Below are 237,271 nucleotides of genomic sequence, written 5' to 3' on the forward strand. Positions count from 1 at the left end.
AATACATAAACAGGCAGTTTATTCATGTGCTTGCTGGAATGCCCCAATGTCACCATTACTTCCTAGGAAAACTACATGTAATACTGTAGCATCAATCACAGAGATGTACATTACTGGTTCTCATTTTCAGTGTTGCCTCAAAGCCTCCCTGAATCGAATTGCCCCGCTCTGAACTCCTCTGATAGCATTGGTATCTGGCTGCTCAAAATCAGCAGCCAAGCGGTCTGCCTGAACACTCCACCCGAGCAAACCTTTCACCCTTAGCTTCACGAAGATTATGCAATGTACAACATACGGCTATGACCAAAGGAATATTATCCTCATTAAGGTCTAGCCTGCCATAAAGGCATCGCCAGCACACCTTTAATCTGCCAAAGGCACATTCCACTGTCATCCAGCATCTACTCAGCCTGTTGTTGAACTGCTTCTTACAGCTTTCCAGGTTCCCATGTAAGGTTTCATGAACCTCTAAGGGGTACGCCAGGTCTCCCAGTATCCACATATACCTGCAACACCATGGAGAAGTACCCCTTCCTATTGATGTACTCAGTTGCAAGGTGGTCTGGTGCCAAAATTGGAATATGTGTGCCATCTAGCGCCCCTCCACAGTTAGGGAAACCCATTTCTACAAAGCCATCCACTATTTCATGCACATTTCCCGGAGTTACGGTCCTTCGTAGCAGGATGTGATTTATTGCGCTGCACACTTGCATTAATGCAGCCCCAATGGTTGACTTCCCCACTCCAAATTGATTCGTGACCGACTGGTAGCAGTCTGGTAGCAGTTGCCAGCTTCCACACAGCAACTGCCACATGCTTCTCTACCGAGAGGGCAGCTCTCATTCTGGTGTTCTTGTGCCGCAGGTCTGGGGAGAGCTCCACGTGCAGTTCCAGGAAGGTGGCTTTCTGCATCCAAAAGTTCTGTAGCCACTGCTGGTCATCCCACACTTGCATGATGATATGATCCCACCATTCAGTGCTTGTTTCACAAGCCCAAAGCGATGGTCTACCCTATGCAGCTATTCTGTGAATGCCAAAAGCAATCTAAAGTTGCTCCTATGTCCTATATTCCATGTCAGGTGACTGGGAGTCTTCTTCAGTTAGGAACTTTGCGATTAACTGCCATCCACAATGTCTTCATGACAGTTAACAGAGCATAGGAGAGCAGTGCGGGCTCCATCCCATCTCACAAAGCTGCTGGGGTGCACAGCAAAAAAGGGCCATTGAAAAACGCTGCGAAAGAAAGCCTGAAGCCCATGGAGTGCTGGGATACAAAGCAATGCATCACGGGACATTGAGCCTGGTCCCAAGATGCGTGGGATAGGTACCCACAATGCATTGCTCACACTGTTGATGACAGTGCCCCAACTGTGGACACGCTCTGCCAACAGAGGGAGTGAATGTGAACATGACATTCCGATTTTTATTATGTCGATTTTTGAGTTTCTACATCACTTTTGTTGACAAAACTTTGTAGTGTAGACAAGGCCTTGTCTACGTGTACCACTTTGGATACAGGTGAGTGCTATTCCAGCTTTAGTTACAAGGGAAGCAGGATAATGTTTGGTATAGTATGGTGTGTGTATTACAGACCTAGAGGGAGAGTGGATATTTGGATGCTAATATCTAACTCTATTACTAAATTTATTTATCAAAATTTGGGTTATTGCTGATCATCCACTATATGTATCTTCTGACTTTTAAAACAAACTTTGTATTTGTGGATAATCTAAGCACTATACCCAGATGTACAGACACTCTTTTCTTAACCTGTGTATTATACATTTTTTTAACATTAGCTTTAATAAAAATTTTAAATCTGTTCTTATTGGTTCGATTACTGAAGCAGAAACTACACCTTCTAGTAGACCTAGAGGGAGAGTGGCAAGGAAGCATTTCGTACCCAGAGATGTTACAAGCCTATGGAACTTACTTTTAGCTATTAGTTAACTGCTTTAAACTGGGATTCTGTCTCAGAGAGAGAACCAGGGCAGTGTGGAGTGAGGTGAGGGTTGTACAGTCTTACCTAACTTAGCTGGGTTTATGGGGAGAACAACCACTGGAGTACTTGTGGCGCCTTAGAGACTAACAAATTTATTAGAGCATAAGCTTTCGTGGACTACAGCCCACTTCTTCGGATGCATACCGAAGAAGTGGGCTGTGGTCCACGAAAGCTTATGCTCTAATAAATTTGTTAGTCTCTAAGGTGCCACAAGTACTCCTGTTCTTTTTACGGATACAGACTAACACGGCTGCTACTCTGAAGCAGGTGAATAGCGACTGTTCTCCTCTGCCCAAGAGTCATAATGTCAGGAGACATTACTTTACTCCCCCAGGCTCTAAATTATACCAACAGGTAACAGCCTCGAGGGGTCTTTCTATCAGAGAGGAATAGTTGGATTGCAACTGTATCCTGGCCACCTCACTGCTGGGCCTACATGACCTGGGGATTCCAGTATGATGGACAAATCCTTGGCAGCCTGGAGTGGTGTAGAGAGGCTGTATTGCGGGCCACCATCTGACCTGTAAGCTTTATTGAACTGAAGATAAGCTTTTGCTGTATCGCCAACCTGAATGCGGTACCCTTGCGGAGCCCCTGAAGACAATAGGACCAGTGTTTGCTCAGCATCTCAGGATAAGGCTCTATTTTAGCAAATAATCCAGATCTTCAACTTGATCACAGTGACAGTTCAACTAATTCCTAAATATTATTTCTTAACTGAAAAAGTCTCCACCAGTCAGTTATTGTAGGTCTTAGACCTTAAAAATTAAATCAACCTAGCTACATCGCCCAGGGCTGTGAAAAATTTTGTTCCTTGTGCAATGTAGTTAGGGCGATACAGAGAGTACAAACTGAGTAAAGTGGATTAAAGTTTGTTTGGAAATGTGGTTTGTGGAGATGCAAGATGGTAAAAGTCTTCTGCAGGGGTGTAATATGTTGTAAGGAGAAGGCTGTGTGTGGGGAGGGAGTAGATGGATTACAGACTGTGCCTATTGGTACAAAATGCTTGTGAGGGTATAGGCTGTTTACAGGCTATGCATAAGGATTCAGGATGTGTGTGGGGTGGAGGGGTTTAGTGGAAGTTTCTAGGGTGTACCTGGTTTACAGATTGTATGTAGCAGAAATGTTAGAGGGACTAGTAGGTAAGGTACAGCGTACATGGGTTCTCAGTAGGTGGCTTACAGGGTGCATGGTTGGGAATGTGTGTAGAGTACCTGGGTTACAGGGCACATAGAGGTTGTGTGTATAGGGTTGTAGGTAGATTACAGGAAGAATAGGAGATGTAGGTGGGTTATAGGATGTGTGTGTGTGTGTGTGTGTGTGTGACCAGGATGCATTTGGGCTGTCAGTGAGTTACAAGGGGTGTGTATAGAGGGGCTGTAGGTGAGTTGCAAGGAGTGTGGGAGGTAGAGGATATAGGTGTTGAACAGATGGCTTTAGTGTGTGGTATAGATAGGGGCTGCATAGATGTAGATGGGCCACAGAATGAGCGTGCTGGGATAGGTGGAGTGCAGGACAAGGATAGGGTGGGGTATGTGGGTTGCAGGATGGGCAGGCCTGGGGTGTAGGTAAATTAAAGTGCTGGTATAGGGGTGAGGTGTGTGTGGGGGGCCGTAGCAGGGTTGCAGGATGGTGTAGGGTCAGGGATGTATACATTGGGAATGCAGGTGGGAGTGGGGTAAGGGATGTGTATGTTCATTGCAGGGCAGGTGCAGAGGTGGGGGATGGGGATGTGGGTGTGCAGGTGAGTTGTAGGGCAGGGCTGGCAACGTATATGTGGATTGCAGGTTGGTGTATGTGGGTTGCTAGAGATAGGCGAGGAGAGAGTTGGGATGGGTACCACAGTTGGTGAGCTGAAGAGTCAGTGTAGGGTGACAAGGGTGTTGGCAAGTTGCAGGGCGGGGTGAAGGCTGTGGGATGGCTACGGGTGGATTCCAGAGTCCGCGTGGGGGTGAGAGGCGCGTGTAGGCGGGCTGCACAGTGGATACAAGGGCTGTGTGTGGTCGGGGGTGCCGGCAGGTAGCAGGGTCGGTGTGTGCGGGGGTAAGGCGAGTGGAGGGCCGGGCACCCAGGGATTGGCTAGTCACAGGCTGTGCGCGCGGCGGCGGTTACAAGACGCTGACTGCGGAGAAACTGCCGTCCCCTGTCCTCCCTTTAAGATGGCGCCTCCAGGCCGCCGTTTTCATGGCGCTAGCGAAATCGGGCGCGAGGCGGGACTTCCTCCTTCCCCCGCTCTACAACTGCTTCCTCGGGACACGGGTGGTTAGGGGGCCCTGATCGAGTCTCTCGCCGGCCCACATCCGGGACTTTCCTCCTCGTCGTCTCTCCCACCGCCGGAAATGACGGCAGAGCCGGTCCGCCGCGTTGCTCGTGCACGCGGGAGCCAGGTGTAACCACGCCCCCAGTCACGCACGGCGGGAAGCGGCGCTCGGTAGTTGCGCCTGTTGAGCGGAGTAACTGTCCCCGCTAACAACCCTCTCGCGGGCAGCGCATTGTGCTCACCAACACCCGCCTGTGCGCGCGCCCCAAGGGGAGGAGCGCTCAGCCTGATCCCACCCCGCGTTCAGTGAGAGACAGGTGCGCTCCCCTCCTCCCTGTGAGGGAGCCGAATCCCCTCCCACCGGCGCCGGGACGGGAGGTGTCAGTCATGCGGTGGCCCCGCCTCTTCCGGGCCTCTCAGGCTGGGCCGCCGCCTCCTCCTCTCTCGCTCGCTCTCTCCCTTTTGTGAGTTATAGCAACCGTTGCCTTGTGAATCAAGCGCCATAGTCACCGTAGTCCTGGCGACTGTTACCCATCAACAACAACCGCTCCTCTCCTCCTCCTCCTCCTCCTCCTGCTGCTGCTCCTCACCACCCCCATCCTCACCCCCTTCCTCATCATCACCCACAACAACAACATCCACCAGCAAGAGCAACAACAGCAACACCACAGCCCTGCACAGCCCAGGTGACTATGATTGTTCCGTGCACTCCGGCCCCCCGGTCCCCGAGCTGCGCTGCCCCATTGATTGAGAGGTAGCCGGAGGGTGAGGCTGTAACGCGTGTCTCGCTGCTGGCTGGTTGTCCCACCCCCCTTGGTTGTACTTTGATGGTGGATGGGGAATGTGGTGTTGGCTGAGGGCTGGGAAGGGCGGGGGGGAGAGTCACGTTTCTGGTCTGCGGGACGGTTGTGGAGAGGGTGGGCAGGTATCTCCTTGGCCTCGGTGTACAATAGAGGCAAATAGAGAGATGAGGCGTTGATGAGCCCTGTCTGATGGTACCTGCTTTAGCGAACACCCAGGCATGGATTCTGCAACACACCAACAACCAGGGAATGTTTCTCCTCTTCACTCCTAGGGGCCTTGTTCTGGGGTAGTGAGACTGTTCAGATTTAGATGTTTGTGAACTTTTTATCTCTTCTGGTGATACTCACACATTCCCTAGCCCTCTTCTGTGAAGCCCTAATTCTGTGGCCAGATTATTTCCTTCTTTAATCATCATTAGTTTAATTGTTTATTTTTGGGAAAACTGTATTTTCTTTGTACTGTACATTGTTTTTCTATTCACCCAGTAGTCTCCCCCCCCCCCCACCACAGATAGTAGCAGTTTTGCTTTGCTGTCCAGCTGCTGGGAAATATTTTTTTTAATGCTGTTTTTGTACTTGTGATTTAATCTAGATACAGTGCAAGTGTGTTAGTTGGGGTTGTAGTTTATGTAGTGTGTTATCTTCTATGTAGAGATGTTTGGGGTAGAAGATCCATTTCAGTTTCCTTAAGTTTCCCACAGTGAAGGGAATTTTAGTTATTTTTCATTACAAATGAGAGACTTTGTGTACATCAGATAAATGAAAGAGAGAAGAAAACATTAAGAAAACTTGCTTTGCAATTTTATTTGTCAAAGCTACTGTACTTTTAAAGGATTTTTCTTGGTGGGTCTTCTTTTTCTGGAGAGAGCTGAAATTGAAGTCAAGTTCATAAAGAATGTATGAATCTTCTGAACTTGAAATCCATGTATATTTCATCTTCTTTTTGATTGTTAAGATTTAGGGATTTGACTTCTCAGCATATACCATCAATTTATTCACTTGTTTTTCTGGACATAAGGTGTATATTTTGATACCTTAGTGGGGTATCATGGGGAATTTCTTTAACATTTTTATATCCAATTCTCTCTCTCTTCCCCCCTCCCCCCCCGGTGATGTCAAATCAACTCTCAGTTAATAAAACGGTCTTTGGAATTTACAATGTTTTTTAAATACAGATGATTTAAAAAGTGTTATTTCCTCATTCCTGTATTTAATGTAATTCATAGGAAAATGGTAGTGTTTTACAAGATATTTTTGTTGATTTTAATTTTGAAGATACTTTTTTCCACCTTTACATTTAAGCCCTGCATTGACTACAATCTTGTTCCTCGTAACAACGCCAACAGAAAGATATTGATTTATTTGACAGAGCAACCTCTGAAGAATGTGACAGTGTCAATTATTCTGGGGATTGTCAAGTGCAGAGGAGGGTAGATAATTAATGCATTAGTGATACTTGTATTATTTTTTGAACTAAGGCTTATTATGTCTCTTGCAGTTTTACTTTCTAAGTATGTTTTCATATGCAGCCCGTGTAACTGAAATGATACATTTCAATGAACCACCAAAGGTCTCAAAATTCTCATTTGTGGTCTTGTCAAAGTTTTCATCCTGAGCAATAAAACAATCATCAGTAATAAAAATGTTACTTTCATTTAACTTAATATACTTTATATTGAAAAGGAGGAATGACTTATTTTCCTTTCTCCTAGCATAGGTACTGTGATCAGATGAGTTCCAAATACGTTAAAAATTACTGACATCAAAGAAGTCAGTTTGTCACTATGTGTTAGTATGTTATATAGTAGAGTTGTTACATATAAATCTTAGTGAATTAATTTCTAGAATATAACAATTATTAGTTTTTGTCACTGAGTTTACTTTGTTATTCTTTATTTGTTAATTCATTCCACACGTCTAACGTTGCCTGTAAGGTAATGTCCCAGTTCTGCAAGCTGCACTGTGTGGGTTGGACTCCCTACACCAGCAAAGAGCCCCATTGATGATGGAGTTCTGGATGGGGCTAGAAATCTCCCTGGGTAGAGCAGCTTTCAGGATCAAAGCCTAAATTAGCAAAGAAAAGTGAGCTGGCTGAGGAAGCAGAAATCTGTATTTTTTAAAGACTGTATTTAAAAAAAGGTGTGTTGTATCACAAAAAGTTTTTAGTATTACTCACCACATTTACTTTAAAGGAGCTGTTGCACGAGGTAATTGAAAATAGTGCCATGTCACATCAGCTAGCATCTTAGACTTTTACAAAGAAAAGCAGCATTAACAATTTGTTCCCACCTTAACGTTTTAATGTTTCATAGATGGGATCTTCATTATGCATTTTGATTCCCCAGTGCCTTCAGCTATCAGAATACCAGATGTTTGCGATGTCAGACAGCCTTTTGATAATAAAATGGTTTGTGATTTTTATTCACGTGTTTGTGGTTTAGAGTACATAGCTGAACAAGTGTGATTAAAAATGCATTTTAATGCACTTGCACATAGCTTCATTGAGTCTTTGTGAGTTCTGTGCCCTGGTGTGTTAGCTAACTTGCATTGTGCTGGAGTAGACAGATATCTTTTTGGCACTGTATTAAAAAGAAATAAAATAAGAGTCCATGACCTACCATTTGTATATAGTTTAAAATCCTTGTTTTCTTCATCTCCTCGGGTAACTGGGCCTTGTTTTGTTACTACTGTATATTTTCTTCTCTTCCTAAATATAGCAATTTGTTAGTTATAACAATACAGTTCTCAGAAATAAAAATGTTACTATTTCTTTTAACTTAATGAACTTCACACTGAAAGGGAAGGATGTCATATTTTCTTTGTCCTTACCTGGAACAGAACCAGGTGTGCTTAATATGGTTAAGGAATCTAAAATGTTGCACATTTTTATCATAGTGGTTGCTTTGTGGTCTAGTGAATGTTACTGATTTTCAGGTTTTTTCCCACCTCTTCTGTCATTAAATTATTTCCTTTTCATATTCAAAATTGAGGGATGCTTTTTCATGCAAACCACAAAGGAGGCCTACCAACAGCAGACATTGACATGTGTAATATTAACAAGGGAACAGGCTTTTTCAACATATATAATGTATTATGATTTTTTTTTAAAGTTTGTTTTGAATTGAGATTACAGGTTGTGAATGCAACATAAATATACAGAGAATAAAAGCAAACTTTCAAAGTTATTATGGAGCAAGAGAGCTAGTTTTTAAATCAAGTTCCATGTCAGATTAATATAGACTCTAATTAGAATACCAAGAAGTGTGTTTTTCAATAATGAATTAAACTATTAATTTTCAGCCTCTTCTTAGTAAATAAACTTTTAAAAATCTGCATGTTTAAAATTGCATATTTTCCCCACCAATTGTAAGTTTGGCATTATTTATATGTCTTTAATAAAGGTGGTGTTAACAGTGGTTATAGTTTTTCTTTGCTTGCAAGTTGAATGTACACAAACATTTTGGAAATGTAAGATTAAGTGGATAGACTGATTTGACTAAATTTAGCTTGTTAGGGACAGATGGCTGCTTTAAACAGGTGTCACTTTCATTTCTAGTGCATTGTGCTGGGACTTCCAGTGGCTCACAAAGTCCTGTCTAAAGCAGGTGGCATCTTCTGCTTTTGTCATTAGCAAAATCTACTCTTTTATAGGTAATTATTTTCCTAGTGAATGGGTACATTATAATATGTGGTATAGTTTTATCAGAGTCTTAAATGGCTCCTCATAACACATTCATATATTACATTTTTGGATAATCCGCTTACCAAACTTTTAAAGGGGGGAAAGGAAAGCATTATTGAGCAATATAAGTTAACAGCTTTTGAATACAAGTAGGTGGAATAATTCTAATAGCTGGCTTGCAAGACAAATAGCAAATTGCAGCTTGATGTAAAAACTTATTTTGCTAGACAACTGACTTGTGGATTTTTAAAATCTGACTTGTTATGACTTAATTTTTATACCAGTGAACTATAAGTAGGAACATTAAATACATTTTAAGCTTCCATCTTTTATTTACAGTGTCTCTTGATCTGTGGGACATCTTTATTCTTTTCATTTCATTGAATATTAACTGTTACAAGTTAAAATATTTTTAACTTAAAACATTTGGAAAAAGAAAGAATTGGGGTATGAGAACTAGAGCTTTCTAGTTTTTTACTTTCTGCACCAGTGTTGAGAACAATGACTGGTGCCCATTCTTAATCTGTTACATTTCCTCTAGCAGATGCACCAGAGGGTGCTATGCTATTTCAAACACAATAAGAAAAAATGCTGAAAAGCACGGATTTATTCATATATATATTTATATTTTTTGATTCTTATTGTAAGTCAAAAATTTTCTCTTTATTCTATGCATCTCCATATAGCAAGATGTTTTCCCTCTAAATGCTTATAGTAAAGATTTTAGAATAATAGACTGTTCCATAGCAAATATGTATTTATGCAGTATACAGTCACAGTTTACTTAAAATTTAAAACATAAGCATTTATTTATTAGCTGTGCTTGTATAGCAGATGTAGTTTCCACTTTTATATATTTGCTTTATATCTTTACATTATTTACTCTTATTTAAGTATATCATTGCTGAATTAATGATTTGGTTTAAGAAATTCTCCCATTTTTAGTTTGGTTTAATGTACTGCCATTTCAGTTTTAACTATTACTCAAATTTTGTTTGGTTTGTTAATTATTTTACAGCTGAGTTTTGTTTTGGAACATATATTACCTTGCATTTTTGTTGGTTAGTTGTTTTATTCCTTGCTGCAAGTCTTGCTGGAAGAAACTGGGGTCAAAGCAGATAAAGCTAATTATTCTCTCGTAAGTAGCAAAGAGAGTACAAGAATCTAGTGGCCTGGAAGACTTGTATGTATTTTATTCCCCTAATTATTGGGACTGATGGGGTAATAGAGAGGCAGTAGCCTTTTCATATATAAGATAACAGCCAGGTTCTATTATAAATACTCTATTGTGGGTATGTATGACTGACAAATTTAGATTTTTTTTTAACCTGTTTCATACCAAAACACAGAGTTTTTGCATGACTAAAATTAAATATACAGTTATGGTAAAAATGGCAAAATACCTTTTAAAAAAATTCTACAATATCTTTGCTTTTCATACATATAGCAAAATTGTGGGATGCAGTTTCTTACCACTTCTGTAGCTTAATTAAAGTCTGAATTTTTTTTTATATATAGGATCTAATAATGTAGTGTTTGCAGTACATATTGAGCCTTCTTGAGGAGATGTGTAAAGTGGTGAAACTTTAACTCTGCTAAACTTACACTCACACACACCAGTAGATGGGTGTAAGTAAAGGTGTCTGATTCAGTGGAATTGCCATGCTGAGAAGCCACAAAAAGATGTATTCTGCTTTAACTCACATGTTCTTACTCCTTTCTGTTAGTTGCTTTTTTTGCTACTCTCCAGTCTACTGGCCACTCTGTGTGAATTACACCATGCTCAGAATCTGTGGGCCAAACTTAGAAATGAAGTATTAGGTGTATTTGTAAGTTGCATGTTGGTGAAGGGGTCTAAACTGGTGCAACATGAATGTGAGGGAGCCAGAAAGGTGAACGTTATATCAGTTTAGACATTCTTAAACTTATAGTAGCTTACATATAATCTTTATCTAGATTCTCATATGGTATCCATCAGTACCCTAAGCTAGGGGTGAACATTATACACTAATCTCTGAATTTGACCCCCTATATTCACTTTATATTTTGGTAACTTCTTCCTCACTTGTTAATAATTGGGAAAAACTTGTTTAGCAGTATTTTTAAAGTTTGCTTCCTATTATTAATGAACCCAATACATTGGAGGGTGATTCCTTAGTTCCCCTCTCTTTGAGTGTACATGTAATGCAACCATCACATTGTAAACAATGCTATCCTGTGTAACTTTGTAATCTACTACCATTCTCTTCCACCCTCCTCCCTCTTATTGTTATTGTCACTTGTGCCTTGTCTCAAATTAGATTGTAAGCTCTTCAGGGTAGGCCATGTCTTCCTGTGTTTATAGTGCCTGATTGGGCTTTTGGGCACTACCATCATACAAATAAATAACAGTGGGTCTTGCTATGTACACCCCAAGCAAGTGGCTTCCCTCTTCTGTTTTGTTACCTCAGTGTAACAAAGTTAGCTGCATTTCTCCTTATTTATCATGTCAAAGGCAATTTCTAAACAATGAAACACACACTATTCAAGGCAACGATGTAGAAGTGCAAAATATTGGGTAAATGAGCAAGTCTGTAAAAGGTGCCATTTGCCCAATTCACTGTACATCAACTAAAGCCCTACTTTTAGTTTATCTGATTTCTGAGTTGTATTTTTTTATAAATAGTGAAATAATGCAATGATAATGGGGTATTGGCTTTTTTAACTTTCAGAATTTAAAAGTAATATGTAGAAATTTCAGTGGAGATAATTTTTTTAAAATATGTTTTTAGCTTGAACAAGTTAATTCACTTCATCAGCTGAATCTTTAGTTCATGTTCTGGAATGTTCCTTCAGTTAGGTCAGTACTGATTTTTAAAGAATATTTACCTGAGATTTTATTTTTCTTTGTTGTGACTGTGTTGAATGCTCAGTGGCCAGTTAAAGATATTTCACTTACAAGTGGGTTGGTAACCAGCATTGAAAATTTGATCTACTGGCCTTCAGCATGGTCAGTGACCTATCGTTAGCAAACACCATAGGTAAAATGGAGGATGGCCACATGAGCACAGTTAGAAATGCTGGGTTTGATTTTATTTATCATAATTTACAATATTATCTGGGTTGCTTCCTGCTCGGTTCATGTTCTGCATCACTAAGAGTTGAAGACCAAAATAATACAAGATGAAAGTGCAAGTCTTAGATGAACAGGTCTTGAAAATTTTATCAGTCACCTGCTAACCGAAGGACTAAATCTATTAGCTAGAGGTAAATGAAGGTGGGACAACATTAGCAAGATCCCTGGGCAATACCCTAGCAAGAAATTAATCTGCTGAGAAGGGGGTAGATGCTGGGATTTCTACATGGGTGTGCTTTCATATCAGCCTCTGGCAAGGAGGTGTCATATAAACTTAAAGCTCCACCTCCCCTTTAAGCTGGAATGAGAAAGGAGCTTTTTGTGTTTTCTCCCTCTTCTTGAGCCTCCTGGCTGATGTGCCATAGTAGGGTCTCTGCAAAATTCTGAATGACAAATGTAAATCTGACCAGTCTTGTTAATTTCACTCTTTTGCTGCTTATCAAACCTGTGGCAGGGGCAGAAGCAGAGGTACTGTAGAAAGACAGCAGATAATTGATTTACACTAGGTTCACATTTACAAGGGCCAGAAACTTCATGAAAGCTTAAATTCTGCAGAAATTGATGATTTAATGCCTCCCCGCCCCTCCTCCCCCCATTCCAACCACCACCGCCATGCTCAGAAGTGAGTTTCCTATTCCCCGCTGGCAAGTGTATATTTCAAGCCCTCTTAGGCAGAATATAATGTCACATATGAAATTCATCGAAACATCATGTAAGGTCACAGAAATTGGGTCAGTTCATACATTTGACCAGTGACTGTCAGGGCCCAGTTAAAAACACTTGAAAGCATCCAACAATAACAATGGAAGCAAGGTGTGGGGGTGGGGGGAAACTCAGGTTGGAGGAGTGTCATCTGGAGTTAGCTAATACCTCACATATGGTGTTAGATAATGGTTAACAGACCACTTTCTTCTCCTGGCTCATAAACAAGGTGTGCAGTTTCCAGGGTTAAGACCATTTACATTTGTTTTGTGTTTTGTTGAGTGTCTTCCTGTTACCGGAGGAATTGATGGATATATTGGTAAAATGAAGCAAAGAGAACACAGAAGGTACATTTCCTTTTGTTTTGGATGAAACTTAAGTAGTGAAATTCTGCACCCACTGATGTCAATGGGAGATTTGCTATTGACTTCACTGGAGCCAGGATTTCACTTGTGGGATCTGGACTACACCTCCAAGTTTGGAACCTAGTTTTGTTAGTTGTAAGAAGACATACCCATCCAGAGAGTGTCCACTTAACATTCTGGATTGCTGTGGTTCACACTATGGCTCTTACGTGTCTATACACGCAAATACAGTCCACCTCTTCGGTGACAGTTATACACCAGCTGCTCGTTCTTGGAGTGAAATGTCATTTGCATGGGCACTTGCTAGGTTTGGCATGGGAGGATGTGGAATAGAGGTATATTCAGACAGACTGCTAGGTTGAATAAAAATACACACATCCATTTTCAGAAACTTTGTGTGTTTGAATCACCATTTCTGCCATAAGACTCAAACTTACCGTGCAGATTGAACAGGAGGATTTTATTCAGAAAAAGAGATGTGGTCTAAAATTGCAATAATTCTATTATGCATCTCATGTAATATGTGCCATGCACATTGGTGACATTTAGATCAAAAGGGAAAAGTTTGTGTCATCCTTCAATCAAATCTCCATAGCCCCAGAAAGCATATTACATCTGTTTACAAAATTAAATGAACAGTTTCATGTGTTCAGTCATGACCTCTGACAGGAGTAATCTGTATTCAGGTTTGTTTTAGTGATGGTTAATGAGGGTCAATTTGACCACCTATGTAATAGCTGTTTACTGTATTTGTTTTACCGTATTAACTGTTACATAGAAGATCAAGCTGGCATATATTAGCTAACCAGACACTAGGCACTTTAAGGTTACACTACCAATCCAACCATTACTGGAAGGGAATGCTTGTGCTTTTTATTTAGTAACTTGTTTCAGGCCAACCTGAACTGGTTCACATTACATCAAACCATTTCAGTTGAGCTACAAGTTGTGTGCTAACTGGTTAAATAATTTTATAGATTCACTTTATTGCAATATACTAAGTTCAGTTATATGAAGAAAATGCAAAATCATCTGACAGTTAAATTTTAGACTTGGTTTATAAGTAAAATTAATAGTATGGTAACTTTTCCTTCTGCTTAAGGATGATCCTTTAATAACTTTCTATGTTTATATGTTCTTTGGGTCAACGGAATGGATCTTATTATGTGGGCCAAAACATCCGCTTTTTGGATGGAGGGGTTAAAATCTTGTTGGATTAAAAATAGCGAAGGGGGCATGCAATTGAGGAATGTCTCCTTCACAATGTCAATTCCTGATTCTATAGAAACCCTGCTGTGAATGCTTTGTGGTTTCAGGATCAGTCAGGTGTGAAAGGGTTGAGGCAGACAATGCCATGGAAATTGACTCCTCTCAACCTCTTGGTCATTCCCTGCTGGAGTGAATGCAGACTATATCAGAATAACGTATGCTATTGTTTCTCTCTAAGTGCTCTGAACCCTCTTTCTCCAACAGGAAGGTTCTAGGAGCAACAACCTCCTGGCAAACTCATGGTAGCTTTGCTGTGTTAGAGCCATGTTAACATGGAGATGAGAGCTGGGAGGCATTATGCCTCAGCATAGTTAGTATAGGGCAAACCACAGGTTTGAGGACTGCAACCTCAATCCACTTCCCCCTGCTCTCCCTACCCCACATATTTGTTACTTCTCATAAAAACGGTGTAGCTAATTAGAACCTTTTTAGTTTCTGGACGAGTGTAAACTTCATGTCTTCTGGTTCACCTTTTATAATATTATCACAGGGAGGGGAATAAGCACAAGAGGTTTTTGAGAGCTAGGCAGCTGTTTTGTGGTTGTCTGTCATAGAGTGAAGGATACCCAAAAGCCAATTGTCATCTGAGGAGCTGCAGGATTTGCCGTGTCTCTATGTGCATGACATAGTAACTTGTACATCAGTAAGGAGGCCAACAGGTTACACAAGCTGGCCAAGGACATTAGCACCTGGAACAGAATTCTTTTAATGTAGGCTTGAAGGCACATTAGACAATTGTAGGAAGAATGGAAAAGGTTGAGGGGCTAGTTGATTATATATAAAACCTTCAGTTTAATCAGCTGTGTCAACCCTATAGAGTGGACCATCTGGACCAGATGTGACTTAACTTTATGTATAACCTTAATTTCCACTTCCCAGCTTCCCACTCTTCATAAACAAATATTTTCATTTTTATTTGTAAAGTATATTTGCTCTACATGGATTAGTCATTGTATCGTATATTTCTTATGCAGTGATACAAAAGCTGTCTGCATTCTCCTACTATACTGCATTTGTAAGATTTAACCTGATAGAATAGTAAGCAATAGATCTGCAGCAAACCCAAAGTAACTGTTCAATTTGAGAGTACACAGAACTGTGTATCGAGTTATAAAAATCACCAAGGTGCATAAAGTTCCTGAAGAATAGAAGAAACATATAACAAATATTTCCATTGGACTAACAACCATCTATCAGGGTACAAATAGCACTTTATTCTTAAATAATAAAAATATTGTATTAGTTACTTCCATGTAATTGACTGTCAATTTCTAAATCAGGTGGATTCCCCAGGGTTTCTCAAGCTTTCATATTGCAAACACAGTTTAATACAAAGGTTATGTTGTGGACTGCCTCGCCTCCTATTAACAAGTGTACAGAACACCTTCCCTCCCATTTATGATCATATAACATAACTGTGGCACATAGTGCAATTGTGTATGTGGAAAACTAATTACAATAGAACCTCAATTTTATGAACACCCATCTTATAAACAACTAGTTATATGAACCATTTTTCTTAATGTGAAGGGAAAAACCCATGTAACGAAAATTATGTTGATGAACAACAAGTAAATGTCCCTTCACATTCGCATGCCTTCAGTGCATTAGAAATCGCTGCAGTGGTTTGAGGAACAAGAAGGAAGGGATGCAGTGCATCATACTGCAATTTACACACTGTACCTACTGTAATTTTGAGGTGTTGAATTTTACAAACCTCTCAATTCCTAATTAGTTTGTACAATAGGGCTTCTTCATTAGAAACAGATTTACTGTGTTTTTAACTTGTTTTAATGAAATGTAGCAGCTAGAAACAAGTAGTAGTAGTGTCATGTGACTAACCAGGTCTCCATGGACCCTCAGCTAATAATCTGTCGACCACCAGTGCTCTGTTTTACAGCAATTTTTTTCCTCTTGCTGGCCAAGGCTTCTGTTTTAATTCCTTATTACTACATTTGAAACTTGACCTATCAGTGTAAGTGAATAAGAGAGGGGACAGCAGCTGGAGTTTGCCACACAAAACAGGTGTTTTGTGTTACAAAGAAGCAGGATGGCTGTGCAATAGAAAAATCTCCCTGAATATAGAAAAATACTGTTTAGTAATATACTGCATGGAGGAAGAACATATAGTTATTTTTATTCAGACATTTTATACTTTGAAGTTTGTAATCCTTTGACTGACCACAAATTGGAAACTGTATGTATGTTTATTTGTAAAATATTTTACTAGAAAACCCCGTGAGATACAGGATTTTATTTTCATTGGACTCCTGAGATGACAAAAATAGCAGCAATACAGAAAAACATACATTAGGGCGAGAGAGGATTCTTTAGGGCTTTTCAAGGGGGGGTATAAGTAGGAGGGAAAAAAATGCATGGTCTGAATATCACGGGAAAGAAAAACTTAGCTTCCCAGTGATGTGGTATTCTAGGTATTCTTGCTTTCCAGATCCGTAATTCAGAGTTCTACATTTTCACTGCAAAGTCTGAAGGGACACAGCTAAGACAAACCTAAGGCCAGCATAAGATTTTCCATGAAACTTTAAAAAAAATACTAAAAGAAACAGCAACCCAGAAACTGAATGTGAAATTGACTACAAGCTTACTATAAACCAAAGTGAAACTGACCAGTAGTGTTGGCTTAGTGATTAGGGTATGAAAGTTAAGTAACTTTGACTGCCAATATTTCATTGTGCCTCAATTTTCCCCATTTGCAAAATGGAGAGAGTAATACTTGCTTTTGTAACAAAGAGTTTTAGGATGAAAAGCACTAAATGCAAAGTACTTTTTTGTGTTTTTATAACTTCTTCAACTTTAATGATCGTGGGTTGGATTTTCAAAAGTGATTTAGCAGCATAAATCCCATTGATTTCCAATGAAACGTGTGCTCCTAAGTCACTTAGAAGCTGGTTTGAAAATTCTAAACCAAAGGCTTTCCAAGTAACAGATAAAGAAATTTTAGTTTTTACAATACAATCTTTAGCTAGATAGTGTCCTTTTAACAAAAAACATAGCAAGCACAAGTTTCACCTTTTTCAGCTCAGCATTTAAAAATAATGTCACAGGGATAGAGGTCCCCTTGTATGTAGAATCTTGTTTGGGAGAGGTTGACTGAAGCTGAGCAAAATTCCATATTTAGCTAGTTGCCACATGACTTGTAAATAGAACCTTAACAAGTGGAAAAGGTGCCTAACTGAGAGCTTGAAGATTTGTGTCTTTTCTGTCATGGGGATAATTCTTTGTGTTGGTTACACTTTCATTAACTTCACTAAGAGTTAGATTGTATCGCAAAAGGGAGAATGATATAGATCCGGGGTCGGCAACCTTTCAGAAGCGGTGTGCTGAGTCTTCATTTATTCACTCTAATTTAAGGTTTCACGTGCCAATAATACATTTTAACGTTTTTAGAAGATCTCTTTCTCTAAGTCTATAATATATAACTAAACTATTGTTGTATGTAAAGTAAATAAGGTTTTTAAAATGTTTAAGAAGCTTCATTTAAAATTAAATTAAAATGCAGAGCCCCCCCAGACCGATGGCCAGGATCCGGGCAGTGTGAGTGCCACTGAAAATCAGCTTGCATGCCGCCTTCGGCACGTGTGCCATAGGTTGCCTACCCCGGTATAGATGATATATTTCTTGAGGACATGCAAATAGCTGCTTTAAAGTGGAGTTTCCAACTTTAGAAAAACTGTGTGCGCTATAGGCTGTAAGGTTGTGAACATTTATACTGCATAGTTCTGATTGATTGCCATTGAACTCGCTTGAATATGAGTAATTTTACCAGATGTCCCGTATTCAGCCTAGGGAAATATGGTCACCCTAACTTTAGAAAAACTTTGTGGGCTATAGGTTGTAGGGTTGTGCATTGTATTGCACTTTATACAGTTGCAAATACAAGGCAAAGGGGGAATGATGGGGTATTTTATCAAGGGAAAAAATTGCCTCTGAGGAAATGTTTGTGGTGGTGACTACATCATTGCTGAGACCAGCTTCATATGTGATTAATTGCTTCCAGGGATTGAGGACATTTCCATGGCCTATTCCTTTGGCTGGGTCAAATCAATGTAGGGGAAGCCTATTCTCAGAAGCCTGAAGTCCTCAGCAAAATTAATGTTGCTCTTTTACTCATGATCAGAACTGCTCGAGGGATGCACAGACTCATGTTGTACATATCACCAATTGTGATAAATAGTGTTTTAAAAATCAAGACTATATTAGGAGCTAATCTCTTGTATTCAAAGGCAGATGTTTCTTTGTTGCTTGAATCTAATTAAATGATCAAGGCATGAACAAGTAAATACATTATACAGAACCTACATTTTAGTTACATTCAAAACTGACTTCAACTTGCCTTCATCAAATCGTGGTAGTTCAGTAGAAAGGCACATGTGACTTACTAAGGTGCTTTGCAGTAATGCCTTTTATATAGTGTTACCAGTCAGACTGAACAACAAAATACCCAGTAAAACTTTTCCGAAATGATCTAGTACTGTAACAACGTGACTGGCTCTTTTCTCAAAGTCCCATTATTCTTTGTTTCTAGCTTTAGGAACATCTTATCCCAGTGATGCTGTATATCTGATTTTTTTCATGCATATTGGGGTTTATACAAGTTAGAAACAGATTAAAATGTATGTCAGAATTGGAGTGTCATAAAGCTTATTGAACCAGACAAGACGTTTGAACAAAATAACTGAAAGACAAAATATCACTGTGTGAAAGTATATAGCAGTATTCATAATATTTAAGGTAGTTGTATATTTACTGTAATTTAGTGCGATACTGTCAGGTTAAAAAAATCATGAGCTGTGTAATAATGTCAGTTTTCAAGTAGAACAGGTATTTGAATAAGGTGACCTGCTTACAAATGAGTAGCATTTTAAAAGCCTGTTTTAAAAAGTTAACTTTTATTACTAAAAAGTTCTTAGATAGTTTAAATGTGAAATATTTTATTAGTTTCCAGTTTTAAAAATCTAGTTTACCTTTTCGATGGTTTAATCTTTATATATCTTATTGGAGAATATAATTATACTGGTCAGTTTACATTCAGTTTTCTGGTTCTTTTACAATTACAAGTTGAAGACGTAGGGGAATTTCAAATACAATTTTCACTAAATGAGAAGACTTGAGTTAATATTATGTTTTGTTAAGCCCTCATTTAAAAAAAATTGTCTAAATTACCTGGCAATGTCCATTTAACAATAAGTTCAAGAACTTTTGTCAGATTAAGTGAAAAATTCAGTTAAAAATATTCCACATTAGTTTATATTAATAGGCTTACATACCTTCCACATGCCACTTTTTAACAGATTAAAAGATACAAAATCATATTTGTGACATAATTGAGGTGATACATTTCTTGACATTCAATCTGTGTCGTAATTAATACCCAGTACCACTACCATAAAAATAGAATCATGTATAACATAAATTTCTGTCTCATTCAGTTTTAGCTGAATCCTGCAAATTCTGTTAATTTTTATGTGGCTCTTCTACTTTAAGACAATGCAAGTTCCATTCATGGTGCCCTTTAAGTTTACATCATGGTGTCTTATTGTGTATTCATTACTTGTGTTTGTTTGATCTGAATCACCTTTGTGATATTACATGAGTATAAAAATCATAGCAGAGGATCTCCAGGATTAAGTGGGCTAACCTATTTTATGCAAACTATGGTGTGTGCTGTCTAAATAGAATGCATATTCTGGTGTTTCAGTAATAGAAGTTGCACATTTTTTTTCTTGATTTTATATTTTCATATTCTTAGTGGAGATGATGTATGTCATAGTCAGTAAGATGAGTGAAAACAATCCACAGGCCTCTCTATGTTCTCCTTTTCTGGGGAAGGTTGTGGTTAGATACGGAAGATTTAATAGCATAGAAGACTTTATAAAACGTATGTCATTAAGAAATACAGATGGAAACTTTTGTTCCTGTAGGTCACACTTGTGGAACAAAAACACAATATTGGCATCTGCACAAGCAGTACAAGCTGAGGCTTGCCCAGGCCAGTATCTTTTAAGGTGTTGCAGCACAGTTAAGTGAAAAAAGTCAACCAGGAGAATGCATTCTCTATGAACTGAGTATACTTCACTGCATAGCAACTAAAAGCAATGTAGGCAGTTATGCACTATTATGTTTAGTATTTATCTTAAAGTGGGGGTAGGGTTTTTTTTGAGTAGGGTGATACAGTCAAGATGTGGCTAAAGTTATGTTTCTTTCTATGTATAATGGTTTTCTGTACATTTTTAATTTAAATTATTTTAGAAAATGCTGAGAGACCAGTGTTGATTTTTGTTTTGTTCAACCTAACTGGGAATAAGGGTATTATTAGCACAAATGTGTCTAAAAAGAAGCTTAATTAATTGAAGCAATCATTTCTTTAAAAAAAATATAAAAGATTGGAAGCTCAAAGGTATCTTGATGTTCCGGTAGTCTAGGTTGTGTTAGTGAATATGAAATGACATTTGTAATAATTTTCCTATGAGAGTATGCTTTGTCACTTGTTCTTAACCAGATAAATCCCCTATGGATAAATTTTTCTTGAAAACTACTCCCATTGGATTTGGCCTTAACTTGAATATTAAAAAAGGCAGTACGATAAACAATGGCATGATGAAATGTTAGTTATCTCTTGCACCTTTGCTAAGAAGTTCCTCGTCCAGTGTTATCAATCTTAATACTTCAGTGGTTCTAATTTTCTCTGTTTTATTTGTGCTGTTCCATTTGAATTAAAACAGTTTTTCAACTAGAAATGATATTAATTGATTTCATTTTGAGATAATTGTAAAATAGTTCCTTACATGGGACATGATTATTTACTTTTAGAATTATTATACTTGTGTAGCTTCTAATCCATGAAATGGAAGAGGAAGTGCTAAATTTTTTAAAGGAGATTTGGAAGTCAGCTGAAAGGAGAAAGTATTGACACCTTCAAGACTTTAAATGAAAATATGATAACTCTTTCAAGATGCTTTTACCAAAGTAACCAGATACCAGATTACTAATTTTGCAGGCTATAAAAAGGAAAAATATAATGGAATGTGGTTTTAAATATGTAATTACTAATTTTATTTTAATTGTTACTAAACAAGGATTAAAATTGAACATCTGTTGTTAAAATAAAAAAGGTTTAAGATCTTGTGTACTTACCCAGTTTATATTTTAGTCTTGCTCTGGTTTCCAACTATGTTATCGCCACTGGCAGCAATATATTTTTGTATACTTTTTGTAATTATTGTTCTATTTCTGATGTTTGCTGGAACCTGATTCTTGTCGGCCTCTATTTTGGGGCCTACTTTGTCTCATTTATTTTTACCACCTCTTCCCCATTCATACGTATTTCTCTGCTGCCTGAATTCCATGTGTTTTAATATTTCAGTTTACCTGAGAAGATCGGATGTGGCAGGGCTTCTAAACGTCACACATCTGGCAGTTCTGACACACATCCAGCTTGGCTGCCAGAATAGGCTGCAACTACTTCTGCCAGACTTCAGGCTCTTCAGTGACATCTTGTTGCAGGCAGCCATGCAGTCACTTTGCCCTTCCTTTGCTGCTCCTCAGCTTTCTTTTGAGGGAGGAACCTTTCCTGCTTTGTCTCAACCGCCAAATGATTGGTTGTTTATTTTGTTTAAATATTTGAGGAAAAATTTCCTCCACCAGTTTTAAATTAGTGGAAGATGGAGAAAAGAGACACTAAGAGTATGTCTACAGTAGCACTTTTGCCGGTAAAATTTTTGTCGGTCAAGGGTGTGAAAAAACACACCCCTGGCCGACGAAAATTACGCTGACAGAAGCGCTTGTGTGGACACCGCTATGTCGGCTGGAGACGCTCTCCTGCTGATATAGCTACCGCTGCTCGTTGGGAACGGTTTAATTATGCCAATGGGAGAGCCCTGTCCTCTTGGCATAGTGCGGCTACACGGGAGACCTTACAGCAGTGCAGCTACCTCGTTACAGCTGTGCCGCTGTAAGGTCTCAATGTACAGATAGCCTTAGGCCTTGTCTACACCTAAATCTTAGGTTGCTCTAACTATGTTGCTCAGGAGTGTGAAAAATTCACACCTTTGAGAGTCGTAGTTAAGCTAACCTAAGCTGCGGTGTAGACACTGCTAGGTCAATGAAAGAATTCATCAATCTAGTTACTGCCTCTCGAGGTGGATTTGCTACAGTGATGGCACAACCCCTTCTGTCGCTGTAGTGTCTACACTATAATGCTACAGCAGCAAAGCTGTGCTGCCATAGAGCTTGTGGTGTAGGCATACCTTTATTCAGCATTTTAAGACCTACTTTTTTCACCAGTAACTAAAGATGGCTTGGGGAAAACCACTGCAAACATTGCATTTCAATCATCCTTATTGAGAATTGTGCTTTTTTCCAGGGTTGAGGGATTAGGAAAGTTTTAAAAAAATTATAAATGATTGAGAAATCACCAATAATATGCTGAAGTGAGATCTGCTAAGGTTTTAGCGGAGCCTAACAAAGCCTCCCCTCTCTGTGACATCACAGTGCAAAACTTCCATTTCTGGTGTAACAGGCCGGGGTGCTGCAGCTGTGACAGCTCGCAAAAGTGAGATTGTCAAAATGTATCCTTGAAAAATACAGCTCATCTATCCAAAATATGAAAACTAAAGGCCCACTCCTGCAAAACTTCACAGAAGTAATTTTTATTCAAGTTTGTAGTCCCTTTCACATCAATGAGACTATTTGCTTGAGTAAAATATGCAGGATTAGTCTTCTCTGCCCCCCCCCCATCATTTTTTGCTGTCATCATTTATTGTTAATACCCTATTACTCAACCTTGCAGAAGAATGTTTTCAGCTAAATAATAGTAACTAATGAATTTGTCTTGCCGCAAACAATTAATCTAAGTGAATTGTCCCAGGACACAAGTCCCCGGACAACTTACCTGCTTAAAGTTAAGCACATACTTAAATGTTTGTAGGATCAGGTCTTAAACATAAAGTCAGAGATTATGAATGCAAAAGTTAAAGTTTTCATATTAATATTAACTTGTTAATGCTGCATGTAATATGGTAAGTGTCTGGTGATATACGATATAGGCATTAGAACTTTCATATAACCCAATTATTACATTCTTCTCACTTGCTAAAATAAATTCTTTCCAGCTGTAAGTTTTCATGTTTGACTTCAGCCATGATGTTACTTTTTTTGTTTAAAGTTTTAGCAGTATTCTTTCAGGAGCTTTTCAGCTATGTAAAGGTTTTTTTTTTTTTTTTTTTAACTAGTAGTTTAATTTTAATATGCTAGTTTTCTTATGATAGTTAAGTTCAAAGAGGTCCCACTAAACTGGATGACGGTCAACCAAATGTCATGAAATTCAGTGTTAAGTGCAAAGTAATGCACACTGGAAAACATCCCAACTATACATACACAATAACGGGATCTAAATTAGCTGTTACCACTCAAGAAAGATCTTTGGAAACATCTGCTCAATGTGCAGCAACAGTCAAAAAAGCTAACAGAATGTTAGGAACCATTAGGAAATGAATATGCAGCAGGTTTAAAACAAACATAAGAAAGTATTTCTTTATACAATGTACAATCAATCTGTAGAACTCGTTGTCAGCAGATATTGTGAAGGCCAAAACTATAACTGGGTTAAAAAAAGAATTAGATGAATTGATGGAGGATAGGTCCATCAGTGGCTATTAGCTAAAATGATCAGGGATGCAATCCCATGCTCCAGATGTGTCTCAACCTCCAACTGCCAGAAGTTGCGACTGGACGACAGGGATGGATCACTCAAATGTTCTGTTCATTCTGCATCTGGCACTGGCCCTTTCGGAAGACAGATATGGGGAGATGGACCATTGGTCTGACACAGTATGGCCACTTTTATGTTCTTATGCTTTCCCCTACCTCAGGAAAGACTGAACTTTATATTTTGAAATTTTCAGGTTGACTAGTCTCCAGTTAACATTAGGCCCTTTTATAATTGGAAAAAAAAATTAGTTGTAAGTGTGTTGAAGGCCAGTTTTGTATATGAGTGTGGCTGTGCCGGTTCAGGCCCTTAATCTTGATATTAATTGTATACCATAAATACACTGGAAGTGTAATGTGACAGAATGAGTTAGTATAAGAACTTAATATTTTTCATTTTCTGAATTCTGAGCATTTAAATTCCTATCTGTAATATTATATTAAGGTATATTTTTTATTTTAATATATCATCCACAAATACAGAGAAGACATGTGAAAGGCTTATTTAGATAAATAAAAGTCACATTTGTGGAGGTAAATTGCCTCATTCTGCTATTTTGACAAATAGATTGTCATGCTGATATTTTTAGAATGGGACTTTCACTGTTCTAATGTCAAAATCATATTTTCCATTTCACTACAGTGTCAAACAGTCAGCTTTCTTTGCCAGTCATCCATTATAGACTGATGTTATTTGAGACTGTTCTACTGTATTGGAACATGTGAAAGAGATACAAAGTCTTTTTATATAATTCAATTACATATTGATAAAAACCTTTTAAATTGCCTTTTAATTTTGCAGAAAACATTGTTTAGTAGCAACTTACATATAGTTTCTCAAGGCACATTTATGCTGAATTGTGTTCTGCCTAAATATATATATCTTTTAAAAAGCCATTACCACCTCACCACCACCCCCTTCCTGCCCCCCCAGCTTTGGTCAATGTTTCACAGCACTTTACCTCGTGTCCACCTAAACACTTATTTCTGAATATTAAAATTGTAGCTTTATCTTGAAAATGTAATACTTACTGCAAATATAAATGCCACAGTTGGACACATTAATGCATTTCTTCACCTATTAAAATTTTATTAGGTATTGAGAAGGTACTACATTTCAATAAGAATAGTAAATCAGCAGCAATTTATCCAATGGTACCAAATCCTTTGTTTTGAGTGGAGTGCAGTTTGAACATATAGTATGAATTAGCATGTAGAATTAAATATAATCTTATTTCTGCATGTATGTCATATTCTCTGCATAAGAGTTATACATATAAGACCCACAAAGTGCCTATTTTGTTCCTGTAAAGTTAGTGCATTTACACAGAACAGTGAGGAAATATACAGGTCAATGAGTTTAAAACAAAAACATGGAAAAGGGAGTCTTTTAGAAAGGCAAGAACTATTCCTCTGTCTACCACTGTTCTTTGTATGCTCAGTTAAGCAGGGTATATTATCTATCTGCTGTGTCCCTCCCTGCCCCTCTACTCCTATCCTCCTTCATCCCTGGCTCCTGATTCTCTGCATAAGCCACTCTTCCACCTGCTCCTCCCCCACCAGCTTCACTGGCTCATAACCCTGTCCCCTTTCTCACTCATTCATCTGTATTCAAATTAAGCCACTTTCTTCTTTGTCTCTGCTGCCTGGACACTAGGAGGGACCACTGAGAGCACAGGAGAGACAGTTTCCCAGGTCTCAGTTCTTGTGCTCAGCACCCCTGTGGCCCCCAGGAGGAGCAATTGTAGGAAAAGTCTTGCTCAGCCCTGGCTTGTAGTCTGCTTACTTGTTCTATGGGTTTGGTGTGTGTGCCATCTGGTCAGTCTGTAGAAGCTATGAGGGGATGGTGCATATTCATTGCAGACAATCTTCAGAGATTTTAGCTAGTTTTACAAGTCTCTATGGAGCATGTGCAAGCTGAGATTTTTCAGGGTTTATAACTGGGCTAAATTTGGGCAGATTTTCATTGGGCTACCAAAAGACATATCCTTGACACCAGGATAGACCTCCTTCTGCCAAATTTCAAGTCCCTGCTTCAAAGCATGGAGGTTTTAGAGCTTCTCAAAATAATTGTAAGTTTTTTTGTTTTTGTTTTTTATCGTGAGCAAAGACCATATTTTTCCTTAACCACACTCTTGGGAATGGCGGAACCATTTTAGCTGGAATTTTCCAAAAATTTCAGCCTGAGGCATACATTTGGCATGAAAAATTTCAGCCTAAATGGTTTACATTTGGTAACGTTATAAGCAACTGAAAACAGTGTTGGGATTCCCTCTGAGACCTCTTTCCACTTGGCTTCTCAAAAACTCAGTTCAACTCCAGATTTCTTCACTTAGTTATCTTTATTTGGCATACAGAAAAACTATGCTGAGTTGATCAGAGTCAGGTACAGGGGATGGGTATAGGGCCTACCATATATCCAAAGTTACACAGAAAACCTCTTCCTTTGTATACATTTACACATTACATTGCATCACATGTTTTAGAATAAGCTGGTTACTTTGTAGGAACCAATCCCTATATAGCATGCTTTGCCCATGTTCTGTTCATGTATAATGCTGATCTTTACATTCAAGCTTGCTATTGGTCAGTGGCCAATCAGTTTGGAATTGAAAATCCACTGTGGGGGACCACTGTCTTCCAACTATGCAAGGCCATTAAGAGTATCTTGCTGCATAGGACTGTGACTGTTGGCAACAGGAAGGAAATAGTGGATGGATTTGCAGCAATGGGGTACCTGAACTGCAGTGGGACAATAGACATCATTCATATCCTTATTCTGGCATCACCCCACCTTGCCTACGAGTACATAAATAGAAAGGGATACTTCACCATGGTTTCACAAGTGATGGTAGATCACTGGGGACGCTTCACTGATATCAACGTGGGCTGGTCAGGGAAGGTATATGGCACATGAATCTTTAAGAATACAGGCCTTTTCCAAAAGCTGTAAGCAGGGATACTCTTTCCCAAATGCCACATTGCTACTGGTGATATTGAAATACCAATAGTGATTTTGGGGGACCCAGCCTACCCCTTGCTTACCTAGATCATGAAGCTGTACACTGGCCACCTTCACAGCACCGAAGAGAGATTCAACTGCTAGTTCAGAAGGTGCAGGATAATTTTTGAATGTGCTTTTGGTAAATTTAAAGGGTCACTGGCACTGTTTACTGATTGGATCTCAGCAAGACAAATATCCCCATCATTATAGCTGCATAATATCTGTGGTTCAAACATTGCAGAAGCCCTGTGAAAGGGTGATCTGTACTTTAAAACCATGTTATATTTATGTATTAATCAAATATTACAATCTGTCAATCATGTTACAAAATGTGTAGTGCATTGTGGTTGGCCCTGTAGTTTTCACAGGTCAGTATCGGTGCAGTTGTGGTTCTCCGTATTTTCCTCTGGTGTGAAGTAAAAGAGTTCATATTGTGCTGCCACCTGTTACATTGGTGCGGGGGGATAAGGAGCAGGGACTATGGAGTTTTTCATGGATTGGAAATTGTGCTGTGTCCAGAATCTTTGGTCATGCATCTCAAAAATGCTCTTCAACATCTGTGTTTGTTGCCCGAGTAAACCTGTGATGTCCTGTTGCACTCCCTACTGCACCTCTCAATCCCTTTGCCACTCTTGTAGCAACCACTTTTGCCATTCTTGGTCTTTATTCCTGGTCTCGGACATGTAGCCCTTCCAAGTCTTGTGTTTATGGTCAGTATTGGTGGAGGATTGGAGGATCTCGTAGAACATATCATCCCTGGATCACTTCTTTCTTTCCGGATCAGTCAGGTATTCAGCAGTCATAGAATGAAACGTTTCAAGTGTACCATGCCAGAGGCTGCTGATTAAAACAGATACATCATTAGATTTACAGTTACAAAGGAAACAAAGATTAAGTCTCAAAACTCCCTTACATTATTTCCATAAATACCTTTAATAAGACATGCCTATTGTAGCACCTTATTACAGCACCTCTATGCAGCTCAAGCTATGGTGAGTACTACCCAGTGGGGCGAGTCTGTGTTGGTTAAATGGAAGATTTAAACATTGGGTGCCCTTTGGTATGAGTATAGAGAAAGTACATTGAATATTGCCTCTATTTTAACAGGCAGTAGTGAGTTTGGCTGGTATCTCACTCCTAAGGGCGATAAAGGCAGTGCTGCTAATGGCATCCCAAAGCTGCCCAGGCCCATGTGGTGCTAGCCAATTCATTGAAATGTTGCCAACAGAAGTGGTTGCAGACTAATATGGGAAAGTCTTGTATTACAAGGGAAGAAACAAGGCTGCCATCCCTAGAAATGTTTGGGAGAGGATGGCAGAGTATCTCTATGAAAGCTTAATTGATATTGTTCAAGAGGATAAAAAGATCATCCCTGTTCAGAAATACAAGTACTCCACATCAGATGTATTGTTTTCCCTGCTGCCTGGCCCAACTAGGCAAAGAATGGAATAGAAGGCGCTGCCTTTGCCTCTTTTTTTAATCTCTGAGCACAGGACATTGATATGAGGTGGACTATGTAAATCAGACTTCCATACTAAGTTTTAAAAATTTATTTTCTAATGTATTACAAATAAAGTGAGCAATCAGACATCAATGCTTTTGTTCTGTAAATGCACACATATGGTGGGTGCCATTTTAATGGGGAAGAAAGGCAGGAGGGAGAAGAAGTTTCAGTAACAAAAAGATAAACATTTCTTACAAGGAATAATATGTGTACACGCTTACCTGAGCTCAGTTTTCCTTCCTCAACAGGCTCATCTGCACGCAAGTGGCAGGACTGGCTTGACTCCAATGGAGTTTCAAACAGCACCTAGGTCATTGCATGGTTTGCATTCCCATCCTCGTCACTGTCTCCTGCCCACTTCCTCACTTCACACTGCAGCAATGTCTACATGAAGTTTCTGCAAAGTGTCCACAGTTGTATGTGGGGTGCTAGTTGGGTCTATGCCAAGTGTGGCTTGCAATTTGTTGTAGAAGTGGCAGGTCTGCTGGGTTGCCCCAGATTTGTTGTTGCTCTCCCTCGCCTTCTGATATGCCCATTGAAAGTTCCTTCACTTTCACACAGCACTGCTGCTCATCCATGTTGTGCCCCAGTTTCAACATCCACCATGCTCGCCCAGTCTCTTCTCCCCACAGGATGAGGAGATACATGACTTCTTCCTGCTCCAGGCAGGAATACGTCAAGTAGCTCTCTGCGTGCATGGAGTGGGCATGGTTGGATAATCACAACAAAGGTGGATCAATAGGTGTGCTTGCCAAGGTGGGCAATCAGGAAAAGACATTTCAAAAAGATGCTGGAGATTTATAAGGGGGTGGAGGGTGTTTCTGGTGGCTGTGACCCTTGGGTAGTGGAGTTCAGAATTGTGACAGGAGCGACCACTGTCACAGGGACCAAGGGCATTATGGGACAGCTACTGGAGGATTGTTAGGGTTGATAGAAGTAATGCAGTGTCTACACTCAGGCTGCATTGACACAAGGAGGTTGACCGTGCCTTTGCATCGTTTGGGGAGGTGGCGTAATTGCGTCACTTAAGTCATGAGGCGACAAATTCAGGTGTAGATACACACACAACTAGGTTGAAACAAGTCAATTTAGATTAATCTAACTTTTATAGTCAAAACCAGGTGAGGCCATCAACTCCTACTGAAGTCAGTATAAGTTAAGGGTGTTCAGCTTGCAGGAGACATACATCTCATTAGGATTAGGCTCTAGGCCTATGGTTTTGTATTTTAAAAGCGTGCTTTCTTGCTGAGGGTAAGAAAAGTCAGTTTTGCATTCATGTCTTTAACACAAAAACACTGCAAGGCTTTAAATTCAGGGGAGGAAAAAAGTATCTGCTGCAAAAGAGTCCCCTTTTCTAGGGGCTCTACCAGCATCTCCACAAGAAGAGGATTTGTTCTTTCAGATTTCAGAGCTCTTTACCTCCACAACAGTCTATACAAACCTCACTATTTCTCGAGGTCCTTGTGGAAAATCTCAACCAAGCAATCAGCATAGAGTATGTTAGCAGAGAGACAAACTCTTTTCTTCCAATCCTTTTCCCAATTTTTAGAATCCATTTCTAGGCACTGGTTGTTTTGGTTATCCCTTAGACTACGCTATGACATATCTACCTTAAGCTTTCCCATCCCTTTTTGGGATTGTCTCTCTCTTTTTTTGTTGGTGCTGATTGTTGGTGGGATAACATTGGGGGCTTTTTTCAGAGTGGTAGCAGTGTTAGTCTGTATCAGCAAAAACAATGAGGAGTCCTTAGAGATAGTGGAGAAAGCCTATACTACCCAGTTCTACTCCTTGCCACCTTTGAGTTCTTCTCTAATCAATTTGCAAAGGTATAACTGAAGACATAATCTGAAGGCACTGGGACTGCATAATTGTCACTAGGTCTAATTTCGCCCATGGAACCTTCATTACTGGTGATGATACACAATGAGGAAAGAACTCAGTTTAACACTCAGATCTTAGATTGAGTTCACAGGGCTGTTAGACAAATTTGGCATAAAAATCATTGGGAGACGGTAAGCTTGAAACATCATGTGCCTCTAAGTCATTTTTTCAGAATTGACTTGTTGCTTTAAGGTTCCAAGAGCAATATTAATTCAATTGCTATACATGTATATAGGATTTTCTATTGTTGTTTTCTTCTTGTTAAATACGTAGCTTAATAAATTGTTCTATGTTGGTAAACGTATAGAATAAAACGTGCTTTCTGTGCAATTGTATTAACTTTGCTATTGAAACTTTAACTTTGTCATTTCCTGCCTTTTAGAGAATTTTTAACTATACAACTTTAATGTTGGATTGAGGTATAGGAGTGAGTTTGCATTCAGTTAGAATGCTGTGGGGTTAATATGGACAGGTTTTGAGTAGTTTTCCTGTTTTAAAATTTATTAGCATTGTTAGAATCTCATTGTTGTTTATAATAAGATATGTCCTAAATTGTGTGCTGACTATTTAAGAGTTTTAAGCTCTTTAAACAAGCTGGTTGGAACTGTAGAAGGAGGCCTACAGGTTTATTAACGCTTCTTATCCTGAAAGCACAGCATACCTTTTCAGGTTGCACAGCAACAGACTCCTAGCAACGATAATAGATTGAATTTCCAAGAGTGACCATGCCGGATGTAATAATAAAGCAAGAGTACAAACAGTTGTCATGGTTTTCTTTTCACAATAAACTAGTCTTCATTTAGGGAGCTTTAGTCTTTCAAAAATGGCCAACTCCTTGTAAAACTAAGGATATTTAAGAATAGTTCTGGAACCAAAACAAGTCTGCTTAGAAAGAGTGACTGTCATGTTTTTAAAATGCATAGTAGTATTAGACATACAGAAAACAAAGAAACATTACATCGATTATCAAGTAAGGAGGACACTTAATACCTACATAAAAAGGTTTGTAATTCATAACTTGTTCTATAAGTTGATACATATTAGGACTTTATTAAACGTGGGGTTGAACAAGTAAATAAACAAGAATTTTGGAAGGGATAGAAATAGTTGTGTTTTAGGGCATAAGGCACCCTTTAACTAATACAGGTTAGGAACAGACTTTTCCTGGGAATCATCCCATAACTGCCTACTGTAGGACTTGTTGCACCTTTCTGTGAGAAACATGGTGTTAGAGACAGGATACTGGTGTGATCTATTCTGGCAATTTTTATGTTCTTATGCACGGTCAGTGTTTTGTTGCCTTTATTTGTTCAGTTATCTCCTCTTGGTTTAGCTAGCATGAATCTTGGGCCAGTTCATTCTAATTTCTTTTTTTCTTTTTGGAGACACATGTGTGTTCACATAAAAATCATACCTTATTAAAAAGGTTTATTTCTTTGAAGAAGCACAAGAAAACTGGACCATTTAATTCCATAGACATCTTATAGATTTTTTTTTTTAAAGTTTGTGAGCTAATTGTTGTAAAGACATTTGTAGGCAGTGACGATAAATAAAATTGCCAGTGGCTGCTGGACAAATTTATTTCAGTGTCCTAATAGTCTGTCAGAATTTTCTCATCAAGTCTTATATGTGGGAAAGGTGAGTATGTGTGGGCAGACAGGCGGGTGGTGAGTAAGTAGGGTGAGAGAGAGGAATCCTTCTACAAAACTAAAATATAGAAATCTGGATGCACCTGTCCATACTGTAGTTACGGTTTCTGACCCAGCTAATTAAGTTGAGATTTGAACTGCAGCTTTTGACAGCAGAAAGATGTAAATGTCAGGGTGGATCTTTAAATCACTGATTTTAATCATGATTTAAATCACCAAGCAGGAAACCTTGACTTAAATCCTCAATTTTAAGTGTTTTACATTTGTACTTTTCAGTTATTTTCCTAAAGAAAGATTTATTCTCATTGGTTGGTAATCATTAAACCATGATGATTTGCAAGTAAATACAGCCTTCACACTCAATTTGGTCCTTCTTTTTGATAACTAGGAGGATACCTATATCTATATTCATTTATTTAAGCAATTCTATAGCTTAACTTACATTTATTTGGTCTTAATTTTTACATTTGTATTATGTTAAGAAATTCATCATTTACCATTTTATTTACTAGATTAATTTTTTTCTTGCAATATGTGTCAATCTCTATTTGATGGAAATTCAGATTCAATTTAAAATGCACAAAAACTGCATTTTAATTTTTTTAGTAAATAAACTACCTTAAAGAAGCTGGATAAATAAAATTCTTTTCCTCATCAAAACGTTTTGCATTTAAAACTACCTTACTAAACAAAGGAAGTTTAATGAATTGAAAATGATTGTTTCTGTTCATCATGTGTTTAAAGATTTTAAGAACTAGAAGTTCTCATTCTCACACCTAATTTTTATTCATATATTGGAAGAGGAAAACATGCTTTTCTATTTTTTCAGTTACCATCTGGTTTCTTAACTTTGAATGAACTAGCCATTGAACTGAACTAGTGGAATAAACTGAAATGAAGAAAGTTATTCTCTCTGCACTTGCAAAAGAAGGTTTAGCACTTCAGCAAACTCTGGTTCAAAGCTCTTCACCAAGGACGTCCACCAATTCAGTGGTTTGACATTTTAGAAAACTTGACAGCAAACATGTACTGTTCATTATCATTTTTGTATTTAACTTAAATGTTTTGAATAGATTATAGTAAGATTTTATTCCTTAACATAGGTTGTCAATTTCAAATTTAATCTTAAATAGGTTTATTTTTAAAAAATAAACCTATATTTAATTTAAATTAAAAATTTGATTTAAATTTAAAAAAATCCAGTTTTAATTTTTTTAAAATAGATTTTCATCTATTCTGGCAAATATACACATATGCCTATACACACACATGTTCAGCTTGTGTGTCAGCATTTGGAACAGATTGTTATAATGGATTGTTAGCTTATAGTAAAAACCAGAAATACAGTAAAAAGCAGAAATTATGTATCATTATGTTACATTTTTTAAAAAGGATTTCCATAGGAAAATGGCACCATTTTGATTTGTTAACAACTGTCCTAACGTGGTATAAAACACACAGCTTCAGTTAATGGTAAAAGCAACCACTCCATAGAGCTGAGCAAGGAAATGATATAAAAATATAAACAATTATAAAAAATAAATGTGACTTTTAAGTTGGGATGTTTTACTGGAATCATGTTAGGCCATCATTCTGCATTGAGGTTTCCCCAGCATAGGAGTCAGTCTGGGATGAACTCATTGTGGGACTGTGTCTTTTTTTGCATTCCTAAAAGAACTTTGTTAAAATGACATTTTAGGCCAGGCTGTGATATTCTTACTCTTGTTGGATAATATGTTATACTGTGAGTAGTCCTATTTAACTCAATGAAATAATTTTTAGACTAAAGTACTAGGTGAGATGAGTAAGGATATTGCAGTCTGTCCCTCTGTCATTGACATTTTAAATTCACCTACTAAGCATCTTGGGGTGTCTATGCTGTAGTTAAACATCTGCAGCTAGTCACTGTCTGCTGACTTGGGCTTTGGCTGTGGAACCTGTAAAATTGTAGTGTAGATGTTTTGGACTGGGCTAGAACCTGGGCCCCTGCCTACCCCCCGCACCCCCCGTTTGAGGCCAAACATCTTACACTGCAGTTTTGTAGTCCTGCAGCCAGAGTCCCATGAGCCCAAGTCAGCTGACATGGGCCAGCCACTGGTGTTTAATTGCAGTGTAGACATGCCCTTAATTTTCACAGCTGTGGATTGGTATTCTAAGATTTATCAAAGACTTTTGTAATAGAAGCAGTAGAATACCAATCTAAATGATTAACTCATTTTTTGCAAATTATGTAAATACTTTTTACATGACAATGCAGTACTTTAGATAAAGTTTACCTTAACGTTTTTAACCGTAAACTAGAACAAAAACAAACAAACAAAGGGACATTCAAATAGAGGGTCTGATTCTGATCTCACATAACACTTGTTTTATACTGATTCAGTAACTTTGACTTAAGTGATTTTGTGGTATTGTTGTAGCCATGTTGGTTCCACAGTATGAGAGATAAGGTAGGTGAGGTAATATGTTTTATTGGACCAATTTCTGTTGGTGGAAGGGAAAAGCTTTTGAATTTCTTCAGTACTGGAGAAAGTAACCAGAGTGTCTGATCTGAATACAAGAGGGGAGAAATTGATAAGCATAAGGGGTTCCCACATGCTGTAGGAGAATACCTAAAAGGAAGTAGGCAATTGAGGGTTACCAGGCAGTAGTGTGTGTTGTAAATTGTTGTAATGAGCCACAAAAACAGTCTCTGTAAATTCCATGGTTTTTAGTGTCCAGCAGTTATGAATTTGTTCCCAGGCTCATCTTTTATAGATGTTGTGCAGGTTTATTTTGAGGATGAAGACAAAGAGGTTAGATATGGAATGATCGCTTTGTGAAAAGTCTTTGCCCATGAGTGATAGGGCGTTTGTGACATTTATTATTTTTCTGTGTGAGTTCATTTGAGAGTTCATTGATTGTGTTGTGTCACCCACGTAGTTGTTGTTGGGGCATTTGTTGCATTGGATGATGTGTACCACATATTGTAATAAGCATATCTAGGACACATGGATCTAGAACGGTATGCTGTGGGGGATATTGATCATCGTAGTAGTGGAGATTGTCTGCAGGTTTTGTATCTGTTCTTTTGTTCAGGCCCTGGTGCTGCTTTGAGTTGGTGTGTCCTGGTCTGTGGGGAGCTTGATTCTGATGTTGAGTTTGGTGAGGCTGGGTGGTTGTTTGAAGTCCAGAAGATGGGATTGAGGAAATATTTCTTTCTTGATGTGGTCCCTATCAACTCTGAGTTGTAATTGTTTAATGATATTGTGTATAGGTTCTAGTATGGGACCGTAAGTGACAAGTAGGGATGTTTAAGCACCTTTCCAGATTAGGGGTGCTTTCCTTGAATCTGGACTTACTATTATTTAAAATAATAGTTCAGTGTCTCAGTATTTATTACCTCACTAAGGAGGGACAAATGTGTTGTAGTATTGCACTCTCAGTGTGGTGAGCCAACAACTACTACAGAAACTGGACAGCTTAAAGGAAAAATTATGGAGCAAGAGATGGATTTCAAAAATATATGGACTGAGGACTTGAGATCGAGAAAGGAAGGGTTATAATTTAGATAGAGATAAAGATGTGGGGATATAATTTTTTTTAAGTGATGGAAAATGTATAAGGAAACGGAATATGAAAAGGGGGAAAACTGCAAAAAAATAAAATTGTTTGAATTTGTAATTTAGTTAACATTTCTTAAAATGGCCCCTGTAAAGATTTTAAGTAAAATTGTTTGTTAGTGGCAAAGTACAGCATTTGAAATTTTCAAAGCAGTGTCTAAATCACCTAGACTGCTTTCCAAATCTCAACAAGTATGCTGTTGTCCAGAATCATCTTAATTACCTTTAATAAACCCTCTCCTTTGTTTTTACTAAGTACCAGGATCTCTCACCACATTTTTTATCACTATATATTTTTTTATTTTAATAAAAGCTTTTTATATATTTACAAAGCACAAGATGTCACACAGTATGGTTACTCTTCCACCCTTTCCTTACTGAGACAAACTTGTATAGTTAGAAATGCAGCATCCAGGCCTGACCACCTGCACTGATGGCTCTGTGAGTGTGGGGGAAATTGGAACACAGGTAGTGCAGTATGCCAGACATTACAGCAACAGAGGGTAAGTAGCACAGGTTTAATCATTTGGATAGTATCATTGGAGAGGAATTTAAATGATTATATCTAAAAGAGCACCTTGCAGGTCTTAAAATTATTTATTTGTTTTCATAAAGAGGAGAATAGAGAGGGGACAGGGTAGTGGTGTAAAAGAATGAATAGAAACCAGAATGAGAGAACAAAACTCTTTGGAAAGAAATGTCATCCAAATAAAAAAAATAATGTTGAGTGAGGAAAAGGTAAATAAGCTAAAAAGAATATAGAACATAAGTAATATATGTTCTTAAAAGAATTGTGGATTTATTTAAAGCAAATTAAGAGAATTTCCAAAGTGTTTCTAAGTATAGAAAAATACTATAGGGAGAGCAGACTAAAGGAGGAAGATAGTAGAAGAGAAGAACACAGTGAAAAAAAGATTGGTAACAATTAAGCAAGGTATGGCTGAAACTGCATGCGGTATAATGTGTTATGAGGTCATATTGAGGGTTTGTCAAAATCAGTCTTTGTGGGTTTTTAAATTACTGATGTTGGTGTGGAAGGCCTGTGTCAAATTTACTTCCTGGAAATATTTGTCTGCAAACACAGAATTTTGGGAGATGCTTAGCTCAGACCATTATTCACTGTTTTTTTTTTAATTTAAATGTATGTGGGCTGAAATGTATAGATGAAAATGCTGTTCCACTCATCTATTCTAAAAAAATCTTCTCATGTGCCTTACTCTTGCATGCTTACCTTAAACCAGTTCTTTCATAGCAATACTTTCCATTTGATTCTTCTGCAGATCATGGCAAAAAATAAAAAGTACTAAAATAGTAATGTTAATTAACTAACATCATTTAGATGGAAAGTAGAATCATTAGCTGTTTTTAAAGTTACTGTATTGACTTATTTTAAGAAAAGACTTTTAAATACTAAATGTTCCAAGTAAAAATCTGTATTATGAGCAACATAGTTGTCCTCTGAGTGAATATAAGACAGAATTAATTTTCCTGGGACTCAGCTGATTATATCTATATATCTAGATATATAGAGATACAGAGATACACCCTACTAGAGCATATATGATATCCTCCTAGAATGAATTCACCCACATACAATATTCACTCTGGGATCATATACTGTATTTATGGCACAATCTACCAATATAACAATGAACATAAATGAGCCATTTTTATGCTTAATTAAATACTGAGGGTCCAATTAAATGGGTCTACATCATATTTATATACACACATTACATTTAATCAGAAATAAATGCAGAATGGTGTTTTCCTAGTAACTAGAGAATATTGCTGAATGTCTCTCTCTTTTCATGGTATCCTACAGGGGAATAATATTAAAATAGTTTATGTGGAAAAATTAAAAGCACTGATGTAGAGAATGAAACACAGCATACCTATGACTCAATCCTTTTAAAAATCCAGATTAGATGAGAGAGTAGGAAAATAATCTTTATGGCCTTTTTAATAGGAGGATGCAATGTTGAGATCCATACATTCGTCCATCTCAGTTCCAAAGTGATTGGCGATCATAGAATCATAGGGTTAGAAGGGACCACAAGGGTCATCTAGTCTAACCCCTGCCAAGATGATGAGAGAGGGAAGAGGGAGGGGCACAGTGTAAAGGTGCGGGACTCACCCCTGTGGCACCTCCTGCTGTTCGTCTCAGGGAATTAGCTCTCCAGCCGTCAGAGCGCCCTCTGCAGGGTCGGTGTCCCACTTGTAGCTGGCCCTGTGTCCCTCCCGGACCCCGGTGCCCCTTTACCCTGGGGCTGCCCGCTGGCAATGTCCCCACCAGTCTCTATGGGTCTCCCCTCTCTGGGAAACCCCCAACCCTCTAATCCTCATCTTGCCTCAGTCTTAGGGTTACCATTCGTCCGGATTCCCCCGAAAATGTCCGGCTTTTTTGAGTTAAAAATAGCGTCCGGGGGGAATTTGTAAATGTCCGGATTTCCCCCCCATGCAGAGTGTGCGCGGCTTACAGGGCAGCCGGCCGGATCATGCCACTCGCACGGGGCTCCGGCAGCCAGAGCCTTTCCTCCACTTCCCCCTCCTCTCCCCTGCAACTTGAGATCACTCCCCTCCTCTCTCTCTCTCTCTCTCTCCCTCCCTCCCCCCCCCCTTCCCCCGCATTCGCAGATCGCCAGCCGGCCGTTTGCCTCGGGCCTCCGGCAGTCTGGAGCTTCGACCCTGCTCCCCTTCCCCTGCTGCCGAGCGCGCTGCTCTGCAGCACTCTGTTCTGAGCGGCACGGTAAGGGGGCCAAGGGGTCAGAGAAGCGGCAGGGAGGTTCTGGAGGGGGTAGTCAAGAGACAGGGAGTAGGGGGAGGATTGGATGGGTCAGGAGTTCGGGGGGGGCTGTCTGGGGGTTGGGGGTGTAAGGTTTTGGGCAGTCAGAGTACAGGTGGGGGGGTCTCAGGAGGGGGCAGTTAGGGGACAAGGGACAGGGAGGCTTAGGTAGGGGGTGGGGTTCTGGAGGGCAGTTAGGAGCAGGGGTCCCAGGAGGGGGCAGTCAGGGGACAGGGAGCAGAGGGGTTTAGATGGGTCAGGAGTTCTGGGGGGGCTGTCAGGGGGTGGGGGGTGTGGATAAGAGTTGGGACAGGTAGGGGGTAGGGTCCTAGGGGGCCAGTTAGGATGTGGAGAAGGTCTCAGGAGGGGGCAGTCAGGGGACAAGGAGTGGGGGGAAGCGTTAGGGGTTCTGAGGGGGCGGGAAGTGGGAGGGAGTGGAAGGGGCAGGGGCGGGGCTAGGGCAGGACGGGAGCGGGGCTAGGGCGGGGCTCCTCCCGTCCTCTTTTTTGATTGTTGAAATATGGTAACCGTACTCAGCCTGGGCTACTGCCAGTCATCATCTAGCCCCCGCTCACTGGGACAGACTGCAGTGTAAAAGCCACTCATCATAGGCAAGGAGGGTTTGGATCAGCTGCCTTCCTCTACCACCCAGTACCTCTGTGGGCCTAGAACCAGGCCCTGCAGCCTAGGGAGTTGACAGCCAGGAGCTCCCCTGCTCCTCTGGCCTTTCCCCAGCCCTGCTTCATTTCCAGTACCCTTACTGCAGACAGCCAGGCCCTGCTCCCTCCAAGACTGGAGAGAGCCTTTTTTGTGGGCCTCTGGCTCACAGCCTTTTTATAAGGGCCAGCTGGGCCCTCATTAAGCCAGCCACAGCTGTGGCTGCTTTCCAATCAGCCCAGCCTTTTCCCCTGCCACAGCCCTCTCCCAGGGAAGTTTTAAGCCCTTCAGGCAGGAGCGGGGTAACCACCCTGCTACACACAGCAAAATGGAATGATGGTAACTTGCATACGATCCAGACCTTTGTGGGAGCATCTGAAGAGGATGCAAATTCCAGCATGCTTTGGAAATTCATCTTGATAACCAGGAACTGTTAGAAGTTTACTTTTAAAATGAGATATTTCATAAAATCATCGATAAAGAAAACTGTTTCCCCAACCCTTAAAGTTAAGAGATGTGCAGCAAACACATAAACAATCTCTTGGAAAGTGTGTTCTGTGTGATGGTGGGTGAATCCATAATCATCTGTAAATCTAAGTTGCATTTTCTGTTTAGACATAATTTATGTTTAATTACAGAGGTGCACAAGGTTTTTGTCTTCCATTGGATTTAAACTCTATGTTGTTAATTGTTTTGTAGCCCTCAGCCTGTTCTTTGCAGAGAATTGACTTCATGCTAGAAAAATCCAGTTGAAGCCAAGGAGTTAGTATTGGATTATAATCTTGAAGAACCATATCCCATGAAATAAAAAGTTTTAAACTTGATGTTGATGAATTATCACATCAAAATTATGAAAGGGCAAAAAATGACTGTGAATGTTAGATATGTATTATTTGGAGAAGAGATGATACAGCATAAACTCTGATTTCAACAATATGCTGATCATAACGTGTATATCTCACTTTCCAAACTAGTGCCATCACAAGGACTTCACAAGGTGTACAGGGGATCAGCACATGAATGAAGAGCAGTACTTCAAACTTAATGTAGGCAACACCAAAATGATGCTGGTTAGATGGAATTAACTGTGACACTGAATACAGGGCATCTCTGCCCAATTTATCAAAGTGGTAGAAAGTAGCATGGTCATCTTATATAATTCATTAATCCTAAATAGGGTTGCCAGGTGTCCGGTTTTCAACTGGAATGCCTGGTTGAAAAGGGACCCTGGAGGTAGGGCTACCATATGTCCGGATTTCCCCGGACATGTCCGGCTTTTCGGTCTATAAATAGCCGTCTGGGGGGGATCTTTAAAAATCTAAAAATGTCTGGGATTTCCCCCCGGTCGGCTATTTATAGACAAAAAAGTGGCGGCCAAGCGCCGCTGGGCACCCAAAGCCCCTTCCCGGCTCCCCCCATCCCCTGCAGCCTTACCACGCTGTCCGGCCCCGCAGCTTTCTTCCCCCTCCTCCACTCCCCTGAACGCTCCACCCACCTGCTCCTCCCCCTCCCCTGCTTCCCGCGAATCTGATCTTCGTGGGAAGTCTGAAAAGAAGCAGGGGCAAACGGGAGGCAGCAGCAGGTAAGTAGGGCGGAGGGGTGCGAGGAGGAGAGCTCCGGGAAGGCGCGGCCCTGGCCGAGCGGCTCCCTCCGGCCCGGGCCGAGCGGCTCCCAGCGGCTCCGGCCCAGCTTGGGCCCCAGCGGCGGCAGCCCTGGTTCCGGCCCCAGGGCGGCGACCCCGGTTCTGGCTGAGCGCGCCAGCCCGGCGCCGGCTGAGCACGCCTGGCTCGGGCCCCAGCAGCGCTGGCCTGGGCCCGCCTCGGCCTGGGCCCCAGCAGCGCCGGTCCGGGTTCCGGCCCAGGCCCGGCCCGGCTCAGGCCCCAGCAGCACTGGCCCCAGCTCCGGCGGCTCCGGCCCGGCTCAGACCCCAGCAGCGCCGGCCCAGCCCCGGCTGAGCACCTCTGGCCCGGCCCCAAGCCCTGCAACCCCGGCCGGAGCGCAGCCCGATTCCTGGGCTCTTTAAAGCCAGTCCTGGTCAGGGGACAGGGAGGGGGGGTTGGATGGGTCGGGAGTTTGGGGGGGGGGCTGTCAGGGGGGCAGGGGTGTGGAGAGGGGTTGGGACAGTCAGGGACAGGAGCAGGGGGGGTTAGATGGGTCTGGGGTTCTGGGGGGGCTGTCGGGGACAGGGGTGTGGAGAGGGGTTGGGATAGTCAGGGACAGGGAGCAGGGGGGGTTAGATGGGTCTGGGGTTCTGCGGGGGCTGTTGGGGGCAGAGGTGTGGAGAGGGGTCGAGGCAGGCAGGTAGCAGAGGGGGTTGGATGGGTCAGGAGTTCTGGGGGTCCTGTCAGGGGGCGGGGAGCAGTTGGATAGGGCATGGGAGTCCCCGGGGGTCTGTCTGGGGGCGGGGGTGTGAATATGGGGTGGAGGTGTGGATAAGAGTCGGGGCAGTCAGGGGACAGGTAGGGTCATAGGGGGTTCTCAGGAGGAGGCAGTCGGGACAAAAAGCAGGGGGGCTTAGATGGGGGTGGGGTCCTAGGGGGCAGTTAGTGGCAGGGGTCCCAGGAGGGGGCAGTCAGGGGACAAGGAGCGGGGGGCGGTTGGAGGTTCTGAGGGGGGCAATCAGGGGGTGGGAAGTGGGAGGGAGTGGATGGGAGCGGGGCAGGGGTGGGGCTAGAGCGGGGCTCCTTCCCCCCGGTGTCTTGTTTTTTGCTTGTGGAAATATGGTAACCTTATCTGGAGGCTCCGGTCAGCACTGCTGACTGGGCCGTTAAAACTCCAGTTGGCGGGGCTAAGTCAGGCTTCCTGCCTGCTGTGGCTCTGCACAGCTCCCGGAGGCAGTGGCATGTCCCACCTCCAGCTCCTACATGTAGGGGCAGCCAGGGGGCTCCATATGCTGCCCCCGCCCCAAGCGCTGGCTCTACAGCTCCCATTGGCCAGGAACCACGGCCAGTGGGAGCTGCGGGGGCGGTGCCCGTGAATAGGGCAGCGTGCAGAGCCGCCTGGCTATGCCTCCACGTAGGAGCCGGAGGGGGGGACATGCTGCTGCTTCTGGGAGGTAAGCACTGCCCGGAGCCTGCACCCCTTGACTCCTCCCATGCCCCAACTCCTCCCACCCTTCAAACCCCTCATCCCCAGCCTTGAGCACCTTCCTGCACCCCAAACCGCTCATCCCCAGCCCCACTCCAGAGCTCACACCCCCAACCGGAACCCTCCCCCACCATGCCCCAACCTCCTCCCCCAGCCCTGATCCACCTCTTGCCCTCTGAATCCAGCCCAGAGCCCCTTCCCGCACCCTGACCCCCTCATTTCTGGCCCCACCCTGGAACCCGCATCCCCAGCCCAGAGCCCGTACCTCTTCCCACACTCCAACTCCCTGCCTCAGCCTGGAGCCCCCTCCCATACTCTGAACCCCTCAGTCTGCCTCCCCAGCTGAAGCCCTCACCCCCAGGGCCAGCCTGGTGAAAATGAGCGAGTGAATGAGGGTAGGGAGAACAAGTGACGGAGGGAGGGGGGATGGAGTGAGTGTGGGCAGGGCCTTGGAGGAGGGGTGGGGGACGGGCCTCAGAGGAGGGGCGGGGCAAGGGTGTTCAGTTTTATGCAAGTAGAAAGTTGGCAACCCTAATCCTAAATGATGAGGTAGCATTGATGGACCCCCTGCCCAAAAGCCTTCTACCTTTAGCTTGTTATGAAACTCTGCTGCTTCCTTCCTGATGAGGATTTGACCACAGTGACCTTTGTTTTTGTTACCACCGAACTGGAATACTGTGATTTGCTTCCACAATCAGCCCCAGTTATAGTAATGCAGAGAGAGTAGTTTTTTTAGAATGCCTCTGATTGCCATCTCCATAGTTCAAGCCACTGTGAGCATGTGACCGCCATCCTCTATTCCCTTCACTGGCTCCCAGGCTGATTCTGGTGTTGTCTTAGGCTTTAGTTTTGATTTTCAAGGCTGCTAGTGGATTAGAACCCAACTACATCAGTGGTTAGATCTCCATTCCAAGACAGCTGTACTCCTCTGGTACAGAGCAGCTCACACTTGGGCAGAATGTATGAGAGACAGAGAAAGTGGGTTTTTTTGAACTTGCTGTGGAATGAGCTTTCACAGAACTTGGACTAATCTGAATTTTAATTACTTTTAGGGCATGGTGTAAGATCGTCCTTTTTGGGAGAGCTTTGCCACCATAACTAGGTAGTTAACATAAAACCCAAGCAAGCAAACAAACCAACCAATCCACCACCAACATTCAACCCAAGCAGAGCCTCCTCTATCCAGGAAAGAAAAAGGAGCAGGGATCTCACTATGAGGCTAAAACAGGGATTGATACTATGCAAAACCCTAAATTAGATAGAAGGCTGGTACCCAAACACAAAAATAGAAGGAGATTTCCAAAGACAACCCAAAAAAGAGGTGCCTGACTCCAATTGACTTTCGCCTGACTCCAATTAGTGGCTTTGAAAATCTCCTCCATAAATTATTGAAAATTTTACCCTATGTCTCCATTTTTTTAACTTTTTTAAGTGCCCAACTGACTTTGAGCATAAGTTCCATTTTCAAAAACTTGTCTGGCAGTTTGTGAATCACTGTCTCTTAACATCTTGTTCTTCTTCAAGTGATGATCCCTATGTGTGTTCCTCATGTGGGATATGCATTCGCACCATGCGCCTAAGTCCGGAAATTCTTCAAAGCTGTCTCTGTTGGCTTGCACTTGGACAGTAGCTCTCCTCATGCTTCCATCCATGAGGCAGTGTGTGTCAACACCTCTTCAGTTCCTTCTTACTGCCGCGTGCCTGAGTTGGAATTGTGTCCTCCTTCACTTAATTGCATAACCTATAATGAAACCATTTGTAAATAGTTATATTCTTAGATTAGTAGTTAATAATTACATTTTAAAGTATAGTATAGAATATTTCTTTTTCCCAGGTTGGGGAACCCCTCCCTGGCCCCAGGACTATGCATAGAGTACTGGGATTCAAGAATTGTGTTTCCTACCCTCAATCCTTCTTCATCAGTGATGAACATCAACACTGCCTGAAGTGCATATCTCTGTGAAATGCAGTATCTGTCACTCTTTCCCACCCAGAACTCAAGAAGTCCAGGACTTTCGCCTATGGATGCACCTGTTAGAGAAGGCTATGAGGCCCCTCTCTAATCCAGGCCACGGAGAACTCCCCTGTACATTGGCCTCAGCTGACCAGCAGTGCCCCGTCAAGTACCTTGGAGTGGAACTATCAACATCTAAGTCCAAGGGCTCTTCTTTCAGGGCTCCCAATGAGAGTAAAGGGGACTCGCATGGGTGCAAGGATAGATCCCCATTGAGGACTCTCCATAAGAAACGCACTTCCTCCCCAAGCCTGTCCAGGTTGGGCGAGATGTTGCGTACAGAACCTAAGGAGCTGTCTCCAGTGAAGACCCCCAGATCAAAGGGCAAAATGTAAAAAGAAGGATCTGCTCGTTTCGTCGGTCACCTTGGCACCGAAGTGCAAAGATATATGTTCCTCAGTTCCGTCTATGAGTGCGGCTAAGTAGAAGGGCTTGTCTTTCTGAAGACCATCACTGCAGGAGCACTGGATGCGTCAAACTTAACTGGGGAAATTCCATAGGCACCAAGGTGTACTGAGACTTATAAAACACAGGAAGGTATATTCCTCTCTTATCCACGGTCTTCATTTCTTTCTGGCCCAGCTCTCCTGAGGGATGTCCTTACTCTGGAGGAGAGTCTACATCACTGTCCCAGGAGCCATCTCATCTCCAACGATCTGGCAGGAGTGCCGTGGTACTGATGGCACGGCTGCTAGCAGTGAAGCAGTTCGCAGATGAATCAGAGGAGTTGGCTGCACCAATCTCCGTGAAGGCAATTGAGCCGCGATAGACAGTAAAGGGGATTATGCTCACCATTGCATTCCCCAAGAATGCTAGTACTGGTTTTCTTGGGGTCCCTTGCAACCGATCAGTCCTCCTTTCTGCCTTTATTGGGTTCCGTGAGATCCTATGGCAGGCATCCGGGCCCCCTCAAGAGTCGTACTGCTCCTCTTTCTCTCGTCAGTGGATTCCGTTGGTGTAGAAACATGTGGAACTGGATCTACAGGTACTGATGATTCCGATGGCTGTCTCTTTATCATCCCTGGCTGAGGTGGTTGCTCCTTCTTCGCTTTCTCCACCAGATGACCACCGCCATACCAGGAGCTGTTACAAGGAGTTGCCAGTGACCTGCATATCCCATTTGGACATCTTGTAGCTGCAGGGACCGAATAAGGTAGCCCTACCCATCAGTAAGGCCATACTAGAACTGGCTAGAATGGTATGGCACACTCCAGCATCCTGTGCCCCTACACCAAAAAGGGCCGAGAGACAGCATTTTGTTCCTGCTAAAAGGGTTGAATTCTTATTCTCCCATACTTCCTCCAACTTGCTAGTGATTCAGGTGACTGCTGAAAGGGCTCGGTCGCACTATTGATGGGCCTATCTGCCAGGTAAAGGCTCTAAGAGACTGGACCTCCTGGGGACAAAAGTCTTCTTCACAGGTCTGCAAATTTGTGTTGCTAACTACCAAGCATTAGCAAAGTATTATTTTAATACCTATCCACGCTCGTAGACTTCACAGACAAGCTTCCCACAGAATACAGGACCCAATTTCAACCTCTTTTAGATGAGAGGAAGCTATTGGCAAAAGCAGCCCTTCAGGCTGCAGTGGATGCAGTGGACACGGCTTCCAGAAATTTGGCCTCTAGTCTAGTCATGAGGAGGGATTCCCAGCTGCAGTCATCTGGGTTTCCTAGGGAGGTCCAAAACATCCAGGCCATCCCTTTTGACAAGTTGAATCTCTTCAGTGAGAAAATGGATGAGCCCCTGCATTCTCGATCAACTCTGCATTCCCTGGGAATTTATACTCCAACCCTTAGGAGGAAACACTGGAGGCAATCCATGATCGAGGCCATTCCCTCCCCATGCACCTTATTTCCAGCGCACGGCTGAACTTCCACACAAACACCAAAAGATTCAGAGGCCTCGCTTCTTAGCTCCCTCTTCTGCTACAGCCTCTAATCACTCTCAACCACCAGTCAAGAGCCACTTATGGCATATTGGTCGAGACCAGTGTACCACCACTGATGCCAACTGCCCCATCCCCTATCATCTTTGGGGACTGTCTTACACTCTTTGCCCTCAACTGGAACAAGAGCGCTACAGACAGCTGGATTCTGGAGATTATCTCTTTCCCACCTCATAAATACCCCTCTTGGGACCACTGTCATGAGATTTGTTCTTCAAGGGAAAGCGGAATCCTTTTTACACGGAGAGGCAATAGAGCTTGTCCTGCCTCATTACCATGGGAGAGGGTTCTATTCCCCATATTTTCTAATCCTCAAAAGAGACAGAGGGTAGAGACCCATCCTGGATCTTCTGCAACTCACCATCTTTATTTGAAAGCTGAAGTTCTGAATGATTACATTGGCATCTGTAAAACGCTCACTTCAGGAAGGGATGTGGTTTGTGGCTCTCAACAGGAAGGACATGTAGTTCCATGTGGACATTCACTCATCACAAGAAGTTTCCTGCATTTTATGGCAGGCCAGGAACACTTCCAGTTTCGAGTCCTCCCCTTTGGGCTGGCTATGGAACCCAGAGTATATACAAAGGTTTTCTCTCTAGCCCTAGCAGCCCAGATGAGATGCTAGGACTATACGGTATTCCCATACCGTGACAATTGGCTCCTGGTAGGCTACTCTTGTCAGGAGGTCACATCAGCCACAGAGTTTCTCATACAACTTTTAACAGCCCTGGGCATTTGCATAAATGAAGAAAAGTCTGTTTTGTTACCTACAATATCAATGAACTTTATAAGGGCAAGGTTGGACTTGGTTTCCATGAGAGCGTACCTCCCCTCTGAAAGGTTTTGTGGAATCGGCAACCTGATTTCACACATCACCCACAGTGCACAAGTACCTCTCACTGTTAGGCCACATGGCCACATGCACCTATCCCAGACTTCACTTGCAGTGTCCGCAGGCGTGGCTTAACTTGATTTATTGACTAAGCAAGGACCACATCAACTCCAGAGTGGTCGTTCCCAGCAGAGTTGTCACCTCCCTAACTTGGTGGTTGAACCCAGAAAAAGTCATGGTGGGAGTTCCCTTCAGTTCTACCACCCCAGGGCCACCATTGTGACAGATGTCACCCTTTTGGGGTAGGATGCTCACCTGGATAGCCACACTATTCAGGGCACCTGGATCCCATGAAAGGCCAGACTAGGTATAAACTTACTGGAACTGAGGGCGGTCTGCCTTGCATGCAAGGTCTTCCTTCCTTTTACATGCTCAATCCATGTACAAATAATGTCAGACAATATCACCATGGAGTTCTGTATAAATAAACAGGGAGGAGTGATCTCATCCCCTCTGCCACGAAGCCATCAGGCTTTGGAAGTGATGTATCAGGAACTGCATCATGATACAGGCAGCGTTCCTTCCTAGTATTCACAACTCCTTGGAAGAGAAATTAAGCAGAAGTTTCTTGATAGACTGTGAGTGGGAGGTTCGCAATACATCGTAAGTGAGATATTTACACAATGGGGTGCATCACTACGGGACCTCTTTGTGTCCCAAATGAACAGAAGTCTCTCCCTATATTGCTTCAGGAGAGGCATAGGTTGTGACTCCCAAGGCAGTGATCTGCTGGTGTTCTGGATTAATGGCCTCAATATGCCTTTCCTCTCACTTCCCTGCTTCCACAGATCGTAGGGAAGATGCATCACAACAAAGCCAACATCATTCTCCTAGCACCCCACTAGCCCAAACTGGTTCACGGAACTTGCAACAATGTCTGCGTGCCTACCAATCAGGATCTGCCTATTCCTGGGTCTCCTAACCCAGGATGGGATGGGGGGCGGGGAGAGGGAGAGACCAAGCATCCCAATCTGGGATCCCACCTCGTGGCCTGTTTTTTGGATGGGCTTTGGAAATAGAATGTCCATGTTTAGCCCCCGTTCAGGTGATTCTTAACCAAAGTAGGGAAGAGTCTACTAGAACTTGCTATCCTGCCAACTGGAGACACTTTTCAGCCTGGCACGATTACACCAACATTCTCCAGATACTTTAAGCATCCCAGTTGTTCTAGACTATCTCCAGTCCCTGAAGACTTCAGGTCTCTCTTAGTTTGCTAAGAGTATACCAAGCAGAGATCAGTGTCTTCTTCTCTCTGGTAGAAGGATGCTCCATCTTTAGTTACCCAGCTACAGTATGATTCATGAAAGGCCTGATCAAGACCTTTCCACCAGTGCTTAAACCTACCCATCAATGAGACCTCAACCTTGTCCTGTCCAAACTCACTAGTTTGCCTTTCAAACCCACGGCAACTTGTACCATGGCACACCTGTCCACAAAGGGCATACTTGGTAGCTCTCACCTCAGATAGGAGGGTCAGCAAGCTCGGAGCCATCATGGAGGACTCTCCTTATACCGTGTTTCAAAAGGAAAAGGTTTCTCTTCAATACCACCCCAAGTTTCTCTCCAGGATTGTTTCAGAGTTCCACATCAATCAAATGAATACTTCCTGTAATTTTCCTGAAACCCCATGCTTCCTCTGAAGACAAGAGATTTCACTCTCTCAGTGTCAGGTATGTACTCGCCTTCTACCTGAAAAGCCCATTAGGAAACCGAGACTCTTTATCACCATAGCAGAGATATCACGTGGACAAGCCATATCCTCCCAGTGGGTCTTGTGATGCATCTTATGCTATGTCTACACTGCGCAGCTTACAGTGGCACAGCTGTGCCACTAATGCCTTGCTGCTGCTCTTTGTCGGCAGGAGAGAGCTCTCTTGCTGACAAAATAAAACCACCCCCAACAAGGGACGGTAGCTTTGTTGGCAGAAGAGCATCTCTTGAGGACAAAGCACTGTTCACACCAGCGCTTTTTGTCATTAAACATTTTGTTGGTTAGGCAGAAGTGCAGTGTATATATATAGCCTTAGAGTGCTACAAGATAGCAAACATCCCCTAGGGGTGTCATAGCTCACTCCATGTGAGCACAAGCTGCTTCCTTGGCATCCCTATCAGATGTTCCTCTGCAGCACATCTGCAGGGTGGCCACCTGAAGCTTGATCCACATGTTCACGATGCACTACATTGTAGTACACGCATAGGCTATGGATGCAGCAATGGTGTTGGCGGTATTGGAAACATCTTTACTACCAGCTTTCTCGCACGTGCCTCCAGTCTGAACATTGCTTGCCAATCATCTACGTATGGAATACGCATACATACCATCACTCAAAGTAGTGGACGTTGCTTACTGTAACTGGAGGTTCTTTGAAATGTGTGGTCCCTATCTGGATTCTACTACCTGCCCTCCATTCCCTCTGCTTTGGATCCTATTGGATTTGCGGTAAGAAAAGGAACCGGAGAAGCGTTGACCAGCACTGCCTCTTAGATTCTCGGTTGGGAGTACAAGGAGAGCTGCTATGTGTGTGTGAGCCAACGGATGCTGCTTTGAAGAATTTCCGGACTCGCGTGCATGCGTACCCCATGTGTGAAGTACAGATCGGGACCACACATCTTGAAGAACCGCCAGTTACAGTAAGCCATGTCCACTACTTCGAGTGATGGTACGTATGTTTATGTAACCTCCACAGTTTGAAGCATGCTAGAACAAGAGGGTCTTCTGGATTACAACTCAGTATAAACGCATATCTATTTGGATTATATTGTGAATATCTTTGAGAGAGAGAGAGAACTTTTGCTGAGGTTACTGAACTTAAAGTATTGGGACTCAAACTCCGTAGTGTTGTATGCAGGCAGACATTCTGTAGAACAGATTGGACGTTGATACATATTTGGAAATGCATAGGGTGTGACAAGATTTATTTTAACCAAGAACTAGAATCGTGATTGATAAGGAATGTAATGATTAAAGGGAATATCTGCTTAATTGAAATTCCATTTTTGAGATGATTTTTTTCTGGATGTTTCACGGCTGACATCTTTGATAGGGGGCTTGTTTTAAGGGAGTACAGGAAGTGCTTCTAAATAGTGGAAAGTCCTTTGCCTAGGAGTACTTACCTGACTAAATGGAAAAGATTCCCTGTCTGGTCCCGACAGAATGATGTTTCCCTGGCCTGGGCTCATATCCAGCATGTATTGGACTGTCTCCTGTTCCTGAAACAACAAAAGTTAGCCATTAGTTCCATCAAAGTACAAATAGCAGCTATCTTGGCTTTCCACCCTCCTGTTGATAATCACTCACTCTTTTCCAATCCTATGTTTCTCAGATTTTTGAAAGGTCTGGACAGGCTATAACCACAAGTTCAGGAGGCTGTCCTCCATGGAACTTGAATCTAGTTTTAGCAAAGTTGATACGTCCCCCACTTTGAGCCGCTGGCAACCTGTTCCCTGCTATACTTTTCAGTAAAAGTAGCTTTTATGGTTGCTCTTACCTTGGCCGGGAGAGTGGGGGAATTGCGACCTCTAGTGTCAGAATCCCTGTATACGGTCTTCTGTAGAGACAAATTTTACTTTCACCCTCTCCCGAAGTTATACTAAAATAGTTTTCTGTTTTCATATTAACCAAGCAATCTATTTACTGACCTACTTTCCAAAGCATCATACTCATAGCAAGAAAACACTCTGTACTCTAGACATTAGAAGAGCTTTGGCTTTTTACCTCCATCAGATTAAACCATGTAGGTCTTCGATGCAACTGTTCAAAGCATCACAGAAACGTATGACATGCTGGGTCCTCGATAGGTCATCTAGTCCAGTCCCCTGCACTGAGGGAGGACTAAGTATTACATAGACCAGAGGTGGGCAAACTATGGCCACATCCGGCCCATGGGACCGTCCTGCCTGGCCCTTGAGCTCCCGGCCAAGGAGGCTAGCCCCCGGCCCCTCCCCGGCTGTCCCCCATCCCCTGCAGCCACGCCGCCATGTGGGCAGCACTCTGGGCTGCGGAGCGGCGCGCTCCTGACGAACAGAGCAGCAGCATGTCTAGCTCCGGCCAGATGGCGCGGCTGCCAAACATGCTGCTCTGAGTGGCATGGTAAGGGGGACAGGGGGTTGGATAAGGGGTGAGGGATCCCGGGGCGGGGGGCGCGATCAGGAGACAGGGAGCTGTTGGATGAGGCGGAGGTTCTGGGGGCAGGGAGGGGACGGTCAGGGGATGGGGAACTAGGGGGGTTGGATAGGCATGGGGTCCCGGGGGCTTGTCAGGGGGCAGGGGTGTGGATAGGGGGTGAGGCAGTCAGGGGACTGGGAGCAGGGGGGTTGGACAGGAGGTGGGGTCCCGAGGGGTGGTTAGGGGCAGGGGGTCCTGGGAGGGGGTGGTTAGGGGACAAGGAGCGGGGGGGTTGGATGGGTTGGAGGTTCTGAGGGGGACAGTCAGAGGGCGGGAAGTGGGAGGGGGCGGAGGCCAGGCTGTTTGGGGAGGCACAGCCTTCCCTACCGAGCCCTCCATACAGGTTTGCAACCCCAATGTGGCCCTTGGGCCAAAAAGTTTGCCCATTCCTGATATAGACCATCACTGACAGATGTTCGTCTAACCTGTTCTTATCTCCAATGAGAGAGATTTCACAACTTCCCTAGATTATTTGTTCCAGTGCTTAACTACCCTTACAGTTGGGAAGTTTTTCCTATTGTTTAACCTAAATTTCCCTTGCTGCAGTTTAAGCTCATTACTTTTTGTCCTGTTCTCAGTGGAGAAGAACAATTTATCACCCTCCTCTTTATAACAACCTTTTACATATTTGAAGACTGTTTTCATGTCCCGCCTCATTCTTCTCTTTGCCAAACTAAACAAACCCAGTTTTTTCAATCTTTCCTCATAGATCATGTTTTCTAGATCTTTAATCATTTTTGAATTTGTCCTATTGAATTTTATCCTATTTATTTCAGTCCATTTCTCCAGTTTGTCAAGATAATTTTGAATTCTAGTCCTGCCCTCCAGAGCACATGCTCCCCTCCCAGCTCGGTATCATCGAAAGCTTTAGAAGTGTACTCTGTGCCATTATTCATTATTCACCACTATTCATCAGGACTGCAAAGAGAATGAAAGGCTGTCCTGTGTCGTCCTAAAGGATCTCTTCTTGGATATCCAGTTGTATTTGATTATACATATATACGTAAATGAGTGGCTAACCTGGTGTCCCCAAGTAGAGTGGTGGCCTATTCAACCAGGTCTCAAGAAGCTTCTGGTTCATGAGTTTAACTTGGACATTTATAAAGCAGCAACCTGGTCATTGTTTCATATGGTTGCCTCTCACTATGCAATCTCTCTGTAATTCAGAGACTATGCATGGTTTGGATGGGTAGTCCTCAATTCCCTTTTCAAGTAGACTCTGAGCTCACCTCCAGTTCTATCTGCTTGTGAGTCACCTACAGTGGAATGGACGTGTGCAGTCTAGCTCAGTGGTTTGAGCATTGGCATGCTAAACCCAGAGTTATGAGTTCAATCCTTGAGGGGGCCACTTAGGGATCTGGGGCAAAAATCAGTACTTGGTCCTGCTAGTGAAGGCAGGGGGCTGGACTCGATGATCTTTCAAGGTCCCTTCCAGTTCTAGGAGACAGGACAGTTGAAGAAACAATTGCTAACCTTTTTTCTGTAATTTGTTCTTTGATATGTGTTGTGCATATCCATTCCACAACTCTTCCTCCTCCTTTGCCTTTCAATCTGGTAAGAAGGAACTGAGCTGGGATTGGATGTGGCTTCACCCTTTATACGTGGGCACAGTAGTGTGAGGCAGCAGAAGGCTCTCCAGTAGCACTGACAGGTATCATAGAGGGAAAAATCTCCAACTGCGCACAGGGTGCGTATGCACCAACAGTGGACTGGACATGTAGAACACATCGCAAAGAACAACAGGAAAAAAGTTAGTAATGGAAACTTCTCACTGAATCACTGGGAGAATTTTTTATTCTAAAAATGGCTTTTCTCTTAGCAGTCATATCATGTAGAAAAGTCAGCGAGCCAGGGCTATTATTCATTTAAAAAGCGATATTACAGGGTTTTTTTTTCTGACACACTCTTATTCAGATCCTGAATGTTTTCCAAAGAGAAATAGTCTTTCATTTAAATCAGCCCATTTCTTAAATTCCTTCTTTCCTCAGCATTCCTATAGCCTGGAGAAATAGTTACATAAACAGAGCATGGTCTTTGCAATGAAGAAAACCTCAGAGGAAATATGTCCTATGGGAACCAAACAAGGGATGCAAAGCATCTTAGTCAACTCTTTTTAGGTTGACAAGTCAACTCTTTTTTTAGGCCTACAGATGATCAGTAAAAAACTCACTGTCGGAGTAAGGTCACACTGTACCAAACTAGAAGGCTGCCTATTGGGCAGAATAGCAAAGATATCTTGTGATGAGATCTGTTGTATATCATCTTCGTGTATCTTTTGTAGTGCTTAGCAAAATAGAAGTTTTTGTCTTACTCACTTTTGGATGAAAAGTCCCCCAGACTTCTCTTGGTATCTTTCATCAAAGACACTTATTAATTTTTGAAGGAGAAAAAAGGTTGAGAGCTTTATTCAGTTTTGGAATAGTTTTCCTCTTTCTGCCCTTTGTTGGAGGATATTTGCTACTTTTTTTCTCCCCATCAGTTCAAAGTCTCTGGAGCAGCAGGTACTCATGTGGATAGAAAGGTAAAGTAAGTTTCTCTTACCTTTAATTTTATCTTCTCCAAAGTGTGGTCTATCAGAACCTACTTTGTACGTTTTATTCTCTGTTGTATTTCATTGATTGGACATGCATAGGGGTATCCATCCTAGTATAAACCTTCGATCTGAAGAGTGAGGGAGAGAAAAAAAATGGAAGGACTCTTAGTTTTAAATAAAAAGCTTTCTGCCTGGATAATGTTTGAGTAATGATTTTTCTAAAATAGACCTTAGTTCTTTGTATTTCCTCAGCTATGGTAAAATGCCTAGTGTCTGAATGTGACTGTATTTCCTTACGCAGGCTAGCAGGGGAATTTAAGAGATATTGTCAAATTAAAAGTCACACTTCTGTCAATTATTGTTTAGTTCAAGCTTTCTCAGTCACAAGAGGAACCTCGTATACTACCTCTGATGCTTGAGGAATAAAGGTAGAAGACCAGTATAAGACTGACAACAATGGGTACAAACTTCAGAGAAGGTGAAATTATGGATAAGGAAAACTAATTTCACCTTTTTTCCCCTCTAATCTCTTTCAGTTATATAATCTTAAATGCTTCTTGTACTAATAGATTAAAAAATTCACAAAAACGTAGTATTTTAAGTTGGTGTTCCTTTTTAACTATTTTGTTTGCTTAGTGTCCTTAATGATTACTAAAACTATACTTACTGATTACATAAACTGAAGAAATCTTCAATTGAAGTAATCTAGCAAATGACATTCAAATAATTTTACAAAAAACATTACTCATTATAGGTCCAGTAGCCAATCAGGTACTATACATGCTTCAAGTTTTCAACTATATTAAGAAAAATAATAGTTTAAAAGTGGTCAACATAGTTCATGTTTTACAACTTAAAAATAACATTTTACAGATGTGTTAAAGTCCTACAAATGTAAGTTTGAACACAATTCTGTTGTACACAGTTTAGTTGTACTATGAATAGGTCTTGCAGAAAAATTGTATTAGTCTCCCATAATGCACATCATTATTCTAATAAAATAAGCACTTGCAACATGGTTCAAAGCAGGAAGTAAATGCTCTGTTTGTTTGCACAGTCAAATAAATACAAAAGTGTATATATATCTGAATGTGTGATACCACAGGTATGTTCACCTATGATATTTGAACTGCAGTCATGTAGGGCTTGTCTTCACTGCAACAGTTAGCTTGAGTTAGTACACTCAAGTTACTGCACCGGAGTTAGCTTAGCTAGAGTGAGAGCGACCACACAGCAAAACAACACCTGAGTTACACAGTGATTTGATTAGCAACGCAGAGTGATTGGATTAGTTTCTGGTGTAAAGGATGGCAGCCCAGGCTAGCTGCTTTAGTACAAACCTGTCTGGATCCCCAGGTACATATTCAGGTGGCTAACCCAAGCCACCACCTGTACTATCGTGCTAGATCAAGCAGAGCTAATGCGTGTCTGTTTATCCACTCTGGGAAGCATGCTTAAAGCTACAGTGTAGGTGTATTCTTAGCCCTGGTCTACACTATGGGGGTAATCAATCTAAGTTATACAACTTCAGCTACGCAAATAACGTAGCTGAAGTTGACGGACTTAGATCGACTTACCGTGGTGAGTCGACTGCTGCCTCTCCCCCGTCGACTCTGCTGGCGCCTCTCACAGTGCTGGAGTACAGGAGTCGACGGGAGAGGGCTCGGGGGTCGATTTATCGCATCTAGACTAGATGTGATAAATCAAGCCCTGCTGGATCGATCACTGCCCGCCGATCCGGCGGATAGTGTAGACATACTCTTAGTTTATACTTTCTTTTACTACTCTGTGAAGACAGAATAAAAAAGACTTCTAATAATGAGTGCACTTCAATACAAGCAGGACAATGGATACCTTATTGTGTCGCATGATTCCCTGAATTAAAAAGCATATCCAGACTTGTTTCTGAAGGGTCGTGAGGGTTTACTATCACAGTTGTAAAAATGGGGTAACTTAAAATGATTGTGCAGGTTAAGCCATATTAGCATATTTTGAAAACAATTTAACTTTGTGTTATTATGAACACAGCCTTAGAGTTAAAAAAAATATATTTTTGTATTCCTATATCCCAGTGTTTATGAGGACTCCCAAAATTGTAATTTTTAAAATCATGTCTTTATTTTCTAAGGCAATATCCTGGTTCTGAAGGGCTTTCTTATCTTTATTCAGGGCAGCAAACGTCATTATGTGCTGATGCTCAGTTTTCAAGATCTGTGGTCGCCTTTTCATTGCTTTCAGTTTCTCAGATCACAACAGGGGCCATAATGGGGGCTGTCTGACCTAGTGGTTGATGCCAGGAGTAGAGTTGGGGTTGTGATCATGCCAGTGGTCAAAGCCAAAGTCAGCAACTGAAGTCAGGGCAAGGAAGCAGGAACCAAGAAAAAGGTGTGGAGAGAGGAACAGGGACGAAGCATGGTAGTAGGAACAAGAAACATATGAAATAGCAAGAACAAGGAGCTGGAACTAGTTGAGGAAGCAGGGACTTTGTCTCCGAGGTCTAGGCAGTAGCAGGCCTAGTGACTAGATGCTCAGACAGGGTGTGGGACAGGAACAGGGAGCTTTATATCCAGTGGTGCCCAATCAGCATCTGCTGTCAGTCATCTGACACAGCCAAATCAGCAGGTATTGCGTCTAGTGGTTGGGTATTAGCAGCAGTTCCCTTGTCAGCGCCTGCAGGTGCTGAGTATAAGATTCCTGCTTGGCAGCCTTAAGGGCCTGGATTTGAGACTGGTGCCTGACAGATCAGTTCTCTATTTATTTATTTACTTATTTATTTATTTTAAGATTCTTGCATAAACATTTGGTTATTTTAATTGAAGCCTCTTCTGGATGTTGGTTATACTCCCATACTTAAAAAATTTAACAAGAAAAGAAGCTTTACTGAGGTCTGTGGTTTCTCAGACAGTTGTGGTTTAAAATGTTCTTTGTGGTAGATGTTGTTTCCTTTGGAATCTTCACCTCTTAATCTGGATGGATTATATTAACAACTGAATATCTTCCATCAAAAGTGATAAAGTCTGAGAGAGGAAATAACCAACAGAATTACAAGCAAGCATCCTGCATAATACCTCTGTAGAATGGATAACATAGTTATCTCTGTCTTGTATACACTGTGGGATTATATAACCATGTATGGGCTGTTATCATTCCTAAATGTCGTCCAAAAACAATGTTGTCCAAACTGTTGGGACTCAATATGTTCCAGAATGAGGCTGAAAAGCCAATGATTGGGAGGTCCAAAAATCTTTGATATCTATTTTAGATGCTTACTACATCACTGTAGTACCTGAGCACCTCACAATCTTTAATGTGTTTATCCTCACAATCCCCTTGTGAGGTAGGGAAGTGCTATCATCTGCACTTTACAGATGGAAACCTGAGGTTTACAGTGATTTTTACTCCTGGCCACATATGACATCTGTGATGGAGTAAAGAATTGAACCTGTCTGGGTCTCTCCATCCCAAACTAGTGCCCTAACCACTGGACCATCCTTCCTCTCTAAATTAAGGGTCTGGCCTGTCTCTCACTATTCAGCTGTGACCTAAGAGAAAGAATCCAGTCAAATGATATCTTCAAAGATGCATAATTACCAATGAGTAATTTAATTGCTGCTTTATAGTCATCTCTTGAAATTGATAAGATTAAGTGAACTATTTTCTTGCTCTTGCAAATTACTCTACTTTTATATTTTCCACGGTAGTTGTCCATCATGAAATTATAGTCATTAGACATGAAAAAGCCACTCTGTCCATCCTACTGGAATTTTACGATTAGCCTTTATAATAGATGATGTATAATATGATATCTAAATCTCTCTCATATAAAGTGATGGAAAAACACAGGTGTATTGATAGGTCAATGAGATTTTAAATGAACTGGTTAAAGTCGTGTCAGCGTGAGCAGTCTGAATCTTCACAAGTCCAATAAATATGTCCCTCAGTAGTGTTAATTTTGTGGCTGGGTAGGTGGCTGTGGTTCTTGGGATCTTGTTGCATGGCATTTTTGTAACTTGTTTTTTGTCCCCCTCTAACCTCCCTGAAGAATATGTAGAGGTTTAGAGCTATGTTTTTAAACTCTAATCCCCAAAGATACTGTTGGAGTTGACTGATAAGTTAAAATTTTGTTGGCAGTTTGGTTAATAATCAAGAAGTTTCCCACGACAAAGGGACAAATGCAGAAGGACATGCTCTCTAGCCAGCTGTCTCTGTATTCAGGAAACTATTTTTGCGTTCTTATCTGGTTTGAATTAGGGAGGTCTCATTCAAAACACTTTTTTTTTTTTTTTTTTGGTTGATGTGCCCCTATCAACAAGGATTTTATTGATGATTTATTTGTAATATAAAAAACCCTAATATTTCTGTGGCATGTTAACCAAGGGGCTTGTAATGTGTAAATCCTAATGTAAGCTGTGCTGTATGATTGACTAAGTAATATCTGATGTCACAATTGCATCACCCAACAATGAGCTAAGCACCAGCACAAAATCAAGATTCTAATCCAAATGAGGCATTTGTTGAATGGCTCGAAGTTCTGTGTAAGTAATGCTCTCTCTATCAATAGGTATAAGAAAGTGGCCAAGGAATAAGACTTGCAACTAATTTCATATAGGTATGCGCACAAAACTGGAAACTGCTAGATATGAATAGTACTGCTAACAGAAGATACAGTAGATCATCAGTTGGAGCTAAGGAAAGGGGTGTTTGATGTAGCATCTTTTCTTTAGAGTCCTGTGTTAAAAGGGGCACACTTTTGATGAGTGGAGTATTTCACTATTAATATATTACACCTGTTCTTGGGATCTGCACTTGCTGCCTGTGGGTTCCTAAGAATTTGAAGTCTAGTTTTTGACACTTTAAGTCCTCTGCTTTAGATAACGTAAAAAATAAATTACGATCAATGGAGATGCTAGCTTAGGAACTTCCTCAGTTTAAAAGGGAGGGGCAGCTGGCAAGGAGTTGTCCATGTTGGGGCCTGACTCTGAAATTCACTCCCTCACCTCTTTACCCCGAAATAGCCCAAATCTGTTGATGAGGGCATGCTGCATAATCCAATTTTACTCAGTTTTCTGAGGAGGAGGAAGTTGGAGGAGAGTTGCTATTTCTTGGAGAGGGTAAGGTATATTTTTTCTTAAGATTAACCCTTTTGGTTGATTATTTTTGACTTGAAGGTGAAGAAATGCAAAGTCTACTCACCTGTATAATAGGACAACTATGTAGCGAGTAGGGGAAAGGTTAGAGAATTAACAGACATAACCAAACAATAATTACCAAGGCGTTTATGTTTTAAAATTGTACTTGTTTGTTATCTGCCTGTTGGTGCTGGTCTGTATTATTTGTTTAGATTGTAACTACATCTGATCAGGGACCATTTCATATTTTGTGTTTGTGCAGTGCCTGGCACAATGATACTCTGATCCTGATTGTAACATTTAGGCCAGGGGTGGGCAAATTTTTTGGCCCAAGGACCACATCTGGGTGGGGAAATTGCATGTAGGGCCATGAATGTAGGGCTGGGGCAGGGGGTTGGGTGCAGGAGGGGATGCGGAGTGCAGGAGGGGGCTCAGGGCAGGGGGTTGGGATGCAGGGTGTGGGAGGGGGCTCAGGGCAGGGGATTGGGGTGCAGGAGGGTGCGGGGTGCGGCAGGGGGATCAGGGCAGAGGGTTGAGATGAAGGAGGGGTGTAGCAGGAGGCTCAGGGCAGGGGGTTGGGGTGCAGGAGGGGTGTGGCGGGGGTTGGGAGTGCAGGGTACAGAAGGGGTGCGGGCTCTGACCCGGCGCCACTTACCTGGAGCGGTTCCAGGATGGCACTGGTGTGCAGCGGGGGCTAAGACAGGCTCCCTGCCTGCCTGCCTGCCCTGACCCCCCCTGTCGCACGTGCTGCTCCCGGGAGCAGACGGCACCATGTCTCTGGGGGAGAGGGGGCAGAGGGCTCCACACACTGCCCTTGCTTGCGGGTACCTCCCCCACAGCTCCTATTGGCCGTGGTTCCCTGTTCCTGGCCAATGGGAGCTGTAGGGGGGCGGTGCCCGCAGGCGAGGGTACCCATGGAGCCCTCTGCCCCCCCGCCCCTAGGGGTGGTGCCGGCTGCTTTCAGGAGTGGCACGGGGCCCGCGGTGTCATGGGGGTGGCAATCCCGTGGGCCGAATCCAAAGCCTTACGGGCCGGATCCGGCCCGTGGGCTGTAGTTTGCCACCCCGATTTAGGCACTAGTGAAATACAAATAATAATTAAATGGTATAAAACTTTGTTCATGTGGCATTAAGGTTGCCTGGTGATAATTTGTTCCATTCCAGGACATTGAGTTCAGGAAAACTCAGCCTTCTGAAAACCAGAAAATACGGAGTTGAGGTAAACACCCATGCAACCTTAACTCTGCCCCCAGGAGCTGGCAATAGTCACTAGGAATTATCTACCTGCACTTCAGCTGCATTGACTGTGTTAGTTGTATCTGTATTGAATGGTGGAGAAATATTTTGGAGCAGCTTGGAAGAGCTGTGATTGTGATATAAAAAGATCTGGGGATTAGTTTGAGGAGCGCCATAGAACTTTGACTATGATATGAGGAGATCTGGGCCTGAGTCCCTCCGCATGTGCTATCAAAAGAAGGAGATGGATGTGTACTTTGAGGTTCTACTCTGCATCATTTCAATACAAAATTGTGTAGGTTGTATCAGTAGCAGGGCACCAGGGTAGGGGTGGCCAACCTGTGGCTCCGGAGCCACGTGCAGCTCTTCAGAAGTTTAATATGCAGCTCCTTGTATAGGCACCAACTCCGGGGCTGGAGCTACAGGCGCCAACTTTCCAATGTGCTGGGGGGTGCTCACTGCTCAACCCCTGGCTTTGCTACAGGCCTTGCCCCCACTCCACCCCTTCCTGCTCCGTCTCTTGAGCCTGCCGTGCCCTCCCCCCCCAGAGCCTCCCACACGCCACGAAACAGCTGATCAGGAGGTGCGGGGAGAGAAGGGGAGGCCCTGATTGGCGGGGCTGTCGGTAGGTGGTAGGTGCTGGGAGCAGGGTTGGGGAGCAGATGGGAGGCTGCTGGTGGCTCTTTGGCAATGTACATTGGTAAATTCTGGCTCCTTCTCAGGCTCAGGTTGGCCACCCCTGCACTAGGGCTTCTTGCCATGGGTATTATCAGTAGTGAGATGAGATATGAAAGCAGTCTCTGGTTTAAAAAGCGTGGTATTCGGTCAGAGGAGTAGGCTCAGTGTTTTAGGGCAAGTAGCACCTATGCATCATAATGAAAAAACAAAGTGTATGTATGTTGTGGGCACCCAAAGAGGGCAGAGTTAATGCTGTGTGGACATTAACCTTAATTCTGGATTTCTTGGTTTTCAAATATTTGAATTTTGCTGAACTGGATGTTCTGGAAGAGCATGCACTATTACTGGGCATGTTAACTTTGCATTAATGAACTTTTTTGCCATTTAATTTACTAGGTTTTCAAACAGCAGGAAAAATGCTTGTTGGTCATTTAGATAGTTGTAATTCTGATCCAAATTTGTAGCTGATATGCTACAGTGCTAGGTAATAATCGGATGAGCTAACTTTTATATAGCTTTTCAGCAATAGATCTCAAAGAACTTTACATCATTATCTTCATTTTACAGATGGGAAACTGAGGCGTAGAGAGCTGAAGTTACTTGCCCATCGTCACCCAGCAGGCCAGTGGCAGAGCTAAGAATAGCTCCAGGTCAAAGGTGTTTCCACTTCTAAGCCACACAATTACTATGTGTTTTCTCTGTGCACCTCCCCCTTCCTGTACATTTTGTTATACTGGAATGGGGATAATGGCCATGTTTTGCAATGTATAGTTGCTAACAGGATGGGAGAAATCTCATCCATGGTCTGTGTCCAAAAACCTTGACAGTTTTATTACATGGTTGTTGCAGTAACTATAAGCATGTGAGAGAAGACTGGTATGTCTCTCTCCTTCTCCGTTCTCTATCATACGTAGCCTGCCCTCCAAAATGTCCAGCTCCCCTACTCTTTCCTCCCCCATAAAGCCATGAATTAGGGCTATAGAAGCCATTAACCTGTACGACATTGCTCCTTGCTGTCTCCTGCGGCTGCCCTATCTTCCTGCTGCATTAACCAGAGCCCGAGCTGCACACTGAGCTGGCTCCTCACTCCAGATGTGATTCTTGCCTCTGCTTCAGCCAGGCATGCGCAGGTCCAGACCACCCCTCCTCCAATCCAGGCCCTTCCCCTGCACACTCTGGTGATCCCAGTTATTTCACACCAGGGTGAGGTGTATCTTAACTACTTACTCTCTGGATTTCAGATGTTTAAATTTCTGTTACCTTCATTAGCCCCATGCCAGATTCCAGCTAGGAGGGAGATGGGCTAGGACACCCAAAGAGGGTGTTCCCCAAATCCTAGAAAAGACAGCATGCAGGGAGAGGGGCTCAGACCCCTGCAGAGGGGGAGGACTCCCCCAGATCCTAGTAAGCACACACGGAAGAGGAGATTTCAGTGACAGCCCATGTCACTCATAAACCCCCAACAATTTCTGCTACTGTGCCAATTCTTTACCCCTCCTGTCTTCTCCTCTCCTAGTTCTTCCCCTCTCTGCCTTATCTGAACTGTCACAACCCCTCTTCCCTCCCTTACTACCCATTCCCATAATTTAGCCCCTTCTGGATCCCTCATTGGAGACCCAAGCCCCTCTGCCTTTTGCCACCTACTTTTGTACTCCAATCACCCCTTCTCTCCTAGTGAGCATTTGCATGTGTAATTTATTTTCTTAACAAAACAAAACAACTCCCTCTGCCCCAATAAAATCTTGATGGAGGCAGATTTTTGCAGATGTTAACAGTTCATTCTCAGATTTCTGCCCAGGGTGTGTTTCTGAAGTTACTAGAATCTGTGACGTTAATTAAATGCTGTTATTTGTGGGGTCTCTCTCTTGGGAACCCCTGGCTCAGATGCCTCCACATTTGGCTAATTAACCCTACCCTATGCTGCTACGAGGCTTGGCAAATGACAAGACAATTTATATAAGCATGTGGATTTTACAGCACTTAGAGTCATCCTTTAAATATCACTTAAAGGCTTCCCAACCTTAGCTAGAGGAGAGCATTATAATATTGATCCTGAGGGAATTCTGTGCCAAAAAATTAAAAATTATGCGCACAATATTTTAAAATTCTGCAAATTGTATTTGTTAATAAATTAATGTGGTTCCAGCATGGCAGTGGGGAGCACAGGCCACTGGCTGCATTGAGGTGGGAGATCACCCTGAAGCCCCCACCTCCCCTGGTACAGAGACTTGGCAGTGAGGCTGCCCCGGACCCTGACACGGTGCAAGGACTGAGCTTGCCCCAGAAAGACCCCGGGCCCTGCCCCTCTGTACCAGGTGCATTAGGTGAGGGTGGGCAGGCTCAGCCCAGCAGGCTTCAAGTGTGGAGGGGCTCAGTGTGGAGGGATCCAGGTGTGGGGTGAGAGGTTTCTGTGGGGGGCAATCTGGGTGACGGCAGCTCATTGGGGGGCTCCGGGGCAATGGGACTCTGTAGGGGATCCAGGTGAAGGTGATTGGGGCTCAGAGGGGGAGGGGGGAAACTGGGTGCAGGGGTTTCAATGGAGGGTCCAGGTGCTGGGGGAGTTGGGCTTGATATGTTGGGGGCTCATTGGAAGGATCCAGGTGTAGGGGAGTAGGGGTTGTCAGGGTGAGGGGGTCGATGAGCCTGCTTAATGGGGGAGCCCCAGCTGCTGCTGAGGGGATGCTCAGTCCCACATTTCCCTCCCCCTGACGTATCCCATCTCCCCTTCCTCCCCCACTGCCTCTTCCCCCCATCTTGTCAGCCTCCCTTCTCTCATTTTCCTCACCCTCCCTTACCCAGTCCCACTGCGGGCACTCACTGTTGCATGGAATAGAGAACAGGAAGGCTCCCAGCACAAAGAAGGGGAGCATGACTAGCACTAGGACCTAGGAAACCGCGTTCAGCTACAGAGTCAGTGGAGCCCAGACACAGCCTCCTTTAGCTGGGCAGCTCTGCGCTTGCAGAATGAGGGGGGGCAGTGGCATATAACCCCATGTGCACCCCCATGCCTCACCTCTGTTTGGAGGGGGGCAATCCCCCCCCCCCCAAAGTGCACCCATGATCACCCCTCGCCCTCCATCCCCATGCGGCTTCCCTTTGCTTCCCTGCTGTTTTCTGCAGGGAAACACAAGAAATCTGCTGGGGAGGAGGCGTTTTCTGCGGGCACGCAGTCACGCAGAATCCCCCAGGAGTATAATATTGTCTGAAATGAGAGCGAGAACGGCGGGGAGGGTTTCCATACATCCAGCAGCAGCATAGGGTTCGGAGAAGTGTTAAATGACCCATTCATCTCAATGAGATGGTCTCAGCTGAAAGAGTTTGGACTTAAATACTGCCTGAAACAATAGCTCTGAGACATGTGAACTGCTCCATTCATGTCAGTGGGTGTTCCCTTCTCACCTCCCCAGTGGTGGAGAGTTTTTGATATATGTCAAGCATATACATTCTCAGCTCCTCACCCTTTCAGTGTGTTCTTGCCTTGGTCCATGCTCTGAACTTGCCTGATCTAAGATCCTCACTCAGGGCTTGTCTACACTGCCACTTTACAGCGCTGCAACGTTCTCGCTCAGGGATGTGAAAAAACACCCTTGGAGTGCTGCAGGTTTCAGTGCTGTAAAGTGGCAGTGTGGACAGTGCATCAGCACTGGGAGCTACTCCCCTCATGGAGGCATTTTTTTCCCCCAGCGCTGGTGCCGCAACTATACAGCCATGTTAAAGCGCTGCTGTGGCAGCGCTTTAATGTTGCTAGTGAAGACATACCCTCAGAGGGACAAGGCTTCCCCAATCCTGTCCCACATGGTGAGGGGAGACTGGAGGGAGAGGGGCTCAGACATTCCCAGAAAGGCAAGACCTCCAAAACCTGGCATACATGAAAGAGGCAGGGTGGGCAGGGTCCTATAGATCCTGGTGGGCATATTGGGGGGCTCAGATGCTCCCAGAAGGCCAGTGATCTCCCCTCCCCAGATCACATGAAGCAATTAGGGAGTGGGGCTCAGACCACCCCCAGAAACGTAAGGGTCCTCCAGAAAATACAGGACAAAGATGCTTTCTGTCTTTTAGACTTTTACATAAGCAACAAATTTTAGAAGTGAACAGTGCACTACCCAATCAGAAATTTAGTATATCTGACCACTTTCTGTGCATGAAGAAATAGTAAAGAAAGAGACTCACCTGTGACTATGACAGACTCAGGTGTGAGTTTTTATGTTTTATTTTTGCTGTCTCTTCTCTGCCACCTTGTGGGCTGATTTATTTTCATTCCAGAATGGCATCTTGCTTCTTTTACTGAAGATGACTTTTTTTTTGTATTCTCATTATCCTTTATCCTGATTTGGTATATTCTGCTGCTGTTTTATGCTCATTTTTATTTTCAAATTTGGAGTACAATGAAATTATTACTAGCATTTTATATGCTATGGTAACATTAACAGAAAGCTGATCATTCAGACTTATGTAGGCATTTCTGTAATAGACCTAGGCTCGAACGTACTGAATCGGTCATGCTGATAGCTATAAAAATTACAAGAATGACTGTTGATGATTGGATCTTTGCTTCTTACTGATCTGCATGTGATGATCTGAAACAATCTTAATTACATGTGAACTTTTTGTAAGCACATATTTCTTTACTCTCCCATTGCGTACTCTCTTGGGTCCTCCCTTTAAAAAGAATCAATAGCAGTCTTTAATTAAGGTATACAAGTTTCATCAGTTTGTTTGTCAAGATAATTGAAAAATTAAGTTCAAAATGTGATCAAAGAAAATATACTGCAGACATTAAAGCTTGGAATAAGAAATCAAAGCTTTTGCTCACCCATTCAACCCTCCCCTCCAGAAATCAAATGTATCAGTATATAATAATACCTCTCCTGACCCCCATGTAAAGTAATCAGTCCAACAGGAGTTGAATCCATTCTGTTGAAACATGTAATCAGGGAAAAGAGTTTTGATGGGAGTCAAAATGTGGTAAAATTTCTTCAGAGCATTCTATCCCAGTCTATTGCTTGGGTCATTGAAGGAAGCCTGAGGGCAGTATATATCTTCAGATGGTTCAAAGATCAAGATAATGATTTGCATAAATATCAAAGTTCATCCTCAACTTTTATCGTCTATTTATGCCCATAACCCTGTGTTTCATTATCCATCACCAACTGGTGGACCTGCTACTTGGGCCATTGATACAGACTTATATAATACCAGTTGTAAAAATTCCTGCGGCTAATTTTGGGATTTTCATTTTATCTGTTATAGTTTACGATTTTAATTGCCTTTCTGTGCAATTTTTGGAATTTCAGTACAAAAAATATTTAGATTTTTTGATACACATGAGATGGAAAATGGCTTTGAAGTTTGATACATTAATGTGCATCACATTATAGAAAGACAACACCAATGCACTGAACCAGGTCCGAAATCCACCATAAGGCTTTCTCACTTCAGCTAACTTTTGGCAAAGTCTGCTTAATGTGCATTGACAAAATGAGAAGTATCATTTTAAATTAGCCAAATGAATGAACATTTTCAAATCCAAAGTAATTGACAAATTGATAAATTGTCCTGAGCTAAGAATTGCATCTTTACCCACCCCACAAGCTTTTCTTGGCTTAAGGAAGGGGAGAGGGAGTTAAAGAGGGAAGATATCTGTGAGGGAAGTGGACTGTTTAAGGGGAGCTGTTGGTAGTGGGGAGAACAAAGCAGACATCAGGGAGGAATAAGGGAGTGGGAGCAGACTCTGGGTATGCTGCACTGTACAACTGCACATACACTGGAACTGGGATCCGGGGAGCAGGAAGGAAACTGGGAAACAGGGAGAGTTAAAGGGTAAGGCAGAGGTCGGCAACCTCTGGCACGCGGCTCGCCAGGGTAAGCACTGGGGGGCCTGGCCCGTTTGTTTACCTGCCGCGTCGGCAGGTTCGGCCGACCGCGGCTCCCACTGGCCGTGGTTCGCTGCTCTAGGCCAATGGGGGTGTCGGGAAGCTGCGGCCAGCACATCCCTCGCCCGCACTGCTTCCCGCAGCCCCCATTGGTCTGGGATGGCGAACCGTGGCCAGTGGGAGCTGCGATAGGCCGAACCTGCGGACGCGGCAGGTAAACAAACTGGCCCGGCTCGCCAGGGTGCTTACCAGGCTCGCCAGGGTGCTTACCCTGGTGAGCCGCGTGCCAGAGGTTGCCGACCCCTGGGGTAAGGTGCATCTCTGCTGCCCTCTAGTAAAATTATTTCTCATTTGCAGAGAAATGGTTAGAGTCAGAGAAGCACAACAGCATCAGCTTTCTTGAGCTAAGAGTGGATATGTTGGCTTTGATAGTTTTCCAGAAATCTATATATGAAGGCACACAAAAATTTAACATCAGTAGTCTACCTACATAAATAAGAAAAACAAGAAACTCCTTCACTGGAGTTTTTCAGAAGGAGGCTGAATAGCCATCTGTCTTGGATAGTTTAGACACAACAAATCCTGCATCTTGATGGGAGGTTAGACTAAATGACCTTGGCAGTCCCTTCTAACCCTATGATTCTAAGAAGTTTCAGCCTTCCAAAAGGCAATAATAGAGACTCAAATAGGCAGTCTGTTACAACAGAGGCTATGGCTACACTGGCGCTTTACAGCGCTGCAACTTTCTCGCTCAGGGGTGTGAAAAACCAGCCCCCGGAGCACAGCAAGTTACAGCACTGTAAAGCACCAGTGTAAACAGTGCCGCAGCGCTGGGAGCCCAGCGCTGTAAGCAAATCCCCTTTGGGGGGTGGAGTACCTGCAGCGCTGGGAGAGCTTTCTCCAAGCGCTGGCGCCGCAACCCACACTCGCTGTGGGAGAGCTCCCGCGGCAGCGCTTTGGAGTTTCGAGTGTAGCCATGCCCAGAGTTGATACAGGCAGAAAGCAGTCGTCTATCCATCAGATCTATGTACATAAGGGGTATCCACAATTGAAAATAATAATAATTTAAAAAAAGGATTGGCTGTAGCAGCAACACAAAACAGGAAATATTAAGGAATGATTACTCTTGAGTGTCAACAATTTTCAGTCTCTAAAGCAGATGTGGATGGAACACCAAAATAAAGCTTTGTTTTTTAAGGGGCAAGGAACCCAAAGTCAAGGAAGAGAGAATAAGCTGTAGGAAGCATGGTCAAAAGATATCTTGTGTCTATTTCCACCAATACTATTTGTAGGTCAGCTAATAGTAAAATAAATGCAGCAGAAGCATATATAATAACCAATCCAATATGACCTTGATTTTTCTAATCCTACTATAGATATAGAAAGTTTTCATCATGAGTGATCTCTCTACCAAGCACAATAGGTCTCATCAGGGCACCCTGGCACAAATTCATTGAAGGAGCTTTCCCCTTATTAGATTTGTTTTGTTTTAGAAAGAAAATTCATATTTAAAGCTAAAATTTTATCTTTAATTTTTATTGAAAATATATGACACAATAACGTGAACTCTAAAGGTGAGCCTTAAAGGTGAGCTGCAAGTACAAACTGTTGTTACGTCCCAAAATATGCTGAAATGTCCTCATTGAACAACCAATAAAAAAACATTCAGCCTAGAAGTTTACCCCTTCTGTGAAATTTTCTGGCTGTTTGTTGTTGGGTAATGGATGAATAGTATAAATGCAGTTACAGAGTTTTTGCATATTCTGGTTTGGGTTTAACAAGCAAGGTGATGTTATTGGATTTCATGGAGCGGAAAAAATGTTTTAAAGAGGGTACAGTAAAAGTTATTTCTTTGCTCAATGTCTCTGCAGTTTAGGGTACGTCTTCACTACCCACCGTATCGGCGGGTAGCAATCGATTTATCTGGGATCGATATATCGCATCTCGTTAAGACGCGATATATCGATCCCCGAATGCGCTCACCGTTGACTCTGGAACTCCACCAGAGTGAGCAGCGGTAGCGCAGTCGACGGGGGAGCCGCGGCCATCAATCCCGTGCCGTCTGGACCCCAGGTAATTCGATCCAAGATACTTCGACTTCAGCTACGCTATTCGCGTAGCTGAAGTTGCGTACCTTGAATCGATCCTCCCCCCCCAGTGTAGACCAGCCCTTAGTAAGTGAAAGTATTCAGCATACGTGTCAGAGCTTAAGTAGACTTTCATTTTATCATTGCAGTTTGAATTTTCAGGTTTACTTTTCCCAATGCACATCACAACCTTTGTTTTTTTATTTAATAATTGAACAGAGCTGCTTCTTCTAATCATCCATAAAGTACTTTTTGGCAACCAATGGTTTTGTGAATTTAGATAATTTTTTGCACATTACTTTGCATTGAGAGGCTTTACATCTGTCTATATTTTGGTTATCCTAATTACAGAATTAATATTATAAGTGTATTTTGGGCAGCAGTGTCTTTGAAATATTACAATTAATTGTTTTTGAAAAAGGATACAAATCTATAGCTTTTATGTCTCAAGTATTTCTGCTTCACTGTTCTACAGGATGATTAATATTTTATAATGAAATTCTGTTTTCCAAGAAGAAAAAACAATCAGGGTAAAATATGAAAAATGTTTTAGTTTGTCCAAGGCTAATGTTGACTTAAATAGGTCTAGGTCTTCATGGTTGACAGCTGCAGATAATTAGCTTTTTCTTCCTTAACAAAGAAAGCAAATGGAGCCGCAAGACATTCATTGCCTTTTCTGTCATCATAATAATAATGTATGTATTTAACTTCTGCATTTCTTTAAATTGATTTAGTGCTAAGCTGCCTACATTACATATAATGGGAGTGACAAGTGAAAGCTGCGAAGTATATTTGTGCTGCAAGAGGGAGAATGATTGACATCTAGGTTCTTCTTTATAAGAAACAGCAATGTTTCAGTGCTTTATTTATTTTTTTAAAATCCTAAATATATCATTCTTAACACTGTGGAGTTTAGAAATAAATTTTGAAAAAGGGTTGCCATTTGCACTTCTCTTAGTGCGGAAACAACAAAGGTAAAATATTCTAAAAGATCTTTCTCAGTTGTGTAAGATGTTCTAGCTCTATGCCAGCACTGCAAATTACAGAGAAAAGAATATGGATTTTGGATTGCTAAAATAACTTTTTTTTTCTCATTCCTAATTGATTGAAAATCTGTCTGCTTGAAAGAAAGCAAGTAATAATGACAAAATCAATGCAAATACATACACATGAAAAGCATAGGGATATAATAGTTTGACTTATGTTAAAGGCATACCGTTTTGATACGAAGCATGCAAGACCTTTGGTTTCTTTTCTGAGAAAGAGATATATGGGGTCCATTTGTGTATTTTATAAGTCACCAGTATAAAACGTATGCTTGCTTTTAGTTTTACTTACTTTACTTGGAGAAGAAGGATGGTTGAGTGGTTAGAATGCTAGACTGGGACTTCGGAGATCTGCATTCAATTTCCTGCTCTGCTACAGACTACCTGTATATGACCTTGGGCAAGTCTCTGATACCTCAGTTGTGTAAAATGGGGATAATAACATTTCTTTGAATGACCTCTATGCATTCTCACTCTTGGGGTGTGCCAGGGGTGCAGCTTGGACAATAAAACAATTTGTAGCCCATTGGAGCGCTCTCTTGCCTCCTTCTGCCTGTCCCTTCACTTTTCTTGAACATTCTGAGAGTGAACCTATAAACGGGAACATGGTGCTTTGGCTGCCTTAGTTCACTCCCAATTGCAGTGCCAGACTGACTGGAGCCTCTCCAGATCTGACTCAGATCCACCTCTTCAAGCAACACCATGCCTTTAGCTAGTTTTTAGTCATAGTTAGTTAATTAGGATTAATACAGTATAATTGTTTTGTTTTACTCCAAGATATTTTTATTTAAATTTGTAAAGATCCATTTGGTTCTGCCCCTGGGTGCAGTCTCCCAGATCCCGTGGTGGATATGAAGAGAAAATAGCTAGACTTTAAGAGATGTGCCTCTTGTCCTGCCATATTTCCTGCTTCTGACGCCCATACTAGGTGTTTGGGGGAAGGAATGCAAGCCAAATTAGGAAAAGAACAAGTTAAACAAATATTTAGGTAAGTTTGAGTTCAAGTCAGCAGGCTCTGGTAAAATTCATCCTAGGGAACATTAAGGAAATAGCTGAAGCAATCTTGGAACCATTAGTAGTTATCTTCAAGGACTCACAGGCGGACAGGTCAGGTCCCAGAGGACTGAATGAGAGCAAACATAGTACCCACCTTTAAAAAGGGGAACACAGAGGATCCAAGGAATTCTAGACCAGACAGTCTAACTTTGGTACCTGGAAAGATGTTGAAACAAATAGTTAAACATTCATAGATCAGCCTATAGAACCCAGGATATAGAGATCACTTCCCTACGGTGATGCAAGGTATGTTTTCAGAAGAAGATCCTATGGGAGAAGTAGAATTCCAGGACATTGACTTAGAACCTGGTTACCAAATGACAACATAGGAGTTGCTGCACAATCTTCTCTTTCTGAAGTTGCCATACAATTTCATGAGCTTGTCTCTATAACATCTTTTACTTTTGGAGATACTAGATAGAAGAAACCTCTCATCCTGTTTTTGGTATTCTGGGCATCCCTAATTCCAAGATTACAAAACTAGTATTGGAAGGGCTCTTACCAAAAGGATCTGGTTGAATCATGTGTCTAAGAAGGCTGATCGTGTATACAAGCTGTACTTCAAGAGTTTCTTCCTATTTCACACAAATCCTACTTCCAACTCTGTGGTGGCAACTACTGCTGTCCAATGGGTAAAAGGAGGCAAGATGTATTATACCCAATCTGAAAGGAAAGGTAAGAAGCTGGATACTTTTGGGCAGGAAGATCTTCTCATCCAGTGTAGGCATCAGAATCTCAAATTAAGCTGTGATAGCTAAGTATCAGTTCCATCTCTGGGAGAAGATGGCTATCTTTAAGGACCAGCCTGAATATCAGTCATCGGGATATTTGTCGGTGCCCCAGTTTCTGAGTCTTGGAACAAAGATGCCATGGCTCTAAAGGCACTGGGGATGGAAAAGACTGTTAGCCTGTCAAGGAACTTAAAGCCATGTAGGTTCCAGCTACATTGGTTTTGAAGAAGAGGTTGAGGGAGAAGATTGCCACTGTTAGCAGTGCCAGATGCCACTCATCAGACTTACCAGATCTGTCTGATACTGATGTACCCTCTGTGGTTCTAATTTTGAGATTCAAGTCAGTTCCGGGTTACACTTCAAAGCCCAGTGTTGCGTGGCTGAGTATTTCCCCAGATCTGGTATTTTCCAGGCCTGTGATGCTCCAGTTATGGCACCATCATTGGATCCAAAGAGAACATTAATAGTAGCGGCTGATATCCATCTTCCTCCTCCCTGAGCGGTCCTCAGATCTTACAGACAGAAACTTGGTGATGGAGAAGAGACAGTCTTCTTCAGTTCTGTGATCTGTTTTAAGGGAGATGGGTTGTTCAGTACTAAAAACTGATGACATCCTCAAAGATGAAAGATACTAAATCGACATCTAGATATTATGTGAACAAGTAGGGAAGAGGTTATTCCTTACACCTGTTTTGGGGCTGGTGCATCCATCATAACTAGGGTCCTACCAAGTTCAAGGTCCGTTTTGGTCAAGTTCACAGTCACAGGATTTTTAAAATAGTCAATTTCATGGTTTCAGATGTTTACATCTGAAATTTCATGGTATTGTGACCATGGGGGTCCTGACCCAAAAGAAGGTCATGGGATGTGGGGTCACAAGGCTATTGTAGGGGGCTGTGGGATTGCCACCCTTACTTCTGCGCTGCTGCTGTTAGGATCACTGCATTCAGAGCTGGGCAGCCAGAGAACAGTGGTTGCTGGCAGGGCGCCCAACTCTAAAGCCAGTGCCACTGCCAGCAGCAGCGCAGAAGTGAGGGTCGCGGGGTATGGGTGGGGTGGATTCCATACGTCCAGGTGTTCCCAGCAGCCTCCTCCCCACCCCCCACAGTTGGAGTTGCGGCCTCTATGCCTGGTTCGGGGGCTGACAGCCACCCTCACTTCTGTGTTGCCTTCAGAGCTGGGCTCTCAGTCAGTAGCCGCGGACCTTCCTGCAGCCAGGCTCCAGGAGCGGCCCCTACAGGGGAAGAGGAAGTCCCATCCTTCCCCAGCCTGGGCTGGGACTAGCTGCTGGAGCCCGGAGCATGTTAGGAGCCCCAGTTGGGGCATCCCCAGCCCTGTCCCGCTCCTACAATAGCCAGATTTCATGGGGGAGATCAGATTTCATGGTCTGTGACATGTTTTTTGCAGACGTGAATTTGCTAGGGCCCTAATCATAACATTTATTTTATAGCACTTCACCTAGCAGCAGAGGACAACACACTGGTGGATCAACTCAGCAGGTCCAGAGCAGCTACCCACCTAAACTACCTCTGACAGAGAAAGTCTTTGCCTTTAAGGGTCATCTGGATAGTGATCTGTTTGCAGTTACAATGCCAAGTGCTTCAGAGCAGGAGCACACAGCCTGTCCATTTCAGATGTGTTCCTACTTGACTGGGGAATTTTTCTATTCTACATCTTTTCTCCATTTCCTCTAATCCATGGAGTGATATAGAAGATAAAGCAAGACAATTCCAGAATAATTCTGATTGCTCCAGCATGGGCAAAACAGTAATGATTTTCGGATCTCCTTCATGTCTCTAAAGAAGTATATTGTTTCCCTGTGACTACAGATATGTTATCTCATTAGGACAACTGGATTTTCACCTAGCCCCTCAGTCTCTACGCTTGCCAACATGAGTTGTAGGTCTCTAGCTGGTCTAAAGAAATGATACAACATATCCTGTTAAACTCTAGAAAGCAATCCATTTGTAAGTTCTGTGACCTCAAGTGGAAAAGATTTTTTTCTTTAGGCGTCAAACAATGTAACACCTTCAGTCAGCATCATTTCAGTCCAGGGGCCCTAGACTAGCTTCCAGCAACTGGTGCCCTTGGCGAACCATGCAATCGGCCCCCCCACCCCCAAACCCCAAGGGCAGATCTAGGCTGTGGTTTTTGGTAAACTGGGAAACATTTTGCCCCTTTTTTCCTTTTAATGTTTTTTAAGCATTTTTTTTTTTAAACAGAGGCTTAATTATTTGGTTTTTCCATCTGTCCGTCTGAGATCAGATAAAATAGAGACATGACATTTTCAGAATAGATTTGTACATGACAACTAGAAGATTTTTAAATCTGATTTCAAATAAAAATGCATTAAAAATGTTAATTATAATTTTTATTATTACAAATCCAAAATCATCCATGATTTAACTGCCATTACCACCACATCCAATGTAGACAGAAATAAGAAAACTCTTCAATGAATTTAACCTGTATATAAAAAACACTCTGCTCTTAAAACATGACTTTTCTTGCTTTAAGTTTTGAAAATTCAGTCACTAGTTCTTTTAGATCCAGTTTTCCAGCTATTTCATGCTCTATTGACATTGTGGGCAAGTCCAACGAGTCTCTCTTGTACCACTGTTGAATGCAGATATGTTTTTATCAATTTTAACTTTGAGAAGCTACATTCCCCACTAGCTACAGAAACTGGCAAAGTTAAAAGAATGCATAGAGCTATAAAAATGTTTGAAAAACTGTCTGAGAGTTTATTTTCACAAACAAACGTCAGTACTTCTTCAGGAGTGGAATGTTTCTTAAGTTGTCTTGAAAAAGAGTGAAGTTCACTACACAAATCTGTACCATCAATGTCTTTTGAATTTTCACGAGTCACTGACGACTCCAGTTTTATACAAAATTCTCTTATCTGTTTTGCTGTTTTCTTTTGCAAGTTGTGAATATCATATAGAAATCCAAATACTGACTCTAGCTGCTGCATCTGTTGAAATCTTTCGTCAATCGAGTGAATAGCAGTATCAAGGACTGCGAAGTAGAAATCCACTTTAAACCTTTGTTTTGGGTTCTGAATGGGTGTGTCTTGTCCTTCATACGAAAACTACTGTTTCTTTTGCTGAATGCGAACTGGTTCTGGTTCAAATTCTGTTGGAAAGTCTGTTTCTTCAGCAAGCTCGAGAGAATCTATCAATGTTCTTTTGAACACTGCATCACTTCTGAATTCCTCCAGAATATTTTTAGTTTGCTGCAGTTTTTGAATAGCAGAATGTATGTTCAAGTTCTTTTCCTGACGCTGCTTACTAGTGAGGTTAATCTCAAAAAGGATATTATACCACAAAATGAGTGAAGTCACAAATTTGAACTTGGAAGGGCCATTTGCAAGAACTTCTGCATCTGAACATGCCGTATTGCCAGATGATGCAGTAAAGGTAGTATCATCAGAAATTTCAATTAGAGCATCATAAATGTTTCCAAGTTCATAGCGAAGAGGCTTCAAAGCATCAATGTGACTCTCCCATCTTGTCTGACTAAGTGGTTTCACAGTTAGAGAATTAACATGGTGAGTCAGAATCTCCCAACGGTGTGTTGAGCCTGAGAAAAATACATAAACACGTTGCACCAGATCAAAGAAACTGCTTACCTCCAAACAGCATCTAGCAGCATCATTGACAACCAAATTCAGAGAATGCACACTGCAAGGAACAAAAAAGGCCCTAGGATTGATTTCCATCATTCTTCTTTACACAATATTGTCTTTACCCTTCATATTACTCCCATTATCATAGCCTTGGCCACTTAAGTTTTCAACAGATAATGACATTGTTTCAAGCTCTTGTAGAATAGTTTCAGTCATAAATGCTCCAGTCGTCTCCTTCAGTGGTACGAAACCCAAAAAAGGTTTCTTTATGAGCACTTCAACATTATCTTCATCTGCAGACTTTTCCATATCCACAAAACAAATGATCATCGTCATTTGTTCAACATGACTCACATCTGGTGTACAGTCCAGTATTATTGAAAAGTATTTTGCAGAATGGGCAGCTTCTACAATTTTCTTTTTAATGGCATTTATTAGGATTTGAATCCGTTCATTCTGCATATTTTTTCCTAAGTAATGTACCTGTGTTTCATAATCAGTTATTTTACGTAAATGCTCCTTCATGAATGGATCAAACAAAGCTAGGTATTCGACAACTTTTTAAAAGTTTCCATTACCTGGAATGTATAATTTTTCATTTCTACAGCAGCCGCAGAATGCTAAATTTTGCCCATCGAGAACTCTCACTAAAGCAATCAGACGCTCTAATATTTGTTGCCAATATTTTCTTTTTCCTTGATCACACGTAAATTTTCTTCGATAGTTTTTCCTTTTTTCAATTGTAATTCAAGTTCTTTCCAATTTTGAAAACATTCCAAATGTTCTGTACTTCTTTCATGTGAAGAGAGAATTGAAGATATGTTTTTCAGTCCTTCGAACCATTTTCAGTAAGTGATGTACCAATTGCTTGATTTCTAAACAACATGCAGCAAAAGCAAAACAGAGTCCTTCGATACTGAATATTGTAACCAGTTTCGATGAATTTCTTCCCCATTAATGCGTTTCCTCTTGTAATGCTGAGCAGAGAATTTTCTTTTATTTCCATCCTTAGGGAAGGGAAATTCATGAACTTGTTTGGGTCCATGTTCCACGAGTATTTGCCGCACACAGTGATCACATCTGGGCCATGAAGCTGGATCACCATACTGTAACTTGTTTGTAACTTCCTCATCCTTTCTTCTTTCTACTTCATTTGCTTCAATTTCTGCATGTGTTTCTGAAGTTGAATAAATTTTCTCCATTTCCATATCAGTCTGATGCTGTGAGCTGCCTTCATCTAGAAGTAAGTTTCCATCATCTTGAATTTCCAAACTGCTTTTTTTGTGGATGTGAGCTACCCTCCTCTGCAAGTAAAATCCCTTCATCTGGATGCTGTGAACTGTCTCCATCTTTATTTGGATCAACGAGAAGATATTTCAGGAAGGATCCCTGCTGTTTTGCTTGGTCCTTTTCCTTCTCAGCCTTTCGTTTACGATACTCAGCTCCTGAGGGTTTTCTTTTTCCTCTTTCTGCCATGGGGTATTTGAATATTGTTGTGTACTGTGCTCCCAACTGCAAGCATTATAACATTAAGGATGGCTGACACACCCACCACATGGTTGGTGATTTAAACCACATTGCAGCCATCCCAACATGTCTTTTCACTGATTAAAGGTTCAATGATTAGTAACATACACTCATTTACCTATTAAAACAGTTAGTTACAGTGTTTACACAGAAACAAAATGACCTTTTTCAACATTATAACCCAACACCGGTTGCTTGGAAAGTAATCCCCTTCCTCACGGTTACCCACTTAGAGTGTGATGTCATCACTTTCATAGTCTATTAAACATTAACGCTGTTACTTTTCTTTTATGGACCTTATTTATTACATGTAAGCCAGTTATAACAAAGAAAAGTTCATAATTATATAGCCCAATAATAACGCTAAGGTTTAATAACGCTTAAAGATGCTCACATTTTGGATTTATAATGCTAAAAGACTTTATTCTTTGGCACCAAGAAACACAATTTTCCACAGTATTCACTCGATTCTTAACCATCTACCTGCAACATATGTTAAAATGAACGTTTGACACGTATCGACTCGCGATGTCGCTGCATAAATTTCCGGCTATGCGACCTTGATATATATCCAAATTAGGTGTCACTAGCATTGCAGCTCTTGCCGCTGGCTGATGTATTTCATTGTGGCTGAGTTATTACTTATCAAAATTGTAGAGTGGGTCATCTTGACCCTACGTCACAAATTGAAATTTTTTTTTTCGCTAAAATATTATTTATTTTGCAGTAAATAAAAGATTTGACATATTAATTCTCAGAAATGTAGAGAAATTAATTATAATTCATATCCCCTCCATACGTGTTAGGAATTGAAATAATGACATCTTCATTATTTTATTTGTATTTGTTTTCATCTTTTTCACTGATTTTCATTTTACTTTTTTTTTAATTTGATTTTTTTCCCTCGAATTTAGCGCCCCATTTAACTTGGCACTTTACACGACCGCCTAGTTCGTCTATATGAACGGGCCTCCTCTGTTTCAGTCCAAACTTGATTACTTGCTACATCTGAAACTATTCGGTCTCTCCTTCTCCTTGCTGAAATCCGCTTAGCTGCCAGTTCAGCTTACCATATGCCAATGGACAGCAGATCTATGTTTACCCATGACTCAATTAAACAGTTTATGAAGGGTATAGTGAATGTATAACCTATGAGACTTCCTACCCCTTTGAGCCTATGAATGATTTATTGATGTTTTATGTGTCAATCAAGACTTACATGTACTATACGAATTATATCTACCAGAAGAGTAAGCGAAATACAAGTCTTGATAGTGTAGCCACTCTTCAGTTTCCCCAAAGACAAAGTGGGCCTCCATCCACATCCTAAATTCCTCCACAAGGTAGTTATTAATTTCCATCTTAATCAGGCAGTTAGTCTACTGATATTTTTCCCCAGACCTCCTGCACCTTCAGGTGAGTGAAAACTCAACACATTGGTTGCTAAAAGGATATTAGCTTTTTGTTTAAATAGGACTAAAGACTTTAGAAAGTCCTCTAATCTCTTTATAACATTCAAAGAAAATAGTAAGTGTCAGGCTATTTTACCTCATTTTTCATTCAGATGGGTTGGGCTGTGTGTTGAAGAGAGCTACAAACTAGACTCTGGCCTCCTTTCCATAAAAATTGGCATGCATTCTACAGGGGCCAAGACAGTTTCTCTATGGCATGCCTTAGCCATATTCCCATTATGTATTAAAATCAGCAGGGTTGCAACATGGAGCTCTGTCTACACATGTACTAAACATTACTCTTGATTTAACATCTAGATTTGATGCACAATACTGTTGAGGAAGGTGGGATGCTGAATCCTAATAAAATCTTCCTCAATTAACAGAATTGCTTATCAAACTATCCCAGGAGTTGGAATGTATAGAGGCCACTCAAAGAAGAAATGTATTGTTACTCACTTGGAATCAGAGTTCTTTGAGATGGATTATATTCATTCATACTCCCTGCCCGCCTTACTCTCTTCTTTTGAGTCCTGATTGCTGTCTAGGACCTGAGGAGACAGTGGAAGGAACTAAGATGTGGCTGCAGTACCATACCACTTTTTAGAGCCTTGACTTCAGAATGGTCAGGAACTCTGAGGGGAAGAGTGCGAGTGTGCTCTACTGGACAGTGCTATGTAGCATTCCACAAGTACATCCTGAGATTCTGAATGCGTAGAGTTCATCTCAAAGAACTTCAATTTCAGGTGACTAACCTTCATTTCTCTTAGTTGCAGAGGTATTGTGAGTATAAATACATGAAAATTTATGAGGCATGGTCTGCATTGTTTTGGGGAAATGGTAGTCATTTTAAAGCAAATGTAAGACTGGAAGTTCATTTTTCACTGTTGACAGAAGCCGGGACCCATTCAAAAAAAGGACAATAATTAAAAAAAAAAAATCAAAAGAAGTTTTCAAGTGTCTCACAAAATTTACTTTAGATTTATTTAGTTTTTTTATCCTTTCTTATTTGTTGGTGTAGTTGACGGAGAACTGTAATAAAAGGATCACATAGTATTAGCTGACTCTAACTAAAACTTTTGAAAGGTAATCTGCAAGAAGGAATACAAAAGAAGGGCTATCAATGTGTTATTTACATTAAATATAGCTTATGTTTGTGTTTTAGGTTACACAACTTGCTGACTTCTGTGTGTAATTTTTAATCATGCATTATGGTGGTAACTTCACATCTGTCATGGAACTTCACAGGAGCATGGAGCTAACCATGGGTGGGGGGTTCTATATGTATTGGGCAAGTTCTGGGGGTGGGAGACTTATGATATTTTTTGAATTTCAAAGTTTTATATTTTTTAATAGCTTTGATTATATACCTTATGAAATATAAAATAGGGATATTTCTCCCAGATCAAAACAATATACTAAAAAAAATCTGTCACTTACCACACCAGTGCCCAACTGTTGATTTGTTCTGTGTACCAGTATAGTTCTGGGGTGTGTGTGCTGAGATGTCCCACAAAACAGAGCTGGGTACCTATGATTCTGGGATACCTGAAAAGCAAAACCAACCCCTTTCCTCCCCCGATAAAATAAATGTGTTGAATGACCTTGATCCTTGCTATTTGGAGTATGCAAAATGTTGAGAGTTGTTGCAAAAAGATTCTGTTATTTTTTGAGAAATTATGATGGGGCACTCTATCCTGGGAAGCAGTGACTCTGAAAAAGATTTGGGAGTCATGACAGATAATTGGCTGAACATGAGTTCCCAGTGCAATGCTGTGGCTAACGAGATCCTTGGATGCATAAACAGGGGAATCTCAAACAAGAATGGAAACGTTTTTTTTCACCCCTGTATTTGGTAGTGGTGCGACCTCTGCTGGAATACTGTGTCCAGATCTGGCGAGTACAATTAAAGAAGGATATTGATAAATTGGAGAGGTTTCTGAGAAGAGCCAGGAGATGATTCAAGGAGTAGAAAACATTCCTTAGATAGACTCAAAGTGATAGACTCAAGGAGCTTAATTTATTTAGTTTAACAAAGAGAAGGGGTAAGGGGTGACTTAATTATAGCCTCTAAGTACCTACATGGGGAATAAATATTTAATAATGAGCTCTTCAGTCTAGCAGAGAAAGGTACAACACAATCCAATGGCTGGAAGGTGAAGCTAGACAAATTCAGACTGGAAATAAGGTATACATTTTTCACAGTGTAATTAACCATTGGAACAGCTTATCCAAGGGTCATGGCAGATTCTTTATCATTGACAATTTTTAAATCAAGATTGGTTGTTTTTCTAAAATATATGCTTTAGGAATTATTTTTGAGGAATTCTGGGGGCTCTGTTATACAGAAGGTCAGATTAAATGATCACAATAGTCCCTTCTAGCCTTGGAATCTAAAAATTTATGTATTGGGAAAATATTCAGGAAGCTGTAATACATGACTGTATGGATCAGATGATATTCTGCATCTCCCATATAAGTGATGGTGCATGTTTCTGCCATTGTCTTGATGTTTCCTGATAGTTTTGTACAGTGATTTTGTTACATTTATATTGTATTCTGATTAGCAATTATGTTTGTTTATAAAGTGTGCAATTCATTTAGATGAGGATGGGCTGCACAAGGCCCTCAAAACCGGTTATGTATTGCGGTAGAGCTGCAGAGGGACACTGGTGTGGCAGCTACTCAGTGGAGCCTCCAGATCACCTCCTTGACAGTGTGAGTGATATTGGGGTGGGCTAAGGTAAGGGCCAAGGTATCCATGGTTATGCAGAACCAGTGGCCTCAGCACTCAGTGAGAGTGGTGCAAATGGAGCTGCCGCTACTCTGGTTGAGAGCCTGAAGTAACTGCCATTACACTTCAGATGAGTAAAGCTCAAATACTTTCTTAGCTTCCTTTGTAAGATGCTTTGAGATTTGTACATGAAAAACTCTGGAAGAGCTAATCATCATCATTTGGGCTGTAAGTGTAGGAAAGGAATCATCTGATTTGCAAAGGTTCTGATTGTGCTGGGGTCTGATCTAACAACGATTAACTGATTTTACTTTCTTGAAGCGAATCAAATCTTTGTGATGAAAAAGGGGAAAATATTGCTTGGGAAAATAGTTTACCCACTTTAATCATGCCTGATGTAATTATTTCCTCAAAGTTAAAATATTAGGCCCGAATCATGTAGGCAATGCTGTATGAGCGAACCTTAGTGCCTGCTCATAGCTACTTACAAAATTGGGGACTTAGGCTTCAGGGAATCTCGTTTGATCCTCAACTCAAGTCTGTAGATTTTCTTTCAGAAATGTCACTTGCTGAGGACAACTGCAGCCATGGCTGAAATCTGTGAGATTTCTTTACAACTCAGCTGCCCGCTCCTGTTGCCATAGAAATGGATGTCAGATTGGAGGGGGTTGGGGGAAAAGCGGGGTGGGTAAGTGCTTTAAAATAATCACTGGTTCCGTTTTGAAAGCATGATTATTGTAAAGTACTTACTTTTTTGTTGCTCTGACATTAGCTTCTATAAGTGGAAACAGCAGTGAGCCACTGACTTGTTAGAACTCCTTCTAGTATATTTCAGTTGTGGCATTTGGTTAAAATTCTCAAAATCTTTTTATTTTAAATACAACTAACATACCTAAGGCCTGATTCTGAAAACACACATGAATAACTTTACTCCCATGAGTGAAGTTTGTTCATGTGCAAGTAGGTGTTGGCAGGATTGGGCCTATGTTTCGGAAGATAAGTTTTTGTATATGTTCTTCTTCAGTAGTTTAAGTGAATGGCCATGATCCTAAAATTGAATGCCTGCCAATGAATCCCTGCATCTACATATTATTATTGACTGCTCTGTGCCTTTGTGCTGTCACAGGCATGTGTGTATGAACAGTAGATTGCCAGATCACAGCCCCATTTACTGCTCTAGTCTTTAGGGTAGCAGGAAATATGGTAAAACTGAACTGCAACTACCAAACTCATGTCACATAGACCATCAAACAGCCAGTTGATGACATCTTGCAGTCCTTACCAACTTGGCTAGATGTTTGGAACAGCAACCTTGAGATGAAAGATTTTTTTTATCCAATTATCAGTGCCCTAAGCCATCCAGTCCCTCCTATTTTTTTTCCTATTCTTAATACTGTGTTGTTTGTCACGCAGGTATTTGTAACAGAAGTTATCACTTTATATAGTAAATACATGTACATTGTACAGCGTTCATGGTGTGAAATACTTATTTAATAAAACAGGAAACGACACAATGATTTCAGCACAATGTATTAATTCTTGTGTCTTTAAATGTTATGTAGTTGCCTTTCTAATAATTGCAACCATTTCAAGTTGTTTCAGCTGGATGAAGGATGAAAAGGGAGAATTTTTTATTTGCCTGTCTCCGTGTTGTGGTTAACGTCTACTTTTACTTGTTTAGCTATGAACATTCTGTTTAGAATTACGTTGCTTCTCATCAGTTTTTCTTTTTTCCCCCCTACCTGTAAAGTATATTGGATTTTAGTTACATTTCTGTTTATGAAAAATTGACAAAGGAACTTACATGCCTTTTGAATTATGGAATATGTTTACATATGGTAACTCATTACTTCATGGAAAGGAAAACTCATTTTAAGAAGAGACTTTTACTTACTTACTTATTGTTTTAAAGAGATTCAATCATTTAGGGTGACATTCATCTCCAGACCAAGGTCCTGCATGAAACCCTGTTCATCACACAAGCCTCACTTAAGTTCTTAACTAGGGTTTGTATGGTGTATACTGCCTTGAGGATGGTCCAGCTGCACTGGGGTGAATTTTACTTTAATTCTACATCTAGGCTGAGATTTTCAAAGGATCTTAAAGAAATTGAGCACTCAGCTCCCACTGAATTTCAGTAGGAGTTGGGCATCTAACTCTACATTCCTTTGAAAATGCCAGACCTAGTGTACAAAGCAATAAAACAAAACAGACAAAACACACACATACACAACTTTGCATATAGAGGAGTAGTACCAGAGAAATTTGATATGAGAACAATTATTGATAATCTCTGTGGAACTGCTCCGCAGGGAGCCAAAAATTGATGGGTCTAACTGAAATAAACTACTCTAGCTAAAATAAAAAAGATACTCAGCAGTCATGAAGAACTCAAGATATGGCAAAGTTGGACCTAAGACTGTTACTCGTAAAAAAAGAAAATGATGCTTAGGGTAAATAGTGTGTCCTAGATTCCAAGGGAAAAGGAGAAGGAATTATCAGGACTAAAATCTCTGAACATGAGGAATGGATTATTGCTTGAAGTCAAGTTTCTCTCTTTCTGGAGAACTAACTCAAGAGAAGGTGCCCACTGGTGGGTCATTGTTAGAGTATGTCTGCACAGCAGTTAACACCCATGCTTAGCCCAGGTCAGCTGGCTTGGGTTCATGGGGCTCTAAAATTGCAGCGTAGATGTTTGGGCTTGGGTTGGAACCCAAGCTCTGGGACCCTCTGAAAGGTAGGGTCCCAGAGCCCAGTCTCCAGCCTCGGCCCAAATGTCTACATTGAAGTTTTACAGTTCTGCAAACCTGAGTCAGCTGACATGAGTCAGCCACCGGTGTTTAATTGCTATGTAGGCATACCTTCAGAGTCCTCAGTCCACTTATTGGACGTTTTGTTGTAGAGTGGCATGATAGAAAATGTTTTGATCCAGGTTTGTTTGTGTAGGTAGTTTCTGGTTTGGTATTGTCAAAATATTTAAATACCTATAATGCACTTGGCAGTGTACAAGACAAAACAGAGAGTCAGTATCCCAGGCATCTCACATTTACACATGATTTTGATAATAAATTGGGAAATTAATAAAAATATTATGCTAGTAGAAATCTGGATAGGTATACTTAGGAAAAAATATTGTAAACAAGTTTACATCGGTGCAAAATATTTTAAAATTAATGTATTGTTTTAAGTGATGAAATCAAGAATACTAATCCGTAAATTTTTTAGAAATTAACTTTTCCACAGTTGGTTTATTTTACTTTTGGATTCCCTCTTCATAGAAGCCAAAACATTTGGTTCCAAGTTGTGCTCTGAAATAAGGCATGAATTCCCTGCTGAATGGGCGCAAGGGTTCACTCATGTAATAAGTTGATCGATTGGGGACCAGGATAGAAAGTATGTTTAGCTCTTCCTTTCTGTATGTCCTTTCCCATCCTTTGTCACACTATTTAGAAGTGCTGCTATGCATACATCTAAAGTAGCAAGTTGTACAGTACAGAAGGCATACTGAAAACTGCATGCTTATATGTTGGTAAGCAGTAAAGGGATTTTTTTTTTTTTTTTAAAGCATGACTTATAGCAGTGTATGTTTATTCCAGAGCAAAATACAGGAGAATAAGTGAATTTTAAGGCTTTTTCCCTGCTTAGGAGGAATAAATTTCATTTTAACATATTATGTATTTATATATCAGATATCTGTTACTAGAAAATTTTAAATTTAGATTTTTTTAAAATATGTTTTTAGAAATTTATATATATATTTACTTTTCCTGGTGTTTCAAGAGGAAAAATACTGATTTATCGTAAAAATAGAAATAAATTTGGTTGGTTGGTTATTTTATTGACCAGCTGGGAGCAAGTGGAGATAGCTTGAGCTGTTTTATTGATATGAGATGCCTTATTTGGGGGGGTTTGTAATAGTGCACAATACAAGCCTGTGTGTTTGTTTATCTGTCTGATTATGTAGCGATATCTGTGCAGATATCTATAAATATAAGCATACAAATTTATGTTTTATAAAAGATGGGGTACCATTTAAAAACTGGAGTTTTAATATCTACAGTGGATAATTTAACAATCATATTTACATCAATTTTTATTCTAAGAATATGAAATACCTCAGTAAGGGAAATATTACTGAAAAGTAGTATGCAATGTTGTAGCTATCTTGGTCCCAGGATATTAGAGAGTCAAGGATGAGATAATATCTTTCATTGAACCAACTTCTGAATGGTAATATCTATTTTTAAAATGGAGTCAACTGTACCTTTGATAAAAATTTCAAACTATTGTATGAGTGTTTATAGCCATAATTTGTATCCTTTAAGTGCCACATTCTAGATTTATGTTTTAACATTTATCACTGACATTCTGAGGGGAAAAGTTTTGACAAGCAGGTTGGCCTTTCACAGTCCATGGAGCAACCAGGGCAATCTAATCACTGTATACGGTAGGCTGAAGGCTGCAAAATGTTTATTGATTCAAAAGTAATTTATTGTACATTTTGCAAATATGAGGCAAATGTGTTTCATAGGTCTCTGTGTTCTCTAATATAATAGGTATATCACATTTTAATTTCCCATTTCTTGTTATAGTTGTCAGATATACTTTATGAAGACACAAAGAGAAAAATAAATAATTGAATTACAGGGTTATCAATACAGGATATTACATCCATTAATATAATAAAGCCATATGAGCAAACAAAACTTGCATTATAGATTCTCCTCTCTATGATTAGCTTCTCTAGAAGGTACAAAATTACATTGTGTTCTGTAATTTTTTGTAAAGAATTTCCCACATGGCCTGGGGAGCAACAGTCTAATGCAGATATCACTTTAACTTGTGTCCTCCTACATATAAGTATTAACACTAATCCACTATTCCTTTGGGATGATTTAGGAAAATATTAAATTTGATTTTTAAATTAATTTAGCTTAAGTTTTTTTCTTTGAGCAATTATAACTCTAATACATGTACTGATAATTTTGGATATGTTTAAGTGGTGTCATTTCCAGGATTTAATGGAATTTTAATAATACATTTTATACCTCTTGTGAGAATAAATTAGCAAAAAAGCCTTGTTGTTTAGATGTTTATTCATTAACTGAAAAGTTTTGTTTGAGAGGGTTGACCTATACTTCCACACCAGTTTTGTCCTGAACCCATCCCAGGTCATTTTCACAGGCAGACACATTCAGTCATATCTAGCTTTCAGGTGGGAAATTTCCTGTATTTGAGGTAAGATTGAAAAAGGTCCAACTGCATCTTCTCCTTATGCTCCCTCATTACTCCTGAGGCAATTCTGCACCAAAAAATTAAAAATTCTGCTAAATGCTGCATATTTTATTTGTCAAAATAACACAATATAATCATGCCAGTTTCAATTATTTTGGTAATTTATTTAAACTACAATACAGAAAAAAGTCACAATATCTATTTAGCATTTCCTAAAGAAATGAAAGTTAAGTTACAAATACTTGGTAACCAATACCCTGCATTCCAGTTATAATCATTGCTAGCTACTTTGGGAAATGCTTGGTTCTGACTGTCCTGACATTTTATTGGCTGCTTGCTAAACATTTTATTTGTCCTCAAGGTCTTTTTTTTTTTTTTTTTTTAATGGGTAAGTAAAATAGACCCTGAGCTGTAATCTAACCCCATTGTGACACTCTGGCACAGGAAAAAAGCAACAAAGCACATAGATCTTCCTAGCTGAGGATTCCCTTACTGTCGTTTACAATAAGGCTGCTTCACACCACTGTGGCAATATAAAGGAGCCTTAAAACTTTTACACCTGTTTTATGTTTGTGGGGGAATTCACTAAGAATGAGAACGATTAACTAACAATAATAGTAACAACTATGCAGGCAGACTACTACATTTTCTGCTTTGTCTGAGGGGACAGAACCTACCTCATGCCTACGTCCAAATAGCCCGAAGCCCTATTCTTCCTCACTGGGTGCGCTACAGTACTCCGCGAGAGGGACAGAGTTTCACTCTCACGCATGCCCAGACCTCCTCCCCACGCTGATTTATGTCTCCGCCAGCTTCTCCAGGTGCTCAACCAGACACGCCCGGGCTGCTTGGGAAATGTTAAATGTGTGTCCCCCGCAAATTTCTTTGCTTCCCCATTTTTTTGTGACGAAGCAAAGAAATCTGCAGGGGACATTAATTCTATGCACATGCAGTGGTGCAGAATTCCCCTAGGATTACATTATGTCATGTGGAATATATATCCACCTGGAAAATACAGTGTCAACAGCAGTCCTGCAGTATTTCCAACCAGGTCTTGGTTATGCATGTTAAGCTGGGGTACATCTACACCACGAAGAAAACTCCGCAGGAGAAGAGTCTCAGAACCTAGGTCAACTGAATCAGGCTCTTGCTGTGGGTAAATGTGGCAGTGTAGATACTTGGGCTGGAGTGAGGGCTCACAGACCCTCTGTCCTTGCTGGTTTTTAAAGCCTGGGTTCTATCCTAAGCCCAAATGTCTACACAACTATTTTTAGACCCACGAGCATAAGTCAGTTGACCTGGGCTCTGAGACTTGCTGCCATGGGGTTTTGGGGTTTTTTGGAGTGTTTGCTGTGTAGCCATACTCTGAGACCTCATTCTTGATTAAATCACAGATGTATTATGGTAGCTTTCTTTGCTACTGACTTTGCATTCAACAGCATGATGCAAAAAGCCAGACCTGTGTTCACTGACATACTAATATCTTGAGAATTATTAAGGGTGAACCAAAGGAATTAAGAATTAAATCTTGCTTTAGAATATTTTTCATATGATAAAAATAGTTTTCTGTTTGCAAGGAGTGGCTCCTTACCACACTTTCTCTTTTTCTAATGCCATGTGAGTTGACTATTGTGTCTATTGAAAGAGCAAGGTCTGGCATGCTTTCAACAGTGGAATCCACCTGGAAACTTCTTCGTCTCCAATGTTGTGTGGATTAAGGGTGAAGTTAGTTTCATATTTTCATTGAGGACTCTGCCTTGCCTTTATTGGATTGTTGAGGAATAGGGAGAGGAGGCTCTTTCTAAACATATATCCTGGAAGGATATTGTAATATTCTAATATTGTAGCTATAGACAGTTTACACATTGTTATTAATATTACAGGGAAAACTGAATAAGGATCTGTTAAGAGTGGTCTGTTCAGTGTCCCAAGATTCATTATCTGCTTTTATTACTGAGTTTTAAAAGTCTAGCTGCTTGGGTAGTTGTTATATCAAGAAAAATGACTCTAATATTACAATGTATTATTATTTTATTAGTATGAACTAGGCCAATTTCTTCCCATGTATTCTTTGGCACTTTTTGTTGTTCAATTATGAACAGGTCACAAGTATTACTGTGACTATCAAGATATTCAGCCATGTTCACAGACACATCATCCCTTTGAAATTTCACTTCCCTTGAAATGCATTTGCACCCTATCCCCAAAGTAGGGTTTCAATATGTGAAGACTTATAGTTATGATTTTTGGGTAGGCTGACAAATAGTGAAAAAAACAAAGTGGTATGTCTTGAGTATAGTGAAGCTTGTATTCCAGTCTCCAAGATAATTAAGGCAGCATGCCAACTAAGCTGACTCAAATCTGCAAGTTGGGAGCCTTGGAAAAGGTTAATGGTACTTAACCAATTAAGAGTGCACTATTGCTGTTTCATTAATTTGTCACAAAACAACTAAATATTTAAAATGAGGATATAGTTGACATTTTAAATTGCTTCCTGTGAAATAATGGTTGCTTTGTGCGTGATTTTTATTAAAGAAAGCATGATGGAGTTCTTGTGCACCTTCCTACATCTGTGATCTGTATCTTACTTGACCTAATTTGCCATGTAATCATCCTCTCTGCCAAAGTCCCTCTTTAAAACTCCTTGGGACCTATAAAGCCTAGTTCTCTCCTTAAAGAAGTGTTAACAAATAGCGACATATACAAGAACAAATAAAAAGTCTATACAAAAAAAGTGGAACAAACAAGTCTCATGCTTAATGCCACCAATCCCTTGTGTTTTTTGTTTCTTCCCTCCATCCATCCATCTTTGATAGGTTGTCTATTTAGGGCCTGATCCTGCAAATACTAATGAGCATATTGCTTACTGCTATGAAAAAAGTTTGTGATCATGGAATTAAAGACTATCATAATGTATATGGCATGCAGAAAGGCCAAAATTAGAGGTGCACAGGCAATCTTAATTCTGGCATTTTCTAATTTTTGAGTTTTTGACTTTGCAACCTTAACATTATTACTATTTATTATTATTTTTTTTAGTGATAGATTTGTCACCTTTGGTTTAGAGAAATGAACATATAAAAATTGGATTTGAGCATATAAAAATTGGATTTAACCATACCGTATTTTATGGATAAAAAGTTCCAATTGGAATTCTTGAATTATCTTAATGTTTGCTACAGCGTAGTTGATAGCAGTTATTTTATAAACTGTTTCCTATGTAATAACTGAGTAATGATTATATCCAGGGCCGGCTCCAGGCACCAGCCCACGAAGCATGTGCTTGGGGCGGCGCAGCGGGGCGCTCCGGCCCGAGAGCGGGGCCGCGACTGGGCTCACCGCCCTCCCTGTGGCGCTCCGGCCGCCAGGGAGAGCGGAGCCGCAGCGGGCTCGCCGCCCTCCCCCCGGCGCTCCGGCCGGTCGGGGAGAGCAGGGTCGTGACCGGGCTCGCTGCCCTCCCCCCGGCGCTCTGGCCGCCGGGGAGAGTGGAGAGCCGCGGCCGGGCTCTCCGCCCTGATCCCGGCACTCTGGCCGCTGGGGAGAGCGGAGCCGCGGCGGGCTCGCTGCCCTCCCCTGCCGCGCTGGGGGGGAGTGGGGGTGGCTTTTTTGCCTAGGGCGGCAAAAAAGCCAGAGCTGGCCCTGATTATATCTATTTTTTTGTTTTGTTTTTTAGCATTAGGTATATACACTAAGGTTTTAGAAGGGATATAACTAGTGCTGTTTAGTTTTAGGCTACATCTACACCTAATGTTGTGTTTCAGTGTAGCCACTTGCTACAGCCATGGGCGGGGTTTTACCATCACTGTAGTTAATCCACCTACCTGAGATGTGTTAGCTAGGTTGACAGAAGAATTATTTCTTTGACCTAGCACTGTCTACACTGGGAGTTACCAGAACTTAACTAAGTCACTTGGGAGTGTGCATTTTTCACACCCCTGAGCCACATAACTGGGTCGACTTAACTTTTTAGTCAAGACCTGGCCTAAATGTCTTACAATTCAATAACATATTTTTATTATACGTTCATATTCATGAAAAATATGCGGTAGGAGGATGTGACAAAATGGGAAATATCTATTATTTTGTATAAAGAGTGCACATACCCCTCTGTGTGTTTGCTTATGATGGGTTCCTGGCTATGGAGTTACAGAGACCAAGCAGAAAAGGCCAAACAATGGCAAAGATAAGAGAATCTTAGAGAATACCATGGCTGCTTAAGAGAACAATTGGGGGAGCTGTTAATTGAGGAATGCCCCTACTTGGCTGCCTTCAGACTGGCAAACCAGGATACATCTAAGATTCAAGTGGCTACTAAAACATTATATATGCTAACCTGCAGAAAGGGAGGGGGATGTTGTCAGCTGCTGCAGGTTGACACAGACTGACTGGGAGTCAGGGTCTGAAGCGTTATGTTGGTCCTCAGGAGAATGGGAGGCAGCAAGGCTAAGTCATGTCTACCTGTAGGCTCGAGAGGAATTCCAGGTGTTGGTGAGAAAATGTGCATACAAGTCTTTTTGTTGTTTTAAATCCATTTCTCTTAGCACTCTGTACCTTTTGGCAAATAAATCATACTTTGTTTTGAAGAAGCCGAATCTGGGTCATGCATACTATTAATGTCCATAAATTCCTAAAGGGAAACCCTTGCAGTTGCCAAAGTCACTGGGCCTGCTAGGCATCATTGCTGCCAACTGGGGAGGGGCAGGTGTAACTCCGAGATCCAGTCAGTGTGATTGGATCATGCGGTCTCACTTCAAAGAGATGTGGAGGCATGGTCCTGACATTTGAAAGGGGTTTACTTGTGGGACTCGAAAAGTCTCAGAAGAGGCCGTTTACCCAGGGATCATGACAGAAGCTGTTTGCCCGTTAAATAAAAATGGTTAATACTTGTTTGATTAATTACTATCAGTTTTTATAGTCTTATAACATTGGTAATAAATTGCTAATATTTATAATAGCTGAAGTGAAAGGTTTTTAAATCACTGCTTCTCCCTCATACAGTTGCTTCCATAGAATTCTAGTTTTGGAAAGTGACTGATATGCCATGTGTATCTGTGATCATCTGACATTAGTTAGGCATAGGAGGGTTCTTCCTGAACTTGGTATCATTTCCTCTTCCCCCACCAGACACTTGTTTATGTATCCCAAAACTGTTGTTCTCTAACCTGACATGAATTGTTTTTTCTTTATTCCTATAATTTGTGCCTGTTACTAGTTAGTCATATTTGTACATACTGTAGTATCTAGAAAAAATTCCCTTAAAATCAGCCCAACTTCTAACTTTCTAGGAGCTCTAGAATTCTTGCAAGCAAATTCTACTGCAAGTAACTACTACAAGCAGTACTTACTTGTAGCCCAGAAAGCATTTTTGATCTTTTCTAAATCTTTTCTATTTCAATCCCAGCTTACTGCAAAATATTATTCAGTAGAACCTAACTCATCCTCATTAATGAGGATGATCTCCAGTCCAGTATAGTGGGGTCTGTACTGTAGTGAGATCTTTGCTCAATGGAACCAACATTTACATCATGTTCCTCTCAGGGCTGTGGGATATTAACACATCTCCCTCTACTCTCTACAGTTCCCTTTCCTCTGCCTGATCCCTTCACTGCACAAGATAATTAATCCTGTTTCTCCTCCTTCCTGGTACTAAGATAATGGGTGTTGGAGTAAATAATTTAACCTGGCCATTGTACTGAGGAAGGATAGTCCAAGTGCCAGTGCTGTCCCCTTTTATTTGTGATTGGAAAGGAAATAGTTGGGGGTAGTACTTAGGGGAGATCATATTTTGCTATCAGTGACTGTAATATTATAACTATCACATTGTAGTTTCAATGACTGTAAGCTCTTTGGGGCAGGAAGTGTGATTTATTACATGTTATATGGAACCTAATACAATGGGACCCAAACTGCTTTATCTAAATAAATTGCTACATGCATCATGTGTAAGTGGGTCATATTATGAATTGGGCCAACAATTCTCAAATTGTGTCGAGACCCCAAAGTGGGTTGCAACCCCATTTTAATGGGGTTGTCAGTGCTGGCGTTAGACGTGCTGGGGTCTGGGGTCAAAGCCCAAGCCCCATCACCCGGGGCCAAAGCCCTGGGTGGCAGGGCTCAGGTTACAGCTCCCTTGCTTGGGCGGTGGGGCTCGGGCTTTGCCTTTTCCCCCCACCCCACCCAGGGTGGTGGGGGTCAAGCTTGGCCCCCCTTTCCGGGGTGGCAGGGTCCCAGGTGGGCTCAGGCTTTGGTTGCCCCTCCTGGGGTCATGTAGTAATTTTTGTTGTCAGAAGAGGTCATGGTACAATGAAATTTGAGAACTCCTGAATTAGGCCTTCAACTTGAAAGATATTAATAACTTGATTCAGACTTTGTATGAAAAAAGCATCAGTTTGAATCTGATTTGAAATAAGAAAACAAATGGTTACAACTCTTTTGTTTGAAAAAGTTAAAAAGGTACTTAAGCAACTTGTGTATTTCATCTGTATACAGATAAATCATTGCCAGCATTAATCATTGTCATCATAGGTATCTACACCAGTGGTTTTCAAACTTTTATTCTGGGGACCCAATTGAAGAAAATTGTTCATGCCCTTGATCCAACGGAGCTGGGGATGAGGGATTTGGGGTGTGGGAGGGGCTCAGGGCTGGGGAAGAGGGTTGAGGTATGGGGGTGAGGGCTGCAGGGTGGGGTCAGGAATGAGGGGTTCAGGGTGTGGGAGGGGGCTCTGGTCTGGGGTAAGGGGTTGGGGTGTGGGAGGGGGTCAGGGCTCTGGGCTGGGGGTGAAGGCTCTGGGTGGGGCCGGGAATGAGGGGTTTAGGGTGCAGGAAGGGGTTCCAGGTTTGGGGGGCTCAGGGCTGGGGCAGGGATTGGGGCATGGACTTATTTCTGGCGGCTGCCGGTCAGCAGCGCCCTGGAAGCGGCCAGTAGCAGGTCCGGCTCCTAGGTGGAGGCGCACGACTCTCACTCACAGGCACCGTTCTCCCCCAGTTCCTATTGGCCAATTACCGGCCAATGGGAGTGCAGAGCTGGTGCTCGGGGCGGGGGCAGCATGTGGAGCCCCGTGGCCCCCCTGCCTAGAAGCCTGACCCACTGCTGGCCGCTTCCAAGGCGCAGCGCGGTGTTGGAAGAGGTAGGCACCTTAGCTAGGGCAGCACCGCTGATCGGACTTTTAATGTCCCGGTTGGTGGTGCTGACCAGAGCGACCAGTGCCTGAGATGCCGCGACTCAGTACTGGGTCGCAACCCAAACTTTGAAAAACACTGATCTACACTGTATCATTGTCATCTTCTCTTCAAATCAGTTTAGTGCAAACTTTTTTTATAATACATTCCTGGGAATTACATCGAACCTAAATATAATAGGCAAAAAAATATAAATGTTATTTGAAACCTTTCATTTAAGAGTATTCAGTGATTTATAGAGATGAAAATTCTTTTCTTATACTGGACATTATAAACATTTTTCTTGTACTAGAGACAAAAAATAGCTAGTGTAATATTTTTTTCTGTTTGTAAGTAAGCACAAGGGTTGACTTCAAACTGAGATTTTTGTTGTTCATGGTCAAAAGGAAGGCCATTCATTACTTCCTAATACTCTTCATTATTTTGTTATATGAAAACTTATTTCACTATTTTTAATGCTGTTGTAGGAATACATATATCTCAGGTATTGACAATAAGGGATTTTCTGTCTGTATACTCCCTTAGTTAATGATGGGTATGTTGTTTGTATGGGTGTAGTCCAGACCAGTGAGGGGTTGTCATCATACCTCTAGCCAGGTGTTATCAAAGTTAATTGGCAATCACTTGTCAAGTGGCCATTCTTTGGAAGCAAAGGAGAGCAGGAACAGATCAATCTACATTTTAGCAAACAAACAACATGGAAACTCTTTCATCATGAGCTGTTTGGTGGCGTGTTGGAGGGAGGGGGAGGAGCAGGAATGTGACGCGCTCAGGGAAGGAGGTGGGGAAGAAGCGGGAATGGGGTGGGGATTTGGGGAAGGGGTTGGCTATTTGGCGGCATGTTGGAGGGAGGAGGAGGAGTGGGAACGTGGCGCGCTCAGGGGAGGAGGTGGGGAAGAGGTGGGGCCGGGGTGGGGATTTGTGGAAGGGGTTGGAATAGGGGCAGGGAGGGGATGGAGTTGGGGTGGGGACTTTGGGGAAGGGGTTGGAATGGGGGCACGGCAGGGGAGGGGCTGCATGGAAGGGGTGGAGTGGGGGCGGGGCTGGGGCATTGGTGGGGTCGAGCACCCAGGGAAAGTGGGGAAGTTGGCGCCTATGTCTAGGGGTAACCCTCTGGAAAATGCATATCAAAAGGGTGACTGGAATATAAACATGAGAGGCAAAACACTCCTGGTTCTCGCTCTCTCTTTCACCAAAGAAGACAAAGGAACCAGCCCTTTGACTTTGTGGGGAAATCCTGACCTGACACTTTTGGTCAGCACAGTTGCTGGGAACATGTGGTAAGGATTTACCTTGAGCCAAGTCTAGCTTGTTAAGTTTTAGCTACTAGGAAGCGTTTTATCTTTATTTCTCTTATAATCATTTCTGACTTTAATACATAGGTTTTAAGTGACTACAAACATAATCTCTTTGTAGTTAAATAAACTTATTTTATTTTTAGTTTGAACTAATCCAGTGTTATGTTTAAATTGAACTGTTTGGTAACTCCAGTTAAAGTAGCAAATTGTTGAATATTGACCCTTTACAGGGGCAATGAACCTTTAATATCTGAACTGTCCAGGAAATGGCTGGACAGTGTAGAACACACGTTTTTGGGAAAATTCAGATCTGGGAGTTTGTTGGGGTCACCCTACAAATAGTAAACAAGACTGCTGGAAGCTAGAATGTGGCTGGAGTGTTGCTGACAGGCTGCTGGGGTTAGAGCTGCTGGACCAGGGCTACAGCTATCCTCAGACACTCAGGGTATGACTAGCATGCTGATAGGCTGTTTGTGAGTGGCCCTGGTTGTGAGCTACAACAGCAAAGCATTTTGAGGCACCTAAGGTAAGGTTACCATATGTCCTCTTTTTCCCGGACATGTCCGGCTTTTCGGCAGTCAAACCCCCGTCCGGGGGGAATTGCCAAAAAGCCGAACATGTCCGGGAAAATGGCGGCTCTGCTCCTCCCCGACTCTTCGGCTCTGTTTAAGAGCCCGGCTGCCCGAGCGCTACCGGCTTCGGGCAGCCCCGTGCCTCCGGACCCTGCGCCGCCGGAGCCCGGGCGGGGAAGTGCCCGGCTGGGGGCGCAGGGTCCGGAGGCACGGGGGCTGCCTGAAGCCGGTAGCGCTCAGGCAGCCCTGCTCTTAAACAGAGCCGAAGAGGAGCAGAGCCTCCAGCCGCGGGGGCTCTGCGTAACTTACACTGTGTCAGTTACACAGAGCCGAAGAGGAGCAGAGCCTCCGTGGCTCGCTCCTCTTCGGCTCTGTGTAACTGACACAGTGTAAGTTACGCAGAGCCCCCGCGGCTGGAGGCTCTGCTCCTCTTCGGCTCTGTTTAAGATCTGGGCTGCCCGAGCGCTACCGGCTTCGGGCAGCCCCCGTGTCTCCGGACCCTGCGCCGCCAGAGCCCGGGAGGGGAAGTGCCCGGCTGGGGGCGCAGGGTCCGGAGGCATAGGGCCTGCCCAAAGCCCGAGCACTACCGGCTTCACGGTTTGCCAGGCAGCCTCCAAACCCTGCGCCCCCGGCTGGGCGCTTCCCCTCCTGGGCTCCAGCTGCGCTGGGGAAGCGCCGGCTGGGGGCGCAGGGTCTGGGGGCTGCCTGGCAAACCCTGAAGCCGGTAGCACTGGGGCAGCCCTTTCCCCCTGGCTGGGAGTGGAAGGGAGGAGGGGGCGGAGTTAGGGTGGGGGAAGGGGCGGAGTTGGGGCGGGGCTAGGGGTGGGGAAATGGGTGGGGCCAGGGCCCGTGGAGGGTCCTCTTTTTTTATTTATGAGATATGGTAACCCTACCTAAGGTTGTGGGACAGGTGATGAGACAGACCCTCACTGGTCTGGATCACACCCCAGAATGTGACAGTGTGTGTAAACCTCTTAATTCTGATATCCAATTCTTCATCTTTGGACACCAGCTTATGAAGAAAGGAGGATGCCCCTTCACCTTCAGTTTACTTACAGGCAGCAGAGCCAACCATGTATTAGACATTTTGGTGCTCTGGCTAGTTTTCTACTTCTTTCCTTATCTTCCTTCCTTCATTTTTCTCTCTGCCTCAGTCAGAGGCAGTTGCAGTAGATCAACTAGGTTGAAGAAGTAAGAAATTTTGATACATGACCAAGCTTATGGAACTATACAGAACAAAGATGAACACAGATATGAGTTTAACAGTTTGTGTGCTTGCTTATCAAAGGAATGGATCAGAAGGCTAGAGGAGCCTGAATTGGTTAGTAATTAGAGCAGTCTACCTGACCATGAAACACCTGCAGACTCTCTGCTATCTTCATCATGACTGAGAATGACAGCTATGTCTTATGTAAACCAATGTAGTGTATAAGAGTACCCCACTCTTCTGAAGAAGCCTATATAATACTTATCACAGCCTGGCCCAGTCCCCCTCTGGATGGACACCAGCTGCTGCTCTGTGTTGTGAGTGGACCCAGCCACTGTTTCCCATATGTTTAAGCAAACTGGGTCTCTGGAGAGCCTGGTCACTGTTCTTAGTTGTGGGTCTGTAAGGCATGCTCCCAGGCTCAGACTTCTTGTCTGAACCTTTCCTTGGGACATGAGAGACTGTTGTCCTGCCATACCCAGACCCTGGAACCAGTGCCTCAAACCTTCCAGACACCCCTACTTGCTTACACAGACTCCCTCAGAATTCCACTTAGGCTGTGGTCACTCTGGTATTCTAGTTTAATCCTTTAGAGGACTATGTAGTAGGTAAGCAAGAAATACAAATTTAGCACAGGAATTTCTTAATCACAGCTTAAAAAGCACTAGAGAGCTACAGATCTATGCACAATTACTGAAGTCTTGGGACAGACTCACAGAAGGGGAGAGATCAGACTGGTAGTTGTGAGAGGGGAGTGTGAGTTGTCAGCATTTCAGGCTAGGTAGAGTCCCTCCTGCCTTCTCTCTCGCCAGCCAGTTCTTGCATGTGGCAATGAACGACTCCCTCAGTTAAGAAGCACCTCTTTAATAAAGTTTCTATCCCGTTTGCCTAGGCCGAGAACTCCAGGCTCTTATTCAACCCAGATTTCATTGCAGAGAATCCCTTGTTCCATGGTGTTAGGACAGCTTTAGAGAGGCAATTAAAGTTTATGGCCCTAGATTGCTATGTGATGGTTTCTCAGTCATAGTCATTCAGCTCAGTCACAGTCATTCAAGCACTTTTCCTGGGCTGGGCACCTGTGTGTAATGCATTACAATAATTTGCATTCTTAAGGTTAGACCTGTTCAGCAGCTAACACAAAATGGATATCTGAATCCGAAATGGAGGTTACAATCCAAAAATGGAGGTTACAATCCAAAATAGAGTTCACAGTTTGACCTAGACATACCACACTTTCTTACATTACTAATATGAATAAAAGGGGATCTGTAATAGCTGTGAAGTATCAGGGGGTAGCTGTGTTAGTCTGTATCCACAAAAACACTTTCACTCCATGCATCTGAAGAAGTGGGTTTTTTACCCACGAAAGCTTATGCCCAAATAAATCTCTTAGTTTTTAAGGTGCCACCGGACTCCTTGTTGTTGTTGTAATGGCTGTGAGTATAAGGGAAATCAGACTGTTGAGCCAGCTAACCAATTAGACTAGTAAAGGACCACGGAGAATGGACTCTACATGCAGGAGTGTTCACACAGATCACCAGGATATTGGGTACTGCAGTGTTTTAGACCTGTTTGTCTCGGCAAAGAATTACAAATCTCTCATTCTTCCCCCTTCCCCCAGTAAAAGGATCTAGCAGGCAGGTACAGGATGCTCCCTCACAGAATTGGAGCTTTGATCGTATGTAAACATCCTCCTCCCAATTTTGCTCATTACAAAGAACCATCAGAAAAATAAAAACACAGCTGTAGTGCACTTAATAAATAGTACTTTATTGGCCCAAGAGACTCGTTCCCAGACCTACTGGACATAGCTATTAGTCAACCATTGATACTAACTCTGAGGACAATGTATTTAGTTAAGGATGCACACTTCACTCAGATTCAAGATGCCTAAAATTGATAGCCTCAAAGCTGTGTGTCAGATGCTTATAAGAGAATTACCTCTCACAAATTATTTCCATAATTCCAAAAAGCTCATGGCTTGATTTAGGACAAAAGGACAAAAAGCTATGCATTTTGCATATTCCAGAGTGTGGGAAATATTGACTTGAGGAAGGGGATTTAAGGCCCTAGCCAGCCCAAATCCTTATCATCCTGGACTACCTGCAAAGCTAGGTGAATATTATCATTAAAATAAACCTCAATGAAGGTGCATGTTGCTGCAATAATAAACATCCTAAGTAACAAGAATTCTAGTATTGGTGCTAGAAACCCAGTTGTAAAAAGTTTCCTAAAGCAGCAGACAATATCAGTCTGACTACAATGCCAAGATCAATATCATGGAAAACTTAATCTAATCCCTCAAGCACTAATAAAACCATCATTTGAATCTAGGTGTGTGCGCGCCCACGTGCACAGTTGTCGGAGACTTTTGCCTTAGCGACAGTAGAGCGTTAGCAGTGCTTCATAGACCTTTGTTCTACCTAATTTGCATCCAAACCTGTCGGCTTGGCTGCTGCATGGTTGAATGAGCAGGAGTAGCAGTGCTCGGCCGATGTCCAGCAGATCCTTTTGGGAAGTAGAAAGCCTGCTACCAGAGCGATCTATCCGGCCAAGTGGAAATGGTTCACCTATTGGACCTCGGATAAAGGTGTCCGGCCAGAGCTAGCCTCGTTGCAGCTGATTTTAGACTACCTTCTGCATATCAAGCTCCACAGCTTGTTCCTTTCATCGACCAAGGTCCACTTCGCGGCCCTCTCGGCCTTCCATCTGTCGCTCGAGGGCAGATTGGTTTCCGCCCAGGACATGACGGCTGGATTTCTCCAGGGCCTTGAACTCCTCTACCCACATATCAAGGACCCTGTTCCCTCATGGGACTTGAACCAGTTGCTGTTGCGGCTCACGGCTCTTCCTTTCGAGCCTTTGGCTTCCTGTTCTCTCCTTCTCCTGTCCTGGAAGGGTGCGTTCCTTGTCATGGTGACTTCAGCCCATTGAGTCTCTGAGATTTGGGTGCTCACCTTGGAACCGCCTTATGCGGTCTTCTACAAGGACAAGGTCCAGCTGAGACCACACCTGGCCTTTCTGCCCAAGGTGGTCTCTCAGTTTCATTCAAGCCACAACATTTACTTACCGGTCTTCTTTCCAAAGCCACATAAATCGGAAGAGGAGTGTAGACTGCGTGCCTTGGACTTTAGGAGGGCTGTGGCCTTCTACATTTACCGGAGGACCAAGCCATTCTGTAAGTTGACAACATTGTTCATCTTAGTGGCTGACAAGATGAAAGGTCACCCTGTATCCACTCAAAGAATTTCTTCTTGGATCACTGCCTGCATTCGCTTCTGCTATGGTCAAGTGAAGGTGACGCCCCTGGCAATTGTCACCGCCCACTTGACCAGGGCGCAGGCCTCTTTGGCCCCTTTTCTGGCCCAGGAGCCTCTTCAGGACATCTGCAGGGCAGCCACCTGATTCGCCGTCCATACAGTTACTCAGCAGGCCTGGGACGATGCTGGCTTTAGTAGGGCAGTACTACAAGCCAGGAGGCTGTGAACTTGGACCCCACCTCCGTTAGATACTGGTTGTGAGTTCCCTAGAATGGAATTGACGTGAACAAGCACTCGAAGAAGAAAACAGTTATCTACCTTTCGTAACTGTTGTTCTTCGAGATGGGTTGCTCATATCCATTCCATTACCCTCCCTCCTTCCCCTTTGTCGGAGTTGCCAGCAAGAAGGAACTGAGAGGGCGTAGGGTCAGCGTCACCTAATATATTGACGCATGAGCATGGCACTCAAGGGGGCGCCACAGCCGACCCTCCAGATACCACTAAGGCAAAAGTCTCCAACAACTGTGCACGTGGGCACGCACACACCTAGAATGGAATGGACATGAGCAACACATCGCAAAGAACAAGAGTTACAAAAGGTAGGTAACCATTTTTTCTGTAGTTTTCATAATGACAAGGCATTACTGAGAATAGGCTCTGACTTTGCACTAAAAGTGAGTTCTATCTTCTACTAATCTCAAGGTTTGTACTGCAATCCTTTCGTCCAAAACATGGATGTGAAAAAGAGAAGAACTGACACAAGCTAGAAATGAGTAGGGACATAAAAATTGATAAGAAATCAAAGACACTTTTCATTCAGTGAAAGGAATAAAAACTTCAAAAATATCTGTCACCAAATAGCTGAAGTTATGCTTTATGGAAACATATAAGGCCAGTGACCAGGCATTCTAAAGAAGGCCTACAGTCTATTCTGTGAGAAAGACAGATACTTCATGGATGAAATGAGCCCAAGCTTTATACAAGGAGATATGTAAAACGGCTACTGTACTGTGTTCAGTGTCTAGATATTGGAGACTAAAAGTGCAGGTATTTTCAGATATCATTTTTGGCCGACTAATCCTGCCTTCAGTAGTGTTTTGTTGATTTATCACTCTTACTTAACCTTCTCTATTCATAGTTTATTCTTTCCTGTGATTCTTCCTCCTTTGTTTTCTTCCACTTGGCTGTGGCCAAAACCTCTAGTGAACAGAATAATGTCAATAACATGATGGCATATATCACATTGGTAGATGTGATATATGCCATCATGTGCCAGCAATGCCCCTCTGCCATGTACATTGGCCAAACCGGACAGTCTCTACGCAAAAGAATTAATGAACACAAATCTGACATCAGGAATCATAATACTCAAAAACCAGTGGGAGAACACTTTAACCTGTCTGGCCATTCAATGACAGACCTGCGGGTGGCTATCTTACAACAGAAAAACTTCAAAAACACTCCAATGAGAGACTGCTGAGCTGGAATTGATATGCAAACTAGATACAATCAACTAAGGATTGAATAAGGACTGGGAATGGCTGAGCCATTACAAACATTGAATCTATCTCCCCTTGTAAGTATTCTCACGCTTCTTATCAAACTGTCTGTACTGGGCTATCTTGATTATCACTTCAAAAGTTTTTTTCTCTTACTTAATTGGCCTCTCAGAGTTGGTAAGACAACTCCCACCTGTTCATGCTCTCTGTATGTGTGTATATATATCTCCTCAATATATGTTCCACTCTATATGCATCTGAAGAAGTGGGCTGTAGCCCACGAAAGCTTATGCTCTAATAAATTTGTTAGTCTCTAAGGTGCCACAAGTACTCCTGTTCTTTTTGCGGATACAGACTAACACGGATGTTACTCTGAAACCTGTAAAAATGTGATAGAAGAAAGGAAATGAACATTTCAGTCAACTAACTTTCCTACTTATGAGTCTGATCTTGCCTTGGGAGACCTTATGAGAGAATGTTAAAGAATTGTTTTTTAGAATTAGTTTTCCTAAAATGCCATATTTGTAATGTTGATAGATTACCTAGCAGGATTAAATATAATTTTGATGCTCTAACAGGTTTTATTAATATGTTGCTACAGCTTTGGAAGCACTTTTTGGTAGGTCACAGCAAGAGGTCTATGCCACATCCTTTCGGCCAAAAGATCTGTGCTTAACTCGAGATGGGGAACCCTATTATGATGACTAGTGAGTAGTACATGTATGGGAAATTAGAAGTAAACCAGTAATCAAAATTTCCAGTCAATGTGCCTTTTGTGAGTCTTCCATTGGGAATTACCAGTAAGGGTCCATGCTCGTTTGTAGCTGTCTGTGCTTCTTCCTCTTGGGTCCAGGTACCGTAGTCAGGTGTGCATTGGTGGTAATATATGGAGCTACAGAATCCAGTTTATTGACTTTCCCCAATTTCACAGCTATTCCTTCTCTCCTCCCTAGAACTCTCGAGATGGCGAACAAGCTATTTTGCTGAATAAAATATGTCAGATCAGTCCATATCTCAGAAATATCCAGCTGCCTATTCCTGTCTATTTTGCTATCCCTAAGTGAGTCAGAGGGGACAGACAATCCAGGACTAATTTGCTCCAAATTAGTTTCCTTAAAATTAAAAAAATATATGTTTAAATCTTTCTTCTTTTCCCACTCAGAATAGTGCATTGAAGTTATCTTCTACCTTAGAAATAGATTAACAGATTCCATGGGCAGAAGGAATCGTTGTGATTTTCTAGTCAACCTCTTGCATAACACACAAGCCATAGAACTGCTCCACAATAATTCCTAGATTATAGAAATAGGTGTATGCAGCCCACCAAACATTAATGAAGATCATAAGAGCTCTTATTTGAAATAATTATTTATTTGATTTATTTATTTAAATTTATACAAAAGATAAAAAGAATCCATAGTATTTATTAAGATTGGTTCACATTTGTAGTATGGTTCAAGAACTAAGCAGTCTGTATTAATTCATTTGTTGATACTTACATGTTCTAAGAATTTTACTTTGTTGTATAAGTCATTATGTTGCCTGAAATTCTTAATGAGTGTGTTGGTCATTCACTACTATGAGTAGGTAAGGTCTAAGATTAGGTTTGCATTCTGACCATTAAAAGCTTGTCAATATTGCATGTGATTAGAAGATTTAATTTACTTTGGCTTCGAAGATGTTTTATTTACCCTTCTAAAGGAGAAAAAAGAAATTTCCTGCTGCACTTGAAAGTAAAATTACACGCTTTTAGTTTCAGCGTTGAATTAAAACCTGGGACGTTATTTGGTGTAGACAATAACGTGTATGTAGTGGAACAAAACTTTACAAACTAGTATTTAGAAAAGTAAATTAGTTCAGGATGAAGGAGCCCAATAAAAAAACAAATAGTTACTATTAAGCTGACACATTTATACAATACTATTTGATAGATAGTTGATAAGGTCAGGCTCTTAAACAGTTCAGTCTGGTATGTAAAGTGTTGAAAACAGAAGGACCCCTACTGTGAAATTGAGTGTATTAAATAATCTTTAGGAAGCTTAACAAACAACATTAGAGTACACAAAATTTGCAGTAAAACATGTATTCTTAACACAGTTGCTTTGCCTGGGTTTTGCCTATTAGGCTGAAGATATGCTAATCTTGTCACATGCAGCAGCTGGGTTTGTGCAATATTCTTTTCCTTCTCCTAGGGGTTAATTAGCCTTCTTTCAAGATGTGGCCTATTTAGCTGTAGATTCGCATGATTCAGCCACTACTGCCAGTACAAAGCAGAACTGTTAACAGGCGGGTGTGTCCTACTGCTTAATTAGCCAGAATAAAAAGGTCCTTTGTCAAACAAGCATCTGTTGCTTGTGATACACCTGACAGTCCTATTAGGCAAAGATGACTAGACTGAAATTGGGCATGTCTCTCCTTCAACAATATACAGCTCATTTACATATGTGGAGCATCACTGAAAAACTGCAGGGGTTTATTTAGTTTATCAGAATGGATTAGTGTAACTGATAAATATCACTTGAAGAAGCCTGTAAAAGAGCTATACTAACTAAACTGCTCCAGGACATGGCACTAGCAACAAGCCAGTGAACAGGGACACCATAAATGTTGGATGTAAAGCAGAGCATATTTCACGTTTAAGGAAAATCCTGTGATGTGTGAGCAAATCATGTTAAAGAATTATCCTCATGGTGTGAACCTGGACATTGTAGAAATAAAAACAACAAAGAGTGTGGTGGCACCTTAGAGACTAACAGATGTTAGTCTGTTAGTCTTTAAGGTGCCACCGAACTCCTTGTTGTTTTTGTGGATACAGACTAACATGGCTACCCTATGATGATTGTAGAAATAGAGGAGACAAACCAAAATATTTCTAAATAGATCTGAATTAATGTGTTACCTTTAAATTATCCTTTTAGTGAAAATTGGTAGCCGCGTTTATAGTCCCCAAACATGCTTTAGCATTCTAATTGATCTGCTGTTAAATCAACCTACAGAACTAATCAATTGAAGTGCCTTTGGCAAAATACTAGTTAGGATGTATTGTAGTTCCACTGGGGAGAGAGAGACAGCAAGTTACATCCTTAAATGTAGAGGGTTTATTTTTGTTTTTGTTCCTTTCATTTACTAGATTCTTAAATTTGCAGACTAAGGCCCTTCCCAATGAGGGCATCTGCATTAGACATTTTTCTCACTGTTGCTGCCATTGGTAACTCCTGGTGGGAGCAATGGTGGGAGCACTTGTGTAAATAGGGCTCCAGGCTGCTGCAGGTGAGCTAACCCCTGTTTCTTCTTCGAATGGGGTCCCTGTGGGTGTGCCACTTTAGGTTAGCTAGGTTAGGTTAGGTTTTACGTTAGGTTTTCTTTATAAAAAAAATTGTTTTAGTAAGATAGAGATTTTTTTTTTTAATGGCCAGATTTTCCTCTTTCCCTGTTGGGCAAACTTTTATCAGGCACAATGCTCAGCTCACCCAGATTTAAAAAAATGTGACTCTTGCCATGAGGCAATGCCTGTCTCAGACAGTCATTCATTGTGTGTCCGTTGTTTGGGGGAGACCTATATCCCCCCAAAATGTTCATATTGCAGTAACCTGAAAGCCAGGGCAAGGTATGACAGAGATCTCTGCTTCAAAATCATTTTAATGGAGAAGTCCCTTCAGCCTAGTCCTCCAGGAACAAAATCTACATCAGCAGATGGTTGCCCAAACAAAACCTCTGCTAATGGGAGTGCTTAGCCTTCCAAATGATCCAGGAAGCGAACCACAACCTCCCCCAATAGGGACACTCAAAGAAAAAAGAGGTCCCTGGCAAGGTCGCTTTCTTTGGTGCCGAGTTTAAGTAGAGTGAGCACCTTTGAGGCTCCGGGCACTTCCAGCACCATCCTTCAGCGGACCTCTGCTGAGCCCCGCCATTCCAGAACGGAGTTGAGACGTTCCTCCTCCACGGCACCGACCACCCCAGTGCGGGAATTGGCACCGAGATGGACTCAACAGGCAATGCTGCCCCCACTGGCACTGATTCAGTCAGCAGCACCAATGGACAGGCCAACCACAGCACCAACCATCTCGACAAAGGCACCGACTATATCCACATCAGTGGCACCGCCGCCTCAGAAACGTACTGCTTCACAGCAGTTTCTACAACACACGGATATAGCAGTCTTCCCGCTGCCGCAATCACCCTTGCTCAGTACCGAGGGATCTCCGGGCCAACTAACTGAACAATTGCCCACTTCTCTGGCTCCACATCCCTTCTTCAGTGATGAAGTACATGGGAACTGTTTCTCCTCCCAGCACTCTTCACTGACGGGACGAAGACCAACATGGGAAGCTGCTGAGACCAAATCTCTCCATCCTTGAGATGCAGCAATGGTATGGGCAACCCTGGCTGGGTCCACTGATGATCTTTGTCATGCCTTGCCCTGACTTTCAGGTTACTGCAATGTGAGCATTTTGGGGAGATAGGGGTCTCCCCCAAACAACGGACACACAATGAATGGCCATCTGAGACAGGTATCACCTCACGGCAAGAGTCACATTTTTTAAATCCAGGCGAGCCGGGCATTGTCTGATAAAGGTTTCCCCAATGGTGAACGGGGAAAATCTGGCAATTAAAGAAAAATATCTCAATCTTACTAAAACAATTTTTTTTTAAATAAAGAAATAGAGCTAACCTAAAGTGGAGCAGCCACAGAGACACACATCTAGAAGAACCATTGTTACTGCACATGGTGAATAACTTCTTCATCTAACCCTGCTCACAGCATGACTACATGACACAAAGTTTAAAGTTAAAACATTATCATCTGCCAGTGCCTTTCTCACGCTGTTGCTCTGATTGTTGATGCTGTAGCTTTTATTTAATGATTATTATTTATTATATTGGCTTAAAGCGTCACTTCAAATTGTTATTTTGTCTGATCTCCCTGTTGTGGTTCAGAAAAATCTAGGTACTGTAGGTAGTAGAGCAGTAATTCAATAGGTGGCACCCTTTGCTGAGTAATTAAGGAACAAATGCCCAACGTAATTTTAAGGACCATTTTGCTAGTAGAATTATTGGCTTTCAGACAAACTGTAAAATAAAGAACTTGACCACTTATGAATATTAATGATTGTGTATAACTTTTTTTATCAATAGTGTTGGAATTCGTGTGCTCTTTCCAAATTCCCATTACATCTGCCTACCTACATTTCAGGTTCCAAGGTTTCAGGTTCAGCTTCCAAGCAGCTGTATGTGTGCTATTTTATGTAAATTATTTAATGAGATAATTTGCTTGATTCAGACATGTGGAAAAGAATCCATTATGTGGTCCTTAGAAGGTGGGGTGGAAAAGTAAGTGCCCCAAACTGGTTTGGGGGAAGAAAATTATATAAAGTGTAATCTCATTTCTCTGTACCAGCCAGGAAAGAGGTGATTCCTGGCTAGAGAACAAAGAAATAAGGTTATTGTTAGGTGGTGTGCACACATTAGCTTGCAGATCTGAATGTTCTACATCCCTCTGTCCTCAGTTCCTCTCTGCCAGCAACACTGGGTTACAGAAATAGTCTTCCCATTGTCTTTGATGCTTTTTGTCATTTTTGAAATAATATTTCTTAAAACTTCTTGTGTTTGTTTACCAGATTTTGTAGTTGAGAACTGTGTCTGCTCAGTGAGCCGTACAAAATTGTAAATCTGTAAAAACCCCACTCTTTTAAGAGTTGAATGTCACATGACAAGATTTGTGTCGCTTGAAGACAGTCATTCTTCCAGAAAATTTGAAGTGATGGACATTTTGTAGAAAAGCAAGAACGGATTGGGATCTGTATCAAATGCATTTCTGTCATGTTGGGATAAAGGTTTCCTGTATGCTGTTTCTCTTTCGCCTTGTGTAATAAAGGAAATGAGATAAAAGGCTATCCATATGATCTCAGTAGGTATGAAGGGTTTGACTCACCACTAGTGCCTCTTTATGGCCAGGTGTTGCTTAGTAGCTCTCTCCCTATCCGGTACCTCCTGCTGATGGTCGCTCTGGGGCTGTGGTGGTCTCCCTCTTCCTGTTACATGGTCCTCTGGCCAGGTCATTTTAAAGTCTCTCCCCTTCCAGGGCAGTTAATGAAGAGAAATAAGAGGAATTAACACAAATGAATTCTCCTTAATTGGGTTAAGGCTCTCTTCTTTCAGAGGGCATTCATCTGTCTGTGGCCCTAAACCGAGTTCACATGTAATAGAGGCGAATAGTTATCTCTCCAGGAGAGTCAGCCTCTGGCCCTCCTTTCCTTCAGGAAGGGGCTGTTGGGCAACAGTCATCTGGGAAGTTCCTGCTTGCAGTTTGCCCTCTTTCCAGGAGCCGAGGACTGAAGGTCAGGTCTGCTCCCTGGTCTGCCATCAACTGACATGAGTGTCTCCCTCTTAAGCTCCTCCCTCCAATCCTAACATCTGTCATGGGTGCAATGGGGCGGAGCCACCCGAGCCCACATTAAGTCTTGACCTTTGGTATATCACAGGTCATTAAATTTCACCTAATTATCCTGTATTGAGCCCAGTAACTTGTGTTTTGACTCAAGCATGTCTTCCAGAGAGACATCTAGTGTGGATTTGAAGATGTCAAGACATGGAGAATCCACCACTTCCCTTGGTAGTTTGTTCCGTTGGTTAATCCCGCTCTCTTTTTTTAAATAAAGTCTTATTTCTAATTTGAATTTTTCTAACTTCAGCTTCTAGCCATTGGTTCTTGTTATGACTTTATCCACTAGATTAAAGAGCCCTTTAGTATCTGGTATTTTCTCCCCGTGAAGGTACTTATATGCTGTAATGAAGTCATCTCTCGGTCTTCTTTCTGATCAGTTAAACAGGTTGAGCTCTTAAGTCTTGCGCTGTAAGGCATTTTCTTCAGCCCCTGAATCATTTCTGTAGCTTTTTTCTGCAACCTCTCAAATTTTTCAAAATCCTTTTAAAAATGTGGACACCGGAACTGTAGGTAGTATTCCAGTATTGGTCTCACCAATGCTATATGCAGAAGTAAAATCACTTCCCTACTGCTACCTACTACTCCCTTGTTTACACATCCATGGATCACATTAGCCCTTTTTTCTATAGTATTGCACTGGGAGCTCATGTTGAGTTGCTTGTCCACTCTGACCCATAAATTCTGTATTAGAGTCAATACTTTCCTGGATAGAGACCCCCATTTGGTAGGTATGCCTGCATTTCTTGTTCCTAGATGTATAATTTTGCATTTGCCTATAGACAGTTTATACTATAACTTATTTGAAGCAAGAAATAACTTTATTGGCTTTAAGAAATTACCTGAATCAGCTACAGACTAAGGACTGAGTCATTTCTAAGTCTCCAGATTTGTTCCTTCATGATTGATTTCCTGCCTGAATCACAGACTGCAAATAAGTCAGATACATCTCTATTCATTAAGATTATTAAATAATAGAGATATTTGGGGCATAAGTGAGAGCAGAAGATTCCCCTAAATATTTAAATATGTGAGTGTTTGAGCCTGCATTCTTGGGGGGGGGGGGGGGAATCCCTTCCACATGGCGACTCTTCAGAAAGAAAAAAGTAAAAAAAAAAAAAAAAAAAAAAAAAATTCTGGTATTACATATTTTACTCATTGAACTTTTTCAATATACTTTGTTCATTTTATGTCAGTACTTTCTGAAAACTGACTATCTGGGATACACCGTCATTTAAAAATGCCGTTTTGTAGAAATTACTTATAGTTCTCTAGAATTAAGGACAGTCAATAGGAATTGTGTTTGAAGTGTTCAGTTCAATACAGTGGTTATTGGGGAGGCTTTATAAGAAGGCATGTTTAATACTGGCTAAATAAAAATGAAATAGAAAATACAGTTTCTAGGACTAATTATAATGGCTGCTGTATAGATAGCTTCAAGTGTCCAGATTTAACTATTATGCAAAGATATAGGGGTTGATTCTCCTCTCAAATGAGTTTTACTGTGGAGTAACTTTCAATGACTTTCATGAAGTTGAAGCTAATTTATCCCATGACAAGTGGAGAAGAATCAGGTTAATTTCTCTAAAAGTTCTTTATTTCACAGCAGTAAATAGGTTCAAAAGCACCTTGCTACTGAACTAACATACGCTGTTATAAAGCAGGCTCGTAGGTAAACTAGGAAAAATTACTTATTGTTGGCATCTAACGCTTGAAGTACTCTGTTCTCAGTTTTTGTTTCTGTGCAGCAGGCCATAAGTAGAGCAATAACCTGTATAACACTACGTACAGATTTCCTTATATTTTAGGATACAGCAGCTGAGGGGCGGGCGGAAGAAATGTGCACATAGCCATGTGATGGCGGGGGGGAAATCTTTTAGCTAATCCCCAGATTGGAATTTGGGCAAATGTTACTCTTTTTTAAGATTAACATAAGTATAAGTGACAACAAGCAAAAAAGTTCATGTGGTAACCTTGATTTTACATTTTAATTTTATTCAGAGACCACGATGCAGACATCAGAGACTGTGTCGGACACAGGTTCAACAGTGACTTTACAGACATCTGTGGCTGGCCAGGCAGCAGTGCCCACGCAGGTAGTACAGCAAGTACCAGTACAGCAGCAGGTAGGTGGCTGTTAGTCTTGGAAAAAACATGAAAAGTCAAGTCACAGCTGTGCCTTTCCTCAAATATAATGAAGGACTGATTTCATATAGGTCTGCTAAATGAACTCTTCTGCCTGTTTTTATCCATTTTATTTTGCTAAAATCAAAAAAGCTACATAAAAAGACACATTGCTTCTAGGATTTATTCCTTGAATAAGATCATCAAGACATTTATCAGAGGTGTGTGTATCTATTACTACTTGTGTGTATGTGTGTGTATATATATATATTTTTTTTCAAGTAGTAATAGATAAATTATTATTTTACATGATTATATTAACATTAATTTAAATGATTAAATATTCAAATTAATTTATTTGAAAGGTTAATAAGGAAAATATTCCTAATATTAATGGCCAGATTCTTTCCCCTTTCCCCCCTTTCCCCTTGAATCAGTGTAAAATAATGCAAAACGAGTATTACTTTTCACCTCTATTCTAGCCTTCCTGAAGATTCTTACACAACCCCTATGAAGAGTACTGGGCAAGGAACATAAATAATTCAGCAGTGTTTTTCTTGTTAGGAAGTTGTATGCTAAACTCTGATGACACCCTTGATTTGAAAGCCCCACTCTAGAATTCATTTCAGCAGCTGAATCTGTGCAAGATCTACAGTGTAAATTGACCTGATTTTGGGGAATAGGTAATTGGGTGCAAGAGTTGTGCCCTATATTTAAAATAGTGTCCAAGGTTTTTTTTCCTCATACATGTAAATAAATCAGAATTTTGTCATGAGTGTTTTGGGGATTGTGGATGACATTGATGTTATCTTGCACTGAGAACTGTCTTTAAATAATTATAGAATCATAGACATTAGAAATGTAAAGGATCTTTTAGATCATGCAGTCTGTTTTCTTGCCGATGCAATGTTGTTCCCAGGAGTAAACAGTTTCTACTATTTTGTCAAATTTAGTTTTAAAATCCCAGGTGACATTGTTGACTTGCCTCATACTTTTCATTGTTGATCAGTTTTTCTTGATAGTCCTAACTTTCTCTCTTCTAATTTCATCCCATTACTTCTGCTTATATTTCTGTGTATAACATGGAATAATTCTGTTCCCTTCTAGGATATTAATTCAGCAAAACTACTTAAGCACAGGGTTAACTTTAGGCACATGCTTAAAATCACCTGTATTCAGCAAAGCACTTAAGCACATACTTAAGTCCCATTGAAGTCAATAGGATGTCAGTGTGTACTTACATGCTTTGTTAAATAGGGATGGTCTTAAGCATGTTTTAAAGTTAAGAATGTCTCAAAGTGGTTTTCCTGAGTTGGGGCCTTAGTGTTTAGATCCTTCATTATTTGTGGATAGTTATGTTTTTCTGTCTCCTTCTTGCTCTTAGCTATTGCTTAGCCAATGTATAGTATGTATTTGGTTCTTTTAATTTTTCCTCATAAATTAATCCCTCTAGCTCTATCATCAATTGTGTAGCTTTTTTATACTTATTCCATTTTTTTTTCTATTAACGTGGTGTCCGGAACAGAACACAATAATCTACGTGTGGTTGCAGTGGACTTTTATCTGCCTGCTCTGATGTGATGCCTTAGTGTATGCAGGGATCTGAAAATCACAATTGGTCCATTTTTTGCAGCCATGTAGCAATACATGAGTTTGTATATTTTGCAGGTTACTATCAACCTTCATTCTTCTTTTCGTAATTATTCCTATTTATTTCACTTTAGGTGTGCATGTGCACCTCAGATGAGAGATTTTTGGTAGTGGTATCTGCATGGTCCGTGCTACCTGTGCTCTGTACACCCGCTTGCTCTTATCTGAGGGCAGGGCAGACCTGCCGCTGCTCCAGTTCTTTCTCAGCTGCCCACTGCCTGAAAGGGAACTCTGGAGTGTCCATGGATTAGTGTACCTCTAGTCTTAGCCAGATATCTTTGCCTAAATCTTTTATTTTTATGGTATTTATTATTAAATTTATTTTATTTTTGAACTTACCTGCACACTTTTTGTGTTTTGTTTTGTTTTGTTTTCCCCAGAGGGTCCCCTCATTTTTTTGAGGTCAGGCTTCCCACCTCACTTAGAGCCTTTTTCTTTGTTTGAGGTATTTTTTGTTGTTGTTTTTTTTTCTTGATGATTATGCCCCAAACCCTTGGTCTTAAATGCTGCCTGACCCATAGAAGGTATTTACCTCTCAACAACATTCATTCTAGTTGTCTCCAATATCTGGGGGAGATAAATATCCCATCAATGTGCAAGATATGCATTGGATTTGGAAGCAAATCCAGGAAACTGAAGGAGGACAGACTTAAGCTGCTCCTCATGGAGCATTCTATGAGACCCTCCTCCAACTTGGGGCCTGACTGCCCTGTCTGTTCAGCAGGTTTGACTAGTCTAGAGCACCCCTTCAACTTCCATCGCTCCACTCTAGGGGGCAAGAACCATGGAGCATCTCCAAAGAGTAGCTCAGAGTCCTCAAAAAAGATGAGACATAAGCCTCCTGATAGAGAGGCTTTGAAGAAAAGGGATAAATAGCCTCAGAAATCTGTTAGCAAGGAGACATTGTATCCTGGTATGGATATAGTTGAGGGTCCAAGATCCTCCTGTACTGAGCTTCGTGCACTGACTAAGACGACTTTTAGTGCTCCCTGCTCTGAAAAGTCTCTTGGTGTGCAGCTTCATCCGGTACTTATGGTAATATATGGCACTGAACCAGCCATGCAGTGCCAGCCAGTACAGAGGAAGACACCTTTTCTGACTTGGATATGTCCATTCAGGATTCCATCATCTTCCCATTCAGACCTCCTCCCCAGAAGTCTATTTTGAAAAGAGGGTCAGCAGGAACCAGACACATGAGAGTCCCTGAACATCCTCCTTGCTATAACCTCTTTTGGGGTTCATTGCCCTTCCCCTATGCCCTACCTCCGTGTCCCTTCTGGAGTCCTGGGCCGCATATGGAGACCAGTATTATAAGAGCACACTCTCTGAGGAAGGACCACCAGGGGAGAGAGCCACTTGTTCCTCGGGACCCCCCCTCATCTCTACCCTTCTCTAACCAAGAACTGTGGGCTGATAGGCAACACCACCCACTAATAAGTCCTCTTCCTCACCGGATGAAGCTGTAATGCCTCCTCCACATTCCTATGCAGACGACTTCAAACTTTTCCAAGACGTCATGTAAAGAATATTTGAGTCTCTGCAAATCCCTCTGGAAGAGGTACAGGAGTCACAGCATAGCCTGGTGAAAATCCTTCATACCACCTCCTAGGGCAGGATGGCCTTGTCAATAAATGATGACTTGCTAGAGCCATCAAGAACAATGTGTTAAACACCTGCCTCTGTCCCACCCACTTGGAAGAGAATGGACAAGAAATATTCACTCCAGTGGCACAGAATACCTATTTGACTATCCTGAATTGATTGGTGGTTGATACTATGAATGAAACAAACAGCATGATTCCAGGTCCACATGATAAAGAGTATAAGCGGCTGGACCTTTTCAGTCATAAAAGTTATTCCTCAGCCTTATTACAATTTAGGGTAGCAAATTACCAAGATGTAATTGCTCAATATAATTACACAAACTATAATCAATTTCACTCATTTTATTGGATATCTTCCACAATAACAAAGAGACCAGTTCCAGGCACTCATCGCTGAAGGACAACTGGTTGCCAAGGCCTCATTACCTTCTCTTGTCTGTGGCAGTTTCAAATATATAAAGGGCCATAGAACCATCCAAGAAAAGACGTAGGTTCCACCTCTGTGGTTGCCCAGCTACCAACCTGCATCAAACCACCATTTTGATATATTGGTTGAGAGCCAAAAGTCACTTCATTATCTGGATCTTGCACTCCACCACCTTTCTACTTCCCATTTCCTGCCTTATGGGGACCATCTTTCCGATTTCATGCACCCATGGGAATGAATCACTTTGAACTGGTGGGTGGTAGAAGTCGTCACATCAGGCTATACCAGTCACTTCAACTCCATCCCTCCTCTCTACCCACCCATACTGGAAAAAGACTCTACTCCAAATACTTCCTGGAGCCCAAGAAGAAGGCGGGATGGGCATTTAAGCGCTCTACTGCCCCAAGAGTATTCATGAAGTTTCTGTCAGTGGTGGCTGTCCAGCTGAATAGTTAGGAGTGATTGTCTTTCCTTACCAGATGATGGACTCCTCAAAGATGGTTCTTACAATGAGGTACAATCAGCAGTTGAAAAGGCCCTACCTCTTTTCAATACACTGGGACTAACACTCAGCAGAGAAAAATCCACTTTGATACCTACCCAATGTATTGAGTTAATTGGGGCCACCCTGAACTCCTAAACCACCAGGACACACGTACTGTCAGACAGATTTGTCACAATGTCCAATCTCATTTCCGAGCTTCAGTTAAGTCCTCAAAAAACAGCGAGAACCTGTGTTCAGTTGTTGGATCACATGGCGACTGTACATTTGTGACACTTTACACCTGATTACATTCCGGATGCCTTCAGGATGGGCTCAGAACCATTTATGCCTGAAAAATATTACCTAAACAAACTGGTATTTATTCTACAGAAAGTCCTCGAGTCCTCATGTGACTTTTCTCCCCAAGATCTCCTCAGACTTCCACATTCACCAGGACATTCAGTAACTCATCTTCTACTCTAAACTGCACAACTCTAGGAAAGAAACCAGTGTGCAATTCCTGGATGTTAGGAGGGCACTAGTGTTCTGCCTAGAAAGAACATGCTTTTTGTGTCCTTCACAGACTTAATCAGTAGAACCCCTGTTTCTGCCCAAAGACAATCCAGGAGGGCACTAGCATTCTACCTAGAAAGAACTAGACCCTTCAGAGTTTCTCCTAGGCTCTTTGTATCTTTCACAGACAAAATTAGTGGAACCCCATTTCTGCCCAAAATGGGCTTTGGGATGCATTTTGGCCTGTAGCAAACTCTGAAAAGTGCATCCTCCCTATAGGGTGACAACCCATTTCACTAGGGCACTATCCACCTCAGTTGCTTTGGGCAAGAATGTCCCCATCATAGATATCTGTAAACTTGTCACCTACTCATCTGTTCATACCTTTTTCCAGCAGTACCCTGTGGTGTATATTTCCAGCTCTAATGCAGCCTTTCAGATGACTGTTCTCCAATATATATTAGGCAGGACTCCTCAGCACCTGCCCCCTTAATGTGGACACTGCTTTGGGAGTCACCTAGGATGACCACACAGCAAATGTGAAAAATCGGGACAGGGGGTGGGGGGGTAATAGGAGCCTATATAAGAAAAAGACCCAGAAATTGGGACTTTCCCTATAAAATCAGGACATCTGGTCACCCTAGAGTCACCTGAAGTGGAGCGCACATAGAGACACTTACTTGAAGGAGAAGGGGAGTTTACTTACTTGTAAAGTAGCTGGGCCTTCAAGATGTTTTGTCACTATGTGTGCTCTACTACTTACCCTCCTTCCCCTGCTACCAAAAACCTGTGATCAGAGGAGTAGTGATTCATGAAACCCTCAGTGTGAACTGGCAAGGGGGTTGTAAGAATATCCTGATTCTGGTATGTACATTCTGGCTCATCAAAGAATGTCATGTGGGGTCTTAAATGAAAACCAGAGTCACATTGGTCATTAATATCATTGTGAAATATAGGTACAGATACAATATAAGGAATTATGTGTATGTATACTGAAAATATCATCTTAGATTCTGTATCACAGCAGAGGTAGAGAAACAGGTTTCCTGTCAGATAAAAGATGTTTATTTGCCTGTCTCTCTGTCAGCATGTAGCTTTAGCATTGTAAGTTAACACAATGGAGGCACATTTACATATGAAATCAACAGAGAGCTATGAAGTCAACAAGGAAGAGCACACAGCAGAGGAAGAGAACCTTACCTGGAGATACATTTCAGGGGTTTACTATTCTATATTTGTAGAACAGAGAAGACACCCTGTCATGCTGCACCTAGGAAGTAAATGGGAGTGCATTTACATTCATGAAAATGTGATCTCAGCCAGCCTTGGTTGAAAAGGCTGAAGAAGACATTTGGAGTGAGATAAATTTCTTTAGACAGGAGGTTAGCCTGTTAAGCTTAGGGTCTAGAAAGCATATTATGATTTTGTTTTATATATAACCCTTTTGTTTCCATTATTGTCACTTACTTTGTTTTGGTGCAGTGATATTAAACAAGGAGCTGATAGTACAAACAGAATCATACAAGCTGGTGTATACACTGCTCCCCTAGGGACAGCAGACCCAGAATTTTTGAGTGTGTTCTGTGGAGAAGGGGCTGGACCCTACAGAGGAATGCTTTGAAATGGGCTTAATGACTGGGGTATCCCTGTTGTTAACCTGGCAGGCAAAGGCAGGGCTAACATAGCTCAGAGGATAGAGCTTGGGTAGCTAACAGTCTGGTGATATCAGGGAGCTGATGCCCAGTTAAACACAAGCAAGTCTCCCTCATGCTGGAGGCAGGGGCGTAACAAGGTGACTCAGTCTTGAGTACCTTGAAAACTAGCACAATATGGACACACACACACCTAAAATGGAGTACCCATCGGGACAAAACACTAGTTACTGTACAAGTAAGTAACCTTTCTTCTTTGAGTGATTGTCCATATACATATTGCACTGTTGCCAGAGTCTTTTCTAGTCAGTGGTACCTGTTGGAGTGGCACATGTGCCCTGCCAACCCTTGTGCCTGCAGCCAAGGGCATAAAAGGTGGGGCTGCACCAACCAACTCCAGTTGCTTCTCGCTGCCCACGGTTAAGAGGCAGAGCTTATCACGTCTCTTGGTATACTATCATTTGTCTTGTAATATTAGTGTAAATAGTTAGATAGTTTTTAGTTAGTGGTAAGAGGTTTGGTTTAGTTTTTTTGATAGTTTCTGTTTAAAATTCCAGAAACTTCAACATCTACTCCTGATGATTACAAGGTTTTTCAGGAGTTAATGAGGACAGTAGGCTTGACGCTCGGGATCCCTGTGGATGAAGTTCAGGACAGGCCACATAGATTATTGGACATCTTGCACATTTGATACTAGGATGTCTAGCTCTCCTTTAGATTTTGCTAAAATATTGTGGCAGATACCGGCTTCACTGAGTCGCACTTTGAAATGTGCAGACAGACATTACCGGGTACTATTCACTGGGTCTGTGTAACCTTATATTTACTCAGTTCTGGGATCTCTTGTAGCTACAGCTGCAAATGAGATCTTGCCAGACTCAGCTAGGATCTACTCTAAGCATAAGGAACCTAAAAGATTAGACCTTTTTGGCAGAAAATGTTATTCCATCTCTAGGCTGCAGATGGGGATTTCTAATTACTGAGAGGTATTAGCCAGGTATGATTTCATGAACTGTAATACAATGCAAAAATTTATTTATAAACTCTAAAGAGGAGTTTCGGTCCATCTTAAAGGGCAGCTGGTAGTGAAAACATCATTGCAGACTGCTCTGTAAGCAGCTGATACGGCATCTAAATCAATGGGAACAGCTATACTAATGCACAGATACTCTTGGTTCTCCTTCTGTGATATCCCTAGAGAATTACAAATGACTATTGAGGACTTGCCCTTTGAGGGTTGTAATTTATTCCATGATCTTCTAGGGCAATGCTCATTGAGAGTATACATACCAGCCCCAAAATGCAGACACTTCAAATGTACCAAAAGCAGCCTGTGTGTCATCAGTCCAGGTTCACACAACTTCTCAGGGAGCTGCAAAAATTCTCTGGAAGAAGCCCATCATTAACTGACATATCATTGCCCCTGCCTCCCTCATCTTCCAGGCAACAAAATTGACTCAATGCCTGGAAGCAGTTTATCAGTTACTTCACATATTTCTAACCTATCTTCTCCCGTTGAGGATGGACTGTCTCACTTCCACGACTTCTGCATTACAGTAATAGACCAAAGATAAAAGAGTTTGTGTAGTGTGTTATACAGTGCAATATCACTCCCTATTCTACCCTCTGTCTTCTTCTCCCTCCCCCCCCATCCCTATTTAGGAGCACCTTTCACAACAGCAGGTTAGAACAGGGAGTACAATCACTTCTAGCTCTCAGTGCAATAGTGCAGGAACCACACCATCTGAAAAGGAAAGGATTTTACTTCAGGTATTTCCTTATCCCCAAGAATATCCTACATCTCAGGGCACTGACCATTTACATCAAAAGGGACAAGTTCAGAATGGAATTTAGCAATAATCATCCCAACCCTACACCTGAAAGACTGTTACACTGCTCTTGATCTCCAGAATATGTATTTTCATATTGCAATCCATCGGACATACAAATGGCTTTGCAAATGAGCTCAGGGAGGTCATACCATGCATGGGGGTTGCATGAAAGAAGGTACAGAGGTGATTCTGTGAAATGTGACAAATAACCAGACATAGGTGGGAGATGTGGCAGAGCCCAGGGGACATAGGCAATACAAACCTTGACAAGGGAGGATAACCAAGGAGGGACAGAGTTATGTAGCTTTGAAGGTGTTAGCAAGAAACTTAAATTTGATATGCTATCATATGGGAAGCCAATGGAGGAATTTAAAAAGGGGATTTACATGATTAACTTGATTGGCAAGGAAGATAAGTATAGTGGCAGCATTTTGTATAGACTGAAGGGAGGCAATGTGTGTGTTTGGGAGGCCAGAGCCTGGGGAAGTTGCAGTAATTCAGACAGGATGTAAAGACAACGTGAATAAGAGATTTTGCGGTGTTGGGAAACAGAAAAGAACAGATTCTGGAGCTGTTGAAAAAGAAGTGGCAGAATTTAGAAATGATGTGGATGTGTGAGCAGAGGAGGAGGAGGAGTCAAAATGTAAATGTGGACAGGAGACTGTGAAGGATCATAGACCAAGAATCTAAGTGGAGCAGCTGCATATCCAGTATAGATAAGCGGGATAGAACAGATGCTTCCCACATACTATGAATTGAGAGGGTAAGTGGAGTCCTCTCTGAACAGTGAATCAAGAGGCCTGTGTGTGAGAGAGAGCGCGAGAGAGTGGGGTTAAGGTTGAAAATTGACCTCACACTCACTTTGGGAGCTGGCATCTTCTTCCTAAAGTTGAAAGTAATGAGAAGACAGGCAAAAAGAAATGTAATTTGAAATACTCATGATTTTAAGATATTCTTGTGATTTTTTTTTTTTTGAGGTGTGTGTGTCATGGGGTGTATAGGACCCATGCTGGCCTGGCAAACAAATGGTTAAGGGGAGGAACTACTGGCCAATACTGATTGGCAACCTCACAACAGCTTGGAGAATAAAAGAGCTGAGAAGCAGAGGGATAGGGCGGCTGCCAGAGGAGCAAGCAGGCTGGAGAAGGAAACTCGTGCCAGCAAGCTGCTGAGTAGCTGCCCAGAGACATTACCGAGAGAAGGCATGATCAGATCTACAGGCCGGAGAAGCCTACACAAATTTGAGTTCCCCTACAGACCACTCAGAGACTTAAAAACCAAAGGGATTTCCAGATCCTCTGACTACCAGGACCAGCTGACTTTGCCAAGTATAAGAGGAAAATCCATACACCCCAGAGGGACTGAAACCAGCACCCTTCATAGCCCAGAATGGGACTGCCATAGAGACTCAGGCAAGAGGAGCTGACTGACCGCCCCACCAAATCGAGCAAACTCAGTGCAATACTCCATCTGACCAAACGGGGTGCTGTTGCACCAGCTCACAGAGTGGTCTTATTAATTTTGAAGGCCTGGTGTTGGCAATACTGGCTACAGGAGGAAAAAGATGGAGGTTAACAGTGTGGGTTGTCATGGGCTTATCCATGAACACAGATATCCCTCCATGCCCAGACACAGGGAGATGATATACCCTATGCAGTTATCCTAGGTGCTCTTTACTGAGAGTTTGCTGCACTTAGTTTTATTTCAGATATAAATTCAAATATACAAGGATTTTTTTCTGTGTTGATAAATGAAAACAATTTTCAGAAATCCTGGATATATACAAATCAATCAGAATATTCACTTTGTGGCAATTAGGCTAAAGATACATCAGTGAATCTATATTTGGTTCATTAAGTATGTATATGATATGGTGATTTTTAAAGAGAATTGCTATTTTCTAATAAAACTAATGCATCTTTGAATTTTATTAGAAAATAAAGTAATACATCACATGGTGTGCTATGTTTGAGTAAGCAGAAACTTCTGTAAATTTACATTTATGGTGATATAAATAACTGTTCTTTTTAGTGAATGAAACTGTTTAGATTAGGGTTTTTTAAATTAAAACTGATTACAGCATTTCATTTGTCTAGCAAACTATTATCTTCCCACATTTATGTAGTATTTATATCATTCTTAAATGACATCTCATGCTTGTGTTGCTTAGTGTTTGTTTTTATAGTGTAGTGATGTGTCCTTGCGAAATGTATTCTACGTTTTTCCTGGAGAAATACTATTTCTCTGAAGGAGAGGGAGATAGTTAAATAAAAAGGTGAAACTGACAGCCCTTTTCCTGGAGCTGTATTTGTGTTAAAGTCTCCTTTAAACTGAGCAGACAGCAAATTAGTATCTCATTTTCTCAGATATTATACATCCTTTTTTGCACAGAGCCAAAATAAACATGACTCTTTTAAATGTCCTATTCAGGGCTCCTGAGTCAGACAAAACTCCCATTGTCACCAATAGAAATATAGGATTCCCTCATGGCAGCCAAGAGAGGTGGTGTAGGCAGCCAAACTGCATGCATTATGGAGGAGGGGGAAGCCTGCCCAGGATTTAGCATAGTAGATAGTAGTTGGACGGCACCTACCATACCCTGCATTAATGAGGAGGCGGGATAGGAAACAGCAATGCTTTTCCTGTCAGCTTTCCTTCCACCCCACCACCCTTTTCATCTATGAGGGAATAAACATCTTCCTGGAAACCCAGGTTAAGAGGCCAGGAACCCGTCTTTTTTTTTTATTTATTTATTTATTTATTTAAGTCTGCTGTGGGGTAGAATTGTCCCCAGACACTTACGCGGTCTCTCTTCTCCCACCCCCCCCCCCCCCCCCAGTCTCTCAAAAAAGTCAGGACTGGGAGCTTGACAGGGAACTGGGGAAAGAAGGGAGGCAAGCAAATGGACTGTGAATATGTCCTGGTGATTAAACCTGAACCTTGAGGGAGGCCTTTGTGTCTTATATTTAATTATTATAAACACTGATTGAAACCTAACTGAAGGAAATACATAGATTCATCCCAAACCAATCCACAGATGGGTCAATAACGTCATGAAAATGGCAACAAAAATATTATCTGCATGGTGGACAACCATTTGACATTCTTCACTCAGACAAGATGCTAACATTATCTTACTGGCTTTGCATCTGCTTACTTGAGACTCCCTTTTTTTCCTGGGTAATACAACTGCAGTTGTAATGAGCAGACGTGTTCAAGCTGGATCTCTACCGGAAGCTGCTTTTGTGTAGTTTTGTCCATGAGGGTCCCTCAATATTGATTTGAAATAGTCCTTATTGGTTTACCTTCAGGGCATTCTACAAGTGTCATATGTATGTGCAGGTTTTGGGGCTCAACTGAGTTGCATGTATTTTTTTTTTAAATTATTAATCTGTTTGTTTATAAAGATTGGGGGCACTATTGTACTGTACAACATTAAATAAAAGATAGCCCATGCCCATGTATGTGGGTTAGGATACGTTACTGAGCATCATTTTGGTTTTGGATGGGTTTTAATTAGAGCTGACTGGAAAACAAGAATTCTATTTCATGAAAGATTTCAAAGTTTTGAAATTAATTTTTCCCCACTGGAATAAAACTGAGACCATTAGAAATTTTTCATGAACTAATAAGAAAAAGAACTAATAGCCTAGTGGTTAGAACCCTTTCCTTAGAAGTGGGAGATGCAAGTTCAAGTCTTTGTTCTGCCTGATTTGGTTCAGGGACTTTAACTTTGGTTTCACACATCTTAGGTGGGTGCTGTAAACATTAGGATATTAGCTATTCTGAGTTGGATCTCTGTCTCTTCTGTTTTCTCTCTAGCTGTGCTCATCCTGATCTTACTAATGAAATTTTAATCAAAACAGATACTTTCTGCTAAAAGTTACAGTTCTAACATATTGGCATTTTCCATCCCCTCTTCTCCCCTCCACCCCCCAAAAAAGAAAAAGCTGTGTCAAAAAGTTTCTGACAAGTTCTCATTTTTATTTTTAAAAGTTATCAAATCATCAAGAGCCTGAAATAGTTTCTTCTTTATATCTAAATCTAAAATGTCAGGACATGAACCAAATTAAAAAAATGATATCAAAAATATCCCGGGGTGAAAGTAACATTAAGCACTTACCGGTACGGGGGCCAGCTCCGGCCCCCGGAAGGGGTGGGGTCTTGGGTGGAAGGGGCAGGGCTGGGGGGTCAGCATCCACCAGCCAGCTCATTCGCACTGCCTGTCCCGCACTGCCCGAGGCTCCAGTGGTGATTTAAAGGGCCCGGGTCTCCAGCCGCTGCTGCAGTAGCAGTGGCAGCGGCTGGGAGTCCCGGACCCTTTTACATCACCAGCCCCAGGGCAGCTGCCTGTTCCCCTTCCCCACTCTTCCCCCCCGTTGGCGGCCCGGGGGGGCGGGGAAGGGTCAACAACGTTAAAGCGCTTCCGTGGCAGCACTGGCAAGGAGGGTCCTTTGCCATGGCAGCGCTTCAAGGGAGGGTCCTTAAAGTGCTGCCGTGATAGTGCTTTAATGTCGGCTGCGTACGGGCCGGTACCGGCGGCCACTTCTTACCGGTACACTGTACCAGCCTACTTTCACCCCTGAAAATATACTATGCTATCCTGATACAAGGGGTGTTGTTCAGCCAGCAACTTCTCTATCATCCTCCTTAAAGGAAGATCAAAGACAGAGTCATAACTGGATGGCTCCAAAGTATTAGTTGATGATTTCTGAAGCATAGGTTAAATTCTGACATATTTCAGCTGGGGTAGCATTGTGCCTTAACTGAAGGGGTAATTGACAGTCACTCACTCACTCATGCCCGTCACCCCAGTTGGGTTATGGGCCGCCAACCACAGATCTCCAGAGTCCTTTATCCTGGGCCATTTGCTCTAGCTGGTTCCAGGTATAGCCCATTTTTATGCTATCAGCCTGAAGGTCGCGTCGCCAGGTGTTTCTTGGACGGCCTCTTTTCCGCTTGCCTTGGGGGTTCCACCGCAATGCCTGTCTAGTGATGTTGGTTGGCTGCTTGTGTAGTGTGTGTCCTATCCAACCCCACCTTCTCCTTCTAATTTCTTCCTTTGCTGGCTTTGACGGGACGCTCTGGTTTGCTGCTTTGTCCAGCTTGCGTCCATCTTGTCTCGCTAATGCCTAGTAGGGTCAAGTTGTTGCTCCTCATCTCTGCTGCGACCTGTGCCATCTTTCTTGACTCGTACATGGTCCTCACGTTCCATGTACCGATGGTAATCCTCCTGGTTGCAAGAAGGGTAATCGGCTTAGTGGCTTCCTCACGACTTTCACCACCCAGCGTCATGCGTCTTCGAGTCGAAGACCCTTCTTTTTCCAGGCTAAAAGTCTCTGTTATCTCTGTTGTTGGCGTTTCTATAGCAGGTTGATTTTTTACGGGGTGGAATTGCTAGCCCCACGCCCAACCCTCCTCCTTTATCCTGACTTGGGACAGGCAGATGGCCCCAAAGGACCTCTCTGGTGGAGTTTAATTGACAGTAGATCCTAAATTTTGAGCTTTCATAGATACTAGAAAGTCACCTATTTTGGTGCTTATGGCTGAGCTGGTGGAAGAGGCAGGAATGCAGTCTCTATCGCTATACCTGTACCCATTTTACAGCATAGTGCTGTCATCATTCACTTCCTCCAGTAACCCTAACCTTAAACCTTAACCCTACTTCTTGGCTTGGTCATCTGTCCCCTTGCCAGTGCACCACATTGGTACTGTTTAGATGATCTAAAACAGTTTTGACTGAGCAAAGATAAATGATCTTGTCTGAGCACAGAGGGGATGGAGCCAAAATGCAAATCTCCAGCCTCAATCCTATTCAGCCAATATAGCTCTTGATCTGAAGCAGCCCCCACTATTCGAGTCCGAAATTCCTGTGCCCTCCTAAATCTGTCAAACTACTTCAGCCCTGACCTGCTGTTTAATTTACTGTCTCATTTCAACCAATGGTACTTAAGTATGAGAATAACCTGGAGAGGGAGGGAGTGATAATTTGGCTGAGTTACCTCTGATGTCAGAATGCGACTCTGCCTGCAGCACTAAGTATGGATATCAGACTTTTCCATTGTTCCTTTTCAGTTGACACCAAAATCAATAGGGTTCTTCCCACTGATGCTTACAATATTCTCTGAAATCATCAGTCTTTAAAAGTTATTGCATTAGAGACAAGTACCAACAAGAGTGTTCAAGTTTTACTGAAACAGCACAACTATTGTAACAGTTCTTTTTAGTAGGACAGCATATTTAAACTCTGAAATAGAAAATGTGTCTTCCAGCAAGATATTTATGCACAAGACCTTTTCTAATGTATTTCTCAGACATTCCCACTAGAATTCTTAGCAATCCAATTTAGCACCTTCTGCTTTGCAAAGAAAAAACAAGAATAAGCAAAGGTTTAAAAATTGTAATTTAAAATATGAAATTCCATTATTATTTAGCTATTTCTTTGCATTCTAGATAAACATACCTTATCTAAAATTTTAATATAGAAAATAAGTGATAAAAGAAATCCAAAATCACTGGTTTGATTTCTGAAAATTCTTTTTTGTTATTATTTTATATAGTGTCAACAGTGGGCTAGTGATGGACAAGCAGACAAAGTTCATTGCCCTAAAGTTACTGTGAATATATTTTCCCAGAAGAGTTAAAGTTGTTGAAATCAGATAACATTGCAATTCACTACGAAAAGCACTTAAGCAGTTCTTTTCTGAAAAGTAACCTGTAAAAATGGCATTGTGGGAGTTCCATGTTTGTCTCTCAATAACTTCATATTAAATTTCTGCCTTTTTCACACAATTTTTTTCCCTAACTGCCAGCCCTGCAATGTCAGCCTGGGCTCTAAAAGTCAATCTGCACGTTTTCTGAGTTGTACATCTTCATCAGTGATTTGATTCTGCAACTGAGTCTTTATCATGACATTAAAAACATGGCTGGATGGCTGTTAAAATTCATGTAATACATAAAAGCAAAGGATGAGTTCTAAAGTTCTGTATAAGCCTACAAAGTGGGGTGGACTAGCTTTCCCTAATTTGGCTTATTATCATGTGTCACAATTAAAAGATGTGATCAACTGGGTTAACAATAGACCAGTGGTTCTCAAACTTTTGTACTGGTGACCCCTTTCACATAGCAAGCCTCTGGATGCGACCCCCTGATAAATTAAAAACACTTTTTAATATATTTAACACCATTATAAATGCTGGATGCAAAGCGGGGTTTGGGGTGGAGGCTGACAGCTCATGACCCCCCATGTAATAACCTCACGACCCCCTGAGGGGTCCCGACCCCTAGTTTGAGAACCCCTGCAATAGACCATCCAAACACTAGGTAAAACTTGAACAAGACTGGAATCCTAGATGTTCATAGCTAGTCATAGTAATTGTTGGTTTAAGATGAAATTTAGGTCACCAGAAATAATAATAATAAAAAAAAATCACCTATTCATCAAAAATCAAAAATCACCGATTACTTTAACAGCTTTGAATAAATTTTCTAAACTCCTGTTGGTCAGACCCTTTCCCTTAGCTACTTTTATTAATAATCAGGAATTTATCCCTTGTAACAGTCAAAGTGACTATTTGTTGTGAGTAAGAACTGAGATTACTCAACTGGGAGAGCTGTTCCTAATTTGAAATCATAGTGTAACAGGGCTTCCACTTACTGAGTGCCACTTCATGGCCAGAGCTCCCCCTGCAATGCCCTCCCTCAGCTTTCTCACTCCTGGGCCCTTTTTGAGCTTTACAAAGCCCTTCTTTTGTATAGAACCATTCGCCACTTGTGGCTGGTTTAATGACCACAAACAGTTCCACATAGTACTTAATGTCTCAAAAATAAAGTTCAGCAATGCAACCCAAGAGTTCACAGTTATTTCTGGCTCTTATGCCACCCATACAGAGCTCTTCTGCTGCCAGCATCTGTTCTTCACAGGGTTACCACTCATAGCCGTTTCTTTCTGGAGCTCAGCCTTCAGGCTCTAGCTTCCTTCTACTATCTTCTCCCTTATTCTGAGTGAGAAGGCTATCTATATGCTGCCCTCCTCTAGAGAGCGCTTCTAAATTGGCTGGAAGAGAAGAGAGCCTTTCCCCACCCTACAGTACAGTGCTCCTGGTCCTAGTCCCGTAAAGGTATGGTGTCCTGTCCTCTGCTACCCAATCCATCTACTAATTCCCCAGGACTGCTTCCTCTTCAAGGCCATTTCCTGGATCTTTGTTTCACTTCCTGGAAATGGGGTCGTCTGGCCCCATCTATTCTTAAAGGGCCAGTATATCCCAGTACATGTACCAAGAGATATGTAATAATATAAAAATCCTGTGTTTTTAATATGTACAAGTGAAATAGTTTTTTTGTGAAATTTGGATACAAGTTGGCCCTATCTAGACCTTTAACTACATTTGAGGAGTTTACAACTGTTTTTGAATGTGTCAAAAGCCTTTCTAACATTCAGATATATCACAGTTATTGCTTCTCCCTTATTCACAAGACTTCTTACCCTAATCAAAGGATATTAGGTTGGTTTGACATGATTTGTTCTTGAAAAATCCATATTGATTATTACTTATCACCTTATTTTTCTTACAAATCTTTTTTTTTTATTTGCTTCATTATCTTTCTGGGTATCAAAGTTCAGCTGACTGGTCTATAATTTCCTGGGTTGTGCTTATTCCCTTTTTTGTAGATAGGTACTATATTTGCCCTTTTCCAGTCCTCTGGGATCTCTCCCATCCTCCAGTTCTCTGAGATAATTGCTAATCACTCAGACATCTTTTCAGCCAGTTCCTTAAGCATTCTAGGATGTATTTCATCAGGCCCTGCTGACTTGAAGACATTTAATTTGTCTAAGTAATTCTCAACATTCCCTATTTTAGCCTCAGATCCTACCCCATGTATACTGATGTTCACTATGTTAATCATCTGATCACGGCTAACCTTTTTGGTGAAAGCTGAAACAAAAAAAGCATTTAACACTTTGGCCATGGCTGCCTTTTCATAGAATCAAATAAATGTTGGGCTGGAAGGGACCTTGAGAAGTCAAGTCCAGCCAGGGCCGGCTCCAGGCACCAGCCCACCAAGCTTGTGCTTGGGGCGGCACCTGGAGGGGGGCGGCGCGGTGCTCCGGCCCCCGGGGAGAGCGGGGCCACGGCCGGGCTCGCCGCCCTCCCCCCGGCGCTCTGGCCGCCCTCCCCCCCGGCGCCCTCCCCCCGGCCACCCGCAAGGGGGGGGGGGGGCGGCCGGCGGCTTTTTTGCCTGGGGCGGCAAAAAAGCCAGAGCCGGCCCTGAGTCCAGCCCCCTGCACTGTGGCAGGACCAAGTAAAGCTAGACCATCCCTGACTGGTGTTTGTCCAAATTGTTTTTAAAACTTCCAATGATTGGGACTCTACGACCTCCCTTGGAAGCCTATTATAGAGTTTAACTACCTTTATAGTTAGATTTTCCTAATATCTAACCTAAATCTCCCTTGCTGCAGATTAAGCCCATTACTTCTTGTCCTACCTTCAGTGGACATGGAGACCAACTGATCACTGTCCTCTTTATAACAACCCTTAACATATTTGAAGGTTATCTTCTTTTCTCAAGACTAAACATGCCCAGTTATTTTAACCTTTCCACATAGGTCAGGTTTTCTAAACCTTTTAACACTTTTGTTGCTCTGTTCTGGACTCTTTCCAATTTGTCCACATCTTTCCTAAATTGTGGTGCCCAGAATTGGACATAGTACTCCAGCAGGGCCTCATCAATGCTGAGTAGAGTGAGACAATTACGTCCTGTGTCTTACATACAATACTCCTGTTAATACACCCCAGAATTGTATTAGCCTTTTTTGCAACTGCATCACATTGATGATGCATATTCAGTTTGTGATCCACTTCAAGAGCCAGATCCTTTTCAGCAGTACTAGCACCTAGACAGTTATTTCCCATTTTGTAGTTGTGCATTTGATTTTTCCTTCCTAAGTGAAGTACTTCACATTTTTTTTATTGAATTCCAGCTTGTTGAATTCAGACCAATTCTCTGATTTGTCAAGCTCATTTTGAATTTTAAACCTATCTTCCAAAGTGCATGCAACCCTCCCAGTTTGATGTCATCTGCAAATTTTATAAGCATACTCTCTACTCCATTATTGCAGTTATTAATGAAAATATTGAATAGTACTGGACCCAGGACTGAACCCTGTGTGGTCCCACTATAGGGTTACCATTCGTCCGGATTCCCCCGGACATGTCCGGCTTTTTCGGGTTAAAAATAGCGTCCGGGGGGAATTTGTCAATGTCCGGACTTCCCCTCCTCCCCCCTCCCATGCAGAGCGTGCGCGCGGCTTACAGAGCAGCCGGTGCTCCAACAGCCAGAGCCAGAGCCCTGCTTGCACTTCCCCCTCCTCTCTCCTGAAACTTGACACCACTCCCCTCCTCCCCCTCCCTCCCCCCGTCCTGCACTCACAGATCACCGGCCCTTCGCCTGGAGCTCCGAGCCTGCTGCCCTCCCCCGCTGTCGAGCGCTGCTCTGCAGCACAGTAAGGGGGCAGGGGGCCAGAGAAGCGGCAGGGAGGTTCGGGGGGGGGGTAATCAAGAGACAGGGAGCAGGGGGGAGGGTTGGATGGGTCAGGGAGTTCGGGGGGGGGCTGTCTGGGTGTTGGGGGTGTAAGGTTTTGGGCAGAGTACAGGTGGGGGGTCTCAGGAGGGGGCAGTTAGGGGACAAGGAGCGGGGGGTGTTTGGGAGTTCTGGGGGGGGCTGTCTGGGGGTTGGGGGTGTAAGGTTTTGGGCAGTCAGGGTACAGGTGGGGGGGTCTCAGGAGGGGGCAGTTAGGGGACAAGGAGCGGGGGGGGTGTTTGGGAGTTCTGGGGGGGGCTGTCTGGGGGTTGGGGGTGTAAGGTTTTGGGCAGTCAGGGTACAGGTGGGGGGGTCTCAGGAGGGGGCAGTTAGGGGACAAGACACAGGGAGGCTTAGGTAGGGGGTGGGGTTCTGGAGGGCAGTTAGGAGCAGGGGTCCCAGGAGGGGGCAGTCAGGGGACAAGGAGCGGGGGGGGGTCGGGAGTTCGGGGCGGGCTTTCTGGGGGAGGGTGGATAAGGTTTTGGGCAGTCAGGGTACAGGTAGGGGGTAGGGTCCTGGGGGGCAGTTAGGGAGAGGGGTCTTAGGAAGGGGCAGTTAGGGGATAAGGAACAGGGAGGCTTAGGTAGGGGGTGGGGTTCTGGAGAGCAGTTAGGAGCAGGGGTCCCAGGAGGGGGCTGTCAGGGGACAGGGAGCAGAGGGGTTTAGATGGGTCAGGAGTTCTGGGGGGGGGCTGTCAGGGGGTGGGGGTGTGGATAAGGGTTGGGGCAGTCAGGGGACAGGTAGGGGGTAGGGTCCTAGGGGGCCAGTTAGGATGTGGGGAAGGTCTCAGGAGGAGGCAGTCAGGGGACAAGAGGCAGGGAGGCTTAGGGAGGGGGTGGAGTCCTGGGGGGCAATCAGGGGACAAGGAGTGGGGGGGAGGGTTGGGGGTTCTGAGGGGGCAGGAAGTGGGAGGGAGTGGAAGGGGCAGGGGCGGGGCTAGGACAGGACGGGGGCGGGGCTAGGGCGGGGCTCCTCCCATCCTCTTTTTTGATTGTTGAAATATGGTAACCCTACCCACTAGATATGCCCTCCCAATTTGACAACAAACCATTGATAACTACTCTTTGATTAGGTCTTTCAACCGGTTGTGCACCCATCTTATAGTAATTTCATCTAGACCACATGACCCTAGTTTGCTTATGAGAATGTCCTGAGACGCTGTTTCTGTTTTCTGCTATTTTCTTTCCCTCATTGAGTAGTGGTCCTATCCTGTCTTTGGACTTCCTTTTGCTTCTAAAGTATTTTTAAAATGTTTTCTTGTTACTCTTCATGTCTCTAGCTAGCTTAATCTTGTGTGCCTTGGCCTTTCTAATTTTGCCCCTGCCTGCTTGTGTTGTTCATTTATATTCATCCTTCTTAATTTGACCTAGTTTCCACTTTTTGTATGACTCTATTTTGAGTTTCAGGTCATTGAAGGTCGCCTGGGTAAGCCAGGGTGGTCTCTTACCATTCTTCCTATCTTTTCTATGCATTGGTATAGTTTGCTCTTGTGCCTTTAATTATGTCTCTCTAAAAAGCTGCCAACTCTCCTGAACCTTTTTTCCCTTAAATGTGCTTCCCATGGGGTCTTACCTATCAATTCTCTGAGTTTGGTAGTTTCTTTGAATATAGGACAGCCTTAACTTACACACAACTTAGTGTTTTTGTGTATTAACATACCTGTAAATGTTGGGTTTTCTTAGTAATTTATGGGTTTTTTTTCAGGTCTGGATTCTATCTTCTTTTTCTATTTTTTTCCTGTTTGTATATAACCCTTTCCTAGTATTAAGACTGCAATAAATTTTAACTTTTAGTATCTGTTTTCCAATATGTAATGGAGACTTTTTATTTGAACAACAGTAGTACTATAGAGAAGGATGAAATGAAGTATAATGTGGTCTTTGAAGGACACCTCTCAATAGTAATGAGGGATCCGGAGACATGCCTTTAGAACTAGTAAACATAAACACTACAGATGAAGGTTAATAAGACAGCAAGAAAAAACTAATTTATTTTGTTCTCCTTTGAAAAGATTCACAAAATTGAATTATGCAGTTAATCACACAGGGAATAAAAGTCATTAAATGTCTGTTTAGAGAGAGAGAAAGAGCTTGATCCTGTACAGTAGAGATGTGAAGTTTTGTGTATATATAAGTGCAAGATAAAAATGATGAGTAGAACAGGGAGCACATTTGACCCAATCTGGCAACAATGTGTGCTGCAGTGGACTGCCAAATTATTCTTCCCTAATAGTGGAAATAAGGCTAAAAAGGAGAGGATGTAGCTAAGTGCTACAGAAGTATGCTAAGGAATTTGCTTAATTCCACATTTCCTCAAACATGTCCATTTTCCACTCATATCCCTCCCCTATTTTATTTTGCACTGTTAAGTATAAGGGAGCAAATATAGAAGGGATTGGCACTAGCCCCCACTTCATGCCTCATACTACACAAGCAATGTAGTATGAGGCATGAAGTTAAAATAGAGCCGAGTTAAAATAGATCATGTAATCTATCTAAAGAGAAACATCCATCCACCCAAATTTGAACAAATCTTCATATTCATCTCAGAGCACAGCCATAGCATGCAGAAAGGATTGTGAGGATGTATCATTGAGACAGAGATGCACACTTCTATAAATCAAAATTGGGACCTAGTGTAAAACCATGTTTAGCATGTGTAAAATATAATCATGAACTGATATCAATTATTTAATATATATATAAATGTATGTATAGAGAGAGATACCTATCTCATAGAACTGGAAGGGACGCTGAGAGGTCATTGAGTCCAGCCCCCTGCCTTCACTAGCAGAACCAAGTACTGATTTTGCCCCAGATTCCTAAGTGGGCCCCCTCAAGGATTGATCTCACAACCCTGGGTTTAGCAGGCCAGTGCTCAAACTACTGAGCTATCCCTCCACCCAGTCAAAGGCTTTCCTCACCATAGTGAAAGGTTCCAACAGTAGGGAGCTACTGAAGCTATTCCCCGCTGCCAGAGCCTTTCACCAACACATGTAGTTACAGCGTGGACACAACAGGATTTTCATTGTGGTCTGTAGCTACATATATCCTACACACTGCCACCAGTGAGGTGTAGTGCAGACATAGCCTTAGATTGAGTAGGACCCATCTCTCTATTTAGGGATGGAAGGTGAAGGAGAGCAGATATCACCTCAAAGATATAGGGGCCCAATTCGTTGAGGAGAATTTGGCTTGAGGAAAAACTCATCACCATTTTCAGTGTAAGACTGTAGCACTGGAATTTTTTTTTCTTTCCTTTCCTCTTCTGTTTTATATGTCATTTTTGCCTGACAACTTTTATTTAAATGATTAACAAAAAATTAACAGTGTGGTCTGTTTGCTTGTGAGGTAGAACAGAGACTGGGGGGCTCAGAGAGAGTGTCCACCAGAGGCCCTTTAAATCTCAAACTGTCTGATTGGTCTCCCTGCCTGTGTGACAGTGTAAGAGCAACCAGCTATTGAAGCGTAAGTTACACAAGATACTGAAACATTTATGACATTCTGATAGTGTTCAAGCTCTAAAACTGGTACTATTAGGGATGGGGGAAGCATAGTCAGGGAAACTGTTGGAACTGCCATGCTAGAAGACAGGAAATAAAATGACTGGCACAGGAAGCAAATGAGGTTAACAAGGGTCTAACAGTAGATTTCTTTGACTCTACTTGTTTGGTTGTTTCCAACCTGGAGTAACTGGAAGAGGAGAAGGAGTTAGCAATCAGCGTGCCCCCAATGGAATGAGAGGCAGAATGAATGCTTATTTTGATGTAGCTTTTTAGTGATTATTTTTATTATTATTTGCAGAAGAAAACAATACCAAAACAAATTACATGCTTGAATAAAATATGCTGCCCAAGAGGAACAAATGGAACACTAATTTATACAGTATGTGGATGTAAATGTTTGTCAACAAAAATAAAGCGAATAAAAATATTCAATTCAAAAATAGAAATCGTCTTGAACCATACAAATGAAATGTTGCACAACAGGGAACTTTGAATTTCAAATTAAATATATTTGTATTAAAACCACTAAGAAGGAAACATTAGAAAAATAGGATAAAATAAATAGGGTAAAATAAACTGGGTGACTGGGCAACAAAATGGTAGATGAAATTCAAGGCTGATAAATGCAAAATAATGCACATTGGAAAACATAATCCCAACTATACATATGAAATGATGGGGTCTAAATTAGCTACTACCACTGAAGAAAGAGATCTTAGAGTCACTGTGGATAGTTCTCTGAAAACATCCACTCAATGTGCAGCGGCAGTCAAAAAAGCTAACAGAATGTTGGGAATCATTAAGAAAGGGATAGATAATAAGACAGAAAATATCATATTGCCTCTATATAAATCAATGGTATGCCCACATCTTGAATACTGAGTGCAGGTGTGGTTACCCCATCTCAAAAAAGATATATTGGAATTGGAAAAGGTTCAGAAAAGGGAAACAAAAATTATTAGGGGTATGGAACAGCTGCTGTATGAGGAGAAATTAATAAAACTGGGACTTTTCTGCTTGGAAAAGAGACGACTAAGGGGGGATATGATTGAGATCTATAAAATCATGACTGGTGTGGAGAAGAACTAGGGGTCACCATAGGCAGCAGGTTTAAAACAAACAAAAGGAAGTATTTTTTCACACAACCTGGAACTCTTTGCCAGAGACTGTTGTGAAGACCAAGACTATAACAGGGTTCAAAAAAGAACTAGATAAGTTAATGGAATATAGATTTATCAATGGCTATTAGCCAGGATGGGCAGGGATGGTGTCCCTAGCCTCTGTTTGCCAGAAGCTGGGAATCGGCGACAGGGGATGGATCACTTGATGATTACCTGTTCTGTTCATTCCCTCTGGGCACCTGGCATTGGCCACTGTTGGAAAACAGGATACTGGGCTAGATGTATCTTTGTTCTAACCCAGTAAGGCCGCTCTTATGTTCTTATTTATAAACAGTTTAAAAAATATCAACTGCCATGCCTATAAATAATGCTGGATATACATTTTTTTCCCTTCTCAGATTTCAGAATCATTCTTAGTATCTTCATTAGTCTGGATTGCTTTTGCTAGGCATCACAGAAAGAACATACACTGCAATATTCTTAGTCCATATTCATTTCTATAGTAGTCTCTAATATTGACCACGTGTGTTTGTTTTTCCATAGTAGCATCAAGTCTCTAATATTGACCCAGCAAGGAACTTTTTATTTTCTGAAGGCTTCATTGAGAGCTTACAACTCTGAAAAACTGATTTTCAGACTCCGGATGTCATTTCCAGCTGCCATGAACCTTCTAGTTACAACATTTTAAACTCTTAACAGGATTTCATTGCCTTTTTTAAATAAGTCAACATTAGGGTTACCATTCGTCCGGATTCCCCCGGACATGTCTGGCTTTTTGAGTTAAAAATAGCGTCCGGGGGGAATTTGTAAATGTCCGGACTTTCCCCCCCCCATGCAGAGCACGCGCGGCTAACAGGGCAGCCAGCCAGATGGTACCACTTACATGGGGCTCCGACAGCCAGAGAGAGCCCCTCCTCCTCTCCCCTGCAGCAGAGATCACTCCCTCCCTCCCTGCATTCGCAGATCGCCTCCGGCAGTCTGGAGCTCCTCCCCCACTGCTGCCCAGCGTGCCGGGACGAACAGCTCAGGCCGTTCCTGAGCAAGCTCACAGAGACATTAGGCGAAGGCCAACAACAAGGGAGCCAGGGGGTCGGAGAAGGGGCAGGGAGGTTTTGGAAGGGGCAGTCAAGAGATGGGGAGGGGTCGGGAGTTCAGGGGGGGCTTTCTGGTGGGGGTGTAGATAAGGTTTTGGGCAGGCAGGGTACAGGTAGGGGGTAGGGTTTTGGGGGGCAGTTAGGGTGGGGGGGGTCTTAGGAGGGGGAAATTAGGGGACAAGGAACAGGGAGGCTTAGGTAGGGGGTGGGGTTCTGGAGGGCAGTTATGAGCAGGGGTCCCAGGAGGGGGCAGTCAGGGGACAAGGAGCGGGGGGAGGGTTGGGGGTTCTGGGGAGGGGGAAGTGGGAGGGGCAGGGGTGGGGCGGGGCTAGGGCAGGGCTCCTCCCATCCTCTTTTTTACTTGCTGAAATATGGTAACCCTAGTCAACATACATCCTCCCACCTTTACTCTGAAGCATGCTCTCTGGCAAGGTGGCTGAGTAGGTGGAGCATTATCTGTTGCTTTTTATTCATACTGCTGCAAGGATTTTTATGCTTCAGCATATTGAATTAATAAACAAGCTGTAGGAGTGCAAGAATGTATACATTTTTTTTAAAGTCCTAACTATTTATCCTTCTACAATTTTTTTTATTTAAAATATGGATGAAACTATGGAACTTGTCTCTCTCCTTAAATCTCAGATTACAGAACTTGTTTATATGATTCACACAGGGAGAAAAAAAATCCTTAAAACCAGACTTTATTCATCAAAACTATTATAATCTTCTGTCACTTATCATGTGAAACACAACAAAACACACGTTCCACATTTCAGCCACTTTTTGCAAATTTTGATGGCTTATGAAACATATTGGCACGTTTGAAGGTTGAAAAGTGTGCTTTCAGGACTGACTCAAAGCTGGTTGAAATTACTCTCATAGACTTCAATGGGCTTTGGATCAGATTCCACCAATGCTTGTAGAGCAATTATGATTTGGGTTAACAATTTAGGATAAGACAGAGGGCACAGGCGTTCAAGGAGGATGAAAACATCACTAGGTTTGATTACTCTTGAACAGAGATTTTTGTGTGATGCAATAATTTGTATGGCCTCTTTTCATGCACAAAATCTGCTTTGAAGTCAAGTAACAAGATGATCTTTCTTGGATTAAATAGTGGTCTCATCATTTCACTTCTTTACTGAGTCTCCCTTTTATAAGGCCAGAGATTAGTTGGAGAGTAAACGTATGTAGCCTTGTCTTGTCGTACTGTTAAGAAATCATCTTTACCACTTGATTAAGATTTTTGGAAAAATAACAGGTCAGGTACTCTTTCCAAAAGAACAGGCTGTGCAAGAGCAGTACTGTCTTTGTATAAATGGTTCACAAAGGAAATATTTCACAAAACTTCTGGTGGTAAGCACTAATTAATCTAACCTTCAAAAAGGGTCATGTCAAAAACCTCCATTTTTCTATCAAACTTTAGCAGCAGTATTAAAGTTTGGGATTGTTTTCAGAATCTAGGCTTTATAGTCCATATGGGGAAGAGTTTCTATAAATCTGTCACAAAATCTCTTTTCTAAATGAATGAGTCAGTACCAGAAAAGAGAGTAGAAAAAATCTGTTATAGTCAGAATTTTGCAGAGGTAGTCAGGATGATAGAAATGTTCTAATTGAGAAGTTCTCAAAGAGTCCTTCCTGATGAGCCACAGAATGAAATGAGAACCATGCTAGAGGGGGATTGGAGTGTTGGGAGGCCTTAAGGCATATTCTACCAGGTCCAAGGCTGCCTGACAACAGCATGTCTAAGAAATATTTCTGTCACTGAGATAGGGAAGGTTGCTATCTGAAGTTCAATTCATAAATTTATGCAACATTACTTTTTTGACTTGGCTTTCAGATATAGGGTGGAATTGTGTTCTGAGCCTACTGAAGTAGGTGACACCTGGGGCAGTGGAGTGCAAAGGTGGGTTTAAGTGGGGAAACTCTGTTTTCAATACTCAGAGAAAGGCTTTATCTGTACTGGGGGTTTTGCTATAGTTACACCACTTCAACAGCATTCACGTAAAGAGTGATGCACACGGATGCAGCTTACCTCAATTAGAAACTCAGGTATATCACACTAATGCAAGCCAGTTTTTACACCAGTGCATCACATCTATACTAGGGATTTATACCAGCCCAGCTACATCAGTATAGCTGCACTGGAGCAAAAATCTAGGGTAGACAAGGCCAGAGGAAACTTACTTACCTAGGAAATGTAATTCTTAGAATAGATGAACAGCATCGATCCACACTTCTCATCCACCTTCCCTAGTTCTCTTGAGAGTAGATTATGATTTAAATAGAAAGGAACTGGAGTGAGTTCCAGGAGGCTGCTGTTGTGAAGGAGCAAATGGTCCACTGTTTTCCAGGTGGTTCCGACTTTGGAACTGAGAGTACATGCACTCCCAAGAGTGTGGCTCTGAGATGTCAGTACTATAATGTGGTAATTGCAGTCCTATCCCACAGCTGTCACATTCTCTATTGTTTAATAACTGTTAGAACAGATATGTGCCCCAACTATTTCATATTGCTTAGTAACCATTAGAACCATTTAGCACTGGACATTCTTTTTGCAAAATACCATGTCCCATAAACTGCCTGGTGGTTTTTTGTCTTTGTTTTGTTTTTACAGGTACAGCAGGTGCAGACCGTGCAGCAGGTACAGCATGTCTACCCAGCACAGGTGCAGTATGTGGAGGGAAGTGACACGGTCTACACAAATGGAGCAATGTAAGTTTATTAATTGGAATTTCCATACTTGGCAGGATGTGTGGTTAAATACACATCTCTAATCTTACTGGTTTCAGTTTTTTAAGTGGATGAGAGAAATTGTCAGTGGTTAAAAGCTTGTTCCTTATAGTGTCATTTGAAATAATTCTTGGGAGAAAATAGGAGATGAATTCACATCATTTAAATATTTTTTGATAGAACTTTTGTCTTAAAATTAATACAGGTATATTTCTGCAACTGTTTTAGTTGGACCTACTTAACAATTACATCTACAGTATTCTGTCATATTATTTAACCTTTAGTTTTATGGGTAAGTTTAAATCCTAGCCATAGAAAGGGTTATCTAACTTTGCAATAAAGTGACCATACCGTAAAAAAAGACTCATGTTATGGGCCACGTCCCCTTCCAATTATAATCCTACTTGCAATTGCACTATCTACTTGTGGCAACTACAACAATTACTTGTGGAAAAGAAGTGATGTGTTTTTACTGTGTTTAATGAGATGTGTCCTTTCCCTTGCAGGAGGGAAATAAGAGTCACATTGTCTCAGTTAGCTCTACATGGTCCCCTTCTCCAGTTATCTTTCTCTTCCATCTGTGTTGTGGTGTGAGTGCATTTAGGAGCAAAGAGCACACAGAAGCATGTGTGGTATCAGCAAAGATTTATTTATTGATAATCCAGAAGTGACACAGCAGAATCAGCTTTACTTCCAGGTGTAGCGACTCTTCTGAAGTTAACTCTTTCAGTACCTTCCAGCACAACTTGATCTTCCTCTCTTCCTATGCCTAGTCCCTTCTCCCAGTGACCCACTGCACATACTGCCTTGCTGCTTGTTTTCCTTCTCTCTTGTACATACTACTCAACTAACTATTCTATTCTAGGCAGGGCTGGTAGCACTGCCTGTTATTAAGATTGCCCAACTCTTCCAATTATAAGGCCCTATTTTCAGTTTCTTATCAGTTTGCCAAACTTTGACCATTTGGGCTGGAATTTTGTGTGTTGGGTGTCTGCCTTGGGCCAAATTAGTCTGAAAAGTTTCAAGTAGAACAGTTCAGCTATTATACATTGTTTTGTCCATCTGAAAAAATTCTGGCTATCTTTCTTTTGAAACGCCCTAATGCCCCCATTCTTTGGAACACAGACTTGAAATTTCACAGGGGCAGCCTTTGTCTCAGGGATTTGCCTTTTGCCATGCCAGTGAACATCTGCCAAAATTTGGCCAAGTTATAATCCTTTGAAAAATTGAATTTCACACATGCTCAGAAGAGAGATCTTAGATTTTAGTAGCTACATTTCCCAAAGATTCTGTCTTCAGTGGTCATGCTGCAACCCAGGGCTGAACAGAACTCCCCCTGCAATTGCTGTTGTGGACTGCTACGGGGTATGCTGTATGTGAGACCAGAACTGAGAGCAAGGAGTCTCTTTCTCCTCTGCTCTCAGTGACTGTCTTGCTGGGCTCAAGCAGCATGGATGAAGAAGCTGCCTGATTTGAATGCAGAGGGAAGAAAAGCCAGCCTTGAGGAGGGGTGGCAGTGAGAGTAGATTGGGAAAAGGAGCCTGTGGGGTGGAAACTGGGACTGCAAGCTGGCTGTGGGAAAGAGGGAAACTGGGACTGGCTGAGCAAGGAGGCTGGGACTGGGGTCCAGGAGAGACTGGGACTGGCTGAGCCAGAGAGTGGGACTGGCTGGGCAAGACTACTGGAGCTGGGGGAGAGAGGGACTGGAAGTCAGTAGACAGGGAGGAGAAAGATCGGATGAAGAGCCAGGGGACCTGATTGGGATTGACTGGACAGTGAGACTGAGACAAGGGACTGGGGGGAGGCACCAAGGTTAGATGAGTAGCCTGGGGAAAGAGATTGCCATTTGGAGCCAGTGGGCACAGGGAGCATGGATGAACCACTAGAGGCCAGGACGGAGGCAGTTCAGATGAGGAGCCATGGTGGACAGGGAGGTCTGGGCCTAGCTGGGCAAAGAGACTGGGGACAAGGAGTTGGGAGTAGGGAGGAACTGGAAATGGATGGGCAAGGAGACTGGGACTGGAATGAGAAGCTTGAGCAGTGGAGACTGGGACTGGATAGGTAAGGGTAATGGGACTGGATAAGGAGCCAGAGGTGGGGAAGAAACAGGACTGGAACAGGGACAGTTTGGAGGGGATGGGGCAGAAGGGTTCATGCTTGGGGAAATGGGCAGAAGAGTCTGCCTGTTAAAGCACATTCTCCTCTGGAGCCTGGAATGGAACCCAAGATTCTTCTTTATGTCAGTGTAAATCCCAGTGTAGTTGTGGATGCGTCCCGTGCTCATGAGATCGTAGTCTTTTGAATAGCAGCGTCCCTTGGGACGGTTCATGCACCCTGTGCCTCCTTGTGCTCCCATGTGAGGGCATAAAAGTTAGACCAGCCATGTCCTTTCCATAGTTCCCTCTTACCATCTGTGGCAGTGAAATGGAATCCAGCGATGTCCAACCTGCTATTCCCTTTTCACAGATATAGTGCCAAACATTGTTTAAAGCTTCTCCAGTTGTCTTCCACATTTCCAAAGAACTTCAAATCTGGTGGGGCTTTTGTATAAGAGGCTGGCCAAGACAGCAAAATCTGCTGTGGATCTTTTGTAGTAGGAGGCCAAACCTAGGAAACTGTGCACTTCGGTTACATACCAAGATACAGGCCATGCTCTGACATATCCACCTTCTCTGGATCTGGGCCTGCTCCCTCCATAGAGATCATGTGCCCCAAATATATCACCTTGCTAAAGAAAAAGCTGACACTTAGTGGCCTTAACTTTCAGCTTGACACCTTTCAACTTCTTGAGTACTGATTTCAGTTTCTGCAAATGTTCTTCCAAAGTTCGGCCTATCACAGTGATCTCATCCTGGTACATTTGGTAGGATGTTCTCTGCAAGTCCGCTGACACGATATCCATGAGCCTCTGGAATGTACCTAGCACATTACACAGACCAAATGGCAGCATGTTGAGCTCAATAAGTCCCTGCTTGGTGCACAATGCTGTTTTAGCGTTATCTTCTGGATACACCTACATTGGCCAATACCCAGGTCAAGGGTGGAGAACCATCAGTCTTTAACCAGGCGATCCAATGTGTTGTCAGTGTGGAGCAAGGGATAGGCATCTTTAATAGTTGCATCATTCAGTCTCTGATAATCCTTACAGACCCACACACCTCCATGTTTCTTCTACACCAACATCACGGGAGCAGCCCACAGGCTCACAGAGGGCCTAATGAGCCCACTCTCCTCCATTTCTTGCGAGCCATTGCTTGAACTCCTGCTGAAAATGGATGGGGATCCTTCCACATGTTTGTTTGATAGGTCTGGCATTCCCAGAACTGATCCAATACTTTATTAACCCAGAGCATCCCAGATGGTGGGTCACCATGACTAAATATAATTGCATATTCTAACAAAACTTCCTGTACTGTTCACATCTGTTCAAGCTTCAGACTGTTGTTTAAACTTGAACTCAAGCCCTAACTTTTCTGCACCTCACTGGGCCTTTCCTCCTAGCCCTTTGTTGCCTTGTCCCTGGTCCGGTTTCAACTTCCTCACATCAGCTGGGTTCTTGGTTTTGTGATCTTCCTGCAGGACCAGCACGCCCCTCTTTAGTGTGCCAATCACCATACCCTGATAAACGACCAGTGGCTTTGTTGACACGTTGGCTGCCCACACCAGGATCTGCCACATCAGCTTCTACCAATCGAGTGTCCAGTGAGGAGCTCCAGCCTATTTGAAGGTTAGGGCTCAATCAGACCACCTTCATCATCTTGGCACCAACCCTTTGATCTGCCTGGGATAATCATCTCAATTTTAGAGGCTCCATCAGATTTTTTTCCACCACCGCTCCACGCACTTCCACATGGCCATCTGTAGTGAACAGGGAAAATCACCTTCCCAACAGAGAATGGGAACAGCTGGTGAAATTCACAGTAGTGTGGTATTTCTTCAGGAAGTCGGTCCCAATCAGGCATACTGAGTGCCATCTTTTACCAAGAGGAATTCACAAGTTAGTTGTAAAGCCTGGAGGTTGACGACTGTGTGCCACATTCCCAGAACTCGAAGCATTACTCTGTTATCCACCCTGACAGCTAATTTACAGGTTTGATGACTCCTCTCAGTCACAGTGGTATGTGCAATGGTTACCTGGACATCGGAGTCTAGGAGAGATTGGCACTGTATTTCTCCGATTTCCCCTTCCAGATAGTATCTAGCCCTACTGCACCAGCAATCACCACCTTCTTCCTTGGAATTTTTTTCAGTAGCAATGTCCTGTGCTTCCTTGTGCTCCCGTACAAGAACATAAAGGGCACAGCAGCCACAACTCTCCCACAATTCCCTCTTACCACCTGTGGCAGCAAGGCGGAACTTAGATTGTGTCTGATCTCTGCTGCCAGCTGTCAAATATACCTCCCCCACTATTAAGGCTTACTCTACCAGAGCTCAAGCAACACCCTTGGCCTGTTTCAGAAATGTTCCAGTATCTGAACTCTGCCAGGCTGCTAGGTGGAGCAGTCTGCTCACATTTGTAAAGCACTGTGCACTGCACTTGGCTGGAGATCCAATACCAGATTCAGGAGAGCAGTACTCCCATCCTTGTTTGACTAATGCATCTGGTGCTCTTCATGCCTGCCATCCTGAAGAGGATGCTCTGTGTCAGCCATCTACAGTGGAATCCATGATGACACATATACAAAGAAAGAATGGTTAGTTAATCTATAGAAACCGTGTTTCTTTGAGATATTGTAGTCAGTGTGGATCCCCCCAACCCATCCTTCTTCCCTGCATTAAGAGTCCTCAGAGAACATGGGCTTCAAAACAGGGGAACTCTTTTTTAATTACTCAATTTTCACGAGTCCAAAGTTTTCTTAAATGCTATGTGTCCGGTGGACTTTAAAACATTTATCTTTCCATGAGTAAGGAATATTGGTTTGAATACTGGATTCTGCAGTGTTTGTCTCCTTGTACAAAAACTGTATTGCTGTTTATGCTTACATATTTGTTTTCACTTCTTAACACATTTTGGAAGTGTCTGTGTCATCAGTAATATGTAGGCTGTATGGTTTGTCAACATTATTCTTTAATGTCACAACGGAATTTCTACATGTATTATATTATGCAACCCTGTTTTAGTGTAAGTTTTCTCTTATATAGTTATTCTTGTTGCAGATATATTTTATGTAATTATTCTATATATAGAATATACATGGAGTGGATTTACCATAATTAACTTCTGGAGAAAAGCAAATACTTACCTGTAATTTTTGTTCTCTGATCAAACTGATCCTGGCCTTCTACCCTTTCTTTAGACTTTTATGCGTTTTCTTTAGTTAAAGAGAAATTTGATAGTTGGAAGCAATGACATTCTATTAGTCTATCCAACCTCAAGCCATGTGATCTGTTTCTCTTCCAATAGCTTAGAGAGTCTATGCTGGAGAAATCGCCACCCCTTGTGTGTTTGAGAATGTTGCTCTCTACCAGCAAGAATGGGGGACCTCTGTCTGTGTGGATCTGCTGGCTATACTTTGCATATGGTGGGGCTATGGAGGCTATTGCAGCCCATGAACTTCACTATTTCCTGTCCATATCTTGGGAATGAAGGATTCTGTTCAGTGTAGCTCCCAAGGAGCGCCCTGCATAAAACCTGTTTGTTCAGGCTTTATGCTGGGACATGGGACTCATGGGATTCATGCCAAAATGTAAAAGAAAGTTGTGATACAGTTGCTATGGGAGCCATAACTTTGAATTTCTTGACTCTTTTGCAGGTGAATTACCACCTGTGCACATTAACATAACATTTATATTAGACACATTAGAGAGTGTCTATAGTAATTGTAGAAAATTAGCGTTCCCCAGTATACTACTAGAACATCTTAAATGTAAATTTATATTTGTCGTCTTTATTTTCTATATCCTCTAATACCCTCTGGTGCATAAGGCACCCACTAGTTTCTGCCATTTATTTCAGTCTTGTGCTGGTCTATTCAGGCTTCTGGGTGTCACATTAATGGATTTGGCTTCTTGCTCTGTTGTTCTGCATAATTTTTCTCTACGTCACCCTCTTTTTCTCTGTTCATGTTGTCTCCATATTATCATTTGATGTGGAAATTGTGTTGGTGGCATCCTTAAAGTGTGTCCTGAAAAGGTCCATCTTCCTCTTCATACCATGTTTAATGCTTCAGATTGGTCTGCTCTTCTTAGAATTTCTGATGTTGCAAGAAACTCCTCTTCCCAGTGAATTCTGAAAATCTTTTGCAGGCATTAACTTTGGAATGGGTTGATCTTCTTATCAATTTTTATTGTAGATTTCCATGACACTGCTTCATGAATGAGGACAGACATGATGCCAGTGCTAAAAATTCATATTTTGTGTTAGTGCCAATCATGCTACTTTTCCAAATCTTTTCAAATTTATGTAAGTTGTGCTGCTTTTGATATTCATTGCTTGATATATGGCATAGTGTCACCATCACTGCACATCTCAGGTAAAATAACTTACTTCTGGTGTTTCTTCGTTGTTTTCTCCATCTACTTTGATGGTTGCTTTTGGGGTGTTTGATGGCCATATATTTTTGTCATTCCCTTGCTGATGAACAAGCTAACTTGTTTTGTTGTCTGTGCCAAAAGCTGGGTCTTTTCTTCCATTAAATGATATGTTGACTAATCAGGACAATGTCATTGTCAAAAGCAAAGTCAAATTGTGCCTTATAATTTGTCCATAAAATTTGCTGCTTATCTTCTGTGGTTACTTTCCTTATGACCTAGTCAGTGACCAATGCAAACAATAGTGGGGACATAATATAGCTTTGCCTTACTCCAGTTGTTGTCACTACAGAGCATTGATTGATTTTTGTCACCATCTTTGACTACACTTTCAAGATTATCATATAGGTCTGCGATTTTAATCATTTTTGCCTGTATTCCCTCGTATGCCATAATTTTCCAAAGACTGTCTCTGTGTACACTGTCAGAAACCTTCTGGAAATTTATAAAATTTATCACAAGAGGGGCTTGCCATTCTACAGTTTGTTCTGTAATATGTCTGAGAACAACAGTATGGTCTGCACATTATCTCAGTGGTCTAAAACCTGCTTGTTCTTCTATAAGTTGGAGATCTATATGTTTCTTAAAATGTTCCAGGATGATGTTGCACATGATTTTCCTAGACACTGAAAGTAATATAATTTCTCCCCAGTTATTGTAGTTGGTAAAGTCGCATTTCTTTGGCAATTTTACAATAAGGCCCCTCTTCCATTGGGCTGTTTCATAACTTTCTTTAAGCATCTCTCTGGTAATGTTATTCTCTCCAGCTATTTTCCCATTTTTAAGTTTACTGATGGGTTTTCTAACTTATTCAATTGTAATGTCTTCTAAATCAATATCAAGCTCTGGTGGTAGGTCTTCATTATGTATTTCTAATAGGTCACTTGGACTTGGTCTATTTAAAACATCCTGAAAATGTTCTGCTCATCTTTTCCTTTGTTCTTGTTCTGTACTAAGAGTCTTTCCATTTGTATCTTTAATAGGGCCTCCAATACTGCTAGAGTTTCCTATTAGTGTTTGGTTGTTTTATACAAAGTAGTAATTCATCTTTGGCTGGCATCTTCAGCCTCTTGACAGATTCTATCAATAAATGCCTTTTTATCTCTTCTAGCACTCCTTTTTATCTTTCTGTCTAGAGCTCTGTATTCTTCTTGCTACTTGCTTGTCTCTTCTTGTTTTAGCATTTGTAAGTTTTTGCTTTACACTTCTTTTTTCCACTGTTTCCCAAGTGCATCACTAGACCATCCATACCTTTTAAATTTCATTGCTATTAAGACTGTCTTTGCACTTTCTAGATAGCATTCTCTGATATCTTCCCACATAGTATCAGTGTCTTTGTTTTCTTCAGTTTGACTGCATGAGAACACTGAACTGGTTCTTCAGTTCAAGCTGAAAAGCACTTTTGTGTCTGGATCTTCTAATTTTGCACTCTTGATTCATGGCCTTTTTTTTAACCTTCTTCATCTTCTTTAACTTGATCTTCAATTTAGTGATACATAGATTATGGACACTTCCCATGTCTGTTCCCCTGTATGCATGTACATCTGCCAGTGAGCTGCAAAACTTCCCTGAAATTCAGAAGCAATGTATCTGGTTCTTTGTAGTACCATCGGGGGAGTTCCGTGTCACTTTATGGATTTCATTATGTGGAAAGGTAGTGTTGCTCCACTTATCACTAGGTGATTCACACTGCAACTTTCTACTAGTTGTTCACCATTTTGATTCATGTCCAAATCCCTGCCACACTTGCCCAGAACTTTATCCAACCAATTATTGTTACTTTCAACCTTTACATTAAAATCATGCATAGTCACTATAATATAATATTTGAGAACTTTGGTTAACACATCCTATAAAAAATCATAAAAAGCAATTTTTTTCTTTTCCAGACTTTTCCTGGTTTGGTGCATAACATTGTATGACTGTTAGTTTGAAGAATCTAGTCTGAAAACAAGTTCCAATAACTCCTTAATTTAATGATTCCCACTCGCTTAGGGCCTGCTCAGTTTTTTTCAACTTTAGAATTTCTATGCCAGCTTCATGGCTATCATCTGCTTTCCTACAGTAGATTATGATCTTATTTGTTTCTCTGAAATATAATTTATTTGAACTTGTCCACCTACAGTCACTGATAACAAGGACATCAAGATGATATCTGTCCTTTTTTTTCTTACTTTTTTTTAGCAGTTTTAGTAGTTTCATATATTAGTCTGACATTCCAAAATCTGATTTTCATCACTGATCTGATTTTGACCCAAGGTGCTTTTCAGGATATAGGCGTCCATCTGGCTTTGACCAATGCCTATCATATTCTTCCCATGAAGCTGATGTCTTTTTGGAGCCTGTGACACACAAATATGGCTGCTGGTGTTCATTTCTGTACTATATTTGTTTTATGTGATGGGGTTACCAGCTCCATGCACAATCCTAGGTCCACAGCTCCTTATTCATTATTTGGAACTATCCATATTTTTATTTACATCCACCATACTATATAGCTCAATGAAAAGTCCCTTCAGAAATGTTTATGTACTGTGTAAGGCTAACCTACATTTCAAAAATATAAGTGTAACTTCTGACAAACATTTCTGCCTGCTCAGACTGGATAGTCCACAAAAAAGTCTGATGAGTAATTCTGAGTTTTATATTTATGCACCTTTATTTCTTATGTGGAATAGAACTACAGAAAAATTAATAGGATTGCAAAGAAAGTCATTTTCCTCATTTTAAACACAGAAGTATTGTGTACTACCCCTTTACGGTCACTGTAATATGTGCGAATATTTCTAATTTTTATATAAAGGTTCAAACAAAAAAAAAAACTTGAGTGCACATTCTCAAGTTCAGATTCTTAACCAGCTTCAAAACTGTCTAATTAGATGGCTGACTTTTTTTCTTCTTCTTCTTCTTTTTTTAAGTAAAACATGACATAACAGGAAGAAAATTCATTGCAAAGGAAAAAATATTTTTGAAGAAGACAATATAAGTAAACTCTAAAACTAAAAACAACCCCTGCATACAAACATAAATACAAGATGGTGATCACCTACTGAATTAGTAGTTCAAAGAAAATTCAGGGTCACGTAGAGTTAGGGTACTGGCTAAGGCATGATGGGATGGCAGGAGCACTAATTTATAGAAGTCAACAGATCAGAGTCTTGACATTTACATAAAACCTAATAATAGAGTCTGCTGGAAATAAATCACTCTCTGTGTGCGCATACACGCAGTCTAAACTTAAGGGAGAACAATAACAAGATTTACCCTTTCTGTATCAGTGCATTTATTCGTGATTATTATATACATTTTCCCAAAAAAGCATTACAGTGGAAATTGAAGAATTTTTTTTTTAAATAAGCGTAGTAACAGTATGTAGGTGCCCATAGTCAGTTGTTAGAAATTCAGTTGTGCAACTTTGAATTTATTTCAGTAATAGTATTACAGTAGTGCCTAGATTTACTGAATTCACAATTGGATATCTGCTTTCTGTTTTGACGTGCTACAAACTCAGTCATTCTGTAAAACAAATTTTTTTTATCCCCTGAAGTTTTATTTCTACTAGTATTAATTTTTTTTGAAAAATTCTAGAGGAAAATGGTACATAAACAGTAAAATATAACAGGGCATGCACAGAACTGGCATGCCTGGTGATGCACAAGATTGAATGCTTCCAGCTCTCAAGAAGAGGTGTTATTAAAGAGTAGAACGCACATCCAGGAACTCCCTCCCCACCAAATATTTTTTCACGGGTTTTTTTTGTCTGTTTGTTTTCCGTATGATGTGCAGGCTTCTTAGATTGGTGGTGAATTCTCATGGCTGTTTTTAAACTTTTGAAATAATAATAATAATAAAAATTCCTAGTTCTTATGTAGCGCTTTTCATGTATAGATCTCAATAGACTTTACAAAGGAGGTTGGAATCATTTAAAAAAAAATGTTAAAAGCTACTGTAGAAGCTCCACCCTCTCATGACAATAATAGTATAGCACCAGGATATAAAAGCATTAAAAAATTTGAAAGTGAAGCTTCATAGCTTCTAAAGTGGCTCTGAACGACAAGGGAGAATCCCGAGGGAGTTCATGATGGCCACAGTGTAAAGGTAATTGAAACTAACAAGTTCTGGTCTGTGCTATTATCATGGCCTCATGTATTCTGTGATTCTGCCATTGTTTAAAAGCTAATAGATTGTAGAATCTAGAGAAGGATAAATTATCACTGAGCCGTTGCTCTGCTGATTTGTTAATAAATCAAGTGTAAGTCTTTATTGTTTTTTTTTTAAAAGAATAATGTACTGTCATGGCCTGTAATGCACTGCTCAGCAGCTGACCTGGGATCTATTTCTGGTTCCAGTCTCTTAGACTGTTTTGTTAAGTCAGAATGCTCAACCCCTTGAGAGGAAAGGGGAACGTTCTGTCTTATCCATGTGGACTCTTCTGAATAATTATAGAGTAGTGTTGACAAAGTGCATAGAAAGTCTTGCCCAGGCCTTGTTGTCCAGAAGGATAGTAATTTTGGATGCCCTTATGCTGTGGTGTCTGGTTTCATGGTTTAATGTAGGCAGCATACACTGTCATCCAATTAATTCACCCTTCTGGAGAAAGCTGGAGGGCAGGAGGCAGCAGCCAGAGAGATCTGGCACAACTGGGACTAGGGTTGCCAACTTTCTAATTGCACAAAACTGAACACCCCTGCCCCACCCCCTTCCCTGCCCCTTCTCCGAGGCCCCGCCCCTTCCCCTGCTCCTTTTCTGGGGCCCCGCTCCCCACTCGCTCCATCTCCCCTCCCTCCGTTGCACACTCTATCCCACCCTCGCTCAGTTTCACTGGGTTGGGGCAGGGGTTTGGAGTGCAGGGGGGGGGGGAGATGAGGGCTCTGGTTGGGGCAGGGATGAGGGGTTGGGGTATGAGAGAAAAGTTCGGGCTGGGGTAGAGGGTTGGAATGAGGGGGGTTATGGGCTCTGGATTGGGGGTGTGGACTCTGGATGGGGCCAGAAATGAGGTGTTAAGGGTGTAGGACAGAGCTTTGGGCTGGGGCAGGGGTTGGGGTGCAGGGGGGGTGCGGGCTCTGGGGTGGGACTGGGGATGAGGTGTTAGGTGTGCAGGAGGGGGCTCCGGGCTGGGGCCGAGGGGTTTGGAGTGCGGAGAGGGGTGTGGGCTCTGGCTGGGGGTTGGGGCTGAGGGGTTTCAGGTGCAGCAGGGGGCTCAGGGCTGGAACAGGGGTTTGGGGTGCTGGAGGGGCTGCAGGGTCCCAGCATCGCTTACCGCAGCTCCCAGGAAGTGGCTGCCAGCTCCCTGCGGCCCCTAGGTGCATGGGTGGCCAGGGAGGTGCCGCATGCTGCCCTCACGCGCCTGCAGGCGCCACCCCCGCAGCTCCCAATGGGAGCCGGTGCTCGGGGCGGGGGCAGGGTGCAGAGCCCTCCTGGCCGCCCATGTGCCTAGGGGCCGCAGGGGCCTGGTGGCTGCTTCTGGGAGCCACACGGAGCCAGGGCAGGTAGGGAGCCCCTGCTGCACCACCGACTGGACTTTTAACGGCCTGGTCAGCAGTGCCAACTGGAGCCGCCAGGGTCCCTTTTCACCTGTGCGTTCCGGTCAAAAATCGGACGCCTGGCAATCCTAGTAGGGACAGAGACAACGTAAAATATGAGGTGCACAGCTGCAGGGAAATGGTGAATTCTGTGACAAAAAAGCTGAATTCCATGGCAACTTGGGAAAATGCCAAATTGCTCAGCCACAGAATTTCAAAGTGGCTCTGATTAAGATGATTGGGGCAGGTCACACTTCCCAGAGCTACTGCTTCATGTTCTCTGCAGATGCAGACAGATGACACTGCATTGGGTTTAAACTCAATTCACATTTTTGAGATTTTCTTTGCAATAATAACGTCTAGAAACGCAATTGAAAATCAGATTCTGGGACACAATCCTTCAACAAAGCGGTGAATTCTGCAGCAAATTCTATGGACAAAAATTAAAATTTCCAAATACACAGGGCCCTGTCTATGCTGAGGATCTGAAAGGTCAGAGTTCAAGCCCACCTGATGATCCATATTGGGGGGAAATACTTATTTCAATACTTAGTCATGGAAGTCAATTACTCAATGCTTAGACATTGCAAAATGTTATTGTCAGTGGGGGCATGGGTTGTGCACTAGTCTTATTTAATTTGATTGCAACTATTGTATACTCATTTCCACAGTGATAATATCGCACTCACCCAATAAAGAAGACAAATAAATACCTTTTTTTTTTCTTTTCCTAAAGCCGAACAACAACTTACCCTTACACAGAAACCCAGATGTATAGCCAAAACACCGGGGGGAATTACTTTGATACGCAAGGAGGTTCTGCACAAGTGACAACAGTGGTCTCATCTCATAGTATGGTGGGCTCTGGAGGGATTCAAATGGGTGTCACAGGAGGACAACTCATTAGCAGCTCTGGAGGGACCTATCTGATTGGCAATTCAATGGAAAATTCTGCTCATTCAGTGACTCATACAATGCGGGCCTCCCCAGCTACAGTAAGTATTCAGAACTACATGAATTTTTAGAGCAAGTTTCCTGGTCCCTGTTGTGCTCTCTTATGATTATGTATGTTTCCTGTAACCGAAATAATGTGTTTGAAAAAATAAGTAATTTTGGCCCCCATCTTGCAAATACTTATAAATACTCTTAAATTTGTGCATATGAAGAACTCCATTTAGTTCATTGGGCTGTTCATGTGCATAAAGTTGTGTGCATGCTTGAGTATTTGCAGGATCAGGTCCTTAAATTGTTGGACATGTGTTTTCCTACTTTCTGAAAAAGAAACAAAACATTACCTTGCTAGGATCACTTTGTTTATATAATTGAATTTTATAACTAATATCTTAACCCTACAGATATATGTAACTTCTTTGCATTCATTGCATTTTTTAAATCCAGTTTCGGTGTTTATTTTGTATCAGATCTCAAAATAGTCACCACTAGTTCTGAATAGTTCCATTATATTAACTTTTAGTATTGTTCTGCTTGTTGTTAATTATTTATTATTATTTCTGGTAATTCCCAATTATTATTTCATATTTCTGGTAACTCCCAAAGACCCCAATCCTATGAGGATCAGAGCCTCATTGTACTAGGTGTATTAAATATAGCTGTCAAGAAGCATTCTGTTACCGCAGTGATGGGCAACCTTAACATATATAGACAAACAACAAGGCAAACATGTTCCTTTCCCTTAAGAACTTAATTCTAATTAAGAAAAATTGGTTTATATTTACTGTATCCTTGCTGAGTAGCCCTAGTGTACATTTTTTACCTACTCCTTGAGGATATTTTGCCCTGATTATGGACATTAGAAATTAAAGGACAAGAGAAATTATGAAAAATGAAGTAGAAAGAGCAAACTGAAAAATGTCCTAAGGAGAAGAATAGCGAGATGGAGCATGACTAAATAGTATTTATATATTAGTGCAAAAAGTTACTAAAACATGAAGATATTTTAGTTTTGGAGATAGAGGAAATCAGTAAAAATCAACTAATATGTCAACATTTGAAGCTGTATGCATATGAACTACTGAGCCCATTACTGTGGCATCAGATAATGCAAATGATCTTGTAAAATAACAATTGTATTAATATAATCAAGGACTACATGCAATCTGGATTATTAAAAGTAAAAGGTGTTATTTCCCCCTAACATTGAAACTGCCATCTCTATATGGTATTGTGAATTCTTTTGTTGAGAACTGTTATGAATGAAAAGAAAAAACATAAAGAACTGTGAATCATAGCCTAAGTCATGTTATATTGGAAAATTAAGAGAACAGAGATTCAGCCTGCAGCAGGAGTTTGGTGTATCATTTTGTGATCACTAAAGTAAAGGAATTATATGTTGCAGCACTTAGAGTATTTTAATTTTAAAAGATGGTTCTTAAAGGAGTGTAACTGATAAATCAGATTTATTTAATTAAAAAGCCTCTGATCATATATTTTCTCTTTTCATGGCTTTTATATAGAACATTTTGCATTAGTTCCTTCTATAGCCCAATTCAATAAAATTGAAGAAATTCTGCATCATTGTTCTTACAGCCAGTTTAGTATGAGCCCTAGGATTACAAAATAGGGGCAGAACTAGAGTAGTTTCCTGTAGGCAAAAGTGAAGAGGGGGGTCTTCTCCACTGAAGTAAATTTGACAAGAGATGTTTCTAGAAAAAAAATTAAATGGCAAATATTTTCTTGTGTTCTCTTAGCTATTATTAATGGCTTTACGTTTGAATAAGAACGTCCCCTCTTTACAACTCACTGGCAAGAAAGCTTCCTGATCATACCAGTACAGATATAATCTTGTGTTTAACAGGATGATGCCATTCTGTTGCCATATAAAATAACATGTAATAAATTCAACAGTCTGAAGTGACAGCAGAAAAAAATAAGTGGAAAAGATGAGCTCAGTAGGGACAAACTGTTGATTAAATGTAAATAGAAAACATAATTGAAAAAAAATATTTAAGAAACATGTGAAGAATACTGGACTTGCATTGAAAATTTTTACTAGTCTGAAAGTCCCATGTTAAATTTTACAACTGAAAACCATATTCGAATTTTTTTCCAAATATGGAGAAGCATGTCTCGATATTTACAAAGGATTTTATAATACACCTCTACCCCGATATAACATGGCCTGATATAACACGAATTTGGATATAACGCGGTAAAGCAGCGCTCCGGGGGGGGTGGGGCTTGCGTGCTCCAGCGGATCAAAGCAAGTTCGATATAACCTATAACGCGGTAAGATTTTTTGGACAGCGTTATATCGGGGTAGACGTGTATAATCTACAGTTCAACAATTCCATCTTTTAAGAGCATAGACAGTTTAAAATGTGGTTTTTCCAGCAATTATATTTTTTAACACATTAAGACAAACAATATTTTTTCTATGTTTTGTGATCATTTTGAACAGAAATAATTGGCTTGCAAAATAAAATACATTGTTAAGGTAAATATCTATCGCCTGGTTCTATGTTTTTTGCTGCCCCAAGCACGGCAGTCAGGCGGCCTTCGGCGGCACGCCTGCGGGCGGTCCGCTGGTCACGCAGATTCGGCGGCGTTTCTGCGGGTGATCTGCCTGTCCCGTGCCTTTGGCATACCCGCCGCCGAAGCCGCGGGACCGCCGAAGGTTGCCTGACTGCCGCCCTCACGGCGACCAGCACGCCACCCCCCGCAGCTTCCCGCCCCAGGCACGCACTTGGTGCCTGGAGCCGCCCATGTCCATGCCCCTGCTTTTGCTTCATGTGTTTAAAAAAGTTGTCTTAAGTATATGGTGTGTTCCGTGTACATTACTATAGCAGGTTTGTTTTAGGAGTGCAGAAAAACAAGTACAATTAATAATTTACATTTGTAAAATTGCTCTTTTATCACTACAATAATATTTCTCCTCTTACTTCCCCCATGTTCAGAAGATATCTTGTATTTGTTTGAGTGTCTGTTAAGGAAACTGAATAAATTGCAAATGCATTTCTTGCTGCTAAAATGTTAAGCAGGAAATTGCAAAATGGTGTTTTTTTTTTATTATTACTTTTGGCACTTGGTGTATATATATGGGTTCAACTGATTATACACAAGGGTTTGACTGAAATGTAAAAGGTTCAGCTCAAACTGTTAATTGATCTGAAATACCTACTGAGTTTTAATTTTACTTGGAAGCTAAGAATATACCAGCCAATCTTTAGCAATAAAGTACAGTGTTTTTATATGCATTGCCGACTCAAGCTCAGATAGCTAGAACTCATTTCACTTGTGACCCTCATCTTAATTGCATCATCATAACGCTTTTCTATACTTGTCTAAAGAATTCTTTTGAGCGATCTAAATAATGTGTATCAAAGCTGTTTGTCATTGTGATAAATGTGCAGCAAAGTTTTTCAAGCCTTTTGAATCAATTTATATAATTTTCACATGGAGACAAAGGAAACAAAAGCAAATGAAACTTTGCTTACTGCCATTTGTGTGCGCTTATCATAACCTCTATCACTTTGGTCATATCATATCTAATACTGTTTTGTTACTTGCCCTAAGCAACTTTATTTATTTTGCTGTCATTCATCCCCATTCATCAAATCACAAAGCTTCTGTAGTAATTAACAGATTAGTTTTATGGATAAAATTTTAGCTAGTCCTGATTTTTAAAAAAAGATCAGATAGATTAGTTTTGGTGTCATAATATGACATTAAAGGGATGCTGTCAAGTTAAAAGTCAATTTAAAAATAAATAACCTGTGTTACTAACAGTACCTTAGATTATTAAAAGTTTGAAAAAAATCTAAAAAAATGCATTTTATTTTTCTTCAGATTTGCTATTTGTTTACTTATTGCGCTCTTCAACAAAAATAGACTCGTGATTGACAGTTTTTCTTTTATTTTTGTTCACTTTCCCATTATGGTTCTCATGTATCAGCATAATCATGGCAAATCCCAAAGGGATGTAGCCTTCTTGCAGATCTCGCTAAGTCATTAAGATGATCTGGCTGGACGTTGAGTTTATGTTCATCATTGGCGATCATATCACGCCATCAAAGCTTTTGGCAACCATGTGATCACCAGCTGTCTAGTGGCATTCCTTGGTACACACACTTTGTTGGTTTTCTCCTGTAATGTTTGAGGTCTATTTAAATAAAATAAAATCATATTTTGTTTTGAATCATGAAAATATATTCATATTTGCTTTTGTAAAACTTTTACAAAACATAAATATTGAGCCCACAATACTTGACGGTGCCCTTCTCAGGTTACAGCAGGAATTCTGTTAATTTTTTGATTAGCTAGAAAATATTAGGAATTGTGAACTTTTCAGAAACTCTCTAGCATACACACACTTGAGGGATACATTGGCATGCATAAAGAAAGTTTGTTAGAATTCATGTTACTCATTACATTTCCTCCATTAGCATTGCTTATTTCCATCAAACACTTAGATATTCTGTTTAGTTGTAATAATTTGCATTTTCCTCGTTATTAAGAATAGTTTATTATACTAAAAAGCTTATGGCAGCCAGACCAGAGATGCAGCAATAGTGTGTGATGCTGATATGAGGGTAGGCCAAGTTCAGTTGAGATTAATAAACATTGTAAAATTGGTACATTTGGTTTGAGTGTTTAGACAGGTCAAAAAAAGACTCCAGTTGCATTGTTGCAGAACTCTCTTCTCCTTACTGATAGATTGTTATACTGGTATTTACAATGATATTGAAGAAGGCTGCATGTTCCATCTAAGTGGTGGATGAATGAGGTAGGAGTTGCTGAGGGCTGCAGAGGTTTAGTAAGACAAGAAAGTAATAGGAATATCAACAGCCGTCTAAATGATATAACCTGAGTCTCCAGACAGTCTGCCCATACTCAAATACATATGCACTGTCCCTGTGACAAGAGAATTATTTTACAAATATTTTTCTGATGTCAAAACTTAAAACAATTTATTTAGCTACTTAATAGTAAGTGTGTTGCAATGCCTGTTAGCCAATGAGAGGCTCCTGTTTGTCAGTCCTGCTGCTTCTAACAAGTTTCAGGATTGATCAGCAAGCAATGTGGTGCCATGCATAAAAGGCATCACCAAGCACAAGGAGTCTTCCACTCACACTGCTGGAACATTTTTCATAGTGTAGAGAGCCTTTAGTCCAAATCAGAAAGCACATAAAATTAAAACAAAGCAAATAACTAAAAATATTTTGAATCCACATACTTATTATTTATTGTTTCTGGAACCAGTGCTAGGCACTCTCCAAACATAAAAGGAGGCATGGTTCGTATCTGAAAGAACTTATGCTCCTTATTTAAAAAACAAAACAAAAACACACCAGCTAGGCATATGAGGATAGGAGAAAGGGTAATAACAAACAAAGAAGGTGGCCCAATGGTAGTAATACATAGTGTTAATGGCACAATTAGAATTATTTTTAAAAATATATAAACTTATAAACTGTCATAGTTTTATTTTAGTCTGGGGTGGTTGTGTTTTGGGGGATGATTGGGGAATCACTTTTAATGTATCCAAATAATTCAGCCATTCCTAGGTGAAACACCTTTTTTTATTTTTTTTTTTTGTAAGTTGGCAGTTTATAGCTGTACACACTAGGGTAAGGCAAACTAATTCACATAAAATATTCTGCCACAACTTTTTTGGAGTGGTTTTTATAGCTTGAACTGAACTTCTTTCCTTTCTCACTTCTGATTTCCCTAAGGGAGTGAATCCAGCAGGGCTTACATACTGGGAGAAAATGACAGGGGAGGACTCCTGCCTCATACTGAGAAAGCAGGACAATCAGCGAGTTATCTTCAGTACCTATACAAAAATGCAAGAAGCCTGGGAAACAAGCAGGGAGAACTGGAAGTCCTGGCACAGTCAAGGAATTATGATGTGATTGGAATAACAGAGACTTGGTGGGATAACTCCCATGACTGGAGTTCTGTCATGGATGGATATAAACTGTTCAGGAAGGACAGGCAGGGCAGAAAAGGTGGGGGAGTTGCATTGTATGTAAGAGAGCAGTATGACTGCTCAGAGCTCCGGTATGAAACTGCAGAAAAACCTGAGTCTCTAAATTAAGTTTAGAAGTGTGAGCAAAAAGGGTGATGTCGTGGTGGGAGTCTGCTATAGAGCACCAGACCGAGGGGATGAGGTGAACGAGGCTTTCTTCTGGCAACTAATAGAAGTACTAGATCACAGGCCCTGGTTCTCATGGGAGACTTCAGTAACCCTGATATCTACTGGGAGAGCAATACAGCGGTGCGCAAACAATCCAGGAAGTTTTTAGAAAGTGTAAGGGACAATTTCCTGGTGCAAGTGCTGGAGGAACCAACTAGGGGCAGAGCTCTTCTTGACCTGCTGCTCACAAACAGGGAAGAATTAGTAGGGGAAGCAAAAGTAGATGGGAACCTGGGAGGCAGTGACCATGAGATGGTCAAGTTCATGATCCTGACACAAGGAAGAAAGGAGAGCAGCAGAATACGGACCCTGGACTTTAGAAAAGCAGACTTTGACTCCCTCAGGGAACTGATGGGCAGGATCCCCTGGGAGAATAACATGAGGGAGAAAGGATTCCAGGGGAGCTGGCTGTATTTTAAAGAATCCTTATTGAGGTTGCAGGAACAAACCATCCCGATGTGTAGAAAGAATAGTAAATATGGCAGGCGACGAGCTTGGCTTAACAGTGAAATCCTTGTTAATCTTAAACACAAAAAAGAAGCTTACAAGAAGTGGAAGATTGGACAAATGACCAGGGAGGAGTATAAAAATATTGCTCAGGCATGCAGGAGTGAAATCAGGAAGGCCAAATCACACTTGGAGTTGCAGCTAGCAAGTAGGGTGACCAGATGTCCCGATTTTATAGGGACAGTCCCGATTTTGGGGGCTTTTTCCTATATAGGCGCATATTACCCCCCACCCCCATCCCGATTTTTCTCATTTGCTGTCTGGTCACCCTACTAGCAAGAGATGTCAAGAGTAACAAGAAGGGGTCCTTCAGGTATGTTAGCAACAAGAAGGTGGTCAAGGAAAGTGTGGACCCCTTACTGAATGAGGGAGGCAACCTAGTGACAGAGGATGTGGAAAAAGCTAATGTACTCAATGCTTTTTTTGCCTCTGTCTTCACGAACAAGGTCAGCTCCCAGACTGCTGCACTGGGCAGCAAAGCATGGGGAGGAGGTAACCAGCCCTCTGTGGAGAAAGAAGTGATTCAGGATTACTGTATTTAGAAAAGCTGGATGAGCACAAGTCCATGAGGCCGGATGCGCTGCATCCAAGGGTGCTAAAGGAGTTGGCGGATGTGATTGCAGAGCCATTGGCCATTATCTTTGAAAACTTATGGCGATCGGGAGAGGTCCTGGATGACTGGAAAAAGGCTAATGTAGTGCCCATCTTTAAAAAAGGGAAGGAGGAGGATCTGGGGAACTACAGGCCAGTCAGCCTCACGTCAGTCCCTGGAAAAATCATGGAGCAGGTCCTCAAGGAATCAATTCTGAAGCACTTAGAGGAGAGGAAAGTGATCAAGAACAATCAGCATGGATTCACCAAGGGCAAGTCATGCGTAATTAACCTAATTGCCTTCTATGACGAGATAACTGGCTCTGAGGATGAGGGGAAAGCAGTGGACGTGTTATTCCTTGACTTTAGCAAAGCTTTTGATACGGTCTCCCACAGCATTCTTGCCGGCAAGTTAAAGTAGTATGGGCTGGATGAATAGACTATAAGGTGGATAGAAAGCTGGCTAGATCGTCAGGCTCAACGGATAGTGATCAATGGCTGCATGTCTAGTTGGCAGCCGGTATCAAGCAGAGTGCCCCAGGGGTCAGTCCTGGGGCCGGTTTTGTTCAATATCTTCATTAATGATCTAGAGGATGGCGTGAACTGCACCATCAGCAAGTTTGCAGATGACACTAAACTGGGAGGAGTGGTAGATATGCTGGAGGGTAGGGATAGGATACAGAAGGACCTAGACAAATTAGAGGATTGGGCCAAAAGAAATCTGATGAGCTTCAACAAGGACAAGTGCAGAGTCCTGCACTTAGGACAGAAGAATCCCATGTACTGCTACAGACTAGGGACCGAATGGCTAGGCAGCAGTTCTGCAGAAAAGGATCTAGGGGTTACAGTGGATGAGAAGCTGGATATGAGTCAACAGTGTGCCCTTGTTGCCAAGAAGGCTAACGGCATTTTGGGCTGTATAAGTAGGGGCATTGCCAGCAGATCGAGGGACGTGATCATTCCCCTCTATTCAACATTGGTGAGGCCTCATCTGGAGTACTGTGTCCAGTTTTGGGCCCCACACTACAAGAAGGATGTGGAAAAATTGGAAAGAGTCCAGCGGAGGGCAACAAAAATGATTAGGGGACTTGAGCACATGACTTATGAGGATCGGCTGAGGGAACTGGGATTGTTTAGTCTGCGGGAGAGAAGAATGAGGGGGGATTTGATAGCTGCTTTCAACTACCTGAAAGGGGGTTCCAAAGAGGATGGATCTAGACTGTTCTCAGTGGTACCAGATGACAGAACAAGGAATAATGGTCTCAAGTTGCAGTGGGGGAGGTTTAGGTTGAATATTAGGAAAAACTTTTTCACTAGGAGGGTGGTGAAGCACTGGAATGGGTTACCTAGGGAGGTGGTGGAATCTCCTTCCTTAGAGGTTTTTAAGGTCAGGCTTGACAAAGCCCCGGCTGTGATGATTTAGTTGGGAGTTGGTCCTGCTTTGAGCAGGGGGTTGAACTAGATTACCTCCTGAGGTCCCTTCCAATCCTGATATTCTATGATTCTATGACATTTCCGTTTGGGATTGAGGCATGCACAGAGCCAGATCTACAAGTCCCTGTCAGAGCTTGAAGATTTGTGTTTCTGAGTGTAGTGTACTCTTAGATATATTAGCCACAAACTGTGAAAAAGCCAACAGCAGTGAAACCCAATGGAGAGTTTAGAGTCTTTCTGCAGAAGAAGGGAGAAAAAGAACTGGCATACTCAATGGATGGCTTAATGGAGGATTTGGGGGGTGGGGGGGAGTGATGAGTTGGCTACCCTTTTAAGATGCCAGTAAAGGAGAGTAGAAAGCCGCCAGTCCTATTCCCAGAAGACTGGATTATGTCAGGTGGGAAGCCTAGGCCTATAGGGGAAAGTTGTGTGGTTTGGAGAGTTGAGGCTAAAAGTTTGAATGAGTTTTGGATAAAAAACTTAACTTTCTAGATGCTTATCTAAACCCCAAACTTTCTGGATCTTCACCAATGCCTAATATGTTATGTACATACCTTATATAAAAATGATAATATAACAAAGTTTATATTAAGCAGTCAATATGTATATCGTTGTGTGGTTTCAGACATATTAAGGATGTTCAGTTGCACCAGGTTTTCTGACTAGTAGCAATTATAAACTTTTGATTGTGATTGATTCTGCTTATTTTTTTAATTGAATTGATCAATTTTAAGAAAAATAGGTTTTTAAGGCTTATTTATATTTTATTTAAAGTTGACACTCAGAGAAGACTCCAGAGACAATTTTCTTCAGAGACGATTTTTTAATTTATTTTTATAATTTGTATTTCTTTTTAGGATATATTTTAAAAGCTTTTGGTCTACCATGCTTAGAATAATTCCTCCTCAATCTTCCATTTCTTTTTTGTCTGCATTAGCAAAATTCATTATAATCTGTTAAAGGCTCCACTACTGCTGTGGAGAATCTCTCAAGTTTAATTCTTCTGTCTGTTCAAGTCTGGGCTATTCTCTCTTGAGATGATCACTGCTGCTTCAGGCCTCTTTGATCCCAGGTCAGCCTGTCAGCCTAACTCACCTCACTGGCACCACTTCCTTTTCAAAGAACTGTTGATGTATATTTCGTGCTTTAAAGGAGACAGCTTCACAAAGATTAAAAAAAAAATTATGAGCCAGATCAGCTGGGAGGAATAATTTAATCAGAAAAATTTGAATGATGATTGGTAATTCTTTAAGAACACTTTACTACATACCCCAAAAGCCAGAATCAAGGAAGAAGACCATATTAATTAAAAAATCTCAGCCTGGTTTAGAAGGGGTGTGAAAGCAGCTATAATTTAAATATATATATAACAAATGGAAGAAAGGGGAAATTATTAGTAATGAATATAAATCATAAGCTAGGAATTATAGAAAATTGATAAGGGAAGCAAAGGGACATAAGGAGAAATTTATGGGCAGCAGCATTAAGAACAGCAAGAAGGAATTTTTAAAAAGTATATTAGGAACAAAAAGAATCCTAACAAATGGTATTGGTCCAGTGGAAATGGTAGAATTACCAAAAATCAATAATGATACAGAAAAGGGAAAAGTGTTCAATAAATATTTGTTCTGTATTTGGGGAAAAAAACAGATGATGATGTCTCATCCATTCCATTAGTATTTCAAGAGGATATTCAATAGCAGCTACTGAAGTTAGACATTTTAAAATCAGCAGATTCAGATAACTTGCATCCAAGAGTTTTAAAAGAGCTAGCTGAGGAGCTTGCTGGATCGTTAATGTTGATTTTCAATAAGTCTTGGAACACCAGGGAAGTACTAGACGAAAGCTAATGCTGTGCTAACTGATAGGTCTGACAATGTAATCATCAAATGGGTGTGTTTCTGGTGGCATCTCGCAGGGATCGATTCTCGGACCTCCGCTATTTAACATTTTTTTTAATGACCTGGAAGAAAACATAAAATCATCATTGATAAAGTTTGCTGATGACACAAAAATAGTGGGAGTGATGAATAATTAAGAGGACAGGTCAGTGATGCAGAGAAATCTGGATGGCTTGGTACATTGGGCCCAAGCAAACTGCATTTTAATATGGCTAAATGTAAATGTATACATCTAGGAACAAAGAATGTCAGCCATACTTAAAGGATGGGGGACTTTTTCCTGGGAAGCAGCGACTCTGAAAAAGATTTGGGGTCATGATGTAAAATGAGCTGAACATGAGCTCCCAATGCGATGCTATGACCAAAAGGGCTAATACAATCATTTAAACAAAGGGCATCTCGAGTAGGAGTAGCGAGATTATTTTACCTCTGTCATTTGGCACTGGTGCGACTGCTGCTGGAAAACTACATCTAGTTCTGTTGTCCACAATTCAAGAAGTATGTTGATAAAGGAGAGGGTTCAGAGAAGAGTCACGAGAATGATTAAAAGGTTAGAAAATATGCCTTATAATGATAGGTTCAAGGAACTCAATCTGTTTATTTTAACATGGAGAAGGTTAAGGAGTGACTTAATTACAATCTATAATTACCTACGTTGGGAATAAATATTTAATAATGGGCTCTTCAGTCTATCAGAGAAAAGTTTAACAAGAGCCAATGACTGGAAGTTAAAACTAGACAAATTCAGACTGGAAATAAGACGTACATGTTTAACAGTGACAGCAATTAAACATTTGAACAACTTACCAAGTGTCATGATGGTTTCTCCATAATAGATCATTTTGCAATCAAGAGTGGATGTTTTTCTAAAAGATCTGCTCTAGGAATTATTTTAGGGAAGCTATGTGGCCTTTGTTATAGTGGAGGTCAGACTAGATGATCACAATGGTTCCTTCTGGCCTTGGAATCTACGTATCTATGAAATACTCTAACTCAACCAGAAGTCACAGGCTTGATGCAGGAATTATGTGGTGAAACTCTATGACCTGTGTTATATAGGAGGGCAGACTAGATTATCATAATTTAGCAAATTTTTTTGTTATTTAGCCTTGTCAAAATTACGTCATTTGCTTTGTAATCAGACATTATTTTCAACACTTCACCTGAATAAAAAGGGCTTGCATTTCTAAAACAAAAACAACTGTCTGAAAGAGAAATGTAATGTTAAAGATTAAGAAAAGTACCTTTTTAATTAATGTTGCAATCAAATTATTACTGTAACAAGGGAGCAGTTAATTTTGCATGTGTGCTAGTAAAGTCTAATACATGACATCTGAAATCTTTTCTATTTCAGTTCATATGTGTATTGATGAACTCTACTGTTGCTTGTAAATTAGACTGGAAAATCTGTGGGTAGTATTGTAATACGTAAGGCAATGTGGGGGAGGCTCAATAAAAATTGTCTTTTGGGAAAAAGAGAAGTGTCTTTAAACTTAGAGTTCGTTTTGAATATGCCATGTTTTTGTTTTTTCAATTTTACAAGGCTAATTAATTTCTTGCTATTTCTACTGCACACTGAGTGAACATGATTATCTGTCCTCTTACTGAACTCTAAAAAAGGGTGTGGGTGTGGGTGTGGGAAGGTGTTTCCATGAAAGTTTTTCTATTTTACATCTCATTGCCTCTGTCATTTCCAATGTTTTTTCTCTGCCATAGCCACAGTTACACTTAATGCAGAACTACAATTACTCTGTAATTTTACTCAATAACACTACTACGGAAGCAGCCAAAAGTGACATTAAGATCCAAAGTTATGAAAAAAAGACTGGGCGGGGGTCTTCACACATTTGCATTAGGAATAATACTGCTGTATATTTAAGGGGTTATATATAATAATAATTTTCATCTTAAAAGGTAAAATTATTCTGAATAAATTAGAATATTTTTCTCAGGGCTGAAACCTGCAATTATGTGCACACCCAAAACTTCCATCCACTTTACTGAGATCTTTGGATGAGTAAAAAATGCTATGTCAGGGAAAAAGAGTAAAATCCGGCCTCCATTGAAGCTAATGGCAAAACTCCCATTGAATTCAGAGCGTTTAGGAGTTCACTCTAGGTGTTTGGGTGCAGAAAGAGAAAAAATGTTGCCTTTAGTTCATATCTCTGTCTTCAAACTATGCAAGGGGTTTTCTCATCTCCTTGTCAAAAAACCTTCAGGACCCTGGGTGTGGGTTGTATTTTCCTCCCCACCCCCTGCGTTTGGTTAAAGATATTGAATGTTCAGAGTTTTTTAATATTTGCATTATGATTTAGAAATAAATTTTGTGCTTGTTTTATTTCTTGAGCAGAGAGGAGGGTGAATTGGATTTTCTGAGGGCCTGATCCTTCAGTGTGTATAAAAGCAAAATGCCTCCCAAAGTTACTGGGAGTTTTGCTTTCACAGGGACTCCAGAATCAAGCAGTTAATAGAATTTGTTCAATAACCTGGACTGAAGTTTAAGCAATTACTGTTGAACTTTAAGCAATCTATCAAAGTTTCTCTGGTCAGCCTTTTATTACTATCTTGTCTTGAGCCCTTTTTTTAATGACATCTATTATCAGATTGAAATGGCGATTGAGACACTGCAAAAGTCTGATGGTCTGTCCACTCACAGAAGCTCTCTTCTCAACAGCCATGTAAGTTGCCTCTTCTTCATGTAAACTAATCTCCTGCTTTGTCTGCATGCTTAATCTATCTCTAAATGCTTGTTTGGTTTTATTGCTTTTTTTTTTTTTTTTTGCCTCTTAATCTTCCCTTCTCAGTCACTTGTAATTTTATACAGAATCTTCCATGGCTATGTTTTGTCAGGTGAAATGTCACTAAATACATATATATTATTGAGTTCATCGTTTTCTAGGTTCTGTATTATGTCCGCAGGTGTTACCACATTCTGAGTTTCACAATAATGTAATTGTGAAAATAATCATTGAAAAATTCTTAATTATCCGGTGTGTGTGTGTGTGATATTTAAGATAAAATTGGCTACTAAAAAGAATCTGTGCACTGTATAATAATTTTTGGGGGGTGGAGCATGCAGCATGAGTATGTAATATCTTTTGGATTATTTTAGAGAATCACATTACTTTATTCTGAATAATGAGTTTATTGAAAATGACAAAAGAATGCTGAAGGTCCATAAAGTGGTGTTGGTATTTCTGTTAAATGACTTATACAAGTTGTTGCCTCCATGGGCTGAAAAAATGAAAACAATTGATTACTCTGAAAGCTGGCGATATGTGTTGCTCTTTGTGCCTCTTTATTTGGTCTGAATTTACAAATCCTAAAAATAAGAATTTTCACTAAGAATAACTTTTGCCTAAAATGGTTGTTTGTATAAAAGCAGCATTTTAAAATATAGTGGTAAAGATATTAAATGTAACTTTTGTATACAGGGAGAAAAGGGCCCAAAGCTTAATCTCTAATTTACTGTATAGATTATAAAATGAATTGCCAGCCCAAGTTTTTCCTGAAATGTCTTTCCAACTGGTAAAAGTTGCTTTATTTAAATTATATTATTTGGCGTTTGTATATGTTCACTCCTTAGCACATATTAAGGCTACTAATCAAAACTGATTCTATGCTGTGATCATACTTTTGTATTCTCTACCACAAAAATGGAGAATAGTAAACTAAATCTCAATTCCAAAAGTATTTTTGTAATATCTATTGATTTTATGACGGTAGACACAATGATTTAGAAATAAAACCAAAGCAATTATATATTTTGTTCTGAAAAAGTCCCATAATCTGAAGCTGAAAAACCAATAGCTTTGTGTGAAAGTTTCCCCTCATGATGGCAAGAAGTAATAGAGGATTGATTCTAAAACACCTGGAAGAGAAAACAACTTTAGAAACTGCTAAAATTATGGGGAGAGAGATTGAATAGCATAAATGTGATTAAGACTTTTAAATTCTATCTTGGATGTTAAAAAGAAATGTTGTTTTGAAGATAGAAGGCTGCCTAGAAATTGCATTATTGGGGTTAATTAGATACCATGCTGAAGAGATCATAACCTTGGCAACGGGCCAATGCATGTTAAAACTGGAGATATGGAGAGCTGTTACTTTGTCTTGAGTCCCATATGGAAGAACATCATATCTTAACATGATATCTAATAAGAGCTAGATGATAGGCTGTTTACCTTGGGTAACTTTATTCCATTATTTACATATAGACGTATATAGTTATATGCACTATTTACAAATATCTTTCTGTTAATAATATTTACATGTACCCATTACACAACATGTCACTACTTTTTTCTTTTGTTCCTTTAATTTGGGTATTATTTCAAATTTCAATAAAAGACCAGTATGTAATTAGGCTAGGGCTATGTCTTTGATTTTGTATTGGACACACAAACATATTTCTTTGACATGATAGTCTTGACAGCCCCAATCACCCAAGTAAGAAGTTGACAGAAAACGGTTGAATTTATTTTATAGTTTGCCTATTTTTAAAATTCTATTTATTTTGACTTCTGTCTCAAATTAGTGTAACATGGAAGAAATTTAATATGTTTGTTTGTTTTCTCCCTATTTCTCAAACTACCCTTCATTTTGATTTCCAGAGGTCTGAGCCAAAGGGCATTAAGTCAAAGTAGAGACACTTTTTATATAAATGGGCTTTGGATCAAGCCTGAAAAGCTGTGAATTTCATTAGTATTACCTTTTACATTACAAATGTTCTATTCATCAATGACAAAATCTTAAACTCTCAAAAATAATAGCCTGCTGATATGGCTTTTTGTGGTACTATACCTCCATTGTTAGCCATCCTGGAGTGTGGTTGCCTTTATTGATGTTTGCTCGTTTTTGTGAGTTTTTCATTTCTCCTCTACTTTTTTCTTTTTCTGATTTCTTTGTGCATGAGGTTGACTTGACTAATCAATTTATAATCTAATGTTGTATAAACATCGGAGTTTTAGTGAAGCCAGAATCAATTTGCCAGTTTTTACTGTGTAAACACTTCATACTTATCCATCCTTAAATGTTACTAATACTATTAGTCAACAAGCTAGTATTCAAATCCTGAACAGCTCAGATGTAGAATTCTCATTCTGCATTGAAGAAATATGTTTACAATAGCTGTATAATGTTTGTAGATTATTTTCCTTTTAAAATTATATACAGCCTTGGGCACTCTTCTTTCCAGCAATCTAGCAAATAAATTCCAGGCTGCAATCTAGCAAATAATCACTTGATGCCTTTTGCCACTGAAATACATCCACCCTAGAGCAAAAATCCTTGTTTTATACTTATCCTGGATTATGCTCTGCCAACATTGGCTAATGCAAGTTATAGTTGAAATAACATCTGTCAAGAATTCAGATCATTAGTAAAGTGCACTTAAAATGAATCCTAATAGGTTATAATCCATCTGGAAAAAAAACCCCAAATGTTACATTTAGAAGTTAATTGGGAAATGCATTTTTTTTTTTTTGTCAATCAGTATTTCCCTTTGGGAAAAATAAGAATAGTTCACCCTTCTTAATCTATCCTGATTAACAGAGATTAAATGCAAAGGTTGAAAGATGTAATTATCTTGGTTTCTAGCCTCAGATATGCTTATGTCACTTAATTAGTGAAATAAATAGTTTTTTTTAAATAAACCAAGGTAAAGGTTAAAGTTTCCAGTGATATTTTTTCATCGCCTTTATATCAGAATGGTAAGCAACCAATTTAAAATACATTTGTGAACACTATGGCTCAGTATTTTTTTTAAATAATGATTTTAGATCTACCAGCTGAAATAAGGATGATAAACTGCTCTGTTTTATTACATTCTATTTAAAGTGCAAAATTGTCTAAAAGTCTAGCTAACAGCTCTATATCATGGAACCACTTAAGTAAGTCAAACACAGACACATTTCTTCTTGTGGGTATTTGTCTACCTGTCATCCATATTACCTGCTAGCAAGTTAAAACAATAGAAGCCATCTCAGCTCATATAGAACATAAACTAAAGAATTACAATTTTGTTTTCTATTTTGTTCTCCATGCAAAAGGAGAACATGAAGATAGCCTCTAAAAGGTCTTGGGTGAATTGTTGTTCTCGTTGCCCTTGGCAAAGTGCACATGACTCTGATTGAAACAGAGGTGAGAGTCCAGTACATTAATTATACCACTAGATTTTAGTAAATACTAATGTGAGAGAGACTGTAGAGTGGGGGCAGGAGCTAAGAACATTCTATTTTAGGAGTACAGAATTAAATTTTTTCACATTAAAATATTTAAGATCTGTGTCTTAAATGATTAATTATTTTCAACATTAGCAAAAGTTTTCTCTTCCTTATCACTGAAAAGTTTGTGGTACCATTCTTTATTAGTAAATGAATGCAACAGACTACGGTATTATCAAGTAAACTGATCTTTTTGCTGTTGTTAACATATATTTTACTCATGTTTTGCCTTGATACTTTACATTAAAATTTGTTACACATTTCTGTTGAGAACTAATGCATCAGAACAAAATTGTGTTGCATTGGTTGAAATCATTTTAAACATGCCTGGTTTGGAGTTTCATTGGAAACTCAAAACTAAGACCAGATTTTTGGTAAAATCCATGAACCTGACTGATTTAAAGATTCACACTGAAATCATGCTCTTGGCTTTGACATCAAAACTGGTGAAACTTGGCAATTTCAACTGATTTCCTGTTTACATTTTTGGGCTCATTCAAACCCAAAACTCAAAGGAAAATTCTGGGGGATACAAATCCATGGTATGGTAAGCCAAATGAAAGATTATCAGAACCCCTAGAAAAATAAAACCACAGACTTTCACACAATTTAAGTATAACCATCATATAAAAATACTCTTATTTTACGCTGTCATTTTTCTACTCAGTTAAAGCTGGAGGGAAGATCGGAGTGAAACTGACAAGTAATCAACCTTGCTAAAGTGCTTTTTTTTGGTTTGTTTTCTCGTCTGTTAGTGGCAGTTTATATTAGATATGTTGTGAGTATTCCCAAAAAGATACCGGTTGTGCCTCTTACTATAGAGCCACTGAAGTACTCAGAATGTAAGTGTTTTTCTGCCAGCTTCCAAAATTACCCACCAAAGTTCTAAATTAAATGACCTAGAGAGAGAGAGTGTTTTCACAGGATTCAGTCCTATTCCCACTTAATGACAAAATTCCTTTTGGCTTCAGTGGAACCAGAATTGGGCCCATAATCTTTAATAGTTGTATCAGTTCATTTTAGCACCACCTAGATTGCTCCTTGCCTTGTGTTTGTTTTTTGTTTCTTTATTTACGGTTAAAAAACAAAAGAATATATCTTGTTCAATTAAATAGTGTAACTGATCTGAGTGTCTGGGGAAGCGAAACAACTCTCTGCAATACAATAGTCTAATAATGCAGATGGATTAAATGACTCTCCATCAGTCCAACAAGCAGTTTCTTTTCTATGGTTCTGTAAATACATTTATGATTGGTTAAATTCCCTGAAGTATTAACAATTTGTCTCCAAAGCCTAGATCAATGTACAGAAAATTAATGTGTGGTACTGGAGTCTTGAATACTTTAAGAAATGGGGACTATCTGAGGTCACAAGTGTTATGAGTTCTGCTATTTCCATGTGTTTTTGAAAGACTCAAAGACACCATCGCATATCTAACCCCTCTAAAGAGAACTGCCTTCACTTGAAGAAAAAAGTCACCATTGAATAGACGTTAAGAGCAATCTCAAAATGTACTAAGAAGCTTTGAATTGTACAGCTATGTTAATGATAGCCTAAAATGTTTATTGTGAAATTATCTGAATTTACTTTTCTTCACTGTCTCCTATTTGAAATAGCTCCAGTGGCTCTTAGACAACTATGAAACAGCAGAAGGAGTCAGTCTCCCTAGAAGTACGCTTTATAATCATTACTTACGACACTGTCAGGAGCACAAGTTGGACCCAGTCAATGCTGCCTCCTTTGGAAAACTCATAAGGTCAATTTTCATGGGGCTACGGACCAGGAGACTAGGAACCAGGTCTGTGTAAAACAATCAGATCTTAGATTATAGCATAGAGAGAGTGTAGTGATCATTGTGATTATGAACCTTGTACATGATACACTAAACAAGCTGAAAGAAAACATTACTTAAATGTTAAAATGTTTGTCTATCAATTTCTCATGTAATGTCAAACTGTGTCAAGTTGTTACAAAAACCCATTACATTTCTCCTTGTCCTGAAATCACTTATTAATTCTGAAACATACACAACAGATTTATAGCAATACAAATATAATATAGGCTGTCGGTTGGAAACTATGCATCAGATGGAGAATAATTACTATATTTCTTATAAGTTAAAAATCTAATTATATTTGTTTATTTTTCATCCAATACTTAATTTAAGTATATGCTGAGCACAAAGTGATGGTTGATCATTACATATGTGATAATAGGGGTGTTCTGCCTTTCCATATAAAAATAAATGAGTGATTTTAATGTAGATGAATATTTTTATCAACTGATTTTTTGTTTGTTTGTTATAAGGGACTGTTATTTAATGCTGCCATGATTCTACAGCTTAATTACAAAATAGCTTCAATTCCTTATTTATAAATTGTCGTTACTGTTTTTATTTCATGCAGTGATATTTCAGTATGGTATGATAAGTAAATATGAGGGACACTAAGTGTAAAAATAAAGGAGTTTTTTCCCCCTATGTTTACCCAGTGTAGTAGGCTACAGTTAAAGCCTTATAGTAGATTCCATTCACTCATTCACAGCTTTTCCAAACACTTACCTCTTAGGCTGAAATGTTCCATGCAGGGCTTTGGAGCTGTGCTCCGGCTCTGCTCCAGCTCCAGGCAAAAACCCGCAGCTCCACTGCTCCGGAGCTGCTCCACGCTCCAGTTCCGGTCTCCGCTTCAAATCCCTAGTTCCATGCTTGTTCTGTCTAAGGAAAAATATTTATTATTAATTTTTTGTAAATGTGAGCCTTTAAAGACCCTTTAGCCATGTTTGAGTTAAAGGAGAGTAAGGGAACAAAGATTTCTAATCCACGGTCTTTTTTAAACGGGGGGCTAACAAAATTGGTGAAATTTGAAACTTGTCCATTATTTGCTTTGAAAAAAAAAATAATTTTGATTAAACCAATAAATGAGAATTTGAAAATAGTGTATTGAGCAAGACCGATAGCAAATATGTTTAAATCTTTTAAATGTATACAGATGCACACTTACACATGTTATTAGCAAGTTCCACAGAGCTGAATAGTTCAAGATTTTTTCCATTTCTTGTTTCCTTGTCCAGTCCTTCCAGATACCAGGACAGCAGCAGCATGTTGTCAGTGGTATCAAAGGCTGCTGACAGAGCTAATAAAACTTTCACATACACCAGCCCTTTTTTCCCTATTACCAAAAGGAGTTTGTCAATCAAGTATTTTCTACACCACACCCAGTTTTAAAAGAAAATTGAAAATAATTTGGGAAATTAAAAAAAAATCCATATATCACTACAATCATCTAATAATCTTAAATCTTCTCCACCATTAAAAGGGTTCAAGATAAGGTAGTAATTGGCACTGTTGTGAGGTGGCAGTTTCTTGAGGAAAGACATAACTGCAACTTATTTAAGGATAACTGGATTTTACTAGCCATGAGGAGCCTGGTCCATTTTGTCCGTTGCACTCTACATCTTCCCAGCACATCCATTTGTCTCATTTATATTTTGCTACTGATCCAGTGGATGCCTCTCACTGGTGCACTGTTGTCACTTTTGTTTGTAAAATACAGATGGTAAACTCCTTGTGCCAAGCTATGCTCAAAACGTTAACTGAGAGGGAGCATTTGAATTACTGCTGCACAGAACAGTTTTGTCTGGTCATAACTATGTTGTCCAGTCACTGATGAGAGTTTCTTAGCTTTAGCCATAGTCATACATAGATGTCTACTATCAGCTGCATCAGAAAGAGCTCTCCACCTCTATGCTGTAGTGTCTACCATTGTTGTTTTGTAGGTCACAGGTGGCAGTTAGACAGAGTGAAAGAAGAGAATGTGTAGGGGCAGTTGTGTTGATCATTTAGGGTAGATTATCATCATGTCATGCTAAGATATTGACCATGTCCAGCTGTTGATCATTATTTTCTTAAGCGTTCTGAAATCTTATTTCATCCATCAATTTGTATCCAGTCTTATAAGCCCCAATGTGGGCCAAAAAATGTTATCCTTTTTTTTTAAATAAGGAGAAAAACACTAGTTCCATAGGTTTAAAAACACATTAAAATGTTGTTTGTACTTAGAATGTTTTTCTACAAAGGCCCCAATCCTGCATTTGACTATACACGAGCAGACTACTGCCCCTGTGCTCAGCCCTATTGAAGGCAGTAGGGCTCCATACAGGTGCAGGGGTTCATGTGTGCTTAAAAAGTTTGAAGTCTGGAACCAAAATTATTACAGACTGACAAGCCTGAAGCCTCTAGGAGCATTGGTGCCTCTAATATTGTTAGCCTTGCTCAACCTAAGCCACTGAACGCTGCAAAAGTTCTAACAACATTTGATTACGGGTTGCTCCTGTTTGCATTACTATATATCAGGTAATTTTAAATGCATATGTGTGTGTACATGTGCACTAGTGTGTGTGTGTGCATGGGTATAATCAAGTACATTGAGCTTACACATGTCCAGGAACAGATTATGACATACTTACTCACCCTGAGTAATATGTTACTTCACAAATAGTCAAATTGAAGTCAGTTGGACTACACATGGTATAAGGTACTATTCATCATCAGTACAGGTATCACAGCTTGGTCCATGATGATTTACTGATTATTTTAAAGCCCCTTTTTACCTGTCTATAATCTGTTTCCATAGAAACAGGGACAGCATTTTGCAGCCTTCATCAGGATTATTAGAAAATTTGTAACTTTCAGCAGCTCCGGGTAAGCCCTGCCAGTTCAGTTTTAACAGCACACAGCCTTTAGGATATTGTAGAATCCATACACATACTCTTTTTTCCATTGTATATAGTTCAATAGATACTGCTATAAGGCCGTCACTGAAATATTTGGTAAATTCTTACAAATTTCAGGAGTTGCCACTGTAGGCACAGCAAAGTGTCTCTTTGATTTCATAGATCGTGTATAAAACTAAAGAGCTGTATAAACCAAGCAGCAGAGAGCTAATACTTCTTAGCTCTGACAGTATTAGATACACAATGCCATCACTTCAAAAGGGTGGTGAGGTCATAGATCCTGCCCACTACTCTTCATTAGCTGCTATTTCATATCCTCCATGAAAAGAAGAACCCTCTGCAATCACTTTAAAAACATTAATAGCTTCAATTTACTACTTAAATTCTTTAAAACAAGGCTTCAAATGTAGCACTTATGTGTCCTTCTTCAAGTGGAGGAAGGTCATCCAGTATGTGGAGTCTTGCTCAGGACACCAAATTCTTGCAATATTTTCCTAGGAGATGACCAAAGTTTTCAGCCAACAAAAGTGCATATAACCCTAGCTAATCTAATGTCAGGGTAACAGAAACTTTGTTATAGTGGTGCAAAGCCAAAATAGGAATGCATATGCCACACAAACTGCTTATTACTGGATAGCAGGAATGAGAGGGTATGACTGCAGAAAAGGAGGTGTGACTGGAACATTTCCTACACAACAATTATCCTCAGATGTTTTTTTCATCCCCAGTTGCCATTGAAAGCCAACAAAAGTTAGAAGACACCTAAGGCTGAAACAGCCATCTATAAAGCAACACCAAGATCAGGGCAGTACAAAGGGGAGCTTTGTCAGGGTTCCCTCCCCACTCTGAACTCTGGGGTACAGATGTGGGGACACGCATGAAAGACCCCCTAAGCTTATTTCTACCAGCTTAGGTTAAAAACTTCTCCAAGGCACAAATCCTTCCTTGTCCTTGGATGAGTACTGCTGACACCACCAAGTGAGTTAGATAAAGATTCAGGAAAAGAATCACTTGGAGTTCCTGTTTCCCCAAAATATCCCCCAAACCCCTTCACCCCCTTTCCTGGGGAGGCTTGAGAGTAACCAAGGTGAGCACAGAACAGACCCTTGGGTTTTTAGGACACTAAAAACCCAATCAGATTCTTAAAAAACAGAACTTTATTATAAAGAAAAAGTAGAAGAAGCACCTCTGTAAAATCAGGATGGAAGGTAATTTACAGGGTAGTCAGATTCAAAACACAGAGGATTTCCCCTCTAGGCAAAACTTTAAAGTTACAAAAACAGGGATAAACCTCCTCTTAGCACAGGGAAAATTCACAAGCTAAAACAAAAGATAATCTAATGCATTTCCTTGCTATTACTTATTATTTCTGTAATATTGGATGCTTAGTTCAGATATGGCTTAGGGAGATGTATTTTCCCTGCCCTGGTTCCTCGCTGACCCAGAGAGAACACACAAGGAGACAAAACAAACAACCTTCCCCCACAGATTTGAAAGTATCTTCTCCCCTTATTGGTCCTTTTGGTCAGGTGCCAACTAGGTTATCTGAGCTTCTTAACCCTTTACAGATAAAGGAGGGATTAACTCTTTACAGGTAAAGGAGGGATTTTATGCTACCCTTAACTATATGTTTATGACAAGCTCTAAGTTATCTTAGCACACCATCTGCTGCCTTGCACTCTGTGTTATGGCTGCACTCAAAGATCTGGCACTATATAGTAAAGGTCTACTAAAACTTTAAAAAGTCCTTCCTTTTGTCTCTGGAAGGAAGAAAACTGAAAGAACACTAATAGTGAACTTACTATATTTAGTGCTATGCAAAAGTACAAGTACTGATATTCTCTTTACTAACATTCGCATATGGAAAAACTGATATTTTCATCAGTATGTGCAAACTAATAATAACTATATAATTGTTCTGTTGCTGTCCAAAATTGTGAATTTGCTTCAGGTAGAAATTCCCCATTTCCACAGCATTTTTTTCTCTTCTTGTCATCAATGGCAGTTTTTCAGAGTTCTGATTTATAACTTAAGCCTTACCACCTGAAAGATATATCGTTGAAGAATACAAATAATGGCTTATAAAATATTATTCAAAATCAGTAATGACAGGATTTCACTGTTGTTTTATTCACATGAACAATGTGTTTTCCTATTTTTGTTCTGTTTCAAAAATTGTGATTTCAGGTCTCTACAAAAATATCATGTTATGCTTAAAAGTTTTATATATACAGTGATGAGCTGCCAGAATGTTAATAACCAGTTCCCTACTTCTTTGGCGGCACTTCGGCGGTGGGTCCTTCACTCGCTCTGGGCTTTTGGCGGCACTTTGGCAGCGGGTCCTTCGGTGCCACTGAAGACCCAGAGGGAGTGAACGACCCGCCCCCGAAGTGCCGACGACGACCCGGTAGGGAACCGGTTATTAAGCGCTGCCCAGTGAGTACAAGCCCGAGAATCCCCATCCTAACTGCCCCCCAGGGCCCCACCCCCTACCCAACTCGCCCCGCTCCCTGTCCCCTGACTGCGCCGACCCCATCCATCACCACCCCGACAGACCCCTGGAACTCCCACGCCTACCCAACCCCCACCCCCCGTTCCCCATCCCCTGACCGCCCCCACCCCCAAAACCTCTGCCCCCTCCAACCGTTCCCTGTTCCTTATCCAACCCTCCTCCCAGCCCTGGCCTGGCCCCCTTACCATGCTGCCCAGGGCTGGAGCTCGCAGCCCTACCCCCTTACCATGCCGCTCAAAGCGGCAGGAGCTGCCGAGCTGCCCAGGAGGGGTCCAGAGCGCTGCTGCTGGGCTCTGCGAGAGGGGGGAAGGCAGGGGAGGGGCCGGGGGAGCCTCCCCGGCCGGGAGCTCAGGCAGGCCAATAGGATGGTCCCGCGGGCCGGAATTTGCCCACCCCTTTAACAACCGGTTCGCGTGAACCGGTGCGAACAGGTTCCAGCTCACCACTGTGTGTGTGTGTGTGTGTGTGTGTGTGTGTGTATACACACATATAAATAAGATTAAAACAAAGACCATTAGATCAAGTTTCTTGAGATCACTGACATTGAAGTTTAGTTGAAACTTTAGATTACCAAATTTACTTTGTCAGGGTTTCTTCCCACAGATTTATTATGGATCTTTTGGATCCGGATAGTATGGATTATTGTCTCTGCATATGAGTCAATTTAAGGGGCATTTACTGGGCCTGATACTCCTGGTTTGCACTGATGTAAGGGAGAGGAGGTGATCTTATGAACCCAATGGTATACAAGTATAAATCATACAAGTATAAATTGGTGAATCAGGGGGAGAAATTGGAGAGGAAAATCAGGTCCAATTTCTGCACCCTATTTTCCATTAGAGGTAAATTGTAAGACTTTAAAGAAAAAAAACAGTCTGACAAATAATTTTTGTTTGATCAACTTTTTCCCCTTAATTCTTATTCTTTCGTAAAGGGGGAACTCCAAATATCATTACTATGGGATTCGTGTCAAGCCAGATTCTCCTCTTAATCGGCTACAAGAGGACATGCAATATATGGCTATGAGACAACAACCCATGCAGCAGAAACAGAGGTACAGTGTGGAAATTGTAACTATATTAAATAAACATTTTTTCATATTTCTAGCACTTGAAACCTGGGAGGATTGCTTAAATGTGATGCCAAACTCCTATCAGCATTTTTGGAAATTACTTGTCTATATTAAGTAGTTAATTAACCTCTCTAGTATGCATAAATTTTACAGCAAAAGGGAGTAACGTTGTCTTTTGCGTTTTTACAGGAGTGTGGGATGCTTATGTATGTGCTTTTTAATATAAAAGACTTATTTGTCATTCTGACCCACTAAATAGATACTGTTATTCTTGCATGGAGATGGTATCTTTGCATATGGGTTTTTTTTCTCCCCCATTGGTATTTTAAACAGGTATTGTAAGGAGAAGCTGTGTGATACACTGTAGTGTACTGGGCATCAGAGTGGGCATCAGGAGACCTGTGTTCTATTCCCGTCATTGGGGACAAATCAGGCTAGCTTTACACTGTACTTTGTTAGAAAAAGGTTTGGGTGTGAGTTCTTTCCCAAAATGTGTTAAGTACTGTGCTAAAAAAATTATAGAAGTATCAGGATTGTTTCTTGATTTAGAGATAATTTGCATTAAACTTTGAATTTCCTCAAAAAAAGAAAAAAGGTTTAAAAGACTGCAAGAGATGGTCCTGATATATTTCTTAAAACACTGTATTCTTGTTTACTAATCTTTAAAATTCGACTTCTAATGAGATCAGAATTGAACTTCTGTTTAGTTTGTTCTGAAGTTTCCAGATACAAGTTAGCCAAAATGTTCCAAAAGACAATGGTAAAGTTGCAAATATTGATACTAAAAACAAAGTATAATATAATTGTCTTGAAATTTATCACCTGGACAATCTTTTGGATTATTTTCTCCCAAATTGATTAAATCAGATAAAATACTTTGAATTTCCTACTCCAATTTTTCATATTGTACTATTATATCTTGTATGTGGACTTATAAGGCAATGGATCCAATTTAGCCTGGGATTGACTTCCCCTTTGCAATAGGAAACATAGTGTATCATCCCTACCAAAAAAGAGGGGAGGTGCTGGCCCGGAACCGACATGACCAATGTCATCTAGATATGCTTTGATTAAATGTTTTCTCTCAGCAGCTGCCACTAGTAGTGCTTCTGTGGAATCCCAGCTGTAATTTAAAGCAGCTCCATTCACTGGAAAATTCCAAGGAAGGGAGGTGGCAGTAAAACCATCTGTCTTCCCTTGGAGTATGTAACCACAAGGACCCAAGATGGCAGAGAGAGACTGCAGAGATTTGCATATGTTTGAAAAAGACTGCCTTAGATGTGTGGGTTCTACGGACAATTCAAGACAAATACATATATATTTGATAGGCTGATGTGATACCACAAAACAAAATATTTGATATCTTTGAAATCAAGGAATCCAGAAAAACTCAGGAAGTCAACGAAGACATCTCACAAGCACTACAGAAAGAGGAGCAGTCCCATACAGTGTACTCAACGTTTTTTGTTGTCTCAAAAACAGTCAGGACCTAAAATCCATCTTCAATCTCAAAGCTATAATGTCAGTTCAGATAGCATTGGAGACAAGATCATTGCCCATTGAGCTACAATACTTACTCCTGAGGGCATTCTGCGCCAAAAAAATAAAAAATTATGTGCCTAAAAATTCTGCACACAATATTTTAAAATTCTGCAAAATTCTGCAAATTTTATTTGTCAAATAAATGTGGAGGCTCCAGCATGGCATTGGGGGCCACAGGCCACTGGCTGCACAGAGGTGGGAGATCACTCTGCAGCTCCCCCCCCTCCTCCCCCTCCTCTCCCCAGGACACGGACTCAGCAGTGAGGCTGCACCCAACCCTGACACAGCGCAAGGACGGTGCCTGCCCCAGAAACATCCCAGGGCCCTGCCCCTCTGTGCCAGGTGCACAAGGTGTTGGCAGGCAAGCTCAGCCTGGCAGGAGGGGCTTAGTGTGGGGGGATCCAGGTGTGGGTAGAGAGGGTTGTGTATGGCGCAGTCTGGGTGCGGGCGGCTCAGGGGGGATCTGGGTGCAGAGGGAAATCTGGATACATAGTTGCTTGTCGGGGGTTCTGGGTGCAATGGTAATTGGACTCTGCAGGGGAGGTCTAGGTGAAGGTGGTTGGGACTCACTGGGGGGAGGTCTGGGTGTAGGGGGGATAGAGCTCGGCAGGGGGGTCTGGGTGTGGGGGGTTCAGTGGTAGGGGAGTGGGGCTCAGTAGGGTGGGTACAGCTGGTTGGGGCTCAGTGGGGTGGGGATCTGGTGCAGGTGGCTCATTGGGGTGGTCCAGGTGCAGGGGGAGTGGGGCTTGGCAGGGGGGGTTCTGGGTGCGGGGTGAGGGGTGAGCCTTGGTGGCAGGGTGGATGCATGGGGGTTAGGCAGATGGGGGAGAAGCTTCCCATACAGTGTTCCCTTCCCCTGCAGCTGAAGAGCGATAGGTGCAGGAAGCAGGAGGAAGGGGGGGTGTTTGCAGAGCTTTGTGCAGCCTGGGGTGAAATCAGGGGGTGGGTCTGACCTGGCTCCAGATGTCGTGCAGGGGAAGAGGAAGTCCTTTCAAGCCCAGCCAGGACAAGCAGCTGAGCATGGCACAGGGTGGGAGCCACCAGCCGGGTCTTCCCCAGTCCTGCCTCCTGCCCTACAATGATTTACCTCTCTGCCAGCTGCCCTGGGCACCCAAAACATACTGCTGGGGAGAGTCGCATGACTGCTCTTGTTGCTTCCACGTCAGAAAGTCATTTTTCTGTGGGGAAGCAAAGAAATCTGCGGGGGACATGAATTCTGCACATCTGCAGGGGTGCAGAATTCCCCCAGGAGTAAATACTTCATTTTCCATCATGATAAAGTAGTTCTGAAGACCAATTTTGCTTTCATCTCAAAAATCAAATTCATCTTTCTCAGATCACAATAACTACCTGCTTGAATCCTAAGCATCTTATACTCCTGGGGGCATTCTACACCTCTGCGCACATGCAGAATTCATGTCCAGTGCAGAATTTTTTTTATGCAGAAAATACATTCTGCCCAAGAAGTGCTGCAGTTCCACCTTTCACCCAGCAGAGGCTGCAGTGGCACCAGAACAGCTGGCTGACTGGCAGTAACAGCTAGCAGCCAGCTGTGTTCATCACAGCAGCCTGTCCATGGAGACAGAGTGGGGCACACAGGGCTGCTAAGAAGTCACAGACTGGGGTTCAGAAGGGCTAGTGGGGGGACAGACTGGGGAGCAGGTTAGGAGCTAATGGGTTGAGAGCACTGAGCCAGGGATGAATGGGAGGGGGCTCCTGGGTCACATGGGGATGGGGGGTGGCAGGGCCATGTTGGGACAACAGGTAGGGGGGCTTCAGGGGCACATAGGGAGGGGGAGGGGGCTCCTGGGCCACATTTGGTGCAGAATTTATAATATTTTGGTGCAGAATTTTTGTTGCAGAATTGGTGCATAGAAAGACTAGTAGGATGATTAGAGGAATGTAGAGGAGACCTTAGGAGGGGAGACTTAAGGAGCGTGGCTTGTTTAACTTAATCAAATGAAGGCTGAGGGGAAATATGATTGCTCTCTATTAATACATCAGAGGAGACATGCTAAAAATAAAGATAGCCATGGCAGTATGAGCTGCAGGACAGGCTAAGCCCCGAGTATGTGCTTATCGGAGACCGTAGGCACCTACTCTCGATGGCTAGTCCCTCCTGCCACTCACACTGCTGCGACTACATTCTGTTTTTCATATGCCAACTTGGTGAGAGCTAGCAAACGTATGTCTCTTTGAGTGAGGGATCACACTCCCAACTCGAAGTGTAGACGTAGCCCTACTGTCAAGTTCCCCCTTAGCTCTGCCCAAGGGTGGGCAAACTTTTTGGCCTGAGGGCAGCCTCCCCAAACAGCCAGGCGTGGCCTGGCCCCACCCCCTATCCAACCTCTCCTGCTTCTCGCCCCCTGACGGCCCCCCCGGGACTCCTGCCTCATCCAACCCCCGCATTCCCTGTCCCCTGACAGCCCCCAGAACCTCTGTCCCAGACTGCCCCCTGCCACCCCATCCAAACCCTCCTCTCATTCCTGACTGCTCCCCCGGGACTCCTGCCCCATCCAACCACCCCTTCTCCCTGTCCCCTGACCGCCCCCAGAACCCCTGCCCCTGACTGCCCCACGCCGCCCCATCCAATCCCTCCTTTCCTTCCTGACTGCCCCCCCGGGACCCCTGCCCCCATTCAATTCCTGTTCCCCGCCCTCTGACCACCCCAACCCCTATCCACACCCCCGCACCCCGACCACCACCCGGAACTCCCCTGCCCTCTATCCACCCGCTCCCTGCCCCCTTACTGAGCTGCCTGGAGCACTGGTGTCTGGTAGCGCTACAGCCACACCTCCCGGCGGGAGCCAGCACAGCACAGAGCAGTGGGTCAGGCCCTGGCTCTGCAGCTGCGCTGCCCCAGCTCTGCAGCTGTGCGTCCAGAGTGTTGCGCCGGCGGCAGGGCGAGCTGAGGCTGCGGGGGAGGGGGAACAGCAGGGGAGGGGCTGGGGGCGAGCCTCCCAGGAGTTCAGGGGCCAGGCAGGAGGGTCCATAGTTTGCCCACTTCTGATATAGCCTGTTGAATCCTTTTAATTTAATGTACAATAATATATTCTGTTTTGAGTCATCTATCTCACTCTAGGGAAAATTAATATTTAAGCAGGTGTCCTTTCCGGGCAGGAGGGGTGGGAGCATTCTTCCTTAGTACAATAACCATTGCATGTTTCCAGTTTGATTCAATATGGTATGGACTCCGTTTCCACAAGTAAAATTGCTGTTGTCTACCTCCTGTACCTTCCAAGGATAATTTCAAACGCTTCTTTGAACTCTTGGAGGTAGCAACTAATTATGCCTGCTCTGTGTTTTCTATCCCTGTCTCAGTGCACAGAAAACTTGTTTTTGTTTTGTTTTTGTCTGATCCAAAGATAACATCTTTTCCATCACCTCTCTCCTTGGATTTTCTGATTACTTAACTCAAAGTGTTTGCTACTTGTAGAAATTCATTCATATCATTCTCTGGGACATAAATGTAAAGAGACCATTCTTGACTCCTCTATCTTATCCATATTTTTTTAAATTCATAGCCAAATCATATCCAGGCTATTACACTGCCTAATTGCTAACACAACCAATTTATCAGTCTGCAGCTTCTCTTCCTGTAGCTTTATGGACCCTTTTAAAACAGTTTGGCCTTATAAGCTACACTAAAAAATATGGAAGTGTAACATTATTCTTTTCTCAAAAAAACAGTATAATGCATCAAAATCTATACAAATTTTGCAATCTATAGAACTATGCTATAATTTGGTTATATTACAATCTCTAAAGCAATGTTAAAGAAATTCAGATATTATAATACTAATCAGCTTCCCAATTTAGTGTTTAAGAAAACAGCCTTCAGTTTCCTTTTGAACAAGCCCAGGTGTTTGGACTGTGCAGTTGTAGAGCTGATGTAACATCATGATCTAAAAATGATTTAGCTCTGCTTTGGCTTCCAGCCAGATAGATATGTCTCAACACTGGTTGTTGCTTTGCTAAGTGTTGGAACCCTCATTTGTTCATTGTTGTCTTGTGATTCTCATTTTCATCTTAGCTATAATTAACTTCTGTTCTGGGCATTGAACTGATGAGAGATTTTTAAAGTTGTTTTCATCAAAGAAAGTTCACATTCTTTAGACTGTCTAATGTTTTCTTGCCTTTGATTGCAAATGGATGCATTTCTAATAAGGTCGCCAGGTCACTTGTTGGGGGTTCATTGTAGATGTGCAACAGTGCACTTGCAGGACAGTTACAGTTCTTCAAATACTGTTTAACAGCTAGCGTAACCTTTGAACCGATCCACTCACCAAAGAGTACTAAAAACATCTAAATATTTTTCAGATATCTGTACATTATCTGTAGGTTTTTGTGTATACAGTAAGTTATTAAAGCATTTGGGTAGGGCTACCATACGTCCGGATTTCCCCAGACATGTCCGGCTTTTCGCTCTTTAAATAGCCGTCTGGGGAGGATTTCTAAAAATCTAAAAATGTCCGGGATTTCCCCACGGTTGGCTATTTATCGACCGAAAAGCGGCTGACAGGGCTGCCGAGTGCCGCTCGCATTGGGGCCTCGGCAGCCAAAGCCCCTTCCCGGCTCCCCCCATCCCCTGCAGCCTTAGCATGCCGCCCGGCAGCACTGGGGGGCGGGGCTGTGCGCCTGTGAGGGAATGCGGCAGCGGGGCTGGCAGCGGCGGCCAGAGCCCCTCCCCTGCTTCCCCTCTCCTCCACAGCCTCAGCATGCTGCTCGGGCAGGGCGGGGCGGAGCCAGACACCTGCTCTAAGCTGAGCGGCACGGTAAGGGGGCCAGGGAGTTGGAGAAGGGGGGCAGTCGGGGGGGGTTGGATGGGTCGGGAGTTTGGGGGGGGGCTGTCGGTGGCAGGGGTGTGGAGAGGGATTGGGACAGTCAGGAACAGGGAGCAGGGGGGGTTAGATGGATTTGGGGTTCTGGGGGGTCTGTCAGGGGGGCAGGGGTGTGGAGAGGGGTCGAGGCAGGCAGGGAGCAGAGGAGGTTGGATGGGTCGGGAGTTCTGGGGGTCCTGTCAGGGGGCGGGGAGCAGTTGGATAGGGCATGGGAGTCCCAGGGGTCTGTCTGGGGGTGGGGGTGTGAATATGGTGTGGGGGTGTGGATAAGGGTGGGGGCAGTCAGGGGACAGGTAGGGTCCGAGGGGGGCAGTTAGGGTGGGGCATTCTCAGGAGGGGGCAGTCAGGGGACAAGAAGCAGGGAGGCTTAGATAGGGGGTGGAGTCCTAGGGGGCAGTTAGTGGCAGGGGTCCCAGGAGGGGGCAGTCAGGGGACAAGGAGCGGGGGGGGGTTGGGAGTTCTGAGGGGGGCAGTCAGGGGGTGGAAAGTGGGAGGGAGTGGATGGGGCGGGGCGGGGATAGAGCGGGCCCCCCCCCCCCCCCAGTGTCCTCTTTTTTGATTGTGGAAATATGGTAACCCTAATTTGGGTTTCTTTGATTTCCTAATCATTAACAGATTTAGCTTTGGTTGCTTGTGGCGCTGCAAGCTGTTAAAATTACCATTTGCATTTTGCTAATTTTAAACCAGGGGCTGCTTTTTTTCCATTAGTATCAAGAGCAAGATCTTTGGTGGAACAAAACACTAAAATGACATTACATAGCTTGGTATGTTACACGCAGCTCTCACATACTGGATCAGTATGCCAAATTCCTCTATTAAAAATCATGAGTCAGAACCACAAGTCATGAGATTGGCTTAAAGGTTTTTTTTTAAATAATACATTCTGAAGTCTTTCAATTTGCTTTTTGTTTTTTGAGACTTCAGGGTTCACATTTTCCGGCTTTTGTCAGCAAACCATGCGGGATAAAAAAAAAAAATTTTCCCCTCAATGAAAGCTCAAATTCTCATTTAATAGTATGACTCCAGGTCCTGAATCTTTCAGAAAAACACCAAATAGTGTGAGACTCACAATAAAATAATGAAAGTTGGCAACATTGCAACAGCAAAATCTTCAAACCTTAAGAATTTATCCAGAAGGGGTGTTGCCTGTTTATATAACTTCTTCTTTTGACTTAGTCCACTGTGACTTCTATTCCTTCATAGTCATATGACAGTTTTCAGTTCAGTTTTCTTTCTTACCAGTTTGCTTGTGTGTGTCCATGTAATATCAAAGAGGCATCTTGCCATGCATTTCTATTCTTTAGTTTCTGCTCACTTTCCTTAATAAATGTAGGTGGTTTGTTGTAGAGAATTTGAGTCAACAGCTATTTATTATTTATATAGTGCCATTGTAACTTTACATGCAATATGTTCAGTAGGACGGATTGGGGGGAAAATGAGAGAGGGAGTCTGGAGAAGAGAAGTTTATGGAAGTCCAGATATAACCGAGTTTACTGATCTTTTTTGGCAGGTGTAGTGAAAGGGAAAGGGCTGCGGCTGTGAAAGGCTAGGCTGATTGGGGAAGCAAGCACAGCTGGGGGCATGCCCCAATCAGGCCACAGCTGGCCCTATAAAAGAGCTGTGAGCCAGGCGTTGGAGGAGTCTCACTCTAGCTAGTTGCCCGGAAGCAAGGTACCTGAGGTGGAGCAGTGCTGGGGAAGGGCAAGGGGAGCTAGGGAGCTCCAGCCTGGTAAACCCCCAGGCTGTAGGCCTTGGTGAAGGCCTACAAAAGGTACTGGGGCTGCAGAGGGGCAGCCCAGGGATAGGCAAAGGCAGCAGGTCCTAAACCCTTGCCAATGATGAGTGACCATTACAGACTGCAGTCTGCCCCAGTGAGCAGGGACTAGATGACTGGCAGTAGCCACTGAGGCAAGGTGGGTTTAGAGGGTTGGGGGTTCCCCTGGGAGGGGAGACCCAGAGTGTGGTGGTATTGCTGGGGCAGAACCCTGAGGAAAAGGGCACCGGTGTCCGGGAGGGATACGGGGCCTGAGGCAGGCAAGACATCAGCCAGCAGAGGGCACTACGGAGCTGGAAAAGAGCTAATTCCCAGGACAACCAGCAGGAGGTGCCGCACCATTGAGTCATCACTTTGATACACATGGTGCAGAATGTGGGTGTGACAGTGTACCCAATAAGGCTTTATGGCGGGGGGGTGCTTATAAATGTATGTATGACATAACTGGAATATGTTTTGTGCTGCCTGTGCTATGTAATATATCTCTGTAAAGGTTATGGTCTACTATATCTATTCATCCTATTTGTACATATATATCATTTTCTACTTGAGGTTAAGAATATGGGCTGTATGCTGGCTTGGTTTCTAAGTAAGCTTTGTGAAGCATTTAGTCAGCTTCTTTAGGAAGGAATTCGCCAGGTTAAGTACCTGATCAGGAAACACTTGGGGAACAATGCATCTTGGAATGCTCCAATCCACATAAGAAGTCTTCCTGGAGACATACAAGATACCATGTGGACAATGGCTTCGGCCTGTAAAGACTGAGTCATGCAGGGACATGTGACTTGCCCAGGTGACTCCAGAACTCCATCTTGGAGCTGGACTTTGCATAGGAGGGAGGAGGGGGGTCTCCACCCACAAGAGAGAGTCTATTTAAACCTGTTGGAGACCCCTCCATTTGGTCTTCAGCTGGCTAAGGAAGGAGCCTCTCCACCCCCCCAGGATACTTGAAGGGAACTGGAACAAGCAACAGTAACTACAGGGGGTGTGAGTGATTGCTGGACCCAGGCTAAAAGGAGATTAGCCTGTAAAAGGGAGCATTCTGGAACTGGTGAGGAACTTATCTGTATTTAGTTTGATTAGACATAGATTTGCACATTTTATTTTATTTTACTTGGTGACTTACTTTGTTCTGTCTGTTACTACTTGGAACCACTTAAATCCTACTGTCTGTATTTAATAAAATCACGTTTTATTTAGTAATTTACTCAGAATATGTATTAATAGCTGGGGGAGCAAACAACTGTGCATATCTCTCTATCAGTGTTATAGAGGGTGAACAATTTATGAGTTTACTCTGCATAAGCTTTATGCAGGGTAAAACGGATTTATCTGGGTTTAGACCCCATTGGGAGTTGGGCATCTGAGTGCTAAAGACAAGCACACTTTTGTGAGCTGTTTTCAGGTAAACTTGCAGCTTTGGGGCAAGTGATTCAGACCCTGGGTCTGTGTTGGAGCAGACGGGAGTGTCTGGCTCAACAAGACAGGGTGCTGGAGTCCTGAGCTGACAGGAAAACAGGAGCAGAGGTAGACTTTGCACATCAGGTGGCAGCTCCCATGGGGGTTTCTGTGATCAAACCCGTCACAGTGGGCATAGACGGTCACCCTGATACAAGGGGCAGGACTGTGGAATTATTGCCCGGATCTGAGAGTTGAGACACGGAAGGTGGAGAAAATGGCGGACTGCTACTGGAGAGCCTGTGTGGCCCGGCTCGCCGAGCAGCAATGGGGACTGCTTCAGCTGCTGTGGGGGAGGGCACATGGACCTCATTGGGGGCCAGGCACCTGGGGCTAGAGGCCGGTGCCGGGGCCTAAAAACTGTTTCGCCTGTGGGCAACCGGGACACTATAAATGAGAGTGCCCCTACCGGAATGGAGCAAAGAGGCTCCACCCGGGGAAATGGGGAGCAGCCAGAGTGCTCCCTGTGAAGTCAACAGGGGGGCTCCAAATGTGTTGGGCCTGTGGGGAGCCTGGGCTCAGGAAGAGGGAGTGCCCCTACGGGACTCACAGGGCCCAGGCTAGTCCTGAGGTGGCCAAAGGAAGGCACTGGATGTTCTTCCTGTGCCACAAGGGGAGCCAAGTAAGATGGCCTTCCCCCCAGAGAAGAAGGGAGAGGCCGGAGGATCAGGCTCCGTCTGGGACTGGCCAAAGGGAAGTGGCAGTGTGGACGAAGACCCCTAGAGAGAAAGGGGCTGGGGCAGAGAGGCCCCAGCTAAACCTGAGAACCCACGCGGGAGCAGGACGATCTGTGGTGGGGACCCAGATAGACAGGGGAACCCACAAAGGAACAGGACTGGCTATGGTGGGGAGCCAGACTGTAGAAGAGGGAAGCAGGTTGCTCCTTTTAATAGATAGCTGGGCCCAAAGGAGGTCTCTCTCCTGCCGCAGGTTAAGAGGGAAGCTGGGGAGATAGACACACCTCTCCCCCTCTTCCACCCCTCCCCCGTGGTCTTAAGTGGGAGGGTATGTAGTGGGGCAGCTGCCCCACTCCTGAAGAACAGGGTTAACCCTGGAGAAGGCTGCGGCTGTGAAAGGCTAGGCTGATTGGGGAAGCAGCCACAGCTATAAAAGAGCTGTGAGCCAGGAGCTGGAGGAGTCTCACTCTAGCCCTGGAGTGAGAAGGGCTGGCTGCCCGGGAGCAAGGTACCTGAGGTGGAGCAGTGCTGGGAAAGGGCAAAGGGAGCTGGGGAGCTCCAGCCTGGTAAACCCCCAGGCTGCAGGCCTTGGTGAAAGCCTACAAAAGGTACTGGGGCTGCAGAGGGGCAGCCCGGGGATAGGCAAAGACAGCAGGTCCTAACCCCTTGCCAATGACGAGTGGTCATTACAGACTGCAGTCTGCCCCAGTGAGCGGGGGCTAGATGACTGGCAGTAGCCACTGAGGCAAGGTGGGTTTAGAGGGTTGGGGGTTCCCCTGGGAGGGGAGACCCAGAGTGTGGAGTACTGCTGGGGCGGAACCCTGAGGAAAAGGGCACCGGTGTCCGTGAGGGACACGGGGCCTGAGGTAGGTGAGACATCAGCCAGCAGAGGGCGCTCTGGAGCTGGAAAAGAGCTAATTCCCAGGACAGCCAGCAGGAGGCACTGCACCAGTGAGTCGTCACTTCGCTACAGGAGGTTATAGACACAGCACAGCCAGTTCCAAGTTTCAGCCCTGGAACAAGAGCGTTCTGGGAGATATAGTTCCACAAGGGATGCTAGGAATCACAGGCTGGGCAGCAATGCATGTGCGGAGAGTTGGAAGTGAAGGAAGAAGCCATGATATGGCTATGTCCTATGGCCAGGATTCCCAAGACAGGGTGGAAGAAAGCCCCCTTTCACTGTTCTGTATCAATAAGGGAAGTCTGTTGGATAGACAGAAAGTATCGTATCTTAGAGATGTTATGCAGAAAGAATCTGCAAGACCTAGAGAGAGCCTGGATGTGAAGACCTAGAGAGAGGTCCAAGTCAAAGATGACACCCAGATTATGGGCCTAAGTGGTAGGATAATGGTGTTGTCCACAGTGATCAAGAAAGGAAGTAGCAGGGATGGCTTGTGGGGTGGTGGAGAGCTTGAGCTTTGTTTTAACCATGTTGAGGTTAATGAGCTTGAACTGATGGCTAGACATCAAGAAATCGATATCTGAGAGACAGGCCAAGATTTTAGTTGGCCTTGCCCTTTGGATGGTCATAGGAACTCCTCACAAATGTAGAAAATTGACACTATTAACTGAAGACTTTTCATACTTTTACTATATTTGTAGTTAGCCATGTAAAATTCCTCTGAGATCCAAATACCCTTTCCTCTGAATCAAATCTTTTGAAATATGTAATATCCATAATGTGTCTGTATCCTTTATAGCTCTTCTTTCAGTACTAATAAAGAGGCCTGAGAAAGTGAAAGAAGTCTGAGTAAAATAAATAGTAGGGGAATTTTAGAAAAGAATTATTAGACCTGGAAGGTATATTGTATACACTAGTAATGGGTAAGTATTTTCCGTGTCCATAATTAAAGCTCAAAAGGTAACCTAGACAGGCTAGACACTTTGGAAGGAAATAGGGAAGCCTCTCATCACCCATATTGGTTAGCCTTTATTTTTTGCTACTCATAAAAGACTCAGTACATCTAAGGTTGCCTACCATAATCAGCTCCGGTCTTTACTGAACCTCTGGAGAAAAAATCTTCTCTTTACATTTCTCAGCTGGATCCTGCAAGTTGCTTCTCAGTGCAATTGAGACTGGTCAACTCATGAGATAAGTCACTTTGTCACCATGCCAGAATTCAGAATTTTCCCCAACATATTTCACATAAAGCACATTGGAGCAAATGCTAAAATAATCCTGACTTCAAGCACTAGAGGATTAAGTTGGCTTTTATATTTTTAATTAAGTTCTTTCTAAATCCTAGAAATTCTTAAAGGATTGTTTTTTATGCCCTTTAGGCATTTTGGATTGTATTCCAAAAGCTGAAAAGTTTGTGAAATGACACATTCTGTAGCAACTAGCTAAGCCGTGTTGAAGTATCCGTTTTGGTTTGAAGGAATTTTCCGATAAAACTTGATGTTCTCTCCAGTATTTATACTGGTCATTTATAATTAGAAAAGAATTTCCAAATTCCTCCACTCCAAATTGTAGTTATTGCAGGTGCATCCACCCTAGAATCAGGAACCTATGCAGAAGAGTTCTGTAACCATGACACATGGGGTGAAATCCTGACTCCATTTACGTCAACGAGAGTTTTGCCATAGACTTAAATGGGGCCAGAATTTCACCCTTGGCCTCTATGTGAAGCTAAACGTCCTGGGATAGGGTGGCCATGTATGTGCTTTCAGAGACCTGATATCCCAAAGGTGATCATGCTTTAAGTGAACAAACAGGCCACTCTGATCTACATCAACAAAAATGGAGGGAGAAGGTTTCTTCTCCTGTGAAAGTGGAACTGGGCAGTTAGGCCCTTCGCCTAGACTTCACCGGCGCGACTTGGCACCCGAGGCCATGTCGACATCGACGGCACTGCCTTGGCAGCACGGCCAGTGGCCAGCTCAGTGGCATTATTGGAGCATGTGGGGAGTGCCGGTCATAGCGTTGACCCCTGCATACCGTTCATCTGCCGCCGCCTTGGAACAACAGCTGGTGGCACTGACAGCACCAGGCTCGGAGGTCAAGGCACGCTTGGAGGTCAAGCTAGAGGAGACTGCACTCACCCCTAAGCTTCCCTCCCCCACGGGGAAAGATGCCTTCCCTGGCAGTATAGTCATCATCTTCATCTGCAGACGAGGCGGTTGCGGGACCCTCGAGGGCCAGCCTGCCAGATGATTTTAAAGAACACCAGGCCCTGCTTCAAAGGGTGTCTGAGAACTTTTGGCCTTCCACCCTCTGTTCCAAGGCAGGTCGGTCTTCACTTATGACATGACGGCCCAGTTCTTGAAAGATCTGGAGTGTCTATACCTTCATGTCCAGGACCCTGTTCCTCCCTGCAATTTGAATCTCGTGCTGTCGAGGCTCATGAGGCCTCCCTTCAAACCTCTGGCTTCCTGCTCTCCTCTCCTTCTCTCCTAGAAGGTTTTGTTCCTTGTGGCAGTTAAGTCTGCCTGCAAGGTATCTGAGATCAGGGCACTTACTTCAGAACCGCCCTATACCATATTCTACAAAGATAAGGTCCAGTTGTGGCCCTGCCCAAGGTAGTTTCCCAGTTTCATACCAGCCAGGACATAGACTTACTGGTCTTCTTTCCAAAGCCCCATAAATCCGAAGAAGAATGCAGGTTACACACCGTGGATGTCAGGAGGGTGCTGGCCTTCTATATTGACAGGACAAGGCCATTTCGCGCAAGTCAATGCAGCTGTTTGTTGCGGTGGCAGACAGGATGAAAGGTCCCCCAGTGTCTGCCCAGTATTTCATCCTGGATCACAGCCTGCATCTGATACTGCTATGAGCTGGCAAATGTGCCTCCACTGGCGATAGTCAAGGCGCACTCATGGCTCAGGTGCCGATCCAAGAGATTTGTAGAGCTGATACCTGGTTGTCTGTCTGTCCACATATTCACGTCCCCCTATGTGCTTACTCAGCAGGCCTGGGACGATGCTGGCTTCAGCAGAGCAGTGCTGCAAGACTATGAGCCCACCTCCATTGGCACTGCTTGTGAATCACCTAGAATGGAATCGACATGAGCAAGCACTCGAAGAAAAAAAAAACGGTTGCCTACCTTTTCGTAACTGTTGTTCTTTTAGATGTTTTCCTCATGTCCATTCAATTACCCACCCTCCTGCCCCTCTGTCGGAGTTGCCGGCAAGAAGGAACTGAGAGAGCGTAGGGTCGGCAGCGCCTGATATACCGACACAGGGGTGCGGCACTCAAAGGGGTGCCACTGCTGACCCTCTGGTTACCGCTAAGGCAAAAATCTCCGACAGCGCACGTGGGCATGCGTACACCTACAATGGAATGGTCATGAGCAACACATCTCAAAGAACAACAGTTACAAAAAGGTAGGTAACCGTTTTTTCCTCAAATGAAGCACACCCAGGCTGGAATTCTGTTGTTCTACACAGGGAAAATTCAGACCACAGTGGAAGTTAACACCTTTCCCATTCATAGATTCATAGATTCTAGGACTGGAAGGGACCTCAAGAGGTCAACGAGTCCAGTCCCCTGCCCTCATGGTAGGACCAAATACTGTCTAGACCATCCCTGATAGACATTTATCTAACCTCCTCTTAAATATCTCCGGAGATGGAGATTCCACAACCTCCCTAGGCAATTTATTCCAGTGTTTAACCACCCTGATAGTTAGGAACTTTTTCCTAATGTCCAACCTAAACGTCCCTTGCTGCAGTTTAAGCCCATTGCTTCTTGTTCTATCCTTAGAGGCTAATGAGAAAAAGTTTTCTCCCTCCTCCTTATGACACCCTTTTAGATACCTGAAAACTGCTATCATGTCCCCCCTCAGTCTTCTCTTTTCCAAACTAAACAAACCCAATTCTTTCAGCCTTCCTTCATAGGTCATGTTCTCTAGACCTTTAATCGTTCTTGTTGCTCTTCTCTGGACTCTCTCCAATTTCTCCACATCTTTCTTGAATGCGGTGCCCAGAACTGGACACAATACTCCAGTTGATTACATTCCGTGGAGGACATTCAGGTTTACCTTGTTTCCGTTTCCCTCTAGTTGCAAAACTTCCGACTAAGCTCAACAAAGACAAAATGTCCATATAAATCCAAACAGATTTGGTTGAGTTACAAACTGTTCAAAATCACCATTTCCCATCTGTGTTTTTCTCACAACAGCTTGTTCCTTGCTTGGAGTAAAAATCCTGAACATCCCAACACTGTGTGCACTGCCTTACTTCATTATGCCACAAATAGTGCACTTCTTGATAGGACACAGTCAACACAGATCCTCCCCCTGCAAACCAGGAGACTCTGAATTGAAGTCTCACTTCTTTTACTGACTAGTGTTAATAGTTCTGTGTCCTTTGCAACCCTTATTCTTGAGCAAGGCCTTCTACCCCATTGTGGAGTTATACAGGCTGGAAATATAACCCAACTCTCAGCTGTTTAGCCAGGCTACTTTAGAAGGAATCTGTCAAATCTAAACACTCAACTATACAGTGTTTCAAATGGACCTACTGATGAATTTGTAATCCACTATTTGAGTTTGTTACCTATCTTCTAGTGGCTGGTGCACAATGGAGAACAATCTATTTCTGCTGCCAGCTACTATAGTTAATCCTTTCACTTTAGTGGCATAGGTGCCATAGTGTTGAATATCCAGAAGTCAAATCCTGCTGATGACAGGGAGGTTATTACATTTGCACATAACAGAATTCATTTGCTTTTTTAAAAAATCCTAGCAAATTACATACCATTCTTTCAATGTAGTTTTTTTGTATGATTTCAAAGGCCTGAACATTAGGAAATGCAAAAATTAAGATTGTCCATGCAATGATAATTCTACCTCCTTGTTTGTATACATTATGATATAGGCTTTAATTACAGGATCACATACTATTTTTTTTTCCCACAGACTCTGCCTCATTCAATGAACAAGATGGTTCGTGTTCAGAGAATGAATCTAGAGTGTGCAGTGAATGAGGCTGTTGTTTGTAGGAACCGCTGCTTTATTTGTTGCAGAAGTTGGAAGGTGTGTGGTGAATGAGACAGGATTGCCGGAAGAGAAAGGATTGTCTCATAGCTAAGGGAGTTAAATGCCATCCTGGAGAATTGGATTCTATCTCAGACTCTGCCCTAGAGTTCCTATGTGATGCGCAGCAACTACCTTAAACCATACTTTTCACATATGACCATTAATTGTGTGTTCCTCATATTCAGGTTGCTCAGTTTTAGACACCTGGAGCCTGTTTTCAGAAGAGCTGAGTGCTCACATTTGCAGTTGTATTCACCCAGAGCATTTGAGGCTCAGTCTCTCTTGCAGAAAGGTTGTATGGTCTGAAGGAATGAGCTGAGCATAGGGTTGGGCATCAGTAAATTCCTGAGTTTGAATCCTGGCTCTTCCACTGATTTACTGTGGAGCATGTCACTTTGTGTTTCTATTTCTCTATCTGTAAGATGCTTACTCAGCTACTTCATGGGGTGTTTAAATGATTAATTAGTTAATATCTGCACAGTCCTTTAAATATAAAAATGCTAAGGACTCTGAAAAATCAGGCCTAAGGTGTCTCAGTTTAGGCAACCGATCATTAAGGTACCCAGAATTAGTTGATATTTTTGTATGTACTGTAATTGTAGCCGTGTCAGTCACAGGATATTCATTAAGTTCAGAATATACCTGAAGAAGAGTTTTGTGTGGCTCAAAAACTTGTGTCTCTCACCAGCAGATATTACCTCACCCAATAAAAGATATTACGTCACCCACCTTGATATTTTGACCTTAATCTCCCTGCCTCGGTCTCTGTCTGAGAAAGCCCTCACTCTTTAATGTATGTTAGGCCCAGATCGTATAGTGATGAGCCATAGAAAAGTTAATGAGGCAAGTATTAATTCCATATTCATTGCAGGGTTTGTATATGGTACAGTAAATAAGGTAAGGGGACCACATATTGAATGATAAGTATTGAGAAATATTGAACAACTTCCTTGTTCAGTGAACACAGTTCAGCTAGACCAACTAGCTGGCCAGTCGGAACATAGTTTTAGTGAATCAGTGTCCCCAGCCAGATTTAAATTTGAATTAATTCCTGAGAGGAAGAGAGCAACTACAGAATCTAGCTGAAAAGAACTTTTATATATTGAGATTTTTGTGAGATAGAGAAATCCTATTGAAGGATAGAGCAACTGAAGTGGACAGAATCATACCGTGTAACAGTGGACTTTTGAGGAGTTGAATAAAAGGGATAATTTTGTCTAATTTTGTGTCCAATATTTTTTAGGTACAAGCCTATGCAGAAAGTGGATGGAGTTGCAGATGGTTTCACAGGAAGTGGTCAGCAGACAGGCACATCTGTTGAACAAACTGTAATTGCCCAAAGTCAACATCATCAACAGTTTTTGGGTATGTGAGGGTACATTATACTGGTGTACAAATAAAAATCATGAATCACCATGAATGCCAAGTCATACCATTACCACAATTCTCTCTAGACTTAGGGTGTCCCATTAAACCTGTCATTCATATTGTAGTGCCCATCTTTAAAAAAAAGGGAAGAAGGAGGATCCGGGGAACTACAGGCCAGTCAGCCTCACCTCAGTCCCTGGAAAAATCATGGAGCACGTCCTCAAGGAATCAATTATGAAACACTTAGAGGAGAGGAAAGTGATCAGGAGCAGTCAGCATGGATTCACCAAGGGGAAGTCGTGCCTGACTAACCTAATTGCCTTCTATGATGAGATAACTGGCTCTGTGGATGAGGGGAAAGCAGTGGATGTGTTATTTCTTGACTTTAGCAAAGCTTTTGATACGGTCTCCCACAGTATTCTTGCCAGCAAGTTAAAGAAGTATGGGCTGGATGAATGGACTGTAAGGTGGATAGAAAGCTGGCTAGAACGTCGTGCTCAATGGGTAGTGATCAATGGCTCCATGTCTAGTTGGCAGCCGGTTTCAAGCGGAGTGCCCCAAGGGTCGGTCTTGGGGCCGGTTTTGTTTAATATCTTTATTAATGATCTGGAGGATGGTGTGGACTGCACTCTCAGCAAGTTTGCAGATGACACTAAACTAGGAGGAGTGGTAGATACACTAGAGGGTAGGGATCGGATGCAGAGGGACCTAGACAAATTAGAGGATTGGGCCAAAAAAAACCTGATGAGGTTCAACAAGGACAAGTGCAGAGTCCTGCACTTAGGACGGAAGAATCCCGTGCACTGCTACAGACTAGGGACCGAGTGGCTAGGTAGCAGTTCTGCAGAAAAGGACCTAGGGGTCACAGTGGACGAGAAGCTGGATATGAATCAACAGTGTGCTCTTGTTGCCAAGAAGGCTAATAGCATTTTGGGCTGTATAAGTAGGGGCATTGCCAGTAGATCGAGGAACGTGATCGTTCCCCTTTATTTGACATTGGTGAGGCCTCATCTGGAGTACTGTGTCCAGTTTTGGGCCCCACACTACAAGAAGGATGTGGAAAAATTGGAAAGAGTCCAGCGGAGGGCAACAAAAATGATTAGGGGTCTGGAGCACATGACTTATGAGGAGAGGCTGAGGGAACTGGGATTGTTTAGTCTCCAGAAGAGAAGAATGAGGGGGGATTTGATAGCAACCTTCAACTACCTGAAGGGGGGTTCCAAAGAGGATGGAGTTCGGCTGTTCTCAGTGGTGGCAGATGACCGAACAAGGAGCAATGGTCTCAAGTTGCAGAGGGGGGAGGTCTAGGTTGGATATTAGGAAACACTATTTTACTAGGAGGGTGGTGAAGCACTGGAATGCGTTACCTAGGGAGGTGGTGGAGTCTCCTTCCTTGGAGGTTTTTAAGGCCCGGCTTGACAAAGCCCTGGCTGGGATGATTTAGTTGGGAATTGGTCCTGCTTTGAGCAGGGGGTTGGACTAGATGACCTCCTGAGGTCCCTTCCAATCCTGATATTCTATGATTCTATATTCGGGCACCCAGAAGCTAAGTTCCCACTAAGCTGCACGGCTGCCGTTTAAGCCCCGCGCAGAGGCTCGGGGCTGCAGCGGGGAGAGGCGCCTCTCCCCCACCACGGACCTGCTCCAGACTTGCTGTGGCCGGGGGAGAGGCGCTCCGGCCCCAACCCAGCCCCGGCACGGACCTGCCATGGTCAGGGGAGAGGTGCCTTTCCCACCCCCTCAGCCCAGGTGCTGCTGCGGGGAACGAGAGTTGGGGGGATTCTTCTCTCCCCGACGTAGCCCCCAGGCAGCCTGCATCCCAAACCCCTCATCCCCAGCCCCACCCCGGAGCCCTCACCCCTCCACCCCGCGCCCCAATCCTCTGCCCCAGCACTGAGCCCCCCTCCCACACGCCGAACCCCTCGGCCCCACCCCCACCACGTGAATTTTGTTATGTGCACCAATATGGAGGTGATGGTGCACATAACAATATTCATTCCACATATGCGTGGGAAAAATTAGAGGGAACACTGCCCAGAAGTTATATACAGAAACTATATGCTAAATCTTGAAGCTTATGCAACATTTCACATACCTCATGTATGTATAGAAGAAAAGTTGTGCAAAATCTATATTTGCACTATACTTGTAAACATATACTGCAACACAATTTACTGTATATATTGTGTGCCAAATTGACAAAGTCAGACTTAAAACTGATGCCTTAATATTTGTGCTCACACCCATTGTATGCTTCACTCCTGAATGTGTGTGTAAAATGGGGTTACATTCAAGCTTTGCAATTGCAATGTAGCCATTACTATTTGGAAAAATGGCCATATATGCTATATTTTTAAATTATATAATCTATACTATTGTTGACTGAAAGGACCAAAATTTGAAAACTTGTGGTCCAAGGTCTACATGCACAAAAATGTGTAATTTGTGCATATATCAGTTCATGAAGCATTTACCATAGGTGAACATATAAATCAGACATATGCACACAGCAGTGGTAATTTAATAACTATTTGCATATATAACCACCTGATTTGAACATGCCATTACATAATTGCACACTTAGTGTTAGGCTCATAAACTGGAATTTTTAAAAGCACTCATCATTGGCCTAACTTGGCTCCCATTGACTTCAGTGGTAGCATATTTAGGCCAGTGGTAAGTGTTTTTGAAACTTCCACCCATAACTGGTCACACACTTGTGTTTTTTTTTTTTTATGCAATATACTGAAAGTACACATTAGGTATGCATTAAAGTCCATTAAATTCCAAATATAAATACTGAATACTCTGACAAATGTGCTACTGAATGTACTAAAACTGCTCAATAGTGCTAAATAAAACCTAGTCAATGTGAATATGCTATAAACTCGCATATTGTACTTTATTCTGTGATTTACTGAAAATATCTTGTAGACTGAATACCTTAGTGCTTGCCTTTGATGTGCAGACATGTAGGATATACATAACTTCATTTTAGCATGTTATATATCCTACAGTATAATATATCTTCTACTTAAAAAAAAATAGTTTATGTAAAATTTTGTGTTGATAATTTTTTATTGCTAGTTATAAAAATAAGGAAGTCTTTGTTCTTCGGGTACTATGACCTTTTACAATTTATTTCTTTGTATCGTGCTTAAATGTTTTCCTAATTAAACTGTAATTGGCACCATCCACAATAGCTTTCTTCCATTATGTTGTCATGGAAACAGATGCATCTCGAGTACTTCCAGAGTTTGGAGAAGTTGAAATATCTTCTTTGCCAGATGGTACTACGTTTGAGGATATCAAATCACTGCAGAGTCTTTATAGAGAGCACTGTGAGGTAAGAAGGATGTATTTCATATACACTGTTTTACCTTTGATTCTTTCACTAGAAGTCAAACACTCTCAATGCAATATGACAATACAAAACATATTATAGATAGCCTGAGAGTGTCTAACTTGTCTAAAAAGCAGTTTGTTTATTCAGTTCTAACGGAAATTTTACAATAAAATTTTTCTGGAGTCTCTCGTTTTGTAAGAAGAGCCTATATTAGTATATTTTATAGAATATTGAGAATGAAAATTAGTGTCAGTTTTTAAAAAGTTTGTTCTTGACCTTTTTTCGATTAGAGAAATTAGATTTCAGATTTTGCATACAATATTTTGGTTTTGCTGTGGGAGTAGAAATCTAATTAAATTAATCATTTCTATTTTTTACATTAAGAAACAAATTTTTTTTTTCAAGTATTACAAAAACAAGATTCCTGAGATGAGTGCTTTAAGCCACATTTCATCTGGAATATTTCTGTGGCTATTACAACTATTTCAAATAATGATGTGAAATGGAAAAGATATATGAATCTTCAGTGCAGAAGTAGTCGTGGCAAATTTACCTTGTCTCCCTTGATTTTTTAGCTATTTTAAAAGTTTTGCTTATGTGAATTAATCAAATATGTTTGTTTAGGGTAGACCTTCTCTTTTTTTGCCTCATATTCACTTATACTTCGATTAGTGTATCTCTCTGCACATACTGGATATATAATCTGATCATTGGTTAGATTAGAAACATGCATTTCACCACTATTCCTCCTAATGAGGCAAAATATAGCCAGTATATATATGTTGTCATAACATACCCTGCTAATGAAAATTTAGGTAGAAGACTACCTGCACTTGCTTTATTATTTTTTTTCAGGCAATATTGGATGTTGTAGTGAATCTTCAATTTAGCCTGATAGAAAAATTGTGGCAAACGTTCTGGCGCTATTCTCCCTCCACTCAAGCTGATGGCACTGCTATTAGTGAACCAAGGTCAGTAAATGTCTCTTTTATTGGTTATCATCATCATCTAATTGCAGATGTCAAATCAAAAAGTAGTATAGTTTTAGATACTAACTGGAAACCTAACATGCTATCATTAATTTACCAGGTTAAATTAATACTGTCTAAAATGTTTGTCCACGCTAACTAGTGTTTACCACAAATTACTTTTTTGAAATGATTGTATATGTATGTCTACCATTTTGTTTGATTTGGATGACTACGGTAGAGGTATCTTTTCATAACGTTGTATTCAATCTTTTTGAGATAAAAGGACCATTCTTATCATACCTCTGCATAAGTTATGTGCTGTAGCAGAAATTTGAAGGCCATTTTTCAATCTCATGTGACACAAGGTGCAGCAGTGCTGTTGGGTGTGGTTCAGACATCTATAATGTTTTATTAAATAAAATATTTTAAAGTCCATTGTTTTTCTATCTTCATGTATTTGCATTTTCATTTATTCATTTGATACATTTGTTCACACCAGCAATCTGAGTGAAATAGAAAGTCGACTTCCGAAAGCAAAGCTGATTACTCTGTGCAAAAATGAGACTATTCTGAAATGGATGTGTAACTGTGACCATGTGATGTACCAGGCTTTGGTGGAGATTCTCATTCCTGACGTCCTTAGACCTATTCCTAGTAAGTTGAACACAGATGACGTCTTGTAAGGATTTTTTTTTGTCTGGTGATCTTATGCCTACAATACCTCCCAGGAAACCTTTGGGAGTGATTTTGAAGGCTACAGGAGTAGTATATGTGGTCACTCTTAGTTTTATAGCGTAGAAAGGTAGTAGTAGGTGTATGCATTGTATTTAAAGAAAAAGGGATTGGTGATTTCACCACATTTATCAGAGGATAGAAACAGGCTTCCAGAAGTTTTCCGGATTCCTTTTTCTAAAAAAATATGCTTTTGTCATTGTATATTATTTATTTTGTTATACTTTAGTATCAAAAACGTTGTTCCTTTGTACTCTAGTCTACATGATAGACTCCAACACACTATGGGTCTGAGCCAAAGTCCACTGATATCAGTCAGTCTTTCCAGTTACTTCAGTAGGCTTTGGGTTGGGCTTTATATTAGCCTTTGAATAGCTAATAAAAATTATGTATATGCTGTATGCTTTCGTTTCTGGACAACTAAACAGTTGTTGATCAGAGGGTTACTAAAGTCAGTAGGTTATGAATTTTACTATTAAAATAGTGTAATGCAAAGTCAAACATTTTTAGCCTTATTTGTTTTTCCAGGCTATCACATTTTTTGTTCTGTGTCCGACATGATAGACTCAGTGACTGATTGTGGTATAATACCTTGGCCAGCCAACCATTATCAAATTGTTTTACTCAGGAGTTCAGTTTTCTTTACAAAGCTAAAATTATTGGAAAAGATAATTGCTCAGGCAGTGCATTTTATGACTGCTTTTGACAGAAAACTAATTCACCTTGGTTTTCAGCAAAGTTGAATTCCTTTATAAAGTATGCATTATGTCATGCTAAATGTTATGAATATATTTTCCATTAACAATAATAATTAATGATACTGTACAGATAAAATCCATATAGCTACATATGCATTGTGTTCGCTTCATGAACCAAACAATAGTCATTTCATAGTTAAATTGGATTAATATTTAAAGGAGATGGTGCCTCCAGATAGCCTTGTAACTAACAAAGCTATTTTCTGCTAGTGTCAATACAACTGCTACTAATGATTCCAGTTACAGACAGGTCAGAAAAAAATTACACCTACACCTTTGTAAGAACATGCTAGTGACCGTCACTTATTAATGAAACCGAATGGAACTTTACTATATACAGTACAGTACATTACTTGTGGTACAAGAAATGTTAACTTTGTGAATCTAAAAGTCCAAATGCCAACTATATACTAAGACAATTTTTTCCCTAAGTTTTATAGTTTTATAGTTAAAAAGGCAAAGAGTAAAATATTGGTGGATTGCAGTTGTATTTTACCCTTTTATTAATGAAGTAGAAAAGAGAAGAAGAAATGTTGAATGATTATCCTTTTTAAATACAGAGATTAAATAAGCAACCTTCGTCTACAAACTTAAACTAATTGGCTTTGACCTATGTTTATGGTAGAGTTTATTTTTCTGTTTAATGTGAATAGGTGGAATCTTATTTTCAAGAGAATTCAGTCCAGCTCAAACAAATATAAAAAAAAAATTTCAATTAAAGTTCATAAATTGAATTGAGGTTTGAATGAAGGAGAAAAGAGCTATTAAAATAGTCTTCCATTCCATCCACACAAAGTAGTTTCTGATTTTAAAAAATATTTTGCATAAGTGAAGTTATCATGGAATATTTTAACGTGTGTGTGTGTGTGTATATATGCTTTATGTACCAGATCCTGCTTTTTTCCCTTGCCTTTCACTTGCTTCCTCTGCATTGACTGGTAGTCCCCAGAGAAGTTTTGTAAATTAGCTTATTAGCTATGATATCTTCCTGCCTACTCTCAATTTACTTCATGAGCTAGATGGAGCAGTGTCAGCGCAGGATTTCAAAAAATTCTTCATTGATGGAGCATATATGTCCAGTGCTGATACGTGCATATGTCTGGGTCCTCTTCATTCTGTTTGTCATTACTGACAAAGGATTTCCATTAGGAATGAAATGCGGTAATGGATGAACATACCATTAGTTAGATTTGGATGCTTATATATGCTGTATGTGGGATTCCTGTTGTTTGGATGATGCTTGATAGAAATATCTTATAATCCAAGGACCATCTACTACCAACAAGCCTCTTTCTATCTTTTATGGTATCCTGGTGGGTTCCCATCCATACCCTCATCTCTTCAAATATTTTTAGAGGGCAGATGTTTGATCCACTTCCTTTTTTTGGATCTTCAGGAGTAGTTACCTAGCCTGTTTCTCCCATCCTGATCTTTTGCAGGAGTGAAGGCACACAAGTAGGCCCACTTCCCCTAAATTCCCCATCCACCCCTACCATTCTGCATTAGTGAGAGTTAAAACACCCCTTGCCCTTTTACTGTGACCCTTTAATTCAACGACTAAAAGGTACTGTTCTGTCACAAAGTACATTTAGCTCAAGAAAAAACCCTAAATTTAATCCAGATTTAGTCCTTTAGCACAGTGCACTCTGGAATGTGTCTCAATATACATATAAAATGCCAACGCAAAAACAGCAGTAGTGGGAGCAGCAGTAGTTTATTACCTGCTTCAGAGGTTGAGGAAATGTCTTCCACTCACCACAATTGGCTAAATACAGGATTCAGGGAAATTTGGGTTTATGTGGCTGGCCCCATAAGAACAGAGATGGGTGAAGCTGACTTGCTAATGGGCCCTCTGGAAAAAGCATCATTCAAGAGTAGGAGTGGAAGCTGAGAGCAAAAAGGGGTAGTGATTGTCTCAACAGGTACAAGTTCTTCTTTGAGTGCCGGTCCCTATATGAATTCCAAACATGGGTGCGCATGCGCGCCATACACCAGAGCTGGAAAAGTAGTAGTAGCGTCCGTTGACCTGCATGTGTGTTGTGCATTGTCCACGTGCTCGCATCCGAGGTCATCAGAGGATCTGCAGGTCAACACTGCTCCAGTTGCTAGCTTTGCTAAAAGAACTGCTTGTCCATTTTTTCAGTGTATATAGTGTATAGTAGCTTGTAAGACTCATAATTAGTTAGGATCCCTGTTGGACTTGTTCCGCCGTCGGGGAGATATTCCTCCTCCCCCCCATCGGCTTCTAGGGATTGTGCCCTGGCAAGCCAACTTCAAAAGCCATGCTTCATTCCCACACTCCGTTTCTGTGAGTGACGAGCACCAACTGTGCCTTTACTGCCTTGGCGAATCCCACATCGTCACCGGCTGTTCCTTCTGCTGATCGTTCCTGCTCCAAAATCGAGAAGCTAAAGGACTTTGCCTCTGTACGTTTCTAATGGAGGAGGCTGTGCGCCCACGTGTGCAGTCTGATTCGAAACTGGCAGATCCACCAGAATGGTATCTGTCACCTCTGGTGAGTGCCCCTCTGTCTTGCTCCTGTGCAACAGAGCCATCAGTATTGCCACAGAAGCCCCACCTTGAGCAGAAGAAGCATGGACATGGGCGTAAGGGCAGCTTCCCGAAGGGGACTGCCCTGAAACACAGCATTGCCTCCCTGAGCCAGGTCAGGTGAAGAGTTGTGCGTCGACCCGGCTGCTCCAGCTCCCAAGAAGCCCTGGAAGGAGCATAAGGCAAAGCTCCGTCCACTCTTGAGGACCTTCCCTTTGGCAACCAAAAGCTCTTTAGTAACTAGATGGATGAATCCCTCCACACTCTCAATGATTCCCATGCCACTATGTGGTCACTCACCATTTACACGTAGGCCCCAACCTGCAGGCAGCAGAGGTTGTCCTTTCGCCCTGCCCCCACACCTCCTTCTAACCCTAATTCCAACAACAACAGGCGTCGTCCCAACATCATCAGTGCTATCAGCAACCACGTTACTCCACTGCTACCACTTCTGCCCCCTCAACCTTCCCACAACATCAATCAAAACACCCTTTTGACTCCGCCATCAAGACCTCTGAACCTCCTCCTACCCTTCTCACGGTGCCCCATGTCATCTTTGGGGGCTGTCTTGCCTGTTTGCCCACAACTGGGGCAAGATCACCACAGACCGCTCGATACTTGACATCATTCATCAGAGTTACTCTATAGAATTCCTCATTCCCCCCCTCGTAGCACACTCCTGGAGATCCCTCCCACTGAGATCTCCTCTGAGAGGAAGCAGGCACCCTTCTCCGAAAGGGCGCCATGGAGCGCATTCCCCTCCATTACTAGGGCTGCAGCTTTAATTCCCTGTATTTCCTTATTCTGAAAAAAACAGGCAGCTGCTGCCACATTCTGGACCTCCAATTACTCAACAGTTCATACGAAAATTCAAGTTCTGGATGGTCACACTTTCCCTCCTTATCCCTTCCCTCCCTCACGGAGCCTGGTTTGCGGCTCTCAATATGAAAAATGCATATTTCCACATCAACAGTCACCTGGCTCATTGGAAACTTCTCCGTTTTATGGTTGCTCATTCCCATTATCAGTTTTGTGTACTCCTCTTCGGCATTGCCACTGCTCCTTGTGTATTCGCAAAAGTCTTCGCCGTCATTACAGCCCACATGCAATGCCTCGGCCACTCCATGTTTCCCTATCTTGATGACTGTTCCTCATTGTGACATCATGCAACCACCTCCTTTCAGCTATTCAGACCCTTTGCAATCTCCTCGCCAACATGAGCATTTGTATAACAAAAGCCAGTCCTCATCGCTACCCAATGGATCACTCCTGGACTCTCTCGTGAGCTGAGCTTTCCTCCCAGCAGACCCGTTTGCCATTCTCACCTCTCACATCACAACATTATGCCACAAACCGCGCACCTGTATCCACCAATGTTTTTCCCTCCTTGGCCACATGGCGGCCTGCACCTCCATAACACCCCATGCCTGCCTCCATATACGCTGCCTTCAATTGTGGCTCAGATTGATCTACAAATCACTGACAGACTGCTTGAACAAATCTGTCCTGCTCCCCTGGTTTGTCCTAGGCCTTGGCTACACTTACCCGCAAGTTGGACGGCTGGAAATCGAACTTCTGGGTTCGACTTATCGCGTCTAGTCTGGACGCGATAAGTCGAACCCGGAAGTGCTCGCCGTCGACTGCGGTACTCCAGCTCGCCGAGAGGAGTACCGCGGAGTCGACGGGGGAGCCTGCCTGCCGAGTGTGGACCAAGGTAAGTTTGAACTAATTCGAACTAAGGTACTTCGAACTTCAGCTACGTTATTCACGTAGCTGAAGTTGCGTACCTTAGTTCGAATTAGGGGGGGTAGTGTAGACCAAGCCCTAGACTCCTTCATGTGGTGGACCAACCTGTCAAAGGCTTGGTTGGCACCCTGTTTACACCTCCCACTCCCTGCACCACTCTCACCACAGACGCCTCCCTCACTGGTTGGGGCGCCCACCTGTCTAGTCACATGGCCCAGGGCCTTTGGACTCCGAGAGAGGCCAAGATGCACATCATCATCCTGGAATTGAGAGTTGCCTGTCGGGCATTCCTCCCTCTCATAAGATCACATCACAGTCAACTGCTGTCCCACAACATGGCAACAGTTGTATATATCAACAAGGAAGGCGGTGCCAGGTCACGCTATGTGCAGAGGCCATCCAACTCTGGAAAGGGTGCATCAAGCACGATGTGATGCTACAAGCCGTGTATCTTCTGAGTGTCAGCAACTCCCTAGCGAACACGCTCAGCAGGTTTTTCTATGCAAACCATGAGTGGGAACTACGTGATCCCACATGATGCTCTGTCTTCTGCTGGTGGGGCGGGCACCCTGTGCTGGGAACTTTTTGTGACCACTGAGAACTGCAAACTCCTCCTCTTCTGCTCTAGATGGGCATTGGGGCCGGACTCACAGGGCGATGCCCTTCTCTGGCCCTATACCAACAAAGTCCGCCTTGCCTTTCCCCTACTCCCGCAAGTCTTGCACAAGATTCAGTGGGATCAAGTGAAGGTCATACTGATAGTCCCCTTTTGGCCTTGTCAATACTGGTTCATGGACCTCCTCCATCTCCCTGCTTGTCGTCCCCCTACCCCCGATCTGCCTCCACACCCACCCAGATCTTCTTACACAGGCGCAGGGATGCCACCCCAACAGGTGTTTGCTCCACTTCACAGCCTGGTATTTGGATGGGGCTCACGAGTAAACAGAGCATGCTCCACCCTGGTGCATGACATCCTCACGCACAGCAGGAGGCCATCTATTAGAGCCTGCTATCAGGCAAAATGGAAGCATTTCACCACTTGGGCATACCACCACCATTACCCACTTGACTCCATATCCATTCCTATCCTCCTGGGCTACCTCCTTCAACTTAAACTGTAGGCCCTCGCCCACTCCTCCCTCAGAGTCCACCTGGTGGCTCTCAGAGCCTTCCTCCCTCCATTAGACAGTTCCTCCATCTTTACTCACCCAACCACCGTTTGCTTCCTCAATGGCTTGCTCAATGCCTTTCAACAAGTACAAAAACCTACCCTGTCTTGGGACCTGAATATCTCTCTCTGCTCTCTCTAAAGCGCCTTTTGAAGCCCTCGCAACCTGCTTTGTTGCCCACCCTTTCCATGAAGATGATCTTCTTGGTGCCGTCACCTTAGCGATTCTGGTACTCTTATAGAAGATGAGCACTTTTAGTTCTGAGGTTAGCATCAGCTGGCACGACACTAATGAAACAAAAGGCACTACTCACAATGCCATTTTCTGCAAAACCTTTTATTACTGACAACAGCACTTCACAGGCTGTAACAAATCAAAAGCAGCTCAGGTCACTTTCATGTTAACTGCATGCAAGTTCACCTTGTCACTCTCTAGATTAGTTTTCTTGTGTGATAGCCAAATCAGCACCAAGAATGTCTAAAGAAATGCCGTTTTAAGGTCTTTTGTAGTTACAAGGCACATGAACAATCACTGCTTCAAAGAAAAATAAGAGATTTTAATTTCCTCTCTAGAATAGGGCTTAAGAAGTAAAGGCCGGCACACATTTAGGTAGCATGCATTCGCTTGATTGAAACAAAGAGGGCACAGAATTTGTTTTGGGTTTACATTGTTTTGGGTTGACGATGACACTTCTCCCTCTGAGGTCTTTAGAAATTCACGGTTAATATATACAATTTTTATATTAAATAATCTATTTTATATACATAAAAGAAACTTTCTGCTTTGGAAGTTAGCATGTCTCTTACTATCATCTATTCCTCTTTTTCTTTGCAACAAAAGACAACATTTATTCGATCAAGGTGTTGTTCATTTCCTTTTTAATCACACTTATTTTGAAAGTAGATTAGAGATACTTTGCTCTGAAAGATGAGTATATGAAAGAGATGTTTTACTATATCTGTTGTACAGTGTTTGTCCATGAAAAGACTAATTTTGCCTTAGATAACTAATATTATTAACTCAGTAGTTACAGCTCAAGGAACACTGTATTAAAGAAAGTCTATAAAACCATTGGTCACATGAATTAATGCACAAGTAATTAATAAGTGTACAGAAATAAATTTGCATAGCACCAAAAGTATGCTAGGTATTTGACAGACCAGAAAAAATAAGTCTTTTTTGTGTCCTTGAAAACTCATGAAAAAGCCTGTTCTCATAAGACTTCCAGCCCAATTTTGCAACATCACAAGGCTCAGACCTTACCAGGTTCACCTATCGCTAATTCCCACTGCATAGTTGAAAACAATATAATATGCTAGGAAGACAAATAACTTTAACTTTTTTTGGTCGATCTAACTAACTTTGATTCCTTTAAAAAATACACAGTTTAACAAAGGGAATCATTAGTTACTTTAATTGTAAGTGGATATTTCTCAAAGAATATGACTTTTCTTTATAACTAATTCTTACTCTACCAGAGAGATATGATTTTATAAATAGACCCAATCAATACTCAATTACAGACATTTGCATTGTTTCCTTTTCGTCATTCAAAATCTTTTAAAGACAATTGAGTTTCCCCCTTTCAAGGTTTCTTTACACCATTATTACAACTGCGTTATTCATCATGAGTCTTTTGAAACCTATAGTTTTCCTTTCTCTTTTATGTGACACTGTTTTGGTAGATATATATTACACTTGAGAGAGCAAGTGAGAGGTAAGGAAAAGTGAGGTTTTATTTACTGTGGAGGAGTTCCTGTTTTCTTTTCCAAGTGTAGCTCCCTCAGCACATATTTCCCTTCCATCCCCCTTCATGAACTAGAACTTTTTCTCACTTGAGAAATGCAGGTTAGTGTCCATCTCTTCCTTTATAGAAGGGAATATGATGTCACAGGCTCATCGACAGGTCTATAAAATTTCTCTCGAACCACCTGTGTGGACCACTCATCAGTGCTGAGGGAGCTGTACTGGGAAAGGGAAACAGAGGCTTCTCCACGGTAAGAATAACCCCACTTTCTATCAGTTATGTGTATTGTTATATTTTGCTGATTGATACTTTTAGCACTGCACTAACGTATTTTATTCTTTAAAACTGGAATAAGCAGTATGTTGGTGATGGTGCAGCACAATTTGGGCTAACTTGAGGAAATTGTACTTTTGTAATAATCACAATTTTCAACAGCCTCTCTGTACCGGAGAAGAAAAAGCACTTAGTTGCACTGGAAGTTGCAAATTAATGATGTAAAGAGAATCCTGCTTGTTTCAGTAGATACAAAACAGTTGTTACAGTTATTGATGTTCCTCTACAGAAATACCTGAAACAGTACTCTCCACTGGTGTTTTGTTGCTTTGGCCATAGACATTTGAAAGCTTCTTAGATAAAGAGGTCAGTTCTGCTCGCAAAAGCTGAAAATAAAATAATTTTTACATATTATATATGTGAATGAAGAATTTTGAACCTAGACTGGATAAGCCTCTGAGTATGTAAAAACAGCAGATCTCATCAGTATAGAATATTAAAATATAGAGGACATGAAGGTTTCAGTACAGGCACTTCTTTTTCATTTGGTTTTTATTCTTTAATGTTTAGGTGCCTTGACCCAAGCCATTCGCAATTTTGCAAAAAGCCTTGAAGGTTGGCTTTCCAATGCCATGAACAATATTCCACAGAGAATGATACAAACCAAGGTAAAATTAAGTAATCATTTAGTTTGGAATGAAAGTTGCATTATTCAACAGTGAGCCTGAATGACATTAATGACTATAGTAAAAATAGTAGCATTTTGACAACTACAACAAATGCTGTTATGTTTATGTTTTGTTTGCTGAAATTCTTTAAAACATATGAGAAAACATTATTTGATTTGTAATTTTAAATGCTGTGATTCACACGTAAGATGGCTCACACAAAATGAATATATAATTAAAATGTAATATAAAAGAATCATCAAGGGACAAGTTGATCCAAAAATAATGTAAGTACAACATGATTTGAGAAAATGGATTTCTTCATAGGTTGCCGCTGTAAGTGCCTTTGCCCAGACTCTGCGAAGATACACATCTCTTAATCACCTGGCTCAGGCAGCTCGTGCTGTGCTTCAGAACACTTCTCAAATCAACCAGATGCTCAATGACCTCAACCGTGTTGATTTTGCCAATGTCCAGGTAAACTGTAGCTTTACAAAACAGAGAGTTTATCAAGTGTTCTCTTTTGTTTTCCCCATAACTCTGAACATTAGTATTAGCTCACATATTTCCACCCAGAAAATGCAACAGGAACATTTTGCTGAGGTGTATACTGAGTGCTTCTTTCCAAATCTAACAGTTTACACAACTGTCCCCAGGAAGGAAAGAAATCAGAGTTTTTTTCCTCTCGATTTCCTCTGTTCTAACCCAAAGTGTTCTGGTGAATTTAATTTAGTGGAGATGCAAATGAGGAGTCCACCTGTTTTTAGAACTAATGCCTCTCTCTTGTGATGAGGTCTACTGCAATATTTCTAGTGAGGGTGTCCTACTCACTTTTTTTTTTAAAACATTTAAAAGTAGCACACTTACCTGCTATGGTCACAACGTGTTTCAAATTATTTATTCTATTTAAAATGTGATTCCAATGTCTCTGTAAATATACTATAAATCGCATAATTAATTTGGATTAATTTTGTTTGCCTACAGGCAAACAAAACAGCCTTGATCTCACCCACTGCTTACTACTGTCTGCACTAGTACTCCTGCTCACCCAACATGCTGCCACTACACTCCCTACAACCCACCAACTCCTGAAATTTTCATTATAAACGTTAGGAAGGACTAGAGTTAAAGACGTTTCATATGAAAATATTTGAGTATTACTCTCTATTCATTTCTGTTTTTCTATAGTATTCTTAGTTTATGTATTTTATTTAAAGCACATTTTCATATTTTGTTTATTTTTTGTCCATCTTTTTGTAAGAATGAGATTATGGGGGATTTAAAAATAAAAATGGCTTCATTAGTTTGCCTGGAAAGAGTAGTTCATCCTCTTCATGCAGCTTATTATTTATTCTTTCATAATAATTTTTCTTTTATGCATAAGCTTCACGTACTGATGTTAATTGAAGATATGTTATGTACTGTAATAGGAGCAGGCTTCCTGGGTATGCCAGTGTGATGACAACATGGTTCAGCGACTAGAAACCGACTTCAAGATGACTCTTCAGCAGCAGAGCACTCTGGAGCAGTGGGCTGCCTGGCTCGATAACGTAATGATGCAAGCATTGAAACCATATGAAGGAAGACCCAGCTTTCCTAAAGCAGCACGGCAATTTCTGCTAAAATGGTCTTTCTACAGGTAGTTCTTAAAATTCTTCTTAAATGTTTTCAGTGTATTTCATACTTTGCTGTTGATATGTGCGCACACACAGAGGTTTTGATAACATTGAAGAAAAATAAGATCAGACCATAGAGCGCTCAATATTAAAGATCCCATAGCATTTTTCAAAAGGGTAGGGTTATATTAACCTCAAATTCAAGGCCAGAATGCAACTCAGTGGTTGAGGAGCGATCCTTGTGAACTATTTCAGAAGCATTGTACAAGCGCAAATGAGAGCAAAATTTGGTCCTAAGTTTGTAACATGTTCAGGAAATCTTTGGGATGAAACACTATATAACTGTACAATTATTTTTATTAATATTTATTATTAAAATACTGTGTCTTCTATTTTTATTTCATTTTGAAGACAGACTTTTTTAATATGCGGAAGAACATCAAGCTAAAAATAAATATTCTGTGTTAGCTCTGCTTCTGTTATCAAAGAAGAGCTGGTAAATAAAGTATATTCTTTGTGTGTCATGTTTGTATATAAATACATGGTTACATTATGTAACTTTTTTCTGTGTGTATAAAGTACATTGACAGAACATTTCTTAATTTTTTAAAGATGATCCATTATAGTATCTGTTTTATGAGTCTAATATTGTGAAGTTTTTTCGAACAAAAACTGCATTTGTATATACAACAGGTACACTTGCTAACTTATTGGTACAACTTACATGACCAGCTTTGAAAATTGTATCAATGAGAAATCTGTACCAGTTTTGGCACGAATGATGGTATAGTTGAAAGGCATATTTCCTTTTGTACTTTCAGATCTTTGTTTAAACTAGAATAATTATAATACAGTGTTTTTTATTTAGGATTCAAGTAGAAGACACTTTCTTGTATTTTAATGCCAATTTTTCAAACGGCTGATTTTTGCATGTGCCTAACTGATGTGCATGTAACCTTTAATGTGTGCCCCCAAATTGGGATGATTCTATACCAATGCATTGAAAGGTGTGCATGCATAAAGAAACACACTTTTGAAAATCTGGCTCTTAGATTCTAGGAGTGTGGTCTCACAGATGATAATTTTAGAGAAAGGGGAAAGTTGTCTACCTGTAAAGTGACTTCTCTGAAAATAGTATAATATAGAAATGCAAATTCACCTACTCTATTTAACTTTTGAGAAATGTTTGGGCTGGGTCTATGCCAAAATAATCCATATTTGCAGAGCAAGGCATGGTATATAGATTCTGGAGTATTTAGGCAAATAATATTTTCTGATATCTTTCCTGCATTGGTTTCCTTGACATTGCACACCGAAAACCCCATAACTCAGGAGTTTTGTGTCTGTGAATAATGTTAACTGCAGAAGATTCTTCTCTGAGTTAATTCGACATAGGGGGTAAAGCATGTAATTGTAAATATGGGGTAATTTTAATATTTATTTTATATATATATATATTTTTATTTATTATTATTTTTTTTTCATTTTTAAACAGCTCAATGGTTATTCGAGACTTAACCTTGCGCAGTGCTGCTAGCTTTGGCTCTTTTCATCTGATCCGCCTGCTTTATGATGAGTACATGTTTTACTTAGTAGAACATCGTGTTGCTCAGGCAACAGGAGAAACACCTATAGCAGTTATGGGAGAGGTAAGATAATATGCAAGAGACTTGACTGGTTGATTTAGAGATGAATTTGGAATATACCTTTACAAAGTGTCTGTAATGTCTAATTAAATGTGGGAAGAGTTTAGTAATATAACTGCTGTAGGCATAAGGTTTGGACTGGGTTTGAAATAGACCAACATTTTCAAACTTGGGTGCCCAAAGTTAGGTATCTTAATCCACGTTTAGGCAACTAAATAAGTTGCTTGATTTGCAAAGTTATTGTGCACTCGTAACTCAGTACTCTATAAACATTGCAAAAGAAAGCTGTAGTTGGAAACTCTTCTTTTCAGTGAACTATCTGCAGAAAGTAAGAATTAATTTCCTTAAACATTTGCATAATAAACTGAAAATCTGAAATAAATAATTTGGATTAGATATAAATGTCTCAGATCCCAGTTGTGCAAACACTTACATATGCTTGATTTTACACATAACTAGTCCTTTTGGCTTCACTGGTACTATTCATGTACATAACTATTTTAATTTTACAAAGAGCTGCCTTCTCTGATGTAGAGGTTTGGACACTCTCCTGGGATGCTGAGGGCCCTGGTTCAATCCCTATGGTGGGGAAGGGGTTTATGAGGGGAGGGATAGCTCAATGGTTTGAGCATTGGCCTGCTAAACCCAGGGTTGTGAGTTCAGCCCTTGAGGGGGCCACTTAGGGATCTGGGGCAAAGTCAGTACTTGGTCCTGCTAGTGAAGGCAGGGGGCTGGACTCAATGACCTTTCAAGGTCCCTTCCAGTTCTAGTAGATAGGATATCTCCATTAATTTATTTATATATAAATTAAACCCCATACATAAGTGGCTGCTGGATTGGGACCCATGTAGTTAGCAGGTGGCTAATCTACCTGAAATGTGGTTTTTATACCATGGAATCATCGTGTTATGTCTATTACATTGTTAAGTCAATTCAAAACTTAAGTTAACATCATACATCATTCTTCCCTCAAGATCTATTTAATATTATTATTAAATATTATCCATAAATGTTAGCTTAATTTGTGGTGTGGCTTAATACAACATAAATATGGCATCACACAATTGAGAAAAATAAATCATTGTGTTTCTGAGTATCCACCTGCTAACCATTCAGATATTTATATCCAATACTGGCTTTTTTTTTTTAATTGCAGTGTTTCCCCATTACAATGTATGTATAGTAAGGAATATGTCAAAATGTAGAGTTGCTATATTTCTGTCTTTTTAATTGAAATAGAATTTGCCAACTGTGACGTGTTTAGCATGAGGGTTTCAATAATGGTCTGGTATGAATTGAGGACTGGCAAACTTCTATAGCTCAAATAAGAACCAACCCAAAACTGTTTTGAGTTTTTGGGGGAAAGTGGTTCACTATTTTTTTATTTATGCCATTTATATATCTGTGCACTTCCTGGTTTTGGATGAAATAGCAAAAGGAAGGCTAATTCTTTCTATATTTTTGACCAGAATGAAGCCAAGTAGTGTTAGAAATATATTATATAAATATATGTTGATCTGACCTGAGAATTATACGTCAGATTTTGTTCTACAGTATCTCATTCAAAAAAGGGATGGAACTGGAGGATTGTTTTCCAGGCGGTATGGTGGCTGGTAGGCAACATTGCATTTAGTTAGTTTGCATAAATCAGTTAATTACCAGAATAAGATACACCTGATGTAAACCCCAACTATTTGGCCACACTGGAAGAAAGACAAGAGGCAATTGATGTGTTTTAATTAGACTGCAACTCTGTCACCTCAAGTCTTTGGGAATATCCAGCAATAAAATTGTACAGTGCAGGTCATCATCATTTGCCACATAATTTCCAACCTGGTCCTGGCCATCCCATTGCTGAAATCTAGCCACCCTCTTAAGGGGAAATTTTGTGGAAGCTTTTTGTTTAAATATTGGTAGCACATCATAGGCACCAACAATATTTTCTGAACTTTACAATGCAGGAATATCTTACTCAAAGAGCTTGCACTCAAAACAGGCAAGGGTCCTGGCAAAGATGTCAGATAATTATTTTAATCAGGATTTTAACTTCAGTTTTTAATTTGTTTCACCATTTTCATTGCTGGGGCTTTTTATTTTAGCTTTGATGTTATTTCCTTAATGTAAACCATGGTAAAATGCATCTTAGTGGGAATGGAAAATGAGCTTCTGTACTAAGTGAAAGTCTCTCTGATTTTCTGCACCCTGTCATCCTCACCTCTATATATGCTTCCTTTTTGGTCAGTAGAAAGATTGTATTTAAAAATCACCAAAAAGAAAAACCAAACGGTCTTATTTGCAAAAAAATCTTCAAGGTGATTAATCTACCAATAGTGGCAACTATATATTTTTTTCACAACTGGTATATATCTAGCTTCACTGTGTCTTTTCTAAAATATGCTGTCCTACATCTTAATTTTGATAACTTGGTTTAAAGGTTTCCTGGTCTCTGCACTATAGAATCAGAATTATTCAGATTAAGGTGGACCAGTTAAAAAACAAAGGTTTTTCTTGCTGTTTTTGCACCATGGCAGCAAAGCAGTTATTTGACTGAACTGTTTTAAAAAATTGGTGAGTTAAATTGCAAATAATTTTCTAACTACATGATAAAAAGGATGGACTACATCACCATTTTGTTTGATGTTTATATAGGACGTGCAGTATGGGTTTTAAGACTAGCCAATAATATTTATTATTTTGCAGTTTGGCGACTTAAATGCTGTTTCCCCTGGAAATATGGATAAAGGTAAGTACTTAATCTCTTGAACGTATAATTCTTTATAGAACTAGTATTATCTGGAGCAAGACAAATCTTAATATTATGTAAATATAGTATGGCTGTCAAGTGATTAAAAAATTAATCGCGATTAATTATGCAATTAAAAAGTTAATCACGATTAATCATATGATTAATCATACTGTTAAACAATAATAGAATAGAACCATTTATTTAAATACTTTTGGATGTTGTCTACATTTTCAAATATATTGATTTGAATTACAGCACAGAATACAAAGTGTACAGTGTTCACTTTATATTTATTTTTTATTATAAGTATTTGCACTGTAAAAAAACAAAAAAAATAGTATTTTTCAATTCACCTAATACAAGTACTATAGTGCAATCTCTTTATCATGAAAGTTGAACTTACAAATGTAGAATTATGTACAAAAAAACCTGCATTCAAAAATAAAAACGATGTAAAATTTTAGAGCCTGCAAGTCCACTCAGTCCTACTTCAGCCAATCGCTCAGACAAGCAAGTTTGGTTACAATTTGCAGGAGATACTGCTGCCCACTTCTTGTTTACAATGTCACCTGAAAGTGAGAACAGGCTTTCACATGGCACTGTTGTAGCCAGCACTGCAAGATATTTACAGATTCGTATGTCCCTTCATGCTTCAACCACCATTCCAGAGGACATGCGTCCATGCTGCTGACTGGTTCTGCTCGATAACGATCCAAAGCAGTGCGGACCGACACATGTTCATTTTCATCCTCTGAGTCAGATGCCACCAACAGAAGGTTGATTTTCTTTTTTGGTGTTTAGGTTCTGTAGTTTCCGTATCTGAGTGTTGCTCTTTTAAGTCTTCTGAAAGCATGCTCCACACCTTGTCCCGCTCAGATTTTGGACAGCACTTCAGATTCTTAAACCTTGGGTCGAGTGCTGTAGCTATTTTTAGAAATCTCATATTGGTACCTTCTTTGCGTTTTGTCAAATCTGCTGTGAAAGTGTTCTTAAAACGAACATGTGCTGGGTCATCATCTGAGACTGCTATGACATGAAATATATGGCAGAATGCAGGAAAAACAGAACAGGAGACATACAATCCTCCCCCAAGGAGTTCAGTCACAAATGTAATTAACACATTATTTTTTAATGAGCATCATCATCATGGAAGCATGTCCTCTGGAATGGTGGCCGAAGAATGAAGGGGCATACGAATGTTTAGCATATCTGGCACATAAGTACCTTGCAATGCTGGCTACACAAGTTCCATGCAAATACCTGTTCTCACTTTCAGGTGACATTGTAAACAAGAAGCAGGCAGCGTTCTCTCCTGCAAATTTTAACCAAACTTGCTTGTCTGAGCGATTGGCTGAAGAAGGACTGAGTGGACTTGTAGGCTCTAAAGTTTTACATTGTTTTATTTTTAATGCAGTTATTTTTTTGTACATAACTATTCTACATTTGTAAGTTCAACTTTCATGATAAAGAGATTGCACTACAGTACTTGTATTAGGTGAATTGAAAAATACTATTTCTTTTGTTTTTTTCAGTGCAAAGATTTGTAATAAAAAAAAAATATAAAGTGAGCACTGTACACTTTGTATTCCGTGGTGTAATTAAAATCAATATATTTGAAAATGTAGAAAACATCCAAAAATATTTAATAAACTTTAATTGGTATTCTATTCTTTAACGGTGCGATTAATCGTGATTTATTTTTTCAAGTTAATCGCGTGAGTTAACTGCGATTAATTGACAGCCCTAAAATATAGTAGCGCAGATCCTACAACTAGATTGTGATAGTTTTCTGAATTAGTGTTCTATAATATCTACAGTATGTTTCAGTATATAATAATTACAGGATGTTGCAGATATGGCCTTTAATAAGAAAATCTTTTAAAAGGGCTGATTGTTTATACATTAGTAGGTATTCAGAATCCCACCCCAAAACTAGCTACATGCTGGTGAGTGAATCTATACACATTTGTTTATAGATAGTCTATAAGAGTTTTCTCTAAGGACTGCAAAATTGTGCCCATTGTTTGTCAAGCACTTAGTTATTTGGCAAACTTTTTAAATAGTAAGAAGTATAACAGAGAGCAGGTAAATTTCTAGGTCCTCTAAGTAGAGCCTTGGAATCAGCAAATCTGGCCTCTGTTCTCTTCTTTCCCACTGGCTTGCTATGTGATCTTGGGCAAGTCACTTAGCTTCTCTTCACCTCAGTTTGTGTTAATCCTGCAGATGAAAGACATTATATAAGTATAAAGTTATTGTTACTTCAGTGACACTATTATATTTGTTTGAGCTGACTTGAAGGGGAAAAAAGCAATTGCAATATTAAGAATGTGTACTATAATGTTTGAAGCTGAGAGTTCATTGAACACATGAATCTCGCATTATGCACTGACATTTTCCCAGTAAAATCTCAATTTTCAGTTTATACCTTCTCAGGTAGCTAGATTTCCATTTTTCATATCTTACGTGTTGTTTGCAAAATAAAAGCCTTAGTAATTCACAGAATTTAAATTATTTTTCACTGTGTGCTAGTTTCATGGTTGTTTGTTTGTGCAGATGAGGGCAGTGAAGTTGAAAGCGAAATAGATGAAGAGCTAGAGGAATCTGGAGAGCCACAAGCCAAGAGAGAGAAAACAGAGCTAACCCAGGCATTTCAGGTGGGCTGCATGCAGCCAGTACTAGAGAGTGGAGTACAGCAGAACCTCCTGACCCCACTTCACAATGAGCACATTGTCACAAGTACTCAGACTATCAGACAATGCAGTGCTACTGGAAATACATATACTGCAGTCTAACAAAATATTAAAGCTTTTTTTCCCCCAGATTACATTAGCCCTGTTGATGTTGGGCTTAATATGAAAAAACGAGAATAAGTCTGAAGGCGACTGTTGTCAAATTTTAGCTTTGCTGAACATTACCTTTGTTGGAGTTGTGAAATGGAATGGGTGTATGTATTTTGCCAGATCTGTTTAAAAAAAATTTTTTGTAAACAAAATCATTTTACATTGTTCACTCAATATTAAGAGTTTTCTTAGTTCACATGTCAAGAAGGATTTTGCAAAGCTTACTATTAATGTTTTTGTCCTCTTATAATTAAAGTAATTTAATTTTTTCATAGTTTTTTTTTAAATGTTAATGTTAATTGTTAGTTATGGTGATGATTTAATATACATAGTTTTTTAATTAGATGCACTTCTGTGAAATATCAAAAGAAATATTTTCTTTGATTTACACTGGAGGCATATTCATTTGACAGCAGATGCATCAAATTTGTCATAAAAAGGTGCTTTTCATTGGACAGAACTAGAAGACACTACTATTTTGATCACATTTCTGAGCATTCAGTGGGAAAGTTTTAGGAATTTTTATTATAATGCTGGAGGGTTGGGAAGATCTATTGTTTTCTTTATCTAAGGAAGAGGTGTGTTTTCTGCATTCATGAATGCAGACTAAATGACAGAATGGTAATGTGTACGTAATAAATGTACATAATTATCAGACCATCATGTAAACAATGCAAACTTCCATTGAAATCATCAGTTTTACATTTTATTTGCATACCAGTTCCTCTGTTTGAAGACTACTGATTCTATATTTGAGACCACTGCACAGATGCTTTCAGCTGTTAAGTGGGACTGTAGTAGTTAGATACTGCAGTTGAAAAAGAAGTGACTTGATTTTTTTAAGTGTATGTGCTACTTATGCTGAACTGGACATACAGGAAACCATTCCATCTGGATGACTTTCTTCTATTCCAGGTCTTTTTCCTACTAGTAGTTGAATCTGCTGCTCTTATAAAAGATAACTTATAGAATGCAAGGAATGTAGCAACCTGCATCATATTTACTTCAAAAATATTTCCTGGTTCTTAAAGTAAGTGGATTTAAATTTTTACAAAAATTAAATAAGGCAGTGTAACTGGCACACCTCATTTGTACTTATTCCCAATTGTGTAGAATTTGAATAGGTGGCTAGATGGACCATTGCCATTTAAGAATGTACATCAGGGATCATTGTACCTCGGCTATTACATGGTGCCTTAAACAGAACTGAAGCTAAGATTTAATACTTTTTGTTATTAATAACTCTTAAATTCATTCAACAAGGTGTGCCTGTCATTTTCAAATTCCCTAAGAAGTAAGGGCAGGTTACATATTCTTCAAAGAAATAAAGGAAATTTTTTATTACTAAATGGTGTTAATATCCCTCTTAGAGTGACAATAAACCTATTTTTTCTTGTTTCTAGCTGAATTTCACTTTATTACAAATGAGATATGCTTGGGGATCTGGAAAGCAAAACTAGCTTTAATGCCAACTTCAAATGTTAACAAAGTAGGTTAACCCCAGCCCCAAGCATGGTTATATATTTTCTAAACCCTTGTCTACTTTTAATTTTAGAAAGTAAACAAAATGAGCAGGTACTTAATGCAGAGCATGTTTTCAATTTGTATGTGTGGTGGGGTGTCAGTCTGCAATTACGTTTAATAGCTAAATCATAGAGAATGTGTGTACATCCCATTTTAATTGACATGAAACATCCCACAGGCATGTGTGATTATTTTATACATTTCATTATTTTTAAAACAGGCACACAAATCTACTCAGTTCTAATAGTGGAAATAAACAAGCAAGCAAAAAAGCCAAAAATGAAGGAAAGCACACACACAAACATTTCAGTTTTATTGAAAGGGCCTGTTGGAAAAAAAACTAAGGAGTTATTTAGTCTGGTTTATTTAGTGTGTCTGTGAACTGATCTTTTTTACATGTACCAAATGGCTGAACAGCATGTGAGATGAACAGTATATTTATAGCATACATCTTTCTTGCTAGAGTTTTCATATGTTCCAAGAACTGATACAGATTAAGTAAATTTTCTTAATACACTAGTAAACATTTTTAATGTATAAAATAAGTATAAATTGCTTAGAGTTGTACTTTGCAGAATTTGGGGCCCAATTTTCCATGCTCTACAGCTCGCACCAGTCAATGGGTGTTTTCCCTGAGTAGAGAGTGCAAGATAGGGTTTGTCATTTACAGTATTTGAAATTTATGCAAGCTCTAACTTTCATAGGTTTTGTTCACCCAGCTATCATTTGGGTGTCCTGTTGTGTTTTTTTTTTTCCCATACAAAAGAGTGTGTCTGCACCCCTCATTAAAAAAAACTAAGCTGTGATAAATATTTATTCCCCTTCATTGTTCATTATGAACTGTTTACAGGTTAAATTAAATATAAAAATAACAAAATATTTTCCATTTTCAACGTAGTTTCTTTTAATGCTCTAATACCAATGTTCTGAATTGGACCAGCTATATTTACTGGTTTCATCTTTTGTGTTGGCAAACCTTAAATGTTTTCTTGTCATTGTCCTGTATTGTTTTAATGTTCGATTTGCTCATGCTGAGAGAAAAGTGTGATTGTAACATGCAAATTTGGATTACTATCAGAGGTGGAGCCTGTAAGTCCTCCATGATTCAACTTCTCCCCCCAGTTGTTCACTGTTCCCACTGTGCAAAAAATAAGAGTAAATATAAAAATGGAATGTATTTCACAGTTTGAACCAACAATAATTTTTATGCCTTAGATGAAAACCAGAACGTTTGTTGAATCTGAAAATCTAACATGCCAGAAATCCTAATTAACTAGAGGTGATCTGAAAAAGTGTGTTATTTATCAAAATAAATTGGAATCATGACATGTTCAGTTAATTGAATGAAATAGAGTTTGTATTCCCATGTTTATAATTTGATTACAGTGTCAATTTTAAATAACATCACTTTCTTACAAGATCTCTCCTTTAATGAAGTAAAATACTGTGTATATTTACACGTTTGGGTGGTGTTTTGTGGGTTTCTGTTTTTGTTTTTTTACATTTAATGGAGTGGTAATAAATCAATCAATTTGCACACTTTTGCTATTTGTTAATATATGGGCACGGTTAATGATTTTTGGTAAAAACAGCGATTTAAAAACCCTGTCCCCAGTTCTGCACTGTGTAGCATGTGGCTGGACTTAAGTGCCAACCCTTAAGCCCGCTAACTTCATTGGTGCTCTGGGGGAGTGCAACAGTTTGCCCACATGCTACAAATTGCAGGATCAGTGCCTATGTGATTTGTGGATTTTATCTGATCCAGACACTGATTTCAGAATAATTATTTTAAAAATATCCCTCTCCCCCTTTAGCACAAATAATGCAGTGAGCAATGTGGGGGGGGTATTGTTGAACCACTTTCTCAAAACACAGGGCCCAATTTTCACAAGTTTTTATATGTATGCAAAGTTGTTGGTACTTTTTTATGTTTCTCATTGTACACTAGATTTAAAATTACTTTTTGTCTCTCCAACTAGCTATTCTTTTTGTGCTTACTCTTGTACTGTAGCATGTTTAATGCATCTTTGTTTAGATAATGTTCCTTACACAACATCTGGAGAATAGTTTTAAAATTGTTTACCTATAAAATAAGCGATGTGCAACATTACTGCCTTGAGTTTCACAAATGTTAAAATCAATAAAATGCTGGTGTATTGTCATTCAGGAATGTATAGGTCTATATACAAATTTGTTTAATTTAAAACAAGGTATTTTTAAATGTCTGAAACACTGCTATGTTCAAATTATTTTCATTTGAAGACCTTATCTGATATCTTTGTGGTTCTTACCAGATGTCATCTGCACTGTTTAGGAAAACACATATTTTAGTTTAAAATGGATTGCAGTTGTTTCATTTACAGAAGTGGTTTCACAGAACAAAAGAATCATTTATAGCCATAAAAAGAAATCAATAAACTCTGTAATAGTAGAACTCGTTTTTGACAGTAATTTTAGAATTTGAAATATTAATTTGGGAGAGCAGTACTAATTCCTGAAAATTGGGCCCTTGTCTCTGTGGAACAGGACAACCTCTGTATACATGGTTAAAATAAGTCAATGAATGGAATTATAGTATTTCTGATACTTTGGTGATTTAAAAAAACTGGAATAGAAGCATAAACACAGTGCTTATTTCTAGTATTAGAAAATTAATTTGATGTAATGCCTTGCATTAACCCTTTGAGCATTGTAAGTCACATGATAAGGGGAAAATCTTTTCAGGTAATTTAATTATTAGGCTACTGAAGATACTGTATACATCTAAGTGTCTGGTTATGTTGCAACAAATGTTTTTTCCCAAAGTAAATACTTGCATACTATATAGACTTTTGAATTTGTTGGCTTGATTGATTTAGGCTAAAATATTCACTGCCATCTATGTATACTGTCTACAGCAAAATAGTACTTCAGCTCCTTTAGTTTCATAATCCCATAAATATTTAATGAAGGAGTCAAATATATGGTCCTATAGATACAAGTTGTGAAGTACTTAAAATGCCTTTAAAAGGTGGGAGTTTAGCAAAAAGGGTTATTTTTAGACTATTTTGAAAATCTCATTAGGGTAGCATTGAAAAGCACCAGTACTGTAAATGGAAATCTTTAGGAATAAAAACAGAACAAAACTGTCATAATAAGTAAGGATGAATTTTGCAGGACATTTGAGATGTTTGCAGTTAAATTGTCTGCACAATCTTTTGTATACGCAATTGCAAAAAGAACATAATTTTATTTATACCACTTCAACATTTTGTCACTGTGAAATGGCATATGGATAACAAAGAAGATAGAGGCACTTGGTTCAAGTTCATCTGTGAAAGCACTTTTGGATGGCCCTTACTGAGTGTCAGAATTAAAAAAAAAAAAAACACCTATAAATTTGCACCTGCATTTTGGCATCTGAAAAAACACCTTTTTTCTCACAAATAAATTGTGCACACAAAAATAAGGGCACAAATTTAGAAGTGGGTGGAGACTCTTTGAAAAAATAGTTCTAAATGTCACCTTACTATATGAGAATATTGTAGATATTGTACTGGTTCCCTGCAGTATCAACCAGTGATCACCATTATCTGCAGCTGTGCTTGCTTTAGTCTAGCTGAGTGCAAAAAAGTCTCATATTAAGATGTTTAGTGGAATTACATCAGTAGTGTAGTGCAGATATGTTGTAAACTTTTTTTTAGTCAAATAAACAATGCAAATTCATGCATAATTAAAACAAATGCAATACTCAAAGGGTTTTAATTTAACAATTTTTTTATTCATAATTTACTGTAAATGCTTCTCAGTTTGCATGCCTTGATCATTGCTGCTAGTGATTTTATGTGCCAGTAGACCTGAGTTTAATTTACCAATTTTACTTAAAAAATAGTAAAAGCCACTTACAAAGTGACTGCCTTTTTTGTTTGAAGTCAAATATGCCTTACTTTCAAACATTTGTTTTAACTCTTTTGTTTTGTTTGTATTTTTTTAAATAAATTATGATGATGGGATTGGAAGCCCTGAGTAATGAAATATTTGGTAAGAATTGTTAATTTACATTGATTGTTAAGGGTGAAATTCATCCCAGATAAGATGTTGAGCCTCATTTAAGTCACAATTGGGCAGGTTCTTGATTGCTTTCCTGAATCAGGGCCGTGTTTAACATGCGGCTCAGGTGGTGCAGATGGTCTTGCAGGGGCTGTCGTACTAGGCTGAATTTCACTCTAAAACAATAAAAGACTGTCAAAAGAATATAGGACTTGGGAGGAATAACCTCCTTTGACTCACGATTATCAGGGACCCGATTCAGTACTTCAGGCTCAAGAAAGTTAACTACTGAAGTTAGCAAGAGATTTTTTTACATAAGGAGTGCTAAAGGGATCCCAAGTAGTCGTCTTCTTCAGCTATCCCTTGATGCGAGGATGATGTCTGCCAAGGGGTTCATTGGTGAGCTTTTAAGTGGCTGAGGGGCCCAAGTAAATTTTCCTTGAATGAAATATTAAGGTGATTTGGCTTATATTTATACATTACATACAAAATTAAAATAACCCAGTATATAGATTTTAAATATTTGTTGGTCAAAAAAGGTATCATTTTGTACCAAAGCAGGTTCCCTACCCCTATCCCATCCCCACTTGTTGCCATCAAAAATTTGGATTTACAGTAGTAACCAGCGAGACTGTTACAGAAACTTTAAGTGAGTGCCTTTAGAAAACTTGGAAATTTGTGCCTGAGATGGTAAACTTTTAATTAGGTTAATTGTAGTGCTTACCAATCAGTAAATTCTACTATCACTCAGGGCTTTCTTACCTTCTAGGTAACTTCCTTTGTTGTGTTTATTTTTATTTTTTTTAAGTGCCATCATTTAAATTTCACTTAGTAAGTGGCAGATTACATTATTCAGTCCCACAAGCACAGAAACATTGTAACACTAGGAGATATTTGAACTTTTATTTTCCAATTGACTGAATATGTTATGTAAATGAGGTAAGCAACTTTTTTGTAGATTGTATGTGTGAGATAATGTAATGTTCTTTTCCAGTTTTTGGATTACAGTTAAATATACTTTTTAATTATTTAAAGAAAACATCTTTACAGAATAACGTGATGAGTTTTTTGTATAATGTATTTGATTTTGTAAATATGTATTTCCTGATGTGATTTTTGTGAGAAATGCTAAATCTTTTAGTATATCATGTCCTCTCAAAATTGGCAGGAGCTAAATAATAGTTTGTGGGCAATTTGTATTGTGTACTGTACAATAACTGGGGAACTTTTATAATTATAAAAATATATATTAACTTTTAGTGTGTTGTTTAAACAAATGACTGGAACATACTAAAGATAGTAGGATTTTTCTGAATATTTCAGACTTGAACTCAGGCTAGCTTTCTTGTGTTTTTCAAAACAAAATTGTGTCTTGTCTTTTAAAAATCAATAAATTTGTTTTCTTGTTACAAACAAATTTTAAATGCTTCTGTTTTCATTAATGTTCTTGTATAGCCAAATATTTTACAGTACAGTTGATTTTGGGTGAAAAATTAAATAACATCATCTTTCTGGCTTCATAATAAATCAAGAAATATTTATATTTAGAAATACTAGAAATAAAATTTAAAAACTATTGTGTAGTGTGCTTCAGACCATAGAAGAAAAATATAATTGAGTAATCAAGTGCTTCTTCTGCTAACGGGCTGTCCATGATCCCAGTATTAACAGGTTATAATGGGTTTATTACTCAACTGGTTTGATTCATTTCACACTGATATTGCATACCATTTCTCAACCCAGATTAAAATTTTATTTTACAAATTATTATTTAAATGTAGAATACAAATATCTTATAATTTAGGACCTCAGCTCATCATAATGTAGCCTAGATTTTTTTTTTAATTATTTTGACCCTTTTTATTCCCGCTCCCCAGTTTAATATATATGGCTGAGTTCTCCTCAGAGAGAAAAATTTTGCACTCTAATTTGCACTGCAGATCTCTATGCTAGTTCTGTGCTCAGAATCCCATGCTGTCAATAGAAAGTTTCCTGTCTGGAACACGCCCAGAGTATACAGTGAAGATCTGCACTGCAAATAAGTCCAGTACAGATCATTATTATTATTTACTTTTATTACAGTAGAATCTGGTGCTTCCAACTGCGATTTGGATCCCATTGTAACAGGCACGGTTCAAACATATAGCTACTGTTGCTGTCTTTAAGAGTTTTTACAGTCTAAATAAGCAAGACTGACAAAAGGATGGAGGAATGAAGTAGAATTAACTGTATTTATTGACGGGGATTTGAAAGATCAGAAAAGAAAAATTTGCATAGTATAAATAACAGTGTTTGACAACTGTTTAAACTTGGTATAAAAATGGTTGTGGCTGAACCAGACTATACAACAGCTTGGCTTGCCAGCGTGAATGGGTCTAACTATGTTTTAATCAGGTTTAAAAAATGCACTGTAGTCCTCATAAGGTATGTCTACACAGCAACTTGGAGCAAGCCTCCCAGCCTGGGTAAACTCATGTGAGCTTTAGTGTGGTAGCTCGAGCTACCACACTAAAAATAGCAGGTACGGACATTGCAGGTTGGGCTGGACCTTGGGCTGTCAAGCCCACCTGACCCCCTAGGCTTCAGAGCCTGAGCTCCAGCCCAAGCCACAATGTCCATACTGCCATATTTAGTGTGATAGCTTGAACCCCGTTCATGTAAGTCTGTCTACCCCTGGCTGCAAGGCTCACTCCTAGCTGCAGTGTAGGCATAACCATAGTGACCTACGCTGCTAAAACCTAAGGAAGGTGGTTAAACATGAAAATTTGCCCTGTGTTGATTTAACCTACATTTTCTGCATTGATTCGCATGTAAAAAATGCGGAGTATATTGATGTGCAACCCCTTACATAAGTCCAGAAAGATGCATGCAATTAGAGCCCTATTTCAAGAGATGCTGAGCACCCTCACCTTCGCTACCTTCAGTGCCAGTTATAGGTGCGCAGTCTCTCTGGAAATCCAAAGACGATTCTATTTACCTACCTGCTAACCTATATTCAGAGGCCACTGATTAATTGTAGTTTTTACGTATTTATTTGTATACTTCCAACAGCATGTTTTGCATCTTACAGACAGGATTGAAGACAAAGTGCACAATTTAGATACATCAGGGAAAACACAGGAAAAAACTAACAGAAAGATTGAATAGTGAAGTTTAGCAGACTTATTAGTTCCTCAATTTTTATTTGTTTAATAGACTTTCTGTTTGTCTGTTTTATTACCCCTTCAGTCTTGGAAAGGAAGAGTAGGATTTTTAGCCCTTTTATAAGAAATGCATTTTAAGAAAGGACTTGAAGAAGAAAAGGGTGGATCAGGTCAAGTCGAAGGTTCCAGGCCTTGGGGAAGGCACAGACATGAGTGAGAAAGAGACAGGAATGCTTGTATTTTAACTCATTTAATTTATTGTGTCATCTTCTAAGGCGTCATTTTAAATTCGTATTTTTTATTCTTGCTGAATAGTTGACTCAGTTTGGTACTGTGTAATGTGTCTGCCACTTGGCTGTGTGCACTTTGGAGATGTTGGTTCAGTTAATTTTTAAAGGTAAACTGCAACAGTAAAATGAAAATTGAGTTAAGTCCACAAATCTGTGCTGATTGTGCCCACTAACCTGATTGCAGGGCTATTCAGCAGAGATATGAAGTTTAATTAATTCTCTGTAAGTCTTTTACTCTTGAGTAATTCATTGAAATGTCATAGTTTGCTAAAGATGCCTTAAAATGTATTATTCTGTGACATCACTCTCACCATCATAATTCATGCTATTAGCCCCAGGCATGAAAAGTACTTTAGAGATTTGATGAGTTAGCCAAATCTTTTGATGAATCTGCCGGATATCTGGATTCTTGAGCAATCCCATCAGACATGTTTAAAGTCTGCATATGTGTTAAATCCTTTCCAGCATAATCCAGTCCCTCTGCTTTATTTAATTTTAGTTACGATACACAGAATTATACTGTACAGTATATAATACCAAATATCGCATAATGAAAAGTAAAGTGGATATAGGTGTCTTACTATTGTTCATCCAAAATTTCATTCAGAAATTTTCTAGGTTGTTAATAGCTCAGATTTATTCTCATGCATTTATCTGTGCTGAGGGTTGAAGGTGGTTCTGGTTTGGTAGGAGAGATGTTAACCTTTTTCCACCTCAGCTCCTTTCAAGAATGTTTTCAGTTTTATGTATCTATCTACTACTGTATTCTTTAGACACATATACTAAGTGTCTCATCTTAGCTTGCAAGGCAGAAAAGACACTCTTGCAAGTTATGATTTTTTTAAAGTTCATGGAAATTAGTGGGGTTTAATTGATTTTCCAAACTCCTATTCATTACACCAGTCAAAAACATTTTTCTTCCATGTGGTAGAAATATGGGATTGTTGTGAGTAGAAGCACAGTGGAGAGCATCTTGGTGTGAATTTTAATCTTCTGCAGATGTCTTCTCCAAATATTTCATCACATCTTTAACATAAAAAAGTAGTGGCTTCAACACTGCCAAAACCACACATTCATAAATCATTAGTCAGGCCCTAAAACCCATGAGATTTGCTTTAGAATTCTGGGTTTTTTTAATTATGCGTTTTGGGTCCCTTTTTATTTGCCTTCTGGTTCCTGAGCCTTTATGGTGCATTTGGGTCACATTTTCAAGCTTTTCACTGCAACGGAAAAGGTTAGAAACTTGTTTTGTTTTGATTTAAAACAGAGCTTCTCACATAATGATATGACTCTAAGAGCTGAGGCTTTAAGAATAACACCAAATATTGTGAGACTCATGATAAAATTTGCAAGAGTCGGTAACAGTAGGGCTTTATTTTTCATTAGTGTGACCCACCATAGAAAGAGTGCATCTTCAGACTGAACTTGTAACACTTGCTTTATTTTACTCTGCTTAGCACAGTGCCTCCAAATTTTTCTTAGTGAAATCCAACTGGATGTTCAAAACCTCTCTTTCAATGAAGTTGCCTCGCTAGCCCGGAACACTATTAGGAGACATGTCAGCAGATTTCAACAATATGTAACCTGAGGTTAGGGTCCTTCATTTGAGGCAAATAATAAAGTGAAATTTTCAACTGGCAAGTTTTATAAATCAAGTTTGTTGGATTCATATGAAAGATATTCTCAAATGCCAGGATATCAGAGAGAGAGTCTCTTAAACCAGCATCGAACCCATTTATGGATTTATGTATTAAAACCAACACTTCTAATGGTATCCAGCAATAAACTGGAATTCAGTGCAGCTCTTAGAGCACATGTGAATGTATTTCCTGCAAGAAACACTCTTCTACAATTGGGCTACTGCATTCTGCATCGGCTAAATCTTACAAATAACTTTCAAAATTAACTCCACGTAGAGCCCATTACTATAAGTCTCAAGGTGACAAAGCAGGGGTGGTTATAGTCAGGTCTACACCTGAAGAGAAGGGCACAGCCTTCTGGCTGCAGATAGTAAAAATCTTTCTTGGCCACTGCCTGTGCATCCAGAATTAGCTGGCGATCCCAGAGGAGGAGAACATGAATAACAAAAAGAAAACATACCCCACCAAATTAAGGGATTCCGTTTCAATTCTGCCACTTATTTCAGTTATTTCACACCTAACCAGAATAACTCCAATCCTCTCTGAGCTGAGACGCAGCTAGTTCTCTCAGCACTCATTCTGACAAAACACTTGAATAAGCCAATGAGATTCCACTAGCCTGACCTGATAATACAGGGACATATAGCTGAAAGTTATCTGCCACTGCGGACTCTTTTCTGATGGCTTCACATACACACTGGACAAGTTGGACAACAGAATAACCCACATGAGACCCCCTCAGCGTAGATGAGCAATTGCCCAATGCTACTCTTAGGGTCTTCTCAGAAAGAATAAAGCCAGTCAAGAATGCAAAAGCAAAGGTAGTTGAAGTTATTACAGGACTTAAGACAGCACATGCAATTCTAAAAAAAATGTATATAAAGAAAATATTTAGGCTTGGATCACCACAGGTAGAGGCCCTGATTTTCCACTGCTTTATCCCTAATGCAGGCATGATCAGCTGTGCAAAATGAGTGTTAAAATGCTACCAAATCAAAATGGTACTGGTTTATACTTGCTTTGCAAAGGTGTAAATGACTACACAAGGATCAAGGCAGTGGAAAGCCAAACCCAAAAGTAAAAAAAGAAATCCCTCTGCCACCCAAATCCTTACACATACAATTTTGCAGAGAAAAAAGAGATTTACGATTATTGTATTTGCAAGCCAGGAGTATTTAAACTCTCTTACAGTGTGGACCACATCTTAGTAGAGAATTTTTCTCACGGACTGTCTCCCAGGCACAATAATGCAGACCACCTTTCCTTCCACTGGAAGTTTTGCTTATTAATATTAGGAAAGCATTCAATGTTGTCTAACTTATTTTAATGCACTGTACTAACCTGGAAATAAGGAGGAAAGGTGGCATCAGATCAGCAGCCATCTCTCCAAAGGCTTCCAGCAAGTGCTTCATGGACTGCTAATGGTCCGCTGCCCACAGTTTTGGACACTGTATTCCATGTGCAGGACTTGGAATGCTATTTTTAATTGGGGAAGTCCCATTAAATAACAAACCCCCCCCCCCCAGCATGTCAAAGAGATCTTGAAAGGCCAGGATCAACACAGCAGAACACACATTTTATACAGGGTCCAGGAAAAGAAAGAAATTTGGTGACTTCGGCTAACTGCACGACAGTCCAGAGTCACTACCTGTATTTTACTTCCATCAGCTTATTTCAGATGAGGTCTGAAAGCATAATACAATGCAGTCCTGAATCCTGTACAGAAGCCTACCGGATAAGACTATCTAGGGTGACCAGATGTCCTGTTTTTACAGGGACAGTCCTGATATTTGAGGCTTTTTCTTGTATAGAAGCCTATTACCCCCCACCCCCGTCCCGATTTTTCACACTTGCTGTCTGGTCACCCTAAGACTATCAGTCTTTCTATCCCACTGACCAGTCAGGGTCCATTTACAGATCCTCTTAGTTGGTTTGTAATTGGAGATTGAGATGACCTGGCTTAACTGATGCAGCAGTGACGCTGAGATGTTTTTCTTCCAACACACATCTAAATTATAAATAAATAAATAAATAAATAAAATCTACTCACAAAGAATCTGTAAAATAACTTCCCTCACCCTGATAAATGTCATTAAGCCATATTATTCAGCCCTGACTCATGTAAAATACCCACCAACTTCACTGGGAGTTTTATCTGAGAGATCTGACCCATTATCAATATTAAGAAAAATTATTTAAATTAGCTTCATATATCAAAGCTATTTACTCCAGCTCTTCCAGACTCTGCTATAATATGGATCCCACAGCACAAAACATGGCAGAAATCCAGAGAAATTGGTTATTTCTGGAAGACACTATTCAAAATAATACAGTTTATGAACAGGAACTGTCCTATTTTTATTGCTTCTATTTTACAGGGTAATATTCTGTACACTATTGATACTCTCAATTAAATAAGCTACGTACTGTATCATGTTTAAAATTCTATTTAACTTGCCTCCTCTCAGCAGTTTTATATCTATAGTGTAAAATGCCACATGGCTCACAGCAAACTAAACAGCAGCAATCATTTCGTTGCACATCAATGTCTGTGCCAAATGCCATTACATATATGAAGCGAACCATCAGTGCACACAGGGACCCGACATAGGCCGTTGAGAAACCTCGATCCATTTCTGGCACAGTCAGAGGTATGCCAAATAGAGTTGGTGCGCTGACTTGTAGTTGATGTGGCTGATCTCATTCCAGATTTTGCTAAATCCTATTGTGCGCATTCTTTCCCAGTGGCTGGATTAGCCTAACAGCAGGGCATTTTTATAAAAACCTTGACAATAATACTACAACAGTGTTGCTGTTACCAGCTTGTCCTGGCAATTTTATGAGCAGAACCGTTTTTAGTAAGAACCCTTCTGCATAACACATTTTCCTGTGGAAATGCTATGCATTCATAACCTGGAGACATTTTTGCTATCCTAACTGCTCCAGTCACTCCAGCTCTGTTGGGATTCCTTAATCTGGGCAGATTCCCAGAAAGTGCAAGCTAATTAACAGGGTACCTGGGACTCCAAGACAGAGCCCACTTAGCTTCCCAAAGAAAGTTGTCTTCAGCAGTAGGACAAGTGTGGGAGTTCACTTTCCTGCTTCTTTCTTGCAGTGTGAAATTCAGTCTGGTACAGAGGGCTGGAGAAAGGTCCTCTTTTCCATTTAGGGATGAGTGGGGTTGGAGGAGCTGCCAGCAGAGCAGCTGTGCAGAGGTATCTCTGCACAGCTTGCACACTGCAGAGGAAGGCCCTGAGCTAGTCCCATGGAGGCCAAAGTGCAGGGAAGGGCCCCAAGAGCTTCAGCTTGAAGTCCTAGTATCTTGCACAGATGTTGAGAGGTTGCAGTAGCAACTGCTATTCCAGCCCACAGGCTGGAATAATGGTTGGAGATGAGGATACATGCAGCATCCTTATTGGCTGTAATATGGGGAGATGGATTCTACTTTCCCATCTGCTCTCGTTACTTGGGCTTTATGTGGGAAAAGTGAATTCCACCCTAATATGATCATTTTACCATATATTTGCAGGTCAGTAGCAACCAGTGATCACCATTCTCTCCCTTTCAGCATTGTTTCTGAAGTTCAGGAAAGTATTTTTTCCTCTGGGACTATTCACTGAACCCCTCCCTTGCTGAAGCTTCACCCAAGAAAGCCAAATTCAGGAGTGCATCTGAACAATCTTCAGAAATATGCTACTTTCATCCTGTCAGCAGGCCCACATTCCATCAATGAAAGACTAGTGTGGCATAGTCCAGTCCCCATTCTCTCAACCACAGCTCTTCAGACAAGCTTCAGGAACATGCAGAACAGAAACGTTCACCCACAGTCCTCAAGGCTCAGCATGGGACCAAATAGCCAGACTTCTCCCCACTGTCAGGCTCCTCAAGGGTAAGTGAATGCTGTGGCTCTGCATATTCACCAACTAGCTCTGTGATGAGTATCTGCAATACTCTGTAATAATACCAAAGCTATTGGTGGTTTACCCTCAAAGCTTTTAAAGTCCCCATCCCTCTCATACCAGGGAAATATTTAATAGCTTTGAAGTTAGTAATATAACTAAAAGTAATATATCAGGTATGAAAAAGAGTTTTGTATAATATTAGTGCTAAAATAATTTCAGTACCTTGCAAAAGGCATTGTTCCCTACTTGCAGTGAGATAGAATGTGTGCGTGTGAAAACTGATTTATTTAAAATTTTAATTTCTGGGTATAGCAGTGGCAGTAGATTACTCTCTGCTTAGGAGGTTTATGAAGAAGCCTATTAACTTGATAGTTCATTTCCTGGATTTTCATGACATTTACATGGTTTTAAACTTTTGTAATAGCATCTAGTTGCTTTGGTGATAGTCACACAATACGGCTTTAGTCCTGCCAAAACTTACGCATGTGCTCAACTTTAAGTACGCAAGTAGTCCCATTGACTTCTTTAAGCATGTTGTTAAATCTTTGAAGGACTGGATCTTAATCTTCACACTTATCTCCATTATCCATTTATGCTGTGACTTTTGAATAATAAATAATTTATTCTACCTTTTATAACAGGTGAATATTGTAGTAAACTGCTTTTTTTTTTTAGTTTTGATGGAGTTAAAAAGCACAGGGTATTACAGACAAAATGGTGTCCTGATACAAGGCCTTTGTGCTGATGAAATCATGAGTCAATATGCACTAATAATTATTTAGCTATTATAGTACTTATTAATCATTCCCCTCTTCCTGGTTTGGTGTAATATCTTAAATACTATTTTCCCTTGTAAATCAAGTAAAATAAACCAGGGGGAAATAAAAATAAATACAGGTATATATAAAAATATAACTGCTATTGTTTCTTATCACTCATAATTTATAATCTATGAAATATTATAAAGACTATTTAAGAATCAAGACATCATAAAGTAGCTAACCCATTACACCCAACGTTCCATATTATATTCACAGCTGAAGGAATATTGTACATATAGGGTCTGATTCTGCCAACCTTATCCACAGCAGGCAGGCCCTTAGACTCCTAACTTGCAAGTTGCTCTGTGCAGGAAGACCCACATTAAAGTCAGCTTGTCTCTGCACAGGTGTGTGGAGTAGCTTGCAGGATAGGTGTTTTAGTCCGTGGTAAATCTGAAGTACTTTTCCTATTTTGGGTCTACTTTCATAATTACCATCAATGTGTATATATATGAAGGGTGGGCACATGGTTCTGCGGAATGAGCATTGATCAATCCAGTCTAGTCTTCAAGGTTGAGAAAGCCTGAATAAGTGAACTACATTCAATAAAATATGTTGTTGTGTTCTTGTAGATAGTAAGGAAGGATGCTTTACAAACTTAATATACTTAGTTCAAGTTTCCAGGTGTCAAATATGGGCTTTGCATCAGATAACCACAAATTTAGGATAAGCTTTTTCACTATCAGTGAAAATGGACTGGTAACAGCAATTTCACACACACTGAAGTTATGACTTTTGCGGACACCCAGAAAACATAGAACTGGAGTGAAAGTTATCATTCCTATTGTTTCTATAGAATAATTTTGAAACTGGACCCATAAATTCTATACAATAAGGCATTCCCACAAACAGTGAAATGGGGGTGCCACCTAGGTGGCAGTGCTGGCCAAATTTTGTTTGCAGTTGCAGGGGAATATTACAGTCTATGGATGATATAATACTGTGATTATGAATCTGTTGCAAGTTGATATTTTATAAATGGCATCAAAGGCTCTAGACAAGTTAGCCTCTAATACTTCAAATCCACATCTTTGTCAGAACTTATGGGGACTGATGATCTTTCATCTATAGTATTCTATAAGACTGTGTAAAATGTGGAAATAAAATGTCAGAGGCTTTTCATATTGTGGGTGTTTCCCTGTGTCTTTTATATGAACTGACAATAGAGAGCTAGATCTAGCCTTTGTTATAAACTCTCTTAATTGAAGAATATGTCAGATTATTTTGTTTCTGTATTGTGTTGTGGCTACAGTTGGTTCAGGGACATAAGAATGGTATTGAGGAAGCAGTCATTTAGAGAGTTATAATCCTTGGATCAACCTAGGGTTTGATTTTCGTTTGCAGGTTGAGCCAGTACAACAACAGATGTTGTAGTCAAAAGATAATGCTTTAGACAGGAGCCTAAAGAATTCAGTCTTACAGGAGAAATGATGGCTTGTTCAACCATTTGCCATGGTGTAGTACCTATTCCCCCAATCGGGGATATTGCAGATTATATATTCCTCATGCCACTTTATCTTAAACCAAACTTTGCACCCTCGATAATCTGTATGTTATTCCCTGATAACCAGAAACTTCTATGCTCAAACTCTGTTCACTATTTTTTTTAACATCATCTTAATAAAATTTTTAAACCTGTTATCGGCTAGAACTTAAGTGGAGCCATTCCTGCATCACACGTAACAATGCTGCATAGTTGTAGTTTCCAGTTCAGAAAGATGAGGCCTCCTACTTCTGTGGACATTTGTATTTGATAATGCTAGTCCTAGCTTTCTTGGTTTTCCACAAAAAGTGTTTGGTAGCTTGAGCCAATTTTTATAATAGGGAGGACTTGTCAGGGTGAAAGTGGCCTCAGAAATATGTTCGTTTTCATTAAATGAACATGGCCCCATAATTACTGCAGCTAGTTTTATAGTACTTGGAGCAAATACCAATTTAGTAAAATAAACTCTGTAACAGACATGGGACCCTAAAGTTCTTTTCCTACTATCAGTGGAAACAGAATTATGAGCATCACTAGTTATGGAATTCATCCCATTAGGGAGGTAATAACTGCACAACTCATGACGAAGATGCCAAATGCACATGATGAAGGTGTTTGTCCTTGAATGAGATTGATTTCACATCCCACATGCTCGTTATTATTTCTCCTTTGCCAGACAAATATAGAAATAATAAATAGGTATGGCTCAGTGAAATGGTTTCAGAATGTATGATATGCAGGAGCATCATTATATTCTCTGGGTTTGCAAGTTTAGTTCACAACCCAATGAGTTTTCACTTCCGTCACACATTTGAGGCAGACAGGCATACCACCTTTGATACAGCTGAATTTTTTACCATTAATCCAAGCACCTTTATCTGTTTTCCAAATGCCCCAGACCAGTTGTGCCTCATTCTGAGGTCCTTTGTCTCATTCTGGAACATTCTCCTTCTTAGACTCTCCCAGTACTTCTTCTAATAACCCCTTTGGGTGACTACCTATCTGACAAAACTGCAAAGGCCAAAAGAAAAATAAATCAAGGTAACTTTTATGACAAGGCAATTTAATTCAAGGCTCTCCAGATTTTGTAGCCTGACTTCCCAGAACTTTGCCATCTGTGGTGGTCTCTGAAACAGTAAAAAAACACCATGCTCTTAATCTTCTGGTGAAGGACAATCTTCAATGGGCTTACAATCAGTTGACCAGCTGGAAAAAGGCTATTAATAAGGACAGTTACTACTGGGTCTCTCTATTGTCCTTCTTTCCTCCTTTCTCCCAGACCTGTTAGCAAAAGCATTTGTAGAGGCTACAGCCCTATCGCCAATTGCAGTAAAGGGGAAAAGGTTTAGTCAAATCTTCCAGTGCCCTACCAGTCAAGGTCAAGTTAGCTACTGTTGCTGAAATTCCCAGTAATACCGTTCCCTTAGAGCAGGGGTGGGCAAACTATGACCCGCGGGTCGGATCCAGCCCATCAGGGCTTTGGATCCGGCCCACGGGATTGCCACCCCTGTGGTGCTGCGGGCCCCGCACCACTCCCGGAAGCGGCTGGCGCCACGTCCCTGGGATGGGGTGGAGGGGGCAGAGGGCTCCACCCCCCACAGCTCCCATTGGCCAGGAATGGGGAACCACAGAGGTACCCACAGACGAGGGCAGTGCACAGAGCCCTCTGCTCCCCCTCTTTCTCTCCCAGGAGCCGCAGGGACGTGGTGACGGCCGCTTCCGGGAGTGGCGTGGGGCCAGGGTCAGGGCAGGCAGGCAGGGAGCCTGCGCTGGCCCCGGTGCGTGCCGCTGCTACCCCGGAGCCACTCCAGATAAGCGGTGCCGGGCCAGAGCCCACACCCGAAACCCCTCCTGCAAGCCGCACCACAACCCCCTGCCCTGAGCCCCCGTCGCACCCTGCACCCCTCCTCTGCCCCAACCCCTTGCCCTGAGCCCCTTCCTGCACACTGCACCCCCTCCCACAGCTTGCACTCCCTCCTGCACCCCTGCTCCAGCCCTACATTCATGGCCCTGCATGCAATTTCCCCACCTAGATGTGGCCCTCAGGCCAAAAAGTTTGCCCACCCCTGCCTTAGATGTATGGGCCTCACTTGAAGGACCTAGTCTTGAAGGGCATTAAAGCATTAGACTCTGAGTTCTCAGTTAACCCTCTCTCTCCGGTAAGCTTCAATAAACTGGATTTGAAGGATTCAGATTTCTTGGATAACAACTGTCTCCACAAGGAAGTTCCAGATCAGCCCTGCTATTTTTCCTTGGGCGACCTGCTGGTTCTATGCAGGAAAATTACCAGGGTTCTAAAGTTTCATCCCACCTTCTCCTTCAGGTGGTCCTGTAGTGTTTCTTATTAACTGTGAGCAGAATAGGCCTGATGATGTTTTACCTCTCTACCCAACACTCCAGAAATGAAATACCATAATCTATGCAGCCCTGAATTCTGACAAATTACATAATTTTCCTGCTGATTAAGTTAAGCTCAGGTCTGACGCCCCTAAAAAGGATTCTGCAATGACCATCTGTTTGCAGAGTAATTCCCTACCAGTTGGAGGTAATGCCATGAAAAAAGTCCCTCCAGATCTGAAATATTCACCTTGAAATTTTAGTAGCAACCTCAGAGTAAAGAACTATAAAAGCAAAGACATCTGAGCAAGACAAATTGGGAACTATATCAAGAGAAAATATGCTTAAGTGGGACTTACATTGTGCACAGGCGTCATGCTGGCCCCTGCACAATAGGGGGAATTCACCCACTATGTTACATTCCCATAAACCTAAGTTGGTGCCACTATGAATGCAGCTGTTATCAGAACACCCATCTTTTGCAAAATGAGCTACCCTTGCCTATATTAATTAGCAAACTGATTGTTCTTGTAGTGTGTTCATTTAATTAGCATTGTAGAAAGCATTAACATTTAGAAACATAGGAATTGTGATACCTGAAAAAGCCAGTAAACCATCTAATCTTATATCTTGTTTCTGACAGTTGCCTGTGCTGGAAGCTTTGGAGGAAGGCGAAGAAGAAAAATACAATAGATCCTGCAAACCCTACAATAATATACTGTTGTACCATAGGAGGAAGGGGGGAATTTTCTTGCTGACTTGACATGATATTAATTTTACGCCCTGAAAAGGAGGATTGGTTGCCTTGTCGTTTTATGCTAGTTAATATAATTGCTCATACGTGTTATAAGTTTCAATTAAAATACAATCCTCATTGCTTAAATTAACCATTTTAATAGTTAATCTCCACAGACCCCATCTTGTTTGCTTTTAATTGAGTAGTTGCTGTGGTTAGCAGGAAAGGAGGAGTTAAAAACAGAAAACAATTCTATTTTATAATTGTTTTTATTTGTAAGCTATTATTTCTTTACTATTACTTTCATGTTATCTAAATTAAATAAGTTATTCTCTCCTGCCACTAATATTTTCATTGCAAAAGAGAATTTTCACATTTGGGAAATAATTCTGCTATAATAATATTTTAAAGGAAATACTGTGAATTCCCTTCTCTAGTCTTCATGCTTGCCTTTTACTCACATTGACAAGAAGGGGAACGTACGTCCACACATCAAGGAGAGAATGGAACCTCTCAAATGAGCTGCAAATTATATGGGGATTTGTTTTTTGTAGGGGTTGTTTGTTTTTTATATTAAAATCCAGTAGCGGTTTAAGTGCCCATTGCTATGCTTATAACATATAGAACTGAATTTGGCCTTTATTTCTCATTTTCAAGTCTACATGCATGCTGTGTTTCTAGTTTAGGATTTTAAACTGTTAATTTACTTTTTAAAGTTTACAGTTTACCGTCAATAATAAAATCATAAATCATTTTTGTCCTATGATGCAATCCCTGCACCTAACTTTTACAGCAAAAATTTCTCACTAATAATGTCCTTGCACTTTTCTCTTGTCAAGAGTGAAAAGTGCTCAGTGAAAACTTTGCTCTTACAGCAAAATAGTGACATCTCCTGGTCACCACTCTGGCTACATTGATTAGTTCTCTGGAAACAAAGAGGATAAAGGAGAAACACCAGGGAAGAAAATGACTGAATTATTTGGATTTTAGTAAATCATTTGATACATTATCTTACTAAATCATTCTCACAAACTCATTTAAAATAAGCTTGGATATGAACAATTGAGAATTATCTGAATGCTAAAATAATTATTAATGTTTTAAAAATTAGTTTGAGTATATGATTTTAGGCCCCAGTGCTGCAAATTAGGCATACTGTTAACTTACACATATTATTGATTTGCATTTAAGTAGGTCCATTGAAGTGAATGGGGTGGCTTGTGTGCACAACCATACTCATGTCTGATCCATGAAGCAATTTTGGTGCCTAAGTCCCCATGCACAATACTGCTGCAATCTATGAAACTCCCACTTGGCTGCTGCCTAACCCTGTAGGCACTTAAACTCACTAGGTGCCTATGTTTTAGATACTGGGGTGTGTGTGCACTGCAGCCCTACTCTAGATATCTGGATGCCTTTCTCTCGCCTGAGCCCCAGAACACTTCACAAACTGGGGGAAGAGGCGTGTTCTGCAACCTAAGTCATGTGCGAGTCTTGATCTGGTGGGCAGCCTCTGAGCACGCCTACTGGTTTCGGTCCCATTCAAAATCCAGCCAAAGAAGAAGGAGGAAATGGCACTTAACTTTTTTCTAATTTTTAGTCCAGTGGTTAGAGCACTCACCGGGGGTGTCGAAGGCCCACCGTCAATTCCCCTCTCTCTGCCGGAAGGGGGAAAGGATTTGAACAGGGATCTCGCCCGTCTCTCAATAGAGTGCTCTAACCACTGTTTTATGGGATATTCTGATGTGAGGCTCCCACAGCATCTCCTATTGAAACTGTTCCATTGTGGATCAATAATGAAATAGTGATTGGAGCAGGGGGCCTGGACTCGGCAACTCCCACCTCCTGTCCTAACTACTGGATTGCAAAGTCATTCTCACTCTGTAGCCCAATGACTGTTCCAC

The 237,271-nt window shown here is 41.2% G+C and overlaps 1 protein-coding gene and 1 pseudogene across 4 annotated transcripts; one reads left to right on the forward strand and one right to left on the reverse strand.

Moving 5' to 3' along the window:
* Positions 1-3,816: 3,816 nt before the first annotated feature.
* Positions 3,817-222,432, forward strand: RFX3 (regulatory factor X3). 4 transcript variants are annotated; one of them, XM_065549356.1, is made up of 18 exons: positions 3,818-4,948; positions 61,255-61,344; positions 109,517-109,641; positions 136,720-136,817; positions 149,625-149,883; positions 163,081-163,155; positions 168,318-168,499; positions 174,879-174,998; positions 192,530-192,651; positions 195,888-196,000; positions 196,856-196,971; positions 197,471-197,625; positions 206,517-206,614; positions 206,942-207,091; positions 208,045-208,253; positions 209,726-209,879; positions 212,577-212,619; positions 215,176-222,432. In XM_065549356.1, exons 3-18 carry the CDS (start codon positions 109,525-109,527, stop codon positions 215,412-215,414), a joined length of 2,250 nt encoding a protein of 749 aa, XP_065405428.1. In that variant the 5' UTR covers positions 3,818-4,948; positions 61,255-61,344; positions 109,517-109,524; the 3' UTR covers positions 215,415-222,432. The 4 variants fall into 4 exon arrangements, with proteins under 4 accessions (XP_042706570.1, XP_065405428.1, XP_008164228.1 ...); XM_008166006.4 differs by lacking the exon at positions 61,255-61,344 and having other exon boundaries at positions 3,819-4,948; XM_042850635.2 differs by lacking the exons at positions 3,818-4,948; positions 61,255-61,344 and adding an exon at positions 4,976-31,315.
* Positions 73,971-76,457, reverse strand: LOC135972455 (uncharacterized; annotated as a pseudogene).
* Positions 222,433-237,271: the final 14,839 nt, after the last annotated feature.

The sequence above is a fragment of the Chrysemys picta genome, chromosome 6 (genome assembly GCF_011386835.1).
Source record: "Chrysemys picta bellii isolate R12L10 chromosome 6, ASM1138683v2, whole genome shotgun sequence".
NCBI classification, from domain to species: Eukaryota; Metazoa; Chordata; order Testudines; family Emydidae; genus Chrysemys; species Chrysemys picta.

What these genes read in the sequence shown, in the direction of transcription:
- RFX3 (XM_065549356.1), top strand. Translation starts at nt 109,525, where the DNA reads ATGCAGACATCAGAGACTGTGTCGGACACAGGTTCAACAGTGACTTTA. An exon ending in ACATCATCAACAGTTTTTGG is followed by an intron (nt 192,652 to 195,887) that starts GTATGTGAGGGT and finishes TCATGGAAACAG; the next exon opens with ATGCATCTCGAGTACTTCCA. An exon ending in ACTGCTATTAGTGAACCAAG is followed by an intron (nt 196,972 to 197,470) that starts GTCAGTAAATGT and finishes TGTTCACACCAG; the next exon opens with CAATCTGAGTGAAATAGAAA.